This window comes from Pseudochaenichthys georgianus, chromosome 22 (genome assembly GCF_902827115.2).
Source record: "Pseudochaenichthys georgianus chromosome 22, fPseGeo1.2, whole genome shotgun sequence".
NCBI lineage: Eukaryota > Metazoa > Chordata > Actinopteri > Perciformes > Channichthyidae > Pseudochaenichthys > Pseudochaenichthys georgianus.
The window spans coordinates 12,321,139-12,571,928 of record NC_047524.1 but is presented as its reverse complement, the minus strand read 5'-3'; the positions used below and the strand labels follow the sequence as shown (position 1 = coordinate 12,571,928).

Below are 250,790 nucleotides of genomic sequence, written 5' to 3'. Positions count from 1 at the left end.
CGGTTACACCCCGGTGCTGGTCCTCTCGTCTCGTACGGTTTCTGTCGAGGTAGAGGAAAATCCAAAGATCCTGGAGCGACCACCAGCGTCCGGAGTGGTTCACAATCTAACTTACAGAGATCCTGCCGACAACGCCATTTGTTATGGAAATCTAGGGCCCAAACACGGCTGGAGAGTACAAGTCAAATGAACAATACAAATAAATGGTGAATCAAGCAAAGCTGTCTTTTGGTTATTTATTTGAAGCTTCAAATACACGACAGTAAAAGTAGTCGTTGTGCAGATTGGTCCATTTCAGAATAATATATATGATATGTTTTATAATGATTGATCATGAAAGTGTTCTCAAAGCTGGTGAAGGTGCAGCTACTTTGAATGGCTTTGTATTCTGCAGAGTAGCTTGTGGATTTACTCCAGGTGGAACTAAAGTCTGATTCAACACTTGATTATATTTCACATCATTCATCCACATCTGTGAAGTAACTAAAGGTATTACATACATGTAGTGAAGGAAAAGTACACCATGTACCTATGACTTATGTTCACTTCCAACCTAAAAGGACCTCAAAAATAGTAATCAATAATGTATTGAAAAGTTATTTGCTGATTGGTTTTTATATCGGCTCAGCCAGGTTATATGGGAGGCCCAGTCTACGTACACTCTAACAACAAATGCCTTGGCTAAACAAAGAAAATCAAGGCAATAGGTTGCATCGATGGTTATTGAGTTAAGACAACTTCTATTGAAATATTGTTAAAGCAACAAAGTTATTTGGGTTAGGGGAGAAGGCTTTTCCTCTACAATCAGAGGTGTTTTCAATTACCACTCACTTAATAATTGGTAGCATAAACACACGTTTTTAAGTTGATTACTCCAAAAGTTCCAACTTGTTTTACCGTATGATTTAAATCTAATCTTAAATTGTATGTACTTAATTACCACATGTTGAACATGAACAACTATTTATAAATTAAGTTGCTCCAAATAATATTGTATCAATAGGGTTTTTCTCTTAGCTTTTTCATGTTTTTGCCTTTAAAGAAAGAAATTAATTGATTCCACAACAAAAATATTAGGCAATTCATTTTTTTTGAACTGCAGGTGTTTATTTCAACACATGATGTTTCAAAAGGAGAGACTTCATTTAGTTTGAATATTGCCTGAAGGCGGTTGACGTAATTTCCATTGTGTGCACACCTAGACCGGACTTAAAGACAGACAGGTTTTTATTGTTTGGACTTAAAAGACGTTCCTCTGACCAACGCTGACCTCATTTTGTATGTTGATGGGTCTGCCTCTCGCGACCAAGGGGGCACTAATTTATTTGTTTGTTTTTGTTTGTTGTTTTTTTTGTTGTTGTTTTTTTTTTATACATAAAATATATTAAATATAACCTCAATCTTTCTTCTAGACATGTTAAAAGCTTGCTTGAATGGGTTATAGGTTTATTTTGTTCTCTCGTCTTTGAAATATATAAGGAATGTGTTGTTTGAGTCTAGTAGAACGAGGGTATTACAATTGAGCAATTTCTACATGTATTATGTATTTATCATGTATTCTTAATACCATTACAAAATAAACATGTAATAATGTTTTAGAGGAGGACCTCAAGCTAGCAAACTCAATTTCTTGCTTTAAATCTCTTAAAAAGTAAGGGGCTTTTTCCTAACTGATGGTGTTTGTTATTGCTTTATAAATTCATGTACGTTTATGATTTTTTTTATGTTGGGTGCCATTCATTATCAACAAGAGATAAGATAAGTCAAAGAAGTACTTTATTGATGGCAGTATAAAAATACAAATGTTGTATCAAAAAGGCATGCCATTAAACAATACAAATAAAAAAATGTAAAACTGTATTGCAGCCAGCATAAATATACATGGAATTGTAAATATAAAATGAACATTTTAAAGAAAATAAATAAACAAGGAAGTACAAATGTTGCATTTAAAAATGAACTAGATACAAAATATATAATATGTACAATAACTATTAAGGTTTTTTGAAGTATCACGGAGGAGACGGGCCAGTCGGCTGCCCAGTCATGGTGCCGTTCCTGCTGGGCCCGATCCTCTCCTCCTCGTTTCCTCTTGCCTGGGTGACAATAAGATAATAATTAGCAATAAGGAAAAAACACAGGACAGGTACAGGTCACACAAGGATATAAGAATAACATGTATAAACAGAACAACAGTAAGGTGAACTAAAGAAAGTTCTGGCCCTAGATGTTTACAATGATTGTGAAAGTGAATTACATTATGTCCAGCCTGTTGATAATGAATATAAATTTATGTATATGATAGGATGTCACACACAACTGTACTAGCTGCTTACTAGCTAAGACTTTACTTGAAACAGAGCATTTCCACACAGTGGTATAGCTTATTTTAATTACTGTTGATGGATGATCCAAGGTTTAAAAAAACAAAAACACAATTCCAGTCGCTTTGCCATTTCTATTTCTTACCTAGAACCACACGCTGCGGTGTCGTGATGGCACTCGGTGTTGGTGGTTGAGTTGGTGTCGATTCTTCAGCTGGGGTCCGTTCTGGATTCGATGACGATGTGGACGGAACACTGCCATCAACCGTTGTTCGGGAATGTTCCTCCTCACGAGTCCCAATGTAATCATCTAGAACAGCAAAATGACTTGTTAATTCCACAAACTACTGCAGCACAATACTAAATAGCAACAACAACTATAGAAAAGAAAAACTGAACGTAAACAATGGCACATATGGTGTTCTAAGGCTATCTGCCTTAGCTAGCTAGCTATGTAGCTCTTCGGGGCTCCATAAAAGCATGGGTTGTCGAACATTAATGTAAGGATAAAATAGACTTCTTTGTTAGAAGTGAGCGTACCTGCAGGGACCTCCGTAAAGCCGTTGCCATTTTCCCTACATCGCAGGAAAGTCCTCTAAACTCCCGTTCGGACATCTGTGCAGAGACTCCTGGAACACTTTCACATTTCGCGTTGTTTCCGTCGAGCTCCCGCTGGATTTTATCATCCCCAATTGAGATGTAGGAACGTCGTCACCCTCCTCGGTCGAACCACGGGTGTGCTTTTCTTCGACGTTGCCATTTTTGTAGCTCCTCCGTTTACAAAATGCTGCAAGCTTGCTTCTAGATATATGCGACGCGAGGGATGATCTCTCTCTCTCTCCGGCGCGATCTTGTGACGATTCTCTCTCTGACCAATCAGCAGTCGAGTGTTGACGTCACAGCCCTGGCCTGGTCGCGTCTATCGTTATTCCAACCCAGTTTAGATTTAACCACGCCCACTTCCGCATTACGCCGAACGTAGCTCTACGCCAGGGGTGGGGAACCTCTGGCCCCGGGCCGTATACGAGCCTAAGGTCATCACGTGGTATATGTCTCCTCTGGGGTGCAGTTATGCCGGAGAGCACGGAACGTCGCTCCGGGACTTCCAAAAATTGCAGTACCCATAAGGAGCCGTACACATTAGGGATCGACCGATATGGCTTTTTCAAGGCGATACGATACCGATACCGATTATTAGTAATCAAGGATACCGATAACCGATATTTGGAACCGATATACATTTGCAGTAAATCAGAAATCTTGGTGTCAAATGTAGAATAACACAAACTCCAACACAACTTCTTGAAATGCATTTAAGCATAGCCTATATTATGTTTAATGAACTTTTAAACATCTTACAACTGGTTTCCTCTCTGTGCCCTTTTCTTTAGTGGAGCCATCTGCAATGAGTTAGAGAGACAAGAAGTGGGGCAGCAGGCTGACATGCTTAACTAACAATAATGCTTAATTTATTATATCAAACCAATGCCTGTCTGTCTAGCATAAAATCCCAATAAACTGCTAGCAACTGCAAAACACTATGCTAGCTAACGTTTTGCAAACTATTAAAAGTGAGGCTATTGCAGTAGACCTAACGTTAGACTAGTAGCCTCACTTCTAATATTTTGCTAAACATTTGCTAAATACATGTTGGCTAGCTAATGAGCTTCACATATCAACCTGAAAAACTGCGAGGCTTCACTCGCAGCCCCTCCTCCGCACCACAGTTCCGCTGCAAGACGCTGCACGCTGACTGACTTCCCCCGTCCCTGTGTAACTGGGAAGCTGATAGAATTAAATCATAGATCGTGCTGTTTTTGCAACTTCAGCATAGGGGATTGGGATTTTATTGAACTTCGGCTTTCAACTGATTTACCTTCGAAACACATGTATGGCTCTGCCGCTCAGCGCTGCTGCTTGCCTCTGTCTGTGTCTGCGTTCTTCGCACCTGCCTGTAATCTGAGAAGGTCCCGCCTCTATGGCTGGCTCCCGCCCGGAAAATCTTCAATGTTGATTGACACTTCAGTAATAGCCTATCAGATAGCGCTGTGGGCGGGACATTGCTCGTGTACAGAGAGTGGTGACTGCAGACAGAGAAACGGCCGCATCAGAGCCAAAGTGTTATCGGCAATTTTATAAAAAAAGGCCGATACCGATAATCGGTCAAATGATGAATATCGGCCCCGATAATCGGCCTGGCCGATAATCGGTCGACCCCTAGTACACATGCCGCAGTTGTTTGCGTTGCTGTGTCTTTAGTTGTAAGCCCAGTGGCGATCTGTTCATCTGTCATACTGATCATACAGTCAATTACTTTGTTGTTATTAGCATCTGGTTAGCTAGCTATGCTAACACATATGAGAAGCTTTTTCTACAACCAGTCAGGCACATCTTTATATGATCATTATATAGTTATTTAAAAATAAGAGAATAAAGTAACAGGTATAAATCTTATATGACAGTAAAAGTTGTTATTAATAACAAGAATACAGTTTGAAAGGGGAGTGATTTGTAAAATATCCATAAAGAAAAAAAAATCTTCTTACAGTTCTGTTTCATATGGATGTTGAGAGATGTATCCATAGATCTCCTAATGTTGCTCTCAAAGTGCACCAGATTGATGCTTTAAAAAAAAAATCTTTTCAGACCCCCCCACACTTAAATCATGTTCACATGGATAGGAAACTACATTTGCACAAATGTTGTGTCCAATATCTTTCTGTTTTGGTGGTCATGCCACAACCGTGCACGTGCCGTGCAAGAGGTTACTTTTTCTTTGCACAGCATGAAAGAAAGGCCAAATGAATGGGCTGTGATTTTAGTATTTTAAGCAGAGGTCAATCATTTGTACGGCCCTCGGAGGAAGTTGGAAACATGTAAATGGCCCTTGAGAGGAAAAAGGTTCCCCACCCCTGCTCTACGCGATAGCGTCATAGACTTCTTCTTCGGCAGTTATAGCGGTCGCGGTAAAGCAGGATATTGAATAGTTGTTTTTTGTCTTTCCAAAGGATTTGTTGACTGAAAGTAAACAATCCTGTAATCAAAGCCATATCGAAGAGTCCTGAGATTGTATTACTGGTGTTTTATCATCTATAAATAGCCTGTGTGTATTCTCAAATGTCGTTTTCAGGACAAACAAAAGACGTTTTAAATATCTTATCAGCTGGTGTAAGTGCAGCATATTGAATATAACCTTGACTATTACTGTGTACTTCATTTATCTGACAGCATTATTTAATGATACTATTTTATATATATTTATATACATTTATTCATATACACACACACTTATATGTACTCACACATGTATTTATTCATAAATATACACAGATGTATTCATTTATACACAGCATTATTTAATGATACTGTTTTTTATATATATATATACACACACACATTTATTCATTTATAAACATATAAACACACTTATATGTACTCACACATGTATTTATTCAATATTCTGCACTTACACCAGCTGATAAGATATTTAAAACGTCTTTTGTTTGTCCTGAAAACGACATTTGAGAATACACACAGGCTATTTATAGATGATAAAACACCAGTAATACAATCTCAGGACTCTTCGATATGGCTTTGATCGTTTACTTTCAGTCAACAAATCCTTTGGAAAGACAAAAAACAACTATTCAATATCCTGCTCATCTTGCTTTACCGCGACCGCTATAACTGCCGAAGAAGAAGTCTATGACGCTATCGCGTAGAGCTACGTTCTTGCGTAATGCGGAAGTGGTTAAATCTAAACTGGGTTGGAACGATAGACGCGGCCTGGTCTGATAGAACCACGATTTTATGGGGCCGGAAAAAGTACCCGCTAGCCGGTACCAGGCTATATGGAAATGCCACCAAAAACTGGCCTGGCCGCTTGAGGACGGTTAAACGGGGCTACCCGCTGCAGTGGAAATGCGCCATTAAAAGAGCCGGCTCTTTGACCCGGCTCGTTCACGACCGACACATCACTAGTAAGAGGGGGGGAACGGCGTTCCCCCACGTCCACAATCACTACACCAAGCAAGCCATATGTTGTTCATCACTTTGGTTTAAAAGGCCCCCATATCAGCATGAGTAATAGCAGTGGCTGTTGTATAAAGTTGGCCTGTAGAAACGTCGCCCAGCTAAGCATGCGTGGTTAGCTGAGGTAGCAATAGCACTGCACACACCCACGTGTTGCAATACTAACACACAATGTCAATGACCGTCATAGCACTTGCACACAACAATGCAATACACAATTGGCAATATATTACTCACGTTTTACACTGCAAATAAGGGTTTCTATTCACTTCGATGACTGACGTTATCTGGCCGTAGCCTACGTGCCGTGGACACGCGGATAGCTCGATGACTGTGTTGTTGGTGGGGGTGAGGCAGCAAGTGAATGCAAATCTGACCGGCACAGGGAAAGCCCTACCTGACTTAAGCCACTCCCTGAAGTCTGTATTCTTCTTCGTGTCCTTTGGTGTTTTTTGGTGGTTGGCTAACCAGGTTGCAGGTGCATTACCGCCTCCAACGGAACGGGAGTGTGCACAACACAGTTATATGCAACAACTTATTGCGGTAACTAATGGCGTTACTAGTTACCTATTCCCATTAATTAACGCCGTTATAGTTACTGTGATTGAAATGGGTGCGTTACTGCGTTACATTATGTGATCCAACTGAACCCTTGCCTTATGGCGAAAATGCACAGACACACTTGCTAACACACACAAATACACAACAACGCCCACCACCAGCACATACACATGCACACAATGGCACATGCAAGTATCAGCGAGAGCAGCAGTGCATTTACAACTTGGAGATATAAGCACTATTGTGAATTTGTGGGGATAAAGGACGCACAAAATATTACAGATATATATATATATAAAGTAAACACTAGATGAGTGACCCGCACTGCTGGCCAATGGAGACTGACGTCGCCACATGGCGCCCATCGTGGCACAGGCAGCGCGCTCATTCATAACATCATGTATATGGTGCACGATTGAAATAACCGTAGATTGCTCAGTTATCAACCAATTTCCTAACTGTTGCAGTTGTTAGACACATCGAAGATGTAGTCATGATACTGCATACTTATATGTATAGTTATGACCTTCTTTTCTCAACATCTCTTGTTGTCTCCTGTATCATAGCCATGCTAATAACGTTTATACTAAACCCATCCGTTAGTAAATCAGTCAAGATTTACGCAACATAAGAGTGTTTTCGTGCAGATCACTCACCTTACAACAGCTGTAATGTAGTTGTTGACTGTGTCAAGATGGCCGCCAGTGACCTACGCTGGCAACTCCCCCTTGAGCCATCTAGTGTTTATATATCTACGGTAGTAATGACCAGTGACCCATATGGAACTTGGCTATACATTAAAAAAGAACTATATTCCAAACAGCCTACAGCTGATAACAGTCTGTCTGATAATAATCCGGTCTAACACCACGTCAATGATAATACATTACAATATCACGTCAGTCATTACCAGATACCTCACGAGACGTATTTCAGTGACAGCTTCGTGCCATTAGCAGTTAATGTATACATACTAGCAACTGTAGACATTATAATAACTCTACTCCAAACAATCTAGAGTAATTGACAGAGGTGCAGCACCAAACAAAACGCTATAAACTGACTCAATGAAACCAACAAGGCAATGTACATCCTCCCTAAAAAGCTGCACTGCGAAGTTGTCAGCCCTGGACAGTATGCAGGGCCATCCCTGGCCAACTTGGGGCCCCAAGCCACATTGTGAGATGAGCCCCCCCCCACCACCACCACCGACAGGAGTGACAGTACTTGAGTAAATGTACTTAAATACTTCCCGTGTCACATGCGGAGACGGGCTGTGTTTGTGTTGTTTACTAACAAGACTGTCATGGCGGCGGCGGAGCTCAAGTCTAGTTTCTCCACCTGGAGATATTCTCACTATTTCACTTTTGTCGAGCACAAAGAAAAGAACGTTTCTGTTAAATGTAAATTGTGTCCTGGCGGGTCAAAGAGCATATCTACTGCCCAAACCAGTCATTCAAATCTCTTAAAACATCTGCAGAAACAACATGCTGGGACGAAGCTAGTAGCTAATACCAGAGACTCAGCCGACGCCACTCCACCTGCACCTGCACCTAAGCAACAGCGGCTGGATTTTAACCAAGGGACTGCTAGCCAGGGACAAGTCGATAAAGCCGTCGCACGGTATGTTGTAGAACACATGCAGGCTGTTGCTACAGTGGAGTCACCTGCTTTCAGGGAGCTAGTTAGCATGATAGCATGTCCGGGCGGCACACAGCATATGGGACGGATTTTTGTTTCCAACTACCTGGAGAAAGAATATACAAACATGGAAAGCCAGCTAATATCGATGCAATCCAGATTGCATATAATGCATGTCAAGTTGATCAACAGATTGTATTATTCTCCAATGCAATAACAGTACTGAAATGAAGGCTATAAGGGCATTAATGGGAGCCCTTTTTTAAGTAACTAAGAAGTTACTTTTCACAGTAACACATTACTTTTTGGTGTAAGTAATCAGTAAAGTCACTGAGTTACTTTTGAAATGAAGTAACTAGTAATGGTAACAAGTTACTGGTTTTCAGTAACTAGCACAACACTGTTGTCAACACAGTGACTTTTGTATACAGTGAGGTAAATGGTAAATAAATAAACCACTTCGACTAATAATGACAATCATAATCATAATCAATTCAATATAATAAATACTATATTATTTTATTATCATATAGTTGAAATATAGTCAAGACAAAACATACTTGTTAGTTGCTCAACATCATTGCTAGCAGTGTGTGAGCGTGTATGTGTGTGTGTGTGTGTGTGTGTGTGTGTGTGTGTGTGTGTGTGTGTGTGTGTGTGTGTGTGTGTGTGTGTGTGTGTGAGAGTGAGAGACAGATGATGTGGAAGACAGAGTAGCGTATCTGACATGTAAATGTTGGAAAATTGTACATTGTAGGCTGTGAGCTCCCTGTTTGAGCGACTGACTATTCCTTCGCAATGTAGCATCGCCTTGGATATGGTCTGAACTGGTCCAGGAATGGAATTTTTCCGATAATTTCCCTAAGAGCAGTCAATCAATGTTTATTTATATAGCCCAATATCACAAATGTTACATTTGTCTCAGTGGTCTTCACAGTGTGTACAGAATATCAGTATAACAAGACGACACCCTCTGTCCTTAGACCCTCACATCGTACAAGGAAAAACTTCTGGAGAAAACCCACAGTTTAAAGGGAAAAATGGGAGAAACCTCAGGGAGAGCAACAGAGGAGGGATCCCTCTCCCAGGACGGACAGACGTGCAATAGATGCGGTGTGTAAATTGAAAAGATAATTCATTTGCAACATAGGTAGTCAAAATGTGTGGAAATGCATGTGTGTATAATAGGAAGATGAATCCACGAGGATATCCATCCAGGACCTATGATCCAGGACCACAGCCACGACTCAAGATCCAGGGCTCGCGATCCAGGACACAGGACCGCAGGATCATCCATGTCTCCGGATCCCGGCGTATAGAGACACCAAAAAGAAAGAAATTTGGGGAAGCTTGGTTAATCGGAACATGAGAGTACACAGGTATAGACAGAGACAAGGAAGAAGTAAGATGTCCCCCGACAAACTAAGCCTATATCAGCAAAACTAGGGGCTGAATCTAATCAGCCCTAACTATAAGCTTTATCAAAAAGGAAGGTCTTAAGCGCACTCTTAAAAACTGATGGGTGTCTGCCGCCCGAACACAAATTGGAAGCTGATTCCACAAATGTGGAGCTTGATAGTGTGGGAAAATGTGCGCAAAATGCATGAAAACGGGCCATCTTTGGAAATTGCCATTTTTGTGGGGGGCGGGGCTAATCAAAAGCCCTTTGAAATATGTGTTCCATCATAATTGCAATGTGTATACAGCGTTTCGTGAATATCTGGAAAACTATATGCGAGTAGTTTGGAGTCATTTGAGACATGTAAATCATCAAAAATGGTACATTCTCTGTTAGCTTACGTTCGCCCCGATTGAGCTAGCAACTATTTTATTGGCAATTTAACATGATATTGGATATGGGCTTAACTTGTCCTGGACTGGAATTTTCCCGATCTTTTCCCGAGGAGGTGTTTGCGAAAAAGCGCTTAAAATGCATGAATAACACAGATTTTTCAAAATGGCCGACTTTCTGGGGGGCGGGGCTAATGGAAGCTATTTTGATATGTCCGCAATTCCATCAGTAATGTCTGTGGCAAGATTGGGGTAGTTTGGAGAAACTATATGTGACTATCGCACAATAGGGGGCGCTACTGAGCTGGTGTACAAAAATGTACATTTTTTTTGTACAGTCTGGAAAAAGACGTGGGTTGTGACGTGTGTTCCAAGTTTTGCGTCCGAAAGTCATTTTAGCGATTTTGTGGCATTTAAATCGTCAAAATTGGTACATGTTCCGTTAGCTTCCGAGCTTCCCGTTTGAGCAGTCGACTATTCATTCACAATTTAGCATCACATTGGATATGGGCTGATCTTGTCCTGGTTTGAAATATTTCCGATCATTTTCCTAGGACAAGTATGCGAAAATGCGCTTAAAATGGACATATTTCAAAATGGCCGACTTCATGGGGGGGCGGAGATAATGGAAGCCATTTTGAAATATGTCCGCATTTCCATGAGGAATCTCTGTGCCAAGTTTCGGGTAGTTCGAAGAAACTATATTTGACTACCGCACAATAGGGGGCGCTACTGAGACATATTTGCTAAAACGTCCGATTTTTTTCTACAGTCTGGAAAAGGTTGTGGGCTGTGACATGCGTTCCGAATTTAAAGGCCGTAACTCATTTTCTCCCCTACTTATGGCTCGGTACATTTTTTAACCCTTCGATTTCGAGAAAAAACTGAATAGGACACGCCCACATTTTTCATTGGTTGCGACCCTTTAAATCTCAGTTTATACTCACCCTGCCAGTATGTCTATGACAATATATATTTTTTTAGTCCATCGGTTCTTGACATATAAATTAGTTGTGTTTTTGGCGCCCCCTATTGTTCGAAATGAACAGTGTTTGTTGTGCCTATTCCCCAAGACACACTGAACCTATCCACCGAAATCGGTGATATTTGGATACATTTTGGATGAATTGTGAGCATTTATGTGTAGGCCACACCCTTTTGCTAATACGTTTTGATTGATGTCGGCCACATTTTTCCACACCTCGTGCTCATTTTGTATGGTAATGTGTCTGCCCCTCCATTGATGCTGTGCACTAAGTTTGGTTTGGAAAATCAAGAAATTGGAATTTAAGTTAATATTTCAATGTTTTTCACATTATGCTAATTTAAAAAAAATCAAAGTAGGCGGAGCTTCGGGATATGAGAGGATAATATGTAGAGCTGCTCCACCCGGATAAGTGTGCAAAATTTCAGGTCCCTCAGACTTACGCTGCGACTTTGTAAATTTTTCGAAACACTGAACTTACACAGGTGGCGCTAGAGAGCAAGTTGAAAAATGTTCTCCCATCGAATCCAGAATGTTAACATTTTCACCGGTCCTGGCGGCGTTGCCAAATGTCGCTACATGAATAGTGTCGTAACCCCCTCAAAAACAGGTTGAAAGTGCAGAACCGGTAACAGAAGAATAATAATACTGACGATTTCAATAGGTCTTTGCACTACGTGCTCAGGCCCTAATGAATTGAATGATGAATAAACAGTGGGGTATGAATACACTAGATATCAGCCTGTGAGCAGTATGAACAGTGTGTATGAATATGCTAAGATATATAAAGTATGAAAACGGTAAGCAGTATAGTATAAAATATATAGATATTAATTTCATGATGATAAACATTGTGGAACAATGATGACAAATGGGAATGGATGTGGCGACGTAAAACTGACACAAAACAACAACAAACTTTTGCCAGCCAATTGGAGAGTTTCATCAGCAGCACGTGGTAAAAACCACCAATGAGCGCTCAGCTCGAGATACCAGCGAGCCGTTTCCCATCAAGCATTTCGCTTCCGCAGCTCGTGGAGAGCAACTGCGCCAACTCGCCTCGCCTCGCTCTCAAGGCTGCGGGCGTCTTTGTCCCGCGAGATTTCAAAGTCTCATGTAGGCGAGCCTCCAGAGCAAGTCGGACAAAATGACTAACCATCATGCAACGCACTAGCAAGACGTTGATCGCAACTGCGCAGGTCTGCGCAGGTCTTGCTTGTCTCAAACAAGCCTACTATCTCTGGACTAGAGTTTTAAACTCTCCTCTGCCCGCCCGGCGTCAGCCAATGGGAGGGGGGGGGGCGGACCGCACCCACTGGGGAGTTGTCTGCGTCCTGCTAACCTGATTGGACTGCCTTACAAAAGGGCAGACACGCTTAACTCTTCTTCACTTGAACAACCGCCTCCTCCCCCTTCCGCGGTACAGAAATAGAAAGGCTTGGGCACTTCTAGTAGTGAGCGTGAGGACACATCAGCAAAATACATCTGTCACAGTTTTAACCAGGCTCCGAGTCCGTGTGGTTATCAATAAACCGGGAGAAATCTTCACTCTGCTCGGCAGCGTCAGTCTCAGACCCAGGAGAGCATATTGCACAGCGCTGCACTAGTTTGTAAATAATACAAGTTAAGACAGATTTCCGGGAAGTATTATCCTTCCAATAATACGTTTTGTCAGTCAAAGAGGTAACTTAACACTTTCAAAGCGTAAGATTTTTGAGGGAATGGCATTGGACTTCGCTGCAGGCTGCATAGGAGGTAAGTAATTAGCCAGTATTGATGTTCGCTTGCCACGTTACCCAGGTTAACAAGTGGAAGCTAGCATTAGCATTAGCCAGCTTTCCTTTTTCCCCCCCATCTTCAAGCAACGCGTGGACAGCTCACACAGTGAAGATAGGGATTTGTCTCCCACTGCCACGTCTGAGAAACATTTTAAACAAACCACAATAACAGGCTAGAGACTCATCTTGCAAGATTCTATTCGAAATATAAATTCCCGGATGTAGTTAGCATAAAATGTTGTATTGATCAGTAACATTTCTCTCTTCCCTCATCTTGGTCATTATCTACCCTGACCTCAATCTGACCCCCCATTACATTACCTAACACTCGATATGTTAAAGACCATTCAGAAATCTTCCGATCCCCAATGTCCCTACCGTTTTCCAATATAAAGTGATCCCTTGAACTCCAACCACTCCCCTTACCCATTTCGGATGACTTCTCGTTATACTGGAAAGTCAGGATCTTTCCCAGTATAATTAGAAGACGTTACAAAATGGACAACCTGAAGTTGACTGAGTTCATTGCTTAAATAAATATCTCAGACAGTTTTTCCTGGTAGTCTCACCATTAACCCCTGGGAATCTTGTCAGCTGTTTTGTCTTCACCCAAGGCCAGGTCTTCCCAAACTACCCCAGACTGTACCACTTTAAGGAGCAGAGGCCCTGATGGGATGCACGTTTGCAATAATGCACAATGTGATGAACGTTTTGGGTCTGAAGACTAAGGCATACATTACAAAAGAATGTTGTTGTATTTGGTAAAATATGTCTAAATACCAGCCTGTTTTGTGTGCATCGCAGTAAGGGATAATTGCATTAATTCATTCAAACTTTATAATAACTAGGAGGACATTTAAGCATGAGAATAGCCATTTGGAAGAAATAATTAACATATCCTTGTCTCCAATAAACAGAAATAGGAAGCATTAATTTTTAAAGAAAGCCATTAAATGTCAGGCAAATGAATTCAATAAATAAATGAAGTTCAAGGGAAACAGGATGACCTTTTTTTTAGATTCCACTAAAGATAAAAGTGCTTTGGATAGTGCTGCATGCGTTACATTTCTGCAGTTGCACAATGGGAAAAACTGGTTTGTTAAGCTCAGTCAAAACAAAGTGCACCTGCGAGTGTTATACAATAATTAGAGCATGTTTGAAATGGATTCAGTCCAACTCTGCTGTAGATAGTTGTTATTCATTCACTAATACATACAAGCCTGTGACAAAACAAGCCGGTTGCACCATAGTTATAACTGGAGGTAGATGTGTGTTTTTTTTTTAATTATAAGCTCAAGACATTAGATCATTACAATTGGGATGCACTCCCATGAATAATGTTAACGTTTCTACACCACAACAGAGTTTAATAATGAGCCTTTGTTTCCCCCTGTCTATAAACAACATTTCTAAATCAGTAAATATGTTTGCACACATTTTTAGTTCATGGACAACAGGATATATAGGTTGAACAGTACACATTTGGATATTAGGTGATCATTTGTCATGACTAGAATTTCCTACTGTATAATAATAGATGTATGTCTCAGTCAAGTCAAGGACCAGCAGATTATACGTTTGCTTTTGAGTGAAGAGCTACTTCCATTATGATTACCTTTTTTTTTTTTATAAATATGATTTTAAATCCTGTCAATTCTTTTCTCAGGTGCTGCTGGTGTTTTGGTCGGACATCCATTTGACACAGTGAAGGTGGGTGTGTGTCCATCGTCATCACTATTTACTCACATTAGCCAATGGCATGATCCAGTACTTGGCTTTGAGTGTTGTAATTTTGACCTCTCTGTAAATACAGTGAGTTTACTACAAGAGGAATCAGATACTGTAATTGAAGACCTTTAGATTATGTTTTTCTGTTGTACAGTTGCATTTCTTAAATTCTAAACAGATATTTATTTCCCCCAAAAATGCAGTATTTATCAGCAACCATACCTATGTACCAAGAACCTGCTCTCACTTCCTTTATAAGTGAAAGTCTTTTATTACTGGCATTTTACTGAGTAACTCCTTCACTCACTAACCCTAAACAGTCATTGTTTTCAACTAACCCCAAGGTCACATAAAGTAACCTAGTCGCTTTAGTTAGTGGACTAATGTATACTCCTTTATCAATGATAAAATGAAACATTGTGCATGGTTTTTCGACATTGCATTTTTAGGATACCGTGACTTATAAGATTGCATTGAATTTGCTGTGATATATCATTCACTTGATTTGTTTGAAAAGGCAAGAAAGTTACATTTAGAACACCATTGTTTGAATGTCATTTCTCCCTGAGCTGTTGCTGGGTCTTTAACAGCAACAGTGTCGCTGTGTTGTAGATGAGAGAGAGAAATAAACAACCTCTCCATGGAAATGTGACCTAGTAAGTATGGTCAAGGTCTTTCTTTTCCTCTCACCCAATGTCTTGTCTTTAAGCGATAGCAATACGAAGCACAGAAGACATTACGTTTTTAATACAACTTTATTTTGGTTATTTTCCTCCCCCTTCGTGTTGCATCCCATTTTCACCCTGAAAAAAAGAAACATTTGAAAGCTCTAGCTGTTGTTTTTTGACCCCTTTAAACCTGTGTGATAATGTGCGTTTTGTAGTGTTTGGCTTCATAACTCTTGGATGTCTCTAACATGAAGCTTATCATTCGCAGGTGAGACTTCAAGTTCAAAATGTGGACAGACCCCTGTACCGCGGGACATATCACTGCTTCCAGTCAATCATACGGCAGGAGTCGGTACGTTGTATTTTTTTGTTTCTTAGAATGCAGCTCCATACCTCGTGCGTGTTAAGTAATGAGTGACTTTCACAATGTGCCAAGTACTCTGCCGCGGTTAAAGAGGGTCACTTTAATGTAGCCGGTTTCACTCGAAGCACATGCAGCAGCCAGCATGTTCCTACATGGGGTGTTAGGGGGTGGGAGGTGTGTCTGAGCCAGGGCCAGTGAGGACCTTATCCTGCGTGGGCTAAATAAAGCTTTGGGACATCATGCCATTTGAGCTGAGTGGAGAGTTTGGTCTCCGAGTTTCTTGCAGGGATTATTACGTTGTATTCCTCCTACACCACAATATGAATGTTATAGTGGTTCCTGGCCTATTGGTCCCTCGTAATCTAATTTGTCAGCAATCATTTAGTAGTATCCACAATTCAATGTTTTTAATATGACGTTTTGTTTTAACCTCGTTACAAAAAGTAATTTCAAGCAACGACACTAGTCTCTGAGCTGCATGCTGCGGTTAGTTGTGAAGTGTCAATTGAAGTCTTCAAGCATCATCAGCTCTTTTATGAAATCATGACACCTATAGGCATCACATGTACATTTGACAGCAGATGTTGGGTTATGACACTGATTGTACAGATTTAAATCAATCGGTGCATTTAGCCAGGTACTCATAGTTATATGCATTACAGATTAGCTGTCAACTACAAACAAGCCTCAAAATTGAAAACTTTTCAAATTCAACACATTTCTCTGCTATGATTATTAACACCATGAGCTTCATTTGAAGGACTTATTTAGGGGAGTAACAACCCAGTATTTAAGTGTGTGTAAATCTTGCTGTGTTTCCTCATTGGTTCCAGTAATCTGTGTTTGTCTGTAGATGACCGGTCTGTACAAAGGCATCGGCTCTCCTATGATGGGCCTGACCTTCATCAATGCCATAGTGTTTGGCGTCCAGGGCAACGCCATGCGCAAGCTTGGCCGTGACACGCCTCTCAACCAGTTCCTGGCTGGAGCGTCAGCAGGAACCATCCAGTGTGTCATCTGCTGCCCCATGGAGCTGGCCAAGACGCGCATGCAGCTGCAAGGGACTGGAGAGAAGAAGTCTAAGAGGAAGCTGTACAAGAACTCCCTGGACTGCCTGGTTAGAATATACAAGAAGGAGGGGATCAGAGGAATAAACCGCGGCATGGTGACCACCCTGATGCGCGAGATGCCCGGGTTCGGGGTGTACTTTCTCGCTTGGGACTCGTGGACCCGTTACCTGGGCTGTGAGCCGGAGGACCCTTACATGATCCTCAAGCTGTTGTTCGCCGGTGGAATGTCTGGCATCGCGTCCTGGATCTCCACCTATCCCGTGGATGTGATCAAGTCGCGTCTTCAGGCGGACGGGGTGGGCGGGGTCAACCAGTACAGTGGCATTATGGACTGTGTCCGACAGAGCTTAAAGAAGGAGGGGTGGAGGGTGTTCACACGCGGGCTCACGTCCACTTTGCTCCGCGCGTTCCCAGTCAATGCTACCACATTTGCCACCGTGACTCTATTTCTGATGTACATGCGCGAGGGACAAGAGTGTAGCATCGTGGACTCGGAGCAGCAGCCTGTCCCGCTGCAGCCACAGACGCAGCCAACCAGCATGTGAGCTTTACGTCAGTCCGCAAGTGTGATGACAGGAAGATGAAATACGATTTTTAACGTAGGTCTATGATCTGTTAACCGGTGTCTATAATGAGAAAGGTAAACTGACCCTAGGTTAGGCCATGGAGCTTTAGCCAAGTGACCACATGTATTATTTAAATAATATATATATATTTTAAGATTAATGCTGCACTTGTAAATATGGCATGGTTTTTTTTAAAAAGGTCCTTGGTTTTTTTTACACTTTTTTGTTTTAAGTAAATGAGGACTGTTACATAAGTTACTACAAAACTACAGAGTAAAAGAAGTACTGTCTTTAATGCTGTGCGCTAGAGTAGCATCTGTTAGTGACTAATTAATTGAGGGGGATTTCAAGGCAAGAATGGCAGAAAGTACTGTTTTCAGCCTCCATGATGTGGATATCTTTAGCTTTTCATATGATAACAAACAAAAAAAGCTCTGGGCTGACAAAACAAGACATTTAAAGACATCACGTTTGACTTTGAGAAACTGAATAGGGCATCTCATTCGCGAAAAAAATCAACAGCATTAAAAAAAAAATAGTAAATGTTTACTGTATTTCTTGCTAATTTCACTCAAGTAAAATGTGTGTTTTTTAAAATACACATGTAAAATGTTTCTTGTATCATTTGAGCTATCCATATTGTTCTCTCCTTGATGTCCAGGTCAAGTAATCCGCTATCTGTTAACACTGCATTCTTATGTTAATGGTTACAAATACAAACAAAGACGTAGAAATTGTTGTATTCTTTTTTGACTGTAGTTCAGCTTTCCTATGAGAAGGCATAGGAGTTAGATGCAAAGAGTTGCTACTTTCTGTAGTTACAATTGGGATGATTACAGGCTCAGGCATTGGCCCATTACATTATGAAATAACATGGTGTAGATACCGTCGTCTACAAATGAATCATGATTAATGTTTTTAAACACAATCATTGTGCTAAACCAAATCTGATGCAGTCCATTTGTTCTGGACAGCACCTTATGGTATGATATAAAGCACATTTGCAGATAAAAACTATTATTCTCACTTGATTGTATATTTCCCACTAATGAAAGATTATGTTAGTGTTACCCTAAGATGATGGCTTGATAAAAGTGGCTTTTTTAAAGCCCAGCATTTATTTTTAAACCTTGTGCTTCTTCAATAGGTGGTAGATACACTATTTAGAAGGCGCTACACTTTGCACTGTGTAGACATTAGACCATCTGAGTCACACGTGGTAATTTTGAAGCGAACTGGTCATTTGTTAAAAGCCTACTGTTCAGCCATAACGTAAATATATATAGGATCTTCTTTCAAAGATAAAACTAAACCATTTGCTATTGATAGCGTTGTCTTTAAAATCTGGCCTTTTAGCTTTGCCAGTAATCTTTGGACAAACAAAGACAGCATTTCCACACACTGTTGTGAAATGAAGTGACAACATTACAGTCTTAATCAGACATTGCGGTTGTGCATCTGCCTTTAGGACCCCTTTGCGTTCCTCTCAATGTTAACCTTCAGTCATTATATAACAGAGTGTACACACAGGGCAGTGTGACCTCTGTACCCTGTTAACAGCTGCTCCATTTCACAAACGTTTTACATTTAGCAGGTTTAAAATGTAACACGTCTAACACTGAAACTGCAGTCCGGCACAAATCACACATTTATCTTTATGTCTGCTGCTGCTGCTGCTGCTGCTGCAACTCGTCAATGAGGTGACTGATTGTCCATCCACACAATACTGTATGTACTGTGAATTTGGTGTTTTAATGTCATCCTTTATACGTTTGAAAGTGTGAAATATAAGTAGGCTAAATATGGTTTCTTTAATTATAATCTGTTTTTCTGTTTCTAGATGTGTTTCTTGTTTAAAAGTGTGTCTGACAAGTGGATGATTCATTATTGTTTGATTATGAAAGGGATGTTTTATCTGTCTGATGTTGCCTTTGTGTTCTGTGATGTTAATGTCACTATCTTGCACCAAAGCAGCATGCACACCGACCATGTAGCTCTTGAATGGAGAAATAAAGGTCAACATCTTTTCTCATGTTTTGGGAAAAACTGTTTTTTGTACAGCATCAACATGTTAAAATAAAGTACTTAAATAAATAAATGGATGAGTTGTTGTTGTAAGTGACCCTAGAAAAATGTGACAGTCTGACCTCTAGTGGTTAGAGATGGATATCACAGGTACTGCTTATATTTGATACTGAAGCACACTCATTCAAATCCTTCACATAAATATGGTGTGATACTTTTGTATAAAAATATCATTGTTTATTAAAGAAAGGTTATACCTTATTTCTTTCAGAGTAGCATTGTAAACAAATGTATCCATTATTATGACAAAAATAATAAGTTATTCAAGTGACAAACAAATATAGATTTCTTATGATTCCTCATGGTAGTGCTTTAACTGAGTCTGACAGCATTAGTGCCATTTATCAAGGATCACATTGTATGTTATAACATACAGATAGGTGACTGGTGTTCCCTTAATATCCTGACTGTATTCTCTTCTCGATAAACAACTTCCGAAGGAGAAGTTGCTGGACATAGTAATGGAATAAAGGAACAGAGGAACATATTGTCTTTTTCTTACAGAGCTTCCCTTCCCCGCTGCTAGCTGCTCTTCCCTGCTGTGGATGAGTTCATCATGAAGGAGTCACAGGAGTAGCGCAGGAAGCGGTAGATCTCCTCGGCTCTGGATCGACTCATACTGCCTCCCTTCTGTATGGCTTCAATGGAGCTGCAGGAGGGGAGAGGACACTGTGTATAATAATCAACAACTGTAATCCCGCAAGGGGCAATTGGTTATGAGCAGCTTACGTCATGTACACAGGCAGGAACATACAGGAAGAAAGCACACAGATACACCCGGGAGCAGAGATGTGATCATTCCAATGTAGACGATAAGTAGTTCATAGCATCACAATCAATAAATAATCAAATAAAAAAACCTATCAAGAATTTAAAAGTTTGAGAGCAGAGGGGATGAATGATTTTGAAAAGTGATTTGTCTTAAGAGCAGGTAGAGCATATCTACGCCCTGATGGCAACGGAACAAATTAATCTGCAAGAACATGACCTGGAGAGGCCAGAATGCTCTCTGCTTTCCGCTGCTAGTTACAAAAGGAGTTTAAGTCTCTCTCCGATGACCAGGTTTTAATAATGTTGTTCAGGCTGTCTCTCAGTGAAGGGAAAGAAGCCATCTGAACATGTTTGCCCACGATGCACACACTCTTCCTTCTACCTGTTGATGAGTTGGGCGATGGAGCTGAAGTTGTGGCTCAGGCTGAGGGCGTGGACGTAGCTGACGGAGGGCAGGCCGAGGTACAGCTGCAGGGCCTGCTGCCGGTGCGACCCTTTGACCTCCAGCGGCACGCCGATGGCCTGACCTTTCCGCTGCTCCAGCCTGGCCAGGTCTGCCAGCAGGCCGGCACTCTGCTCAGCGCCGTCGCTCCACAGCAGGCGCACCCCCGTACTCACCAGAGCCGTCAGAGTGCTGTCATAGCAACGCGTTCGCTGAAACGGACGTGATGCCTCACCTGTGGAGAAGACATTTATCATGAGCAGCAGATATATCTATATATATTTTTATATATATCATATATATATATATCACATATATATATATAAAAATATATATATATCGTGGTAGAACTGGGATAATGAGTATAATTTTGAGGCAATTAACTGAGTATTTCCATTATATTCTACTTTATACTTTTGGTACTCGGAGGGAGGTATTCTACTTTTTACGGCACTATATTTATTTGACAGATTCAGTTACTTTACAGATTCAGATTATCAATAGAAAATAGAAATAAACAAATGAATGTTATTGTTATAGATGAGGCTTTCACTAGATTATAAAGTCTTTCAAATTAGTTCCATCTCTAACAGCTGCATCAGCAATCTGAAATAAACCATTCTGTACACCGATTGCTTTTACTTGTGGTACTATTAGTATATATTGACGCCTACACTTGAGTACTCATGTAAGACTTTAAATGCAGGACTTTTAGGTGTAAGACTGTGATAACGCTACTTGTTATGTTAAATATGGGAGTAGTTCTTTGATTGATTACTAATTCATATTAAATCAAATTATTGTGTGAACTATCATATCTTCCTGTAATCCAAATATAGGCTAATAATCTACAAAACGTTGCTTATCAAATCAACCGTCTGACTGACCTGGCTTGGACCGGTCCTTCTCCACTATGAGACAAACTCGCTCGAACAACCCCTGCAGGCTGTTCACTCTCTCAGCCAATCGCTTCCGGTTCTGCGTTGCCGCCAGATCTGATTGGCTGTGCTTCTCCACTGCCGTGCGGTTGCTGACGATGAAGTAGCTGCCGTCCAGTGAGCAGACGTGGAGGGTGGCTGCGTGGCGCTGACGGAGGCTGGTCATCAGCTCCGACCCTCCACTGAGGCAGCGGCTGTCCACCAGGATGCAGACGGGAGGAGCACTGACGGATGAACTCTGAGCGGAGGACGTCTGCGGCTCTGAGGAGGGGGCCGGGGGGGCCTGGACCTGCAGGAAATCCTCAATGAAGTTTTATTGAAGTATGTTTTAGGGATCATGGGTCAAGTTCTCACATACGGACATCTGCATCACTCAATGTTTAAGAAAAGCCTCAACACCCACCTGTTCCGCACCACGTTTTACTGTCTGTCCTTTTTTTTTTAAATTATTTTTCATTCACCTTTTTTATATTACCATATTTTATTCAATATGCTCCTTAGATAACTATAGGTCACTTACGTAACCCCAGTTCTAAGAGTAACATGAAGTGAGATGTCTCACTATGGGATGCGCCTCATCGCGGAGCAAACAGAAGCATCAATCTCATTACGCCAATCCTGATTGGCTGGTGATCTTGATGTCAGCGTCAGGGAAATCACCCCATATAAGTAGCTTGCGCCACAACGCATGCGTCATTCAAAATAAGCACCTCTTCTCGCTTCACCATAGCAAGGTGAGACATCTCACTTCATGTTACTCTGAGGACTGGGGTTACGTAAGTAACCTATAGTTCTCATTCATAACACTCCGTTTGATGTCTCACTATGGGATATTGTAGCTCCCGTATTGCCAGACGAGCTTATCTCGAAGATCACCAAACCGACCAGAACTTTAACAGGTAGGGCTCTGACTCAACCAGGTGCCCAGCACTGCTTGAGTCAAAACTGGGAGTAGAACGTCCAGACTGTTAAAAGGCGGACAGAGCCCAGGATGCAGCCAGACCCTGAGTCCAGAGAACTCGCGAACCCGAGGGTGCCTGCGAGCTCTGACTTGTACGGGCCCCAAAGCAATTGCCTCCACAATCCAGTGGGAGAGCCGTTGCTTAGTAACGGGCTTGCCCTTGTGAGGGTTATCCCAGGACACCAAGAGTTGGTCATTAAGACGAAGCTCTTTTGATCTGTCCATATATGTGTGTAAAGCCCGGACTGGACACAACAGATCCTGCTGCTGTTCCCCGGAGGAAACCAGCGGCAGAGGAAATGCCTCAATGTCAATTGGGGTACACAAACCAACCACCTTTGGTGTAAAGGCAGGGTTGGGCTTCAACAACACTCTCGTTTGCCCTGGGGCGAACTGAGTGCATGAAGGATGTACAGACAGTGCATGGATATCACTGACCCGCTTGGCGGATGCCAGGGCCAGTAACAGCACTGTCTTGAGTGACAGATGTTTCATGTCAGCTCCTTCCAGGGGTTCAAATGGGGTCATTTTGAGCCCACTTAAAACCACTGCCAGGTCCCATAAGGGCACCAGTGACCTGGAGGAGCCTGCGCGCTCCCTTCATAAAACGGCAGACCAAAGGATGTTGGCTAGCCGTCTTACCCTCAAAGCCCACATGACATGCAGCAATAGCAGCCAGGTACACCTTGATCGTGGAGAAAGCTCTGTGTTTATCGATCAAGTCCTGTAGAAATGATAAAATCACCCCGACAGGACATTGAAAAGAGATGTGTCCTTCTTGAAGGCACCACTCCTCAAACACCCTCCACTTACAGTCGTAAAGAGACCTGGTGGAGGAAGCTCTCGCACTCTGAATAGTGTTTATCACCTTCTGAGGGAGTCCCACTGTATTCAGATTGTACCACTCACGGGTCAGGCCCCGTGACAATCTGTCCCTGCGTGGTGGGGGCTGCCATGGCTGCCCGCACAACAGCTGATATATCTCTGCCAGCCCGTACGTTGCGGGCTAGGGCGGAACCATCAGAGTAAGTGTGTGGCGTTGCTCCTTCACTCTGGCCAGAGTTGGGGGTAACAGAGCCAGGGGTGGGAATGCGGACAGAGGACCCGGAGGTCAATCGTGTACGAGTGCGTCCCCGCCTAACAGTGCGTTTAAATCGTGCATTAAAGAGAACAGCTGTCATTGAGCATTTTTTCTTTATGCGAACAGATTTAACGCGGCTCCGCCGTAACGCACCCACAGCGGACTCACGATCCTTGGATGTGGAGTCCAGTCTGCATAGAGTGGTGCACCTCTGGACAGTAGTTCTGTCCCGAGGTGCATCACTCCCGGTACCTGTGTCGCTCTCAGAGAGAGGAGACGTCTGCCGCTCCAAGGGATCAGTTTGTGTGCCAGTGTGTGTGACTGGAGACAACGCAACCTCCCCTGGTGGTTCATACACGATATCGTGTTGTCTGTCCTCACGAGGACATGGTGTCCTCTGAGAGAAGGCAGGAAGCGTTTTAGGGTGGGGACCACCGCTAAAAGCTCCGGGTGATTTACGTGCGCCCGCTGGAGGTCTCTGCTCTAGAGACCTCTCACCGGGCGACCTTCGTAAATACCCTATCAGCCTGTCTGACATGCGTCCGTGGTGACCACCTTCCGTGAAAGGACAGCACCTGTAGGCGCGTCCCGTACTAGAAAAGTCGGGTGTAGTGCCACTACGCATTACATAACCAATATGTAATATTACATAACCAATACTCTCCGCACGCCGTGGCGCGCGGAGAGTATTGGTGTGCCCTCGGCCTGAAGCCCTCGGCCTGAAGCCTGGATGCGTCAGCGGCAAATGTTTAATGACAGAGGAATCAATCAATGTCTGACATGTGTTTGTGCGGACTTGAGGATGGTGTTTAGGCATCTCTCGAGGCGGCGGGAACACATTCACGGAGGGGAGAAGGAGGGGCTGTCACGCCGCTCGCTTCTTCTTCCTCGACTGCTGGCCGGAATTCTGGGTTGGCTGAGCCTGAGCTGCAGCCGGAACCGGAGATTTTCTCGATATATACTTGCCCTGGTCTCCAGCCTGGGCTGCGACCTCTGCTTGTCCGGTGCTTTAAACCGAGCAGAGTTCGAGACTGCTGCTGCGAAGGCAGCGGCTGGACCCTTCTAAGCAAATGTCCGTGACCGCTGCCATCTCGTCCAGAGTGACGGGTCCTCGCAGAGCTCCGCTTGGTAGGCAGTTAGCAGCGAGGACACGTTCAGTGCCCTGGCGGACAGCGCTGCCGCTTTGTAGGACTTTTCAGTCATTGTAGACTGAAAGCGGTCCGACTTTGCTGGCAGCGCGGGGTTCCTGCTTGGTGACGGGCCCACCTTCGGTAGCATACCGCTCCATGGGCGGTATGCGGAGCAGGCCGAGCCTCTCCATCCCGTCCCAGTCTAGGGAGGAGGCACCCTGGATTGGGACCTTGTTGCTGAAGGGCCGGTCTCTCCACGAGACCGACACTTCATCCAACATTTCCGGGAAGACCAGAAGGAGTTGCCTCTTTTTGCCCGCTGCTTAGGGAAGGTGTTTCCCCTCGTAGCGGGACCTGGAGGTCTCCTTGGCCATTTCAGGCCACGGAACGTTGAGTCTGACCGCAGCGCGTTTGCACACGGCCTGCAGGTCCATGCTCAGACCGGGCGAAGCTGGTCAGCCCGAGGCAGGACGAACAGACCTGGTGTGTGTCTGTGCCCGAGATCTTCAACCCGCAGCCGCAGAGTCGAGCCACCGTGTCCCTGACTCCTCTGGTGTGAGGGAGAGGGGCGTCCATCTTGTTCGCCTCGTGGCGTGGAGAGGGCCCGCTCTCGACAGGTGGGACGGGAGAAAAAGGTATTACCACCTTGTCCTTAATCCGGAGAAAAAGGACGGTGTGGGTCTTTTATTCCCGGAGAATACTGACTGGTGTGGCAGTATGAAAAGAAAAACTTCCTCGCTACCGTGGTGTCGGTAGAGAGGGAGCGAGCTAGCAACAGGTGTGCTGCTAGCTTGAAAAATCGGACCTACCTAAGAGAAGGGCGAGGTCGATTTTAAATACTAACAGCTTTAGTACTACCGTCTTCCTGCGAAGCAGAAGGAGTAGCCGGCGAGCGCCCGTCGACCGAAATGGGTATTTGGGTTCAGTCTGTGGACAGTGAAGCTTGCCCGGCTACTGTAGAGATGTGCTCTGACGCGAGAAGAGGTGTTTGAATGACGCATGCGTTGTGGCGCAAGCTACTTATAGGGGGTGATGTCCCTGACGCTGACGTCAAGATCACCAGCCAATCAGGATTGGCGTAATGAGATTGATGCTTCCGTTTGCTCCGCGATGAGGCGCATCCCATAGTAAGACATCGAACGGAGTGTTATGAATGAGAACTATATTTTGTTATTTTATTTTCTCCTCATAGCATTGTGAAGCACCTTGAGAGGACGTTTTTAAAGTGTGCTATATAAATGAAATGTATTATTAAGTTTCCCTTCTAACACTGAGTATAACACATAAGTAAGTAAGTGTGTGTGTGTGTGTGTGTGTGTGTGTGTGTGTGTGTGTGTGTGTGTGTGTGTGTGTGTGTGTGTGTGTGTGTGTGTGTGTGTGTGTGTGTGTGTGTGTACCTGGGGTTGTTTCTTGGAGGATACCGGCAAATCGGACTCTGCAAAGTCTAGTTCATCAGAGAGCAAATGCTGATTTTCTAATCTCCGACGATGCCTGCACGAGAAAGAAAATGATTCTCTCGTGGTTGTTGAATGTTTCCTCGATATTCCCTGCACAATAATCAATAACCAACCTTAACTTTTTCTATTGTTCTGTGTTTTTTAATGTAATAATTACTTTTATAGCTCATGTTCAACAACTATATTGCTTGTAAAGAAAACATGATATTCTTGCTTGTTCAAAATGTTTGTGAACATCACCGTACACTCCAAATGTATATTTATGTATAGATGTTGTGATTGTGCAAAGCTTTGGCAGTACTGTATGTCATTATGGTCATGCCAATAAAGCTATTTGAATTGAATCTTTCTGTTTGTGTGCTACCAGATGAGAATGTCTTTACCTCTCATTTTGCTGTTCCGCACTCACTGAGCTCCTCTTTGTCTTGCTCAGCAACGACACTTTGGATGCTATGGTTGAAGAGGATGAGGAGGAGGAAGGCTTCTGTTGCTGCTGCCCGTTAGGCTCAGGCTGTACTGCCTGTGGCCACAAGGGGGCAGCAACACCCCCTTCTGTTGCTAGACTTCTCCTTATAGCTTCCTCCATCTCCTCATCACTTGAATCATTCATCTGTATGACACGGGTGCGTTTGGTTTTCACACCAGCTGTCTTTGGAGGACATCCAGGTGTAGCCTTAGCGCCTGCTCTGGCTTTGTGGAGGAAAACCCGCCGTCTGGTGGCATACTGCCTCCGCCCCTCCACATACGACTCCTCGGGCATAAGTTCAATGTCTTCAGCCTGCTGCTCGCTGCTCTCCCCCTCCTCTTCATCATTTCCTACCACAAAGCTGTCCTCTGCATATGTTTCATCCATCTCAGGCACCTGTTAGGAACATGGACTCGAGTCAATCATAACCGTTTTCATTGTTATGATAAGTTGTATATGCATTGAGAAGGAAATATCCAGTATACCTGAGAAAATATGTCCATGTTGTTATGATTTTTGTAGGACAATTTAAACTTTCCATGGACAGCTGGGCTTCTCACAGACTTTAGGTAGACACCTTGCATCTCTGAGTCTGTCATAAAACAAACAGGAAGCCATCTTCAACTCAAACACTCGGTTGATTACATTTGAAATATACTTCACTAGGGTAAAAAAGAAAATCTAATTTCTTCAGATAAATCCACGGTGTACCATTCAGTCCATGAGAGCAGTGTGTGTTGTCCACCACAAAGCCTTCCAGAGAGTGGTTCTGATCTTCTCCATCCTCTTCATCAGAAGACACGTCTGACCCCTCCTCCTCCGACAGCTTTGCTTCTTCATCTAGGAACTGCCGACCCCTTCGACATTTTGGGTGCTGAGGAAAACAAAATGACAAATGCCAAAGCTGATTGGTGTTGACGGTGTCTGTGATAGATATTTATAGACTTGACATTTTATGTTCAGAGGAAGGTGTCTGGAATGTTTTATGATTGTTTTGAGGGAGGCAAAACAACTTTATTTGGTGTGATTTAAGAGCAGCTATATCATTTATATTTTCTCTATCTTATATCTTATCTATCAACTATTAAATTACAATATAAAAATGTAAAAGGGGTCGCTCCTATGGATTAACACTAAAGAGTTTTTACCTGAATCTGCCTCTTCACTCGGAATGTTTTACATGTACAGCTCTTTTCACTCTCAACACTCAGTGCTTTCTTTTTGGACGCAGCACGCAACTGTTTTCAGCCCCAAAAACACATTATTATTTATGGTATAAAAACTAAATGCAGGAAGAAAATACACTCATTAACCTCAAATGATGACGGTGCATTTAGTTTTCTGTTCATCAGTTAAAACAAAAGTAACATACATATACATGTTACACTAACCATAGCTCTATATGCATCTACGCAGGTATACAAACTTAGAGAATACACGTTATAATTCAGACTCTGATCACAGCATTCTGCGGAGTCATCTGTTGTCACACAGACCTTGGCTTTGCTCTGTTGGACTGGTTCCCTCTCAGCTCCGTGTGCTGTGTTTCTGTGTGTGAACACATTCTGGAAATCATCATCGGAGACAGTTTGGTCCTCCATTTCATCAGACTGGAGAGAGAGCAAATGACTCACGTACTGTCCACTGCTAATGGCATATTAGCAAAGCAGTAGGACTAAATAATTGATCATTAGTAATGCATGGAGTGAAAGTAAGTCAAATCAAATTGGCTGTGTTGAATAGGTTGAACCATTTGGTGTAATTTACTGCTAATGATAGAAATCTCACAGTATTGAGAGCAGCTGTGCGTTTCCTCTTCACTACCAGCGGGGAGTCCACATCACTGGAGATCTTCGACTAGCAGAGAAGAGACGTTTCTCTTATACACACACGAGTTATACAGTAAACACTGCACAATATGTGAACGTCATACATATTTATCAAGATGTGTTTTGGCAAGGCAAGGCAAGTTTATTTATATAGCACTTTTCAACACAAGGCAATTCAAAGTGCTTTACAAAAAAAAAACGAAAGACAGTTGGTAAGAACTTTCAGGGGCTGCACATGCTTCTGCTTGCAAAATGGTTGTCATGACAACTGCAAGTACGTGAAAATTGATGGACAGAGGCAGCCTGAGCCATCTGAATCAGATATCTCCCGTCTTTTTGTACCAAAAGACAACAACACAGACTCTGGATTTTTACCCACTTTGTATTTCAAATGTTTACACAAAGATTAAAACTTAAGTGGCCATCATTTTGTATTCAAGTCATACATGTTATGAAAGGGAAAAGGAAAGATGCATATCAACGAAGAGGTGCACTTAAAAAAATCAATCATAGGCAATGTTGATGATTGTTGTGTATAGTAAATAGAACATCTGTTGGTGTTGGACTTTTGTTTAGGATACAACACATTTAAAAACACAAGCTCTGGTGAGTGGCATCTTCACAATGAGACACAATAAGACCGGAGGATGCATCTCGAAAATAATCAGCAGATGAATCCAATTATTTTTGAAAGTCATTAGTTGCAGCTCTAATATTGAGAGGCTTTACTCACCACTTCAGGTGACGACAATGGTTTGACCTTGCTCTGAGCTCTCCTTTTATGAACCACGACTTCATCATCACTGTCACTGACGCACTCCACTGAGAGGGAAGGTGAGCGACACAGAACAATGCACATCTTACAACAGCAGGTTCAAAAAGAGGAAGACTAAAAAAGTAAACCATTATGAACACATGTAGGCACGAACCTGGATGAGGAGGGGAGTTCTCCAGTTGTGTCCGTCTCAAACTGGGGAATAAAGATGGGATGCGAGGCCCGGTGATGCCAGACGCGAGCGTCCGTCTAGCGCCTTGTGAGGTGATTGGAGATGGGACACATCTAGAAACCAGAGGCGATGCCAGAAAAGAAGCCGTTTCTCTCTTTCTATGCTCAGACAGCATTTGTGGTGTGGATATTTTAGATTCACTGGACTGCAGAGGCGTTTTCTGTCTATGGAAGCTGTAAGAGGGAGTGGAGGAGTTGGAGACGGCCCTCGGAGACGCTGTAGAAACGGCCTCCTTAGGGAGTGGAGGGGTCAATATAGAAAGAGCAGGAACCGCCTCTTCCTCAGCTTCGTCAGAGTCCTCCAGGGAATAGCCAAGATCAAAGTTGACAGGGAAGTAGTCATGGGAGCTGTCAAATGACTCGCAATTCTGCTGCACTGTGGGAGAGTCACAATGAGCTGAAATGTCCTGGTCTGTCATTATATTGTCCGTTACAGGTTTACTTGATGTCGCCGTGTGTTTTGTCTCCATATTGCTTGGGGTATTCAGCGTTGCATGTGGAGTTGTGTGCGCTTTATCATCCGTATTGGATCTACGGGGGGTTTTAGCTGTGTGTGTAGGGCCACTTAGGTGTGTCGGTGTATGTGTGTGTAAAACGTTAGATGTCTTTTCTGATGTATTAGCCATGTCTTTAGCACCCGGGGACATCCTGGAAGTGCCGCCAGGCGTGGAGATTTCTGGGATGGTTATCTGCAGGAAGTCCTCGTCGTCCCCAAACAGATCCATGCTGTCGTCCATCTGAGCGTCAACTAACACACCACCGTGTGTCGAGATTGGCATTTCCTGGTTTCTCTCATCAACCCAACGGCTCTCTTTTTCCTCCGTCATCGCATCATCCGTCATTTCTATTTCCTTGTACTTCTTAGCTTCTTCACCTGCTTGTTTCTCATTGTGAATCTCATGATCTGTCTCCTCGTGTTCATGTCCTATATCATGATTATTGTTCTCTTCTTCTTCCCCAAAAACCTCCTCCCAGGTGGGGCTGCCCATGCTGACGCTCTGCTGCTGATCCTCAAGAGGCCAATCATGATACATTTTACCTTCCCCTTTATTAACTGGATGCTCATCTGAGTTTGCCCTCAGTGGTGCATCATCAGCCTCACTCAGCATTACTTCATCATCATCATCATCGTCGTCGTCGTCTTCCACATCTAGTGTAAAATTGACGTGGAATGGCTGATGATGTTGCTGAGGAGACGGAGGAAGTGATGGAGCAGCCATGTCTGCCTCTAAATCGTCAATCAGTGGCGGAGGAGATCGGGACAGGAGCTCCGCCACGTTTGCCAGGATAACCTTCAAACTCTGATCTCTTCCTGAGAGGAGTTTAGCAAATGATGGAGGAATGGCTGAATCCCATTTAGGAAGGTAGAACATAGCCTGAAGTTCAACATCCTCCTCTTCTTCAAGCTTCAGCTGTGACGTGTTTTTAGAACTTACAGGCTCACCGACCATTTGCTGCCCGTTCACAATGACAGAGTCATAATCCATGTCAGCTTCTGGACAGTCATTGTTTGAGGGAAGAGGACACACACCCTCAGGTCCTCGGCGATCTGTGATCCCATCATTAGGCGCCTCAGTAACATGTTTAGCAGCAAGTTTCTCTTTGGTCGCAGCAAATGAAGAAAGTATACTCTTTCCTCGTGTGTTTTGCCAATCTTCTTCCTCTTCGAAGCATTCCAGATCAGACAATGTCGAGTGACGCGGTTTGGCTTTGCCGTTGGTGGTTTTCGTGGCGGACTTTGAACCCTTCCGTTTCTGCTTCGGTCCTTTCTGCACGTGGCCAACAGCATTGGCTTTGTGGAGGTAAGGAAGGAGTTCCTGTTCGTAACGACACTCCCCCTGAACACAAACACACACAGAAGAGTTGTGTACAAAATATCTCCAAGGTCAGGGGGCTGTAATCAGGACTCTCAGGGTGGGCAGTTCACCAATCATACAGCTTATCATTAACATTAAGGGATTTCATCAAGAAGTGTCCTATGAAGAGCTACAGCATTGCAGGAACACCTTGAGAACATATACAAAACTCTCGTATTTTTGTGAAACATCGAGGAAGATCAACCTTCTGTCCACATTAGAATTTGTTACCCATGATGATTCTTTTAAAAAGGACACCAACACTAAAAAATCAGCCAAAAATTAAAACATCTCCCCATCTATTTCCGCTCTTCCTTGTTGTATCTTACGCCCAAGCACACACGTGGGCAATTCATCTAACACCTGTCATCTGTGCAAGCCTGGAAGTGATTCAACTAGAGTGGCATCCTGCTATGGCTGACGGGGGGCTGACGAACCCACCACCAGAAGGATGAACATGCTCAATGAACAGAAAAGAAAGAACAAAATGTAGAGTAAGACTGACAAGGGAAGTGTGTGTGTACAACATATTAATGCTTCTGCCTCAAAATAAGAAGATACAATGAGATGTGGAGTGCTTATGTCACTGATGTAAGTACAGCTTCCGACTCAATACAATGGAAAATGATTTGAATGGAGAAAAAAAAAAAGCCCCATTTGTTTTTAGAAAAGGGAAACTGCATAAAATCGTGCAGTGACTAAACAGGTCAAGACTCTTTCCACATTTACTTTGTTATAAAACTGGATTTGTGCAGACAACAAAGCTTCATCGATATCGCTTGGTCAGATAACACATGCCTATTGATTCATATGCTGTTGGTAAGGCCCTACTTTGTCTTTACACTAACAGGTCAATAAGCGTAGAGGAGCTGTATTACCCATGCAACTCTGTGTGAAAGCATCAACTGTGAAACCGTTGTTTCATTGTGGTTTACATGGTCTTTTTAAACCATGTGTTACTCCGACATATCTTCAAACCATTCCCGTCTGTTGCTGACTGGTTGAAAGTTAGTCATGCCCTATTTGTATCCTCTCTTTATTATTTAACTGTATATACTCAGCAGTCTGTAAAACTAGGGAGCACCAATACCTAAATGTTCAAAGCTATTCATAGTTCTTGAGATATATATTTTTTTATATTTCATTTTAGACCAAACTGATGAATTAAGATTGTTTTATGTTGAATAACAGGACCAGTGTTGTTGATGTCGCTATGTGGCATGAACTTAATAACATGAATTATTTAGACTCTTGGTCAACAGGTTTCTACTTTAAGGTGTAAAAAGCATGAATGCAGAGCGTGAGTGTTTTTTCTTTTGCCAACCCACTTTTTCATTCCCACAAGAAGACACACAGTGACAGTAAGCTATTATACAGGCTGTTTATTATATGTTGGCTTTATATCAATCACAAACATCATTGCAATGTTTACTCGGAAAAGTAAATAAAAGAATAATGAGCACCAAGTCCTTCACACTTTCAACAACCTCCCGTATTTCTCTTATTAGACACACAACTCTGGAACAAACACCGGGTACCTTGCAGGCGCCACACCCCGCAGCCCGAGTGCGAAAGCTATAATTAACATTCCAACACTTTATACCAACACTTTATAATGAGGGTGAAATGCTTCAACCAGGCGAAACTTTCCATGGAAAATACGTCATCAGTCCTACACTAAAAAAATAAATATATATATCAATGGTGTTTCTCGGATTAAAGGGCTGACAGGGCTGTGTTGATGTCGTTAGTGGCATCGATTCATATGTTAAAACCAAATCTGATCAAACAAATATACTTCCCAGGTGGAAAAGGGATAACTAGAAAGGCTTTTGTTTTACGTGAATTTGCTACAAATGACTGTGAAAAATTAAGAAGATGTGGGATAGATGGAGATGGAAACGGAGTCTGATGAATGCAGAGATATGGTGGCAGATGCCGGATGTAGAATGTAGTTTTTTAAAGATACATGTTTTTAATATATTCAGCTACAGGCCTCCTACACATAATATTTTTGAGAAATGTTTCACAGTTACTCATGACACTAATGAGTGATGCACGCACAGGTTCCTGGAAAGCAGGAAAGGAAATTCAGCCATTATTAATCTGTATCATTTACACCTCTGCTTTTTCCTCTGAGTGACAGCCACGATGTCACTCAAGCAAATTGCTCTTAATTAACAACTTAACTTTCTGGTAATCAAACTGTCCCCTGCACCCTGCAGTCAATCAGACCACAGATCATCACACCCATTCCTTTTATCTTTACAATACATGCCATCATTGACGTTACTATACAGCAGCTATTATGTAAAATATTGCGAAAGTATTTATACAAATCCTTAAGTCTGAGGTGAGGCTGGGATGACTAAAGCTTTCCACCACTGGCTATATCCAATGAATGGAAGTGTGTTTTTACAAGATGTTTGAATCATTCCTTTTATCTTTACAATACATACCATCATTGACGTTACTATACAGCAGCTATTATGTAAAATATTGCGAAAGTATTTATACAAATCCTTAAGTCTCCTGAATCTCTCACACACTTTGCACAAAGACAGAGGCCACAGTGAGTCCTTTAAACGTCACAATCCTCATGAAAAATGGAACACAGGATTTTAGGTATTCAAGGATTTAGTGGCAGTATATATTATTATGTTCCTCCATTGAAGATGAATTGTAATATCTTATTCGTGTGAGTTTTAGATACCCTTTCTTGACACTCTTTGTGAAAAAATGAATGACTAGGAGTGAATTCACACAGGATTGACCTTAACCCTAGACACACAATGTATTAATGATCAGCTTGAGTCTCTAGATGAAGAGATGTCGCAGACCGAAATAAACCTGATGGGAAGAGAGGAGTGATGCAGAGGATCAGAGGGTTCCTGTTTTTAGCAGACTGAAAGATGAAGGAAGCAGCAAAGTGGAAACTCCTCTCTGTTGATTATCTAATTTCACTACAATGACAAATGTGAGGCTCATGAACACGCACAAAGAATGCATCATCCGTATTAATCAGTCTGCACGACTTTGTCCGAAACTTGCTACAGCGCAGGATGAAGAGTTCCCGGAGCATCTTTGTACTTAGATACGAAAATGTGGATTGACCGACAACACAAGCCGTCCTAAATCAAATGACGATCTATGCAAATGTTTTTGGTAAGAGCCTTTTTGGCAGCAGTAGTTATAAACTGGCTGATCATATCACAACTCCAGAACCATCTGAATCAATTAAAGATAACAAAGTTGTCTGAAGGACGGAAGAAGGAAGAAGAGGGCAAGCTGCTTTTGATGTCGGCCGGTGATACCAGACGAGCAACCATGTTGAGCCTGAAAATGTATAAAATTGGCGACAATGACAACCATTTTTTGACCCAAAAATAAACAAACCCAAAGCACATTTGTTAATCAATGTAAAATGGTGAAATAAACTTTGTTTAAAGCACTCATGTACTTCAGGTATGGAAGTGTGTGGCACTTTAAACAACTGAAGGACATTCAAAATAAAAGTATTCGATAAATGCTGATTGCGTTGCTAATAATCCGAACCATTTCTTTCTCCGGATGTGTAATTAAGTAGATCATTTGATTATACATAACTTAGTCATATTTTTGTGTATCAATTTGAGACTGCTTAATTTTGTATTGTATAATAATTCTCATGTTACATTTTTGTATTATTGTTTTACATATTCTAAATAAATCTAATCAAATTAAAAATGTCATTTGTAGAGGTAAAGCCTCATTATGTTTGATTGGATTTTTTTTTTAAATAGTTTTCCATTTGTCTTCTTTTATCTTTAAAAAAAAAATTGTTTTCTGATAACCCATCCCCCTATCCCCTAACCCCCCCCCCCCCTTCTCAGCGCAGTGCGCTATAAATGTAGGTCATCACTGCCCAACCTACTTTGAACTTTCTGGCTTTATGGCACAGTTCAGAGAAACGTTACATAATCAGAGTAGAGCAGGACAGCCTGTCCTCTCCTCATCGTACTGAGGCAGCAGAAAGAAAAACACAGCATGGCCACAAATATAATTAAGTTATTAAGGGAGGAGGATGTGTGAGGGACACATATTCTAAAAATAAATGAAGTTGAAATGTTCTTTTAGGTGCTTTATTTTCTTTTTCTCCCTTTGATTTAAAGCAGAGGCTAGCCAGTATAGGCATGTCCAGCCATGCAGTGGGGTGGTTTGTAAACGACCTCTCTGAAAGGTCCCAATGTGTTCATTTTGATTTCTGAGTGGTTGAACATTGCTAATGGTGTTCCTCAAGGTTCTGTTTTAGGTCCACTTTTATTCTCCATCTATATCAACAGTTTAGGTGAAAATGTGGATGAAGCTACTTTACATTTGTATGCGGATGATACCGTGATGTACTGTGCAGGTCCCACCATTAAGGAGGCTGGTGTTAAATTACAGGCTGTTTTTAACATTATTCAGACTCAGCTCTCTGAACTAAAGCTTCTTTTAAATGTTGATAAAACTAAGGTAATGCTATTTTCAAAAGCTAAAAAGACACCAGAGCCTGTTTTAGATATTGTAACTACGCAAGGAACAAAACTTGAAGTTGTTGCCTGTTACAAATACCTTGGTATCTGGCTTGATGATTGTCTCACTTTTAAACTTCATGTCAATAACCTGCTTAAAAAACTGAGGGTTAGGCTAGGGTTCTTTTTCAGAAACAAGTCCTGTTTCTTGCTTGAGGCCAGGAAAGGATAGTCACTGTGACCTTTTTACCTGTGCTGGACTATGGGGATCTGGTCTATATGAATGCACCTGCCCATTGCCTGGTCAAGTTAGATGCTGCGTATCACAGTGCACTGAGATTTGTGACAAACTGTAAAGCATTAACCCATCACTGTACCCTGTATGCAAGGGCTGGTTTGCTTTCACTAACTGTACGGAGGCTCAGTCACTGGTACTTTTTTATATACAAAGCCATGTTAGGGAAACTTCCATCTTATATCTGCTCCCTGATCTCACGGAGAATTGTAAGTGGCTACTGCCTGAGATCGAATGCTGTGGTTTTATTAAATGTGCCAACTGCTAGGACTGTCTTAGGGAAGACAGCTTTTAGATGCGCAGCTCCTCTGTCTTGGAATAGTCTGCAAATTAAATGGAAACTGAACAATCTGGTGCCACTAAATGTTTTTAAAGCTCGGTTGGATGCTAGTCAATCGGAAGCTATTGGTATCTGTTTATGTGGATAATTATGTAAATGATGCTGTATGATGTCCTTTTGTTGTTCCATTTATGTTTTTATGTTTACTTGAGCAGGTCTCCCTTGAAAAAGAGATCAATGATCTCAATGGGATTTATCTGTATAAATAAAGGTTTGAAATGAAATGATGTTTCTGGTAGCGAAAATTCAGCAGGTCTTTTCAGGCCGAGCAAGTAAGAGCTATTTACCGATTTTCCACCCAGAGTCAAGATGAGTGTGAACCATCGCTGCAGGAGAGGCTGCTTGTGTGTTCACAGGAACATCACTATCTGCACAAAGAGTGTGCATGCTACTGTATGAAGCCTTTATAATACTTATGACCATATATTTCTAAAAATACAGAAAAATAGAGCACAGCCTCTGTCCGACACAGAGGACATACTTCAATCTTGTTTAATAAAAAAAAAAGAAATAAGCCTTGTTCTGGTAACGTTGAATTAACTATAAAAGGTATTAAAAATATTTTTTTGTTTTCAGTCACATTTGGACCTCAGACATTAATATTGTTTTAATTGACTTTGATAGAAAATTGTTTCGAAGATTTTGGCTTAATATGAATTATATATGAATACTTACACGGGATTGCAAAGATTAGTCATGCATAACTTGATGCAGATCCAGATTAAAATAGCATTCTACCACTAAAAACACACTAGTCCTGTGCTTGAATACTCAATTGTCTGCTACTTTAGATGCTGTATCAGAACATTTCAGAAACAAATACTGCTCCTTACACTATGTACTTGACAGTGGCATATACTATGTACTTTTTAAATCAAGATTTCACCTTTAAATCACCTCTTGTCAAATGATGCTAGCATGCAACTCTGTTAGTTATTACATTGAATGTCATAGGAAAAAAAACTATAGAATAAGAGGCATGATTTATGGAGCACATACTGGATAGCCAAAAAGCAAATACAAAGTCATTAGACCTACATATTGAACAGTACAAATAACTACAGTGTGACAACGACATGCACAGAATCCCTCTGGCACCTGCTTAGGGGTTCAGCTTGAAGGACTTTGTGTTGTACAGCGTGATAGTACTTTCGGTGACTAATTAATCTTATTGTTGTTTTTTGATCAAATCTTTATAGTTTTTTTCTTGGGTGTTACAATGACCTGAATTCATCCATGAAGGCATGTGAGAAATGAGCTGCCATCTAGCCTGTAATCCAGTTTTGTTTTTACAGGTGGGCTAATGCTCTCCTTCCCAAGTATGGTGAGAACCCACGTAGGAAGACAAAAATAGCTAATAAGTGTCCACTAGTAAGTTCAGCCAATAGTTTGTTTTAAAAATTCAGGGGGGGGGGGGGGGGGGGGGGGGTTATCAATGGTGAAGTGGCAGATGGTAAGACAGGAAGGCCTGGAACATTCTTATAACGGATGTTTGGAAATGATAATGAGAAGGGATTGGCAACATGTAAACAAGACGAAAACAATTCTATGGTGGTTATTTACCGGACTGATTTTACTTAAAAAACCAGCAACACTAACGTCTGTAAAATATATTTTCCATTGATGCTCTGTAAATTCAGACAATGGTTGTGTTGTGTGACTTCTAGTCGATCTCATGACCGTGCTGATATAACTAAGCAAAGCAAGACTGCTTCAACGGGCAGACCATAGAGCAAGCTGCTGTCAGGTCAGCAGTCAGCAACATCCGATGAGATAAATAAGTATATATATATATATATATATATAAAATCACATTACTTTTCCTGGTGATTTTTCAAAAAGCCAGATATTATTTGATTTGTTTTTCGAATAAAACTCAATTGAGAGAAAGAGGACAAACAGCTTGGAAACACGTGGTTGAATCTGAATGACTTTTCTCTCTTTTTTTGTTACTCAAACAATAATTAGACCATGGACCGTTTGTAATGTGAGGTATTTGCCTTCCAGCTCAGGACGATGAATGCATCGACACAAACTACAATCGTTTACTCTCATGAAACTCAGATAAGCCCATCATGGTGAGGAGATTCGGGCTCCCTTTCATAAACACAGATAACTGTCTGTCCTTTATGAAATGTAGCAAAAATGTTTGCCTTTTTTTAACATTCTTTTCAGTCTCAAAGAATAAATACACAGCAATATTATGATCATTTTAACTTGTATGTTTCTGTTCTTACCTCTTTTTCCTCTCTCATGCTGTCTATTAGCTCCATCACCTTAATAAAGTGGTTGCAGCGGAGGGAATGATCAACAACATGGGTAGGAAGCGCTTTATGCTGCCAGTGTCTCCATTCCCACAAAGAAAGCTCCCTGGACGCTGGCCTGCTTTTGGAAACGTCATCCTTTGGGACATAAAATGACAAAATTAAGGTATTAGTGAAATAGTTAATAGTTAATGTATTTTTTCTAGGGTCTCTACGTATACTGTAAAAAGGTTTCAGGGCATGGATGGCTATACAATACTCAGTGTTTCCCCTACCATTGTCTTGGAGGGGCGCTGCGCCCCGCCAACGGAGACCCGCGCCCCCCCCTTTTTAAAAAAAATATATATAGCACCAAATTGCAACTAATCTATATCTACTGTCACTTTTCACATTGATCATGTGCTCTTTTATTAAATAAACTAAACTCTTTCATTTTAAGTTGTGAGTTTAGTGTTTTTGACCCTAAGAAACACTGATGCATTAATCAATAACAACAATAGTCCACAGCTCCTCTCTCTGTTCCAGAGGATTTAATAAAGATATAACCCAATGCCACCCCCCCGCTCAGGCAGCACCCCCCCAAAGCAGTAAACCTAGAGGAAACACTGATACTCTTTAGGTAAAATGTATTCTATTGTTCAGTACTTATCAGACACCCAAAGGAAAAAAGAAACAATAGGAAATAAACCTGAGGTGGTAGATCGCCGGGTATGGACAAGAAACGGGACGGTTTTAGAGTAGGATGAGCTTCATCTTCCCCCAGCTTCATTGTGGCCGCCCAGAGGGAATATTCAGTACTGCTAAGAAACCCGTCAGACGTCGAGCTGCCCTGTCGAACTACCATATTAGACAAGCACACACTCAGAAACACATGTGAAGTTTCCCTAATCAAGGAAAAACTGTTTTTGTTTAACCAAAAAATGCCCCGGCGTATTACTCACTCAGATTTTGAGGGTGGATGAGTGAGACCCGCCCCTCAGAGTTGAACCGTCGACCCCTGATGGACCGCCTGTTGCTCTCCTGATGGTCAAACTGGCCGCAGGTGATGTGCATCTTATGCAGGGTGGGGTTCACCCCCTCAGGCAGCATGCGGGGACTGTTAGGGTACATGTGGAACCCACTCCTGTTGCCGATAATGGACTTGTCCACACTGCGCTTGTTGCTCATGCTCTGGTTGTAGGTCTGAGGGAAATAAAAGTTAAACATGTAGCATTAGTGGTTTTGTGGATCTGTGTCATGTGCATTTGGTAGAACATCAAACTGTTGGTTCAAGACTCCACAGCACATTTTGTCCTGCTTTTGAAACACTCACCCTGTCTTCGCGTCCCTCAGCCAGGATGACCACAATTCTTCCCTGCCTCTTGCGTCCCGTACGTCCCATTCTCTGCACCAGACGGATGGGATTCTTCTGTGCATCGAAGCAGACAATGAGGTCCACCTCTCCGATATCCAGCCCCTCTTCCCCCACACAGGTCGACACCAGCGTGTTGTAGCCTCCTTGACGGAACCTGGACATTACCTGCAACACAAGTGACAAAAGATTTAAAGTATTTTATTCTTTCCATCCTAGGTTATCCTACTTCACTCATGTGCCTATATACCCATCAGCATATTGAGTTAAAGTTTATGTGTGCTAGTTATTAAAATTGAGGTTCCTGTATACACGTTCCAAAACAAATGACTTTCATAACATATTGACGATCTGGTGTTTACAGAACATGGACCCTTCCATCAAAGCACTATTCTTGGATCTATAGAGGGGAAATGGCACAGACTGTCTGCAGAGAGACTGTAGTGCTGGGCAACGAGCAGTGATGTCAAAGCAGCAGTATTCATTGGAGTGGTCTCTTAATAAAAATTAAGAGACCACTCCAAATGGTTCTTAAATCTCAATCATTACATGTATGGCAGCCATTCCGGTGTCTGTTGAATTCATTATGTTATAGAATAACATTAAAAAAATGTCATTTTATTCAAAATCATACCTATAGATAGTAAAACTAGAGAAACTGATTACGCTGCAGTGGAACTTTTTTCCAGCCAAATGTTAACTTGAAGGTTTTTATATACGTATTTCTTGAGACTTTTAACAACATATTATGTTTTATTCACTGTACCTCCAGTTGTTCCTTCTGGGTGAAGCCTTTGACTCCCTTCCCTGCCGAGGCTTGGCCCATAAATGTCATGACCCGTATCAGCGGAGCATGGTGGTTCAACATGTCGGCGATTTCCTGTACACTCTCACGGAACGAGGAAAAGATCATCACACGCGTGCCTACTTCATGAGGCCCTGGACATTAATAAGACAGAGGAAAACAGGATGGTTAAAATGACAGTAGCCATGAAACCATTTTTTTGTATTAGATCCGTTTGATTCAGATGCTGGGATGCTTTGTTCTGTGATCTTCTCAAACGCACTATGCTAAGTATAAACATACATAGCCTCATCAAAATTAGTTTCGCTTAGCTCCAAAGTCTATGTTGAAGTTATTAGCTCTAATACAGGGGTCTCGAACTCAAATCCAGCCCGCGACATCATTTTAAGTGGCTTGCAAAGAATATAATACGTTTATTGTACGGTTACATGCCACTTTACAGGTTGCCCATAAACTACATGTCCCACAATGCATCTTGGTTTGTGACATGCACACTGAAGAGACTTGCAATTATTTGCCCTGGACTTCTGCTTTCAGACGTAGTTAATTACTAAGTTATTATCCTATCCGATAATACTCCAATTCAGAGGCAATAATGTACTATAATACATTTATTTTATATATATATTTATATAGTTTCAACCGGCCCTTTGAGTGCAACCTTTATGCGAATGTGGCCCGCGATGAAATTGAGTTTGACACCCCTGCTCCAATAGGTTGAATTATGCTGTAACGAAGCTCTCCTGTTTGGACACTGTGGCACTATTCATTTTTGTAAACATCCTATTATGAAACATGATACAATTTTGCGTCAAGCACTGCATGTATGAGTTACAGCATAGCAATGATATAACAAGGAAATCACCTTTACTTTCTGCCAAACTCTCAGCCTGTTTGAAATGCTGCAGCACCACCTCATCCAGTTTCTTCAGTTTTGGGTGACTGTAAATGAACGGCTCACCTGGACCTGGAAATATTAATCAGAGAGGATGTTAGTCAAATAGATCCCTAGCTTTATCATTAAGGGATAGTTTGGATAGTTTCAAGTAGGGATATTTATGGAAAGTATCCGAGTCAATATAATACCTACAGTAGCTGGCGGTCAGTACACCCCCAGTTTGGAGAAAAATACAGAAGGGGACAGCTGGGACTGGAGTGATTGAAAATATCTATATCAGTTTTAGTGAACGCTACATTTTATAATATGTTCACCACCTAACCTTGCCGTCAGAGAACCTTTCTAACAGTGAACTGAATATTTCTTCAAAACCACAAGACTCAGTAAGAAAGAAAAACATTAATTGACGATGGCAGAACACAGAAGTTGCTAGTAGCTCAATTGTTTTATATTATTGGACTTTGACGAGTTTGGATTCACCAGTCACACAATAACCGAACAAACTAACCGATTGAGGCAGCAGTATACAAGCAACCCATGTGTTATGCGGAAAGAAACTGAGTCTGGTGGCTTACAAAAAAATCATAGATAATGGCTTCAGTTCCTCATCATAAAACCTGATATCGATCTGTTTTAGATGGCTAAAACGTGTTTTTATGATGACGTTGTCCAGAGCAGTCAATAGGTTTGCTTTCAAGCCATAACAGCTGTCTGTTTCCAAACTGGGGCCATGTCTACCTCCATCTAATGTAGGTGGAACACTAAATAAGGACTTAAATTCACCCAACTTCAAAAACTTCAAAGCATCCCATTTCCTATATAGTTCATAAATGTGTCTGATATGGTTTAAATGAGTTCTCATATACCAGCAGATGGCTTCACAAACATTGCTTCCATCTCATGGTAAAGGTCAACGAAGGTGGGAGTCCTCTGCAGCTCATTTCTGGCCCTGGACATCTCTAAGCCAGACAAAGAATGGACAGTGCTCATATCGAACATCATACAGACATTACACATTATGGAGTGTGCATACACCAACAGGGCATTGATCAATCTGGGGTCAGAAAGGTTAGTGTGTCTGTAAATAAAGGGAACAAAAGGCTCTTCAAGACCGTTTCATTTACAAATCACGATTCACAAGCAGAGGTAGGTTTCTACGTGATGTGGAGAGTTACAGTGGCACAATACAAGTTAGAAACATCAATTTAAAAGTAAGACAACACAATTTAAAGTAATGAAAATACAGTTTAAAGCAAATTGAAAGACATGGATTTGTGTAACATAAAATACAAAAATAAACAATTATAAGAATACAAATAAATGCACTAACCTCTGGTTCCGTCCATGATTCCCTGAATGTAAAAGAAGAGTGATCTGAGCCCCATCTGCACGAGCAGCTCGTAGCCATGGTACAGGCTGATGCAGAGGGCAAAGTCGCCCTCCAGCATTCCCTGCTGCGGACCCTGTAGAGAGCAGGAGAGCACACAAGTCGACAATAATCAGATTTAAAAAAGATTTTATAAAAAATAAAGATTAAACAAACAAAATATTGAAAAATATTGTAAACATTCTAAGATCATTATAAAACAGATTTTAAATTAATATACTGTACTAGATATTAAATGCATCAAAAATCCAATAATTAAGATGGGTTTTATTTATGAAGTGTCTTAACCTCACTGTGTTATTGATTCTTTTCTACAGCCTTGGGCCAATCTTTCTGAAGACTTACGAAATAGAAAGGTTTTTAGAAAAGTAAGTTTTAATACAAATAATAACAAGTAATACCTGAAAATGTCAATAAATAAGAGTGTTAGTTATATGACTTAAATGTTAAAAGAATGCAAGAAGAAATATAAATTCTTTGCACTCTCCATTACCACCAACGAGTTAATAGATAAAAGAAAAAAATAGTTTCTCTCCCCTGCTGTAGTTATCAATGGTTTATATTGAATTATTTGTATAACTCTCTTACTGAAATGTTATAATGTTGGGGCTCCCTACAGCGCAAAAGCAGAACTCAATTCTGAAAGGCTGTGTATCATGAGAAAGTGTACTCTAAAGCACACTGGATTTGACTATATTGTACTCTAAAGCACACTGGATTTGACTATATTGTACTCTAAAGCACACTGGATTTGACTATATTGTACTCTAAAGTACACTGGATTTGACTATATTGTACTCTACAGCACACTGAATTGGAGACTATAACACCCAAACATTTGTAGAGGAAAGTCCGTGCCTTGATGTTTGGCGGTGGGTTCTTGCGGAACTGATCCCTGGCGAGAATTATCTGGTATTTGCTGAGAGACCGCAAATCCTTGTGTGGCATCACCCGGTTCTGGACCAGACGAGACATGAATTTGTCCAACACCTAGCAGGAAGAGCAACACACGGGTCATAGGTCATCAATAATAGGCCAATTCCAAGTGAAAGTGTGATGATTCAGAGTGATTGGCAAGCACCTTGCTAACACCAAGTTTGACAATGCACTCAAACACACACATGCCTTCTGTGAAAGCTTTGAGATACACCACTGCCACCTCTATTGGTCAACAGACTTGCACAGACTGAATGGAGGTCCTACTTCAACAAAAGACACATAATAACAATAAATGTGTTGGATTAGTTCTCGCTCCTGCCTTCGTTTCCTAGTAAAGGGAGGAGAAATGGAAGCATTTTGTCAGATGGACACATTTACCAATATCTATTCATCCTCACGGCCACAGATAATGGGATGCTGGGTCATTACGATTTCAATTTCAGCTGAGTATGGAACTGTTGCTTTAGAAACGCAACAGGACAAAAGGCCTTTCGGAAAGAAGAAGTGGCCTCCCCCTTAGAAATAATTAAAAAAATGAGTTGCTGCAACAGATGAGAAGCAATTTCGTCGTTCTGATTGGTAGTAATGGGGTTTGTGTCATGAACAGAAAGCTTATTTATAGTTTGATGTTCAAAGTAGGCCAAAATATATTGGTAAGCATACAGTTACATTCATAGTTTTACAAGCGTATAGGCTATACTTTGTATACTAACTTTTTCCCTTTAAACTGGGTTTTCTTCGGAAGTGTTTCCTTGTACGATGTGAGGGTCTAAGGACAGAGGGTGTCGTATTGTCATACTGATATGCTGTACACACTGTGAAGACCACTGAGACAAATGTAACATTTGTGATATTGGGCTATATAAATAAACATTGATTGATTGATTGAACAGAGTACTAAGCCTAAAGCAATGTCCTAAGATGTGTTACAGCTGAATCTGTGTGCAATTTTAAAACTTGCTCATGTTTATCATATCAGCAGCAGCCATATATTGCATAAACAGGACAGGATGCTATCCCATCTTAAATTGGCAATGTAGATCAATCTAACCTACAGTAATTAACCCACCATGTTAGCATACTAAACAATGCATCGGAATATGTTTACAGGCTACAGTAATGGATGCTAACAAGCTAGCATGCTTAATGTTTCATGCTATATTTCAGCATGTTAACTGTAATAGCTCTTAATCCACATAGTTGTTAGCATGCTCACAAAGCAAAGCATAGATTGATCAAAGTCGGACCAGTACTTAAATGACCAATGTAAATGAACACCATGACCTTTTCTCTGGCACCACCCTCAGGTCAAAATGTACATATTTAGCCTGTGGTGGAGACACTAACTTCTTCCTTTTCTTCTGTACGGTGTAAAATAATTCTTACATTTATTGTGAGGTTAAAATAAATTGACTTGTTTTCACAAAGACTTTGACAATTTTAAATCAATAAACATAGTAATAGGAAGTGTTCTGCTGTGTGTCAAATGTGCTGTATATGCATGTCTTTCTGGTTGTGCGTGTCAGAGAGAAGCAGACAGCATTTTGAGAGACAGGCCCACAATCTGTTTACGAGGCAAAATCTCTCTATCTCTCTAGTTAATTGAAAGGTGGGGCTTAATGAGGCAATGTGGTAATCAAGTCCAGATTATGAGATTACTCGGCACCAGATTAGTGAGGTCTCCGTATTTGTCTGGCTGGAATGTGGAGTGAAATGACAGAAAGTGCAAAAAGAAACTACAACAAGTTTGTGCATGTTTCCTTTACACTGATGTGCCATGTCTGAAACAGTTGCCTATGCCAGCTGCCTGCTAAAGGTTATTATATTATCATACATCATTTAGTAATTTGCCCTTTTTTTAAAATGTATTTATAAAATGTTAATTGTTGAGTCTATAAAACATGTCGCACCTATAAAAGGTAAGATGGCTGTTTTCTACAATTTATGAATTCAGAGTGAGGGTCTAAAAAAAACAAGTGACATGTAATGTAATAAAATAGCAAAACAAATATGACGTGAATGTAAGATTTAAAATGTCCGCAAAGCCACTAAGATTATTAAAAAGAGTAGAGTAGAGAGGATAGGAGGATGTGTGCCAAATGACAGCATTGTCTGCGACAGCCTCCCTGAGCATGCTCCAGCTGTGGCCAACAGATGATTGGTTAAGGGGCATGGAGCTAAGTGACGTGGTGAAAAGCTGAAAAGGCCAGTCTGTAGGCAGCTATTAATGGCAAAACCTACAATAAGCTGAATTCTTATCACTGCAATTGTGTAGGACGAGGTCTACATCCAGGCATGGGGGCAAAGTAGAGTATTTTTAGTGTGTGTGTATCAGTGTATGTGTGCACGTTTGCATGTGTGTATTTAGATGGAGAATCCCCCACAGAGGATTATATAATGTCCTCTCTACGTGCATGTTGAAGGTTACAACATGGTGGTTGGCTGTTGCAGCTAAACAGATCAGAGGAAATCCTGCTTAGTCTGTCCTGTGTGTTTATTATCCTCAAAAGGGTACATTTCAGTTCCCCATCTGCTACAATAAAAGACATAATAAACTTAACCCTAATTTAAAAAAGATGTTCCAAGTTAATTCGTTTTTTCTCAGGTATTCTGGTGTTAGTATCCATAAAGCTTGTGTATTTGTATTTATCCATCGAATTATATATATATATATATATATATATATATATATATATAAAAATTAAACAAAAAAACTAAACAATCAACTAAAACATAGATGCATTTTTCGTACTAACACAATTGGTAAAGAATGAAGTTGACGTTGCCCATTATGCAGTATACATTTATTACTATTTTCAGATATTTTATAGCCAAACCAATTAAATAAATAATCGGTAAAATATTCTGAAGAGGAATTGTTAATGGAAAAATAATAATAATTTGCAGCGCTACATACACACATTTGCACCTGCATAAAAGGCAAATTAGAAAACAACAACAATAATTTAGAAAATACCGCTTGAATGACGTTTAAGACCTAGGCTTTGTGTAATTGTTGCCATATTCGCCCCTTCTGGAATATTGTTGATCAACAAATGTGTGTACCCGGGTGAGGGTATTGGGTATTTACGGTTTCGGGCAGCAGGGGGAGGAGGAGGTAGTGGGAGCCCGGGCCGCAGCGTCACGTGGTGCGACCTCATCTCCTGTAAACATCGCATTCACCTCGTCTGCAGCAGCGAAAGGAAGCTCACTCGGCTCCGGGGGAGGCGACCTCTTAAATATAAAGTCGAAGGAACATGGCTCGTTAAAGTCGGATTTATGAATGAGAGCATGAATATCGCTACATATGTCGAGGAAATATACGTAGCACCTGGTTTGTTGACCAGAAAGTAACGACTGCCCTAATCTGGACACGCAAACATGCCAAGGTCCGAAAAAAACAAGTAACGTAGCGTAAATTCAAGTGAGTCGAGCTTCTTTTTTAAGGTATTTTCGCTTCTTTAGTGCTAGTTCTCCGCGCAGAAATGGACCGAGGTGGCTGCCAGATGAGTGGCGGGGGTGGTGGTGACAGCAGCGGGCCCGACAACAGCGGGAGGATCAGCCTGGAGGACCTGGAGTCTTTCTCGGAAGACCAGCTGTCAGACTCGGGCAACGGCAGCCTGGAAGAGAGAGAAACCATGCAGGAGGAGGAAGAGTCCGTCCGACTGCTGCATTACTGGCAGGACGTCGCGAGAGGACACCAGGTGGAAGTGGCACCAGGTAAAATAATTAAAAATAAACACGACGAAGGAAAAAATACATACGTACATAATAAAAGGCTGTAGTACTTTATGTTTTAAGCGAGCCGTCTTATTCTGGATATAAACCTAGGTAAGGTGCAGAGATGAGTAAAAACAACACATGTTTGACAGTTAATACACTTTGTCTACACTTCCCGTCTGCTCCATGTGCATTGAACTAGTTTTCAGTCGGGCTCAGATAAACCAGTTCCACGCAGTTCCATGCATTCCCTGTCCTTCAGTCAAACGTGTTTGTTGACCAACCGCATAGTTACTCAAAACGGTAATGCATTAAATGCAAGGCCAGCTTTTGGAGAACACGGACACATTGCTAATACTTTTGGCGGGTTGAGACAGGTCGTAAATTAAATGATCAAATTGTTGTAAACAAGTTGTGTTTCCTCATGTGAAAGCATGGGACCGGGAAGAAGAAAACATATTATTTATTTTTTACTCTTTCCATATATTAAGAATACATCTGTTGGGTCTATTGGGAATTGTGGAGATCCACTTGGTCAAAACAATTGTGAAAGCCCTCTGTCAAATTTAACACTGTTGCACAGAAAGCAAGGGATCACAAGTACAGTCAGGCAGGTCGTAATTAACATGACATGTAAATAATTCAATTGACATGTAAATAAGCATTTGCTCAGATCCAAGCGTATTGTGTTGTTTTCAGGAATATAATGGCAAATACTGGTTTCCTCTTGTGTTTCTAAATATTCTATTACACCAGTACGACATGATATTGCTGAATCAGTCATCGTTTTGATAATAACATATTAATACTATCATATTTTGTGTCTACTAGTTAGAAGCTATGTTGGATCTAGCCAGGGGGAAATGGCTGCAATGTGGGTCCATATATTCATGATCTATTTGCAAGTTTTCTGGAGTGTCGTTAGGGCGCTCAAGGTTGAACTGCTCTGCAAGTCCTGAACTGAAAAGACGGCCTCCGACCAATTCACTGATATAAATGTGCAGAGGAGCTGCCCCTCAGGGCAAAAAGTGCAAACATGTTCGGTCAAAATTGGTCTTAACATTCTAATTTGACATTTGCAGGTGTCACATTTGTTTTTGAAGTGTTAACAAATATTAACTGACGGGCAAAAACTGCATCACTTTGTCAAGGAATCAAACAGAAATCAAATGGAAAAATAAATGATTTCGGTCACTGATACTTCAATTGGCTTATTTTCAAAGTCTATTTCAATTCCACTGTTGTTTTTCTGGAAGATTGTTGACCAATACAAACCAAAAAAATGACCTGAATTATATATTATTATTTCAATCAATGATTGATTTGTCAACTTGTAGCTTTTCGAGTGTGATTTTAGTCTTTAGCTAGAGACAACAACATCAGGTGTTTTCGAATCACAGCTATTACACATCTTGGACCCAATGAGATTAGCTTAACTTCAAGAGTTTAATATATAAATAAAATGCTTATTTAAAAAAAACAAAACACCATTAATTAAATCAACATCAAAGCCTTCTTCAATATTTAAAGGTCCCATGACATGGCCATTTCTACTGATCATAATTCCATTGTTGAGGTCTACTAGAATAGATTTATATTGTTCAATGTTCCAAACTCACATTGGTTTCTCATACAGCATCTCTGTATACTAGTGTGTGTATTCACTCTGTCCTACACGCCTTGTTGGAGCTCCTGCCCCCCCCCCCCCCTCCCTATGAGCCCACTGTGCTCTGATTGGTCAGCTTGCCCACTCCGTTCGGATTAGTCAACCACCGTTACAGCTGGACATCAGTGTTCATGTGTTACAATGGCGTTTGTTAGCAACCAGAAAATGACACCAGTAAGGACAAACAGATGAGAATGCTGCATCGGGACTGGGTGCCGTGTTGGCGGGACGTTGCGGGGCTCGCTGCTGCGCCCTTTGAGGCGGACCGTGTGAGCTGGATTACTGGTGTAGTTTCCTGGTTGCTGCGCGGGGTCTGCGAGACACCGCGAAACTCAGCCTGAGCACACACACACGCACACTCACAGCCAGTGAGCACCGCGGAGCATAGAATAAAAGAATAGGACATAAAACAACAAATTGGGAATTATTAGAGAGCAGTCACTGCCCAGTGTTGTTCCCTCTAAATGCAGACCCATACCCGCTTCTTTAGGTATTTGTCATCTAACTAGGTGACCTCTTAGAGTTCAATAACACAGACCGACATGTTCTCCTCCCTCTATCCTCAGAACACCCCGCTAATTGAGGACGTGGTACGATCCTGCTAAATCCTGGACTGCGACACTGTTGCTAACTCCAGTACAAAGCCACAGTAAACTCATTTTCTCTAATTGGGATGGAGCAGGGGTTTTGTGGGAGTTCTGATTTCCAGACTGTTGGAGTTCATTTGACTGGCTAACATGAGCTAATGCTAAAACATAGCAACCACCTAGTTGTTGTTGGTGTGAAAAAAACATGCGTTCATTCATTGTTTAAATTATATCTATAGCAAGACCCATCTGTACCATTTTACATGTTTGACTCTTACAATACAACCTATTAGTAATGTACAAAAGCCCTTTACAGACTATGATTTCCATCGACTTTGTTTCCAGTCGAAGTCTTTGCTGGAAACAAAGACGATATTATTTGCAAAGGATATCCAGAATGGCTCATTGCAAAGAACAATGAGGTCAGAGGAGCAGAAATCATCAACTGATGTGGATGCACGCAGGCTTTGTAGCTCGTCAACAAGATGGAATGTATTGCTCAGAAGAGTCTCAGATGGGCACTGCAATGTTTTTTAGTGAACACCAAATAAAAAGTTAAAAACAAAGTGCACCTTAAGCGCACCCAATAAACACAAAATAAATTAAACCGCAGTGTTTTATTGCAAAATCACAAAAACCCTACGTAATTACACCCTGATCTTTTCCCACACTAATCTGTTGTGACATTGTTCCACTTTGTAAGTGTGTTTGCAAGAGACTAAAGAAAACAAGTATGCACATGTGTCTGTGCTGTGTGTCCTTCAGTGTTGTTGCACAGGCCCGTCAACACATGCAGCATTCCATACAGGGGTTATAAAAACATGAAATACACACTGCCCCATGTTTTACTTAATAATCTCAATCAACTGACCGGAAATGTGACACCACACATTATTTTAACAGTACACACGGTAGAAAACAATTCTGCAACTTTTACGTAAGAAAAGTTACAAATTATACTGCTCATTCACCACGTACTACAGCAAGCTCGACTCTAACTTTTATTCTTGGTTAGCTCTACTTGCCCCCCGCTGCACTATGTACAGCGCTTTTGCGCAAAATCCATTGTCTACCACTGCTGATTACACTTCCGGTGTATATTTCTGACATTGGAACAATGTTTAAATACTTTAAATGTGTATATTATGTGCAATTTGTTTAAAAGGAAAACAATGTGCATCGAACAGAGGTGCTACTGTAGAGTCTGGTTATCTGTAGGATATAGTCTGAACTATAAGGGAAGTGAAGTCGTTAAAAGCTGAAAAACTAAAATCGTCTCAAAATGATTTGTCAGTTAATCAGAGAAGAAAAAAAGATGGAATGTGGACAACCATGCAGCAGTTTAAGCTCTAAAGTGTTTTATTTCCCTTGTCCCTCTTATTGAGGACTCAGACATAAACTGACGGGTAACATGCCGAGCCACTCCTCATAATCAGTGATTTACAGTGTAACCTTGATTCCATGAGATCTTCAATGAGTTTCGTATCGTTCAGATCCTCTCAGACAGACAGCCTGTTGGGAGGATTGATCCCCTAAATACCACAGATACCACTGAGCCAGTTCTCCACCATGATATTGATTGACAAAATGTGATTGATTGGGTTCACCTTCACTGACGTGTATTTGACAGTTTCACAATGGAATATATTGGCATTATTGGATCAGACAACATTAGCATTATAATAACAGTGTCCTGTTATTGTTTAATTCACTGACAACTTAGTGAATGATTTGCTGTAGTCATAGTTTTATACGGCATTGTCCACACTAAATTCAGTTTAAGCATGTGTGGCTTACAAGGTGTCCTTAAGTTACAGTTCCATTGGGGGTACACCACATTTTAGATCCATACTATGCGGTTTTTAATCAAAAATGTGGTACTAGGTGAAAGATGCTCCAGTATTTCAAATGCATTGGCCTCTGCTGTAGTCCCTCTCTGTTGATTCAAGTCTATATCTGACGTTGGGCAGCTTTAGTCAGCATTCTCTCCATCAGCTCCAATGAACATGACTCTCCGTGACATCCTGGCACAGCGCTCTGCCCATCTGGCAGCCTTTCCTCACACAAAGTACCAACACTGCCTGACAGTAGATTACTAGAAATGAGGATGCATTATAGAACAGCCCAAAAATTCAATGTCTCCCATTTAAGCATGAAAACGATTAAGATCAAGACGGTGGGCGATTATTTTCTTTTAGTTAACTTGTCTTCGCAGCTCTAGTACAAACCTAATGCGGGTGTAAAACAGTTGTATGGACATATATCACTGTACTGTACACGTTAATGACTACCGTACTTTTCGGACTATAAAGTGCACCTGCATATAAGCCGCAGCAGCTAAATTGTCTGTCTGTCTTGCTCTCGTTCTGTCTCTCGGTTCCACTTTTACTTTGGCGCGCTACCTGTCTCACTCTTTTCCGGCCTCCGGCTTTTCCTGCTGGAGCCCACCGCTTAAAGGTGGCGGGCGCGGACCGGTCATAGAGCCCATAGCGTTAAAGGTGGTTAATTTTACCTGTAAAATCCATAGATTTAGGAGGTTCCCTAGTGGCCTGTTAGCTGTACAAAAAAAAAAATGGGGAAAAAAGTCGCGGCTTATAGTCCGAAAAGTACAGTATATTGTTGTTACATTGTTTAAACTGACTAAGTATTGTTTGTCTGTTTGCAGAAATGGCAGAGCCAATTCAACAGCTAACCACCAACAACCAAGGACACAGCAGCAGAGAACACGTCCCTTTCACTGTGCTCGGACGCAAAGAAAAGGTATCTACTTTTTATACTTTCACAAGACAAATACTTTCAGCTGGTGGAAAACATGTCTTTCTGTACATTTTCTATATAATAATAACATAGGTTAGCTGTTCTGTTTGAGTATGGGTCAGCTATTTATATTTGACATAATGACCCTGTCACCCTATACAATAAGCCATTTAAACTCCTTAGGGGACCATATAAATAAAGAGGGCTAATTGGTTTAACTTGAGTCAATTAGTTTGTTAAAACTTGGCTGGAGACTTCGATTAAACAAAGGACAATCATGGCACCCTAATCTTAGAGCAGGTGTCAGTGCTTTGTAAGGACAGCACTTTGACTGGAAGCAGATTTCCACCAGTAGGTCATTCGCTTGAACTTCAAGGGAGACATTTTCTCAATATAATCATGAATAAAGTACGAAACAAAGTAGGGTTGCTCGATTATGGCAAAAATCATAATCTCGATTATTTGGGTCAATAATTGATATCACGATTATTAAAAACGATTATCCATTTACTTTGAAAACATCAATTTATTGGAGAAAAAAATGTGAACAGTATGTTTTTAACAGTTGATTCCCCTGAACTTTAAGTATAATTCAACTGAAAAACCAAACCAAAAATTATTTGAAAAAAAATAAAATAATAATAATAATAAAAAAATAATTGTTTTATTTCGATAACGTTGTTTTCGTAATCGTTGCAAGCCATAATAGTAATTACGATTAAAATACGATTAATTGAGCAGCCCTAAAACAAAGTTTTATCACCGATTCATCTAAATATTCAGAATAATTATCTAGCTAGAACTTGAAGAGCTGCTTCAATCATATATCTTTTTTGGATAGTTAACAGTAGGGTCAAAAAACTGAAGAATATTATCTGACAGTCTGTAACTAAAGTAAAGATAAAATCCAAAAGATGCACCAGTAATAATAACTTTACAACACCTCATCAGCTAAAATGTATTCATTCCAACCAAGTTTTATAAATGTGTCAGTGAAAATACGTCATACACACAGTTATGTTTTACAACTTTTGTAGTTAGCTTTCTATAAGTCTGTTGTTGGCATTCTCAAAATCCTTCTCCAGTTATAATAGAATAAGTTCATTTGATTAAAAAAGACATAATCTAAATTTGAAACGGCATTCAAGAGTATTTCAAGTTACAACCCAGTCTTCTCTTATCATTTCCAGTGTGGGGAGCTGCTGTACGAGAAACGGCAGTACGAGAAGGGCCACTGGGCTTGTACAACGATGCGTGAGGAAACTTATGAACAGAGCATCTGCTATGGTTTTATGAAGATTATGAGATACATTTGCCAGCAGAACTCCTTGGGTGAGTTCACAAACAATGGACTATTTCAAATAAGGTTATGGCCCTTTCAATGTCCCTGCCTTTTCTTCATATTTGTTTTTCAAGCAAGTCTTACAGTTAATAACATCTATTGTTATTTCCATTTCATCTCTAGAAAGCTACCTGGGCATGACGCTGCCCATCGTCACAGTGGTGACCACAGATGAGAGTCATTCTACGATCTCCAATGACGTCAAGGTGGCATATTTTCTTCCCACTGAGCATCAGGCCCAGCCGCCACAACCCAATGACACCGACATCACCATAGAGATCTGGCCCGCCGCTACCGTATACACAAGGTCAGTTGAGAATGTAGGGCTGTACTCAAGTAAAGAAATCTTTAGTTGTCCAACGATCATATAATGTTGTCTACTAATCGATTAGTTGTATAACCAATACAACTGTAACCCTGAGTTTCTCTACAAAGACTTGTCATTCAAAATAAAAATAAAGGTCTTAATTGTCAATTGAAATGTTAGTCGATGAAGACCAAAACAACCAATTGGTCCACTTAAAAAAAGGTAGATAGATCTACATTTGATTTAGATACCGTTTCTATCCAAAGGGACTTACAATAAGTGCAAGACAATATAACAACGTTAACTTGTGCTATTCTAAAATAAACTCTCTTCTTGTTAGCATTGATAGCTTACAATAAGCCTTTATGATTATTGATCAATAGTTAGGCCTGTATAAATGTGATTCCTCAAATGTATGCACGACTACATCCCTCTTCTAGGCCCTTCACTGGTCCCACCAATGAAGTGACCATCATTCAGCAGATCAATACCATGGCTGAGCAGCTAGAGCCCGCTGGCGAGTGCGTCAACGACTCCTTCATGGTGGCCGGCTACACTAACCCTGCTCACATCAACCGCCAGAACGAGATCTGGTTCCTCGAGCGGCCCAGAGGGACGAGAGAAGATTAAGCATCATTCTTATCTGTGACCCGTGAGCCTCATAAAGACTCCCTAAACACTGCCGCAGCTCAGCTACAGCCTCAGGTGAGGTGCAACCCAGTATTTAGTCGCCACCTCTACCTGAAACGACCACCAGCCCAGCACACTCCAGACCAGTTGGGGCCAGACAAACAAAAAACTCAGCCCTTATTCTACCCTGGGTGAATTTTCCATGTTCATTTAGATAGATCCGTATTCCACCCATAAGAGCTCAACCAAACCACTGCCATACCCTTCATGGACACAACACCGATATAAAAGTGCAGTATAGCATTCGCTCTTACATTGAGGTGGCAATTAACCTTTCCTAAGCACAGTGCCCTGTAGTTGAAATAGTTGTAACTCTTAAGCGCTGTGTGAACACATGCAACGGCCTGTCTTTCCACAGCGGAGGCAGGTTCCCAGAGGACATGCACCCTTATCATGCTCCCTTTCTGTTAGTTGCACAGCTGCAATGTCTTGTCATGTGGGCTGAAAGTCAATGCACAACAAACATTCTCTAGCTAGCTGAGGTGATTTCAACTCTATCACGGTTTATTTGCCGTTTCCTTTATCTCTTGACTACATGATTCACAACAATGTGATGCCAGTGACACTGATATACTATATTGTTGTAGTAGTAAGTGCAATATATAACAAAAATAAAGTTATTAGAGTTGCTGAGCCACTTAACCAAAATGAAGCCGCTGACAACACAACCAGATAGACAACAACCGAGGCGTCAACTTTAAATAAGCTCAACACAACAGGAAACACTAATGAAAACGCACACTGTGTGTTTGTTTGAGCATGAAGCTTACACACCTTCCGGCGCAGACTGAAAACTCATCTCTTTCGACTCCACTTCGAGCGATAGAATGACTAACAAAGAACTGCTAACAGAGCACTTATATGCTAATAAAGGACTGGCTTATCTAAAGCCAGTTGAGTGGCACTTGAAACGATTGGCTCTTTGAAACCTGATGTTCTTATATGATTCTGTTTTCTTCAAGGTTGTGTCTTCCTGGTCGAATGTACTTATTGTAAGTCGCTTTGGATAAAAGCGTCAGCTAAATGCAATGTAATGTAATGAATGTACAGCTATATGGAGGGTAACAACTAATGACACATTTCTATAAACCAACTCACTGATTTTACAGCTGAATGACAATCAAAGTACTCAATAAATACATCCTTCTTTCTTAAGAAAATGATGCAAGTAAATGCATTCCTTGTTTCAAATCTATTCACACATAAAATAGTTACCGTCTACCTCTTATGCTCTTTCTTCTTGCTACTATGTGTCAATGTTAGTGCAAACACCACTGCTGCTGAGTAGAGACAATGCAACTAAGAAAAGACGAATGAAGAGAATATCTTTACTGTGATTATACACTTTATGTTCAATAGAAGCTACATTCTCTTTTAGTTCAAACTGTTTAATGTTCTATCACCAATCTAAAGAGAGTGAATTAAGTATATATATATATGTTTATCTTCAATATATTTGTAATTAAAAATGAATGCAATCCAACACAAAGTGATACACATCAAACCAGCTACACCTAGAGTTCACAGTAATATAGGAATGTTTCTGCTTACTTTACATTTACTGCGTGGGTGCCAGTGAGATCAAACTGGAAGTGAACTAGCCAAATCATCACTGTGTGATTCACCAGGACAAGGGCATCCTATGAAATGCTTCTGCAGTCAGTTATTGAGGCCTAATGATTGTGTGTAAAATTCAAAAGTGAAATTCAGCTCAAATTGTGAGCAGGTTTGTTTCATTGTATTTAATCCACATAACAAAAATATTAAGAAAGTTAGTTTTGGGTTGGAAAGGTTGCCCAGTCTTAAAGTCAGGCAGTTTTGGTTGACATCAAGATATCCAAATCCAAAGAATTGATTTTGAGTTGACTTGCAAAGCCATGATTCATGTGAGTGGGGTTTCCCTTTAGGAGCCTGGTTATATGGGAACATCAAGTGTGAGTTTTTCCTTTCTTTTTGCGTATTGTTTTAGTGTTTTGCAAAAGTGTGCTGTACTGTGAAAATGCAAGTGCAACAGCAAGAGCTACTGTGGTTTTCTTTGTTCAATAAAAACATACTTGTCTCCCGTCTTTTGAAATGTACAGTGATGGGGAGTTTCATTAGGCTCGTATACACAATACACAAGATCTACATCACGCTGGGAGTATTGCTGCAGAAATTAAGTAATATACAGAAGTACAGAGGAGTTCAGGATAAACCTCTAAATACAATTAACTATTTATTTTCATACTAATGTAACAACTGACCTAGTTTGTTTGATTAAAAAAACATCTTAGCTTCATACCAATACATACCAAACAGCAAGTACTGTATACTTAATAGATAATATGGGCTCTATGTAGACAACACACCTACTTGTTCTGAAATACATAGCTTAACCTGTTTTACAAAACAACTGGTGCTCAGTTACTGTAGCATAGTAACATGAGTTCTCACAAGAGGGTCACACACACACACACACACACACACACACACACACACACACACACACACACACACACACACACACACACACACACACACACACACACACACACACACACACACACACACACACACACACACACACACACACACACACACACACACACACACACACACACACACACACACACACACACTATAGTATATCAGAGTGCAGACTATTGCACAATACGGTGCAATGTTTATATGGGATTTCTAACAAAGAACTGTTTGCAGCTGACTCCAAGGTACACAGGAAATATTCTAATAAATATGAAAACACAATTTATATGTTTAACCGGACATGTGTTAAAGTACAGACTGTTCATGACAGATAGAGTATTTTAAAGTAAATAATAGATATTCGTATACAAATGACTTCCAATGTGTGTGGAATGCCACCAAAACAGAGTCCTATACACCATAGGTTTCTATCTAGGTTGTAAAAAGGTATGACGGTATATCAGATCTGACTTGGACACCGTGGCCTAGATGTTCTCTGAGATTAGACGCTTGGTCTACAAAAACCTCTATCCACGCTCAATTAAAACCACAATGCATGGACACAAGAAATCATGAGGCCACTTTAAGTGTTATGAGGACTGGTCTCTCTCTAATGTCTATATTAAAAATGGGCCAAAAGCGAAAAGGAACAGCACAGACACTGAGCCCCAAGAAAACCTGTCTGCATGACTGGCTAATTTTTCTGATTTGCTAAGCAATCATGATATTCCGCTTGAATAACCCCAGTGGTGCTCATTTTACACCCGAGTGCAGGCATGTCTGTATTTTGTGTCCTGTGTCCGATCAAATTAAGAGAGAGCAGGGGGAAATGGAGGTTAACCGGCGGGTTGCAGACGCCATCCCATCAGGGGGGGTAATATAGAGAGAAGGTGAACATTGAAAGTCAAAGCAATTACACATTAAGCCAGACAATCTCTATTATTACAAAGATTCCAAAAAGGATCAGAAAGATGGGAATAAAAGGACCAAGAAGACCCAACAGAGCTTATGTACAACAGGTCGAAGCTCTCGAATGCAGGTGTCACATTCCGGCTGCCCAGCCAGTCGAGACAGATGAAGTGTAACTGCACATTTACAGTACAGTAGACACTGACAGTAAGCCAACCCGTGATACGAAGAGAGCCTGTAGGGTCCGTTAATAACCCCGAAACCATTTAGTCCACCAGCGCTGGAGGCAGAACAATGAGCGGGGAAAGGATGTTGCTTTCAGGACAAATCAACCAATGTAATATTAAGCGACCCAGGATGAACCACAGAGCCAGAGGAAATATGTGCTGCTGAGAAAAGGATTAAGGCCAAAGTTCTTCTACAACAGAATCAAGCAAACGGTGACCACAAGGTGGCAGCAAAACACCAAAACAAACTACAAATGTAAGATGCTATAATCTATATATCCATAAATCTATATTTCACTAAAAACAAAGGGGGAATATAAACTAACGTTTAAATTAAAGTTGAAATGTTTTTGTGTTCTGGTGTGTTACTGTATACAACAGTCATGAATCCAGCAGTGAAAACATCAATGACAATGAAGATTGATTAAAAATATAAATGCATAAAAAAGTAGTTTTGGTAACAACAAGAAAGAAATGCAGTCTTCGTGCTGCAATTGTATAAAAAAGTGAGCTTCATGTTCTCTTAACCCTGACAGTTATGTCTGATGTTTATTTGTTAAGGGTTTGTACAGGAGTTCAAGTTGAGCGCTTTCAATGCATTTTCTAGGTACCTTAACCAAAAGCGTACAAACTATAAAAACCTTTATTATCGTATATATTATCATAAATAGATACTATATATGTAAATGCAATTCGGGAAAAAAATGTTTGTTTTGGCAGCTGTTCATATTAACTTTGATAGAATGTTTTATGAGCTCTGCTTCGCTCCACATCTGGTATGAGACGCCAGGAGACAACCAACAATAATGACGATGGGATTGTTTCAATTCAATGTTAAAAGATTGTTGGCCTTCATGAGTGTTGTGTAGTGTAGTAGAAACACCAGTTTATGTTGCAAATCACACATATTTGAAGGAGAGCACTTGAAATCAAACATATTCCGAGCAATTTGTAGGAAAAATTAAAAGCTTTAAAGAAAAGGAGAAGTTTTGTTAAAATGCTTGTGCCTACCTGCAGGTAGCGCGCCTGGTGAGCAGAAAGAGCCTCTCCCAGGGGAACCACCACTTTCTCCACACTGCGCTGGTGGGAATGCGCCTGGATGTCTGGGCTCTCTTCTGAACGCAGCTCAATGTGGGAAATGAGCAAATTAGAGATCACCGCCTGCACCGCCTGAAGGGAGAGGGAAGGTGGAATCATATAAGGAAATAGTTAAATAGAGATTTTTGTTTTGAGGTCACATTAGGCTAGAAAGAAAAAAGGGATAACAGATATAGAATATTGTTCTTACCTTTGTATCTCCACCTGGGGTTGCACTTAGGGCCAGGATACGGAATTGCAGAGTCTGACTGCCGAGCTGTCTGATCACCTGAGTAACAGGAAGATGAGCCGATATAAAACATTGTGAGAGAATTGTATTGCCATAGTCTCAAGTATATTCATTTTCTTTAATGTTAGACAAATTACAGCTAATGAATTAATCGGTATAAAGATCATGGTACTTCGTTACATTAAAGCACGCCTGCTTTTGATTTGCCGTCACATTGCCGACAGTAGTTTGATATTACAGCAACAATTGTGAATAAAGTTTCATACTGCTGCAGCAGCAGTTTGTGTACCTGACAGTAGGCATGGTTGCCCAGCGCCTTGTGGGCTTCATCGATCACCACACACTTGATCTGCTGGGCCGGGCAGGTGTCTCTGGATAGATCGTTCACCATCACCTGAGGGGTGAGGAAGAAGATACGCTTGTTCCTCCACACCTCCTGTCTGTTCTTTGCTGCTGTGCTGCCTGCAGAGAAAGGAGATGGACTGATTGTTGGTAAAGTATAACAAAAGAAAGATGGGAGCCACAGCCTGTGTGTCATGATTGTTACCTGTCAGCTCAGCCATGTGTGCCTGTGGGATCCCCATCACTTTGTAACAGGCCTCGATCTGCTGAGCCACCAGAGGTTTGGTGGGAGCCATGAATACAATCTTCCCCGATGGATACCAGCGGTAGAAGTTGTACATAACCACTGCGGCTATAAATGTCTTTCCCAGACCAGTGGGAAGACACACCAGTGTGTTCTGAAACAGAGCTGCCTCTGATATCTTCAGCTGGTACTCCCTGAGGGGGTAGTTGGTGGGGTAAATCCATACCTTAGCCGAGGAGCTGTCAAAGCCAGGGAAGTCTGGATATGTCTGCCCACCTGAGGGGACGGGAGACAGGGCAGTGCTCTCTGCTGCTACAGGGTTGTCATATTGAAAAGAGTTCACATTTTCAAGTTGTAGGCTCTTCTCAGCTTCATAAACAGCGACCACCATCAAATCATCGTCATCAAAATCATCTTCATATGCAGGTTTAGGGTCCTCTGTCCTCCTCACTTGGTTTTCTGTTGTGTATGAACACCCCTGCCCTATTTGAGCCCATAGTGGATTGAGAGGAGGATATGTTGTAGCTACCTGAGCAGTGTTGCTTGGGGTTGTTTTGCGCCGTCCAGCAGCTTTCTTGACATCCTGTTTCGGTGGAACAACTTTGTTTTTGGAGACGGATGCACCCCAAGTCTGGAACAACGTCTTCTGATTTGAACCACTACTCATTTTCTTTAGTTAAGGCGGAAAACTTAAGGAAAACGTGCCATGTGACGAGCAGCAACATTGCAAATTGAATACCGGCTGGTACATAAACACGGGGTCACTTCCGCCAACGTTTTACCATAATATAACACCACATACATGACAACGGCTTTACTCCAATCATTTAGGTCGATTAAATATAAACACAAGTGTAAAACATAATTCCCTGTATTGTCAAGACGACAATATATATTTTAAGAGCTTAACCGAAACACGTTTGGTTACAAATAAGAAGGATGCTTTTATTTTGTCAGTGTGACACCGGAAACAAATTAAAAGTTTGAGTTCATCTCCCGCTCTCCGTCATGTAACCATAGTAATGGACAGAAGCGAATGGGAGCATATACTCACCTGTTTTCAGGTAATTGTGTTATCTTATTAGCCTACTTCAAACCCGTACAGCCCCACGAAGTGTTTTATACCTACACTAATTCCATTCAGGTGTTTATTTTAGCTATGTTGGGCTGTTTACCTTCTAACTCCAGAAACGGTGCTAATAGTAGCTATTGTTTTTAGCATTTCGCTACTAAAGTAAGTGTTGCAGTTAGCTTGAGGCTACATGTGACATGTTCCTATAGTTACTGTGAATTATTCTCTTCGGTAGGCATCTGCACGTAGATACCTGGTAAGAAATGAAATCCGTAGTGCACGAGAGGACTTTGAGGACATCGTTAAGGAGATTGATGGAGGGTTGACCCATGTACAGTGGAGGGAGACAATCATCCCCATTCCCCACTTCACAGACACTGTAAGTAACTAAATCGGATGTGAGAGTTTACGTTAATCGTTTGAAATCGGTGCTTATTCAAATCCTTTACTTACAAAAGTACGAATACCACTATTACTAGTAGAAATGTTGAAAATGTGACTTCACTATAAATGAAAATCTATTTAAATTATTAAAAGTACTTCTATACATTTAGAAACATGTATCCTGTGACTATTAATCTATAATATATTATACGATTATTATTATTTTAAATGTAGTACTATTTTATATTAACTGCAAACAATTATTAATTCATTATGGATTACTACTGATCATTTCTCAATTAATCGATTGTTTTGTATGTGAAAATAATGTGGAATGTCACAATGACCTATGTATCGCTCAAATCTACTTCATCACAAGTAGAAAGTGGAATAAAAAAAAACTCATATAGTAAAAATATAGTCAGATTGTACTGAAGTACAGTTCTTGATTAAATAATATAAATAAATTGTACCTCTGTTCTCATGCATTACCAGGAGTGCCCATTCCTACGACACCGCAGCTCTAGCAGAAAATCTTCAACTCCTGGACTAGATGTCTGTGTCAGTCCCCAGAGCCTATCATTACTGTCATCGTCTTCAGCACCCTTACCAGAGGAGAAAGGAGATCATCATGTCCTGCTTGAGAAGATAGAAGCAGAGCGAGATGATTCACAAACCAAAAGACAGGCTTCTCCCTCTGAGGACTGTTCCCTCAGCAGTAATGTTAGAGAGGATGGAGAGGGACAGAAAGGAAGCACTGAGGGGGAGAAAGATGGAGACTCCACCACCGTCTGGAGCAGTTTGGAGCTGGACAACAACGAGGGTCATTCTCACAAAGGTGACGGTTGCTAACATAACAAAAGTAGTTCCTTTCACAGCACTGCAGCAGACATTAATATCTGTATACAACATTTATATATATGCAGTTGATTATGGAACATATACTGTCGGCTATGGTTTGCTTCGAATATATAAAAAACAGTGGATTGAAAAAAAAATGTTAACCTTTATTTAACCAGATAAAAGCATTGAGATAGAATCTCATTTGCAATGCTGACCTGGCCAAGAAGGCAGCAACGTTACACATAACACAAACATATAAAATACAGAGAACATAACTGAGAAAACAAAAGACAAAAAAGCAGTCACTACATTGTGCACATTAGGACAGTAAGAAAGGTGCACTACTTATTACTGCAAGTGCAGCTAGTGGTAAGGACTTCAGACAACTTCAATTTAAAACATGCTATTGAGACAAGTGCCGTCAGTTTGAGGCGTGATTGAAGGTCATTCCAAGAACAAGGACCATAATAAAAAAGACTCCTTTTCCCAGCCTCAGTCCGCACAGCAGGTACCTGGAACCGTATCCAGGCACTGGATCTGTGGTTGTAAGAGTCACAAACTGGAGCAAATCTGGCATATATGTACAGTGGAAGCTTACCTAAAATGGCTTTATACATTAATAAAAACCAATGCTGCATCCTACGCATAGTAAGTGAGGACCATCCCGTTAGGCTATACAGTTTGCAATGATGAGTCCTATAGGGTGCATTTGATACATAACGCAGTGCAGCATGGTAGAGTGGGTCAAGTTTGGCCAAAACAGTGGGACAGGCAAATCTATAAATGGTATCACCGTAGTCCAGCTGGGACAGGAATAAGCCAGAGACCAACCTTTTACGGGATGAAGTTGAAAAACAACATTTAAGTCTGTAAAGGAAGCCAAGAGTGAATTTCAATTTCTTAGTTAGAACTTCAATATGGTGTTTGAAGTTCAGATTACAGTCCAACCAAAAGCCAAGATATTTGTAGGTATCGATAAACTCAACAGAGACGCCATCAAGGGTGTCAATGAAGAGGCAAGAGGACGCTGACTTGGGAGCAAAAAGCATTGCTTTGGTTTTCTTACTGTTCAAAAGCAGTTTGGAATCAAGAAGTGCATGCTTCGTGCAGCGTGATAAAATCAGATTTTAAATTGGAAACGGCCATATCCAGAGAAGGAGCATATAAGTATACAATAGTGTCATCAGCATACATATGATGGGTAGAGAATTGCATCTGATTACAAATATTGTTTACATATAATAAAAAGAGCAAAGGCCCCAACATAGAGCCCTGTGGAACTCCCTTCTTCAAGGTGACAGGGTCAGAGACAGTACTACCCAACCTGACGCATTGAGTACAGTCGGTTAGATAACTCTGAAACCAGAAAATGGCATTATGACCGAAACGAGACATCAACATAACATTAGACATAATGTGGTGATCTACAGTGTCAAATGCTTTGGCTAGGTCAATAAACAATGCAACACATACAGATTTGTTATCCAAAGCAGCCTTAATATCGTCTAAGACTTTCAGACTGGCAGTCACAGTACTGTGCTTTGTTCTGAATCCAGATTGCATAGGGTTAAGGATGTTGTGTGAATTTAAAAAAGTTGTAGCTGAGTAGAAACTAGGGACTCAAGAATCTTTGATAACGCAGAAAGATTTGAGTTAGGACGATAGTTATTTAACTCCGTGGGATCACCAGCTTCCACACAGCTGGCAGTGTGTGAGTGGACAGGGAGAGATTAAAAATATCAGTTACTGGTTGTGCTATAATCTGAGCTGCAATTTTTAAAAAGAACGGGTCGAGGCCCTACAGACTTTTTAGGATCAATTGATTGCAAACCTTGTAAGACTTCAGAGACCGAGAAATAAGCTAAATCAAAAACAGGGGAGTTCATCTCTTGACTAGGGCTCTGAGTATGATCATTTAGAGAGTCATGACTTTGCTCATAAAAAATGTGACCAGCCTTTTTGAAGTGAGCATTGAAAGCATTAGCCATACCATCTGAATCTGAAATAAAATAATCACTGACCTTCAGTTTTTTTGGGAAACTAGAAACCTTCTTGTTCTGAAGTGATTTAATTGTTTTCCAGAACTTAGAATGGTCATTAAAACAATCAGTGGTTAAGCTCAGATAGTAATCAGCTTTAGCTTTTTTAATAAGGGCTGAACATTTATTTCTGAGGACACGCAAAAGAAGCCAGTCATCACTAGAGTTAGACTTTCTAGCTAAGGACCATTGCTTATTTCGATCATGAATTAGATCAGATAATTCTCTAGTAAACTATGTTTACTAGAGAATTTCCTATTCATAACTCTGAATTTTCTAAGGGGGGCATGTCTATTAATAATCGATAAAAAGTGATCAATACAAAATTGGACGGCAACATCGACAGATGGAATTAACGCTATGAAGTTTAACCTCCGCCAGATCGTGAAGGAAAGCCTGCTCAGAGAAGTGTTTGAAGCAGCGCCTGAGCACAATAAGGCCCTTGGCTTTGGGCAACTTAGTGCTCCTAACGCAAGCAGTAGTACAATGGTCGCTGATATCATTAGGAAAAACACCAACAGACACATACTTATGAGCTGCATTTGTTAGAATGACATCTATAAGGGTATCGTTATTGGGTTTGGCAGGGTTTATTCTAGTGGGACTATCAATAAGCTGAGTTAAGTTCAAAGAATCACAAACATGCTTAAACTGTGAAGATTTATCACTCAACCAGTCCCAATTTAAATCACCCAATAATATGATTTCAGAAGAAAACGTAGACAACAATTCAGTAAGGCTAGTAGTTGCATCCCTGATGGCCGATGGAGGCCTATAACAGCCAATAACAGTGAGAGGATCATTTGCTATAGTTATTTGGACTGCTAGAAACTCAAATTGCCTTGGAATTGAAATTGAGTGAAGGACTGAGCACTGTAGTTTCTCAGCAGTGTATATTGCAACACCACCAGCTCTGCCCTTACGATCTGCTCTGAATACATTATATATCCATCAATGTGAATAACAGTGTCAGTGACAGACGGTTTTAACCAGGTTTCAGAAACTACAACAATATCAGGCTTAGCAACTAAAAACCAGGTCTTGAAAACATCTAATTTGGGAACTAGGCTTCTAGCATTAACATGCCGAAATCTCAATCCTTGCCTACAGCTAAACTCATTCGGAGTTGGCAAATGATGCAGGGAAGCAGAGAAACACTCAGGACCAGGGTTAATGTTAACGTTACCAGAGAGTAAAAGCAGTAACTATATTAACAGTCTGGAAGATGATTTTTTCACATGGGCTCTGGACGCGTCGCTCCTCCGGGGGGCGGGGCTGCTCCGATCCTTCGTTATTAGCGAGTCCAGAGTAAAAAGGGCATACGGGAGAGCGCATTTCGTGCCATGAAATGTCAGCTTTTAGTAAAAACTATCCGATGGAGTCAGCGCTCCAGAGGTTCCACCATCCGAATGTCCGAAGTGAACAGAGATATTGCTGGGAGGCAATCCGTCAGTTTTGCCGACATGCGGGCTGACAATTAATCCCAGGAAAAAAGCGAACACAAGGGTAGCTTTAGGCAACATTGTGCCTTAACACACCCAATTCAGGATCCGCAGCTCAGGTCGATCAGCAGCTCAGGTCAATCAGCCCCCGTCAGCACGGCAGGACAGACAGCAATCCAGAGTCCGAAAGAGCGACAGCTCAGGCAGAGAGCAAACAATCCAGTCACAGCGAGGCACCGGCACAAAACAGCCCAAACACTTAAGCTTTTAAAACGTTTTTAAAAGCGCAGCAGACCAATTTAAAAACGGGTCTAAAAAGCTAATTACAAATTATAAAATATCAGTATGCACAAGAAGAACGAGAATGAGACAAACACTAACAGAGACAGAAACAAATTAACGTGCTTCCATCTTTGAACACACACCTGGGTGCAATCAGGTGCGAAGGAGCTTCAGACTCATTATTATAGTTTTGTTTTTTTTAAAGAAAATGTTTGGCCTTCATTCCTTTTTTAATGATAGCATAGCTGAAGTTAGACAGTAGAGCGAGTGAGGGAGGATGACACTCTGCACTTATTATAATGTGTTTAACAGTAATAACTTAAGAAAGGGACCTTTTCATCTTTTTTTAAATAGCTTAAAAAAACCAGCATGTAAGTGATAAAATGCATACCATTTATTTAATCTGATCAAAATGTGAGGTTTTAAACGAAATAGAAAAAAGAGAAGAATAAACTCAAAACATGTAGAAAACGCATGTAACTGTGGTTGCCAGCAGATGTGATTCCTTTAGAGTTAATGCCTTATCACTCACCTTTCCTCCAGGTCCCCGACAGTTCACCTTGGCTCAGGAAGTGCCCCCCACCCAACAGGCCTTGCGTCTCCATAGAAACACCATGACCATGGAGCTGGTCTGGCTCCAACAGGCCATTGACAGCAGGAAAAAGGTAATTTGAAGGAAGGGAGGAATGTGGCGTTTCAATACATTTATTAATTGGTGGCAGTCTCCTGCTGTAAGAAAATTACAAACAACATTTATTAACTGACCTCAGAAGTAAGTCAGTAAATTGGGTCAAAGATGCATCAGTTCTAGAATAAATACTTAAACCGATATTGTAGATATTAATACCTAAATAATAACCACAGTGTTACCTATTGAACACAATCAACATGTCCTGATAGCAGTAAAGCAGCACAGAGCATCCTTCAGCATCATTTTCTTCCTATAATCCAACCTCCTTATTATCTGCGTGCATCTGCAATAATGTTTTTAGTTTATCCAGCTTTCTGCCACCTTTGCAGCCAGCCTGTGTACTAACAGGGATGCAAACGTGTCACCTTTCGGCGAAATTCGCCGTTTTTAATCCAAAATAGGTCGTTTGTGTGATTCATGTAGATCTGCAATAAAAATATTTTTGGGGTATGGGGGGGGTCTGGGACCCGGTGCTATGTGCCATCATGACACGCATGGTGTTCTTTTTTTATATATTATAATGAAGCGCGAGCTGTGTGCTCAAGTCTTCCTGCCTGTCGGCTCTGCTCATGGATGTATAATAAGGCTCTGCTGCTCCACGATGAGTGTCTAGCTTCAGCAGCTACATTACCTACGGGTGCGTTCGTTAATATTAACTGTGTTGTCCGGAGTCACTGTGGCACAGACTGGACCGCTGGTGAACAGCTGTTAGAACGGGCCGTTCAGGTGTTCAGAGCAGAGCTCCCTGTCGGAGCGGCAGAGCGTGATGTGCACTGAAAAGTTTTTCTGTCGCAATATTATCGTTGAGCAAACTTAACTAGCAAACCAGCATCACTATCTGCTAACGTTAGCTTAAGCCTTCGTTTTCTATTAGTTTTTTTCATAGGCTATAAACGGAGGTGGTATAAGTATATATCTTGTACTTGAGTAAAAGTAGAAGTACCCAGGTCTTGTACTTGAGTTAAAGTAGAAGTACCAGAATGTAGGAATAATCCTGCAATCAAAATGTTCCTCAAATAAAAGTACAAAAGTATTATCATCAAAATATAGTTAAAGTAGCGACAGTAAAAGTAGAAGTACTCAGGTCTTGTACTAGAAGCACCAGAGTGTAGGAATACTCTGTTACAGTAAAAGTACTCCATTCAAAATGTTCCTCAAGTAAAAGTATTAAAGTAGCGACAGTAAAAGTAGTCATTGTGCAGATTGGTCCATTTCAGAATAATATATATGATATGTTTTATAATGATTGATCATGAAAGTGTTCTCAAAGCTGGTAAAGGTGCAGCTAGTTTGAATGACTTTGTATACTGCAGGGTAGCTGGTGGATTTACTCCAGGTGGAACTAAAGTCTGATTTAACACTTGGTTATATTTCACATCATTCATCCACATATGTGAAGTAACTAAAGGGATTAATACATGTAGTGGAGTACAAGTACACCATGTACCTCTGAACTGTAGTGGATTAGAAGTACAAAGTAGCAAAAGAAACATTGAAATACTTAAATAAAGTACAAGTATCTCAAAATTGTTCCCAAGTAGTACTTGAGTTTATGAACTTAGTTACTTTACACCAGTGGCTATAAAGATAGAAAGACTAAGCCTTGCACAGAGGCATGAAAATACATTTTCAAAATGCTCAACAGTGCTGCCAAAATGTTAAACTCACTGCTACACAATTAAAATAAATGCTTTTATATATATTTATATTAGATGTGACTCTTTGGCATTTCTGTTCTTAGTAACACTGCTGCTTTAGTTGTTCTGACTGCTAAAATCATCTGTTATTCCTAATTTTAAAGCCGATATTCCGTGGGGTCGGGGGGCTCGGATCCTTGTCACCTTTTTCATACCTGATGAGTTTGCATCCCTGACTAATCTAATCCCGTAATTTATCTATTAACAAATTGCTGTCTTCACCAAACCTGCACCACTGCCCCCATGTAGCACCCTGCAGCTCCAGAAGGTGTAAAGGTGTCAAGATGTGGAGGAATGTGCGAAAACAACACCAAATGTAAACTGCAGCTGAACCCAGACCAGCAGGATTTACTCATGCATGGGATTCAGTTCACCTGAGGTATAACGGGTCAGAAGAATTCACTTTTAATGATTGTTTTTTCCTCTCTTCCTTCTCCTCTACAGTACTTGTCACTCAAGGATGGGCTGAGCGTATCTTGAAGGCAGAAGTAATCTGAACTGGACTGATCGCTGTCAGGATATTATTTTACTCAAATGCAAAGACACCGGAAATAAATTGTCATCCATGGAATTAACTCCTTTTTTGTAGATCTGTACATTGTGTATATTTTATTTGCTATGTTTAAAAATAAAGATTAAACTGTATTTTTCTAAAAAAGTCTACTTTCTGCTGTTGTTGCCACTGCTCATATCGGTCTCGTGACATCATTTGTGACTGGGTGAGGTAGTTACTGTTGTGTAGGAAAAGGTTAACTCAATCCAGGTCAGGGCGATCGCTGACTCAAAACAAGTTGGTTGTGACTCACAGAAGCTCAAATTCCCCATTTAGATCACAATGAATGAGCTCTCACGCATCACATAGGAGTTCTGCACACAACTGTCTCCTATTGAGCTGCTCTAGTCTTAAGGTATTAATGTCATTAAAGAGCACTCAGGAACATGCTTTTAAAAGTAAAAATTACATTGTCCTGCTTCCAAAAAAGGTCCTTGTTTTTAGATCAAATGTCATGTTTTAAAAGGTCACATTTCCATAATGGTTCTGTCACCATAATTGCCAGCTTATGCTAATATGCATATTGATATTTAGCAAATATGTTTTGGGGGGAAAATACAGACAAGTGGGTGTAGACGTTATCTTATTGATTCAGCTTACAACAACACAGCGACCCACCCCTTCTCTCCTCCGTCTGTCCCCTTTTGTTGTGCTTGCTGCCGATGGTTTGGCCCACAAAGCCGGTCATTGCTGGCCACGCTGCCATAGCAACCAGGAAATACTCACCGCCGTCAGTGGAGTAGTGTGTGAATTTGTGAGTGTGTGTGCTAGGGGGATAGAGAGAGCAGAACGTGATGAGTGGGAGTCCAGACGGATCACAACAACAGAAGGGAAGGATTTCCACCTTTCGCCTCCGATTCAAGCCTTTCCTCGCTTCATCGTCCAACAGGAGGTAGTGACTGAACATGGTTTTTATTCATGTGTGATTCAAAGAATGTGTTATGTAAATGTACCTGATGTATGAAGATGGTCAGTAAATGCAATTATAGGTGAGTGAAATGACATGTATGTGGAGAGAATGATGTGGTGTTAGTGGTTTAAAAAAAACACCTTTTTAAAGAATGTGTGTGTGTGGACTATCAGTACCTGGCTCAGATGGCTGCCAGCACAGCAGCCACGGTTCTCCTGCCTCCAGTGAAGAGCGTGGTGGTCTATAAGAATGGAGACCCTTTCTACAGTGGACGCAGGTTTGTGGTCAACCAGCGACAGGTGGCCAGCATGGAGGCCTTTCTGACTGAAGTGACCCGGAGCATCGGGGCCTCCCTGGCCGTCAGGACCCTCTACACGCCCAGGCAGGGGCACAGGGTCTCAGACCTCCAGGATCTTCAGACAGGAGCCAAGTATGTTGCTGCTGGCTTTGAACGGTTCAAAAAACTTGAGTAAGTACAAAAAACATTTACTATGCTGATATTAGTGTGCAGTTCTAGGGGCTTTCTGTGTCTAAAATGAAAGGAAATGAATTAAGAATCAATTCTAACATACCTTTTGTGTGAGAAAAGGGTTTAAAATGATTTTCTTCGTTATATCTTTTGTTTTAATGCATAGTTACCTGACCGCAAGAACGAAAAAGCAGCCGGCTGGCCGTGAAGAAACCCAGGTAGGCTTTCATTTTGATGTGTGGGCGTTTTGCTTTTAAGGCCCACTCCATCACTGATTAATCCCAGTTTAACCAGGAAGAATGCACCCCCTGGCACTGTACTCAAATCCAACCTTTTCTAGTTGATATTGTGCCAAAGCAAATATGATAATGACGGCAATATTTTCCTTGCGTGATATCAGACAGGAAAGGTCTCAGGAATTTCCATTAGTGAGATTTGCCTTTACATTTGACGACATTGTTTTGTTGGCATTAGTTTGATTAGCGTTTTAGCGTTTACCGTCCCCTCAGTGGTATAGTCTACGTGATACGCGGGTATACGCCGTATACCCACTAGAAAATGCCAGTGATTTCCGTATACCCTCTTAAAAATGAGCGATGATACGTAACAACTTCATTTTGTGACTGCGCTTTCACGCTTTCGCCTCTTCGTTAATACTTTTGGACGTCTGGAGCTTCCGTCGCATGTGGCCTGTGGCCTGTTGCTAAGCAACAGCAACACACGGCTCTGACAAACCCCAGGTTTCTCTAACGTTATCAGAATTTGATCCGTCCACCATTCAAGTTCGCGGAGCGCTAAACAGGAAGCAAACATGAAACGAAAACAGACGACAATATTTCAATGTTTCCCCCTATTACCACTATAGAAGAAGAGCCATGTCAGGTGGCTGTCCTAAAGGTGATATCATTAACGTAACTGTAGCTAACTTGCTAACTTGCTAGCTAACTTGATCAACGTTAGTGTGGTGGATCAATGGAAGAGAAAGGGAGGGAGATACTGTCTGTGTGTCTGTGTGTGTCTGTGTGTGTGTGTGTGTGTGTGTGTGTGTGTGTGTGTGTGTGTGTGTGTGTGTGTGTGTGTGTGTGTGTGTGTGTGTGTGTGTGTGTGTGTGTGTGTGTGTGTGTGTGTGTGTGTGTGTGTGTGTGTGTGTGTGTGTGTGTGTGGTCAGAACACAATGTTTATATTATCTCCTTGTTTCGGACACAGATGAGAGCTCCTGGCCAGCCTTGTGGACTGAAAGTCAGGCTATGGAATTTAAGAACAGGCATCCTTGGTTAGAGTGGAGGGACAGAAAGTTAGGTAAATAGATTAGACGACATGAGACGTCCAGACTCCAGAGCACACATAATAGCCCAGGAGCTCACGGAGAAGGGTGGACAGGATTTAGTTGGACATTTGGTGAGAGCTGTGTCAGAGACTGTTTTTGCAGAGACAGATTCTGTAATCAGAACAGCATACTATCTTGCGAAGATGAACCAACCTTTTACTGACCATGATAGTCTCATTGAGCTTCAGGAAACAAATTGTGCCAAAATGGGCACTAGTCTGCACTCAAGGTACAGTTCCACAAAAATTGTAAAACACATAGCAAAAGAGATGCAGAAAAAAATTGTTCACAGTATTGTGACATCTTCAAGCAAGTTGTCTGTTCTCATTGACGAGGCTCCATCTGCAGGGCGAGTGGACGAACACAGTGAACCCAGGATGGACATGTTGAGTGCTTTTTCAACCCTCATTTATTGAGGTGAAGCTTATTTGTTAATTTGTTTCTTGTTTGAAGCTAATTTGTCTTGTAGCACTTCAAGGATGTTTGCTTGTTCATTTAAGCTGATACAGTACATAGTTTGACAATGATGTATGGAAGATAATAGGGCTGAACAAGTTTGAATAAACTAATGCATTGAAAAATAGGTTTAAAATGATTATTGTGTGATATTTGTGCAGATCTATGCGAAACACGTGGGCTTTTTCCATCATTGTTCATTCTTTTATTTTTTTATTGTTAATGTCACTGGCAGTTAAAAGTCACATACAAATGCTTATAATACATTGACATGTTGATAACACATAACCAGTCTCAAGACTAGTTATGCATTAGTGAGTGTGATGGTGTTCATGAGGTGTTGTTTCGAGACAGGTGTCGCTCCGCGATGCGTCGCTCTAGGATGGATGAATACAATTATTAGAGTATACCCACTACAAAAAAGTAGACTACACCACTGCGTCCCCTCGATGTCCGTGTGGTTGTCATGTAAATTACCGGATACAATGGTCTGATGACGTAACTGTCATTTACATGTCACTCAGGCCTTGCGGGGCGCCCTGTAAAAGCTCCAATGTGACATGTGTAGTTACAGCTGGATGTTGCCAAAGAGCAGACAATCTGAAGTAAATCAGATTTTATAACCGTTTTCTAGTGAATCTGAAATCTGTTTTCTTCAGTGATGGCGGAAGCTCTCTTAAAATCCAAACAAAATTCATTTCAAACACGTTCACACATGCTGAGGAGTGCTTGCTTTGTATTCTGACCCCTTGGCAGGTAGGCTACAGTATGACCCCCTTTTTTTGAGTGTGCTCTCAGTCTCAAACCATCAGTGTTACTTTTCTGAAAAACATAGAAGGAGCGGAGACCGATTGTGTGTGCCTTGGGTGACTGCCATTTGGAAAGCGAGAGTTCTTAGGTTTTCAAGTCTTACATGCCTGTGTTGTGGTTGCTGTGGAGCAATTCATTTCATTTCATTTCAAACCTTTATTTAGACAGATAGGTCCCTTGAGATCATGGATCTCTTTTACAAGGGAGACCTGCATCAATTTAGTTCCACATGAAACATAAAAACAACATAAAAACAAACAATAGAGGACATCATATTTACATATTCACCAACACTTACAAACACCCATAGTGTCAGAAAGCATCTCGTGCAGACGTGCCTTAAAAACATTCAGAGAAATAAAATTGCTCAATTTTCATTTGGACTGGAGGCTGTTCCAAGCAAGTGGAGCTGCGCACATAAAAGCCGTCTTACCTAAGACAGTCCTCACTCTTGGCACATCTAACAAGAGTGAGTCTTACATGCCTGTGTTGTGGTTGCTGTGGAGCAATGCAGGAAGTGTGTCTGTATGTGAGTTGTGTTTGATCCAGCTGGTGAAACAAAGAGTGGTGCTTTCACGCAGTGTTATCAGGGCTGTGTGCGTGTCTGGACAGGCCTATTACCCACAATTCACCACCCCATGCCTCCTTGTTCTCTGCTCTGAGACAATGTAAATGCATCAAACGTCTCTCTCTTCAAAGTAAAAACAATAACGGGAGATTATCAATGTCTGGGTTGTTCTGAGTGGATTGATTTAGTCCAGCTACATATCAGAGGCAGACATGGCTATCGACTGAGTTAATTGAAATATGGGACAAAATGGGCTTTGAGAGGAACCCTCAGATCACAATATGAATGGGCCTTTTAAGACATCTCGCAGTGATGTTAGATTCATTTGCTGCGCCACTTGAGCAGAATAGTTAGTGAGCCATTACCGCCATTTTGTTTTGTGATGGGTGTGCAGGATATACAGTACATGATTTAAAAGGAATTTTCAATATCGCTGAGTTTGCAGTATCAACTATCTGATGTTCTTGTCTTCTGCAGGCCAAAGCATCCCATAGGCTCAATGTGTCAGCCAAATGGAGAAAGTTTATACCTCTACCCTGCATTATACAGTGAGTTTGATAAACTACATAAAATAAATAATGTTTCTTTTGAGGAAATAGGTAACTAACTGTATGGTGTACGGTGGCTCCTTCTCAGAATGAGTTGTAATAACTTTCGTGAATCTTTTTTAAGCGCCCAAACTTGTGTGAATGTTTTTATTTGTCCAGGGAAACAAAAAGAATGGCTTCTGCAAGTAAAAGACTGTTACTTTGAAAGATACCCCTTGATTTATCTAATTCAGAATCATAGTCTCATAGATTTGGCTGAAGATGTTTCCCATACTTTGACTTAACATTAGGACATTAAGAAACCCTGTGTTCTCTGTTCAGCGTTTTCCGAAATGGAGACTTGCTTTGTCCACCATTCCGGTTCATCATTCCTCGGAGCATGCAGCAGGACCTGGAGCAGATCCTGAGTCTGATCACTGAGAAGGTCAGCTTAAGAACCGGAGCCGTGCGCAGGTCAGTGACAGAAACCCATCAAATACACGTGTGGAACAAAAATAGACGAGGAGATATAGAATAAAAACCTCCCTGTGACCCCGGTGCTTTATCAGGTTGTGCTCTCTGGAAGGAGCGACTTTGTCGTCAGCTGTGGAACTGGAGACTGGCCACTGCTATGTTGCCGTGGGAACTGAGAGGTTCAAGAAACTTCCATATGTGGAGCTGTTGGTTTCAAAAGCTACAGAGAGGTATTGTGCAAGGTCCTCTGTGGGTGTGTGTAAATATGTCTGTTCTGCTCCATAAATAAAAAGTTGATTGTCAAACAAGAAATGTTTTTTAAACATTTAAAGCATTGTTTTCTTTATTTTGCAGATATTACCAAGGAAAGAGAAGGCTGTTAAGGAGAAATGAGGTATCTTTAATTATATGCAGTTTATTAAGTCTTAACATACAGTCCAAGCATTGTTTGTCTTCCCTTATGTTCACATGTCAGGTGAGTGACAGCTGTATGTGTTTGTGTGTTTCTCTCAGAACAGGAAAGCAGGAAGTGGTCCAGAGGATCAGTACAGTGACTCAGCCCTCCTCGACTCCCCAGAGGTACAAATCGGTCTATAATTCACACCACAAGAGCTATATAGGGACTGTTAATTTGTTTTGTGTATTCTTCCTAACACGTTCAACACCCCAGCGAGACAAACTGTGCAGAGAGTATTTTTTATTTTGCCTATAAATGAAATTATATTTAGTCAGTTGCATCCCATGAATTTCAGTCAGATGGTCGCAGGGTGAAGTCCACAGGAGATGAAGCTGCAGCTCCAGCAGAGCAGAGCAGGAGAGAGGAGACGTCTGCCTTCTTCTCCAGGCCCGTCAAGATCCGCAACAACAGAGGACAGCCCAGACCCCCACTCAGCAATGGATCTGGTTAGGAACCCCAACTTTAAACTTTAAACTGAATTTAGTTTTCCTCATTTGAACTAGAAAGGCGAACTTTGTAAAATGCAGATGTCCTCCTGCTGGATCTCTCTCTTACCTCCCTCAATATAGCGACAAAGACAAGAAAATGTGGGATGTATTCATCTCATGTGATGATGAATTTAACTGATTATAAGTATTGGAAAAATATCACTGGTCACCGGCTTGAGCTTCAATATCAGGATACATGTATGTATTATCCTTGCAAGAATGGAATTAGTCATCACATACAGAGCATATGATACAACTAGTTCCCAGAACAGCGTCCTTCACGCGCTTATACAAGACAGTCTCAAGATGCAGGTATACCGGTTCATAGCAGTATAAAATGTCTTGTTCAAATTAGCTAATCTGTTCATCATGTATGCAGGATCGTTGTCACATAGCTAACATATGCCTAAAACAGTGTTTCTATGGATGCTGGTGTTTGAGCCCTGACAAAAGACCAAATGTGGCCTACAACAGTCAAGGTAAGGGTTTTTTCAGCCTAGCTGATTGTCTGAAAGGGTTTTTGCTACTAAAGCAGTTGTTCATTGCCCACTAGCCGGTTATGAGGAGTAAGCGAACAAAACAGTTACATACACTACATACATACATTTTTTTTATATTCAAAAGAGAGACTCAGCCCAACAACAAGCTGTCCTTGAACACAACTGAGCAGAAAGAAGTATCAGGTCGATGGGTCCAGGAGTAGGCATGCGTATAATAAATGTTCTGTGGATCACAGCAGCAGCTTTTTGATTTCTGTCTGTCACAGTCCAGCCCAGCCTGTTGAAGAGAGCAGCACGGAGGAGAAGAGAGGAGGCACGAGGGGCCGAGGAGGTGCACGAGGACGAAAACACAGCTACAGAGCTTCCTGTTGACCAGGTCAGCTTTATACATTAACATTTTTTTTTCTTGATGTTTGTTTAAAGCAGAGCTAACTCTTAATCTGTCTCTCATTTTCTGTCCAAAGAGAGTAGCAGAGATAGTGGAGGATGAGGAACAAAACGCTCCTCTCGACAACACTCAGCAGGTAGGCATTGTTCATGCTCATCCGTTAGCTTCCTGTATCATTGGAGAAATGTGGAAAAACAATGTCCTTCACATTTACAGGCTGGGTATGATTTAGAAAAGAGGTGGATGATGGGAAATAAATAAATGTATGTATTTATACATTACCGTGATGAACAAATGATACTGAATTCTGCATTTGGGAACAAAAACACATAAACCCTTTTTTCTCAAGAGACTTTCACAAATGATGGGAAAGCAGGTACAGTATAGGACATATGAGTGGGCGGTTACAATTACACACGGGTGCTGATATTAACAGGTTCAGTTTCTGTGTAAATGGGTTCAGAATATGATATGTTTAACCTGTAACACGGTAACATCGCAACAAATGGTGTGAAACAACAGAATAGGATGCAAGGACCATCGAGTATGATGAAATTCTGAGATGACACAGACTGTACTGCTTATGTTCAGTAGTAAAGGGACACAGACATTTTTCAGCATTCAATGTGTGTCTAATTTCAGGATCCTGAAAGGCAGCAGACGTCTTTGAAGTCAAGGCCTTCGTCAAACACATCTCAGGTAGAGAGCAGGGAAGAAAAGGTGAGTCTGCCAACCTCAAAGTGTATTAAAATGCTTCATTGCTTTTCCTCTAACACTATTTCCGTTATATCCTCTAACAGGAGAGCCCACAGGTTGCCCCGTCAATACAACAGAACACAACCATCATCAAGAGTCCTGGTGAATTCATCAAAGAGGTTTAACTACAGCTGACGAGCCAGCGGCTGTTTCTATGATGACCAAATGTGCTCCAATTAATGTTTGATTACATTTGTAGTACTTTAAAAGTGTTAATGAGCCAAGCGACAACTTGAATTGATGTTTTATTTTAGAACAAAGTCCAAAATGTGAACAGGCATGCAAAATAAGAACAAATAACTCAGGAGATTTAAACTCTTTAGTTCTAGTACAATCCAGAATCTGACAAAACAACGCTATTCTGACATTATACCCTTCATAAAGTTATATTATATTGCTGTGAATCTGTTTTACAGGAATGATTCATAAACTGTCTAGGTGTTCGGAACGCATTATATTCCATATCCAAAATGTACATAAGAAACAATATTTTTGGGATATTTTAAGACTTCATGTATTTTTGATTTGCAGAAATCAGTGATTCAGACAAAAAATGATGTTTAGCCAACAATTTATTGATAGAATACCAGCCACATTCCATCGTCTGTACAGAATGATTTGTCAATAAAATACTGTGACAATAAAAACTAAATATATTACTATGTACATCACTGTTGTTTCTGAAATACTTCAGACATGTTCGCGCAGCATACAACAAGGTAACTCGCTATAAAACAACAAAACCATTATTTTATCTAACTCAGTAATACATTATGTAAACAAGAGTCAAGACAGCCAGAAAATAAGTAAATGAATAACCGTTTTATCCTCGGGCAAAACAGCAATTTGTTCTCTCCTGTGTCCTGCTCTTTCCCAAACAGAAGGAAAATGTCCCCGTTAAACGAGAAGGTTAGATCTAATTGGTTCATTTTCAAAACCCAGCCTTGTTTCTGTTTGGTCTCTATAGCATTTATGTAGATGCCAGTCACATGGCGGGGCAGCAGAGTACTTAAACGTAAAAGTTAACAACCACCAACTTGTATGCAAGCCCCATAAATCTAGTCTAGCCTTGAGTTGAACCCCACATGCACCCAATTCCCCTTAAACTTGGCGTAAAAGCTTCTGGACAGGTTTTTTTAAGCTCACACTGAGTTCATCTAGGCATCATTCTCCCACCAGAGCCGTTGCTCTAAGGAGTCGCTGTCAGAATCTTAATTTCCCCCTCTAGTCCCGCCCCAAATCTGCTTTGGCCTTTCCTTCCCTGCAAAGGAATCACTTGAAGGTATGGGAGTTTGTATTTAATCCTCATCCCTGTTAGAGTTCCTGGGTCATATTCTGCTTCACAGTGTCCGTGTCATTAATGGAGCTTATAACACACAGCGTGATGCCAGCTGTGGTGAGGAACATTCCCGCGACAGCCTCTGCAGAGAGGATATGAAAGAAAAATTAAAGTGAAAAAACCACATTTAAAAAGACCAGTACTGTATTTTTTCAGGCAGAGGAGGGAATTAACTGCTCCATAAAATGCTATAAAACATTTCTTGAGTCTTGCTTATGTAACCGCTCTGAATTTGTTTTGAAGCCACATTTTTCCTCCTAAAGCTTGAAGTATCCCAGATTAGCCTGCATCAGTATTACTCAATGTTTGACTGCCCTGGTACTTGAAAGCTAGCTTGTGTATGAAAATAATGTCCCTTACGTTTGCCTCCAAACTCTTCACCCAGAAACTTGCCGGTGAGCAGAGTGCAGAGGAAGGTAAGAGAGTTGGCCACAGGAACAGCCAGCGAAATCTCTGGGGAGGAGAAGTGGAGAAGAACATTTATAATATAGATATACAGTATACTTGTATATATACTGCTACCAAATGAGCAGGCTTGACTCCTGCTGGAAATAGATGATGTAAATTCAGAACAAAAAGGAAAATACCCCAAAGAACCAATGTTCTCATAATGGATATTGAAAAAACTAAACCAGTAGAAATACATTTATTTCTCAAAAAACAAGCACATTATCAAGGCAGGAGGTCATAGATGATGATTGTATTTATCCATTGTCCTTAAGGGAAGATCCCTCCCGTTTAACATTTAAAGCTGCGCATGTTACCACGAGCAGTATCATTTGCTGTTTTAGGTATTATTGAGCTTTCCGACTCACTATCAAAGCTTACTGGGAACTATCACATTACATGTTACTTGTTACATTATTATGCCATTATTATTAATATTAGTTACACCTGTGCATTTCGACTTGTCTGCTGTGAAAGATGCCTAGTCTTCATAAATAAGGTGGGCTGAAGAATTGTTCTCACTGGCTGAAAGCAGGTTGAAATTATAAGAACAATTTATATTAGTTTACAAATATCATTATTCTCGGTGGGCAGGCAGGCAGGAAATGCACCTGATCTTATTGGCTGAAGAGAAGCACAGGTGTGAGAAATAACAATAATGATGATTGCTTTACTTTAGCCCCTTCCAAGCCTTTAGTATTGTGCTTGCCAACTAAATGGAGTGCTTTACTGGCAAACGTAATGGAACAACTCAGCTATCGTTAATTTTATTAGCAACACCTGTGCTCTTCGTGATAGTTATTTGATTGTACAATGCCATGTCTTTTTATGATGCTGCAACGCAAAAAAGTCCCAAATTTGGATCAATAAAGTACCATCTTATCTTATCCTATAGTTCAAATGTCAGGTTTAAAAAGCTAATTATCAGTTAGTCCACCTTCAGACAGTGATGTGTGTCTCACCTGTGGTGGAGAGTGTGTAATAGTACACCAAAGAGCCACTCTGGTTCAGGAGAAAGGGGACCAGGTACTGTGGAGCAACACATGGAACAAAGTGCAATGTAACTAATTGTAAGGAAAAGCAATCCTTTCACAGTGGCAAACAATTAATGGATGTAAGGGTGTTTACCTTGAGGTTTAGGAAAAGAAACTTGACCTCAGCCAGCAGCTGTGAGACTCTGTTGTTGTGTTGGACATGTTCAATCCCCTCAGTGCCTCTCTTCAGGAAGGGGTTGGTGCAGCCCCACAGCACGGACACCAGCAGGAGACTCAGTAGCTCCACTGCAACAAAAAAACAGTCATATACAATCTTCCCTGTGGCTTCACACCCTGGTCAGATATGCTACTAGTTGTGTTGAACGACAGGTGTCCATGACCCGATAAACCACAAGAGTAGCGCAGTTAGCACCTGTGCTATAAACACCATGGAAAATACTGGGGGTCATTAGCTTAACGTTACTTCCCTAGCATTAGCTCTTTAAAAAGTTAGCTTTATTTTGGTTAGTTAAGCGTTATACGTGCTCAAGAGGAAGCGGATACGTAGATATATATTTTCGGAATCAAAATAAATAAGAAAAGGTGCCAAATATCATGATTTGGGAGAGGAATTGTGCTTTTAACCACTCACCTACGGTCACCATCGTAATGTAAACATCCAATGACTGACGAGTCGCGTTCAAGACTTCAGCTCTTCAGGTCAGTTAGTAAATGTTACGTAAATTGCCAGAATATTAAACGGTTTTAAAAAATAGTAATGATAGTTATTCAGTGGAGTAATTTAGGTTTAAAAACGACTACAATAAAGCACCGTAATTGTTTGGGGCAATGCTCTCATTCATGAACCTCAACATTTTGTAGCGTTTCTCGTTATCTTGAATGTTGCTTTGGATTTTCCCCATGTTGTTGTACCGAAAGGTAGCAGCTGAGGGCGCAATAACTAACAATAATAAATCAACATTATAGTTATTCTTTTTTTACATTTTCTTTTTTTCTCATCCTTTAGTTATACATTAGTTGCATATAATTATAAGCTTCCTTCTCATTGCATGTCTGTACAAATAAAGCTCCATTCAAAAAACAGGTAAGCCACAATTAGAAATATTATATTTTATTTGTATCTCACTTCATTTAAACAACCACAAACAATTCAAATACAAGGAACAACGGAAATAAAGTGCAAAATCCTTTGGCGTCAGAATAAAAGGATCAGCGTGTTTGACTGACACCCAGATGTCTCACAAAATATCTTTGTGGTCTCTTCGTTATGGTAAAAATATATACACTGACATGTTATAGATTCCTTCAACAAAAGATAATTTAATGCAAGGTTAACCAGATTTAGAAAGGTATATTGATGGTAAATCAAAATACATTTGCACATTTCGCTGAAACATACATTGAGTTTCCCTTTCATACCGCCTTTGCATTCTCAGAAGTTTACACTAATCCTACATTTAATTGTGAACTTATGTGGTCCTCTTTAATACAGAAATGTACACGCAACATGGACAAGCCATTACAGTCTTTACTACACATTGTCTTCATGGTATTAGTAGTAATCTGCAAAGAGTACAAACAGTGAGAACCTTCTGGCATCTATACTCTGAACACTGACTGTCGCCAAAAAGCAATTCTTCTCAAGAAAGCCTCAGTTTCCTTTCATGCAATCCATTGTGTCTGTTTATTGTAGCATGCTGTTCAAGGTGTGTGTTTTAGCACACAAAAGGACATCATGTTATTGTAGTCACCAGCAGTGGCTCAGTTGGTGGAGATCGACAGTCACGACACTAACGTCACAGATCGAGTCTCCACGGAATTCAGTCAGCACACAGTATTTGGTCACGGATGAAGATGACACATCGGTCAGTACAATCGTGTTGCTATGTGTCTCCTATGGATGGAGTGTCATGTATGGTGATCACTGTGGAGTCACTGATGGAGCTCGACTGCTCTATGTGGTTTCCCTCTGCGCTGTTCTGCTCCATTCTGGGCAGCTGGACGTTGTTCTCCGAGGCAGGGTTTGAGTTAAAAACACTGCCCGACACAGAGTTGACTCTCAGAGTGCTCAGCGGCATGTTGCTCTGAACGGTGGATTGTGACAACTTCGGTCGAGGTTTGGGGCCGCCGTTGCCTCCGAGGACTCTGGATACATGTGTCCGCCTGGAAACAAATAGACAATGATGTTACTTCCCTTAAATTCAATGTGATATTCAGTGTTTGTATTTTCATAATTGGTATTTAACAGTTATATATCAATATGGATATAAATCTGCCTTCTGGTATAATTGTGTAGTATGCCAATAACTTCAACAGTTGTCATTAATAAATGATTAAAAAAAAATCTGGGAATAAAATGACCCACACTTCCTAACCTTTTTACTTTGTTTACCCTTAAATTAGTGTACCGATGTGATCTCTCATCATTCATTATTTCATATTAATACATTACAATGTTTTTACCCCTCAAATTCCCCTTGCAGGTCCCAAAACGTACAATGGTAGCAGCAGAAAGTTACAAAACGACCTTAACTTAAATAATTGTAAGTAGTATTTCCATGTTTTACGTCTTTATACTTCTACTTTTGAAAGAAATATTGTAAATGGTGCAAACATTTATAGTTTTTACCCCCTCTGGCCTAAAAATAATTATTGTTTTTATAGCCTGAAGAGAAGACTATAAACAGCAGCAGGTTTATAGTGCTCCTTGAAGTTGATACAAATAGAATGATGTTTTGTTTCATGGCTCGTGAAATATACTATGCAGGAATTGTCCCATCAAACAGGAATGCGGTCTGCGGACCTGTTGTACGTCTTCAGGATGATCAGAAGAATGGCGAGAATGAGGATGGTGCCTACGACGATGACAGCGATCATTGCCCCAGAACCTGAGAGACAGAGAAGGAAAAATGAACACGTTGAAAGGTTGAGTTTGTCTTTTTACATTTGACACATTGCTCCATGCAACTTGTTCTCGACAAGAAGTGTGTGTAGTAGCTTAGCTTACCCTCAAAAGGAAAAACAGAATGGCAAATATTTTCGGTCAAATGTATGGGGGCCACTCCCAAACAATCCCTTCAGATTGCATGACACAATTTGTTGTTATTTACGAGGCTTGTCTCATCATACAATTTCAAAGATCTTATAGTGTCCAGACAAACACCTCTTTCACAAGGGTGTGTTTTACCGGTATCTAAGTTAAGAGGACAAGGACACAATGCAGGCAGGCATGCATGCATGCAGGCACACACACACACACACACACACACACACACACACACACACACACACACACACACACACACACACACACACACACACACACACACACACACACACACACACACACACACACACACACACACACACACACACACACACACACACACACACACACACACACACACACACACACACACACACACACACACACACACACACACACACACACACACTTTTTGAACACAAACACAGTATGTTTATCCTTACTCTGGATGAGTATTTGTTCGTTGGTCTTTGTGACGGCGGTAGTGTTTGAAGGGACAGTAGTGTTGGTCACAGATGAGACAGTTGGAGCTTGCATCTTCAGCAATAACCTGCACAGACACAAACACACACACACAAAACATTAGAATAATTTCTGACCTTGACTGATAAGCACTACATGTGTGTAAGGGTCATATTGTTAAAGATTAAAACTGTTTCTTTTGCAGTCATATTAAGACAGGGAACCACGAATAGAATGAGGAGTGAATATGGATGAGATTTGAAGACTAAGATATCTGTGATATATTTATACAGTAGACGGGTGGCATAGCAGAGGGAGTGCACCAATGAATTATGTTTTATAGAAACCACAGGAATGAGGATCCTCACCAGAACATTTTCACAAATAACTAATCGGACATGAACAAGTTTTTGACAGCCGATACTGTACACTTTTCCGCCATGCAAACTTCTCTATTTTTAACTGACATGCAGCTGACAGACGTGATTGAACGACTGTGTTCAACTTTCTTTAGGATCATGTCCTCAGTCCATACATCACTGTCATGTCTGCTTTATGGAAACGTCTGTAGTTTTAGATGTGTATCACACCAGAACTGACCAGGGAACAATGTTGTGAATGCTACAGTTGTTTAACATTTCAATTCATTGCACGTCTTCCCTCTCCTCCTACACACAAAAAATACACACAATACATTCTTACGTAATTTAAAGGGAGTTATTTTTTCCTGCGTTGGCTGAAAAGAAGGTTTGGTACTTTGAACTTTTCAAAAATATTTTAATGACATTTTCAGCATATAATTCTCAGGGTTTAGGGTTTAAAAAATATTCCACATTGTTAAAAATATACATCAGACATATCCTGTAAAACATATAACAACAGTAATAAAGTATGTTAGCCTGAACAACTCCTTTGAGTATCTAAAAATTATCAAGGCACAAGGACTGTCTATAAGTAAAGAAATAAAACTAAAGATGTAGCTATTTCCATGAAGTTGGGAGTTGGCTTTCATGCCAAGGGTAGAGCTATGTGTGTCATGCTATGTAGTTTTGGTATTATTAAATTATGTCAAAAAGAGTGCACAGGTCTTAGATCATTTCTTATCAGGGGCACTGACTTTAAGTGTATCATCTCCAAGTGAAGGTGTCTGGTAAATATACCCGCCATTGTGTGGCTGCTTGAGTTTTCACCTTGTGAGTTTGTGTTTGTCATTATTGTAAAATGGGGCTGTAAAGCTGACCATTGAGCGGCCTGACCAAGCAAGGAGGCAGAGGCAGAACGTCCAAATACAACCCGGGGTGGGCATTTATTACTCCTTGTGGTTCATGACACAGCCTCAATATTACTGTCCACGTGAACACAGTCAGCAGCAACAAGGATCTCCCACACACACTACTTCTTCTTCTTCTCTTGCTTTTGGCGGATTGCAAACAACTTAAAAAGGTGCATACCGCCACCTACTGTACATGAGTATGAATCATTACATCATTCCAACTCTTTAACTTATGCTCTAATCAAAATACAATTTAAATAAATCAATAAAACCATGAAATAAATAAAACAAAAAACAAATCTATGTTCTTTCCTGACCTAATATTAAATAATTTTTCCTACCCCAGTTTCATTCAAGAATTTAAACAGTGCCTTTCTGGTAGCTCAACTCCCTCTCCTTTTGTTCCCAAAACACCAACCACACTCCATTCCCTCTCTGCCTCTAAGACTGTAGCCTTTAATTGTTCTCTTTCCGCTTTATAGATGTCACAATGTAACAATATATGTTCTACATCTTTTACTGCACAGTTCGCACACTTGTTACTGTCACTTTTCCCCATGATATACAGTGTACTATTCAAAGCCGTGTGATTTATTCTGAGGCTAGCCATCATGATTTCCTCCCTTCTGTTTCTTTCTTTATGAATATTAATTGTAATTGTCTTTTGTACTTTGTGATAGTCCTTGCCTTTCTGGTCTTCCTCCCACCTCTTCTGCCAGATCTCCATCCATTTGTTCTTAATGACTGCTTTTCCTTCTCCTTTACCAAGTTGAACTGGTAATGTTATTTGCTTTTGTAGTGCACTTTTTGCTAATTTATCAGCACACTTGTTCCCTTTCACCCCCTCATGTGCAGGCACCCAGCAGAACTGTAGATATATGCCGCTTCTGTGCAGTCTTAACAGGCTAATTCAGTTCTATGAGAATGTCTTCTCTCGTAGTTGTTGTTGATTGTATGCTTTGTAATATGGACTTTTCACACAAAAACGGAAACGTTAGTGGAAACGTTTTCACTTAGGCTATATAATAAAAAAAAAATGTAAAACAGCAAAGTGGCAAGGCTTGCCCACCCTGCGTTGGGGGGGCACAGTGACTCATTTGGGGGGGCATGGCCCGCGAATGACCCCCCATGACGTCGACTCTGCCTGTAACGGAGGTGATCTCTGGGGCCGTAGGTCTCGGCCTCCGTTACGGATTATATATAGCTTCATTATTGGCGAAGTATATTACTTTGTTCCACACTAAAACATTGCACAGGAAGCATGGGAATGTAATGTATGCATTTATTTGTCACAATCTGTCTATGTTTTAGTATGTCTGCCTCTGTTTCCTGTTTTAGTTTGAAAAGTGTGGCCCAAACATCATGTCCATGGCCCCATTCGGAAAAGCCAACCACAGGAGATAACAGGCAACCGCTTTATCCGCAATGTTCAACTCCAAACATGTGGCACTTTTATGCTTAGAGATCTTTCCTGGTCTCAGAGAGTTGAAACATTTTCATCTTTGGGTAAAATACCGTGCGTAAAATGTAGTTGTTTTAAAGTCAATCACACATGCACCATCTATTCCTACTATGAGCTCCTTTTTGAGTATTGTTTCCAAAAAAAAAAAGTGTCCATATGTTTTAAATTACAATTTTGCAAATGTTGTTCGAGATCTCTATCATCAGTCCTAACAGATGGACTTGGTGCTGGAAGTTGCAGACTCAGCAGGGAATTTGGAAAATACTGAGAGATTAAGTTGCATTTGTCTTCTCGTTGGATTTGTTGGTGAGTTTAAAATAAGACACATTATTCCATAATTGTTTCCCTTATTGATCCACGAATTACCATATTCACTGCACTTTCTTAAAAATGAATTGAATTATATCCATAACTACGATGACAAAAATATTATAATATAAAGATGCGCTTGATATTATGCGAAGTTGGTTCGTGTTCTCTCAATCATGACTCATTTAATCATACAACAAAAACAAAGTGTATTGTCAGGTGATATGATCCACTCATCATGTTTTCACTGATCACACTGTAATCTTGATCTAATCTACTCTGATGCAATTGTTGTTTCACACGGAGATCCTCTATCATCTAGGTTCCCTGATACTGTTCAGGAAACATCCCACACTGTCAGGGCCGCCCTGTAACCCGAAACTTCCCCCTGCATGCCCATAAATCTAAACTCATGCAAACTCATGTAAACTACAGATACAATAATTACACCTGCGGCCATTTTCTGTTCTGTTTTCAGAGTTATAAAACGTGTAGGTTCATTAAAAATGTCCGCTTGCCCTTTGTTTGAGAAATGGCAATCATAATTCAAACACTAGAACTGCACAAGCGTCATAATGAGAGTTCCTCATCCTCTTTCCATGACTAAGTCTCTGAGTCAGTGAAGTCCATCCATCCATCTTCTCCCGCTTATCCGTGGTTGGGTCGCGGGGGTAGCAGTTCCAGCAGAGAGCCCCAAACTTTCTTTTCCCTGGCCACATCAACCAGCTCTGACTGGGGGATCCCAAGGCGCTCCCAGGCCAGCGAAGAGATATAATCCCTCCACCTGGTCCTAGGTCTACCTCTTGGTCTCTTCCCAGCTGGACGTGCCTGGAACACCTCCCTAGGGAGCAGTGGCGTTTTCTCCTGGAGGCCAAGGGAAGATTCCCCTGTTTTTTCGAATTGTAGTTATAATTTTAATAAATAAATAAAAACATTTTGTTTAGTTTCGGAAATTCTTTGTTGTGTGTTGCTGTCGGCCCGTCTCTCCCCCATTCTCATTGAGTATTTTACAAAGAGTGAAACAGCGCCCCTCTAGGTGTTATGGTAAAACAGTAGATTGCACTCTCTGTTGCGAGAGGAGGCCAGCCGAAATTGGTTTCCCTTGGTGAAAAAAAAATGGAGGGATTGACCAATCAGACAAGGCTCACGTCATGTCCCTGCCAACCTGTGATTAGTCAGGGCCATGCCAAGGGAAGCCAGAGGCGGCTGGCTTCCCTTGCCTCACAATCCAATCAAATCTTATCAATTTAGTGTTGCAGTGACGCGTCCTAAAACCCGGAAGTATGCTGCGCTCGGTTTCCCCATGGGTTTCCCTCGACAAAAAAGCAATGGAATTTCTTCATAGGATTTTGGAAAATAGCTCGAAATAAGGTCAGTGGAAAATAATAAATGCACGTTTTGTTCAGTCGGATAATATCCACATGTCTACCCTACTTTTATAATTTTCGAATCATAAATCTAATCGATAGAAGATAGATAGCGTCACTGCATCAATCTCACCGCCGTTTGAGAGGAATATCTGTGTTTGCAGCGATTGGTTCATTGACAGTCACGTGACCTGTTTGCAGAAAGGGCCTCCTCCCTGTTTCCAAGAGCCATTGTTGTACATCCTCCATAAAATCATTGTTATGTTTTGTTATTTGTTGAAACCAGTTATTTTGTATTTCCAGGACGTCTTCGGAAAGCAAAATAATAACCGATTCATGTGCTGTTTTTGCATTTTCATATTGATGAATTAATTTGTCCAGTTTGAGTCTAACATCCGTTGCATTTTCATCATTTTCATTAGATGTTTAATTTCCTGTGTGCGTCTTTTAATCTTCTGCACGTTTGACTGACATTCTTTTTGTAGTTGTTCGATTTTGCAAGCCAAGGCTTTACTAGTAAGCTTGACAGCCCTTTTTTCCATTTCACCATTTGTGTCACTCATATTTGATGCAATATGTGTGGTGCCCACCCTGGCCCTATGGTGGCTATGCCACTGCCCCGAGATACTTGAACTCCTTCACTTGGGGTAAGGAGTCGGACTCATTCCCTACTTGGAGTGGACAGTCCATCGGTTTCCTTCTGAGAACCATGGCCTCAGATTTGGAGGTTCTGATCCTCATCCCAGCCGCTGCACACTCGTTTGCGAACCGATCCAGTGAGTGCTGAAGGTCGCAGACCGATGAAGCCATTAGAACCACATCATCTGCAAAAAGCAGTGGTGCAATCTTTAGTCCACCGAACTGCAGACCCCCTCCCCCATGACTACGCCTCGAAATCCGATCCATGTATATTACAAACAGGATTGGTGACAAAGCGCAGCCCTGGCGGAGGCCAACCCTCACCGGAAATGGGTCTGACTTACTGCCGAGGACCCGGACACAGCTCTCGCTTTGGGAGTACAGAGATTGGATGGTCCTGAGTAGAGACCCCTCACCCCATACTCCCGCAGCACCTCCCACAGTAACTCCCTGGGAACTCGGTCATACGCCTTCTCCAAGTCTACAAAACACATGTAGACCGGATAAGCGTACTCCCAGGCCACCTCCAGGATCCTTGCGAGAGTAAAAAGCTGATCCGTCGTTCCACGACCAGGACGGAATCCGCATTGTTCCTCCTCAATCTGAGGTTCGACAATCGGCCTGACCCTCCTTTCGAGTACCTTAGAGTTAACTTTCCCTGGGAGGCTGAGTAGTGTGATGCCTCTGTAATTGGCACACACCCTCTGATCCCCCTTTTTAAAAAGGGGAACCACCACCCCGGTCTGCCACTCCTTCGGTACTGTTTCCGACTTCCACGCAATGTTGATGAGATGTGTCAACCATGACAGTCCCTCAACACCCAGAGCCTTCAGCATTTCTGGGCGGATCTCATCCACCCCCGCGGCTTTGCCACTGTGGAGTTGTTTGACGACCTCAGTGACCTCCCCCCGGGAGATTGGTGTTGATCCCCCGTCATACTCCAGCTCTGCCTCTAACATAGAGGGCGGAGTTGTCGGGTTCAGGAGTTCCTCAAAGTGTTCCGTCCAACGCCCCAACACTCCATCAGTTGAGGTCAACAACGTCCCATCCTTACTGTACACAGCTTGGATGGTTCCCTGCTTCCCCCTCCTGAGGTGTCGGACAGTTTTCCAGAACAACTTTGGTGCCGCCCGAAGGTCCTTCTCCATGTCTTCTCTGAATTTCTCCCACACCCGCTGCTTTGCCTCGGCCACGGATGAGGCTGCTGCCCTTCGGGCCTGTCGGTACCTTGCAACTGCCTCAGAAGCCCCCCGGGATAACAAATCCCTGAAGGCCTCCTTCTTCAGTCGGACGGCTTCCCTGACCACCGGTGTCCACCAGGAGGTTCGAGGGTTACCGCCCCTTGAGGCATATATATAGAGGCTTTGAACACCGACCACTCTGGTTCAATGTCTCCAACCTCCACAGGAATGCCCGAAAAGCTCCGCCGGAGGTGCGAGTTAAAGGCCTCCTCCAGCCGTTCCCAGTTCACCCGAACTACACGTTTGAGCTTACCAGGTCTATCCAGAGGCTTCCCCCGCCAATCGACCCAACTCACCACCCAGCAAGATTAAAGAGTCCCCTTCAGGAGCCCCATACAGGACTCTTTCCAGGGTCTCCAAGAAGGCTGTATACTCTGAACTGCTGTTGGGTGCATAAGCACACACAACAGTCAGAGTTTTCCCCCCCATATCCCGCAGGCGTAGGGAGGCGACCCTCTCGTCCACTGGGGTAAACTCCAACAACGAAGCACCCAACCGGGGACTTGTGAGTATCCCCACACCCGCCCGGCGCCTCACACCTTGAGCAACTCCAGAGAAGAATAGAGTCCAACCACTATCCAGAAGTAAGGTTCCAGAGCCGACGCTGTGCGTAGAGGTGATCCCAACCAGATCCAGCTGGTAACGCTCCACCTCCCGCACAAGCTCCGGCTCCTTCCCCCCCAGAGAGGTGACGTTCCACGTCCCCAAAGCCAGCTTCTGTCGCGACCCTCCACTTTCACTGCCACCCTTCTGGCAGCGCAGCGCACCGCATCGCTGTTTCCCGTAGGTGGTGGGCCCGCGGGACGGAGAAGCGGAAGTGTTGCCCAAGTTGCCTTTTCGGGCTGGGCCCGGCCAGGCTCCGTGGCAAGCCCGGCCACCAGACGCTCGCCGACGAGTCCTCCTTCTGGGCCTAGCTCCAGAAAGGGACCCCGGGCTTCCTCCGGGCCGGGTATCCTCACTTCTGGTTTTTTCTTTCATGAGGTCTTTTGAACCAATCTTAGTCTGGCCCCTTGCCTGAGACCAATTTGCCATGGGAGACCCTACCAGGAACACAAAGTTCCAGACAACACAGCCCCCAGGTTCATCAGGGCACACAAACCTCTCTACCACGGTAAGGTGCTGGTTCTTCAGAGAGGTGAGTCAGTGAAGTGACTCAGAGAATCATTAGATAAGTCACTATTAATCACAAGATCATCTTTAAATCGTTGCCCAAAACCATCTTTCTTTATGATTTTGCGGGCAGTTTACCTGTTAAACAAGTTTCCAAATGATTTTATGTTATCATATTTATGTAAAATTATTATATAAATGTCACGTTTTTCAATCACCGTTGACATCTTTTTTTGCAACAATTGTAATAAGTATAAAAGACGGATACATTTAGAGGCCTTGTGTTTCTTACAATGAGTACATGAATTACGTTGCATTGTGGCTACAGGGAGTGAAGCAGAGTAACACAATCAGAGGTATTCAAGCTGACAACATTTGCATTGGCTATAAAAAGATGGAAACCCTGACACAAGGAAGAGCAGAGACACACAATACCAAGCCCTCTGTTTTCTGTTAGATTGACAGCTCTATTGATTTATTCAAATTCACAAGAAAGTATGGAAAACGTGTACTTCTGTAGCATCTCTGTTTTTGAAGATTCAGCTGAACACCAGATTTATGAATCACTCGTTAACTTAACGAGAGGTCGTTGACAGATTTCAGACTCTCGTCTCTCTCAAAACCACTAACTGATGGCAAATATAACGTCAATATAACTTCACCTTTACCTTTCAGGTGTGTAGCTGCTGCAGTTACAAAGAGCCTGTTATAATAAATGAAAAAGTGGGTGGAGGGGGGGGTACTTTGTAATGAACACCTGGCTGCTGAAAGACTGTCCTACTTTCATTTCTCTCTTTATCACACACTTAGAGTAGCCTAATTATTTGTGTGCCACAGAGTCTGCCACCGGAAGAAGTAGGACATTCTGAAAAATACTATTATTTGCTTTCTTGCAGAGGATTAGAGGAGAAGGTTGATACCCTCACATTAGTTAAGTAAACATGTTGCTAATCATAAAAACAGGAAGCAAGGCTAGCCTGGCTATGTCTAAAATCGCCTACCAGCACATTAAAGTCTCGTTTGTTTTATCCAAACAAAAACCAAAGTATTTAAATAACAATTTTTCTTGGCTGGGAGCAGTAATTTCCTCTCCGGTGTTTTTCCTAAAAAATGGTTAGAGCTAAACAATGGAGCAAAATATGATGTGTAAATAATATGTGAGCTTTAGAAGATTCTGGTAGGCAGATTGTTTTTACCTCTTGATATGCAGGCTAGCTGTTTCCCCTTGCTGCCTGTCTGTATGCTAAGCTAAGCTAAGCTGCTGGGCCCAGCTACACATCTACAACACAGTTTTAAGAACAGTATCAATCTTCTAAGTGGATATTCGTTTCTTATATATGTTTTTAACACATTTTTCACATTAGCTAGGAGCAACATTTACCTTACACTCAAAATGTACTTTGGTTCACAAAGGTTATGAGATTACATTCTTGGCTTGTTTTTATGACATCTGGCTGCTGTGTTTCTGCAGCTAATGTATGGACAAAATAACCTTTAATGGAGTAGACAACTTTACATTACACCTCCAAGTATATCCTGCAGGCCTTGTTAAAGGACCATTTAAAACCCCATACATGTGACACTCAGAGACGAAAAGCACAGCATGCACCCGTAACATGGCTAAAATGTGTCCACAATTTTCCAACAAACAATTACTTAAATAAAACCAAGTCAGGATTTTTAAGGCTGAGACTCCTCGATACCTGCGTGTACTGTACGTCTTATCCGGCTTCCTGCTCAAGAGCAAACATTACACAATCAACTCTCCCTGTGTTGACAGACTATTAAGCCTAAAGATTAGTAATGACGTATATCATGTTTGCTGTTTGCAGAGGTGACAGTTTCTGATAAGTGGCCGATAATATTGCTGTTTAAAGGTAGTAATACCGCTGCATTGGTAACATGTTGGAGAAAACTAAAATAACAAATACTAAGAGACCTTTGCACAGCACGGACAAGAGTATGCCTCCATTTAGAGTAAATGAATCAGCCTTTTTAATTGAATTTATACCCACAAACATAAATCTACTACATAAAGGGCACTGATTTTATTATGTGCAGACAAGAGGGACTTTGACCCATGTGTTGACACATTTATACACATTACGTATGTTCCTGGAGGGGAGAGAAATTGTTCCAATGACCCAATAGTGGGAAAAATGTCTGTCTAATGTTTAATAATAAGATGCCAGCCAGAGTATCCGCTCAGGGCTCAGGGAATTCCCCAGTGTTTCGTTGCTGCTGTTTACATTCACCAATACTGTAGGACCGTGATATATATATTTGTTTTGATTTTTTGTAATTTCTGCAGCATTAAGGGATTACAACTGCATTTCCTTGTGCAACCCTGTGTTGTACAATGACAATACATTTACTTTGAACAATATTGCACCTGTTTAATCAAATTAGATGGGCTACTTGCTTAGATTATTGGCTATTCGCTTTTTTCATCACATAGATATCTTAAACTCAAACAGGTTGCTTTTTTCATTCATGTTTTTGTGTTATGTTATAGCTCTGGTAGTATGAAGAAGGCATCACTGCTGATGTATAGTATGTTCAGGTATTTATTAGCGTTGCCAATTGCAGCCCTGCGATCATGGTGACATTTCATCATTAGTGGGTGGGTGTGTCAACTGCTGCATCATGGGGTGTGTCAACAGGAGGTGGTATACACCACATGAATTGATTTGGATATCACAAAGGGATCATGAGAGCCCTCAGCTGAGGAAAACACCTACAGCTAACATGTCTCATGACGTGACTTCTGCTGGAAAACAAACAACTTTTCTTTTGGCGCTGCCTAATTAGCAAACACCATAATTGCCCTGAGGACAGCCAAAATTGTTACGCAAGAACATCTCATTAATAACTGTTTAAAAGATGCCTATTTTAATGATGCAGTATGAAGAGACTTAAACCTGTTAAACCCGAGCCTGTTTTTCAGGTTTCAGGCTCGAAAATGGCATTCCCAGAACAAATGACCATATCTTCCCTTCTAAAAGGGCTAAATTAATAATCTTTTTTCTCAAAGTAATGATAAACCTGTGATTGGATGTAGAAAAGTCAGATTCAATATAGATGTTTTTTATTTTAAAGAAAATTCAGATGATAAAAAACTGTAAATTATAGTGTCCGTCCAAAAAAAAAAGTGGAACTTATAGTGAAAACTAACCTTGGATGATGGGTTTTTAGACTAAAACCTTTAGGAATCAAAAGTACAACATATACTGTAAGTACTCTGTATCAAGATTGATGCAAAACAAGTGATATTTGACCTTTTTAGACAGATTTAGCTAAATAAAACCTCTTCTGGGGCCATTTGGATGGATTTTTCATATCTCTGCCCCCCCTTGCTGGATTTTGACATGTGACATCTCTTTCTAACCGTCAGAGCCAATGGAATCGAGGGGAACTCCCACATAGTCCTTATTTGGTCATGTATGTGTGTTAGACTGCCGCATAGCCTAGACCGGAAGCAGCAGCCACTCTGGTGGCTACCATTAGCAGCTAACTTTTGCTCTCCGATTTTTCCATCAAATGGAATTATGGATTATAAATGAAATAATTTTTGTATACAGAGACGTTAAAAACCTATGGATTAACCGATTCAGCTGCGTTTTTTCTCGTTTTAATGCCATTGAACACGTCTTTTGATCAGATTGACAGCTACGGTGAGACGATCTCCCGAGAAGCCCCGTAAAGGTACGTGTTGTGATGTGTGTTTTTGCTTCCCCTGTCGCGAGTCCGGATCACTCAGTATTGATACTATATACCTAAATAATCTGTGGAACCTCAGCTTTAATCGGATATCCTGTATATGCAGCTACGATAAGTAATAATGGTACTTTTCTCTTGAGTTCTGTGCCAATGTCCGTTAGCATTTTTCGCTAAGGGGTCATTTAGATGTTTCTTATGAGACTTGTGTTTTGTTTTGATAAAAATGGTTTATATCGTCAGTCAGCTGAGATTATTTCCGTTAATCTGGTATAACACATGAATAGGTTCTTAAATATTAAGATCCCCTGACACAGTGTCGTGAAAAAAACCCCAGGGGTTTAACAGGTATATTTACCACACACAAAATGTTTCCACTGCATTCAACCCCCACCAAGATGTTAATTGATATCCATCTTATTATATCTTAAGTATATATCGCAGAAAATGTTTCCATCAACTTTAAGATAAGTTAAAACACTATGTGAAATATTACTAGACAGAATTGTTGTTTGATTTTCCTCTTCACATTCATCTAGATCTCAAATTCAGGAGAAAATCTAACCTTTACTCAGACAAAAGAAGACATTGACCTCAATGTGTAGAACTGTTAACCCTTGCTTCCATTCTTTATGCTCAGCTAAGATAAGTGACCACTGGCTGTAGTTTCACTTTTATTGTACTGATATATTTGAGATCGGTAATAACCAGTTCATCTATCCCTCCATGATAAGGTCATAACATGGGGAACCATCTCTTCAAATACACAAAATAACAGCTTCTAAATAGCTTGGGTGATAACCAAATAGCACCATCAATTGATAAATGCAGTTATCCACACACTGGATATGCCATAAACAATTAACATACATCATTTATTGTCACGATAACAGAAGGGAAATTCAAATGTGAGTGCTAGTAAAGGACAATGGCAAGAAATAGGTCTAAATGTCAGAACAATATTAATAAAATCCACATAAACAGAGGATCCTCTTCCTGTGATGTAACAGTGCTGACGGCTGGCCTGCTTCTGCTAACAATAAAGCCAAAGATATCACCAATAACAGGATTTCTATGATTTTTAGGCAAAGGAATTTGAAGCTTCAACTAATCTATCACTTTGACGTCAGTATCTACTCTTCTTCTTGCTGTAATAATAGTTTGTTTGTTGTTCCACAAATTGCAGCTATTCACTCACATGGCAGATGCAATATCCTTTCTTCCACCCTCAGTAAACAAATCGTTTATTGCTTTTTTAGTGAGCGGACTCTCAACGCAGAACAGGAACGATTTCGTTTCCTCTTTTTATACGAGGAAAAACCAGACAGAGCTGTTAACCTGCTCGACTCTTCCCCACTCTTCCAGACATTATGTTTAACGCCGGGTCCTGCACACACACGTTCATAAAAATGTTCAAAGCATGACCTTCATCAAGCGGCGGTGAGAGTCAATATTTGAGCTGTCTGTTATGAGGCGCGTTAATAAGACACAGGTGGAGCTATTAGTTCAACAAGCACACAGTCTGAAGTCACTGCAGAGAGGTCATCTGCGTCATGTCAGATGTACATTTCACATATGATTTGTTTTTCCAGATGTCATGCTAAAGAGGGATTTAACTATGACTTTTATCGATCTCAATCCGTCACTAAGGGATTTGTTACAGCACTGACAGGCCTCTGGCACAGTGTACAGCGGACTGTAATTGATAACAATTACGTGATATGACATCTGAGATTTGAAAACTAGCTAATAAAAAGATGTATTGGGTAAAGAGGTCATATATCATGATTGTGAGTGTAAGTACAGTACAGCAGGCCCGGACTGGCCATCGGGAGGACCGGGAGGTTTCCCGATGGCCTGGCCTGTTAAAGGAATGGTCCACTCATTAGATAATTAATCAAAACTTCAGTATTTAGTGAAACATTATGTGTAAACCATACCCTGAAGAAATCAGCGATATTCCCCGGTAAATAATGATTTTATAGCTCTTTTTTATCAAAACCTTTATATTCCGTCTGGCCGCCGCCATTTTTGCCATTTTCAGTAGTCACGTGATGGTCGTGACGTCATCCATGCGTTCACTTTGTCAACACACGGAAACATGGCGGAGTATTTGAGTTCGGACTCGTCAGCAGAGGAAGAAGTTTTGACCAATGTGAAGAGATTGGATGGGGGAATTCAGCCATACATATCAGTATGACAATACGACACCCTCTGTCCTTAGACCCTCACATCGTACAAGGAAAAACTTCCGAAGAAAACCCACAGTTTAAAGGGAACATGGGAGAAACCTCAGGGAGAGCAACAGAGGAGGGATCCCTCTCCCAGGACGGACAGACGTGCAATAGATGCCGTGTGTGAATTGAAAAGATAATACATTTGCAACATAGGTAGTCCAAATGTTTGGAAATGCATGTGTGTGTATAATAGGAAGATGATATAAGATACTATATGTATGCATGTAGTACCACCCTTGCTAGCGATTCCCTCTCTAGTTTAGCATACTCAGCTTCGTTGTCCCTGGCCATAGAATCACGATGTTATGGGGCCCGGAAAAAACTGGGGGAAAATACACACTAGCCGGTCCTACGCTATATAGAAAGGCCACCAAAAACTGTCCTGGCCTGGACGCTAAAGGACGTTAAAACGGGGCTAGCCGCTGCAATGGAAATGCGCTATATCATACCTTATTCTTACTCCGAGCACTACTTCTGCTCCTCCGTCGCTTCACACTTGCAGAGGGCGATTTCTCAACTGGCCGAACTGGTGTCCTGGTCGGTGATGAAAGACCGATGGTACTGCATCTCCATTAAGAAATGGTTGTTCCATAAATCCCATGTTATGTTTTATCATACTCTCAGAGTAGTCGTCCGGAAATTTGAAATGTTCGCTGCATACATGAGCCTGTGAATCTTTCGGTTCGGGCCGGCCACATTTCGCTAGCCACTGCCTCCGAATGTACTTCTTACGCTTACCTTTTGGCAACAGATGGAACCGAGCATTCCGTGGATTGTTCCTATCAGAATTGTGGCAATATTTCGCGATACAGTGAGGCATATTTGAAGAGAGAAACTACAGTAAATAACATGGAGATCAACGTGTCTTCGAAAACCAAACGCATGGTTGACGTCACGTCCGGAAAATGGCAGCGCCCACAGTGTTGATGTTATTTCGGTATATAATCAGTTTAAAATCACTGATAATGTCATCGGATTAAAAAAAAAGAAAGAAAGACTTGCAGAGACTGGTCTGTTTTATCGGATGATAATTATTTAAAAATGAGTGTCATGAGCATACCATTCTTTTAAGTGGCTGGCCTGAGGATTTTTTTTTTTTATGTACGTATTGTGAACGCAACGCTGCCCAAATGTGGCTCTGACTCACAGAGGGTGACTGGCTGTCTACATGATGTGGCCTGCCGACATGGTCACTTTCATTCAGATCATACTAATGCCCTCGATTGGTCTCGTGCAGGTCTCGTGTCATTCAAGCTCGGGAGTGTATGTGTGGCGCGAGCGAGAGAGAAAGCGCCGCACCGGTTACGTGTATTGTTGTTGTTAGCATCTGGTGCTAGCTAGCTGCGCTAACGGATATCATGAGCTGTCAACAAGGTGGAGGAGAGTCCTCTCCTGTCAGACTGAGAGACTGATAACTACAGCTCAGGTGAGGTAAAGGACTCTGAGTGTTTGGATAGTTAACTTAGTCTAAGTTCTCTGTGGGTCTCAAACGGTTTGGTCACCATTTATGTAAACACATATTTCCTTTTGAAGGGGGAGTGATTAGTAAAATACGCATGAATAATACAAAAAAAGTTAACTAGGTGAAAAAAGGTAAGATAAACTTAAAAAAGTTGTTGAGAGCTAAAACTATTTGCTGCTACCTCAAAGAGGAGCAAGGGGGCGAGGGGGGAGACGGGTGAGGCTTATTCAGGAGCACAGACACACTCACAACTATAAATGAACCAAAAACAAATAAATAAACAAGTTTCAATGTTTTTTCATATTGGATATGGTATGTTATTGGTTATGGCCATGTTCTCATGATTTTATGATTATTTAAATGTATAGGCCTACAGTTCTGTTTCATATGGGTGTAGTCTCTTTATTTCCCCCTCAAAGTGCACCAGATTGATGCATTTAAGTCCAACATTTAAAAAAAAATCTTACCAGGGGAGCATGCCCCCGGACCCCTCTAGAGGATTTGAGGTCTACCTCCACTTAAAATATGTTCACATGGATAGGTTCCTAAATAGATTTGCAATTTTTTTTTAAATAGTAACCCATGTCCATATGGTCATTCTGGGGTAGTAGATTTAAAGTTTAGGGCTATCACTATGGGCAGCAACGCTGTAAAAGTTGAAAAATAAATCCAGGAAAATGGCACAAAAGAAAACTGGTAGTGGCTTGGCTGGGTGTATAATTCCCGGCCTGACTTATTGTCCCAGTCTGGCCCTGCAGTACAGTAGTAATAACAGCATTTTTATGTCTTCATTATACATCACTGCACTGCAATATATCTACAAATCATGAGGGGAAAATTGAATAAGAATCATCTGAATACAGAATTAGGTTAGCAAAAGGATGATTTAAATAATTCAATATTATGTTTTGTTATATTGCTATTAAGAATCTTACAACAGGAGAAAGGAGAGAACGTTGTCATTGAGGGTAGGTTTGCACAACAGCTTACAATGTATTTTTCAGATGGTTACAAAAAGTATGACAAATGGATATTTATAGAAAGGCAACAAAACTAAAAGTGCTGTGGTGTGATCGCACAAACAAGCCTGGTCAATGTGTTGTGTCCCGTCAATTATGTTAGTTTGTTATGTATTTGTCATGTTCATGTTTGTTTTGTTTGTTTCACTTCCTGTTTTATTTTTCTTCAAACCTTCTCGTCTCCGGGTTGTGCAATTGAGTCCTCATATCAGTGAGTCACGGTTCCTAACAGAACGAACTGACCAAAATATGGACTCAGCCAACCCCAAGACGCTGCAGACCGCCCTGTCCGTACAGGGTAACGTCATCCATCAACACCAGGAGCAGCTAAAGAATATTAGCCAAGGAGTTAAGGAGCTTTCAGATCGCCAGGAGGGTTTCCAGACCTCCGTCACTTCACAGGTGAACCATCTGGCAACACAGCTCCACGGGCTTCTCTCTCATCTGGAGGCAGCTCCGATTGCTGCTACTCCACCTGATGCCAATCCTGCTGTGAATCATGCCTCTCCTGTTCCACTGCGGTTGGCAGCACCGGAGAAATACTCAGGAGAATCGAGCAACTGCAGAGCCTTCTTAGTCCAGTGTGATTTACATTACCAACTTAATCCAGCAGCTTTTGTATCTGATGAGGCTAAGATAGCGTTTATGATCTCCCACTTAACTGGCAGAGCTGCCGCATGGGCCACTGTGGAGTGGTCTAGAAATTTCAATATCTGTAGATCCTTCATAGCGTTCAAAGACACTATGAGCCGCATATTTGATATTACCTCACCTACCGGTGACGCCACTCGGGCTCTCATGCAGCTCAAACAGCACTCAAGGCCCGTAGTAGATTATGCCATAGAGTTCCGTACCTTAGCCATATACAGTGGCTGGAACACTCCAGCATTAATAGATGCCTTCCGCAATGGACTCTCAGAGACGATTAAAGATCACCTGGCTCCATTAGAGTTACCACAAGACCTCGAATCACTCATTTGCACGTCTCTCCGAATTGACAATCGCATCAGGGAAAGAGAGAGAGAACGACACCGAGTCGCAACAAGACCTCCCATCCACCAGGGGCGCTCTCTGGGTAGGCAGTCCTCATGGGATTCCTTGTTCGCCCCTTCATCAGGCCCAGCAGTGACAGCGCCACCACAGGCACCGGAGGAACCTATGCAGCTCGGGAGAACGAGGATTTCTCCAGAGGAACGACGGCGCCGCCTGCAGGAGGGATGCTGCTTCTACTGTGGTCAAATGGGACACCAGCAGGCGACATGTCCGGGAAAAGGGCATGCTCACCAACCATGAGGAGGGCGTTGGTGAGCAAAATGTCATCTGATTATCCTCCTCGCACACTCACCCAGGTAGATATCACTGCCAATAGTCAGACACACACTATGGGGGCCTTAATTGACTGGGCTGATGAAAGTCTCATAGACTGGGGTCTAGCGAAACGTCTCAATATTAAGACTGTTCCGCTCAAACATCCCGTCAATGCCAGTGCACTAGACGGCAGACTTATGTGTAGAGTCACTGACTGTACAGAACCCATGCAAGTGACTATTGACAATAATCATGTGGAAATGATGCAATTTCATCTGTTCGATTCTGCACAGCATCCGCTGATTTTGGGGTTTCCCTGCATGGTTAAAAACACACAACCCACATATAGACTGGTGTTCAGGACAAATTAAGGGATGGGGAGAGAATTGTGAACAGTCATGTAAAGCTCCACGTACTGTTGCAGTGGCTGATAGTAGCTCAGACTTTCCTGACCTTTCCAAGGTCCCCTCTTGCTACAATGACATTAAAGAGGTTTTTAACAAAACCAATGTTACGAATGGGTGAAGCAGGTAGGACTCAAATGCAGAATAACGAAAAGTGAGCTTTATTAAATAAATTAAAGCTGTGGCAAAACAAGGCAGAATCCAAAATATCCAACACCAACGAGCAGCACAAGGAACACAGACCGTGGAATGACATGGAGGGGAAACAATGAACCGACATGGAACACAGGGGAAGACTAAATACTAGTGCTGGAGCGACGACATCGTCGACGACATATTTCCGCGTTGACGCGTCGCTACACACACGTGGGTGTGTAAACAAAGCAACAAGCCGTTCGCAATCGCACTTCAAACACAATGGAGACTGAAACGGCTACCAACTCCTCCTCACAGGATTGCGCACGAAGCCCTCAAACAAAAACATCTCGCCCTAGGTCTTCAAAAGCATGGGAATATTTTAAAGTTAGTCCAAACGCAAAGATATTGTCATTTGCAGTCTTTGCCAAATGGAGTTGGCATATCACAAAAGCACAACGGCTATGTTGGAACATTTAAAGCGGCAGCTAGCTGTGGTGGCTACCATTAGCAGCTAGCATTTGCTCTCCGATTTTTACATAAAAATGGAATTATGGATTATAAATTCAATATTTTTTTTTATACACAGACGTTAAAAACCTATGGATTAACCGATTCAGCCGCGTTCTTTCTCGTTTTAATGCCATTGAACACGTCTTTTGATCAGATTGACAGCTACGGTGGTGAGACGATCTCCCTAGAAGCTCTGTAAAGGTATGTGTTGTGATGACTGTATTTGCTTCCGCTGTCGCGAGTCCGGATCACTCAGTGATGATACGATATAGCTACATAATCTGTGGAGTCTCAGTTTTAATCGGATATCTTGTATGTGCAGCTACGATAAGTAATAAGGGTACTTTTATCTTGAGTTCTGTGCCAATGTCCGTTAGCATTTTTCGCTCATGGGTCATTTAGATGCTTCTTATGAGACTTGTGTTTTGTTTTGGTAAACATGGTTTGTATCGTCAGTTAGCTGAGATTATTTCCGTTAATCTGGTATAACACATTAATAGTCTGTTAAATATTAAGATCCCCTGAGACCAGAGATGGGGTCGTTACTAAAAAAAAGTAATATATTACATATTACATATTACTTTAAAAAAAAGTAATATATTACACTACTTCGTTACTATCTACATAAAGTAATTCGTTACTTTACTCGTTACTTTACTCGTTACTTTACTCGCAGGGCCGGCCCGCCCCTCCCTACAGGCAGATCACGCAGACTGCTAAAGTTTCAAATGTTCTCTTTAGTTCAGTTTCCATTGTCGCATAAGACTGATCCAGATAGCTCCTGAATGTTTTCCTATCTGACCATGGCTGTCCTCTGTCTCCTGCTATCTGACCGTGGCTGTCCTCTGTCTCCTGCTATCTGACCGTGGCTGTCCTCTGTCTCCTGCTATCTGACCGTGGCTGTCCTCTGTCTCCTGCTATCTGTATATTTTGCGCAGTCTATCTCTGCTCACGCTGTTGCGTCAGCGTGTTCTCCTGCGTGTTGGCCATGTGTTGCACTGGAGCCAGACTTCAGCCGAGCACGTACGAACTGCGCATGCGTGAGTGGCAATAACTCTCCTTACCAGCAGGCAGCGGTAGTGTGTATTCGTCATTCAAAACAAGCAACAACCGGAAAACAGAGAAGAAGAACTACGTGTGTGTGATATAAATAAACAACAGCTATGTGCGTTAGCTTCACCTAGCATGTGTTCTTTGCAGGTGTTTGTTGAGGTTTGATTATGACTAATTTTAGAAAGTAACAAAGTAACGCGTGTCGGGGCAATGTTAGTAACTGTAGTGTGATTACTGGATTATAAAAGTAGCGCGTTACACTACTCCGTTACCGACAAAGTAATATTATTACAGTAACGCGTTACAAAGTAACGCGTTACACCCAACTCTGCCTGAGACACAGTATCGTTTACATTACTTTTTTTTTACATTACGTTTTTTATGAATTGAACAACAGAAAAATAATCGTTAGATTAGTCGACTAATCGATCAAATAATCGCCCAATTAATCGTTTTCGAAATAATCGTTTCCCCCCAGCACTACTAAATACACAGAAGGGTAATCACAGAACAAGACACAGCTGGGCAGGGGAGGAGAAACACAAGGACAACAGGTGAACACAATTGGGTAATCAGGGAGGGAAACAGACAGAAAGCAGACAGGCAGGAAACGGGGGTGAACACTTTACACAATAAAACCCAAAGACAAGAAAATCACCAACACAGACAAAACTACAAACGTGACATAACATGAGAATCGTGATAGAATCGTGACAGAACCCCCCCCTCAAGGGACGGATCCCAGACGTCCCAAAAAAAAAAAAAAGGTCCAGCAGGGTGGGTGGAGGGGGACCGGAGGGAGGACACATAACTAGGGCCAAGAAAGGGTGGGTGGAGGGGGTCTGGAGGACGGGTGGAGGGCGGACGGCCCGGGGGAAAGGCAGAGACCAAGGAGGGGGTCTCGGGCGGAAGGCCCAGGGGCAAGGCAGAGACCAAGGACGGGGTCTCGGGCAGAAGGCCCTGGGGCAAGGCAGAGACCAAGGAGGGGGTCTCGGGTGGACGGCCTGGGGGCAAGGCAAAGTTCAAAAAGGTGCGAAGGCCACAGCGGGCAAACTCAGGGGGCCGTGCATGAGGGCAAAAGCAGCGGCAGGAAGAGTCAGGGGGCCGGGCCCGAGGACGAAGACCGCGGCACTCAGGGGGCCGGGCTCGAGGGAGAAGACCGCGGCACTCAGGGGGCCGGGCTCGAGGGCGAAGACCAGACAGCTCCGGAGGCCGGGCAGGACCCGGTGTCGGCCGAACAGGAACCGGAGCCAGTGGGACAGGCTTGGGCAGGATCCCCCACGGAAGAGGACCAGTAGTTGGCAGGACCCCCGGTGAGACAGGTGATGGTGGGGCCTCCAACGGAACAGGACAAGGGGCTGGCAGGACCCCCGGCAGAAGAGTTGTCGGCGGGACCCCCAGAGGAACAGGACATAGGATTGGCAGGACCCCCGGCAGGAGAGCAGTCGGCGGGACCTCCAACGGCACAGGACATAGGGTTGGCAGCACCCCCGGCAGAAGAGCAGCCGGCAGGACCCCCGGCAGGAGAGTAGTCGGCGGGACCTCCAACGGGACAGGACATAGGGTTGGCAGGACCCCCGGCAGAAGAGTAGTTGGCAGGACCCCCGGCAGGAGAGTAGTCGGCGGGACCTCCAACGGGACAGGACAAGGAGCTGGTAGGACCCCCGGCAGAAGAGCAGTCGGCGGGGCCTCCAACGGCACAGGACAAAGGGTTGGCAGGACCCCCGGCAGGAGAGCAGTCGGTGGGACCTCCAACGAGATGGGACAAAGAGCTGGCAGGACCCCCGGCAGGAGAGCAGACGGCGGGACCTCCAACGGGACGGGACAAAGGGTTGGCAGGACCCCCGGCAGGAGAGCAGTCGGTGGGACCTCCAACGAGATGGGACAAGGAGCTGGCAGGACCCCCGGCAGGAGAGCAGACGGCGGGACATCCAACGGGACGGGACAAAGGGTTGGCAGGACCCCCGGCAGGAGAGTAGTCGGCGGGGGCCTCCAACGGCACAGGACATAGGATTGGCAGGACCCCCGGCAGGAGAGTAGACGGCGGGACCTCCAACGAGACAGAACAAGAAGCTGGCAGGACCCCCGGCAGGAGAGTAGACGGCGGGACCTCCAACGGGACAGACATACGATTGGTAGGACCCCCGGCAGAGGAGTAGTCGACGGGGCCTCCAACGGGACAGGACATGGAGTTGGCAGGACCCCCAGCGGAACCTCCAACGGACCAGGACATTGGGTAGGGACTTGAGACGTGACTCGAGAGGGAACTAGAGACGGAACTCCAGAGGGGACTAGAGGAGAGACTAGAGGAGGAACAAGAGGAGGGACTAGAGGAGGAACTAGAGGAGGGAACTCGAGAGGGGACTTGAGAGGGGAACTAGAGAGGGGACTCGAGGAGGGACTAGAGAGGGGACTAGAGGAGGGACTAGAGCAGGGACTAAAGGAGGGACTAGAGGAGGGACCTCGAGAGGGGACTGGAGAAGTGACTAGAGGAGGGACTAGAGATGGGACTAGGGAATTGACTAGAGGCGGGACTTGAGTAGGAACTCGAGAGGTGACTGGAGAGGGGACTCGAGAGGTGACTGGAGAGGGGACTCGAGAGGGAACTGGAGATGGGACTCGAGAGGGAACTGGAGATGGGACTTGGGAAGGGACTAGAGAAGGGACTTGGGAAGGGACTAGAGGAGGGACTAGAGAGGTGACTAAAAGGGGGACTGGAGAAGGGACTAGGGAAGTGACTAGAGGAGGGACTTGAGAAAGGACTTGAGAAAGGAATTGAGAAGGGACTATGGCAGCTGGGACCAGGACTGGGGCCGGAACCATGGCTGCTGGGGCCGGAACCATGGCTGCTGGGACCGGCACTGGAGCCGGAGCCGCTGGAGTACGGGCTGGAATCCTGGCCTTGCATCTTCCACAGACCTTTTGGAGGCTCCGTGGACCTCCAAACGCCAGACGGGTTCCTGAGAAAAGTTCTGAGAAAACAGAGGCCTGGACCATGGCTGTGTGGGCCAGGTAATCGAGCAAGGAAACATAGCTCTGCGGGCCGGTACTGGTGCATGGATCCATGGCTGTGGAAACCGGAACTGAAGCCGGGATCATGGCTGTTGGAGCACGGGCTGGAATCCTGGCCCTGCGTCTCCTAGAGGCTCTTTGGAGACTCTGTGGACCTTCAACAGGACAGTAGTTGGATCCCAGGAAAGGGTTAGAAGCTTGTGCCAATTCCTCAGGGCTACTTGAAAAGGTTTGTAGCCACTCCGGCAACAAGCTCCTGAGCCAGGGCTTGCGAGCAACCTCCCGGCGTGCCTCCTTCAAAGCAGCCTCTTTACCCCGTCTAGATGAGGCGTTCTTCCAGGTGTAAAAAATGTACTCCAGAGAATACCCAAGACATTCCGCCTGTGGGGCCAAAACATTGAAATCTGCTGAGTCCAAATGTGGTCGGTTCATTCTGTTACGAATGGGTGAAGCAGGTAGGACTCAAATGCAGAATAACGAAAAGCGAGCTTTATTAAATAAATTAAAGCTGTGACAAAACAAGGCAGAATCCAAAATATCCAACACCAACGAGCAGCACAAGGAACACAGACCGTGGAATGACATGGAGGGGAAACAATGAACCGACATGGAACACAGGGGAAGACTAGACTAAATACACAGAAGGGTAATCACAGAACAAGACACAGCTGGGCAGGGGAGGAGAAACACAAGAACAGGTGAACACAATTGGGTAATCAGGGAGGGAAACAGACAGAAAGCAGACAGGCAGGAAACGGGGGTGAACACTTTACACAATAAAACCCAAAGACAAGAAAAACACCAACACAGACAAAACTACAAACGTGACATAACATGAGAATCGTGATAGAATCGTGACAACCAAAGCACTATCATTGCCTCCTCATCGTCCGTTTGACTGTGCCATCAACCTGTTACCTGGTGCACCCATCCCTAGGGGGCGCTTATATTCTATCTCAGGACCAGAGCGGGCGGCCATGGATGACTACATCTCCTCCTCACTGAAAGCAGGGATAATCCGTCCCTCTTCTTCACCTGCGGGCGCAGGATTCTTCTTTGTGGGGAAGAAGGATGGGTCTCTAAGACCATGCATTGACTACAGCCCATTAAATGACATTACGGTGAAAAACCGCCACCCACTCCTGCTGATGTCTTCAGCTTTTGAACTACTTCAGTCAGCTAAGGTGTTCACCAAGCTCGATCTGAGAAATGCCTACCACCTCGTCAGGATTAGAGAGGGTGACGAGTGGAAAACGGGGTTCAACACACCTAGCGGACATTACGAATACAGGGTTATGCCTTTTGGACTATGCAATGCTCCTGCTGTTTTTCAAACTATGGTCAATGACATTTTGAGAGAATTTTTTAATGTGTCTGTTTTCGTGTATTTGGCCGATATTCTGATTTTCTCTCCAGATATTTAGTCTCATGTCAGGCATGTCCGCCAAGTCCTCCAGAAGCTTCTGGAGAATCAGTTGTATGTGAAAGCTGAGAAGTGCGATTTCCATGCAACCACTGTCTCTTTCCTGGGCTACATTATCACCGCCAATCAGGTCCAGATGGATCTGTCCAAGGTCAGTGCGGTGACAGACTGGCCTACTCCAGATAGCTGCAAGACAGTCCAACAGTTCCTGGGGTTTGCCAACTTTTACCGAAAGTTTATACGCAACTTCAGTTCTGTAGCCGCTCCTCTACATGCTCTCACCTCTTCTAAAGTTTCCTTTCAGTGAACCCAGGCCGAGTCTGCTTTCCAGTGCCTCAAGAAAGGATTCACCACGGCACCCGTACTCACTGTTCCAGATCCCCAGAGATAGTTTATGGTTGAGGTTGACGCGTCCAACGAGGGCATAGGGGCTGTGTTGTCCCAGAGGTCCTCCAAGGATAACCGGATGCACCCCTGCGCTTATCTATCGCGCAAGTTGACCTCAGCTGAAAAGAACTATGATGTGGGGAACAAGGAGTTACTAGCTGTCAAAGAAGCTTTGGAGGAGTGGAGACACTGGCTCGAAGGGGCGGAGCAACCGTTTGTTGTGTGGACAGACCACAAGAACTTAGAGTATGTCAGAAAAGCCAAGAGACTCAATTCACGTCAGGCCCGGTGGACTCTGTTCTTTAGTAGGTTTAACTTTACGTTATCCTTTAGACCCGGTACGCAAAACCGTAAGCCAGACGCACTGTCTCGTCTCTTTGAGCCTGTCCCGAATGCCAAGAAACCTGAATCAATCCTTCCACTAAACTGTGTGGTTGGGTCGGTAACTTGGCAGATAGAAACAGATGTGAAGCAGGCTAATGTTGTGAGCCCGGCACCTAGTGAGTGTCCAGACAACCGTTTGTTTGTCCCTGTGTCTTTACGCTCTCAGGTAATCCACTGGGCTCACACGTCCAAGCTCACATGCCATCCGGGGGTCCGGCGAACTATGTTTGCCATAAAGCAGCGGTTCTGGTGGCCGGCTATGAGAAAAGAGGTCTCTGAATATGTGGCGGCCTGTCCAGCGTGCACCCGGAATAAGACTTCTTCCCAGGCCCAGGTGGGTCTGCTCCAGCCCCTCCCAGTGCCTCAACGACCATGGTTGCATATCTCCATGGACTTTGTGACTGGATTCCCACCTTCCAAAGGTAACACTACCGTCCTTACAGTGGTGGATCGGTTCTCAAAGATGGTATATTTCATTCCTCTGCTCAAACTTCCCTCTGCCAAGAAAACGGCAGAGGTCATGCTTACTCATGTGTTCAGAATTCATGGTTTTCCCAGCGACATAGTTTCAGACAGAGGTCCTCAGTTCACTTCCATCTTCTGGAAGGAGTTTTGCCAGCTCCTCGGCGCCACCGTCAGCTTGTCCTCCGGTTATCACCCGCAGTCCAACGGTCAGACAGAACGCCTGAATCAGGACCTCGAAACCTGCCTCAGGTGTCTCGTTTCCCAGAAGCAATCCACTTGGAGCGATCATCTGACCTGGGTAGAGTATGCTCACAACACTCTTCTATCGGCTGCCACTGGTCTCTCCCCGTTCCAGTGTGCGAACGGATATCAGCCTCCTCTCTTCCCTGCCAATGAAGAAGAAGTCAAGGTGCCACCCGCGCACGCTATGGTTCGACTCTGTCAGCGGGTCTGGGCCGGTGCTCGGCAGGCGCTACTCCGGACCTCGACCCGGATGAAGTCAGCGGTGGATCGTCACAGACGTGCGGCCCCCCTCTACAAGCCGGGACAGAAAGTCTGGCTCTCTACCAAGGACCTACCTCTTTATGTTCATTCCAAGAAGTTGGCACCGAGGTTTGTGGGTCCTTTCCCAGTCTCAAAAATCATTAACCCCATCTCTGTGCGCCTCAAACTCCCCAGGTCCTTGAAGATTCATCCTACGTTTCATGTCAGCAAACTCAAGCCAGTTAAAGAGAGCACTCTGGTTCCCCCCTCCACCCCGAATAATTGATGGTGGCCCGGTGTACATGGTCAGGAAACTTTTGTCGGTCCGCAAACGGGGCCAAGGACGCCAATTCTTGGTCGATTGGGAGGGATACGTTGCTGGGTCTCCTCGACTTTCGTGGTGGATAAAACACTCATAAATGACTTCTATGATCGCCACCCTGAGCAGCCTGGGCAGTCGGGAGTCGGCCCTAGAAGGGGGGGTACTGTTGTGTCCCGTCAATTATCTTAGTTTGTTATGTATTTGTCACGTTCATGTTTGTTTTGTTTGTTTCACTTCCTGTTTTATTTTGTACTCCTTGTCTCATTCCAGGTGCCTTTACTTCCTTGGTTCTTGTTTCCCGCCATCGTCAGCGTCTGCCCCGCCCCTGATTGTTTCCACCTGTTCCCACTTACCTCTTGTATATATTGCCCTGTCTCCTTGTTCGTCATGCCAAGAAGTCAGATCCAAGCAGCCATAGAGAGACCAAGTACCTTTTGTGATATCCTCCATGAGAGCGTTTTGTTTTGTGACCGTTTTGTCACTCCCTCTGTAAAGAGTGTTTCTTTGTTTTTTGATCCATTAAAGTTTATTTTTCTTCAAACATTTTCGTCTCCGGGTTGTGCAATTGAGTCCTCATATCAGTGAGTCACGGTTCCTAACACAATGCTTTTTTCAAAAGGCTTCGATTCATTCAGTTATTGTCCAATCTATATTAGTTTAAAAATAGCTGGGATAAAGTGGAAGATGAGTTTACCAACCTTTTAGACTATATCTTATGTACATGTTGTATTATTGATTAACTGTTGCACATTCCTTAGACCAGTGGTTCCCAACCTTCCCTTTGTGAATTGTTTCCACTTCCGCGCCATCCTTTAATTTCTTCATACAGCGGGAATCCAAATGAATTAATCCTGAGTCCAATAACCATCAAAGTCACTCCAATAGTGCTTCTTAATTACGCTTTCATCCTCCTTTAACAAAATACTTCACATTCATCCATCCAGTTTGTGACAGTAGTTGTAGCATTGTTGAGACTTTTAAACTTTAATTACCGCTGTTGCGGGGGGGGGGGGTGCAACTTCCAACAGGAGTCATTTGGGGGGGCTCTTGGGAAAAAAGGTTGGGAACCACTGCCTTAGACTATTTTGCACATTCCTGCACAAAATAATCAATTGTAAAACTGCACAGCTCTTTCATTTTGAATTCAGATATATTGTACATATTTTATAGTTATTTTTACATCCTTATTTTCGTTTTTTCTTCTATTAGTCATTTCAGTTTTCTGAACATAATTGTTATGTTTTTGTATTTTTATTTTATTGTTTCATATATTCATGTGTCTTGATTTTATTGAATAATTTATTTTATATTTAATTTTAAATGAGCTTACTATCTTTACGTCATGCACCAATACATCAACACACATTTCTTGGATGTGAAAACCTAGTGACTATAAACCAGAGTCTGATTCTGAATGACATGAACGCTCTGGTCTTATTCACATTGATGTGAGTCCAGCTGAAATATATGTGGAAGAGCATTGAAACTATGCTCAAACATTATCTAGTGTTTATTTGTTCGATAAGGAAAATGAAATGGTATTATCTCTGTGTTTGTTAACTGTGTACAGAAGCTGCACTGAGTTAAAAATCAGTCAGTCGATCGATGGCATTTATCACTCCACCACTGACAGCCAATTGAAATCATTGGGTCATGACAACTATCTTAAATGATGTGTATTTAAGGATTTTGAATGCATGCAATGTGTTTATTTTCCTAATAGTATTTTATTATTAAAATGAATATAGATATACCAAAAACTGAAACCTGCTCAAATGTTGGGTTTTGATTTTCAAGGAAGGTGTCACATATGAGTATTTTAATCCAATAGGACAACACCTTACTTATTGGACAGTATTGATACTGTCCAATACTAAGATCATATTAGTCAGAATAAAGTAATGTAGTCGAGCTGGATTTCCTTGATTCCTTCTCTTTGTATTATATCTATTCATTTAACACTTCAGTTTGCAACATATACTGTAAACTGAATCAACACTCCCTTTATAAAATAAGCCTTACTTTTTATTTAGAGTTTAGCATCCTGAAAAAACAGCAAATGTTTTTGTTCGAGTCTCTTTCACACAGTCCTTTCTGGTGTGTCCACTAGCTTTCTAAGGCAGGACAATAAAGGCATATTTTCAAAGAATGCTTATCGGAGTTGATAGCAATAATGTTTAGCAATAACAAAAGAAAGTACACATAATAGCACTGTGCTTATCATCTGCAGAGCCAGACACAAGTATTTCTATTTCTCGTGTGAAAATAAGTTAAATCAGACTTTTTAAGTTGAGTAGTGGTGGTCTAATTACAGCGTCAGTGTAATTGCATTCATTTATTCATAATTCCATAAATAAAACGAGTGGACATCATTATTGCGGGATAGTCTGCTTGTTGTTCTTTGCACCCTGCATGACTTTTCTTTACTTTTGGCCTTTGAATTTAAATGTTTTATTTTTTACCTATTGACTATGTTGTTAAAACAAAAACAAACTAGCCAATAAAAAAATGCTAAAATGTTTACACACCGTTTACACTGGCCATCATCCAAGTGACACTTCAAAACGATCCAAACTCTTTTTTAATCTTATTAAAACCTGTAGGGTGCAGCTGCTATTCAATGCTAGTCATTAACATTTATGGCAGGATTGTTAACTCATTTAATGAGCTAAACTAGATAAACTAGAGGAGCAGGTAAGCTTTCCAAACTTAAAATATAGGACAACTCCTCAGGTAAAATAACAAAAAATGCAAATGTGAACTACATCATCATCATCATCATCATCTATGAAAACACTAGGGAACTCTGAATGGCACAACAGTGCTTTGTAAACAGAAGTCATCATTTCCCATTAGTGGCAACTGATTAGATGATAAGTAGAGCTGTTCCATCACATAAATACTTATCAATAAAGAGATACACCAGCAGATAGTGCTACTGATGTTAAAAACTCCTTACTCGGAGGTTCAACAGTAAAAGTTGAATTCTGAATCGGAGAGCTCTCTGGAATGTGAGCTATTCCCTTTCACCCGAGACTCACCTGTTGTCTCGCCATATTGTCTGGAGCAGTGGTTCCCAAACTTTTTGTGCCCAAGGCACACCAAAGGACAAGTAAAAATCTATTGTGCAAAATAGCCCTTATAACACGTGTTATCACTCATATCATGTAAAATATCTGTATTATCTGCATAATTATTTACTAATGCCAAATAAAATGTGACAAAGACAACTATATTACTCATGAAATATTTATTAACGAAATATTTCAGAAATTAATTTGAAACGTTATCAAATTAGGCTTCATCAAAGCAGCAACACACTCATTTAAACCAGACAGGTCACAACATTAAACATGAGACAAAGGAAATTCAGCACAGAGAACTGTCAATGCAAGGAAGCTGTATTGTCCATGGTCCTGAACTACAAATTATAAATGTAACATTTCAGCAGAGATGGGGTCGTTACTAAAAAAAAAGTAATATATTACATATTACTTTAAAAAAAAAAAGTAATATATTACACTACTTCGTTACTCTCTACATAAAGTAACTCGTTACTTTACTCGTTACTTTACTCGCAGGGCCGGCCCGCCCCTCCCTGCAGGCAGATCACGCAGACTGCTAAAGTTTCAAATGTTCTCTTTAGTTCAGTTTCCATTGTCGCATAAGACTGATCCAGATCCTGAATGTTTTCCTATCTGACCATGGCTGTCCTCTGTCTCCTGCTATCTTTATATTTTGCGCAGTCTATCTCTGCTCACGCTGTTGCGTCGGCGTGTTCTCCTGCGTGTTGGCCATGTGTTGCACTGGAACCAGACACCGCAAAGACTTCAGCCGAGAACGTACAATAACTCTCCTTACCAGCAGGCGGCGGGAGTGTGTATTCGTCATTCAAAACAGGCAACAACCGGAAGACAGAAGAAGAACAGACTGTGATATAAACAAACAACAAATAGCGTGTGCGGTAGCTCCACCTTAGCACTTGTTCTTTGCAGGTGCTTGTTGAGGTTTGACGTGGTGTTTACAGCAGTATATAACAGCTTCTGGCCCGGACACAGTTTGCACCTCACCGTCACATTCCTGTCTATTCTTCGGATGAACTCAAAATAATGGGCATACCTCCACCCCTCGAGAGTTATCGCTGACTCAGCCATGTTTATGCAGCACTGCACGCGGAGATGTGGACGCGCAAGTCGCGCAGATTACGTACATATAAACCTACAAAGTACTGATATAGTAAATTAAAAAATAATTATTTTTGTGTAGTTGTATATTGCAATAATAACGTATGGTTGTCACACAATCCCACGGCACACCCGGACTTGCCTCACGGCACACCAGTGTGCCGCGGCACACCGTTTGGGAACCACTGGGGAGAACCCCTCACACAGATACTGTAGCTGGCACTCTCACAGTGTGCACTCCCACACACAGGAAACACTGACAAGAAATGATTCCTCAAACCACACGAGACAAAGTTTAGAGGAAAACTCTAAAAGGAGTCAAAAGCAGAGACTTACCTTACCGTGTCCTCTTTGATTCCAGCTCAAGCCTTCTCCAGATGGGAGCCTGAGCAGCGCAGAGCCCCCTCCCTCAGCTGGCGGATGGGGGCATAGTCCACCAGTGGAGGGCTGACAGTCACAGCAAGTCCGGGGCAGGAGGCACAACAGTTAAGAAGAGTGTGTGAGCTACTCCAAGAGAGTAAATAAGTCCCAGGTGCTGCTAGAGTGACGGTCTGACAGGTACACACAGACGGGACGGACACAAAGACAAAAAGGATTCAAAAGAAGCAGAGATGCCTCTGTGTGCTGTTTCTGTGTGAATCAGAGTGTTTATGTGAAGAGTAGGAGGGGAGTCAAGAGAAGGAGGAGGCTCCACGCTTGCTCACTTGTTGCTCAGTAATAATCTCAGGCAGCTGGTTTTTCAGGTCCTTCCGCCTGGACCTTAGGTGTGCCGCGGCCACTGATCAAAAATCATTGGCTCCTCTTAAAAATTGTCCGCTCTGCTCGGCTCTCACAATGACTACTGCCTCTCAAAATCAGACTGGCTGCATCACACAGGAACTGCAGAGGGTGAGGCGCTGTGAGATTTGTCAAGATAGATGAAAATAACCCAAAATAACACATCATATATTAAAAGCATTGTTACTTGAAAGACATTTTTTTATATTCTTATATATTGAGTGCATTTTCTTATATTGTGTGCATGGCTGCATGCATAGGCCCTATACTGAAAATTGTATTCAGGCATGTGAGTGTGTCTTTCAATCTAATCATTATCCCTTATTTGGGTATTAAGACTGCATGTGTGTGCACGTTTTTGCGTGTGAAGACAAAGTATGTGACTTCAAAGTTATCACAAATCCATTCATCCTTGCACGAACATGCTTCATGTATGTAGTTGAAAATTAACTGAATTACACTGCTTGTTCAAAGGGTACTGGGTGTGTTTGTACAGAAGAAAAGACATGCAACAGTGTTGCCTCTTCTTGTTCTCAAAGGTCAGGACAATGAGTTCCATTGAAGCACTTGGCAACATTTGTTAGGAAGTTTTATACTGAACAGGAAATATGTTTTTATTGGCATAATCTTCCTGTAACTGTCTGTTTTACGCTTAATGTAGCACACAAGCTCCTGTAACACATCCCTCGTCTTTCCCAAAACGGTGCCAATAAGTCGTCAGGATCTCGCCTCGTGTTACCTCCAGGGGCTAGGTGGTGCCTCCGACTATAAAGCAAGTCAGTGTTGGGCCTTTGTGAGGAAGTGTAACGAAACTTCATTTGGAAGACACTATTGTTCAGCTTCACCTGATGGCCTGAATATTTTCACACAACGTGTCCCTGTGTCCTTAATTGAGCTTCTGTGGTGAAGGGACATTACAAAAGTCTGAAAGCTCCAGTTTCACAGAGCATTACCATTCATTGTCTTGGTTTCAGTCAAAAGTGTAGACACCATGTGGGGAAAATGTGTTTAAATCAGCCTGCACATTGAGGATCAGGCTACATATCTAAAGCTCACAAAATGATTTATATTAATGTGATTTATTTATAGTTTTTTTTAATGCCGTTTACAATTTGCAAATGGAATTTAATTTTGTATTTGTTCATTTTATAATGAAAATCTAGGGTTACGGTTTAAAGCAAAAGAACAATAACATTGTACAATACAATATGAGATATAAAGTTTGTATCTGAGTTACTATAAAATGCTCAATTATTGTGAATAGCTTATGAACTGATGAATAAAATGTGACTTACTACCCTTTCAGTCTTAGAGCTTCAATACAATTGTTATCAAAGCCCATTTGCTAAAGTTAACATGCTAACTACGTCCATGCTGCTAGCATGTTGATGCTAAGCAGGTTTAGCCTAGCGTGTTAGCATGCTAACATCAGAGACATGTTCAAGTCCGAAATTATACAATTTCAAATAAAAGCAATAACTGTGGCTTGATATTGAGTAAGAACATGTTTTTATGAACCACACAGCTTCCGGTCTTCCTCGACCCGACCGGAGAAAAAGACGTGCTGCAGGCAGTAGAAATACATTGCTTTTAAAATCGTGCTGTGCAACACGAAAAAAAGGGGCAAATCGTATTAGTGAACACAAATCAATAGATTAAAAATCGTGTTGGTGAACACGTAATACCGTGAGACTGGGTTGGCCAACCATACAGTAGGTGTCAATTTATGATGACTAATGCCTCACTTAAGATTCCTGAATTGAGCTACTGAGACGAATGCTGACTAATCAGGGAAGGTACCTTCAAAGGAATCTGGAGGCACTGGTTCCGTTAATACCCACCGGGCCACATGATCCGTTCCTCCTAGTGCACATGCATCTTCACGTTCAACAGTAAGGGTCATTGTGAAGAAAAGTTTCCCACCCCCAGCATCATGAGGGTGCTTTTTGTGCTGTGAAAGGAGCGTAGAGGGCAGCAGAGATATCCTTTATCCCACAGCTGTTGATCAGCTCTTTCTAAACTACAGACAGTCTGCTAAATTTGACCTTTGAACTGTTAGTCAGCAGTAACACAGGTATAATGTAAGACAATGGATCTTCTGCATACCTGCTTCTTAATGTTACATAGTGGCCATGTCAGGAAACACATTTTTTTAACTGGATCTGTAACAAAAGATGTAGAAACATATATATTTTGTTCAACCAGTTTTTGCAAAACATTCTTTAAGCTGAGACTGTGCCATTGTTTTCGCTTTGTTGCTTTTTTCCCCTTAATGTAATAATGAAGTAGTTTGTCAGTGAGAAATGGATGAGAGACATCTATTGTCATGAGCAGCCAGTCATCTGTCTTCATGGCTGACATGAGGAAACGGCAGCTGTGAAATTCAATAGGTTGTTGAACTTTAGGTCATGACTGTAATGCCATAGCTTACCTTTCATATAATACATTTCATATCCAGTATTGCTTACTGGAAGAATCATTAACTCAACCTTGCTGTCAGTGTCTTTACCATTGAAACAAGGCCCTGACCATACACATTATTAACTGTTGTAATGTCCTTGGGGAAATATGAGGTGCAAGTGACAGGACCACTTTTGTACCATTCTAGCATACAGTAGAATGTAAATGCATGTCACAGTGGTAATGAAGTGTATTTTATTTCATAACCTTGTATGGGAGTCAAGCCAATACCAATGGGACTGTTTGATTCATGAATTCTGTAATCTCTTGAATAGAAAAGCAAAACAATTGAGAAAAAACAAGTGATGAGTGGATGATAACGAGAGAACAATATTGCATGTTCCTGAGCGATGATGGACGGGTATAAGGTAATTATAAAAGTTTATATTTGCATGATTTGGCCCCACTTGGTGTCTAAAATGTTTTTATCATCACTTTTGGGTCACAGAGCCAGGCACCTGTTTTCCTGCTAGATCTTGTAACAACACAAAACCCTCCAGCTATTAAAGTGATATTTTAATCTCTTAACACTATTTAATGTATCTAGATAAATATATTTCACTTAAAATATTTGCAATTTTAATCTTCTTTTCCAAGTTGCAATATCGTTTTATAGATCAAATTATATGGTAGAAGGAAGTGAGATATTTTTGCTTATTTTATAAAAAACAGGACATTTAAAAGCATTGTTTTGTAAGAACATATTTAATACTGGAAAATAACATTTAGTAATTCAATGATTTACCTCTCCAAAAAAAGGATGCTTACTGTCGCTCTGTAATTTGAATGTAATGACAATTTGAAATGCACAAACAAGCAATAGTGCTAAAGAGTGTTTTTATCAGATAAATATGCAATGTGAAGATGATGTGTAAGAAATCCGTGCTATGTTTTATAGCCTACATTGAACATTTTGTTTGAGATTCTGTGTGGCCCCTAAAGTAAAAACAAAACCTAAAATGAACAACTCTAAACATGGCTTTTAAGAATAAGTCTTTATGTATTTCTCTATGTGAAACAAATGGCTATTATACTACACAAATAGAAGCGGATACTGAGATACAGAGACAGAGACCATCTCTGAGAAATAAGTACAGAACATGAAAATACACATACCGGTATTATAGAACTGTAAATTATTGCTTGTTTTGCTACTTTGTTTTCTGGATTTCTACAATACGAGACACAATATTCATATTTCAACAGAAACAGTACAACAGTGACAAACGGTATTATTGACCTTTTTAGTAGACGTTCCCCAGAAATTAAAGAAACATTCAAACAGAGTCCATGTTGAACACAACACAATGACAGTTGGTTTTTGATCGCGCATCTTCAGGACTTATTACAAATTTGTGTATATTTTTTTTACATTACAACATTGCCAAGAGAAGCTGTAACAAACTGCACACTGGGACTGGCCTCAGCAACAAAACAACACTTGGCATATTTACATTAATATACAATTTCATTTCAACTGTGACCAAAATGCACCCGGTTTTAAACACCATGACCACGAGAGTAAAAAAATCTTCATGAGTGTCTTCCTCCTGCTCCGCTGCTTCCTCTTTACCATAATGCACCTCAGTAGTTCCACCAATCTTCTGTCTGCTTACATAACTGTGAGAGCTTTACTGTAGTGCCTTTAAAACTGCACTCTGCCAACATTTTAAACAACTGTTGAACTTTCTCAGCAGATAAAATGAATGTTCCTTGCAGACAAACACCAAAAACAAAGACATTGATTTTGCTCTGCGGTGTTATCCTGTCTCATTTAAAACCTTTAACTACAACTTTTTAGTGGTTCACTTCCAAAGATCCAAAAGAAGGCTTGAAATTCTCCAAGGTTCACACTAGCAAAAGGAAGTAGAGTGTTTCTCTCACTGCAATATGCTGGTGAAAAGGCTAACCAGGTGTTCAGCTTGAGATAAACAAAACAATTAAAGAAATGCAATGTGCTTCCTACTTTGTCTAGAGAAGGACTACTTTATGTGAAGGAAACAAACAAAACAGTGACAATAAAGTGCTCACATGCAGATGGGTTTTTCATTTTGCTTACTGCTATTGTTACGTAGCAAAAAAGTATTTTTAGATTTCATGCTGCCAAATGACAAAGAAGGGTTAGACTCACCGCTGACACTCAAAAGCCCTGTCGGGAACATTTGTTCATGCTGTTTCATAAGCTCTGAAATATTGTATTCCATATTGTATCATTAAAATGATACAGGATTATGGGGAGAATTAATTTAAAAAAGGGAACAAATTTGGTTTGGAGACTGTCCACTGAACTAGATACTTATGAAATAAAACATGATGGATAAAAAGGGTTGGGAAATATGATTCCTTTCTACTCACTTGAACAAAAAATTTGAGTGTAAGAAATGTTTATGGGGTGAGTGAATGCTTTGGTTGATATTTCATCAGGCTACCTAATTTTCCCTTTTGTTCAGCAAAATGCTTTGAAACAAAAAATTCTTAAAAGGAATATTCCACAGACCAACTGTTCAGCTATTTACAGCGGGAAACAGCGCAGTATTTGGTGCGAGAGACGGTCAAAAGCCTCGCAACTGCTTGGAGATATCTAGAGATACTCAGTGCAAAACAAGCAGTCGTAGGTTTCAGAAGAAAACCTGACACATAGAAATTGGGTTTGATCAAACAGCATGACATTAAAGATGTGAGCTACAACAAACAGAATCAGAAAAAAAAATCCACATCCCAAACCTCTTGAAGAAAAATGAGGGGGATGAACTGTCTCTGATCCATCAAATCCCAACAAAAGCGACAAATGCACATTTGTCAAAAGTGTCAAACACCATTCGGCTTTTTTCCCCCCTAAGACGTCACTTTTAAACTCTGCGCGGGGATATGCACTTGCGTCAAAAGCTTCACACCTGTCATCACAAACAACAATAAAAAACACCTCAGCTCCTCATCTACGGAATTAACTAAGCATGCAAAAAGTGTTGGGGTATCAAATACATAGTAAGAATACACATCTAGTAGTTCAGCAAAAAACAACACCTCTCCAAATAAAAAAGACAATAAGCAAAAAACGAGCAACAAAAAAGAAAGAAAGTCAAACAGCCACCACAACTTTGTTAGTCACATATGTCGCTTCGTGCTGTGTGTGATGTTAAATAGGTTCCTTTTTCTTGATATATCTCGTTAGTATTTGTGTTTCTGTACGTATTTTTTGTAATACAGTATATACATGCAGACAAGAGCGGGAACATCACACACTCAATCTTGATGCAAGTTGAAGCGACAAACCAGCAGATATGAAAATGAAAAAGAAGAAAAAAATAGTAGTATATTTGTTAATCTGAAACACAATTTAAAAAAGAAAAAATATGTCTTTGTTTAACCAAAGACTATTGTAGACACACGACTGTGAGACGAAGGGATAGGTAAAAGCTAACAAGCTAACTAACTAGCAAGCTACTGAGCAGGACTAGCAATGAGAGCTGAGAGTGTGTGATTAGTGACAGGTGCCTGCGTTGGGACAGGTATGCCCGCCCCTCTTGCTGAAAACGAGGGGGGGTTTGTGGGGTGGAGGCAAAAGTGCCCGCCGCTCCCCACGCTGTCCGCAGAATGTGATGAGTGTGTGTGTGATTCTCATCCATCCCCTTCAAGCCGCCTCATTCCATCGCCACGCTCCCCACAAACACCGTCTTCGAGCAATGTCTGTTGGTTTGTTTTTAACTTGTAGTTGAACTGAAATGAGGGGCATCGACGCTCTCTGTGAGTGCAGAGACGAGAGAGAGAGGGCAGGTGTGTTGCGGGTTTAAAGGGCGGTCGGGGGCCGCGCCCGGTGTCGGGGGGAGGCCTCTCTAGTTGAAGACTTTGGGGGGTTCATCTGGACGTCTGGTCTGGACAATCAGCTGCTTTGGCCGCGCCGCCTCGTCCTCCTCCGTCTCGCTCTCGCACACGTGGACCACCACGCTGGGGGTGGACTCTGTCCCGGCGTGGAGCTCGTACTTTTCACCTGGAAGAGAGGAAGAGTAGAAGAAGGGGATAAAATAAAAATGATACATTCAATTCATTTGTAACAATGACATTTGTGAAGAACTGAACTTATTGTCTTCAATTGTCATGATATCTTTTGTTATTTCTTCTTGCTTTTATTTATATTCTGGTATAAGTAAGTCCTTCACTCTTTCTCTTTTCTTTCTTCTGTCTGGCAGGTTCAGGGTTTTTGTTGTTGTGTCATTTGGTTTTATGGATTTGGAGTTCAACAAACTAAAAAGAACACCTTATAAAACAAACATTGCTGGCCCTCCACTGGGGTCGAATAGACCTTAATCTATGAATTCTAGAAAAAACGTAAATGAAAATAGTGCAATGAAACAGAGTACGATACATTTGAATAAAATAGTGCATGTGAAATAACATAATCATAATATCAACAAAGCCAAATTCACAATAGATAAATAAATAAGAGAACTAAGCAGACCTCTACATCTTATCTTATCTTTATTGTTTTAATCAAATTATTTATTTCATCATTATTGATAGGGAGATCAACGCTTAAGCAGCTCTGGTTGAAATACCATGATTGTGAGTTTCATAATTATTTTTATTGTTACTTTTTATAACACCCTGAGGTTGTTTCTACAGCACAAAACGATCTACAGTTTGTCTTTCCAGTGCATCGAAGCATTCGGGATCAGGTCGGCACATGGTTTCAAAGCCACTTGCTAGATTGTATCACAGTTGCCATGGAAATGAGATCAGACAGCTGGCAGACAGGAGGAAATTGGTCTACTGGCATTTTCAATGTGGTGCCAAACAGAAGGACGGAGCGTGAATAGAGTCCTGCTGTTACCGCGGGGACCTGACAGGGGGAGGCAGCGTGCCGTGCTGCTGCCCAACGCTAATCTGATCTCAGATGCCAGGATGTGAGGCGTGGAACAAAGCCATTTCCTGATTCCTCGTGTTGCTATGGTAACAGCAGAAAGTGTCCAACGTGATCCTCTGAGCTGGACACTGTGTGTGTGTGTGTGTGTGTGTGTGTGTGTGTGTGTGTGTGTGTGTGTGTGTGTGTGTGTGTGTGTGTGTGTGTGTGTGTGTGTGTGTGTGTGTGTGTGTGTGTGTGTGTGTGTGTGTGTGTGTGTGTGTGTGTGTGTGTGTGTGTGTGTGTGTGTGTGTGTGTGTGGGAAGTTGAATCATGCTTTTGTTGATGATAAAAAAGATAATAGTGTTCAAATAAATACTGACAAGAAGTGATGTTTCCCAGCTCGACGTGCAGTTATGCTGAGATGGAAGGAAGCTGCCCCACCCATTCTCTCCACCCAATAATGTTGTGCCTAAATAAATAAAAAAAACGGTGCAATGCTGCGGTGGATTTGGTAAAAAATGTAAAGAGATTTGGAGGCCCTGCTCTGAGACATATCTTCAGGGCTCTCAAGGGGTATGAGTATGCTGTGTTTGTAACTGACCTCTTATACATAACCCCAATATTACGAAACATTTTATTAAGATGATACTATTGCTATTATTAATATTATTATGGTTAGCTTATTGGCTTCCCTGGGATAAAATTGTCTTGGAGAAAGGGAAATTGCTGCTTCAAGACCAGACATCCCAATAATACGCACTGAATAAAAACAGATGTGCAAACCTCAGCCTGAAATAGAAAACAACCAGAAGATAAATCGCACTAACTCTGTTAAGAGCTAAATACATTCAAGGGATATATATTAAAACATACAGACTTTCATACATAGACTCCACCAAAATGACATTTCTCAGTTGAAAAAAAAGTTGATGTTTGCTTGAACCTGCATTTTCAAATGTATTTTCTCCTCTTCCTTATGCCATATCTATTCACATCTTTGGACAGTGTGTGCACAAGTTATTGTATGTTTTATTACCAGTAAGGTTAGTTGGGAGTGGAAGTTAGTTTCTCCCTGATATATGCCCAAACATATACAATATAAAATACTGTTGGGTTGAAAATTAAATCAAATATTTTTGGGAAAAGGATGTAAAAGTAAAAAGCTAGGTTTTCCACTTCACCGGCATGAGCATACCCACTGACACAAACATGGAGACATTGTGGATGTGCCACACATTTCCTTGTGTTAGGTGACATTTTAGAAAGGTTGCTGCAATCTAAAATCTAGTCCTAAAATCTAGTCCGCGAGGCAGACAGAGGAGTTATTATTTCTGAGCGTAGAAGCAGATTAGGAGCGAGACTGCTGGGAGAGCGAATGTTACTGTGCTGAGCTATACTGGATAAAACTGTAAAAGTATGGGAACTGCAAAAATATATATTGGTGGTGCAGTGATTCTGAGCTACAGTAATATCATTACATCAGGTTGTTGTGAAGTATTTGTCTGAATTTTACAATTTTTTAATTGATCATTTTCAAGGGACTTTGCCACACTTACAAATACACAATTCAGAGTTATAATTATTTTAGATTTATCACATAGAACTCTTAGTAATTTCTGAAACTGGGGTTTGTTTAGCTAGCCACTTTCAGGTCATCTATTAGCTACAGATGGCTAATTTAGCTAAAGTAAATTATGTCGGTTGGTATATAGTACTGTCTCTAACTGACTACTTCGGCAGTGGCTCAGTCAGTAGGGGCTTGGACTGTGAGCCGTAGGGTCGCCGGTTCAAGTCTGAACAGACCTAGATATGGAGTGTGGACTGCTACTTGGAGAGGTCCCAGTTCACCTCTTGGGCCCTGCCGTGGTGCCCTTGAGCAAGGCACCGGACCACCCCATTGCTCCCCGGGCGCTGTACAATAGCTGCCCACTGCTCCTAGTACTAGACTCCTGGTACTAGGATGGGTTAAAGGCAGAGGTCAACTTTCACTGTGTTTGCTGTGTGCTCTGCACATGACCATTAAAGAGGGTTTCATCCCTTCGATATCTACTTTTAAAACTAGAACCTAAAAAAAAAGTTTTTAAATATGCCACTGTACATAACAGCATGCTGAAAGGAGTGAATAACTTAATTTATCTTGTATTGTAAGGTAGTACTATTTACGATAAGGGTACATGTACATTTTAAACTCTGTTTGTAAGCTGGGTTTACAGCACATCATTGTTCCTATTTTTTAGACAATTTCCAGAAGGAGGGTTACCCAATGTGAGTGTAAACGTCCGCAAATTAAGAGCCTGACGGAGCTTCCAATCTTACCCTAACTCTGACAGCGTGCAGGCCATGTTCTGAGCAAGTTGTTAGACATCATAACAAATCTAGCTTGTCTTTGCGCAGATCTACTTTGGCTTTGGAAAGCCTGGAAATGAAAGACCATGCAAATCCATAATCAAACACACACAGACACACACAGATGTAAGGATGGATGCATATCTCCTTAGAGATGTCAGAATGCAGGCGGGAGGGTTAAGCACCTTTGACATTGACGGCGAGCACAGTGGATTTAATTTATGGGCTTTAGTTGATTTATTCATGTTTTATGTTGTCACGTGCACAGTAGCACTGGAGAAATTCTATATTGACAGCCTTTTCCCATCAATTTTAAAAGGCCACTCTCTATTCATAATGACATTATCTGAAACGTAATGATAGTTTTAAATACAAATGCATCTGTGATCAGGTAAATGATACTTAACGCTGCTTCACAGACATTACTGAAACGCTTGAGAGAGAAGTCAAGAATAAAACAGTGATGATTCAACAACGTCTGCCACAAGCCCTTTGTCAAATTGCTTCCTAGTCTAATAACCTTTCTTTAACACCCTGCGGAGGAGCGTGAAATTATTTCCTGTTTGTATCTGGATGACTCAAAAATACGAATTATACCTTCATTAAACACAATTTCCTCCGTGTGTTTATGTGCATGTCGGTGAGTTTCGATTAATCTGAGTGTGAGCGTGGTGCATACAGATTGACTGACCAGGTCCAAGCTTGGCGACTGCACACAGCAGGTCGTAGTTGATGCCGGGCGTAGCGTCCTCGCTCTGGCTCCAGCCCACAGGAGGCGAGGCAGGCGGCGAGATCAGAAACTGTTTGGTGGGCTGGGGAGGGGCCAGGTACGACTTGTCGATGTCCTCACCCCCACTCTGGACCTATGGGAGAGGAGAGGGACATTGATAAAGGCTGTAGTGCTCTTAAGAAGAGGTCAGGGAGATTCAAAGCTGTTCAATTTCTCTGTGAAGAATATTTCATGTTCTTGGTTATAATGTGTACATCTGTCTCTCTATACATTTCAAGATTCAAGGTTTCAGGCTTTTATTGTAATTTGTACATAGCTACAGTGTAGTTATGACAATGAACATCTTAGGTCACAGGCTCCAACAACAGTGCAACACAATAAATAAAAACAATACCTATCTCTGTGCCTTCACAACTCCATACCATTCATCTGTTTGCACTTCACATATTTATCTAGTATTACAATAGTTATGATTTTATTTCACTGTACAGCATTTCATTTCACACCTGTATATATTTCACTTACCCTGCATTACTTGCACATTTATCTTGCAACATTCTCATGCACTATTTGTAATGTTCTTGTATTGTTTTATGTCTTATAGATAGCCTGGGACCTAAGATGTTCATTGTTTAACTACACTGTAGCCGTGCATATGACAATAAAGCCTTTGAACTTTGGATAGTGGACACAGCAGCAACCTAAATGTATGCCACACTGCCTGAGGCAACAGAGGATAAATATACATAATAATTCAAATATTTATAATATAGTAATGCAAAGCTCAAATTGGTATAGTTGTCAAAGATCCGGTATTTTGCTCACATAATCCTGAAACTTATGAGCAGGAAAAACCCATTAGTCTGCAGTCACAGCTCCAGTCACTTAGTCTCAATTTGCAGGATCCTTCCCAGGAGAGGGGATTTGGCGTTTTGATAGCACCCAATTGCCATCATTACGATACCAACATGTGGCAACTGTGGGGTAAAATCCTTAATCCTCTTACATCAAAGTACTTAGAGGTGCAGAGGGGGTCATGACTGGTGTTTGACTGTGTAAAAACAGGCAACAATTTGACCATGTTTACCCAGTTATCCACAATTTGATTATTTAAGGCCAAATAACAGCTATGCATTTAGGCTTAATGGTGTTTTTTTAACATAGCCTTGGTGGCTACATTTCAATAGCATTTCTGGACTTGCTAATCATTCAATTTAGTTGACTTTTAACCAAACATGCTGACATTGATTCACCTATAGATTATACAATGTATATGTTTGTAGTTATGAGCCGATATGTAAAACAATTTCATCATAGAACAGAATATATATATATATATATATATGCTATTCTTATGAGTTTGCACTAGAAACACACTTCAATGTATTTATCCTTCTCTCTCGCCCTAAAGGCACAGACACAGAGCACAGAGATCAAGGATTTATGTCGGACACCGTAATCTTCTCTGGTCCCCTCCCCAATCTGATCAATGATGACATGTATAGCCGCATGTCATCATTTCAGCGCTGGTTGTCTTGGTGGTGCCCAGCAAACAATGTGGGCTTCGTAAATAATTGGACAGCCTTCTGGGGAAAACCTGGTCTGATTAAGAGAGACGGCATTCACCCTACTTTGAAAGGTGCAGATCTCATTTCGGCAAACATTTCAGGGCTTTGTGGACTTAATCCATGACAAACTGGAGTTGAGACCAGGAGGCGGAGTCGCAGTCTTACACGCTTCTCCGCGCTCTCTCCTAGGCAGTCATCCATAGGAATCCCGAACCCAATAAAATACCCAATATTAGTGGTGTGTGTGTGTCTGCCCAAGGACAATTTAAGGTAAAACCTAATCGAGGTGTCATACATAATAACCTAATAAAAGTAAATGTAACAACTACTACAGTGCAACAAAACAGGAAGATTAAATGTGGTCTCTTAAACATAAGATCTCTAGCATCTAAAGCAATATTGGTAAATGATTTAATATCAGATTATAATATTGATATATGCTGTCTCACTGAAACTTGGTTGAGACATGAAGAATATGTCAGCATAAATGAGGCCACTCCACCCAGCCATGTCAACACTCATATTGCTCGAGGCACGGGCCGAGGAGGTGGAGTTGCAGCAATCTTTGACTCAAGTTTACTTATCAATACTAAACCAGAATTAAATTATACCTCCTTTGAAAGCCTCGTTTTTAGTCTTACGCATCCGACCTGGAAAACTTTGCAGCCAATCTTATTTGTTACAGTGTATTGTGCACCAGGTCCTTATTCAGAATTCTTATCAGAATTCTCTGAGTTTTTATCAACTTTGGTTCTTAAAACAGACAAAGTAATTATCGTAGGTGACTTTAATATTCATGTTGACGATGATAAAAATAGCCTTACTGTTGCATTTAACTCTATATTAGATTCTGTTGGTTTCTGTCAGAGTGTAAATAAACCAACCCACTGTTATAATCACACTCTCGACCTTGTTCTGACTTATGGTATTGAAATTGAGCAACTATTAGTCGAACCGCATAATCCTGCTTTATCCGACCATTTCTTAGTAACTTTTGAAGTACTATTACGAGACTACAAAGCATCAGTCAAAAGCTCTTGCAGCAGAAACCTATCTGTTAGTGCTATAGCCACATTTAAGGAAGAGATTCCACCAATACTTAACTCGATAGCATGTCTGCATGTAGGGGAGGAAACTTATACAAAATGTACACCACCCCAAATTGATCATGTTGTTGATAGTGCTACAGATACGCTGTGAATAAAATTAGACTCTGTTGCTTCTTTGAAAAAGAAGAAAATAAAACAACATAGATTAGCTCCATGGCATAATGCCGAAACCCGCAAAAATAAAGCAGAGACAACTTGAAAGGATATGGCGTTCCACTAAACTTGAAGAATCTCGTTTAATTTGGCATATTACTCTCAATGAATATAAGAAAGCACTGCGTAAAGCGAGAGCAGCCTACTACTCTTCATTAATAGATGAGAATAAGAATAATGTGTCTATATACGCCGGGATCCGGAGTCATGGATGATCCTGCGGTCCTGTGTCCTGGATCGCGAGCCCTGGATCTTGAGTCGTGGCTGTGGTCCTGGATCATCGGTCCTGGATGGATATCCTCATGGATTCATCTTCCTATTATACACACATGCATTTCCAAACATTTGGACTACCTATGTTGCAAATGTATTATCTTTTCAATTCACACACGGCATCTATTGCACGTCTGTCCGTCCTGGGAGAGGGATCCCTCCTCTGTTGCTCTCCCTGAGGTTTCTCCCATGTTCCCTTTAAACTGTGGGTTTTCTTCGGAAGTGTTTCCTTGTACGATGTGAGGGTCTAAGGACAGAGGGTGTCGTATTGTCATACTGATATTCTGTACACACTGTGAAGACCACTGAGACAAATGTAACATTTGTGATATTGGGCTATATAAATAAACATTGATTGATTGATTATGTCTATGTGTTCAGTCATGTGACTGATGAGGTTTGACAGGGGGCTTGGTAGGTTGACGAAGCATTCAATTATGGTTCAGAGAAGAAAACAAAAAAAAGGGAGGAAGTGAACTGACTTGAAAGCAAGTCACCCTCCTTCCCTGAGTTCTTTGTCCTTGTTGTGTGTGTGTGTGTGTGTGTGTGTGTGTGTGTGTGTGTGTGTGTGTGTGTGTGTGTGTGTGTGTGTGTGTGTGTGTGTGTGTGTGTGTGTGTGTGTGTGTAGAGGTTTCTCAATACTTAAATGTCCCCTCCTCGACTCCTCGGTCCTCCGGTAGTGACCCAGAAATGAATTTCAGCGCGCCATTTTGAAGGACATTTAATTTCTCTAAATGCACACCGAGGACCGAGGATCGAGCGTCGAGGAGGCTCTCTGGAGGAGCTCTAACCGAGGATACACTGATGGGTCCTCCACGGCTCATCCGCGGATGCATTTCCGGGAACGGTGGAGGCGTGACGCACGGCCGGACTTATCTCAGCCAATGACAGCTCTGCATGCATCCCCCGATATTATTTTAGAAACTGCTCTCATCGCGTTGCGATGTTTCCAGAGAGAACAGCTGTGAGGTCCGTGCAGAAAGCAGAGCAGTGTGTAGAATGTATATCACTCAGTATAACAGGCCTACTCTCTTTATTTGCTTTAGTTTAGTAGATATCTACAAACAAAGAGTCCATATTTTTCTAAGACCATTTAGTGCTTCACATAATAAAATACACAACGGCTGTAGCCTGATTATGCTTTAGGAGCTGTAGGTGTGTGTGGTACAGTGTGTAGGTGTGTGTGTTGTACAGTGTGTAGGTGCGTGTTGTACAGTGTGTAGGTGTGTGTGTGGTACAGTGTGTAGGTGTGTGTGTGGTACAGTGTGTAGGTGTGTGTGTGTGTGTGTGTGTGTGTGTGTGTGTGTGTGTGTGTGTGTGTGTGTGTGTGTGTGTGTGTGTGTGTGTGTGTGTGTGTGTGTAAGAATTGAGAAACCTCTTAACTGGCACTCACTTGGGCAAAGTAAAGTTTGAGCTTCTGGCCGTTGAACTCGGACTCGTGCAGCTCGATGCGAGCGCGGGCAGCGGCCTCGGGGGTGCTGAAGTTAATCCGCACTCTTCGAAAGCTTTTAAACATCTGGAAAGTCGTCTGTTCATCGTAGATCCTAAACAACGCCTCGAACCTCTCCTGCAAAAGACACAAACAGAACAAATCTCATAAGAAATGTATTTAAATATATGTATGTTTAATGATAAAGCAGTTTAAATAATGAGTTATTAGTTTGATTTCAGAATTGGTATTTTTTACGTGTTTATCTAATGAAGAACTGCCTTGTTTCAGCTCTAGCATCACAAATGAGTGTTGCTGGAGATAATGGAGATTGTTGTTGATATCCATCACTAATGATGTCACTAATTCCATATTGTTGGTGGAAGGATGAGTCAAATTTAGAGTGAGCTAAAAGGGTTTGAGGGTTTAAGTTATTCACCGACACCTTTCTCTGAGCATCAGGCGTGACTCCAACTGCTCTGCACCCATTTTGTTTGCTATCGAGTTAATGGGCAAATTATTTCTAACTTCTCCCTTACTGTCCTTCAATCTTCTCGGATACTGTCTGTCTCTCAATCCTCTCCCTTCCTGTCTTTTTATGTAATCCTCTCCTCTCTCCGATCACTTCCCCCTTTTATCCTCATGCACCACACTTGGTCTTTAACTACACCCATATGATATGTTCCCATATCTCCCATGTTTTATTACTCCATCCTCTCCTTGGGCACCATTGGCGTCCGCAGCTGTGAGCTCAATCAAGCGGCTCAGTAGGAGGGCGAAAGGAAAATGAAAGAAGGCTGGCGGGAGCGTTGTTTCGGAGTAATCAGAAGCGTTGTTCGTTGTCTCCTAGCCGACCGTCTCCCAGCACAACAGAAACATGACTATGAAAACAAGCCTTTCTGAGAAAATCAAGATGGACACACATCACTTTCCACTAACTTTTTGCAAAAACACACAACAATCGAGTGGCCATATCATTGCCTTTCTCCTTTAATCTATGCATGTGTCCTGAGAGCCAAATGTGTGCAGTCAGTGGCATCAACATCAATCGGCCCCTATCAAATCAGGCCAGGATTGTGAGCCAATGCTTGTCTCAATATATTTTCAGTGAGAACACCAGATTGAAATACTCCCACAACACTTCTCTTGTTGGGCTGACACAGCAGCTCTCACCAGGATGGAGTGTGCATGTGTGTGTTCAGTGTGTGTGTGTGTGTGTGTGTGTGTCAGCTGGAGGAACACAGGCAGCATGTCAGCCGTGAGATCGGCCTCTGAGCATTACTGACAGCTTACTGATGGCAGGTATCTGTAAACTCAACACACTCAAATGAGTTCTACAGTCTCCTTTGGATAAATCCGTAAAAAACTCCTGCCCAGATACATCTGCTCTTATCTTTCTTGACATGATGTGACTCCAAACAAATCATACTCTATTTCATAACGATAACAATTGTTAAGGCTTAATGAATATTGAAGGTTCAATATGAGCCAAAGTGAAAGCCATGACGTAATCTAATTTCCATAAATGGTTGAGCTGTGCACGACTAGAGGGCGGAAACTAACAATGATTATTTTCATGATTAAGTGATCCAACACTTTTTCTTCTTTAATCAACTTATTGTCTGTTCTATAAAACCTCCCCATAACAGTGAATAATGCTCATAAAAATCCATTCAAGTCATCTTTTAAAAAAGTCATGTGAAACAATAACGTTTATATGAGAAGCTGTAAATAGTTGCTAACTCGACATATCATTTAACACAACATTGCTACATGTTAGTTCAGGACTGGAAAGTTAAATAAAGTTCGGCCTAAATTTAAAAAATAAATAAAATCATTAAAAAGTATGAACCGTAGATTATAGTATTATGAAACACCTGAGGACATACATACATTTCAATTCAAGAAATAGATTTATTTCACTATTGCCGAGGAAATATATCGCCAAAAGATGTAACATTAGCCCTTAGTCCACAGGATCGTATTTAGTATATTTTCAAAGTCTAGCATTATTTCTAAAACATTTTACAATCACTATTTGAGCTACTGCCATTTAGCTTTCCCTAATAACTGTCTTTTTCATAACAGCTGAGTACTTTTAAGTGATCGTTATCATAGGAATATGCTCTTAAATACAGGTTGTCTTCTGCTCTGTGTCGAAGAACACGTCATCGCCCTGTCGGACACACGCAGAGCTGCTGATGACAGAGCAAGCTGTGAAACACAGTTGGTGCAGTGTGATGCACACTGTGGTAAAACAATTAGCATTTAAACAAATAAGAAGATTAACGCTACTTCTCATAATCCTCCCTCCTTCCATTTTGTTTTATTTCCAGTTCTTCTCTCCATGTAAGTGCACCTGATCTTTTCTTGCTAAGTGCCTCGGGGCGGCGGGCTAAACTTCAGAGCTACCCCGTGTCTCTGTGGTACATTTTTTAGTCTCATTTCTACTTAACCATTCCAAATAAGCGCAGAAGAGAGGACAAGTCAGGAATGTGTGAATGTCTCGACTCCTTTTATGCGTTTCGAGGAGAATTACCAAATACTTTAGCACGCTACAATCCAAAAAAAGCCAGAGGAGAGGGAAGAGTGTGACTCACCACGATACAGGGAAAGCCAAGTGTTAAGAGTGCTCATTTCAAATGCATTCTCTCACCCCCAAAGTCAAAAGAGCAGTTAACCAAATCACTTTAATTGTATATACACTGCATCCATTACATTGTGTATAAACAGCAGTAGAACCCACACATGTTGTATAAACTGTATTTATGTTGTAATCACTCTTGAGATCCGCCCCTTTATTGAATTGAAATATAACATAATTGAAGCACCCATTAAATATCTTTAGTATGTGTCTATTTTTATCAGGTTTATTAGTGTGTTGAGACCCTGTCGATGACAGAGAACACACCCTGCAGCAAAGCTATTTCTAAATGGGCTTTCAAGAATGTTTTTAAGTGACCCAATAAAACAGTCTTGATTTCCTATTCTGTAAAACAGACACTGTTTATCGGTTTATCGGTTTATGATTTGAATCTGTTTTGCTATTGTCATTGGTTAGTTGTTAACTTTGTCGTTCTTGCTGCTGAGATTGTAGCATAGAGTAGAGTATGTCGATTTCCGATGTTGCCGTTCTCGTCCTGTCTACATGGTTAAACAGTTTTATTTTTCTTCAGATTTTTCATTCTGGCAAATTTCAGAATAACCTACATCAGCAAGCTGTGTCAAAAGCGTCGCTGTGAGTCACACACACTCATTATAGTTTACCTTCGCCATACATTACTGTATGGAGCTTGAACACATCACGCTGTTGATAAATGGATCCTCCTACACAAAAATGAGAACCATTGTGTTTTCATATTTTTAGATCACACTCCGTTCTTGTGACATCCCTAATCCTCAATGCCGATAGGAGGTGCCGACGTGTTTAAAGCGTGTCTTGTTAATGCTTCAGGTAAGTAGCAGACTCTCTCACACTCAATACTAAGATGTGGTTGTAAGTGTGACACCTGGTGGTACATTTCAATGCATCGGTCCGGTCCAGTGTTTAGCTTTATTACAAACCGGTTTGAACCATTTCACAACCCTTTAACCTTAGCGTACAGCCAGTATATCATGGCATTAACCAAAAACATAAATGTCGTAATGAAAAGCAAAAACAATGAGAAAAGCTTTAGAGCTGCATTGAGGGGGGGACTTCGTCACTACAGGTGACACTTTCCACTTTGGAGTATTTTTGAAAATAAATAATGATGAGTGCAGCTTAAAAAATCTGCAGGTTCTCTGCATCGAATCATGAAAATTACAACCTTGTTAAAACTCGGCCTTGTGTAACAAGATTTCCCACTAAGAATCACAAACCAGTATCACTACAATCTAAATCCTACTCAAATGTTAACCAGCTATTGTTTGTTTGAAAACTCCTCTGATTTCGCTGTAATTGTGTTGATAATGACAACAAAGCACTTGTTTGCCCTATCTACAGAGTGCTTTTAAGCTCTTAAGCAAACTGTGAATTTTCCATGAGCCTTTGTCAGCTAATATGACTCCTATGTCATCAAACTCCATGTGTGATAACCGATAAGGTTGTCACACACACACACACACACACACACACACACACACACACACACACACACACACACACACACACACACACACACACACACACACACACACACACACACACACACACACACACACACACACACACACACACACACACACACACACACACACACACACACACACACACACACACACACACACACACACACACACACACACACACACACACACACACACACACACACACACACACACACACACACACACACACACACACACACACACACACACACACACACACACACACACACACACACACACACACACACACACACACACACACACACACACAGGGTACTTCCTTCACTTACATTGATGTTTTTGGCATGAGGAGAGATGGGGGGACGCTCAGAGATCATGTTCCATAATAGCATGTACTGTTTGTTTTTAACCCCCTGACGCTGAAACACCCCCAGCCTGATCGCTGTGTAAGAAGTGAGCGTGCTCATTACTAATGTATGCGGTCTCTATGAGTGGACATCCTGAGGGAATGAGAGGAGGGGGGGACGAGGAAGAGAGGAGGGGAGTTGAGTTACACCGGCTGAAAAGTGGCCGGCTCATCTACCATCACAACGTTCTCTGCGGTGACCCACTCTCTTTGTTCTCTCTGTGCATGAGTGTGTGTGAGAGAGACTTGTGAGTAAGCATGTGTGTGATGTGCACAATGTGTTCAGGATTCTTCACTGTCTTTCCACAATTAGTTAGCTGGTATTTCCGCAGCTATCCAAGCACACAAGAGGGCATGTCCGCATGGAAAAGTAATGTCACAGGTAGCAGCATATTTACCAAAGCACAACTGAAGGACAACTGTCTGCCTGTCAGCAGCAGAGATAGACAGGTTTCAACTGCACACACACACAAACACACACATACACACACATACACACAGCTTGATCCAGCACCTGCTACTTCTGCGTTTGCAGTGACTGAGAGCTGTAGGACGACCAGTGAGAGAGGAGAAGAGAACAGCATGTCCTTGTTTTTGATTCTCAACAAGGCAGATAACATCTACTGAAGAAGCTTGACGAAAATATGATTTGTATCTCATCCAGTAACTAGGTAACAGGAAACAAGAGAAAACTGGATATATTTTGGAGAAGAGATTAGGGCAGAGGGGGGGGGGGGCATTTATAAACCTCACAACCTTCATGGTTCCTTCCTAAAGTTCATGTTTGACCCACAGGTTTGTTTAAATAACAAAATAAATCGGATATGCTTAGGCTGGAGAAAGTCAAGAGGAGGAGGCGTAAAATCTCAGCTCTCAACTCGTCGACAACATGGCATGACTGAAACAGGCTGTTATTGTTGCCGCTGACCGCCTGTTTCTCAATGTAACCTTTACATAACAGTACCTCAACAGGCTGAATTCCATTCCTCTTTCTTTCCTCTTGTCTCGGCTCCCCGGTTGAACAACGGAGTCACCTGGGGGACTGTTTACCACATTTTCAACATTACACCTTCCATCTCACATTCATTTAGCCAATTACTATTGCGACCAATTTCTGACAATGCAAGAACCTAGTAGAACTCCCAAATGTACACCCTAGTGACGACCATTTGGAAACTTGATGCTGCAACAATTAGCAAACTGTGTGTAAACAGCTCTTGCTTTTGTTTCAAGAGGCCCCGGGAGATGGAAACATCTAGAGATTTTAAATGAAAATGGTAAATATTTTTTCTTTTAGCATCAGTTGGGAAATTCACTTCGGGCAATGTGCTAAAGTTTTCTACAGATTTCATCAAAAAGTACAAATTAGATTATATTTTTACCTGGATTTCAAGGAAAATTGGGAGAACACGCAAATGAGAAACTGTCAATGTGCCATAAAAAAAAGAAAGAGGTAAACTACAGTGTCTGAACTGTATGAACAAATTTAACACATTTGTATATGTTTAATGAGCCATGACTAGACTGTTTATATATTAAGAGAGGTTAAATCATGAACTTTTGAGTGCCAACAAACCCTCATGTTACTGTTGTGGCCACATGTCCTCAGGGGGGGGGGAAAGGTCCAGAAAGCGACCCAGCAATAAAATGTGGAGCCGCTCCGGCGCTGGCTGCAGGGCCATCTTTCAGCTGATTGCCTCTTGGGTAATGAGGCAGATATGTCCCTGACAGTAATGGAAAGGCTGTCATAGCGGTGGTAACAGGACATGACTGCGAGCATGACTCTCGTTCAGCGGCACACAGACGCAGCAAACGCAGAACCAACTAGTGGTCTTGACTCAAAATCAAACAAACAAAAGATCAGTCGGCTTAGTGATGAGTCGCAGGTTTATGGGTCGATGTCAACAGGGTCACATCTGGGGCCAAGTCAGGCACCAGAACAATAATCAGCTGATTGACAGAACAGTGAGTAAGCACCCACCAGGGTAAAGGAGATGAGATAAAGCACAGGATGTTAAAAGTATTTACAGCAAATCTGCTTCACTCCTTGAAATTAATCAGTCAAGTGGCGGAATTGGGTCTGTGACTCAAAGGTCACCTATTATGCAAAATCCACTTTTTCCTGTCTTTTATACATCAACATGTGTCCCCTCTGTGTAAAGAGATTCTGAAAGTTTCAGGAAAAAAGATTAGCTCACTTTTTGTCCTGATCCATTTATATAAAAACCTGTCTGAAAATTAGTTGATCAGATTTTGGCCACTTTATGATGTCATAACGATTTTTTGGCTTGTGCAACCATTACGGCCCCTACACACGGCGGCGTGCGTTGCCGCTTGGCGGTGGGCGTGTCTTGAGCTTGGGGAGTTTACGCGAGTTACTGGATGAGAACGCGACCAACAACCAATCACATGAATCTCTCCTGTCAATTGCATAAAAGGTTTTACATGTCACACTTTATATGATGAACATTTAAGACATTAATGCCTATGGTGCTATATTACGCAACATTCCATGCTGGCTAAATACTATTCAAATGAAGTACACTGGATATAAAATCCCCAAACAGGCGAAAACCTACCAGTTTCACCCACTGTCTCTGCCACCTCCCTCCATGCCTGGCTCCTCCGGTTTGTATCCCGGTAGGTGAAGAGAGACTGGTCATAAAGCACCGGGTGATTCCCTACCGCTACGATTATTTTCTCCTCCATTTTTTGGCATATGAGGAAATTAACTGCGGTCTGGCTCTCCCAGCATACACGCGGTTTGATTAGGCGCATTCACACCGCAGTACTTTTCCCACAAAGGTTCATGAGAACTTAGTTCATGAGAACTCTTTTGTCGCGTTCACACCAAAAAGAGCCGGTACTAAAATTAGTTAATGAGAATCTTTTTACCCCCACGAAAGTCCCTGCTAGAGAGCAGAGACTTTCGTGCGGCTCTCTTGTGAGAAAAGAGCTATATTTCTGATTGGCTGGGCGGATTGCAAACCACGCCCCGTAAAACTCCCAAAAAGTTTTGTGAAGCCGCCATTTTATTATCCTCGCATTAGCATTATTAGCATTAGCCCAGCGCAGAAACGCAGAGAGACTAACTTATGGCAACACAAAATAAAACATGGGAGCGGTGGAGATGAGGAGGTGTCGGCGTTTTGGCGATTTACTCGGAAGGCTTCAGTAGAAGCTGCTGGGAGTCCCAGCCTTCCCCAACTCCGGGGACTTCCGGCCGGGGACTTTGGGCGCAGTATACGCCGTGAAGTGGTTTGCGGCCTGCCAGTAAACCCAAAGCAGAAGAAGAAGAAGTGACGTCAGCGGCTTCATTTGCCTAATCCACCGCGAGTTCATGAGAACTAAAGAGTTCTCATGAACTAAAGAGTTCTCATGAACTAAGTTCTCATGAACCTTTGTGGGAAAAGTACTGCGGTGTGAATGCGCCTATTGGCTAGCGCTTGTACTGGCAGATTTGCATAAATGGGATTTGATTGGTTGACGCCTCCGTCGAGGCGTCAAAAGTAGAACATTGCTCTACTTTTGCAGCGAGCACCGCGAAAAAAGCTACGCTTTGCTCCCACAATGCAGTTTGGCGAATCGTGACGTCACTAGGGCTGAACGATTAATCGATTTTAAATCGAAATCGCGATTCGAGATGATGCGATTATCAAATCGCAAAGCCTGCGATTTTTTTAACATTTAAAAAAAAACTTAAAAAAAACAAAAACTTTTTTCTTATGTGTCAGTCATCCACACCAATCAGAAGTGCTGTGCTCCACATGTACCAACCATTGTTAACCAATCAGAAGTGGCCCAAGGTAACTAAGTATACCCCAACAACAACACTTCACGTGAAACGCCCACGTGTGAAGACGTTTCTAACACTCTAAAATGGCTGCAGCTGCGCCAGAAGAAACGTTCGATAATTTAGTCCCGAAAAAAGCAGCACTTCAGTGGTCTGGACATATTTCGGGTTTAGGACCACAGATGTGGGACAAAAGCAGGTTTTTTGCACGACATGTCAGGGAAAAGTCGCTACATCCCGAGGCAACACAACAAACCTTTATCAGCACTCGAAAAGGCACCACAGGCAGGTATATGACGAGTGCACAGCCAGAAACGCAGTGTTTCGTCCCGTAGCCCAGTCTAGCTACTGTTTCAGAGTCATTTGCGGCTGTTACGCCGTATGAAAAGGGCTCACGAAGGCACCGTGAGATAACTAATTCGATAACGCACTACCTCGCTAAAGACATGGTTTCTATTAACACTGTGAGCAACGAAGGGTTTAAAAAACTCATCCGAACGCTGGATAAAAGATATGCTATTCCCTCCCGCACGTACTTTAGTCAAGTGGCCATCCCAGAAATGTACACTCAATGTAGGAATAAACTTGAGACAGAGCTGAAAAATGTCGAGTACTATGCGACAACAACCGATCTGTGGTCGAGCAGAACGACCGAGCCGTATCTCAGTCTCACCGTGCACTTCATAAATGACGACTTTGAGTTGAAGAGTCATTGCCTGCAAACGGTATACTTTCCTGCTGACCACACGGGAGAGAATATTGCGCATGGACTAAGAGAGTCCTTGTCCAACTGGGGTCTGAAGGAAGAGGATCAGACGTGCATCACCACTGATAACGGATCCAATGTTGTAAAAGCTGTGGAACTGAATCACTGGACAAGGCTTCAGTGCTTTGGACACAGGCTGCATCTTGCTATTGGTAAGTGTGTCTCCCTCTCTCACCCCTATAATTATTGTTATTACATTTTCTATTTGAAAAATGCAATACTGTACCTTACTCAAATAATGTTTTGATTGAACCAATCCATTATTTCATAAAGTCTTGCACCTTAAAATGTGCTGATATATTTTATCGTAAAACTTTAGAAATAGTTTTTCGTGTTGGGAGCAAAAGCCTGTTTGTATTCTAAATACGTTTAAATTAATAGAAGGACATTATAATTTAAGAGGGTTATGTATTTGTAAAGCAAGAATACATGTTAATTCTTGTTGTGTTTCAGTTTTGGGAGTAACAATATGGAATCATCTTAGTGATGATTTGAAATTGTGTAATTCTCTGTTCAAATTTAGAAATGTCTCAGAGTAAAATAATGCAGCATTATAATTTAGCATGAATGCTTGGTTTGTCTTTTTTTTCTTTCTTTGAGATTTTCTGGGTTTTGTTTTAGATTGTATTGTACAGTAAAGGATAGGCAAAAAATAAGCCTTGGCTTCAGCATATTCCTTTTTTCGGTCTTAAAATAGTTTTATTGTGTGAAATGGTTTTTGATATGTTAGATTTTTTTCTTACTGTATTTTCACACACATTTGTATGAGTATGACCGAAAATTATCCAAACCATTCATTTATTAATTAATTCATGATTTTATTTTTCAGAAAATGCTCTGAAAGAGAAGACCGTGAAAGACCGTATAAATCGGGCAACAGGACTTTGTAAGTCTTTGGTTTGCCATTTCTCACACAGTTGGAAAAAGAAGGCCGCACTGAGTGAGGCCCAGCGAGAGTTGCATCTGCCGGAGCACTCATTGATCACAGAGTGTCCAACAAGATGGGGCTCAAGGCAGAAAATGGTCGGGAGGGTGTTGGAGCAGAGAAAGGCCTCGTCTCAGGTTCTCTCTGAAGACAGGAAGACGCGTCACCTGGTCCCCAGTTGGCAGGACATAGAAGTCCTTGAATCCATCAACAATGCCCTGCGTCCTCTCTAGGAGTTCACAGATGCCCTCTCTGGTGAAGCTTATGTAAGCGTATCGTACCTGAAGCCAGTCCTGCATCTCCTGAAAACATCAACTCTGGCTGCAAAGGACGAGGACACGGCCCTTACCAAGAAAATAAAGTTACTGGTCCTTGGCTACATGGAGAATAAATACAGCGACCCAGCCACACAGGTAGGGATGGGAATTGATAAGGTTTCAAGTGTTTTATTGTCTCTGAGATCATTGTTTTGCTATTAGAAAAACATGCCTGCATTGATGAAAGGAATTGATAAGCTTGGAGGCATACAATTTAGATTCTTTGAGTTAACTATTCTCTAATAATTCTACACACAGGAGCTTCTGGACATCACTTCGTTTATTGATCCAAGATTCAAGACAGACTACATGAGCGCAGAGAAAGTCCCAGACATCAAAGCAAGAGTGAAGATCGAAATGGAACAGGTGGCACGAAAGGTAACTTGTATTTATGTGCAGTTTAGTGAACACAAGATTCCACATGCAATGATATTGTATTTTGATTGAATTGATTGGCAATTTTTTTAATGTTTACATAAAATGCCCAATTGCTCAGAATGACATTGATGCAAAACTTAACAGTTCTCATCTCTGCGCTCATCTGTGTTTTGCAGGAGAAGAGGGCTCAAGCCAGCACCACAGACGCCGTGCTTCCGAGTGCAGGAGAGGCAGAGCCATCCACTTCGAAGAAGGCAAAGCGGACATTGGGCAGCTTCTTTAAGAGCAGCACTACTGTGCCCCCTGGCCCTGCTTCAACCGCTGTGCAGTTGGAGGGTGCCATAGAAGCTGAGGTGAACACCTACCTAATGACTCCCACCATCGATGGAGAGGCAGATCCCCTGGCCTGGTGGAAGGTACACCGTGTTAACTTTCCCATGCTGAGCAAGCTGGTTAGCAAATTCTTGTGTATCCCAGCAACGAGTTCCCCATCAGAAAGAGTGTTCAGTGCTGGAGGCAACGTGGTCACATGTCAGCGTTCATGTCTGAAACCAGCAAAGGTTGACATGCTGGTTTTCTTGACAAAAAATCTGTAAAAATTAGTTTTGAGAAGTAGAGATATCAGGGAATCACAATTTTATTTGTTCTGCACTTTATTCTATTTCAATTTTAATTACATTTGTATTATCACTTACATTCATTGCAGTATGTGCAATATTCAGATGCTGCTCCTGAGCCATACTTGAATAACTTTGTTTGCAGAAAGGTCCTATTTTATTTTCCTATTGAAATTGTTCAATTTGTGTGAATTTAAAGTTGTGTCTAAGACTTGTTGAAAGAAACAAAATGGCAGCTGTTGAAAAAAAAAACATAAATAAATATGTTGTTCCAAATACATTTGTTATTCCATATCTTTTAAGTTCACATCCTTTCATTAGAATTAGAGCAGATAATAGTTTGATTGTATCATGTGGTAATGCTCTCTGAAACAGCCCATGATAGAAGGTGATAGACAGATTGATCCAATCACCTGCCAAGTATTTTTGACAGTGCCTGCCCTTTCCAAATGGCTTCCAATGGAGCTTTCCTAGATGGTTTCTGAGTCAGGTTAGTAATGCTCCATCACATGTTTCCATCACAGGGTGAATCTTAAACTGAAGCTTGACTTTAAAGCGACCCAACGGAAGTTTCATGTAACTTTAGTTTTTTCACTCGTAGCTCTGGCTGCGGGGTGCTAGAGACGGGAGCACGTTGATACGACCTTCCTAGCCGGAGTTATGGCCGCATTTTACAATAAACTTCCGTTGGGTCGCTTAAAAACAAATATCGCAATTCGAATCGCAATCGCAATTTTTTTCAGAAAAATCGCAATTAGATTTTTTCACAAAATCGTGCAGCCCTAGACGTCACCCCATTCAAAGTGAATGGGCAGAAGCGTTGAAGCGGCAACGCACACCGCCGTGTGTAGGGGCCGTTAGCCAATAACCAACCAAGGTAACCCCCCCCACCTTATCACCTGAATCTCCTCCTAGAGCACCATTGTGTTCTTTTTAACCAAATATCTCTCAGAGGGGCGTGGGGAGTGGCTCCTTATTTTCATCTAAAGTAACAGACAGAGAATCAGCACTTTTGAAACAGGGCTGAAACATAGGGGATTATGGGATGCTGCAATGATCTGTTTAGTATTTTGAGCCAAACACTTCAGAGACATGTTTTGTATATATCTGAGACCTATAAATGATGAAAAACAGTATAATAGGGGACCTTTAAGTGTGTCTACTCCTCAATGAGTAGGGATCACTTACGATGAGCAGAGCTTCAGGTCCATCCTGTTCTGTTTGCACGACAAACACAATGATAAACATGCGCTGAATGAAATACCAGATTCTGTATTCTCTGAAATTCTCAAACGGTGATGTTCGGAAAAAGCTCCAGCAAGCTGTCAACTTTCATTGTCGTCGCTGTCAACTCATTGTGCGGTTTATAGTTAAATAGGGCTTGCATATTCAGTTGTTTGTGCTCTGTCACTGGTAAGAGTGAACAATTAACATCGGTTGGAACACACCGACCTGTCACTTCATTCCTGTGATAAAATCAGATGTGCCTGGAAATACACTGAAGAAGACACACAAAGAAGCGAAAAAAGGATCTTAATTAACATTTAAAAAATGCATTGTGGCACGACATTGAACAACTAAATGAGCAGAGCTAGAGAAAAGCATGTGCAAAATACAGAATGTTGCACTACATTTAGTAGAGAGATGAACCGATAGTTGACTAATCGATGAGTAGAAAATGTCATTGATACATAAAGCTTTTAATAAGAAAAAAACAAAAAGTTTAGCTAATAATTGCAAATACTTCAAAAGTTTACTTCAAAAGTGTTTTGTGATTTTACTGCATACATTTGGGTTTTTGTACTGTGTGATGAAAACAAGAAGTTAAAGGTCCCATGTCATGGCCATTCTACTGATCATAATTCCATTGTTGAGGTCTACTAGAATAGATTTATACTGTGCAATTTTCCAAACTCACATTGGTTTCTCATTCAGCATCTCTGTATAGTATGTGTATTCACTCTCTTGTTGGAGCTCCTGCCCTCCCCCCCCCCCCCCTCCCTGTGAGCCCACTGTGCTCTGATTGGTCAGCTCGCCCACTCTGTTCTGATGAGTCCACCACCGTTACAGCAGAACATCAGTGTTCATGTGTTACAATGGCATTTGTTAGCAACCAGAAAATGACACCAGTAAGGACAAACAGATGAGAATGCTGCGTGGGGTCTGGGTGCCGTGTTGGCGAGACGTTGCGCGGCTCGCTGGTGCGAGGAGCGGACAGTGTGAGCTGGGTTCATTTCCTGCTTGCTGCGTGGGGTCTGCAGCACCCCCATTTGTGAGGCTCCACTAGCACACGCACCCCCCCAAACATGCATACAAACCTTCATAACACACAAGGGGACGGGTAATAACCGGAAAAGCATGACATGGGACCTTTAAAAGACTTAAACTCTAGGAAATGGCATCTCAACAGTGTTTTGGCATTTCGTAGACCAAACTCACTAATTGAGGAGAGGATTAACAGATTCATCAGTAATGCTATTGGTTGCATTCCTAATTTGGGTTCTACAGTGCAAGCAAGGTCTGTGTAGAAATCCGCAGCCACAACATTTAAATTCACTGACCGAGTCTATGCTCTATTTGTATCCTTTTTTTTCATTTGGGCTAGTACAGTATTTAAATTACATTTCCTCTCAGACAGCTACATCCAAGACTGTAATCCACAAACTAGTCCAATTCTATGTTGTATTACACCATTTGGCATTTAGGATCAAAATGAAAAGATTAACCACGCCTAATTGGGAAAAGGAGAGTTATCTGTGTTTTTTTCTTTCTTTGTTTATCTCTCTTCTTTCTTTGCAACATGTGACCCTTTAGTACAGTCTGAACCGCATGCTCGAATGGGATTTGGGTGAAAATCAACAAACTAGGCCAATGTGTCTCAGGTTGAGTCCGGGATAGTGTTACACTAAAAATAGATGATGTTGATATAATTAAGAAATTCATTTCTTAAATGTGCGGACCATCATTTTTAATTACCATCCTCCCTAAAGGGCCAAACTAGAACCAGTCTAATGAGGTTGAACACGTGAGGCAGATTGAAGAGATAACAGATGCAGCTGGATAATAAACCTCATTCCTTCATGCATGTCTGGTCCAGCATTCTTTTGCTTATCACATTGCTTATTTTTTTTCCATCACTGTTCCTTAAAACAGGGCCAACTTTCCATTGCAATAATGTCTGTGTGCAGTTACAACCTGCACTTGTGACATGAAAATGTATTAGGTTAAACACACAGCAGACCTTTTGGCTGCCAAGCTTTACTACGACCACTGTGGAATGGAAAACAAATTCTCTCAATATTGAGATGTTTCCATTACGTTTTACAGGTTTCAATCCTATTCTCTAATGTAGTACGAAACACAACTCAATGAACTTTTACTGAGGGTCTACTATGTTTCAGTTAAATGTTCTGTAACAGTTTCATGACACACTGACTAGCATCTATAATCTACGACTCAAACACTCCCTTTTCTGAAGCATTGTATGTAGGTTCTCTCATAGATGGTTATAATTGTTTATTTAGCTTTCCTGCAATAATTGTACTGCTACTGTAACTATGTTAGTCATAATGCTAGCTTTTTAGGCTAATGTGTTGTTTATTTTAGTGTTGGTACCAGTGATTACTGGAAGATTTTGGTGTGGTTTGTTGGTTACCAAGTCTTTTTGTCAGCAAGATGACAGAAAAATGACTGGCCTGATTCTCCTACATTTTTGTGGAAGGGTTAAACATTGGATAAGCATGAACCCGTTTCATTTCGGAGAGGATCCAGATAGAATTATTATATTTTATTTATGGAAACATGATCGACTCGGGTCTGCTTTCTTCGAGTACCCTACCCAAGTGTATTTGGAATATTGCATATGTAGCTCTTGCTCTACAGACACGATGATAACAAATTAAAGAAACTAATGTTGTATTTTAAAAGTCGTTTTGACAATAGAAATAACCAATTGGCCACAAACTGAATACTATCTGCTTATGTACTTAATGTGCCTGACATTTCATTGCATCAGAAGACCACCAGAGTTATTAAAGAGTCTGGAGCAACTTGAGTATTTAGCTCTCCTAATCTGCAATATAAATATGCTTTTGGCAAGTATACACATGTCTGCTCCGTGATGTTAAACCATTGTTTTCTCTTCAGTTAACATGGCGGTATGTGGCGAGTGGTTTAGCACAATGAAGGACTGTAACCTACACTGAGTTTGCGGACGATGTAGGATGAGGTAATGTGAATCAGTGGATAAACTCTGGGGTTGTTGTGTGTGTGTGTGGTGACCCAACGCTCAGGACACACAGGCTATGGTCAAAGCAGCTAATAATATTAGCATAGCAGCAAATCCTCACAATTACAGACCAACAAAAACAACTCATGATGAATAGCCTTGTGTGTATTGTGAGAGCGTAAGCACCAGGGAGGCATGTGAAAGGGGCAAGTGTTATTACGCTGGGATCAATAGCTCGGGCGGGGAGCTGTATCGACGGGCACGACGCCGCGGCGCTACACTGCCGCTCCCTCCGGGACAGCCTGTCCACGGCAGGGAGATTGAAATCAGTTTACATCATGAGGGGACGCATTAATCCTATTACCACCAATCTGGTCGTTATGGTTTTTATAAGGCAGGAGCTTTTCCTCGTCAGCAGCACTCAGGTCTCGGTTAAACACACAAACACATTTTCAAACACTTAACATGCAAGTACGTCCACACAGTCTCCTACGCAGAATCACACTTTAGAAGCGATAGTTATCCAAAGAGCCACACAACATTAACTTAGAGAGATGCTGCAGCTCTCACCTTCATCTCTCCATCACCACTGTCTCATCCTACTGCTCTGTTGCATTTTCCCTTCTTTCTGTATCTGTCTGCTGGCGGCAGTGATGATCAAACATGACTGGATCAAAGCTAGGAGCATTGTTGCACATCTGACAGTGTGATGCATGTTTATATTCCAGTCTCGAGACGTATTGGAACTGATGGAAGTAAAAAAGTACAATTCTGTACAATATTCTACTTTTTACTGCACAATATTTTTGTAACAGCTTTGGTTTCTTTGAATGAAACAATAAATAAATCAACAAAAAGGCATTGAGGTTTTGCTGACGAACAATCCATCAACAACCGAGAAAGTTATCACTTTTTAGAAGGTGAAAACAGCCATTTCTGCTTGATAAAATACTTAAATAAATTATTAATCAATCATAAAGTTGATATCGTTTTTTTTTTATTTAATCAGTGCTTTAGAAAACATGAATACATTTGCCTTTAGAGTGCAGTATGCTGCAGGCACAAATTAATGGACTGCAGCAAACTGTATTCTTAAGATAATTGGTTTAGCGTTGCTATTTTAAGACCTTGTATTACCACGGCTGTTTGTGTTGGAGTGGAAATTGTATTGGAAATTCTGAGAGGAAAATTATGTTTGACCTGTAATTACGATAACAAAGGCCAATCATAGCATGACGCAGTTTCCCCAACCTTTTTTCTCGGTAGGTAAATTGTTGGCCTCTACATTCCAATGCGGGGCTTTATGTTCGTGTCTAATTTTGTCACTTCATAGTTGTGTCTTCTCGGACACATGGTAACCAGACACCCCCACCCAGGAGACTGTCCTTTGTTCTACGTCACCCTAACGGACGCAGCGCTAACCTTTAGCTGACACCTGAGCCCCGGCCCTTCTCTAAGGTTTCAGGCCAATGTGAGCTGCCCCTCTCCCCCCGCCCAGAGCCTCGGACTGGGGGAGCAGCACACCTGAGCCCACAGCTCTGGCCGGGGAGCGCTCAACCTTGCAAAGAATTAGATCTGGTTTCCCACCGGCACAGAACACGATACCGCGAGCGTCTGTCCTGCCTCTGCTCCTCTCTCTGCCTCCTGCCTTCACGTCAACATCTCAGAGTGCATCACTACAGTGTTTTGAAATGCCGGGTAGGATCATATTAAAATTAAGACCTAATTTATGTTTGATGAGTGGGGAGAGAGAGGTCTGTCGGTGTCCTTTCTCTAAATTATAAAACACTACAGAGTCATTTGGTTACTTACTACAGTAAATGGCCAACGATTTATAATAGCCGATCAAGTTAGTCAATTGAGACAGCTGATACCCGTCAAGACTTGCCTTTGAATCTACATAAACTAGATTCCGATATAAAAAACAATGAGCAATGTTTGCTCTAGTCAAACATTTTGTTAACTGATAATCCAAAAGGCACAATTTCAAGCAGAAATGTAAATAAATCTGATTTCAACTTTTAAATTGTGACGATTTTCTGATTTTCTTTCTCTGATGTTAGAGTCTAAACAATTTACTGAAAGCAACTGAAGGTTAGAATTGATTCAACCTCAACATCGGTTTATTTTTGCAAGTAATCGCAATATTCAACAACAGTACACGTAACCCGTGTTCGTCATATTGCGCAGCCCTACTCCACATTTTAATAAGTTATATCAAATAACATAAAGTTACACAATGATACATTGTTTGTTCCACCCTGTTGTTGCTTGGATGCCCGAAATAACATTCCTAGCTTATAAGAAATGGCAGAACCTTATATAAGGGCTTGTATCAAAAGAGCCACTTTGAAAGAATGAAAACATCACAGGCATCAGCTAAATCACTAGTCACAAAGCTCTCCTCCTTCCTTAAAACAAGCATGAAATCAGTGACAATAGAAAAAAGACATCTGACACAAGGGACAGACAGACGGAGAGAAGGACAAATGGAAAGTGACCCAGGTGGACGGAAACTTCTTCAGTTGTCCTCAACCGGGTGGAATAGTGTGTGTTTGCTGACGGAGGCGTTTGTGTGTAGGTATGTGAGTCCGCTGACTCACTGTTGTGGTTGGAGTGTGTGACTGTTGAGTGTGTGAGTGTGTCAGTGTTACTACAGACGTCTGTGTGTGGGAAGGCAGGCTTAAGCTGAAAACTCTGTCCTTTATGGCTTGCAATGCAGCCATTCTGTAGTGTTCCTGTAAATGTTTTTCTCTAATAGTTTGCCAACTACTAGTCATAACGTCAAAATCCTGTTTCCTCCCAATGTTTTTCTAATTGTTCAAGTCGGTAATAGACTGCAACCAGAGAGGAACTTATCCAGAGAAAGAGCAGGTTGACAGCGGCTGATTATTTATTCATACATGTATAAAGGAGCAAATAAAAGGGGCAAGCCTCAAACTGCCAAGTGAATAAATAAATACATTTGATGCAGCCGCCAGCATCAAATGTAGCATTCATGGTAACTGTAAAGGCTTGCGTCACTCTGTGTTTTTCTTTAATACACTCCCTGCCTGCCTACGTGCTATGACCTTCACCAAGTGTCCTGTGCTATCATTTGCTGATGCGGTTACATTTCCCAGGTAATGATGGTGTTGTGACGAACAAACACATGCTACAGCGTCTGCCCACTGATCTGGCCTAGCGAAAACTCACGGCAACAATGGTCCTTTTGTTTTTCTCCAAAATGAACACAAAGCAATTTGGTATGAAAGCCTACTGTACTACCAGCTCCGCCATTGTGGCAACAATAAGCTGCTCTGTCCACTGCCTTCTGTGTTTGCCTCATTAATGATGTAACTGGGATAGAGCCAAGGCAGGCCATTTCAACCGTGTCAAAACAATTGCTCCAAAACACCCCAGCCAGTAGCGCAGCGTTTTCGCTAATTAAAAACCCACCATTCACTTCATTTTCCTCAGGTTGCCCATTCAAGCACCACTGCTATTGCCTAATCGTTCCATCAAGTGTCTATAAATAGCAGCAGTCCACATAGTGGTTAACCTCAAGAGCTGTCCAACAAAACAGGGGTCTTGAGATTATTGTTTCTCATCCTCAGCTTTGGAGATATTAATAAAAAACAGGGGCCTCTGACAGGCTCAGATCTTGTTGGATGATAATAAAAACAAGAGCAGTCTCACAGGGAGGTGAGCTCAATCGAGGGCTGCTCCCCACGTGCGCTGCTTTTAATCTGGCCTCTCCCCCGGCGCTCTCCATCACTCTGTGTGCCAGAAACCGGGATTAGTGGTGTTCTTCGTGCCATTCGAAAGTCAGCCCTCGGTCTCCTCTTTTAATGGTGCACAGACCATCCTTTTCTTTAGGTGAGTCTGGGAGAGGTGGGCTGATAAGAGCTGCTTGACAGGAAGCGTTAGTGAAGAATGTGCTCTGATCAGAGAGCCCTGCATTGGCTGTGTCAAGCCTGTCTGGAGAGGATGCCTAATCTTAGAGCATTCAACATTAAATTAACAAAGGTAGATCACTGAGAAATAAAACCCCAGTCTCCTCTGGCAACACAATAGCCCAAGTTCTGTGTTGTAAACAAAGAGACATTCAAAATATGTCATCGTCAGAAGTATCACCAGTGTGAACCCTGCATGTTCCACACTGCTGAGGTTTTACAAGCAGAAATGTTGTCCCTGCATAATCTTAAAGATTATGACCGCCATCCTATAATTACGAGACAACTGCAGGGTGACACATTCAAAGTGTTTTTCACCTTGGCTGGTCTGCAGTGGTTAGAGAGTATAATGAGAGCTGGAAACAAGCACAGCAGCTGTTTGGCCTCGCTGGCTGAATGCAGACCACAGGGGTGTGTCAGAGGCTGAAATGCATATAGTTTGATATGTGAGGAATATTTATCCGTAACATCAAATTACAAATCACATGCTGTGCTAACATGGAATTCATGCCATGACGGACGGAAGGAGTACATTCCACATTATACACACAAACAATGTTCCTCTCGGCGGCTAGGGGAAGGTTACTCTAGTAATGCACATGGAGATGCAGAAAAGGGATAACATATGGCTGACCTAGGTGCTGTGGGAATGCGGGTGGGGTGACTGGGTGCTTAAAACCTGCGACTGCTGCTATTGGCTGCAATAAATAGCTGAATTCAGCCTTCAACACACCGGAGCACATCAGCACTGAGGAGCCATGATTAATGTTATCTTCCTCTTATGAAAACACTCAGTTATACTTTTAGTTGTTTGTGTCAGACTCTCAAACTGCACTGTAGCTTGGTTTCATTCTTTCTTGCTACTTCACTTTAGTGATGAGTGAAATCCGACAAGCAGCCAGCAGGTGATGGAGTATATATATTCTGATATGAAATGTCCAAAGGGTTTAGTAGGTGAGCCAAGCTTTGGCAGAGCATCTGTGTGGCCTTCTAGGACCGAAAACTGGCACCTCTCAGTGCCAAAGGTGGGCTAACTATGAACACATTTACGTACATCCTGTACGTACATCCTGCTCTGTGACTGACAGGCTGCATAGCCTACTCAGTACCTGTACTCAGGGCAAGTCAATCAAATATGACTATAGGGAGTGTTTAGGTTAGTAGAGTGTATAGTGACCTGGGTGTACTTGAGTTAAGTCAATGTAATCAATACTAGAGAAAAACAGCTCATTACCTGCTTATGGTACCAATCACAACCATACAGACTATCATGGTAAGATTATTTATACTTCAGTTGTATAGAAAAACATGAGATGTTGGTATAATTATTACATTCATTTGAATTGGATTATGTTTTTTGCTAACCCATCTAGCCTCGCGCACCTGCAATGCTGTTGGGATGAATGAGCAGAAATTAAGAGGGGGGAGAAGATGGTCTGTCTTCCACTGCGTCTAAAACTGCCTCACTTCTTCCCCTGCATGTGCCTTGCATGGACAATTTAATTAATCACACCCTCCCATTCAACTTGCACATCATCCAATCCCCTCACGCTCCAAAACTTACACAACGATACATCAATTGGTGCATTGGGGATCTTTTTTGTGTGTGTGTGTATGCGCGCGTGTCATCTTGCCATCTCTACCCATTTTTGCAATTCACCAAGCGTCAATCAACTGTGCCGTGCGCGCGGCGCTGGACGTGTGTTCGCGAGCTGTGGCTCCCATTGATAAAAATCTTGCTCTGAAAGACAGGGCTGCATTCACGTCACCATGACACATGCAAGCGCTTCTTTGTGGCAGCATGCAGTCTGTCCTGAGCAAACTGATGCACAAACACACCACAAGGGCACAGCCGTACTGATGAGTTGCAGCGTGCATTTTGTGTTGTTGTTGGTGAAAAACCGTACCTGCATTTTGTCTGACGTAAACACTTCAATGTCTACTTCGCAGGCGATGATGGTCACCATCTCCAGTTTCATATTTATCGATGGCATCCCCTTTCGTGTTTAGGGGGAAAAACCGAAGCGGTGTAAAAGTCTTCTCTCTAGCAGCGTGTCGAAAAAGTCTTTACGGCTCTTCCTCCAGAAACTTGAGGTTAAGTCCAGCTGAGTGTTGTGCTCGGTGCTGTGAGAGTTGCTGCTGGACTCCTCACTGCACTGACGCGCTGCTGAGAGTGATGCTGCAGCAGCAGCCGCACAAACTCTCCCTCTCTCCCTCTCCTGCCCTCCCCCTGGCTCCTCATTGACGTCATTACCATCCTCACGTTCGTCGTGTTTTACGCCACTACAGAGCTTGGCGAACCGTGCAGGGGGCACTGCAGAATTCACGGTCCGGTTTAGTCCGCTTTTTCTTGTATTTTCCTGTGTGCTTTTTTATGTTCACTGAGCTGCTTTAGAAATAAATGTTTCATAACCTTTCTGAAAAAAACATTTCATCTGCCAAACTGTAGGCACATCTAGTTATTTCAGCTTCATTGTGACCCTGGCAGCATTCAGATAGTAATTTACCTTTCATGCTATTGACTGGTGCTCTTATACACATTCTGTAAGATGAACGCATCACCACAGGGGGTGGACATTACACCAGGACATAGGCTATAGAATGTGCAGTCATTCAGGTCTTATGTAAAAGCCCTACAGTACAATAAGTGTGCTATTTTTTAAGGCTATGACACAGTGGATCAGAGGCAAAGGGTACTATGCTATCTAGAGCATGGATTGTATTCAACCTGATACAACATACAGTATATTACAGTTTCTCAAATCAACATCAGGTATTATTTAAAGAGTTATATCAAAAACTTAAAAAAAAAAAAAGAATGTCATACTGTCAATTAATTGATCGACTAATCATATCAGCTATGCAGATTTTGTAAAGCTTTCCTCTAAATCTTTTTTGTGAAACACTGTTGTTACACGAGCCTTGAAAGAATATGTGAAATGAAACACAAATCACTCTTCAATGTTGTACACAAGTAGACATTGTTCTATAAGGGGTCACAATCAAAATAAGTTGCACACTGTACAGGTGTTTTTGTTAATGTGGCCATGGTCCGTGTACCAGCAACATTACAAAAACGTTACAAAATGTACAGCTACAGCTTACTCATAATATCCTTGTGATAAACAATCATAGAAGCTACTGTATATTGGAAAAGTTGTTTTACTGAATTGCATAAAATATTGTTTGGTATCATCAATAATGGGCTCACTGACATCCACTGAACTCTGTCACACACATAACGTTTAGTGAAGAACTTTACTGCACTTTTTTTACCCTCGTCAAGGCATAATTGCGTAACCATGCCTGTCAGCTGCATGCACCAGAGTTAGCGCTGCCTTCAGTTGACATGGTAGCCTATGTGACTTCATGAGCCTAAGAATAACAGACAAGCAACATGGGTATAAGGTGGTCATGGTGTTGTGTCCAGTGTCAAATCTGTTCCCTCACATAGCGTTAAGGGAAAGACAAGGCAGATGTATTGAAGTTCCTGGAAAGACTCAAATATAAAAACTTTAAAATAAGTTCTTAGTGAGCTTTACTTTAAGTGCTGACTTGTTGATGTGAGATTAACTGTACCGTGGCTCTTGATCACTAACATTAAAGCAGCTGATGAAGCCGATTTTAACACTGCTGCTTTTTCTCTTAAAAATGATGATACATTGCGAGTTTTCCACTTGAGCTGAAGACCAATCATTAAAAAAATCCCCACAGACATTATGCTATTGCATAATAAACCATGTCTTTTTATTTCCCCATCACTCAGACCATCTCTTCCACTCTCCCTCTGTTTCATAATAATTGCCCGGCCGGCCGAGACAGCTAAGTCCCCTATAAGCCATTAATATTAAGGCTCTAGGCGGTGAGGGCTATTTATGTCAGGCATGTGTGTGTCAGGCATTGTCCACGCTGTGCAGACGGAGGACATGAGTGAGGTATGTGAGGATGACTGTGACATTCCTCCACCAGACAGCATCAGTCAGTCACCCAGTCTGGAACAATCGGACTCTAAACGTCAGAAAACGCCACGAATCAGACACTAGCATATTCTCCTTCTGTTTGAGTTGATCTGGTTTACTCTTTCAAGCAAATATAGTAAGAGCAGGCAGTAGAGAAGATGTTATTTGGCATGTTTCTTTAGAATTCAGCCCCTCAGCTCATTTATCAAAAGCTCAGAAGTGATAAAGCACTGTCACCTTTTCTTTCAAATCCACTCTGTTTCTGGAGTCCAATGCAGCCTTAGCTTGGCAAAGCCTGTGATCATTTATTTATGGCTTGTTGGAAAATTCTCTTTTCACATGCCCCTATTTACAAAGCTTTGGGTCAAGATGGTTGAGTTTCACAGTCTTGCTGATGGAAACTTCAGCACAGCAGATGCTTTTAATCAAAGCCCTCCTGCTTTTATTTAACGTCACATTTAGTCTACAAAAATATTGTCGAGTCTGTTCCCCCTCAAGTGCTGCGCTGTTGAGCAGTGATTCCTAAGCAGTGTGTACCTGTAACCGAGGTGACTGCAGTTGCTATGGGATATGTGGAAAGATTGTGGAGATGCTCCGCTAGACTTTTACTAATTTACTGTCACAATAACAAGCTAGCCATGAGAAGCTGCCTGGGAAGTTCACACCTCTGCCAGGCAGTAGTAACACCATAATATGTAATGGATATAGGTGAATGAAAAAGCATAAAGCAAATAATATATGTTTAAAGTAATGGGTATATGTTTTAAACAGCCAAAATAATATAACATTTAACAGTAGTGAAAAAAAAAAAAAAAGTTAAAGTGTAATGGTAGAAATAGCAAAAAAAAAAATGAATAAATGGTTGAAATATCTTAAGATTATAAATAAATACGTGAAATAGTTATAGCATCATCATCAGCTTTATTAAAGAGACTCTAGGTCCATTTCTAAAAGACATACAACACTCGAATAGTGTTATAGTAGCTAAGACCTATTGATAAAGAGTTGCGATAGTTAGTTAGTTAGTTTAACTAATGGAGAAAGGCCATGACCGTGAAAACAGAAAAAAGAGAATGTCGAAAAGCTGAACGCAGGTGGAGAAAAACAAATCTCCAGGTTCACTTTGAAATCTATAAAGAGAGACTTGGCCTTTATAATTTGGAATTGAAAAACGCACGACAATCGTTCTTCTCTGACATCATTACCAAAAACAACGCACGTGCCTCGTTTGCTACCGTCGACAGACTAACTAACCCTCCAGTGTCAGTAGCCTCTGAATTTCTATCCACCAGGGCGTGTAAGGATTTTGCCTCCTTCTTCACTGACAAAATTCAGAAAATCAGACAAGCAGTCAGTGCCTCTGTATCAGGTACAGCAAATGTGTTGTCTCTGTGTCCACTTAACATCAATTCAAACACCATGACACAATTTCCATCTAAAAACCTAGAGGACATTATACAACTTCTGAAGTCCTCCTCCTGTTGCCTTGATATTATTCCAACAGGATTTTTCAAAGATGTTTTGCCTTGCATGGCCTCAGATCTACTTCAGTAAACAAATCTCTTCACTCAGGTATTTTTCCACAGGCCCTGAAAACTGCAGTCATTAAACCGCTCTTAAAAAAGAATAATCTAGATGCTTCAGTAATGAACAATTACAGGCCCATATCAAACCTCCCATTTCTAGGTAAAATCATTGAAAAAGTTGTTTTTCAACAGTTGAGTAATTTCTTGCATTTAAATAACTGTCGATGTGTTCCAGTCAGGGTTTCGTCCAAACCACAGCACTGAGACTGCTCTTGTAAAGGGCTTTAATGACATCCACTTAAACACAGACAGTGGCAGAACTTCAGTGTTAGTCAAACCTTTATTTATTCAGATTGGTCCCATTGAGATCATAGATCTCTTTTTCAAGGGAGACCTGCAGCATATAGATTCCACATGAAACATAAAACAATAAAGGACATTATACATTATATTTAAAGGATACATAGTTATAGACATTTACAAGTGCCCATTGTATCAGCAAGCATTTCATTTTGCCTAGCTTTAAAAACATGCAGAGGAATGAGATTGCTCAGTTTCAATTCTTGCTGAAGATTGTTCCAAGCAAGTGGAGCTGCGCACATAAAAGCTGTCTTACTGAAGACAGTCCTTGCTCTTGGCACATCTAACAAGACTACATCATGTGACCTCAGACAATAGCTGCTTGCAACTCTCTGTGTTATCAGAGAGCAGATATAATACGGGGGTTTACCCAACAAAGCTTTATAGATAAACGTGTACCAATGACTGAGCCTCCGTACAGAGAGTGATGGTAAACCTGCCTTGGTATACAGTGTACAGTGATGTGTAAGCGCTTTACAATTTGTGACAAATCTCAGAGCACTGTGATACGCAGCATCCAATTTGCTCAGGTAATTGGCAGGTGCATTCATATACAACAAATCCCCATAGTCCAGCACAGGTAAAAAGGTCACAGTGACTAGCCTTTTCCTGGCCTCAAGCGAGAAACAGGACTCGTTTCTGAAAAAGAAACCTAGCCTAACCCTCAGTTTTTTAAGCAGGTTATTGACATGAAGTTTAAAAGAGAGACAATCATCAAGCCAGATACCAAGGTATTTGTAACAGGCAACAACTTCAAGTTTTGTTCCTTGCGTAGTTACAATATCTAAAACAGGCTCTGGTGTCTTTTTAGCTTTTGAAAAGAGCATTACCTTGGTTTTATCCACATTTAAAAGAAGCTTTAATTCAGAGAGCTGAGTCTGAATAGTGTTAAAAACAGCCTGTAATTTAACACCAGCCTCCTGAATGGAGGGACCTGCACAGTACATCACAGTATCATCCGCATAAAAATGTAAAGTAGCTTCATCCACATTATCACCTACACTATTAATATATATGGAGAATAAAAGTGGTCCTAAAACAGAACCTTGTGGTACACCATTAGAAATGTTTAACCATTCAGAAGACAGTCCATCAAAATGAACACATTGGGACCTTTCAGAGAGGTAGTTCACAAACCACCCCACTGCAAGGCTGGATAGGCCAATACTGAGTAGCCTCTGCTCTAAAATGCGATGATCAACGGTGTCAAACGCTTTGGAAAGGTCAATAAACAGAGCTGCACAACTCTGCTTATTATCTAAAATAGTAGTAATATCATTTACCACTTTCATCGTGGCAGTGATGGTGCTGTGTTTCTTTCTGAATCCTGACTGATGTTTAGACAGGATGTCATTTGTACATAAAAACTCCTTTACTTGTTCACTCACTAAGCGTTCAAGAACCTTAGCCAGAACTGACAATTTAGAGATTGGCCTATAGTTATTTAAAATAGTTGCCTCCCCTCCTTTCAGTAAAGGCAAGACATAAGCAGACTTCCATACTTTTGGAATTGTGTTCGTGCTGAGGGAGCGGTTAAAAAGAGAAGTAAGAGGTGGAGCAATACAATCTGCAGCTATCTTTAAAAAGAAAGGTTCTACGTTGTCCGGGCCAGCCGGTTTCCTAGGATCTAACTTGGATAATGCTTCATGAACAATACCAACAGTTAAAGGAGTACAACTGAAAGGGTTTTCCAGACCACATTGTTCAGAGTCAAGGTATAGTATTATTAGATCTCAGTGCTGCGTTTGACACTGTTGACCACAGCATATTACTAGACCGACTGGAAAACTGGGTGGGACTTTCGGAGACAGTTCTACATTGGTTTAAATCCTACTTAAAGGACAGAAACAACTTTGTTTCTATAGGTAAATACACATCTGAGTTGACAAATATGACATGTGGGGTACCTCAAGGCTCCATCTTGGGGCCTCTTCTCTTTAACGTCTACATGCTCAGATAATGAAGAACAACAAAATAAGTTACCATAGCTATGAGGATGACACACACATTTACGTAACAATTTCACCAGGAGACTATGCTCCAATTCAAACACTGAGTAAGTGCATTGAACAAATCAATGACTGGATGTGTCAGAACTTTCTCCAATTAAACAAAGATAAAACTGAGGTAATGGTTTTTGGAGCCAAGGCAGAACGTATAAAAGTTAGCGCTGAGCTTCAGTCTGCAATGTTCAAAACAACAGATAAAGCCAGAAATCTTGGTGTAGTCATGGACTCTGACCTGAGTTTCAACAGTCACATTAAAACAGTTACTAAATCAGCCTACTATCACCTAAAGAATATATCTAGGATTAAAAGACTAATGTCACAGCAGGATTTGGAAAAACTTGTCCATGCTTTTATCTTCAGTAGACTCGACTACTGCAATGGTGTCTTCACAGGTCTCACTAAAAAATCTATTAGAAAGCTGCAGCTGATTCAGAACGCCGCTGCTCGAGTCCTCACTAACACTAAGAAAGTGGATCACATCACTCCTGTTCTGAAGTCTTTACACTGGCTTCCTGTGTGTCAAAGAATAGATTTCAAAAATACTGCTGCTGGTTTATAAAGCTTTGAATGGTTTAGGCCCAAAATACATTTCTGACCTCCTGCTAAATTATGAACCATCCAGATCTCTCAGGTCTTCAGGGACTGGTCAGCTTTCTGTCCCCAGAGTCAGAACTAAACATGGAGAAGCAGCGTTCAGTTATTATGCTCCAAATATCTGGAACAAACTCCCAGAAACCTGCAGGTCCGCTGCAACTCTTACTACTTTTAAATCCAGGCTGAAGACTTCTCTTTTTGTCGCTGCTTTTAATTGAACTATTCATATCTTAGACTGCACTGTAACTTTTATCCATGTATTTTTTCTTTTAATTTTTCTTTTATTATCTTTTCTTTTTAATGACTGATTTTAAATGCCATTTTCTTAATGTCTTTCATTTTTGTAAAGCACTTTGAATTGCCTTGTGTTGAAAAGTGCTATATAAATAAACTTGCCTTGCCTTGCCTTGCCTAATGGATTAATGATTTCAACACCCAGCTTCCTTCAATCCAAGCAAAGCAACCTACAACTGTTTGTAAGATATCTTTTTAAAAGTTATTATTTACTTCCAGTGGCCTTCCTCACTGAAATTGCGATGTTTGTTTGACCTTTCCATGCACCTGAGCCTTCTCCTAGCAATTACTTTTACCATCTTCAGATTTCCTTAGAGGCAGCCTATTCTGGTTTATAATTATGTGTGTAGTGCTTTAGTTTACAGATGAATATTTAAAAAACTGAATGAGCACAACCTGCTCCAAGTGCTTGTAGTACAAATGCGATCATAAACAAACTAATTATTGACAATTTGATTCTATAACCAAAATAATAATGTAACATTATCAGCTTTATATAAAATAAATACTAAGCACATATAACTAAGCACTTATATACTAACAAAGGACTGGCTTATCTAAAGCCAGTTGAGTAGCACTTAACATGTTTGGCTCTATGAAACCTGATGTACTTATATGATTCTGTTTTCTTCAAGTTTGTATCTTCTTGGTCGAATGCACTTATTGTAAGTCGCTTTGGATAAAAGCTTCAGCTAAATGCAATGTAATAATGTAATATAAGTAACAGTATGAAATCTATTCCTGAACATGACTTGTTGTATTCATGAGGCTGAGCTCAAAAGAGGTTGCTTGTACTTTCCACTGATATAAAGTACAGTGCATTTAATGTATGTTTAAATACTTTTGGTTATCAAAGCATTCCTCCGAACCCTTTTGAGCCCTTTTTGTCACTCTTGATAAGCAGGATGGATCGCTATGGATGATGAAGCACTTTTCTTCCTCTCTGGCCTCATTCTGCGACTCTCCTCCTCCTCATTCTCAGTTCTCTTCTCCTCATTCACAATTCCCCGTGTTATATCTCACTGTCAGCACGCCCCGAACAAGGAGCCATGTCAGAAAATACAACACCTTCTTGATTCATGTAAAATGACAATTTGTAACTGAGAAGTGTGACTGCTCATTTCTCACAAAATGCAGATGATTATCACCTTCCAATAGCTGCCACCTTGTATGATTTGTTAATAACAGTAACAGTGTGAGTTTTATAAACACATATTCCCACCTTATTGAACTCAAGTAAGTTGCACCGTGGCATCAAATACAAAGGAAGTGGTTATATTAAGGAAATGCAGATCTGTGCTTTTTTCAATCAACCTGTGTTTTGCCTTTGTGTGTCTTTATGTGCAGCATACATTCCCAGTTAAGGCACACAGTTAGTAGTAGAAATGTAGGTTTTACAGAGTCTCTACTGTGCATAAAGCGCTTCATAAGTGATGAGAAGAGGAGGAGGAGGCAGAGAGGCAGCCGAGATGCTCAAAGGGTGAGACGCTGTGTCTGAGAATCACTGACTAGCAGAATTGGTATTCTGGAGTGGAGCTCTGCAGAGAGCAGGGTGGAGGAAATGAGGGCAGTGGATCATCACCGTGGGCTCTTCTACACATGCGCATAACACTCACATGCATATTAATGTACAATCCAAACAAATGCAACACCTTAACGTAAACACAATACCAACAAATAATTCCATGCACATTTATATTGTGCTTTATCAGCTGTCAATTCAAATTGAACACATGGAAACACACGCATAGGTGATTGTTTGTTAACTACAACAATTCCCCAAAAATAGTGATGTAACAGCACAAGAATGGAAGGACTGACAAAGAAAAGCAATCTCTGGAGCTTCGCCACTGCAGGCATGCACATAGACTGTATGGGCACCATCCTTATGATCACATGAACCTCATAACACACGCGCGCACACCCACACACCCCCACACCCACACCCACACCCACACCCACACACACACACACACACACACACACACACACACACACACACACACACACACACACACACACACACACACACACACACACACACACACACACACACACACACACACACACACACACACACTCCCTCCCTCCCTCCCTCCCTCTGGTTACACCAGACTACCTCCCTTTGGCCAAACCAACCCCTGGTGCCAGTGCCAATGCAGCTGCTGTAATCTAGGCCAAGCTATTTATAAAGCAAGCAGCCAAGTACAGGCGCGGGGAGACGGAGGGAGACAGAGGGATGGGAGGATAAAAGAGTGTCTACAGGGCAGAGAGACAGATCTACAGCGTGTAGGTGAGAGAGAGCAAGGGGAGAACAGAGGAGCACAGGGGAGCAGGATGGCACAGAGGGAATACAAGTAACAAGAGGGTGAGGGGAAATAGAAATAGACATTGAAAGAAAGAGAGGCTGTGTCAGGTGCAGGGGACAGGATGAAAATCTGGGGAGCAGTAATGCTGTCATCGTGTAAATCAAGTAGATGATTAACACTCCTTTGGAGAACGATATTTGTTTTATTTGATGGTTGGAATTCTGAAGATGAGCTTATAGGGTTATTTTAAGTGTGGGAATAATGCTGCTGCAGCTTTTATTAGTTTTAATGAGTTTTACTAGTAATCAAGCTTTAATCAATAGTAATAAACAACTCTGATGCAACAGTTTCACAAACAAAACATTACAACTGCCCTCTCTGGAACACATCTCCACCTCCCGCTGCCTCAGCAGAGCTAACAAAATGATAAAGGACAGCTCTCACCCGGGTCACAGACTGTTCTCTCTCCTGCCTTCTGGGAGGAGATACAGGAGCTTCAAGTCACGGACAAACAGACTCAAAAACAGTTTCTACCCCTGGGCCGTCAGGCTGCTCAACCACCACACATAATGCAATAACCGTAACCATTCTCACACATACACACACTTTTAATGCACTTTATATACCATTTTTATATCAATATTTTTAACTATTTATTCCCCCGTATGATTGTATGTTGTCTGTCCTATTGCCGTGATTTTTAGTGTTATGTATTTGTTTGTATTTTTTGCACACCGGGACAGAGTTGCACTCTGAATCTTGTTATACTTGTTATACTGTGTATAATGACAATAAAAGGCTTTAACTTAACTTAACTTAATTAGCCTGTTGTGGGGAAATTTGTACATGTACAAGTAGGATGTTCATTATTCTAACTATATCAACAACTGTCAGAAGTATTGTCTGTTGGCTGTGCTTTTTCTACTTTAAAATGGGTATAGGGCTATAGTGGAAAAGGGGATGTCATGAACCTCTGAGCACCAATCAGGATTTGGCAACAAAATCCGACCCATGCAGTTGTTGTTGTTTTTTTGTATTATGTTGTTGGCATCTGGTTCAGATCCAATGATATCTGGGAAATTGATCCTGACACACCATGTTGAAATACTCTTCCCTTTAGATAAAAGAACTAAACCTAGAATCATTGCTGAAAAGAACTAGGAATAAACAGTATGATTTCCATTTCATTGTTATTTGATTAATAACCTTACATTTGTTTTGTAGGGTATGGTGGAAAGATGTTCAATAACATCAATATGTACATTAGTAAAAGATTAGTATAACAAAGCAGGCTTTATGTGCTTAATGTGCTTTTAAAATCAGCATCACAATCACTCACTGCCCAAACATGGGAGCCTAGTGTTGGCCCCCAGCAGCTGTGCAGCGCTTTAACCCGGTAGCTTAGGAGCTGCAGAGATGAGCTGCTGTGTGGGAGAGGGAGAGGGACAGAGGCAGAGGAGGGGGATGGACGAGGTAGAGGAGAGCAACACGTACCCATAGTTCCACTGATTGCTTTGATTTAGAATCAGGTCAAATCTCTGGATTGGTTAGACAGACTCTCCGACCCGCATGCGAACATCGAATAACAGACACAACAAAAGGGGAGAAATAAAAAAGGCCCTGAGCTTTTGAGACAACAAAGTGCCATGAGAGTCGGGTGGCATTTTCGAAGGCAGGAAAACAAAGAGAGAAAAATAAATGACACTCGATTTAAAGTCAAGGGTCATCATAGCTACTGTGGTATTGCAAACTTTAAATGAAAGTCCATAAGGAATCTAAATCCAAAGGGGAACAGAATAATACTATAGCTTCCATAAGACAACACACCTGCCACCAGAGGACCAGCCTGTATAAATCACAGGCTGCCTCACAGGCCCACGGACATTATTAGCTCTGGTATCGGCCGTCAATAAGCAACATGATGGAGACAGTGATGGGCAGAGAAAGTGAGATACACACTTAAATGACAGTGACAAGAACTCATTGGAGAAATGAACAATATATAGATAAAAACAAAGAACTATAGTACACCAAAATTGCATCAGGGAGACCCACATAGATAATTGTATTTCTTTTTCTCAGCAAAACAACAGTGCAAAACAAGTTCAGGGAAGAAAACAATCAGCAACAGACTGTCAATAGTCCTTTTCTGGAAATGACAACCGGGAGAAATTGATTTGGATGCTGGTCCCCCCGACTCTCTCTCTGTTCTCATAAATAACTCCTAGAAACAGCCTCGCAGGAACCTGCTCTATACAGACTCAGGAGACAAACAACATTAAAATGTCAACAAAGTTCTGTAAGAAGATGGAAAGCTAAAAGAAATAAGGGCAGGATTCAAGTCAAATTGGAGCGACGGTAGTACAAAGTCTCTTTTTATTTTCAAGTACTTTGAGAGGAGCAACACAGTCCAGTCAACTCTGTTAAGAACATTCAAAACCCATATCTTTAAAGATAGACAAACAGAGGGTTTATTTATGCTCCTCATTTATGAATAGCTATCATCTGCATTCTCATTTCATTGCATGTATGATTGCAGCTACGTCTCAATCTATGAGAGTCTATTTATATGTCAGTCCAATAAGAGATCATGTTCTGTTGTAAGTCCTATTCTTGAAGCGCCAAGAGAACATTTCTTTTTTTAGACTGATTGAACCAGAAAATAATGTTGATTTAAATAGACTCACAAGAGAAGGACTAAGGACAAATAACACAGCAGCTTACAGAGCATGCTAAATCTTATAGTTTCATAATCAGCTCCTGTGTAGTAGGAGAGGGTGGGGTAAGATGAGGGGTCTTTTATATTTTTTATAACCCAATCGTAATCACACATCAAAAAGGAAATATCTATTGCACTGAATCTAATGCTTAATGTGTCTGAGAGGTACTGTAGTACTATTATAAAATACAAAACTGAAATGAAACTCATCATAATGTGTACATTACGATCTCAAATATAGATATGTCTGAGGTTTAGAAAGTACAATTAAATGTAATAGACTTCAGTAACTGGGTTTGAGGAGTACAGTTTTTCAAAAACTACTTGGATTTAATCACAATAATGTGTCCAAGAGATATTTTTAAAATCAAGTGCATGTTTCTCTATGTCTCCTGAGTACAAACATAAGAAACACAGGGGAATCAGCCTCTTTGTAGACTATAATAAGTTTATGCTTGTGGGAAATATGTGAATTCCTTAAATTAAGAGAAAAACAAGAGATTTATGAGAAACAGGGGCTGAAAGTGAGGGCCAACATTTGGATGTATATACACATGTACATCGAAATATATATAAATAATTACAATACAAGTTACAATAACATTTCCCCAAAGTATTGAAGAACATAATAGTGAGGAAAGCCTCACATGAGAGCAGCGGAAGTCAGCAAATGTGTGGCGTTCATGCTTAGTTTGCGTGATAAATTATTCATTGTGAGTATTATTGTCAAATGACTAATCAACTAATATGCTCTGCACTATGAGAAATGATCAACTTCCTCTTTCTTTTGAGTTTGACATTAGCTTCAGTTTGTGAAAGAACTGAACCACATACAGACTAACTAAATCGATAACTCCACTTCTGGATATCTTTATGTAACTGCCAGTGGTGGTGCTTTGCAGCCGGTCTGCCCGCAGTTTGTTTACACGTCTGTTGTCCTCTTTTTTTACAAAGTAGATATCGATTTGAAAGTGGGAGGCTCATATGAACTGTTTTTCCCAATCTGATGTTAGTTATTTCAGTAAAAACTAAATAATGTGAACAGGGCACAGCCACACAGGTATGCTGTCTGATTCAACATCCATCCCGTTAAGGTGGGTTAATACAAAAGGTGGATAGTATTACATTATAAGACATATAGATATCTAAAATCACTACCTAATAACTGATGAATGTCCAAAACCCCAAACTGAACTCACTACAAAATAAACTACTGAGTGTCTTTTTACATTGGCAATAGTGATGATGGGACAAGAGCCTTTGACTTATCCTAGTAAGTAGCACAGGTGTTACTAATATCATTAACGATGGCTCTGTTCTGTTCAAGTGTGGTCAGGCAAGGAGGCTAAAGTGGACTGCTGGCAGGGTGTTTTGTGTACTGAAATAAAATAGAGCGAAAACCAGGTCTGACTAGCACTAGTTGCGTCTTCTCTATAGGTTTGAAGCACAATCAATAATTAAAAAAGTGTAATTTGTTCATCCTAGCTGATAAAGCAGGAAAGATAAGAAGGTGTCAAACAAGCCAACCCACAATGTCCTGAGGAGAGACCTAATTAGCCAAATAATTGAAATCACCTGTGTGGGTTTACTGTGTGTACAGGGCATTTAACATGTACCTTTCCCCCTTCTGTTTAACCTGCAGTACACACACTAAGACCTTTTATTATTGGATATGTTCAACCAGTAAAAGGTCAACAATGTTATGTAAACACAGACATTACCATTAAAGACAATACAGGCTGTAAAGTTAATAAAGATGTTTTGTTCCACAATCATGTCAGTGTTTTCTTCTGCTCAGATTTGACTGGACCAACCTACTTCAAGTTGAGCTACTCATTGAAATGCAAGGGATATTCTAACAGAGAATACTTTAGCAGAGAAAAAGTGGAAAACTGTCATTGCAAAGGAAAACACTATCATATTGTCAAATGTGCCTCAACAGCTCAATTCAACCAAACTGCTCTGCATTGTTGCCGGCCTGATCCGTGTTGATGAATTAAAGCACCGCAGCCGGGTCGGTGAGACATCCCGGTCAGTGTACCAGAATAATATCCCGGCTGCGGCAGGAGCGGGGCCCGGCGGCACTCACTCACTCTGCACTGCATCATGTCTGACCTTCAGCCTGCCGAGCACCCGCTGCCTCACGTTCACCCCCCGGGACGGACACCCACAAATAAACTGTAGTCTGACACATGACCACGCGCATGTACAGGCATTGTGTGAGCTCATAAAAATTCACACACACACATGCAGTGACACTCGCTTTACATCTCACTTTTCACATCCTCCATCACGTTATCTTTAGTCCCTGATGTGTTTCATTGCTCCACTCTGCTCTGGGGTTGTCTTACTTTATCGTCCGATATATATGAGTCACACTATCAAACACATTAGACTGAATTCAGACAGCTGTGTCAACCCAAGTGGCATTTCAACTGTTCACATACAGTTGAAATGCACTCCATCGCAGATACACTGCTAATGCATTGCTAACAGGAACAGTTTGGAATATATTTGTAGGGACATGTTATCTTGTGACGACTGCAATAGTTTTGGTTTAAAATGCTTAAATATACTGAACATCTCCAACAAATCTGCTGCTGCCCCAATACAATGGAGGTTAATGGAATTTCAATTGTGGTGCTTTGTAACATAACACTTTAAAAGTCATTATCCAGAGACAATGTCCTTGTTTCTCTGAACTATCAATAGAGAACACTGTGGACTGGTTTGAAATCGAAGGATTTCGCACCAAACAACGAGTCCCTAGTTGAAATGGTCTGTTGACAAGACTGTGCTGTGATTTATCAGTAATGGGGAAGGTGCTGCAGTTAAACAGGAATAAGATTTGAATTGCAATGATAGTGATTACAATTTAGAAAATACATGAGATAAACAGTAGATATACCAGAGATCAAATGACTACAGTAATATGAAAACTGGATTCACAAAAGTATCATCAGTAAAAGATCAACATGAAGTCTCCAGAAGAAGTACAACTCAGAACTAATCTTGTTAAAATCCTCAATTCACAAGAGAGTAAAAAACATAAAATGACTTAGACTTGTATTAGTAAGTCATTAGCCTAGATATCAAAGCTAAGCAAACACACTAGAAATCAGGAATCACAAACATACATACAGCCAATGTTTTTAACAAGAGAGGTGCATTAAAGAAGGCCTGTCAATATTTGCTTGGTCACAGATCTGACAAAACTGTGGATCTAACATTGTCAGTAAAACTGTGTATAACACCAACGGCAGAATATTCACAACGCTGGCATCAAATGTTTGCTTGGATTAACGCGCTTTTTTAAAAGTACTCTTTGATCAGACTGTTGCTCATTTAAATGAACATGTTGCCAAATTTAGATCTGTGCAGCTGCTTGAGATAAAAGGATAAAAGGGTTGTGAAAAAAGAGAAAAAATACATACTGTCAATGTAAACTTCATTTATTTCACCTTGAATTAAGTAGGTAAGAAGAAAACATTGTCCCTTTACTAAGGTTAATATGGTAAAATTGGTGGTGTGAACATGTGAGCACACAGTTGTTCAAATACATATCCAGAAAACAAATTACAGAACACAAGCGCTCATTCGGATTCTTGTTTCCAGCCAGTTTATTAATGCTAATCCATCATCTTTATTATTAAACTAGACACTGACATATTATAGTGTTCATATTAAATTGTCATATTCCTATTGAACTTACTTTTTTTGCGCGTTTATATTTCTTGTAAAAATATTTATCTTTTATAATAGTTCAATATTTGCTCCTTTTTTCCAACTTAATTCCTCTTATGTATGCACCATTATACACCCAAGCAAATTCCTTTCATGTGCAAACGTACCTTTCAAATACAGCGGATTCTGCTAGTGTGCAGTTGGTTTTAGGGAGTATGAGTTTTTTAGCTCTAAACAGCTACCTCTGTGGCTGCAAATGAGGTTCATGAGAGTGAACCTAACAGTCAATTCTATGGTGTTGTAAACACAAAACAATGAACTGACAAGGTGCATCCAGAGGGTTTGTCACTTTGAGTTACCTCCTTCCAATGCATGCAATGATCTAACCTATTCTTTATAAAACAATTATTGATTCAGTTTAGCTTTAGTACTAACAATACAAGACAGCAACTTAAAACATTAAAGGTCTCCTATTATGCTATTTTTAGGCATATATTATGGGTATATATACAAATATATATACAAACAAACAAACATGTCTATGATGTGTTTTGCTCAAAATACCAAACCGACCATGCATTTTAGACATCCTCTATTTCAGCCCTGTTAGAGAAACGCAGATTTTGGGTCCTTAGCTTGAAAGAGGAGGGGGAGCAAATGCCTGCTCAGAATGACCTGACAGCTACAGTTCGTGATTAAATTCCATCATGTTCCAAACCACATCCAGGATTATTTCTGAAACGTTATGGAGCTCAAATGCTTTTTCTCTTGCCGGTTTACCACAAGGTAAGTTGCTTTTTTAATTTATCCTGGTTTTTTACACATGTAATCTCACCAGTACAGGTTAGCTCTGAGTGTTAGCGATGCTTGCTAATGTAAACAAAGACCATATTATGTCCAAAACGCGCCAGGCAGTGTTTCTGATAGCAACTTTCTGATAGTGCCATGGGTCCGCGTTATATCGGACGCAAATCTGGATCAGCTCCGTTGTACCCCCGTTTTTAGAGATTTGGGTATGGAGGGAAAGAGAGAGGGTTTTATTTTCTGACACTTTGTGAGTTCCCCGAGACACATATTTGTATAAAAAATTTAAAATACATCCAAAAGTGCACTTTGCATGATGTTTGGTTGTCTAGCTTCTGTAAGATAGCAACATTTAGCTTGGAGTTGTATTAATCCTGCATCTGGTGCCTGCCTGATTGCACTGGTTATGGATCGAGGAGAGCTCAGTCTGACAGCAGCAGAAGCAGCGATGAAAGCTTTGCTCTGTCGATTAGGCCTGGTATACACTGGGCACTATGAGAAACCACTTCTAATGGCTTCTCTGACCTTTGTCTTGACAAGCACAGAAACCACTTTGCCTCGTTACTTCGCCCACGCACACCTCTGTCTCTAACTCCTTCACTCCTTGTACATACTTGTGTTCTGTGGGAGTTATAGATAATGAATCAGTTCAGAATTAGAAACCACACTATCTGCCACTGTGTTCACTCTGTGTTGCACTGCTGTTAATCATATTCATATGCTGAATGAAGTTGATCATCCCTCAGGCCACAGGGAGAAAGAGTCTTAGAAAGCTAAGGTAAAGGTAAAAGTGACTCAGCACAGCAGTTTCAAGGTAAAGTCTGAAATGACTCGATATTATATACTGCAGGTCAGTACATTTTTTATTTTTGGCTTGGTTTAGTTCATGTCAACATTATGATTAACTATAAAGTACTGGACAGGCTCTGTTTACATCTTCTATTATGTGAAATTAAGAAATATAGTAAAAATAGAAACTAAAAAAGTAGAAAAAAGATGGACATACACAAACATTCACCACCTAAGGATATATTAACAATTCATTGTGTTTTCCCAAACAATGCCGTATGGATGTTTCTCTTTATCTGCAGAATGGTTTTAATGTAGGACAAAGAGATAAGATTGTTTTATTTATTTCCCTTTAATAATGAGGTGGCAAATGAAAAGTAATACTTACTTGATATCTTAATTGAGAGACCAATGACTCAAGCTCGGTGAGAAATTGTGTGATTCATGAACTGTGGTGGCACAGCCGTGTTTTAATCATAAGAATTCATTTCAATTAAATGAATAATAAACTGAATATTTGAGATGTGTGCTGATCTGACCGGACCTGAACCTCTTAAAGAAACAATAAAGATTTGTAAAGCATCTTTCCGTTGGTCAGGGGAAGAAAATAGGCAACAGAGATAGTATGCCGCTAGGTTTTACTGTCTAATGCAGAAGAAAGGAAAAGGCTTTTACAATTTGCTAAGAGCTTCTTAAAATATTTGGGGGCATGTCTCTCCCTCTCTCTCTGTCCCCCTCTCCCTCTCTAAAGAAGAAACAGCCCATCCTCCTGCATGCAGGCTTTTGAGAACAGAAACAGAAGGTAATGTCAGTGATGGGAGGGAGCCAAGATCCCAAAGACACCAAAATGTAGGTTATAATGTCCTTGTTCTTCACTCAGGAAGTAGACAATAGGATAAGACTTGTCAAGTATTCGGTAAGTAGGAAAATGCAGAAATTGTGCAATTATAGAACAAGTTGTGTGTGTGCGTGCGCAGAATCAGACAGCACTGCTACAGGCCAAAAACAACCTCATAAAGTCCCTGTTTGTGTTTTCAAAATATCACAAGCAACCTGTTTTCGATTTCGTACCCCGTCCCTTTCCGTCCTCATTTTAAGGTTTGAATAAGCGTCAGAAGTTCTATTTTTAGTGGAGCTCATTTAACTGAATCATATGGAGAACAATCTATTGACACGCTCTGACTGAAGGGTGCGTGGGTGGCATTTCCACTTAAAAGACGGGGTGTGAATTGTAATGAAGTGAGGAGGCAAAACGAAATGGATGGGAGTGGGCAGACTCCATGGCTAGGACCAATGGGTGTACAAACAGCGAGCTCACAAAGCGAGGAGTGATTCATTTAAAGGGATTTTGTGTACGCTCCAGATGTAGGCACTCAGCGTAAACATAGAAAGGATAAATAAAGAATGCCCAGGAGAGAGAGATGGGAATATTAAAAATAATTTAGGAAAGAGAACAAAGTTGATAAGTGATAAGAAAGTGGAGAGGAAATGTTGAGGAGAAGATAGCTTTTAGAGATATACATCAGAGAGAGATAGCTGAATGTACTTGACAGATAAAGAAACGCTGTGAGACTTAAAGAGAGGGAGGCATGGCAGCTGGATGGATGGAGGGATGGTAGGACCACATCATTGGATTACAGAGGCAGACAATTAAAAGTATTTTCTTTGTATCCACCTCCAGCAAGAAGGATCCAGTGATCCATAATATTCCCTCTCTGATAAAGCTGCGACAGCAAGACTTAACAGAAGGCCTTAACAGAATATAAACAGCAAGTGTGTGCATGGGTATAAATTAAACATGTCTGTATGAGCCTGTTGCATAATCATCTATAAGTTGGCATGAAGAACACACTGCTGGGGTGATGATCAAATGATATGCACAGGCACACGGGTAATGGTTGCTTATGACTCATGATTCATATTGTAATCCGCTGCCCTGCATTCATACTTATTGGCAAAGACATAACAGCATCTGGTGTGTGTGTGTGTGTGTGTGTGTGTGTGTGTGTGTGTGTGTGTGTGTGTGTGTGTGTGTGTGTGTGTGTGTGTGTGTGTGTGTGTGTGTGTGTGTGTGTGTGTGTGTGTGTGTGTGTGTGTGTGTGTGTGTGTGTGTGTGTGTGTGTGTGTGTGTGTGTGTGTGTGTGTGTACTGGGGCAAAAAAGTATTTAGTCAGTCACCAATTGTGCAAGTTCTCCCACTTAAAAAGATGAGAGAGGCCTGTAATTTTCATCCTAGGTACACTTCAACTATGAGAGACAGAATGGGGGGAAAGAATCCAGGAAATCACATTGTAGGATTTTTAATGAATTAATTGGTAAATTCCTCTGTAAAATAAGTATTTGGTCACCTACAAACAAACAAGATTTCTGGCTCTCACAGACCTGTAACTTCTTCTTTAAGAGCCTCCTCTGTCCTCCACTTGTTAACTGTATTAATGGCACCGGTTTGAACTCGTTATCAGTATAAAAGACACCTGTCCACAACCTCAAACAGTCACACTCCAAACTCCACTATGGCCAAGACCAAAGAACTGTCAAAGGACACCAGAAACTAAATTGTAGACCTGCACCAGGCTGGGAAGACTGAATCTGCAATATGGAAGCAGCTTGGTGTGAAGAAATTAACTGTGGGAGCAATTATTAGAAAATGGAAGACATACAAGACCACTGATAATCTCCCTCGATCTGGGGCTCTACGCAAGATCTCACCCCGTGGGGTCAAAATGATCACAAGAACGGTGAGCAAAAATCCCAGAACCACACGGGGGGACCTAGTCAATGACCTGCAGAGAGCTGGGACCAAAGTAACAAAGGCTACCATCAGTAACACACTACGCCGCCAGGGACTCAAATCCTGCAGTGCCAGACGTGTCCCCCTGCTTAAGCCAGTACATGTCCAGGCCCGTCTGAAGTTTGCTCGAGAGCATTTAGATCAGGGGTGGGGAACCTTTTTCCTCTCAAGGGCCATTTCAATTTTTACAATATCCTCAGAGGGCCGTACAAGTTATTGACCTCTGCTTAAAAAAACTAAAATCACAGCCCATTCATTTCATTCTGTGCAAAGAAAAAGCAACCTCTTAATCCAGATATCTCACCATGACTCGCGCATGGATGCATGTGCAGGGTGTGGCGTGACCACCAAAACAGAAAGATATGGACACAAGATGTGTGCAAATGTATTTAGTTTCCTATCCATGTGAACATTATTTAAGTGGGGGGGGGACCTAACCTCCTCTAGGGGGGTCTGGGGGGCATGCTCCCCTGGGAAGATTTTTTTTTAAATGTTGAAGTTAAAAGCATCAATCTGGTGCACTTTGAGAGCAACATTAGGAGATCTATGGACACATCTCTCAACACCCAAACACAACTGTAAGCAGATTTTCTTTTAATTTATGGATATTTGACAAATCACTCCCCTTTCAAACTGTATTCTTCTTTATTAATAACTGTCATATAGTATTTTATACCTGTTTACTTTATTCTCTTATTTTTTTAATAACTATAATGATCATATAAAGATGTGCCTTTACCTCACTGGTTGTAGAAAAAGCTTCTTATATTCGTTAGCATAGCTAGCTAACCAGATGCTAATGATAACAACACAGTTATTGACTGTCTGATCAGTATGACAGATGAGCAGATCGCCACTGGGCTTTCAACTAAAGACACAGACACGCAGAAACTACGGCATGTGTATGGACTTATCGGTACTGCAATTTCTGAAGTGCTGGAGTGGTTCTGGTGCTCTCCGTCAGAACTGCACCCCTGTCAGTCGAGACATATACCACGTGATGACACGTTAGGCTCGTGTTGTGTTCAAGGACCCTGACCTTGGCCAGGAAAAACAGGCACTGGCTTGTTTAATTTTTTTGCGGTCTAGATTTCTTTCATTTTTTGCGTGTGTTTATAAATTACCTCGAGGGCCGTACCAAATTGTCTCGCGGGCCGTATAAGGCCCGGAGGCCGGAGGTTCCCCACCCCTGATTTAGATGATCCAGAAGAGGATTGGGAGAATGTCAGATGAAACCAAAATATAACTTTTTGGTAAAAGCTCAACTAGACGTGTTTGGAGGAGAAAGAATGCTGAGTTGCATCCAAAGAACACCATACCTACTGTGAAACATGGGGGTGGAAACATCATGCTTTGGGGCTGTTTTTCTGCAAAGGGACCAGGACGACTGATCCGTGTAAAGGAAAGAATGAATCGTGAGATTTTGAGTGAGAACCTCCTTCCATCAGCAAGGGCATTGAAGATGAAACGTGGTTGGGTCTTTCAGCATGACAATGATCCCAAACACACCGCCCGGGCAACGAAGGAGTGGCTTCGTAAGAAGCATTTCAAGGTCCTGGAGTGGCAGACAATGTGATTTTCTGGATTTTTTTCCCCCTCATTTTGTCTCTCATAGTTGAGGTATACCTAGGATGAGAATTACAGGCCTCTCATCTTTTTAAGTGGGAGAACTTGCACAATTGGTGGCTGACTAAATACTTTTTTGCCCCACTGTATCTGTGTGTGTGTGTGTGTGTGTGTGTGTGTGTGTGTGTGTGTGTGTGTGTGTGTGTGTGTGTGTGTGTGTGTGTGTGTGTGTGCCATCAGTAGCACAGCTTGAGACTGCGGGTGTTTCTCAATGTCAAGGAAGGATCCTTCAGAGCCATCGAATCCCGCCGAAGGGACTGTTCCAATGTACGGGATCCTTGGAATTCTACCGAGGACTGAGTCCTTCGTTGCGGGAAATTTCGAGGATGCACATGTGTATCCTCGGCGGTCTTAAAAGCCCCACAATGCTTTGCGCCCGGACCAATTTCCAAAATCTTTGGCGGAAAATTGCTGAATCTAGGCAGGACACATTTAAATGTAAGTATGTTCAGTGGCGTAGTAACTGTGCACATGACTTGTGTTTAAAGTGTATAGTCCGTTTGCGTTTTGCCCGTGAAAAATGAAACAATGTTGTCTGGTGCGCACCAGAGTGTGAATGAGACCTTGGAGCGTTTTGCACCATCCATCCATCCATCTTCTCCCGCTTATCCGTGGTCGGGTCGCGGGGGTAGCAGTTCCAGCAGAGAGCCCCAAACTTTCTTTTCCCTGGCGACATCAACCAGACTGGGGGATCCCAAGGCGCTCCCAGGCCAGCGAAGAGATATAATCCCTCCACCTGGTCCTAGGTCTACCCCTTGGTCTCTTCCCAGCTGGACGTGCCTGGAACACCTCCCTAGGGAGGCGCCCAGGTGGCATCCTAACTAGGTGCCCGAACCACCTCAACTGGCTCCTTTCGACGCGAAGGAGGAGCGGCTCAACTTCGAGTCCCTCCCTGATGACCGAACTTCTCACCTTATCCCTAAGGGAGACACCAGCCACCCTGCGGAGAAAACCCATCTCGGCCGCTTGTATCCGCGATCTTGTTCTTTCGGTCATGACCCATCCTTCATGACCACAGGTGAGGGTAGGAACGAAAATGGCCCGGTAGACAGAGAGATTTGCCTTCTGGCTCAGCTCCCTTTTCGTCACAACGGTGCGGTAAAGCGACTGCAGTACCGCTCCCGCTGCTCCGATTCTCCGGCCCATCTCACGCTCCATTGTTCCCTCACTCGAAAACAAGACCCCGAGATACTTGAACTCCTTCACTTGGGGTAAGGACTCATTCCCTACTTGGAGTGGACAGTCCATCGGTTTCCTGCTGAGAACCATGGCCTCAGATTTGGAGGTGCTGATCCTCATCCCAGCCGCTTCACACTCGGTTGCGAACCGATCCAGTGAGTGCTGAAGGTCGCAGACAGATGAAGCCATTAGAACCACATCATCTGCAAAAAGCAGTGGTGCAATCCTTAGTCCACCGAACTGCAGACCCCCTCCCCCACGACTACGCCTCGAAATCCGATCCATGTATATTACAAACAAGATTGGTGACAAAGCGCAGCTCTGGCGGAGGCCAACCCTCACTGGAAATGGGTCCGACTTACTGCCGATGACCCGGCGTTTTGCACCTAAATAAATAATTTAAATGAACCTTGTTTTGACTTTGCCTCTTTTGTTGATATTTGTGGTTTATGCTACAATGTGCACCAATAGTATGATATATGAATGGAAAATATGTACAGAAACACTTTTTTGGAAAACTATGAGAATGAAGAAAGGTGATTGAAGATGGAAATGATTGTAAATGTATGTATAAATGTAAATATGTAAGTTGGAATAACTTGCAGAAATGATTTGGATAATCATTGATCAGCAGTAAGTAAGGGGTGGGAATTATAAGCATTTGCTTCCTCCTGCTGCCTTTTGGGCACATATGATTTATTATTATTATGAATATTTGTGTTGAATATATAAATATTATTATGAATATTGATAAATACTGTATTCTAACAATACGGTATTCTGTTTTTCACATTGTTTATTAGTTCGAAATCTGTTCGAAATAAAGATGGAAATGAAAAATCGAATGAAATACACATTTTGTTATTGATTGGTGATGGTGATTTTTATGATTTTTCTTATGGCTGCTTATCCTCCAGGACTTTGTCAAGGCTGCAAACAGAAGGAGAACGTTTTATGTTAATTTTGTGGTTCTGTCCTGGAGGGATGATCATTTTACAAAATACAGTAACTCAGGTACATCTTCGATCTTCGCAAATCAGTTATGAGTCTTCAAACTAATCGTGCTCAATTTAATGCGGGACCTCTCATATGACGCACACCTGCACACTTGCTAGCCTGTTCCATTCTTCGTTCTCCGAATGCAAGGAAGGATTCTTGCCTAGCCTCTGAAGGACCTGACTCTGAAGACATGTCCTACCAAGGAAGCGTCCTCGACATTGAGAAACACCCTGTGAAAGGACTAAAAGCTGTGGATGACATCATGCATGTGTTGCTGGGCTTTTGAATCTTGGACTCGCTGACACATTCATCCGATGTACACACAAGCTGATGCACCAACCCACAAATAAAACACAACTACAATTTGACCCAGTAAGTGTGTTTGCATCTCACCCTGTGCATGTCCTCTTCGAACGCGGTTTCGTGGACACTGCATGCAAAGAGCGCCGTGGGGAGGTCGCTCAGATCCATCATCTCCTCCCCTACGCCGTCCTGATCAGTCTCCCCAAACACCATGTCCTCTTCGTCCTCCTCGTCCTCCTCAGGATCGCTGCTGTAGGCCTCTGAGCCTTTGCTCCAGGCCTTGGAGCTCTCTCTGAGCATTCTAATGTATTTTAGGATGGCAGCTGACAGGAACCACAAGGGCTGGGAACTGGGAAGAGATAAGGTGAATATACATTAATAGTAAGTTTGTGGAAGACTTATCAGTAAAAGCTGGTAGTGGGACAATGGTGCATGAAGATTACACAGTTGCAGATTATATTAAAATAGGCTGGGGGATAGATAAAAGAGAGAAACGGAGAGGGAAAATGAAGGAAGGGTTGACAACGACTCAAATAAAAAAAAGGAATTAAAAAAGAGGTGGAATTTTTATACTGTATTTAAACCTTTTTGTGGGTCAGTATTTCTGATTTGATCCCGGTAAAGGATTACTTGCTGGTTAAAATCATAGGTTAAAATGTACAACTTGTTTCTGATGAGTGTTTTGAGAATCTTTTAATGGTCCATTACAAAAGGAACTGTATCCCAATAAAGTCTGATCCCAATGTGAAACTTCCAACATTGTACTGGGGATAGAGTGCCATCTACTGGAATATTTAGCCAAGTGAAGATTATTATTAATAATTTAATCACAACACCGTTAGAAAATCGACCTTATTTCAAATAGATTAGGAGAAATAAGGCATTGATATTTAAATTGCAGCCAAAACTGCACACTAGTGTCATCTATCTCATTACAATAACATGGAAATAGAGCACGCTAAAACAACAACATCACGTCCTCAGAATAAATGGCCGTAGATAACTATGACATCAACATTTGCGTCGCGTGCATTCAAAACAAAACCCCTGGCTCTCACATCAAGGGAGCGTGTTAATGAAGTGTTGCACGCGCGTTTAGCACTTAAAAGTAACGTATTATCTCACAAAAACACTTTGTTTCCCATGCTAAATGCTGTTTTAAATTACAACGACGAGGGAAATCATACGAAAGTTAGCACAGACTCATGGTTACAAGCTAACGAGCGAAGTTACTGCTTTAATTTTCCTTTCCAACCGGTTTAATTGCGAATATTAGTGTCTGTAGTACTCACCTCGCTGCTGTCAGTGAAAGCGGCCGGAACGACCCATTGCACGTGCACTGACAGCTATATTTTCTGGTGACTTTGTCAAACAGATTAAAGCTGCTGTGATATTTTTAAACCTCTGTCAATCAGACCCGTCGTTGTTTATTACTGGATTATTTGACTACTATCTGATGCAGCCTACTGCGGCGTCAGGACCCGCAGGTGTGACCAATCAAAGGCCGCCGGAGGAACCTAGCGACCAATGAGGCTGCAGCAGGGGAGGATGCTCCGCTTCAAGATTGGTGGCGATTGAGCAGAGAAGTGTCACAGAGGTTTCTGCTGGGAAACTATGCTTTAATCTGACAAGGACAAGCATCCAAAAGTGGGTCAATCACAACATAAAGGGAGTAAACATAAGTTACTCACATTGTTATACTTCTAGTTAAAATATCTGATACACCACCTGTTGCATTCATAGGCCTACACAAAATAAGGTACTTCTATTGTTCTGCAAGTTTTTTTTCAAGCAACGTGAAGCAACAGCATGTTAAAAGTAGCCAGGTAGGTCAGTAGGTTTTTTCACACACCAAATTGTAGAATTGATGATTATAACTTCAAAAAGAATGCTGTAGTGCAATGTTCTAAGGTGAATGTTATCTCTTTACATCTCTGAAAGGTTATCTTTCTGGCAGATTGATACAGTGTCCTATGACACAGTTTATGACTGTTGTCTGACAATGCAGTGAGTTATATATTTTTGTTTTTCATTTATCGATAAATCAATCATCAGTTCGGACAGAAAAGATGGGCAGTATATGGTAAATTAGTTAGTATTATTTACATTGATTCAAACTGAGAAAACGTTGTTTTTTCATCAATTCTCAGAGTTAAAACTTTTGATATATAGTATATCAGAATTAGTTTACATTAAGTTTGACACAACATTACATTTCATTCACAAGGAAAAAAAGCTAGACATTTGACTGGACAGTTTAGGTTCCATAAATGGCAGTTTTGTTAAGACTGGCTGGTTTATACAGGGATGTAATGACTTTTTGCACACACAACAAACCACAGGCGACAAAACTACAATTACTACATGATGAATACTGTGGAAAGGTTCTGCTTTTTTAACAGTGCAGAAATGCAGTACATACAGTATGTAGAGGAGTCTATCCAATCATTATGGAGTGTTTTTTTTGTCAAGTTTAATAATAAATGATGATTCACAAACCGCAGAATTATCTTTGTAACATTTTGATGGGAAGGTTACATTTCCTAAAACATAATTAACAAAATGTATATGCAAATGTTAACTTTTATTTCTTGATTTGTTTGTCATCAGAAACTTCAAGGTTATCAGGTTAAAAAGGACAGCAAAATGTACACAAACAGTAGACCCAACCTTAAACCCAACCTTAAACAAATAGTTGTACAGTTCATCAGTAATTTCAAGAGGCTTGTATGATTTAATTCCCTTCTTTTTGAGTGACCACCTTCTTTTCAATGGTTTCAGATTTCAATAAACAGAATACAGTAGCTTTTTGTTTACAACTAAACTGCTACAGTGATGCTTGAATTACACTCCTGGGTCATGTAACACCTCAGTTATTACAGTAACTTCCAGTGTACTGCGACTTGTTAAGGCACACTAAGAGCTAACTTCAATAGATAAATACATTATAATAAATTAGAAAATGTGCCCCCATTGTTTGGTCACATCAGGAAAGTAGTAATACAATGAAATTCCTACAACAGGAGGTAAAATTGCGGAGTAAAAACCGCTCACATAATAAAAAGTTAGATGCAGATATTTAAGGTAAAAAAGTTAATTGGCAAGTCTGCAGCTATATTTTATAATGTTGAGGAGTAACTTCAAAATCCACAATGGAGGAACAGACCCCTTAATGTCGTCATTAATGAGCGAAGAATAGCTTAACAGTCATGGGAGTGAGTCGTTAGATCTCCATTCTAACACCACAGTGAAGGCAGTAAGCTCCAAGGCACAACATCTGCTCTGCTGTGAATCCAATAAAAGATCCAGCAGCTTCAGGTTTCCACTCTTCATTTTGGAATGATAACAGCCGACATCTTCTCAAAAAGGAATGCTACTTATGGTCAGGTTTTGGTGAAGAGATTATAGAAAGCAAAGCATGTGAATGGGAGTGTAAGGCACCCAGTTAACACCCTCTACTGGGCTGGAGGTTGGCCCAGAGTACATGTGAAAAGAGCTGAACATACCCATCATGGCCTTCCAAGCTCCTTGTATGTTGTCTTTTTGTTGAATGAAGGGGAAAATACTCTGTCTTAATCTCTCTTTAGGTCTGGCTGGCCATGAGATGCTTCAGTGGACCTGGAGCGGGCCGGTGTTAGTTCCAGGTTGACCGAATGTGTAGCAGGAGCAGCTCCATCATTGTTGACCAGGGCTCCATAGGAGAAAGAGCCACTGGAGTCTGGCTGAACAACCAGGCCTTTGTCATGAATAGTTGGGACTCCTGATGATGGGAGGTAAGGTAGGATAAGTTTCAAGTAAGGACATTGTAGTTAAAATAAAGACACTGAATGATGAATTTGCAATGGAACTTTTGGGAATTGTTAACAAGTATGCCAGGCTATAGTAGAAATCAGTAAACAGTCAATTTGTACACATCTTTAAATATAAATATTTACAATTTTCTATTATTTAAGTAAAATTGTATACAAACCATTAACCATGTCCATAGTCACATATGGCTCAAAGTTCTTTGTCTTTTTCCTGTTTTTGGTGATGAGAAACACTCCAAGGAAACATAATGCAGATCTGTACAAAGCACAAAATATGTGTACAATTCTTTAATGCAAGTCACCCATAATTGAATTACATCAAATGTCTGTTTTCTTGGATATTTGTCTATACCATTAAAAATAACTTCACAGGCCTTTCACGGAGCAGACATTTTAACATGTAGTAGGAAAAGCACAGGTGTTACTACTACAAGATGGTTTCAGCATGCACAATACCAGGAAACTAAAGGAGTTAAATTGAATCCAGCCATAATTTTTCTTTATTATTAAAAAGTGTGCTTGACCTACTGGGACATTTCAAAATGTCTGTCAGAAAGACCCATGATGGACGATTACTCACCCCAACAAAAACATGCAGATGTGAAGGATGTCTTCTTTATTGAACTCTAGGTAGAACACAGCACCTGAAAAAAACAGAAGAATATTTGTTGATTCTAAAGGGGTTAAGCAGGAAAACATTGCAAATCAGAACGGAGACGGTAACGAAAACGAACTGAATTCAATACCAAAAAAGTCTTCCGTCCACACGAGACCGCTCGACCCGCTGGAGACGCTATAGTACATATGCCGGGCCTGCAAGTGGCGCTGTACTTCCGCCACAAAATACACCAAAAGCAGCGAAGAATACTTCACAAGCATGCATGGTTGCCCTTCTGTTTATTCTCCGAAGTGGATTTAGCAGCAGAGGTGGGGAGAGGCAGGGGTCAGGGCTCTGGCTCTTTTTCTCCCTCCCCGAGGCAAACGTGTGCTCCTGCTGTATATCTCCCCGGTAGCCCACCAGCAGATGAAAAACACCCACCTCTTCCAAGGGACGAGGGAACCGTGCGGCAGAGTTTCCGGTCAACATGTCCGTTAAAGTTGAAATCTTCCAGACAAAATTATAAAAGTGCCGGTCAAAGCTCTTCTTTGTTATTTATTGAGCTTTAAAGCAAATGAATAACGACTATATAATAATATAAGAAGACAGCCCGTTAGTATTTTCGTTATCAGGAAATGATCGTATAGGGCGTAATCACAGAGCCGTTGCATCCGCAGATCTACCCACCTTGGGACCCGTTATCGTTATCTGCGTTTCCGTGTCGGCCACGTCTATATGATAGAGAACTGTAGCGGATACGACCCGTTTCGCCAGGCTCCAGGGCGTTGCATTTGTTTGTGTGTGTCAGGCAGTAATATGCAAACACCGGTCAATAACCGTCAGATTTAAAGCTTCCAGTCAAAACAGATTATTAGCTGCGGATAATAACTCACCAGCTATCACAGCCAAGACGGTAGAGAGGATGTAGTTGAAACTGGCGATCAGAGAGGAGTCATGCAGCTTACAAGCTTGGGAGAGGAAACTAAAAAAGGCAATAGAAGACAACAAAATATAAAGTCAGCATTGATTTAATAAAATCTATTGAAAGACCTTCACTTAGTTCTAATCACCTAAAGTTAAACTGTAAAATCTGTTATGAAAAACACAACCTCAGACTCAGTAAACTCTTTATCTGTGATGTTCACTCACCTAGCCTGGAAGACCACTGAAGCCACCATACACACAAACATGACACTAAAGATCGGGTAGTCCAGCTGCACGTTGCCCTCGAATGTGAGAACCAACATGCCTGACACCGCCTTCACTGTGATGACTGTGACCGAGCCTGTGCATAAAGGTAGAAAGAACAGCACAATTAAATACAAAACAAACCAAAAAATGTTTCACAAAAGCTCAAATGCATTTCAAACATTAACCATGAGGGAATTGTGATTCTAATATTCTAATGAAATATGGTAAACAGCTTGGCGGTATTAAATTGACAGGCTTTAATGAGAGACACTCACCCAATAGAGCGACCAGCGTCAGAATAATAATGAGGGAGTTAGCATTGCGCTGTTTGTAGAAGTATAAAAGCAGGCAGAACGCGATGATCTCCAGGAGCTGTCAATGAGGGGGTTAGAAACAATAAACAGGAAATTAACAGCAAATAAACATGGAACAGGAAGCTCTGCAGTCCTTTGTGGATCACAGCTAGAAACAAATCTTTGTGCTACATAACAACAACGGTAGAGGGAGCTGGGACATTTGTTTAATACCATAATATGGAAGAGTATATTTGTTGCTGCCGCTTGTAGTGTTTTAAAGAAAGTATCCCTCCGTTTGTCTCTCATCCAGTGCTAACTACTAGTTTGCTAACACTGTTGTCCACTGTGTTTGGCTTAAAAGGATGTATTTATGACTTACGAGGACTTGGAACATTAAATAAGTATGCAGTGTTTGTGACAATACAGGGAGTGAATATCCTCTTAATACCTCCGTGAGATGTTTCTATGAAATAACTCTAACCTTAATGACTCACGTGTGCAAGTGACTGTTCATTGCCCGACTTCCTGGTATGTAAATTACAACCTGAATTTGGCAAATTGTAGAGACACATATGTCTGTTAAAGGAGGGACCACTGAGTTGATTCATAACTTTTTGACAATATCGGCTTAAATCAAATAAGTCATCAAACCTGTGCTGCAGGGCTTTTGTGTTTCTTTAAATATGTTATATTGGCAGATGTTAAATGATTTTGTAGGCCCACAGGTTAGCAGAGGAAAATTAAGTCAACTGTAGATGGAGCCCTGTACTTTTTCAACTTAAAAAATGTAATTAAAATGTCTTACCAGGTACAAGAGAACAGGCCATCCTACAAGGTGATTCACAATGTTCTCTGCTTTGAGTTTTTCATGAGAGTTTGGTCCAAATGCTACAAATAGATATGTTCCTCCTATAGTTAGGAGACAGCCCAGGAAGGACAGCCCATAGCGCTCTGGAATAACATAACAGTGTTAGGACATTTACTATGAATGAACATGGAATAGACATTTATACACAACATTGAACTCTAATTTGACAATTATTTTTTACATTTTCACTCACAAAACTATATTTTCAACAAAATATGTCCTGTACATAGACACATCTTTTGATTTGTTACTTCCGTCATTAAACTTTAGCAGCTTATCAGGCAGTATGTTGTTAGTCAAGTTTGGCATGAGGCCAATTGAACATTTAAATGCAATGGCACACATTCCATGTTATTTGCATGTATGTATCTTCACTAACACACATTTGCTGAGCTTACTTGCAAAGTCCTTTGGCTTGGATTTCTCACGCAGGAAAATAAGGCCCAAAATTGAGCTTGCTGAGAAGAAAAGAAAAGGAGGAGGTTAATAAATATTTCCCTTTTAATTTATTTTATGCATACATTTGAGACTGCTTTTATTAATTTTTCTGGCAGATAACAATAAGCAGAACATTTACTACTAAAATATAAGTAAAACAAATACTTACTAAGTACTGACACAGCGTTTAGAGGTGCTACCAGTGCGAGGGGGGCGAAGGCATAAGAAATGAAGTTGGCTCCTTCCCCGAGGCATGTCAGTACAAAACCACACCACCAGGTTTTGGTGTGGTAGAAGGCACGCAGGTCCTTGGTTCCTGCCAACGTCACATGGCTATATTTCTGAGAGTGAAAGGCGTGCCGGGTAAAGTTCAGTTTACTAAGTTAAGACAAGGCAAACATGTAGAGGAGACTTAAACCAAACACTCAAGGCAAAATGGTTTAGCATTAGAGATAGTACAAATTAGAACAAATAGGATTGTCAATCTATCAGGGACCAACTCAATGTGTTAAACATTGATAATTGTATATGATTGCTTCCATATAAGTTTCAATTAAAGGTTGATAATACTATATAGCAGCTTTTTGAGAGGGTTATTGTTATGTGGACATCAGAGGACCTGCCACACAGAAGTTAGATAAACTAAACTGTTCCATATAAGAGACCTGCACCAAAGTAGCACCATATTCTGTCCAAATACTGGTTAAATGTGCAAGCAGCTACTAGATGTGTATCACTGACAAGCAATATTATCTAATAATTTGTGTAGCTGGTAAAACTGGAACATTGAGTAGCCATTTGGCCGGTGGACAAGAAGTTAAAAGTGCTCCCTGAAGGTAGATATTCACTTTACTATTAGTTTGCTAGGATGGCATAGTAAACACTTTAAGAGAAATGTTTGAACAGAGGCCTGTACCTGAATACTGAGGGAGATGCTGACGAGCACATTTCCAAAAATGGCAAGTAAAGTCCCAATAAGATTATCCTAAGGAACAAAAACATTAGGTTATGTTGCATACAGTTGTACAAACTATACGTAAAACTTAATTTTAGCTTTACTGTTACTAAAATTATGTTTTCAGTTTCTACCGGCTTCTAACATACAGCGACGTTAGGGTATCTCGTTTTCTACAATATGCAAAAACATTAGGCGTGAAAAGGCAAATAATGGACATACACAGCCATGTACGTATTTTCAACACCCATCATTGGGAGAAAGTAAATTAGTATTTACAAGTATTACAAAACCGTTAAAAAGTAAACAGGTCTCACCGTGTAGGAGCCTCCGTATGCTCTGCTCATATCCATGGTGCAGTCAGAGGCTGTTTATTATTTATCAGCAGTGACCAGACATTCAAAGACCAAACATTTCATCTTGTCGCTGAGACATTATGTGATTTTTCTCTCATATTCTTTTGTTTATCTGGCATTACGCAGAGGAGGACACCATCTTTGTGACGAGCATCTCACTTCCGGGTTTAATTCCACCTGTTCAGGCTACGCCTTGACGCAGTTACGCCTGAATCACGTGACCATGGACTGTGACGAGGGTTTCTTTACAAACTTGATACATAAGATAACATAACGGGTAGGTCAAGTTTCTGTTGTTATTTATAAAGACAAAATACGTATTGACTTCTCAGTGTCAGTAATTCGCTTTCCAGTCCCTGAAGTCAACATAATGAGGTGTTCTTGGGCACTAAACCCAAATTGCTCCAGTAGGCATGTCTACGTTATGGAAATGTAAGTACGTCGCTTAAAATCGTAAGCTAAATAAGTTGTAATGTAGCGTTAGCGTAAAACGTTTACAAGTCCTTAATTGTAATGAGTTTTCTTTGGTTCACTCTATAATGGAGCCTGCAGTACCACTTAAGGACACTAGGCTGTGCCATGGAACTGGTATTCATGTTAAATGGGCATTACTGCTGAGTAGGAAAGTATTGATTTTATCAAATGACAGGAAATTATTGGGTCTCATTTAGAGCACAACCCTGCTGCTATTAGCCAGATAATTACTACACAACCGCACCATTTTGTATTTCTTTTTTTGTTAAAGAGTTTGAGTTTATATACATTCATGCTCACAATTAACAACTTAATAGAATCAGAATTGCCATTATTACAACAAATGAAATGTATCTATACATGGTTGTACATCATACATATGTATCTACTTATAAACATACATTGGCCTACACATTTTCGAATACAATCATCAGTAACACAACACAAACACGTTTGAAAGAGAAAGCAAAAACAAAACACACACACATTAATTTCAAATAGACTAAATGTTCCTGACACGAGGTGTTTCTTCCCATTCATCTCTAAAACAATTTGTTTTGAATAAAGAAATGACTTTCTCAGCGTAGCATCATATTTTAATCCTGACTAACACTAAAGGTATGTTTTCTCTTGTGTTTGTGTCATTGCAACAGGATAGAAGGATAGACACGACACGGTACGTCAGCAACAGTGTTTCTATAATAGGATCTGCGGGAAAAACAAAGGTAGGTCAATGAAGGGTGTTAGCTACAAAGAGAGTCGTTTTCATATTTCTAAAGCAGATACAAATTATGTGGGTAACTGATTAGTCATGATTCCACCTGCAATATTGGCAATAAATATGGCAAAGGACAATTACTGTGGTAACTTTGTTTTAAGAATGACTCAACTTAGAAATAAGTTGACACCTTAAACATGTGTTTGACATGTTAAAACTCGAGTCCACTCTCAGTTTTCAACACGATAATATTAGCTTGATATGATGCAAAATGTGCTTTAACATTTTTTACGCAAACTTTGAAACAAAATACACTTTCGCATTTCAATTGCTAACCAACAGAGGGAGTGAAACACCGCAGCTGAGAGAACCGCAGTGATGCGTCCTAAAACCCGGATGTAAACTCCTTCCGGTTCCTTCGTCAAAAACGCAATGCAATTTCTCCATAGGTTTTTGGAAAATAGCTCGAAATAAGGTCTGTGGTTGACACACATTTAAGAGACAGATCACGTTTTGTTCAGCCGGATAATATCCACATGTCTATCCTACTTTTATAATTTTCGAAGCATAAATCTAGTCGCAAGAAGCAAAATGCTAACGTTATGCTATAAAGGAACTACAGCAGGGTCGCTGCTTCAACGTCACGCCAACTTAAGATCCATTTCATTTCATTTCAAACCTTTATTTATACAGATAAAATCCCATTGAGATCATTGATCTCTTTTCCAAGGGAGACCTTGGAAACCATATTCAAACATACAGATTGTAAATGGTACAAGTTGAAGTGTTTGTTTGAACAGTTTGCAGGAGGCATGTACTTGCTTTCAAGCAGAACAGGGCAAACAAATTTAGCGGGAGTGTTTTACGTGTTCGGTGTAATGACGTAAAACGGCCTGGACAACTTCTGTAGTCCTATTCAGCCACTTGTTAACAAACATCGTTTTTCAGACACGTAAACTCTTCAAAAATCACCAGCGGGGTCACTGCTGATGTATTTTAAGGTGGGGTAGGTCATTTTGGAGAAACCAGCTCGAGAGTGCGTTCCACAGATTACATTTTTGTATGGATTTTTTGTCAAAGCACTTAAGATATCCATTCTTATCGGGATGTTAAGAGCATTCCATGGAATATAACAAAAAGTGTATCTCAAGCCGGTTTCTCAAACTTACCTACCCCACCTTTAATGTCGTAGAACAAAACGTGATCTGTCTCTTCAATGTGTGTCAAACACAGACCTTATTTGGAGCTATTTTCCAAAATCCTATGGAGAAATTGCATTTCTTTTTATCGAAGGAACTGGACGTGGTAAAAATGCTCACTTACTTCGGGTTTTAGGACGCGTCACTGCGGTTCTCTGCTCATGTTGAAGCCAGGACATCCACATTCTCCGTTGTCCTTTGATGTTTGATTGGCATTTCAATGTAACCTTTTGCCTGCAGTGATTTGTTATGCCTGAATTCTTCATATGAAAATGAAGTATTTATTTTTGGCAAACTGCGCTTCCCGTTGTGCATGCTTTTCAGGTTGCAGTTAGGCTTGCTTGTATAATTTACAATATGCCAAGCTTTAATTTATCAATGAATATGGAGCTGAATTTATTGTATACTTGTGCTTTAAAATTCTATTAGTTAAAGCAGGCAAGTTTCTTTGAGTGTCTTTCAACAACAAGGCAATACTAAGTGCCATTTTCCATACATATGAAACCATTAAGACAATATATGCACAAGACTATATATAGAGACACACATTGAAACAACATCCATAACATTCATCTGGCTGCAACTTACTAATTATTTATCAAATATATCATATTCCAATCACTTGTATATAGACTCTTATTGCACTATTTCACTATTTTCTTTTTGTATTTACTTGCATTATTTTTTCTGTTTTATTGTGTTGCACTGTTGGTGGAGCCTGGGACCTAAGATTTCCATCGTCATAACTACACCGTAGCTATGTACGTATGACTAATAAAAGCCTTGATCCTTGAACATAAAAAGCATTTAAAGAGTGTAATTCAAAATGAATGAATGAAGAGACAAAAAATCTAAAATAAAATAGATTAAACATTATAATTCAAATGACAGCAAAGCTACAATGCAGGGTAAGATATGAATAAATAATCCCACATTCATTTTTTCAAAAGCTGTGGAAAATGGGAAAGCTTTAACCTCTTAATAAAAAACACTGAGTTGTGTAGCAGATCTCAAGTTTTTTCGAAGTATGTGGTTCATACGTGATTTTCGATTATTTGCTGTGTTTAGTTCTGACTCTGAGGACAGTAAGTGGAGCTGTCCGAGACGATCTGAGATCTGGTCAGTTATAATGGAGCAGCAGCTCAGAGAGTTATGTTTTCCCTAAACCATTGAGTGCTCTATAAAGCAACAGCAGAAGTCATTTCTTCGTCGCAAAGGAAACCATTGAGCGATACAAACATAATCTACTTTCTATCCTGCCGCGCCTGTTACAGTTTAGTGTCCCTCTTGACTTGTTGTAATGAGACGTGGCACTATAGGCCGCTGTAGATATGTATCACTAAAACATTGATTATAGCTCAAAGACACAGAAGAGGTTGGGACAGGTGCTTTTTCCTCAGGGTGTTAAAAGGTGTGTGTAGGTATGCAGGTGAATCTCTTTACCACTTCATTACCTCATATGAAGTACAAATACATTCTATACACCTTACAATTAACGTCATTATCAAAATATGAATAACATAATGTTTCAGTTTACACAAATAGAAACAATAGAACTGCAGCATGCAAGTAGTGCGCACACAACACATTAAGCCTTGTATGTCAGCTCACTATCATTTTTATCGTTAATTGCCAATAACCACTTGTTTATGATGGATTTATTGCATGCAATGCAATGATTCATTGCTTAACATGACAATTAGAAAACATTAAAAGCCCATTTAAAAGCCTCTTTTTGCAATTTCTCTAATACGATTGACAGACAAACATCTTTACAGCAACATCATAAGTTACTTTTATTCTGTTTCATGTCATTAAACATGCAAATGCTTCACACTATTTTCAGTAATTATCATACCCTCACACTGTTACTAGTTACCAATTATGACTATTCATTATGCCTCATGAACTAACGGTAGACGATCTTACATTTTAGGACTTTGGTCATTGTCTTGAGTTCCTGCCGGGTCAGAAGTCTTGGTAAGTAAAGGTGTGTCCCTTCCTCGGGGCATCAGGTCACCCTGCATAGTGGACAGACCTGTTCACTGCCACCTGTGTGTGTCCCTGCGAGACAGCTTTTAAGGCCCTGAGGATGAATGCATGGATTAACAGGCTTACGTGTGGATTGATGTGTGGATGAAAAAGTAGAAAAAGCAAACACAGCAATTGAAAAAAAACGCAGCAAAAGTGCAGCATTGTGTTCCCCAATGGTAGACCAAACAAGTGTGCATGTGTCCTCTACTGTTGCCCAATGTGCAAGAGAAAACAATGTGCACTGCATACAAGGCTTTAATAGTTTTACATTTTGAATTCATTTTTATTTTGAATTTAGGTGCAGCATGTTTTCTGATTGTGTTTGCTAGTTGGTTTCAGTTGTAAGAAGGCTTAGGTTTTTATATATTCATTTTTTTTTTTAAGGGCCAGGCATAATGTCGCAGAAATATATAACTACATGGACACACACACACACACACACACACACACACACACACACACACACACACACACACACACACACACACACACACACACACACACACACACACACACACACACACACACACACACACACACACACACACACACACACACACACACACACACACACACACACACACAAACACAATATATGGAATAATAGAGAACTCTGTAAGAATGACCATAATGTTTGAAAGTGTTGCTTTGACTACCACACGCTGACCATCTTGGTTTAATGGTATTTGATCTTTATATTAAGCTATGTTCTTATTTAATTCTATCGATTGCATGTGAAAAACAAACGGGATGAATCTCCTTTCATGTACATTTTGTTCAATTTCTGGGGTTAAATGTCAAATTCAAAAAATGTAGGCCGTCTTCTTTTTTGTATGGCAGTAATGTATTAAAGCTAACAAAGTACAAATGTAAACAATTTGGGTTATTTTATTTAAGTTAAGTTACATTTGTTTTAACCAAGCAATATTGAATTAGGATATTGTTTTTATTTAGTATGTTTTTTTCACTCCTCGTTTTTTATTTGGATTCAGTTTTCATCTAGATGATAAAGCATGCACATACAGTATAAGCGCATACATATATACTGTGCATAATACATCATATACATAAGTAATGATTATCAAAATTGTAGCTGCTAAAATTTCTGTTGAACAACTCATCATTTAATGAATGACTTATTGTTTGAACTCTCAGCATCCATTACACGGCACCTGCCATGTGTGTCTTTTGCTATCTCTCAAGTTCAGAGATAGACCTGAGTCACAGGCTTTTAGCTTCAGGTCACAAAGAAGTTTCCATTGACAGCTTTTGAATTTCATGAACCTTGACACCTCTGACATCGAGTTGAAGTGCTCATGTATCCTCTAATCCACGAGACTCAACGAGCCTTTTTTAGCCAATCCATCCTCAATTTACATTTTCTCACCTTCAACTCCTTTTGTCGACTCAGAAAGAGGAATGGTATTCTCAACACCCTACAGTCGAATATCTATTATAACTACTTTCTGTTTACTATCAACAAAATATCTTTGCTTATTTTCTCTATCAGTTGCGTGGGCGCCATCATACATCTGTAGAGGAATGCACGAACGTTAGCGACAATTATGGCGGTGTGTATTTAATAACTGCCAGGCCTGTTGTAAAAACCAAACAGACCAGCATCCATTAGTAATGACGGAAGAATGCGTGTATGTTAGGGAACAGGGAATGAAGGGGATGTATTCATTACAGTATGGCACCATGCAACAGGAAGTCCTTCGCTGTGAGGTGATACTCCGACTCGTGAAGGAATGTTAACACGTTATAAAGCAGTGGTGGAGGAGCAGGCTTTTCCTAAATCCTCTGCGAGTCCAGGCCTGTCGGCAACCTTGCTAGCGATGACTCCTAAGTGACAATGACAACATCATAAATAAAGGATGGGTACAATATTTGAGTATAATTTAAGGCACAGCTTGTAACTATGGTTGTAATAATGAATGCAGTAACAAATCAACTTTCTATTGTGACTTTTCGGCATCTTTCCAAAATTATAGCTAATGTCTGTTATTAGGCATTCATTTTGCATCAGATGAAAGGTCACTGAGGCTTTAGTTTACGTTTCTGCCTCCGACATATCAAAGAGCATGTCAGATGGACTAAAATCTGTTATTATTCAGGATGCGAAAATAGATTATATATTTAGTCTTGTGGTGGCATTATACAGCCATTTACTTACTGTTACTGTCAGATGTCATATCATTTAAAGCCATTTATTGAAATTAAACAAACATTGGGATTGCTAAGACAACAGAGAAATACTGCTTTTTGGATCCTTTTTTGGATCCTGTGCTTATTGTATCTCGTGAAGGGCCCAGGTGAAATATGGTCTCAAAATACAGTGGGGCAAAAGTATTTAGTCAGCCACCAATTGTGCAAGTTCTCCCACTTAAAAAGACGAGAGAGGCCTGTAATTGTCATCCTAGGTATACCTCAACTATGAGAGACAAAATGAGAAAAAAAAATCCAGAAAATCACTGTCTGATTTTTAAAGAATTTATTTGCAAATTATGGTGGAAAATAAGTATTTGGTCAATAACAAAAGTTTATCTCAATACTTTGTTATATACCCTTTGTTGGCAATGACAGAGGTCAAACGTTTTCTGTAAGTCTTCACAAGGTTTTCACACACTGTTGCTGGTATGTTGGCCCATTCCTCCATGCAGATCTCCTCCAGAGCAGTGATGTTTTGGGGCTCTCGCTGGGCAACACGGACTTTCAACTCCCTCCAAAGATTTTCTATGGGGTTGAAATCTGGAGACTGGCTAGGCCACTCCAGGACCTTGAAATGCTTCTTACGAAGCCACTCCTTCGTTGCCCGGGCGGTGTGTTTGGGATCATTGTCATGCTGAAAGACCCAGCCACGTTTCATCTTCAATGCCCTTGCTGATGGAAGGAGGTTGTCACTCAAAATCTCACGATACATGGCCCCATTCATTCTTTCCTTTACACGGATCAGTCGTCCTGGTCCCTTTGCAGAAAAACAGCCCCAAAGCATGATGTTTCCACCCCCATGTTTCACAGTAGGTATGGTGTTCTTTGGATGCAACTCAGCATTCTTTCTCCTCCAAACACGTCTAGTTGAGCTTTTACCAAAAAGTTATATTTTGGTTTCATCTGACATTCTCCCAATCCTCTTCTGGATCATCTAAATGCTCTCTAGCAAACTTCAGACGGGCCTGGACATGTACTGGCTTAAGCAGGGGAACACGTCTGGCACTGCAGGATTTGAGTCCCTGGCGGCGTAGTGTGTTACTGATGGTAGCCTTTGTTACTTTGGTTCCAGCTCTCTGCAGGTCATTGACTAGGTCCCCCCGTGTGGTTCTGGGATTTTTGCTCACCGTTCTTGTGATCATTTTGACCCCACAGGGTGAGATCTTGGGTGGAGCCCCAGATCGAGGGAGATTATCAGTGGTCTTGTATATCTTCCATTTTCTAATAATTGCTCCCACAGTTAATTTCTTCACACCAAGCTGCTTCCCTATTGCAGATTCAGTCTTCCCAGCCTGGTGCAGGTCTACAATTTTGTTTCTGGTGTTCTTTGACAGCTCTTTGGTCTTGGCCATAGTGGAGTTTGGAGTGTGACTGTTTGAGGTTGTGGACAGGTGTCTTTTATACTGATAACGAGTTCAAACAGGTGCCATTAATACAGTTAACAAGTAGAGGACAGAGGAGGCTCTTAAAGAAGAAGTTACAGGTCTGTGAGAGCCAGAAATCTTGTTTGTTTGTAGGTGACCAAATACTTATTTTACCGACCAATTAATTCATTAAAAATCCTACAATGTGATTTCCTGGATTCTTTCCCCCCATTCTGTCTCTCATAGTTGAAGTGTACCTAGGATGACAATTACAGGCCTCTCATCTTTTTAAGTGGGAGAACTTGCACAATTGGTGGCTGACTAAATACTTTTTTGCCCCACTGTGTATGCAAGACAATGCAGTAGCTGTGGCGGATGCCGATAATGACCCAGATGAAAACCTATGTTGTACTCAACACACTGGTAATTTTATTAAACATTGCCATTTAAATGATTGGCATTTTAAGGATTGTTTTAAGAAAACATTTGTATTTTCTTCAGGTTAAATTTAAGATGTGAATTCACAGTTAATTCCCTTTGATACATAAGTTGTTTGGCTTCTGAAAATGAGTTTGAAAACTATTTTCCTATCATATTGTACTTATTTTTTCTCCATGTTAAAAACTGTTATTTATATTGATCCTGTTTTTAAAGCCCCATTAAACCAATTTGTGCTTTTTGGCTGTGTAAATGAAATTGACTAACAATTAATAATGTAATAGTAACATCATCAATTATTAAAAAAAAATCAAAAGAAATATGAGTTAATCAATGAACTATTTAAGCATTTCTGACAAAGTAAACATTTCCATTTCACAATATGTTTGTGTTATGACACATGATTAGTCAGGTAATGCTCTTATTAATATCTCAACAGTTTCTAATGCTTCATGACGCATTATGACATGGCATAATCTACTTTGCTTATGTTCAATGACAAATGATTGAGTAACACTTAAACGGCCCTGCTTTTACATGCAGTCACGACACAATGTTAACAAATTGAACATTACTATAATCACACAGTGCATTTAACAGTAATTACTACAGTATAGTTAAACAATATGACTTTTGACCAACAACCTGGGTTCTAAGCTAGACAAAGTGACATGTTGTGAGGACCCACAGTCAACACTGCTCTCGGTCTGCAGCCTTTTCCTTTTCTCCCCCACAGTTATGAGAAGAGTAAGATAACACTTTGTCTCCACTGTTGACCTCAGTGCACTGTGTGTGTTACACATCTCCCAGTGTTTGTGTGTGATCGCGTGGGTGTATGAAACATAAGGGGATGATTTTCTTTTATTCTCTCTTTGGTTCCCAACTGTACACTTTTATTTGTATAGTATTATTCTTAGAAAGCTGTTTAATTTTGTGCACGGTGCTCATTGATTTGGTACACCATTGTGCAATTTTCATTTTTGCTAAGACAGTTTTTCTGTCTAGCCCTATAAGATAGTGGACAGTCAGAAGATTAAAATGCTGCTTGTATATTAATATATCAGTCATATAAATACAATTACAGGATGATCTGCTGAAACACTCTGAAAGTGGTCCTTTTGCCTTTTACGTTGGTCTTTCTTTCCCTCATTAAGATATTATTTGTAATGCATGATTTCATTTTGCAACAGTATTTTCCCACTTTAAGGAACTACAGTATGTACCATTTCCACCCTTCCAACATGACGACATTTTCGAATGAGTGAAGACTTTAAAAATGCATGAGAAAAGCTGTGTGTGTGTGTGTGTGTGTGTGTGTGTGTGTGTGTGTGTGTGTGTGTGTGTGTGTGTGTGTGTGTGTGTGTGTGTGTGTGTGTGTGTGTGTGTGTGTGTGTGTGTGTGTGTGTGTGTGTGTGTGTGTGTGTGTGTGTGTGTGTGTGTGTGTGTGTGTGTGTGTGTGTGTGTGTGTGTGTGTGTGTGTGTGTGTGTGTGTGTGTGTGTGTGTGTGTGTGTGTGTGTGTGTGTGTGTGTGTGTGTGTGTGTGTGTGTGGCTCACTCACTCACTCAGATGTACCTCACAGATGTTGCCTGCATGCTCATAGTGCATGCATCCTGACTGTCTTGCATTGCAGTGTGACATAAGACAAGGGGCACAACTTTATTCTTTCTGCAACATTTCGCCACATTTCCAGACCTAAACACCGGCATTTTTTGTGAGTGAGGGTATGTCTGTTTGTGTGTTTGTGTCAAAGAGACAGAGAGAGCTGTCATCTGTCTGAAACCTGAGGAGAGAGAGGAGACCTGAGCAAACAAGAGGTAGTGTTTAATTTTCTTTTTCTTTTTCTTTCTCTTGTCTTTGGTTGTTCCATATTTTCAGCGCCCTGCAATCACGGCATCTTGTTAGCTTTGGATTCAGGTTAAACTTGTTGCAGGAGACGACAACTCCCTCCCTCCCTCCTTTTCCTCCTTCCTCGCCCCCTCTTTATGTCCTCTCCTCCTCCTCCTCCTCCTCCTCCTCCTCCTCCTCCTCCTCCTCCTCCTCCTCCTCCTCCTCCTCCTCCTCCTCCTCCTCTTCCTCACATCATCTCCAGTCTTCCATTCACACCTATCCCCTGATTTGAGTTTTCTTTTTAAACGGGTGACGAGCCACAGTTGGCTCGAAGGCATGACTGTCTCTCCGGGGCCTCCGCTATTCATTCAGTCCAGCTTCCCCCCTCTCCTCCCCCCTTTGCAACGACAGGTGAGTTCTCTTTCAGGAGAGACGGAAGTCACACTATAGCAGGTGCATGCCTGCCAGATATGAATCAAAAAGATAAACTAATATTCACTATTGTACTGTATAACCACAGCAATTCACTTAAATTGTAAATCTTGTTGATGTTGGAAGGTTACGGTAAACGTTTTCAGTGATTCCACGGATACTATACTTAACCTTTCTGCATCTAAACTTTACTTTCCATTAAATATTCTTCCTTAAGCCCTATTCTGCTTTTTGACTGGACCTATAGAACAAGAAAATGATGTTCAAATTCAAATAACTTGACATTATTTTTCCCTTAAAATCGTCCGAGAGATCGCAGTTTTTGTTAATCTTTATTCACTCATTCTGTTGTAGGCCCAGTTCCCACACTATTGATGCATCACTCATAACAATAATTTCATTCATTAAGATAATTACACCTTCTAATAATGTGTCTGGTTTCATTATAGGTTGAATATCACAATCGTTGAAATTGCGTTGGTATACATCATTATCACTTAACAGGAAGTGTCTACTCCTAACCCAAGCTCAGTTTAAGACGGAAGGCAATCAAAACATTACACTTACGCACTCCTTAACTCTTTTGTGTTCATTACAATTCATCATTTTTTTAATTGAATTGCAGTTAGTCAGTCAGTAGCAAAATCACACACTAATAACCACTGGGTCAAATTATGTCAAATTCATGTCAACAAAGCACAGTGGCTTGGCTTCACTACTCATGGCTTGAAAACAACCACAAATGCAATTAATTATACTACTATGGTTATAAATTATTATGGTCCACTTTAGCTCCTTTAAAACTCAATAATTGTTGACCAATCGTCAGTGGTTTATAAGATAAATTGGTTGGATTATTAGTGTGCAAAGTTTACACAAACGTCTTAAATCTAAAGCTTTATCAGCAACTAGGGATGTCCCGATCACCTTTTTTTGCTCCCGATCCGATTCCGATCATTTGATTTTGACAATCTGCCGATACCGATTTTTCCCGATCCGATCTTTATGCAATGCATTAAGAGAAAAAAAAGGTAACCGATAACGGCTGGTCATCCAACGCGATGAATTCAGCTATCTTGGCTGTTATTTTTTTGGCCTTTTCACTGTTCTGGGGCAGTTTCTCTTTCCTTTTAAAAGTCTCTGAAAGTGTCGGTTGTTTCAGTGCCGTTACCTGAGTGGCCGCTGTGTGCTCGTCCTGTTGTTGTTGGTGTTTGTTTCTCAGGTGGCGTATTAGATTGGTCGTGTTGAACGTAGCTCTGTTCTTTCCACCACGCGGAACCTCTGCCTTGCAAACATTGCATCTGGCTGTTACACTGCCTTCGCTTTCAATTTTATAATACTTCCAAACTCCTGACATTTTCTCTGTCCCGACTCCCGAGTCACCAGCTGAACGTAGCCTCTCGTTAGCTTACTGCTACTATTAGACACTGCGCCCACTCTGTTGCCAGATTTCAGAGAAATAAGTAAACAGGTCTATGAAAACAAGCCCAAAGAAAGCAACACATACATGATGTTGTGTAATTTTAAACCAAAACTAAGTCCTCAGGATGACTTTAAGATGTGAACATGGTCATTTTTGTTTTGTAACATTAAATAAAATAATAATAATAAAAAAAATTAAAAAAAATCCCGATCCCCGATTTTTTTCTCCCGATTCCGATCTTTTGAAAATCACGTGATCGGCTCCGATCCCCGATCACGTGATCGGATCGGGACATCTCTATCAGCAATATCTATTTGGATTAGGGCTGTATTTAGAAAACAAAAGACACGAAGAACAAAAAACAACACTTTTGACTTGAGAAGGAAGTTTCTGAATTGAACCCCTATGGGATTAAATCAAAACCAGGTAGTTAATTACAGTGAAAAGCAGATTCATTTAGCTCCATGGCAACAGACTTGTGAACCTAGCCTTGAGGTCACAGGTGCACCAATGCGTCAATCTTCCTTGTTCCCTGTTCTGCAATGGGGCGCACCCTGCTGCGGCCCTTGAGCATGGCACGCTGTGATTGTTCCAGAGGATTGAGGAGAAAAGGAGTGCGTGCTTCCTCTAAAACTCAGACGAGCTGAGACACGTAGACTGAAACTGGGCGCGAGACGAAGAAAGGAAAAGGGAGGGAGAGATAGAAAAATAGATTATGGGGAGGAACTCAGGTGAACATGGGAATATTTTTCTTTCCCTTTAATCAGAGCAGGATTTTCCTTAAAATGTTAATGTAAACTTTATATAACAATTGCTTTTCCTTTCCTTCAACGATAATGTAATATGTAGAGGAGCGCTTATGGACGTAATTTTGCTAAAAAGTTTACATTACCATCCATACATTAAGTTTGGGCTGCAAATTATAGAATTAACAGGTTGCACATAAACAGGAACAATTAAATGGACATAAAAAAATAAGAATATGCATCTTAAAAGAAAGAGCTAAACAGCATTATATAAAGAAGTGATTGTGTGTACAAGGAGGGCATGACTTGAAAAAAATGAGTTTGTGTCAGAGGGTTTCTTCACTGAACCCACGGAGAGGTGGTCTGAACATGTTCCCTGTTTTATTTGGGATGATGAAGCAACAAGCCCTGGAAAGCTCTCCTCCTCCACTATCCCACGGGAATATCACCACTCATCCATAGAGGAAGAGGGACAGAGAGGGATGATGGGTGGATGAGGAAAAGAAGGAGGAGGAGGGTAGGAAAGAGGTGCCGGGAGAGTGGGAGAGAGAGTGATGTTTATCGTGAGGGAAAGGAAGGGATGTGTAGAGAAGTGCTTAATTCTAGAATGATTATCAAACCTGCATAGATGCCTGATTGAGAGTCATTTCCCAGGAATATATTCTCACTGCTGCCCTCATGTTCCACAGTTTCCACTTGACTTTGACCTGCAGGTGAACATCCACACACTGAAACTGCATGCTTACATCTAACACACATAAAACAACAGGCGTACGCTCCAGGAACATTTATTGAATTGCAACAGCGTCCCATTCTGTGGAAAATAAAGATCAGATTGTTGCGACGCCAGCTGGCAATAACTTGTCATTCTGGAGAATTTGAGCTGTACTGTATCTGCTGTGAACCCACACCGCCAACGTGTAGTATTACTGCCTGCAGGACATCTTCACAAAAATATCTGGCCTCGCTTTTCCCCAAGGTGTCCCTGGCCTGGGGGGGAAAAATGAGCTCACCCGGCACACTACAAATGTGAGGTTTGTCCAAAGTCATTTGTTACTCATAATGTCGCTCGAGAGGGCAGAGATACAGGTGAAGAACACATGAGCAGGGTAGATGTTTTATTTTAGTCACAGTGAGATGGACATGTTTAGGGCCAATTAATCAGCAGAACATCGGGCTATATTAGCGACTTACATACATTCAGTACTGTGAGCAATCCCATGTCTCATAAACATATGTTCACGAGTCCATGTCTGCTATCATCTTTGAATTCCTTAACAGACAGTATCAATTTGTGTATACATTAAATACATTAGAAACGTAATGTGATTTACTGAGTCTTGGTGGTGCTGGAAGGCGAAATGTGGTTCTTTATGATGGGCAGAATCAGACTAGCTGTTTCCAGACGTTACACTTTGAATAGGCCGGCTTTGTGTACTCAACAACTAGGCTAGTAGACAGTTATGTTTGTGTAAAGTGTGCTATTACTTGGGAATGTTGCCTCAACCTAGATCTGAGTGCAATTATTATGTTTTTGTGACAACCCGGTATCACGGCAAGACGTGAACATGTGACGATATACCATGCTGGGAGACGTGAAGATGTCACGATTTCATCCCTTCAAACGTGACAGTTACACGGTATTGTTAACATGGCCCAACCAGTGGAGATATACCCTGAAATGCCAAGCAAATGCTACCCCGACGCTCAGTTGTTATCGTCAATATTAATATAATAATGATTTATTTTGTAATAGTCACACTCGATTTCACCGATTTTCTTGTTGCCCCAGTTGGTCGACACCTCTTTTAGCAGAAACAAAGGCTACATTAATGTATTAAATCGATGTTAATCCATGTGTGTTGATGTAGAATTAACGGACGTGACGTTGTGCAATTGCGTTGCCAGGCAACAGCCTCTGTTCATGTTAATTTACAAACTCTTCAACTAGAACCGTAGTTATATCTAAAAACATTTTAGAACGCCTCACGAAATACTTTAATGTACATTTAAATTTAAATGTGAAGGAATGTGTGTATAACAAAATACATCCGTCATAAAAAATACCGGATACAGACGTAGGCAAGGTCCTCAGCTCGGTGATTCGATGGTTTAGCCACAATGCACGTTGGGATATGGTGTTTATGCGATGTGAAATCCGAAAAAAAAAGTTTAAATAAAATGATACTTTATTCAGAGTGTGCTTGCTTTTCTCTATGAAAGTCATCATATAACGGCATTGTAATACACGGTTCGGCTGCATTAAATATTACATATCTGCCGTAGTTCTCTATGTATAGAGCCCTGAGGAGATAACTTCTAGACAAACAGGAAGAACTGCCGCCAAAACTGAAAACGTGACGTGGATCATAAATATATCAGCAATTAAACACCATCTTACATTTCTTTTCACACAATACGTCTCCTTGCAGTATCAACATTAATTCGGCTGACTTTTATATTTGATCCAATTGGTAGATAGGCTGTATTTACACCATAACGGTGCACAGCTGATAGAAAAGGACTTGTAGTTTTTAAAGATATTACTGATTTTCTTTGAATATAAGAATGTAAATACTGAGTTGAGAGAATAGTCAGAGGTTTTGGGTGATGGGAGACACATATATGGAATCACAATTTCAATAGCTTACCATTAAATGATGGATATACCTTTCTGTCAGTGATGTTTTACAAATCAGATATGAATGTGTAGAAGTAAAACATGAGAAATAGTATAGCAATATCCTGTAAAATTATGTAAAAACATGAATAAAACTACACATCTTCAGATGTTATACATATAAGTGTCCTACACTAATAATCAATCAATCAATCAATCAATGTTTATTTATATAGCCCAATATCACAAATGTTACATTTGTCTCAGTGGACTTCACAGTTTGTACAGAATATCAGTATGACAATATGACACCCTCTGTCCTTATAATACAAAGTTATTATTAGTATGCTGTGTGTACCTTGTGTGCACCGCCTAGTGGTTAAAGCACGTTATTGAATTATTTTTGTTGAATAATGTTATTTTTGTTGAATAATGTTATTTGATGAAAAAAATATTAAGAGTACATACTTTCATAGGGGGAAAGTAGAAGGTCAATGATAGACATATAGAATATTAAAAATCAAGAAGTTACTGTGAGTGGTCTATACAATAATACAGTTTAGTGCCGGATGTACAAAGATATTATGAGGATGTGCAAAACAGACAAACTAATTAACCTTTATTAACACATTAAAGAATAATTTAGGTTAAGGTATTACTTTGGGGGTACCCTACACATAAATATTAAGCCTGACAAAGTACTTAACGTCTAATATATTGCTTTCCTGTTTATGTTGAAGCACTTATTTTAACTGATATTATACACATTAATTATACTCTTATGTATGTAGATAGTATAAGAAATGTGCAGAATTTGACAGTTTAATGGTGGAGGTATACACACATATTGATAGATGTCTTGTAATGCACTGTTGAGGAACCTGTGACCCAAGTTCTTCATTCATGTGTGTATGTATAGTCAATAAACCTTAGAAAATCTTGAAAGGGATGTGCAAAATAGTCATTATATACAGTCTTTAATTAACTATTAGTAGAGAATAACGAATAATGAATATACTTTATAGGGATTCTATTAATATCTAATAATAAAAATAATAAAATTCAATAACATGCTTTAACCACTACGAGTCCCTTTCTATCAGCCGTGCACGGTTATAGTGTAAATACAGCCTATCTACCAATTGGATCAAATATAAAAGTCAGCCGATTTAGTGTTGATACAGCAAGGAGACGTATTGTGTGAAAAGAAATGTAAGATGTTGTTTAATTGCTGAAATATTTATGATCCACGTCACGTTTTCAGTTTTGGCGGCAGTTCTTCCTGTTTGTCCTGAAGTCTTCTCATCAGGGCTCTATAAATAGAGAACTACGGCAGATATGTAATATTTAATGCAGCCGAACCGTGTATTACAATGCCTTTATGTGATGACTTTCAAAGAGAAAAGCAAGCACACTCGAAATAAAGTATTATTTTATTTAAACGTTTTTTTTCAGATTTCACATCGCATAAACACCATTTCCCAACGTGCATTGCAGCTAAACCATCGAATCACCGAGCTGAGGATCTTGCCTATGTCTGTTTCCGGTATTTTTTATGACGGATGTATTTTGTTATACACACATTCCTTCACATTTAAATTTAAATTTACATTAAAGTATTTCATGAGGAAATTGAGTGTGACTATTAAAAAATAAATCATTATTATATTAATATTGACAACCGAGCGTCGGGGTAGCATTTGCTTGGCATTTCCGGGTATATCTCCATTGTTTGGGCCATGTTAACAATGCCGTGTAACTGTCACGTTTGAAGGGACGAAATCGTGACATCTTCACGTCTCCCAGCATGGTAAATCGTCACATGTTCACGTATTGCCGTGATACCGGGTTGGTTTGTGATTGTTAGTAACTGCAGATAAGAATGTCACCCTAAAGCTAATTATAAAGTGAAGTAACCTCTGGCCTGAGGTGTCCAGATGAAACCTAAAATGTAGATGAGCCCAATACCTGCTTTCTGCTTGGGTGGGACCACAGTCAGTGGCCTTAACACCATACATTCAGTGTGTTACCCTCTTGCCTCCATATCCCGATGAGCTCACACTCACTTGTCTTCATTAAAAATGTAAACACTCACACAGCTCTGAGATTTCCATTTCCCTATTCAAATAACAAATATCAGATGTTGCCAGTTCCAATTACTAAATCAACACGCTACTAGATATTGTGTTTCTTGAAATCTCGACTCTTTGAGTGTCTTTTGCTTTGATGAGCATTACTTTATTTGTTTGTCTGTTAGTTGATAGGCAGAATTTAGAGAGTGTGGCTTGTGTGACAGACAGGAATATCACATGTCTGTGTCTTAGTCTTTTGTTTAAATAGCTCTTACAGGCCTTTATAAGAGAGAGAGAAGGTTTGCATGTGTGATTTATTGTAGATGTGTGTGCGAGTCTGCCTAAAGACTACATGTCATTCCACAGTGCTGGCTGTTATTTTACCGGCTCTTTCCATTGTGTGCATACCGATCCTTCAAAAACAAAAGAACAGTCTGAGACAGAAATAAAAGAGGAATGACAGACAAGGAGTACCAACACACTCACTTTCTCAAACAATCCTTGACGTGTTTTTATTGGCCTACATGACAAACTTACTGTTCGAAAACAACTCGGTTTGAAAGGACAGCGGGTATTGATGCAGAAGTAATAAAGAATGAATGAAAGTAAACCAGGAAACCTTCTGAAGAGCTTAATAATGTGAAATGTACCTTCTTTCCACCTGAGTGACTCTTAAGAAACGCATTTGGAGAGAATTCAAAAAATGTCTTAGAAGCTCAAATATTTACCATCGCACAGAGGTTTTTCAGTCAGACAGCATGCTTCATAATGTCCTAAAATAAAATTGGATGAAGATCCTGGACACAATGCTATATTGCGTAACATTCGTATATATCTTCTTTTCTCAAGAAAGTTGTTATACATTTGCGCATTAACTACATGAGAATCCCAGCAAAATGTAAGTTCCTAACGTCTGTCAGGTTTGTATTTAGTTTAGTCTCCTCCAGTGTAGGCTTAACCACATTTTTGTGTTTTATGACATTGATGAAATTGCAGGAACTCCCTATTTTTGTTGCATGTAAAATCCCTTTGTGCTTAACATGTCAACACATTTGCCCTGGAGAAGAGTTCCGAGAAATGCATTTGTATTGAGCAATGCAACCACCATATACTCCTCTGCAGCTTCGCCTTGCCCCAGGTTAAACAGCCAACACGAGGGTACTTTGAAGTGACTGTAAAACTCCAAAACTCTCCCAATTTCCTTTCCTATCCTTGCATTTTCGTCATTACCATTAATCTGCTGATCTTCATATTCTTGCTGACACCTCCTCAGCCCTCGATTCTATCCTTTCCCCATTCTGACACCCAAGCCCACCCCCTTCTCTCCAACCCCCAGCCCTCATCCCTCACTCGGGGCAATGTGGAGTTTCTGGGTGTGGCGGCTGCTGGCTGGTGGGGTGGAATATTAAAAAGGAGTGGGTCTGATGAGGTGGGGTGGTTAGTTAGAGAGTGTGTCCAGACTCTTGGAGCCTCTCTTGTCCAGGCCAAACAAAGTGACAGCAGGATTTTGGCTAAAGAGCTCTCTCCATTCACCACATTACCACAGCCCAGAGGAGGTCAGATCTCCCAGCAGAGGTCAACGAATCAAGCAAACACTCACACTGCTGCACACAGATCAGTGGACACACAGCGAGCTGATTTTAGTGCACACTCACTCTTCCTTGCAGACATAGGGTCGTAAACATATTTTGTCTCAGCAAACCAGAGCAGGTCATGTTTAAAGTCCTGCACAGACACTAGGCCTTGGTATCAGAACTGGACTGAATCAGAATGAAAACCAAATAACATTACAGTAAAGGAAATATCTTAAGCTATTGACATTGAAGACATAAATGTTCACATCATTTAGTGGCAACAAAACTAGTATTATCAGCAAAAGGTTATTTGTCTATCAATACGAAGCATTCATAATAGTAAATTAAGTGTATGTGATACTCAAAAACACAGCTTTTTAATTCCTAAAATAACAAAGGTTTCACTATATGTATGAATTTTCTTTTAAGTTACCTTTTTAATTTTTTTTGCAGTGATAAAGATATTTCTTACACCAAACAATGCATCATGTTTTAGAGCCAATTTGTAGTAGTAATTATCTGCAAAATACTGTTTTATTGTATTATTATACATCATTTACTCTGAAACATTGTGGTATATACGGAGCTCAAAATATAAACACTAAATAAAGTGTATTTAAATAGCCCTACATTCTTGAAGTAAATGTATTAAGTTGATATCCGGTTACTGTGATGGATACTGTATAGGTGACATGTGCTGATAGATATTATAACTTACATGTTGTGATTCTTGTTGAATAGAAAATAGAAGCATGATAATGTTCTTCTTCTCTCCGTGTGTGTGCTTGTTTTTATCGCTATAAGGAAATACATTATCTCATTAAAATTGCTTTGCTAAGACAAAACTGTACTCAAACTGCTCAGATATACTTTAGAATAAGTTTATAACTCACTTCTGTATATGCTAAATACTGTTTCAAATTAAAAGGACCTCAATGATGCTAATGTTGGCGAATGGCACTAAGTATGGGAAATATCTGGGTAAGGAACAAGAACAATAACTCACTTTAAAAAATGTAATTCTGTTAGAGCCTAAGTGGTATATGATGTAAAACAACATAAAACATTTGCATTGACAAGTTCAATATCTTAGCTTTTTGAAATGTTATCATTAGAAAAGTATTATAAGATTATACAAAAGCACTTATTTTGTTTCAAAGTATGAACATTTCCAAACCATGTCTGATGTCTGATGCAAGAATGCAGAAGCAGAAGATGTTAGGGACACTTTTAACTGCATCAAATACAACATAAATGATTCACTAATTCTCCTTAGACTAAATATTTGTGCTGAGCATATTGGGTAAGGATGGAAAGTAGTAAAGGAAGAAATTACATTATTGGAAAAGGAGAGGCATCTCAGTTAGAATAAACATGTCAGGGTTTTACGGTAACAGGTGCTTTCCCAATGTGAGGAACAGAAAGAGACTAACAAGCCCCGGGCTCCTCATATCTCTGTCAACCCTCAGCACACATTCCTCCATGACAAACGAAGCATAAGAGCAGATTGAAGAGGTATGTAAGCTGTGTCGGAGTTGATGAGAAGAATCAGCCTTAAAGAAGAGAGACAAGAATCTGCTTTTATTTTCTTGACCTGGTGACTTATTCACTGGCGTTTAAGAGTTTTAATTTGCATGATATTAAGGTTAAGGGTTTAAGCCTTGAAGAAAATGTTCTGAAGCAGTGAGGATACCATTTAGTGGTCAAACAGTCATAGGGGAAAGGAGGAGCAGGAAAAGTGTGTGAAAGGAAGAGTCAATGGGAGACAGGAAAAAGAGAGAGGTGATGAGAGAGCTTCTTCTCAGCAGCAGTCGTGCGTAGAGCCAGCGCTGATCTCTGTTTGTATGCGACCATGCATGACTAGGTGCTCACATGCACACGCACACAAACAGACACACCAAAGCATCGGGACACTTTTCAGGTTTCTGACTAGAAAGAGTGAGTTTCAAGGCATTACAGGAAGTCGTTTGAACATCTCGTCACATCCATCCATCTTCCACTTCCCCATCGTTCCCACCCTGTCAGATCCAACCAGAGATCTCAATAGGGCCGTTTACACTTTTTACACAATCCGGCATTAAGGAGCTCAAAGATAATCCTAATCGATCTTTATGTAAAATAAATAAAGAAACCATGTTCTCAAATTGTCAGCATGAGTTAGTGTTCAAAACCCATGCAGGTCTCCCTTGAAAAAGAGATTGTTGATCTCAATGGGATTTTCACCTGGTTAAATGAAGGCTACAAACAAACAAAAACAAATCTGGTGACGCTTTTCTTTTTACAGGTTCATAACTTTCCGATCATTTCCTTTGAAGTTACACAGAAAATAACTCTGTATTGATATTAAATTATAAAGAAAGCAGTAGCCTTTTTGAAAAGAAATACATGCTCAATATAAACAAATATGTATTTATCATGAATTAATTATTAGAGACTTAATTCATATGCGCACATGTGTAAAAATGTTGAATTTCGAAATTACATTTTAATAAACTAATTTAATAAATTCCTAAGAAATACTCTGGTGATTACAGCACCATTTTACATTTACATTTCTTCATCATAAAATGTCTTAAATATGTCTTATTGTCTTATTCATGATTTGATCTTTTTAGGGTTATTTTGTGATGTTACTTTAATCAAAAACGTTCATATTTTAACAGTAATTTTTTTTGCAGTTGCTGCTTCTGTAAACATTTTCTTTTACACATTTTAAATAACTTTATTTTTCTAAGAATATAGTAACTTTTGTTTCAGAACATATCTGTTTTAATGGTTGTCCCTGAGGGCCTTCGAGGATTAGTCCTGCAGAGAGAGAAACTGAGAGACTTGAGAGAGAATAGAAGCGTTTAACATTTTTGATGTGTTAATGTCAAAAACACTAATGAGGGACAGATCGAGAAAATATAGGAAAGACAGCGTGAAAGAGAAAGAAACCACAGGTGAGAAACCGTTCACACCCTCAACGAGCGGATGGAAAGTAAAAACTGAGGTTAGGAAAAACATCTAGAAAGAGCAGTAGACGCGTTTTAATTATTTCAACTCATTATAATTGTGGACATGTTGTATCTGCAAATAATGAATTAAAAGGTGTGCCGTCTCACAGAAAGTTGAACTTCTTTCTTGTATACTCTTCTGATTCAGTGCCAACTTGCCCTTTGGGGTTTTGTGTATGTGTGTGTTATATTTATGAGGGTGTGTGTGAGTGTGTGGGCAAGCTGCACAGCACGCACCCTTGTGTTACCACGCCAGATTCCCTCAGGTGCCGGCCGCAAGAAGTGCACAACACACACACACACACACACACACACACACACACACACACACACACACACACACACACACACACACACACACACACACACACGCGTGCACGAACAGATAAACAGCTACATGCAATTACAAATGTGTGTGTGTGTGTGTGTGTGTGTGTGTGTGTGTGTGTGTGTGTGTGTGTGTGTGTGTGTGTGTGTGTGTGTGTGTGTGTGTGTGTGTGTGTGTGTGTGTGTGTGTGTGTGTGTGTGTGTGTGTGTGTGTGTGTGTGTGTGTGTGTGGTGTGTGTGTGTGTGTGTGTGTGTGTGTGTGTGTGTGTGTGTGTGTGTGTGTGTGTGTGTGTGTGTGTGTGTGTGTGTGTGTGTGTGTTTTTAACTCAGCTAAATTGAAAGTTAACATTTCATCTTGTAGTCATAAGTCTCCACTCATTTGAAAGGCTTGTTTTCTAATATGACATATTAAATTAATATTGTACTTCTAACTCCACTACATGTGTTCATTCATATAAAGTAGAAATAATACAATACATTGTAATTTAATTTAAATTAATTAAATGTAATGTCATTATTGTAATAGATTAAAAAGTCCATCACCATTTAATTAAACTTTTCTTCAGCTGCATATATTGCACTACTACATTTCAAATGTTGATGAAGTGATGCAAATTCATCAATAACAATAATATATATTATAAAATAAATCTGTGAAACAAAACCCCAAATAATACATCTTTACTTTAACTTTAGGACAATTTGCATTCATGACTTTTACTTGTAATGGAGTATGTTTATATTGTACTTTCACTTTTTAAGCATATAGTAACTTTATAAATGAGCACAGTCATATTTCACCAATTTTGAAATGTTTTTTTTTTCATTATATATTTTTGGGTTTATTTAATACTGAGAACTAGAAATCAAATGCTACAAATAATGATTACCAATGGTAATAAAAGTTACCAACTGATGATAGAAATTCAAGAGAAGGCTTTAACATCAGAGTTCCCAAGAGCACTCATTCCTACCTATGTCCATTAAGCTTCTTAACATTCACATGAAATGTACTTTTTAAATGTTGGCCATGAGAGTTGTGCCAGTGTCAATATGTGCGTCTGTGTATTGTGTTTGTTCAAACGGTGCATGAGTGATGATATGTGTATGTATTTGAATGTTTACTATGTTTGTATGTTTGTACATGTATTACGGAACTGCAGAGCGGAGTCCAGAACACATTTCCTTACAGGGACATTAAAGTATATCGTATCGTAAAAAAAATAGCCTTTAATCTCCTGTAAAACATACAGGGAGAGCTATTTGTAATACAGTTACCTAATTGACAGTGGCTGCATTAATCTATATTCAAGAAATGTCTTGATGATTAATTATTTGTTTTCTTAGATTTTAATGCACAAAATATTCAATTATTGTAACTTTTTCACTTTATTTTGGTTGAAGAATCCCACCTCTAGCTGAAACAGCCCGCCTCTCTTAAGCATTCACTGCATTTTTGCATCTTTGATCCGTAGTAAATAAAGAAACCAAAACCAGTGCATTAAATGTAAATAAGGGGAAGAGTGAAAAATGATACTGAAAAAGTATTAACATGTTAAAACTGAGTTCCAGGACTCTCCTGCCTCTCTGAGTCATTATCAAACATTTCACACCTCTTGGATCCCCAATCTCGCTCATTTATTCTGCACCTAATGAGATTCAAAACCCTCCTGCCTCGGATTGTCTTGCAAAGTGTTCTCTTGGCTGCACACACTCATACACATGCAAGCCAGTTTCTCTCCAGCCTGTGAAGAGTTAATGATCCTACACCTGTCCCATCAGACACCTGTTTCACTCTCTCAGCCAATCACAGAAGAGAGGGAAACTCACTGCTTGCATGAAATAAATCTGGATCCCCGGCCAGAGGAAATCACAACACTTGACTCATCTGCGTGTCAGTGCTCTTCTCTGCTTGACTGATAGACTCACTGACTCAGAGGGAGGAGATCTCACACAAACAGCAAAGAGTAGAAACTAAAGGAACCTATTTCTGCTGACTTGGATTGGAGACATGACCAAAGAGACTGAGTAAGTTATGTGAGGATTTATTTTAATATTTCTTCTTAAAATAAGTGCATTTCAAGTTATTTTTGTCCACAAGATTAAGTCATTCTGATAGACTTTGTGTTATACAGTAAAATATAGTTCATGGGGGTTTCTGTCCCCCCCTTCCTCCTGTTTGCAATGAGAACCCCATGTGAAAGTTCCCAGTTTTAAGAAAGGGGTGTTTTGCAGCGTAAAATGATATGGATAATTCCAACACACACACAAACACACACATGGGGTATGTGGTTGTAGTGGGTCTGTTTCGGCTTGTGTTGTCACTAACCTAAGGGGCCACGGAGCACAAAAGGACAACGAGAAATGAAAATCTCCTCTTGGGGTGTTGGACACAGACAGAGGGCAATGACAGCATGTATTGCATTGTATTACATAATGGAGAAATCCTAGACACGAGCCCCCCTCTCTGTCTGTTTGAAAACCTCTGCACCCGGCTGGTTTTAGGGGGAAATGGAGAGTAACTAAAGGAGTTGTGTGGTATTTACTGAGGCTGAGTGTGAAAGGGAGAGACAGGTGCATCTTAGAGCAGGTGTATGAGTTTGGTTTAGTATCTGTAGTTGAACTATCAAGTAAACTGACAAAAACATATAATCTGGCTTCATAACAAATGTTAAAATCTACAGGTTCCGATGTGGTTGTGAACACCTGTTGGCTTTCTGTCCTGTCAGCACATTTAATTAGCTGTTTATCCAGAGTAAACTGCAGCTATTTGTTCATTAGCTACTACAGACGCACTCCAAAGGGGGATTATCCCGGTAGGCAGGATATTTACAATCGGATGTCACTGCGGGTCTTTCCAAACAAACCCAATCCTCGGAATCCCCTCTTATTTCTTTTGCAAGTGATTTGGAAAGCCCAGCACTGGTGGGTATTTATTTACTTAGTAAGACACTTGTCATCTCATTGGAGTTCTTTGCAAATAAGAGAGCTTATGAAGGATTCAAGAATGTAGTTTTTTTTCCCTTTCACAAAACAAGAAACTACAAAACACTAGGTGTGTGTGTGTTTGGGGGGTTAAGAGGGCTGCTAGTGGGTGGCCCATGTTTTTTTTAAACCTCAATTACAACACTGCTTTTGAGGGATGTTACTCAGCTCTGTGGTTTTGCAATCGAAACCCTCCATGCTCAGGGGCAAGTATGTGCAGTGCCCCGAGGCTCAGGTACTGCTGTTAAACTCTAGCTAACTTTCACTCTGCCAAGCCTGCATGTCAAATAAGCATTTTAATTAAAAAACCTCAAGATAATTATACGTGTTTACCACTTTTACAGTCAATTATGATTTGTAAGTCAAACTGTCAATCTAATCAATCTTTCTCAAATCTTTTTTTCCCCCTCTGCAGGACTCTGGGACTGGTCTTTCAGAGCGAGAACTTCAACTATAACCGTTACAATAACTACGCCATGGACTCCTGGCCCTACCTGGAGAGCCCAGTGGCCGAGCAGAACCACACCAAACCCAGACTCCACCCAGGAGACGACCTCACAGCCTTAACCATGCTTTATGAACAGTGCAAGGTAGATAATGTTGATATTGATAAACAAACCGTAACCCAACATTTACTCCAAGATGAATCCTATTGCCCTCGGACCATTTTGTAAATGGTATACATTTTGTTTTACAGAACCAGAAAGATCATAAGAATGTTTCCTGCCATCGTGGTGGCAACATCTGCAAAACAGAGAGGTAAGACACAAGTTCAAAAACTGGTGCTGTAAAATCATTTTTACCGCATTTATAATTTGTTACACACACTTTCTACCAAGTAAAGTGATTACTTTCATTGCAAAAAACAAAAAAAAACTATTAACATTTATTTATATAATTTATTTATATAACTATTATTCCAACCCCTGTTGTCACTGATTACAATGTATTAGAGAGAGTGTAGAAAGAGAAAGGCAGGGCTTTGGGAGGCCATAAACAGGTGAGTGGGTAATCCCCAAGTCAAACAGAGTGAGGGGGATTATTGTCTACCTCTCCAGCCCGTCCATCCATCCATCCTCTCTCTATCATCATCTCTGCTTTGCTTAAAGAGTTTCACAACAGGCAGACAAATGGTTGTGTTTCCTTCCTCTGTCCTCACTGAGCCCTCCATTCCTTGTTCAGTAGGTGAGAAATGGCCATTGTTGGGGCGCAGTGTTGTCCCCTCAAACATTTTGTCCAGAGAAACTCAAACACAGAGAAGAAAAAAAGATGGATTAAGAGACAAATAGAACCCACCCCGACTCCAACCGCGGCTTTTCTGCGAGTTTACCTTGCAGAACGTTTGCACAGGCTGTCTGCAGGCTTCTGTAAAGTTTAACACACACCACTGTTGGTCACTTTAAGGCTGTGTGTTTCTTTGCTTGCTTGGTACCTGGGTGAAGTATTACCAATAGTCATGCTGACCTCTCAAAAGCTGCTTCCCTGTTGTAATTAATCTTCTCCTTCCTCTTCTTTCTTCGTCCCGCCAGGAGTCTAACCAATGATCTTGTTTCATTGGATGGGTCCGCCAACGTAATGAAGATCCTCTCTGAGAGTGGAACCTTGAGCCATCACCAAGATGTTTTGGGATCCAAGCAGAACGTCTCCATGCCCCTCTCTGTTCCCACCACCTCAGACACCTACGCCACCCTGACCAGCGTAGTGTCGGACACTTACGACAAACAGGAACTCAACATCATCTTCGATTCCCTGCTGACCGGTGCTTTCCCCGACCCCAACACTGAGGTAATTTTATCCTCAAGTGAAAGCGAATACTTCCCTCTTTTATTTGGCAATTCCTTCTCTCCTTTTTCCCTTTCATTCAAAAAAATATCCTTTTGTGCATTTCAGCCTCTTCCCTACAGCGACCCCTTTACTGAAGATCAGCCCAGCCCGGTTTACTCCGGCTCCTACACTGATTCCCCACGGGAGAGGTTCAGGAGTGACTTCCAGTTCACCTTAGGAGCTCCCATCGCTTCTTCTTACAAATCCAGTGAACTGCCCATGGTCTACCTGAACAAGGGACAGTTTTACCCCATTACTCTCTCAGGAGTGGACAGCAGCGCCGGCCTCACCGCCACTAAAGTCAAGGTGAGTCACAGAAACACATCATTTATTTTAATTTTCGAAATGATAATCCTGAGATGTTGTTTTTTTCCTACGTCTAAGTTACATAAAAACATGGTGAATTATTTGCGTGCCACCAAGGCAACCCTTCCCAAATATCTGTCTCTCCCTTGGAGTTGACTGTGACTAATTCCCCGCTGACACCCTGCTCACCGGGGTGGTTCCATTAAAATGACAAGTGCTCTGCCCTGTATAATTTATTCCTGCGCTGGTGTAATGAGGCCAGAGTGCAGCGAATCAACAGCTCCTTAGGAGAGTGGTAAAAAAAGAGGAGTGGACGAGGATGAGGGGGTGGAAGGTGTGGTGTGGGTTTAATACATAGGTGACAACACTTTTCTTTGTCAGGTGACTTAGAGAGGACATATACATATATACACAAAAGCACACCCGCTCACTGCAAACAACTGATGACAATGTGGGAGAAAAGAGGGATTCGGAGTGATAAATGAATATAAAAGGAGATTTCTTGAAGAAATATAAGCAGGTGAAAGAATAACACTGTTTTCTGTCACCTTCTTTTCTCCACTTCAGACTGTTGTGATGGCTGTGTTTGACAACGACAAAAGCCCAGAAATGCAGCTCCGCTTTTGGAATCACTGGCACGCACGTCAGCCGACAGCCAAGCAGAGGGTCATTGACATCGGTATGTTCCTCACATACGAAAACATGCATGCAAACTCACTGTGCTCCGGCAGTTTTCTGTCATGTGTTACACAAGAATATCCTATTACATTATCTGATTAGACGCCAGGAAAGTTTATTTAAGACGGACAAAAATACTCAAAATGTTTTCGTTTTCTTTTATAGCAGACTACAAAGAAGTGTTCGACGGCGTTGGCAACATAGAGGAGGTGGCATTCAATGCTATCTCCTTTGTTTGGAACCCCAATGAAGAAGCCAAGGTAAACACACACACACACACACACACAGGTATGCATAGATGTTTTTCATATAACTTGGCACCGCAAGGCCAGTTCTCTGAAGAGGGAAGGAACAGGTGGAGGATTTAAAAGAAAAGGTTGAGAAGGGAGGTGGAGAGGAGAAGGAGCGGCTGAGGAGGGAGGGGAGGAATCCCAGAAATGTGTTTGGCCCTGAGGCTCCTGTCACCACTGCCGCAAAAGCCACTGCGGCTTGTTCGAGTTCCTCTGGCCCAAAGGCGCTGGGGCGGGGCCACCAAACCTGCTGCAGGTGGAAAGAAGCAGGAAGGCAGAAAATGTGATGATAAAGAGTATATAGACTGTTTAAATTTAAAAAAGGGGGAAAATAAGACGGTGAAATATGTCGATGACGGGAAAAGACAACTACTGCACTCCCTTTCTTTTCTGCAGTTTTCTTTGGTATTCTTAACTCTATCTAATAATAAAAAAACCTCCTCCTATCTCCACAGGTGTTCATTGGCATCAACTCCCTAAGCACAGACTTCTCCGCTCAGAAAGGCGTGAAAGGCCAGCCTCTACACATCCAGATCGACACGTACGACTTCAGCTCGGGAACCAACCAGCTCCTACACAGAGCCGCCTGCCAGGTCAAGATTTTCTGTGATAAGGTATGTCGCTGTTGGCATTTCACTTCAAACACCTTCTTTAACACACACAAAAAACAACATATTGTGTGGAGTCATATTTGTAACCATGTGATTGTGTGTCCTCAGGGTGCAGAGAGAAAGATGCGTGATGAGGAGAGGAAGAGAAGCAAAAGGAGGGGACAGAAAGATTCTAACAGTGAGTGTTGCAATAAGACATAAGATAATTCCCTACAGTAAACAAGCATTTCAAGAGAGTGTATTCTAACTTCTTCCATTTGTTTCCAGACAAGTCTTTAGTGAGCAGCTCCAGCAGCGAATGCACCTTCTTCCAAACCCTGGAAGACCACATCACCCAGCCAGTCCTCTTCATTCCAGAAACACACCTCTCCAGCATACAGCGCATGGTAGGTCCTCCTCTCACTAATGTATATCCCCTCCCTCTGTGTTGAGTGAATCATGTTCCCGACCCCTGTATCCCTGCAGGCACGGGAGAGGCAGGGGAACACAACGTGGGAAAGTATGTAGTGGGAAAAGTGGGCTGGGAGGGGAAAAAGACAGACTTTACATCAGATGAGCTAATTGGAGTCGAAACCAGGCACAACTGCAAGTCACTACAGCTGCTGACACTGGGATTAAGCTATGGGGGTTTACACACACCAACACACACCTGGTGCATCAGACACCTAACATACAGTGTGAGCCACCCTTATAGTCCCTGTTTTTTTTCTCACACGTGCACACACACTTACAATAACAGTAAGGAGCTGTTCAGACAGGTCAGTTTTCCCACACTCTGGGGTCTACACTGGTGTGTGTGTGTGTGTGTGTGTGTGTGTGTGTGTGTGTGTGTGTGTGTGTGTGTGTGTGTGTGTGTGTGTGTGTGTGTGTGTGTGTGTGTGTGTGTGTGTGTGTGTGTGTGTGTGTGTGTGTGTGTGTGTGTGTGTGTGTGTGTGTGTGTGTGTGTGTGTGTGTGTGTGTGTGTGTGTGTGTGTGTGTGTGTGTGTGTGTGTGTGTGTGTGTGTGTGTGTGTGTGTGTGTGTGTGTGTGTGTGTGTGTGTGTGTGTGTGTGTGTGTGTGTGTGTGTGTGTGTGTGTGTGTGTGTGTGTGTGTGTGTGTGTGTGTGTGTGTGTGTGTGGAGGGAAAGCAATATATGTCATTTAAACACAACCCACCTGATTAACAGTGAGGGAAACTGAATGACAAAATGAATTACAAAATAACGACGTGATGCAATGCTCCACAGTCTGTGGCTAAGACAGAGAACTATTAAGCGTAGGACGGTCCTATCTGTGTCTCCCCATCAGTGTCCACGCTTATGTAGTTCTGTTAAGGGTTATGGGAAATTCAGTCTTGGAGAGATAACATTCCTCCATCTAGATATTGCGCACTGACAATGGTGGGAAAGGTGACTTTAAGCAATGCTTTTATCAGTAGATTGGTCTCTAATCAGATCTCCTGTCTGCTTCTCTTTGTCTCTCCAGGCTCCACCAATGGATGAGAATGAAAGGTAAGCAAAGTGAACAACAATGCAAAATGAACAGCTATCACAACCAGTTATTTCCAAATGCACACATTGTGGCTTTTAGTCTAATGTGAACGTCTTTTGTTTGTTTTAGGAGTTCTATGAAGAGATCGTATTCAGACAGAGACCAGAACAGCTCTGCACCCACCAAGCAAGCCCGCAAAGAAGACTCACAAAGAGGTACATGGCAAACTAAAACGCTTATAAAACGAAAAAGGTGCCATCAATTATGACCAAATTAGGTTTCCTTGTCTTTCAAGCTAAACGGTTTGTTCCTTTTCCTGATTTCCAATAGTTCTTCTGTACGTGAGGACATGCGCTGAAGAGGTGTTCGATGCGCTCATGCTCAAAGCGCCAACACTGCTGGGCCTCCGAGAAGCTGTAAGTAACAAACAATGACTTCAAACAAATTCCTGAATTATTATTATTATTATTATCTGAGCACATTTCTGAGCTGGAGATAAACAGCACCTTTACCTCGTCTCTATTGTTGTCTTCCAACTAACGCATAACTTCCCCGCATAGGATTCACTTTACTGTCAAGATGTACTGTCGTTACCTGTCAAGTACGTCATCTTTCTTTCAGTGGGAGCTCATGCTAACTGTTGTCTCCTTCCTCAGGTTTCAGAAAAGTACGGTATGCAAATAGACACCATTGGGAAAATCTACAAAAAATGCAAGAGAGGGTGAGTGTCTTTTTGTTTCTTTGGTATGTCTAAAATGGCCAGTTAATTTGACAGACAATGAGCATACATTCAGGGATTAGTTTGTGTTTTTAATCTGGTCCTGCTCTATGGAAACGCATGTGGACAGACTGGGTAGGTAGGTTAGTTGGCTCGGCCTCCTGGAATGTGTTAATTGCAGCTCCTTCGGAAAGAAAGACAAATGACTAAGGGAGGATGAAAAGATTTGAAAAGCCCTGCGGATGAGTCATGAGGCAATTGTTGTACTTTGTATTTATGTTTTCATAACATCATCTAATCGGAACATCAGGAAGTATTTTGGTGTTGAAATAGATAATGCTGAAGGCTTCCAGTTACCAACGGAAGGTTGTCCATCAAGTTGTGATCTTATTCTTACTAAAAAGGATCATCAAAAGCAGCACGTGTTATTTACAACATTTTCATATAATGCATTGGCTTTATCTCACGCCGTCAGTGCACTCAAACGGATAAGTCTGGCTCACCTCCTGTAAAATAACAAAGGAGATCAGGGGTGATTTATTGAGATGTAAATAGGACCTGAGAGAGACTGAAACAGCTTTAGGTTATTTTCCTGCGGCTGCTGGCAGCTAGCACTGCAGGGGGAGCAGCTAGGCTAACAGGTTGGGTTACATTCTCCCCGCAGCTCCCTCCCTCCCCTTTTGCTCTTGTCTTCAATCAGCCCTGTCCCTGCAAGCAAAATGCACAAGCCTCTGGTTAGTTGGAAGGTTTACTACTGATGCAGGAGATACTACCACTTTGTTTTTGTATGAGACGTTTCCTCCCAACAAATCATATATTGTCTTTAACCAACAACTAGAACCCTCGTGACCTGTTTATGTCACGCTTGAGTAAAAAAGTAAGGCAGGTCACATTTTAGACGTGCTCGTTTTAAAGAAGACGTGTTTTTATTTATCTTGTCGTTTTGGCACACTGTGTTCTCCAACTGAGATAGCGATCACTGAACTGACCTTTTTTCTTTTTGCTTGTCGTTTTCTTTTAGAATTTTTGTCCACATGGATGACAACATCATCCAACACTACACCAACCAGTCGGCCTTCCTCATTGAGATGTCAAATGTCGGCGGTCAGTTCCAGATCACCCTCGTTGAAGTATGAGAGCCAGCTGGCTCCGTTGAAGGATGTTAAATAGCACAGCTGCCAGTTGAAACCATCTCTAATAGCACTGCTCAGTAAAAGACAATTTAAGCTGAGGACTTCTGAAACCAGCTGGGCTAAAAAGACTCTAGTTTCTCCAACTTTTGTTGAAAACGTCAATACGTTTCTAGATGTTGTAAATACCACTACTCGCCCCATTATGTTGTTGTTTGTAACGTAAGAGAAATTATTATAAACAGCTTGTACATATATTGTATATAGATTTTAATATGACAGTGTTTTATGAACTAGCCAAAGCATGTCGCAATCCATTTTCTACAAGTTGCTATATATTTCAATTTTTTTTACAGACCTCTGTACATGATTTGTGTACAGTGTATTTTCAGAGGTTGCTATTATTGCTGCTTTTATTGTATCCATCATTTCTTCCACAAGAGCCAATGGTGCGTTTCCTCACCCACAACCTACTAATGAGGTTTTTTCACTGGTATCTTCGTGTAGGTTCCTGTTAGTGTCATGACTAAAATGGCCCGACATTGGGTTTAATTCAGAACCTCTAGTCAGACATTTCCACCCATAAAACCACACAAAAGTTAGCATCGGCCATCAATTAGTCCTAGGTTGTGGACATTTCCTGCCTGTATGGTGCAACCGCAGAGGTTTCCTGAACGGTTTTAAATCCCCCAAAACCCCTGATACTATACTCATCGTATGCGTGTTTATGTGTGCGTGTTAAAAGTTGTTTCCCTTATACGTTATGCATCATTTCAAATCGTGCATGTATCCCTGTAATATTTCATTGTTGTACAATTGCAGTTCTGGTTGTATTAGTCACATCTTGCCTCTTTTTTAAAGAAAATAAATAAAATGCATAATACATTTTTGGTCTGACTAATTTCTATTATGCACACATATCTGATGGAAAGCTAGCAATTCACAGCCCAAATCAATATTCACTATGACAAACTAAGGATAAGGGGCACTTCTCGTTTGTGTGTGTGTGTCCACAATTAAAATCATCTTCTCTTTTTATGTGAAGTTCTCAGTTGAAATATGCAACAAGCACTCTGCAGAGTAAAGAAAAGCATCTGAAGGAGGTGTATGTATGTGTCAGTTTGCTGAGATGAGATGAACACACAAACAAATGACGTCCTTTCTTTTGTCACAGCTTTGTGTGCGGCAAAAAAGGGAAACACACTCATATGTTGAAGTGTTGGCATATGCAGAAAAGCTCTCCCTATTTGGTAACACTGGCAGGGAAAAGCATCGAGGCACTCTGTCCAAGATATAACAGACATCCTCCAGCAAGTAGAATAGGCAGACACACACACACACACACACACACACACACACACACACACACACACACACACACACACACACACACACACACACACACACACACACACAGAACCTAAGACAGGAAGGCAGACGACCCGGGAGGCAGCAATGCAAGCGGACAAAAGCAGGGACAGACAAACAAAGGCAGAGACGTGTGGGGAGACTGCTGAAGCGAGGTGGTTGCACCATCTGCTGCCTGAGAGAGAAACATGTTAGCCATTCAGAGGAGAGCAGGGAGACAGCTAGCGATCTGCAGTGAGATACCCCAACATCCCCTCCTGAATGGTAAGTGGCTGCCAGTGCATGGACTGCGTCTGTATGTGTGTTTGCATTCAAATGTGCCTGCATGAGAGAAAGTGTTGCTTTTAATAACCATCCAGCATATTCATCATTTTCAATTCATCATGACAAGCTTCTGCGATGTTGTGCCACCCTGCAGATGTTTTTATAGCTCCCCTCTCACCAGCTCTGCAACAACAACCTCTGGTGAAGTCAATGCGTTTAGATGATAACAATGATTATTCTGCGTAGTGATACAAAGTGGAAACAGAGAGGATGTCTTGACTGCTGGGTCAAGTCTTCGATCCTCATGCGTGTCATCTAAAGTCAATACATTCTAGTAGCACACGAGGAAATAATGCAATCAATCTTATTACAAGGTTGACATTTAAACTCTCCTAGATTTTTGCAGCATCCTTTGGTATTTTCATTTATTGTGGCATATATATTCTGGTATGCTTCATTTAATCATGTATGTCTATTCTAAAACTGGTACAAGCTTGATTGTCTTTGAACTTTTCATAATTAAAATAAATTGCATTTCCCACTGCACCTTGAAATGTGATTGATCGGTTTATATGTCATCCACTCTCCAGTGACATTTCCAGAAGTGAAATATCTAACCATCAATGAGATTGAATGTTATAATTCAGCTCAACATCCTCTCCATAGTGCACCAAATAAATACAAGCTGATATCTGGCTTACAAATTGGCGTTTTCCCCCATTATCCATACACCATTCCTTTACTTAAACAGATTATTTATTATATGTCTTGCCAATATTCGATTCTAAATACAAAAACGGTTCAAACTCATGAATCAAATGGTTTCTTTTTTTAATCTTCTAAATTATTTATTCAGTACAGGGTCTGTGCCAATTCTGTATTCAGTAGGATTTCTTTAATGTCTTACTTTTTTTTATAACTATAAGGAAGTGACTTTTTTCATTTTGTGGAAAGCACATGATCCTCTGGTGTCAAATATTCCAGTCATTACAACTCAGCAGTTTGTGAGTGTATCCTTCAGTAGATAAAAGGTACACTTCATTATTCAAGGCAGTATAATGAAGTGTATATATATGTATACAAAGTATATAAAGGGATATTTACTGTACGTTATAGAGTTATTTACTTACTCACCAGTTCGAAAACCGCCGCCACTTCTCTGTAAAGCCGTTGTGTCCTTGGGCAAGACACTTCACCTGAATTTGCTCCTGTGGGTATTGTCCACAGTACATGACCGTTACATGTATGATATGTGTGTAATGTGTATTTGTAAAGCGCTATAATAAATGTAAGGAATTATTATTATTATTATTACATATTGCACTTACGTTTTTATTCAAAAACATATTTATTTTCAATAAATTACAAGTAATAATGGCTATATTTTAGGGTTGAAATAAAAAAGAAATGTAAGAAAATATTATTTATCCTTCCTTTATTTCCTTACCACGTCTGGGTTTTGGTTTAAATAAAGATGTTGTGACTGTGACAGGGAAATAGAGGTTTATTTACATTATGGGCATTATCACACTATCAATGATGTGTGTGTGTTTGTTTGTTTGACAGAGATCATTGATTGTGGCTGCCTGTGTGCATGTGCGTCACACACTCTAGTTGTTCTGTCTCCGTCCCAGAGGGCATTGTTTGTCTCCAGTCAGAGACACCATAGTTGCACTCATTCTGCATTCAGACGCTGGCTGGACATGATTACTAACCTGGACAAAATAATTAGAAGGTAATAGCTGGCCATCAATTGAGTCAGGCTTTGAGAACAAAACAACACACACAGATCCAGAATAAAACACATGCTTTAACGTCAAGTCTGCCTTCGTCTGCGTACTCAACGCAATCATGAATTGTATAGAGATGAGTTGAATAGGTATTATGATAAATAGAGACACACTGTCACGGTGTGACTGGCCTTGTTACTGTAACCTAGCAACAGAGACAGCTGCAACCGTTCAATTTTTCTCCTGACCAGCGAAGCCCAACCTCCTTCTGCTTCCTCCAGATGCTGATGTTTTCGTCTCTGCTCCGCTTCACACATATTTTGTGTCTTAAACCTCTACCTGTCTTCTCCATCACTTCCACCTGACACTCTCCGATGATCTCTTCCCTTTCACTCAGACGGTCACAATGAAGAGTCAGCAGCCAAAAGAGGGGAGAGTTTTGACGAAGAGGTAAGGTGTTATCTTCCACTTCTTTGGGCTTTTATTGTTCCGATCATTAATAATAATAATAATAATTCTTTCTATTTAGAGACGCATTTCAAAGCACCCAAGGACACCTTACAATTTATAAAATATTCTAAGGAAACCGTAACAGGGAACATGTAGGGAAACAGGGGGGATCATTGCACTGTTAAAAGCTGAATTATATATTTTTGTGAGAGAAATATTTCAGTTTTACAGTTATTTGGTGGTGGCGAAGTCGATAGGGACTTGGCTTGGCAACTGGAAGGTCACCAGTTCAAGTCCCGGCAAGACCAAGTGCTACCGAGGTGTCCCTGAGCAAGGCACCGTTCCCCACACTGCTCCCTGGGCGCCGTTCAAAATGGCAGCACACTGCTCCTAACACTAGGATGGGTCAAATGCAGAGAAACAATTTCCCCACGAGGGATTAATACAAGTCCATTTTATCTTATCTTATTTGTCTGGCAATGTCTGGTCAAGGACATTTTTTGAAACACTCTAATAAATAACAGAAGAGATTGTGTCTTCGTTATCATCAACATGTTGTTATTTTATCCTTTCTGAACAGATTTGCACTTCTCTAAGGGGACCAACGACACAGACACAAGCAGAATCCACTGTCCTCTAATTTTGGAAAATAATCTAGACTGAGTGCAGTTACAGCGGGAATATTTAATCCTGAATAATTAATTACATGACCTCAGATCTGTGCTAAAGAATCAGGGTTGCGATGCATACTCCAGCCTCCATGGTGATGGGGATTGTCTTCGCCCCTTTGGGATTGGTCCTGGTGTTCACTGCGGCCATCACCCCTCAGTGGAGAGAGGGACAGGCTCGTCTGGGCATGACAGGAGTCAAAGGTCAAGGGGTGGGGGTCAGGTCTGGGGCAGTGGAAGCTCTGCTGCTGCTGTGCTCTGATGGCCTCTGGGAGAGCTGCCTGCAGGTGGAGCACTCGGAGCTGAAGCAGTGCTGGCCTGTGTCGGGTCCGTACCAGAGGGACCCGAGGGTTCGCCTGGCACAAGGTTTGATCCTGAGCTCGTTGTTCCTGTGCGGCACCGGCATCGTCCTGGCGTGTATCGGGGTCCGGTGCTGGACAGATATTCCCATGAGAGGTGTAGCAGCTACAGGGGGTCTCCTGGTGGTGACGGCCGGGCTGCTGAGCCTCACTGCGCTCGGGGTGTACACCCACAATCTGACAAGACTGGGGATGGCGTTTCCAAGTCAGAGGATCAACTACCTCAGGTTCCCCCACCTCATCCTGCGTCCGGCGGGCTCGCTCTACTTTGGGTGGTTGGGGTCTTGTTTACAGGTGGTGGGAGGCATTGCTCTGATGTTCAGCTTCAAACGAGCAAGATATCCCACCTGCCCAGCCTGCCCGGAGCTGACCGTCTGTCCTGCATGCCGATCATGTCCCGAGATCACCAAGCATGACACGGAGGTATACGAAGTCAGTTGTTAGAGTATGAACCTCACACATAAATGACCTAAAGATCATATGGGTGAAAATGACCAAATCTGGACAGGTGGGAACTTAATAAAGTCAATTCAAACTCATCAGCTGATAAATCTGCCAACTAACAAAATGAGTCAATTCAAAATGACTGGAAATGACCGCTCCATAATGGACTTGAATGTCAGATATGAGCAAGACGGATGTAATTGCCTCGTGATGTAGACAGAAACACAATCGCACATAATGTTACAAATAACTAAAAAGCTCAAGTTTTCTGCTGCCTTTCACTGTAGTGAAAACATGACTGAGGTATCTTTGTGCCGTATTTTACATTGTATCCACGCCTTTGTACTGTTAGCAAGATGTTTTTACATGTAAATGTGACATATTTGTGATAAATGAAATGCTGCTTAGATGATGTTAAGGCTTTGAATAAAGACAATTGATTAAACGTGTTTTAGACATTGTAAACTTAGAACGCTTGTTTTATCTGTACTTTGTAGTAAGTCACATTGATGAAAATCCCCTGTTTTTCTGGCAAATGTAGTTAATTGGACTGTAGAGAACAATCTTCAAAAATACATATTTTAGAAGTCAAGTAGACTTTAAGAACATCACAAATAATCTGTAGATTTATCAGCCTTCCAGAGTAAATCTTCCACAAAGGACCCTTCATCTCGGGAATGTGATATTACTGTCTTGATAACGCAAACATTGAGGAGTCCAAACAGTGTTTGAGGAGGAGGAGGATGTACAACAGGGTGTTGTTTGTTGTTTGTATTGGTGTTAACTTGTCACAGTGTGTTCATACGCGGTGTATTCCACATTGAATAAAACATTAAAAACCTAAATATCACTGTGTGCTGCCTCCCACTTTTTTTAATTGCCATCAAGAGTAAAAGCAGATTAAGGGAAATACATCCCCACACAAAGCTAACAGGTACAAGGTCACCTCGTGCACAGCGGATAAGGTCACTTCAGTGAATCATCAGAAAGAGCCCCATTATGTGAACACATCACGAGCTGATGGGCACTTGTATAAATCAACACCATTTAGCAAGTGAGTAACAATGAGCAATTTAATGCAGACCAGACGTTCAATACCTGCATGTTTCACAATTATAAGGCAATTATGTTCACTAGTTGAGAAAACAAAGGACACTTAATGTAGGCAGGGACTGGAGTCATGCACTGAAAAGAAAAGGGATTAAACCATACAAGAAAGAACATTCCACTCATTCAGTAAAACAAACTTTTTTCATTTCAATTCTGTGTTTTTTTGCATAATTTGTGTTTGAGTATCCTAAAAACACATTCCAATAAGAAATAATTCAGACCCCTTTACTTTTACATTATATTAAGTTGCAATTTCTTGAGAAAATTGTTAAAATAATGGAACAATCTCCAATAAACCCTATTGGTGAATCATATGTATTAAAGACACTTTATACTTTTTATCACAGGGGCCTCCAGATTCTCTTGATCATCTTTCAGACACATCTTCTTGAGTGGAGTCCACCTGTGGGTAATTTAACTGATTGGACATGATTTGGAAAAGCGCACACCCACCTGTGTGTAGGGATCATGTCCAGACACAGATCTGGGGAAGAATGGAAAAAAGACAAGCTGCATTGAAGGTTCCCAAGTTCACGGTGGTCTCCATAGTTTGGAGATACCATACTCCTCCAGTACAGAGATAAAGATCTAAATGTCCAAGTAACATTTCAATGTTTTTCTGGGAAAAACTTGCTGCAAACAAAATGAAAAATCCCTTTGTCACTTTGTCATTAAGCATTGAGTGTAGATTGAAGAGGAACAAGCAGTATTTTAATAATGTCAGCAATAGGCTGCAACAAGTGTGCAGAATCTCTGAATAATTGTTGAATGCACTGTAAACAAATGTTCATGGACATACACATAAATGCACTTTATAATGTTCTCTGTCTTACACTTAATCACATACACTTATAGGGAACCACACACGTGCTTTATCAAGGTGTGTCAGTCATTTCCCATTCAGCTATCCTGATAACCACAACACAAAGTTCGCGACAGATTCCAGTGGTCATCATTGCTCCCTTTTTATTAGGTTGATCGATGCTACAGTGAATAGGCCTCTCAGCGATTGAGGAGTCTTTACTTGTTTTGCTGCATTCGTGGCAGCCCTTGGCAATAAAGACACAGATCCAGAGCTGTCAAGCTGCTCTACTATATGGTTCATACTGTGTGTCTTTACACATATGTGGTGAAGTGCACTTTGTTCTCATATGGGAAAGAAGGTTGATCAAATGACAAACATATCATCTTAAGCAACAAGGGGCTACAGCAAGGGTATTTCTGAAGCAAATGTTCTGTGCAAAATGTTTAAAATGGATACCTTTTATTAAGGTACTGTCAATAAACGAATACATACAGTATTTATAGTAAAACTGTATTTACATATCACATTACAAGAGTCATGACTTATATTACAAATTCTCATTGAATTTTAAGAAAGTTCTACTTTCTATCACTAGGAGAACGAGACGGCTGTAGAATCGCATAAATACAAACTGATTGACACTTGGAAAATTGTTCATTTTCTCTGTTGTAAACTTGACATATTTGTTTGTTGTGAGCAAGTCAAAATGTGCACTGATGCATTTCACTGACGTGCTTGATTAAAGTGCTGATTTATTGGCCATTTTGACCAATTCCTAACGTCAGCATAAGACACAGTCAAATCTCTCTGAACTTTTGCATGAAAAACCTCGTCCATTTGTCTGATTCTAGTAAACATAGCAACTTTACAGTGATGTGACTGTTCAAGCGTGGGGTTAAATGTAGAAGTAGTTCTCGGCGGCTTCTCCGCTCTCCACCATTTCACTCAGCTTTTCGTTTATTGAATCCTGCAGCGACCCCAGAGAGAGTTCTAACACTGGACTGGGAGAACCCAGTGGGATCTCCAGGAGAACATCAGACGTTTCGGCGTCTACGAGCTGCTCCCCGTCGCTGAGGCTCAGCCTGTACGCGCCCTCTGTCTCCAACGAGGCGGTTTCCTTATCGACAGTTTCCAAGGCAACGTCCTCAATGGGCGTGTCCTGCTCTGTTGTGCCCTCAGCTCCTTCGCTGGACATGTGTGCGGCCAGTCTCTCGATTTCTTTCACCAGTTCCTCGTTGTTCTCCTTCCACTGACGATACGTTGAAGCTGACATAGCTGACTCCTCCAACAGCTTGTTGATGTGCAGCAGCTCCACCTCTTTGGCCTGTAGAGGGAAAGAGGTTTGAGTGACCATGCACATATAAAACAGATATGAAAAAGATCCAGATTCTCACTACCTGAGCACAACAGACCTCCTGTACAAGAATGTCATTGATAGGAGATAGAAAAGGAAAGTTAAGGTTTACAGCAAATCCAACAAAAAGATACAGATTTCCCCACCCAATCCTCATGGTAAGTTAGGTTGGAGTGCAAGAGTTTATCAGATTGTTTTCTTGTGAATTAATGATTGAGTAATGTTATGGAATATTTTGTAAAAATAACACAGTTAAAGGAGACACTTTGCATTTTTGGTACTTTTAATTTGCCTACTCCATCAAGATGTTGATGGATACTTACATACTTTAAACAAAGTTACAAAAACTTTACTAAAAACTTTGATTCCAGGACTTTTACTTGTACTGAAGTGTTTATGCAGTGTGGTTTAAAAAAAAAAAAAAAATGTTGTTCAACCACTGGGAAAAAAATGTGAGTAAATAAAACACTTCAAGCTGAAATTTTTGTTTTTTTACCACTCTTATTTCCTTATCCTCCAGTCACACAGTTATTTCTACTGGGGAAATGCTCATTTAGCTGTATCTGTATTGTATTATTGTCAATACATTTAGTAAGTATGTATATAGTGTGTAAGTGGATACACTCGCCGATGGCTTTTGAGCTCACCTTAAGAGTGCTCTGAAGTGCTCTGAGCGTGTGCGCCTTCTCATTGATGATGGGGTTCTTGTTGCGTCGGATAAACGATTTCCTGAAGTGGTCGTGTGTGAATGGCTGCTCTTTGCCAATCAGAGACACCCCTCCTTCCTTTATGTTGTTTAGCATCATGCCCATCTCATCCACCGGTCCTCCTTCTCACAGGGACGAACACAGAGAAAGGGAATGAGAATGGAAGGAGCGATATGAAAATGTTAATTACATCCAAAATATCGCACTGGGGTTTGGTGTTGTTGACAGTTGATTCGGCACAAACATCCTCAGGGTAAAGTCAAGAAAACAAGTCATGATGAAAATGAGTTTTCCACTTACATTATTAAAGCATCTACCAGAGTGACGCAGCCTTCACTTATTCAAGAGATCATTCAATGAGAGAGAAAGAAAGAGCTGAGAAGTCAAACAGCACATACCTGTTCCTTTGCTGCCCCCTGTCACAGCACTGACTAATGGCACCTTGTTCGTCTTCCCCTTGGGGCGAGGCAGAGTGTGGGACTGCACTTTCTGAGACACACAATAAGACGTACAATAATCTGAATGCTTCTTCAAATAGTGTTGTGTGTGTATGCATGTGTTGACTTCAACTGTACCGACCTTGTTTCTTCTACGAGGCGACGGTGATGTCTCGCTTTCTGATTCAGTCTCACTGTAACATTCTGTTCACAAATAAACACAGTTGTTACATTACTTAAATAACCACAACACTTTATGTCATGGTGTATTAGAGCATAAGGTTTTCGGATAAATGTGTCAACAAAAGTGAAAGAATGTCATCACAGTCAACCGTTCTGATCATTTTTAATTGGCTAGTTACACTCAAATAATAAAACAGTAGGTTCCCAGTTAACTCTGCTTGTTAAAGATAATGTAATCATACATTCTAGGGCCACAAAGATTTAAAAAATGGATTCTTCGGATATGTATCTTTTCTCTCATGAATGACTATGATATGATTGAGGTGTCAAGATGTTAGAGCAGGAGACCCAATAATCATGCGCATTATTCTGGCACCAAAATAAAAGGACACCTCATCATTTATTTAGAAAACCCCAAATTGCAAGTCAGGCAAAATAGATTGTATACGCACCAAAGGAATTGCAAGACATTTTGGGAGAGTAACACGACGAGAAGCATTTCTAAAGTTCAAACACAAGTAAAGAAATATGAATGTGTCCTAACCTTCTTCACTGTCTGGGCCCGTGTGAAACTTCTTGTGCCTGTGTATGGATGTGATCAGATAGTTGATCCACCTAAAGGCACAAAAGAGAAGACACGCTTTATCAAAACAGACAGAGCAAATACAATGTATGTTTCAGTAATGCTTCGGGCTGAAAACAAGCTGTAGGGGGCAGTGCAGACCAGCACCTAGAGACTGATTTAACACCTTAACCTTCGTCAGTCACAACACCATTAATTAAGACAATTTGGGAGTTAGTCTAACATTATAAAGATGCAATTTAGAGCAGGGCATTTAAGAGATCTACTAATGGAGGCTACATACTGCCTCTCTGTTCATCTGTTCTCTAAGGATAGAGGGTGTCGTTTTTCTCATACTGATATTCTGAACAATCTGTGCTGTTGTATTTGCTGTAAAGTGTCTCTACTGTAGGCTATTTTTATTATATGTACATGCTGTACATATAATAAAAATGAATTTGGCTCGACCAAAAATCGTTTATAAATGTGCTATATAAATAAAACTTGATTTGATTGATTTGATTTGTTTAGGTTAAAGACAAAAAAAAGAGAATAATAGACAACGCTTTTGTTTAACATTAATCCAACTTACTTGCTCATGTCCGTGACATTTTCAGCAGCAAAGAAGAAGTTGTGAAACCTCTGGTGGCACATTTTAAACACGCTAATGGGAAGAGAGAACAGAGAGGCAGAGAGTGAGGGAGGCAGAGACATGAAGCTCACAGAGAAACACACACACACATAATCAAATGAATACAGATTCAGATAAAACAGGCACTTTTATGTAAAGGTTCATTTTGAAAATAGAAAGAAAAAAGCATCTGCAGTTAACTGCATCACGTAAATCGATAAAGCCTGAACAGAACATCTATTGTGCACAGAAACAATTACTTTTTTGTTTCCTACCTACCCAGTGGCGCTAAAGAGATTAAAATACTTTTTGATTACTGCACTATATCCTTCATAATATGAACAAAGTAAAAAACTTGACCTATTTATGGCTGTCAAAATTATCTTTTATTACGTTCATACTTACTATTTTCTCTTGTGCTCTCCAGCGCTCTCTATGCTGTAGCTGGCTATATTGACAAGACCCTCTGCCTTCTCATCCTGCAGAAAACACATACAAACACACAACTCGTAAAGTTATATGTAAGATTGGCTAAAGAAAATAAAACTAATATATTATTAATAAAATCTATACTGTTGATTGAATCATTATTCAACACAATACCAAAAACAATATTGAAATGATCTTGGATGCTCTTTGTTTCAACGGTACAACTTGTTTTAATTGGTTCCGGTTAGATGAACTATTGTCATGGTTTTACTCCCACCTGTTGGGTGTTGTACCAATAAAGACACGGCCCCTTGAGGATGAACCAGAAGCGCTGCCACTTCTGGGCGATGAAGACGCTGCCCTCTCGTCTCTTCTTCCACAGCCAGCCGTCGCAGTCGGGACGGCCCAGCTCGCGGCAGGACACACGGCGCCGACTCATAGCCGTCGTCAATCCTGAGGAGGCCAAAAGAGTAGTGATAAGAGAAAAAGCAGGAAGATTTCTTTTCCTTTCTTTTTTACAAACTATAAAAAAGGTCTCTTTCATTACAGAGAGCACCAGAAGTATGCAACAAAGGAACAGTGTGTCATGATACCCTTCATGTTATCCTTTTTTTCAATAACTATGTTCATTCTAAAAATAGCACTCCAACTTGTTGATATTCCTCTTTCTTTTTCTTATCAGCATGGCTTATTTGAGTAGAACCATGTCCATTGTGTCCATGTTAAGTCCTGCGGATAGATCCTTTAATCCCGAGTTAACATTTTCTAGAATCTTTAAAAAAATATATGTTTTCATTTTGCTGCTCTTAAAGGACTATGCTTGCCGTTGCTTTGACATTGAATTGCTGTGAACCCTCTGCTGTCTTCAATTCAGTGCAACCTAGTTTTGGTATCCATTTAAACTTAAATTCATATAGTATAACAGATTCAACTTTCACCTTTTGTTGAAGTCTTGTTTGTGTCCTTATGGCCCTGAAAGAAAGCAGAGTATATTCGGTGTTTAATTCAAAGGTAGGTTAAAGAACATCCATAATGGGTCTCAACATGTTTAAAATGTCTAGCAGAATAGGTTTGAATGTATTTTTCTTTTCCCTCTTACCGTGTGTCCCACCATTTCAGGGCAGGAACTGATGCTGGCTGTTTCCTGGTCGACTGCCAGAGTTGAAGAACTTCTGAATAACACAAGGGGAGAAGGACTTCTGGGTGACGGAGACCGGTCTCGTCTTGGGGAGAGCCTTAAACTCTCAAAATCCCCTGAGGAACACACAGAGTCAATTCTACCATTTGTGTTGACAGTCAAGTGACAGAAAAACTATTTAACACACCATCATACTAACATTAATATGTGACATCAGTCAGCGATCCACATTAAGAAGTATTTAGTACAACTGACTTCCTTGTATCTAGGCGACAAATGTTATTGGTGTGCACTGTACAAACGGAAGGTAAGACATCCCACTCAGTATTACTCCGACTGCTTTTCCATTAGGAGAGACTTTTGTGTTTTGTTGACATCCACCCCCTTTTAGGTCACAGTTTGAAATCCTTTTAATGTCACCGTAAATGCAAATTCAGTTCAGTTTATTAAAATATTGAAAAGCACCTACAATCCGAGGCTACAAAACTAAGAAAATCATACTTGTATCAACCGCCGTCTACACTGCTTACACTGAGATCTCAGAGCGAAAAGGATTTTCCAAATGGCGTTTTTATAGCAAAAGTATGAAGGCTTTATCATCATGACCTGCAGACGGTGTGTTTTGGTTGTCCTTCTTTACATTGTTTAGCGTTCTTTCATTATTGAGAAGGCTTAAGCAGTAGATGCTTTCATATCTCTTTACCAAAGAACACCAGTCTCTAAAAAAACACTGTTTATGTTCCATTTAATATCCTGTACGCTCTCCTATGTTTCTTACCTGAGGCGGACTGTGGTGACAGCCCTCCCTGGTGGCTTTGATATGAAGGGAGATTCAGAGTCCCATCCAGCTGACTGTCAGAGGACAGCTCTGATTCCTCCTGTCCCGCAGGCTGCTGAAGGACCTCTGGCCCATGAATGGCTTTCCTGCAATGGAAAACACATGGAAAACCACTCACAGACATTACAGTGCATTAAGGTGCCTCTTAAAAGCATCGTCAGAGATGTGCCTGTGGTGTCTTTTATAAAGGTGAAATATGGCTCTGTGCTTTCTGTCAGTAGTCTAAAGTTGTTTTTCTTTCCCTAGAGTGGAGTTAAAGTCTATCAGGATGTGACAGGATAATATACAACCTTAATGCAACATCCCCGCCTACTCCCTCCATTTGTCTGAGTACGCCTGCTCTCCATCAGCTCACACCGTCTCCTTTTGCCTCTCCATCACTCTCTATCCTCCCTTTTTTTTTAGCCTGCTTCTTTATTCCTTCATCTCTCCAAAAGTCCCTCATCTATTCATCTATCAGTTTATCGTTCCCTGTTCTCTAATTTCCAGTCAGCCGTGGGTTGAGGGTGTGTTTGATGGTGGAATTTATAGCGTTTGCAGTGTGACCTCATCGAAAAACGTACCTGGTCCTGGCAGATGAATGAGGTCAAAAGGGCTTGAGGGAGGTTCAGCTCTATTGGGTAAATCCTTGGTAGTTTAGTGAACCAAACTAGAGTCCAATCAGCTCTGAGATGTACAGTTATTACATCTATAAACAGACTCGATGTTATGGATTATAGGGAAACTAAAGAAGAATGTATTTTGGATGAGAGACTCTGGGTACAGCAGGAAAGAAAGCATCAAAGCAATCATTTCATCCACTTTTCATTTGGCATATTTTGTTCATGTATGGCCTTATGTCCATTTACTTTATTCTGTGTTTAAGATCTGACACGCCCCTCTCTGAGTGCCATTCAATCACAGTGGAGCTGTATACTTCATCAACCCATATCATTAATTCCAGACCTCTTTGTTGTGTTGTCAAGGTTTGATTGTGGAAAGTCTGTGTTTTTGATAGTACCTTGATACAGATGTGTTAGCTGACTAGTAGGAGTAGGTCTAAGTGCCTTGTTCAATTATTCTTGGCAACTTTAAAGGAAGCCTTGTATGGATTCTCTGCAATTTATTTAGCTTCCACTTGTTCTCCAGTTTGGTAGTTATGTAGGCAGCGAGGCCTCCTTTAAAAAGCTATTGAAATCCACTTTGGTCCATGTCGGCAACCAGAGATATAAAAAGAACAAATAGAGTGACAGCTAATGTATGCTCTCACCTAAAAGACAGGGACCTGACGGAGGCTGCTACCCTCTCAAAGATGGAGTGCCTCGGGTTCTCCTCGTCCTCTTCCCCTTCTGACCTCTCTTCCTCCTCCTCTTCCTCCTTCTGGAAAGAAATGAGCATACATACACATCTATGAGTGGGCTCTCTAAACTGTGTTTATTCAGGGCTTAGTGGAGGGCAAGGAGGCGGATGTCATGTGGATTGTAATAGCAGCTTTCTCCTCAGGTCTCCATCCACTCACTCTGTGGTTTGGGAGATGAGAAAACAACACAGACACAAACACACGCACACACAAACACACACATACAGTCTGTGGAACTTTTGCTTAAAGCAGCGTATCTAGCAAGGGCAATAAGTAGCTGAATCACATCTCCTTATGTGCGTTTTCTCACCCTACGGCTGCAGCTAGATCTGAGATTAACATGGCAATAGTCACAAGGGGGTGTGAAATGCACACTGTGCACATCTCAGATTCAATATGTAGTTCAGCGTGGATGACCTTAAAAATTTTTTACAAGTTATTGTACTCGGCCCAAAGAATCTACGAAACAAACTATCTAAAGATATATTAACTATGGATGGCATTAATTTGGCCTCCAGTGAGACGGTAAGGAATCTTGGTGTTATATTTGATCAGGATTTATTTTTTAACGCCCACATAAAATCAATCTCAAGGACTCGACTTCTTTCATCTACGTAACATTGCAAAAATCAGGCATATCTTGCCTCAAAACGATGCAGAGAAACTAGTCCATGCATTTGTTACTTCAAGGCTGGATTATTGTAACTCTTTATTATCAGGGAGTATCAAGAAGTCAGTCAAGTCGCTTCAGCTGATTCAAAATGCTGCACCACGCGTACTAACCAGAGTTCGGAAAAGGGTTGCTTGCTACTCCTTTCCCTCACCCTATCCTAAGGGAGTGCATGTACGCCGACACGTTGTGCCTCTCCACCTCTGTTCCTTACTTCTTACTTGCTACTCCTTTTCCCTCAACCTATCCAAAGGGAGTGCATGTATGTAGACACGTTAGTTTAGCTGCTATAGGCTTAGACTGTCGGGGGACACCTTACTTCTTCCTTCTGTCTGTACCTGTGTACTCATGTTCCGAATAACCCAGCTTCCCCCACATTTCTTTTTGGTGTCTATCTACGCCGGGATCCTGAGTCGTGGCTGATCCTGTTGCTGCGGTCCTGTTTCCTGGATCCTGAATCATGTGTCCTGGATCCTGCATCCTGAGTCCTGGATCCGGAGTACTGGATCCTGAGTCCTGGATCCTCTATCCTGAGCACTGGATCTGAGTCCTGGACTTCGAGTGGTGGCTGAACCTGTCTCTGCGGTCCTGCCTGACTCTCATCATACTACTTCCCTGATGGCTCCCACAGGATTGTAGCTGACATCCTCGTGGATTCATCTTCTTATTACAGACACATGCATTTCCAAACATTTGGACTACCTACGCTATAAAATGTATTATCTCTTCGCTTTACACACGGCATCTATTGCACGTCTGTCCGTCCCGGGAGAGGGATCCCTCCGCTGTTGCTCTCCCTGAGGTTTCTCCCATGTTCCCTTTAAACTGGGGTTTCTTTGGAAGTGTTTCCTTGTACGATGTGAGGGTCTAAGGACAGAGGGTGTTGTATTGTCATACTGATACTCTGTACACACTGTGAAGACCACTGAGACAAATGTAACATTTGTGATATTGGGCTATATAAATAAACATTGATTGATTGATTGACAGTGTGTAGTTAAAGACAAACAACAGTCGCCATAGTGACTACACTGTTGTCATGGGGCTCCTTCTAATGGTTTCACAAACTTGATTGCACAATTTCAAAATGAAGATTTCAGGCCCACAAGCTCATGAGGCAAAGTGTGAGTAACAAGAAGAATCTCATGCCTGAGAAATGTCCCTGTGTGGGGTGAGTAATTGTTCATCCTGGTATACAGTGATGTTATGCACAGTTTCCCTCGTGTTGTGTCAAAATGGGGTTTGGAGTTAAGATACTTTACTAGCACAATGATATTATAACTTAAACTGTTAATTAATTATAAAGATATTCTGTTAATGTATTACGTTATGTCTTCTCTTGTTTTAGAGAATGATTACATCAATTACATTTACATTTTCTACAGCTTTTGCAAGTTATTCAAACTGCACTTGAGATTGTGAATTATTTGATATTACTTGTCTTACTAATCTTACTATGTGGACCATGAATTTCTAAAGCAATGATGATGAAAATCTATCCATTTGTTTCAGAAAATACACTTCTAACATGATGATAGTCATCCTCTGGGTACTAGCAACACATCATTTTTTTATTTCCTGGACTGTACTGCGGCGGATCACAGTTTCCTATATAATAAATACAGCACATTCACACTTTTCCTTTGCTAATGATACCTGACCTGTCTGGAGGAGAGCCGGATTGGGTTTCTGCGTCGCACTGACCCGGGAATCTTCTTCAGGACCAGAGTCACTCCGCTGGGATTCTCCTGCAGCTTCTTCACAAGGTTAGCTCTGCTCCAGCCCACCTGACGGAGCATTATTATACTTTGAAGGTTATTGAATGAGACACGGGATCTTTTAGCAGGAACATCTATTATTACAGGGATGTCTGATTTACTTTGTAGCTTAGACATAAGACTGAGAGGATATGCAACTCAATGGAGCAGTGAAACATAATGTATTTACAGCCTTCTGTATAAATACTGTATTGTTGAACTCACCACTATCTGGTCGTTGACTTGAATCACCTCATCTCCGGCCAAAATCTTCAAATAGGCATCATCTGAAGACTGCAATAGAAGGGGAAATCAACAGAAATAAGAAATCAAAATAACAAAAATCCAGCTGAACGTGTGCTAATATCCACAGTGACTTGCAATGAGTGAGGACATGCAGATTCAGTGAAGTGCTGTACTGTGCATTGCTGTGACATTATTGGATGTCGAACACTCTTTTTGTAACTATGAGGGCATGTTTATCAACTCTTCTAACACTATATCATTTTGATGTATGCATTTGTTTTCATCCATCATGGACGAATTTGTGTATGCTGACATTTCCAAAAATGAAAAATTAATGTCATAGTTGTTCTTATGACATTGTAGTGTCATAAATTACAAAATGTTACAGTAAAGCAAGTTACAATGCAGGACCCTTCAATAAAAAACGTTATCATTGTACAGTATGTATCCTTTTGTAAATGTCTGTGCTTGGTTAATTGTAATGAGAAACCTGACAAATCAAGAAAAAGCATAATATTCTGTTTAAAATATAGCTTACAGTTATTTAATACAACTGCAAGTAATAAAAGGAATAGCTTCCATGGTACTTTAAAGTCTATACACTTATATCACCCACGCTAATGAGAAATAAGACATGAATCCTAAGGTGATCCACTGAACTGGCTCAGTGGACACCTTACAGTAACAGTACCCCGGTTGATTGTATAATTGTTCGGTGTTTCTCTGTGGGAGGCAGCACAGAGGTCATGCACTGAGGCTGTGTGTGTGTGTGTGTGTGTGTGTGTGTGTGTGTGTGTGTGTGTGTGTGTGTGTGTGTGTGTGTGTGTGTGTGTGTGTGTGTGTGTGTGTGTGTGTGTGTGTGTGTGTGTGTGTGTGTGTGTGTGTGTGTGTGTGTGTGTGTGTGTGTGTGTGTGTGTGTGTGTGTGTGTGTGTGTGTGTGTGTGTGTGTGTGTGTGTGTGTGTGTGTGTGTGTGTGTGTGTGGCGCCGGTGGTCACGTCTCTCCTTAGCAGTCTGCTGTTCTGATGTAAGTTCAGTAGCTAGGGAGTCGAGGGTACTCTGCTGTTGACATCATGGAAAAAGAACATCTCCGTCTCACTGTCTCAAAGGAGGGAGAACTGCCCTCGCACTCTTTTTACAAGCCCTCCTTATTCTGCCAAACAAACACTGCTCCATCTTTGTATCGCTCCAGAGCTTATTACACAAGCTTTCTTTATCTCACAGATCTTCAGCTCTCTTCGAAGGTTGTGTAACTCTGCTCCTTCTATGGGAAGATGTTCTTTTCCTAGTTGTATTCAGTTTAACGATAAGCTACTATAAATGTGACTATACAAATATTCAGAGGTCACTTGTCTCATTGTCTACTTGAATAAACTAATTAAATATAAGGGGGAAAATGTGTGTTTATCTCCATCTTTAACTTTAATAAGAGTAAAATGGATGGATACCTTGTTATTCATAATTATGCCACAATACACATGCAACTCTCATGTACTGAAAGATGTTTTTGTGTTTACACGCAGTCCGCAGCATTAATAACAAGCAGCCTCAAGTTGATATTTATAAATGCCAGCAGCACGAGGGCTCAGACTGCTTTTAATTTCAAAGCAGTGATGCAAAGAAAGATAAGCCAACAGCTAAAAATAATGGGTCACACAAAAGTACTTGCAAGGGGATTTCCAAGATTTCTGCTTAGTCCAGAGCTCATACTTCCAAATTAAAATGGTTTATACTTTGAGTATGCATAGCAGAAGTCAGAGCAGAAAAAACACGAAAGCCAGAAATGGGAAAACTGATAATTTAACTTCTTTACACTCTCACAACTGAACATATACTTCCAGTTTCGTCTCGATCAGAGAATCAGAAAAAGTGCAAAAGCAGATCTTCACTCTCCTTTAGGAGTGAGCGAGTATTACAAGTGTCATCTCCTTCAGGATCGGACATGTCGGAGCACTTTTTAAACAAGACAGAACCGGTTCAGGAATAAAACAATGTGAAACTGTTTGGTCGTAACCTCAAGCCACATGGCTCTTGCAAAGACACAAATCATAGTTGAAGATAACCTTTTGATCTGGAGTTTAGGAGTAGCAGTGGATTGGTTAAGAGCACAGAGATGGTTAACCCTTCGTGTGGATTTGTGGGCTGAGTCTACAGAGAAAGTAAATGAGAGTCTGACCTCAGCAGCAGTCCCGGTCACGAAGTGGTTAATGGAGCTGGTGGATGTTATCTCAATACCCTATGAGAGAGAAAAACAGAGACATCAAATTTCAGTGAAATCATCAACTTTGTGATAGAAAAGGTCGCACAGAGTCAAAGGAGTCACCCAAATGGACACATAAACCTAGATATATCTTGTTACTGTCACCTCTGATGGAGGCTTTGGGGCTATTGATGTCTGTCTCCAGATGGTTCAGCCTGTAATTACCCATCAGCCTTTATTGATTGATTATTTTGAGTCATAAGCCAACTTGTCACACCCCAGAAAGCCCAGATCACATAATCAAAATGTATCACATGGCAACAGACACATGAATGGATTTAAACTAAAAACAAGCAGAGACAAAAACACTATGTCCTCCTATCCCTTAAATAGACTAGTACATTTTGTTTATCATTAGAAATCAACCCATTTGCTGAAAGAATCCAGGTCCTTTTAAGATAAGTAAGAGATAACATACAGATCTGGTTAAACTAAACCTCTGTATTTATCATTTATACTGCAGGACATAAACAATTTAAAGGCAAATATGCCCTAAGTGGAAGCTGCTGTATACACAGTGTTGTAAAACAGAGTTGTGATATATGTGATATGTCCTAATAGGAGAAGCTTACACCAATGCTGTACATTAAAAAAAGGAATAAAACCATGACTTCCTCTGCTTTAAATCACAAGATTTACATGCAATGCACAAGGAAATGGGCTGGGATTCTATTTGTTACTCATATCCTATCACCGCATGTACACAATGCAAGCGTTTACTTTTAGATTCCCATTTACTTTATGAATGATGCACATATGGGTCATGTTTTCTACATTCAGGGAATTATGATTATTCTGGCCTTACTGCTCTTTCCTTCCGTCTTTAGTCCTATTACTTTAAACATGTTTTCATACAACTCTGATGTGTTTCAATCAAATCCACTCTCAGCCAAGGATCATCATGTTTTGTTGCTAGAAGTTGAGCCCATTTATTGAAATGACTTTCTTCCACTAAATACAAATTGTGAAGAAGTTCTCCCAACAGTTTAGCTACAACCTGCTCCGTTCACACACCTGCAACCACCCAGAGACACACGCAATTACGTATCCATAGACGCAAACTACATGAAGCTTGGCTAGGTGAGGAAGGAGAGCTGACAAATCTGCTTTCAAGACAACTCTCTGGGGATGATTATGAAGGCCAATTGAGCGAGAGCGAGCACCAGGAAATTGGACTTCTATTATCATCTAACATGGGAGATTTTTACCTAATGGGCTGAGCACACAAAGGGGTAAACAAATTGGACAAATGCATACTTAAAAATAAACTAAAAGCACACTAGATTATGCAAATAACAGGCAGAGAGGAGAGTTATAATTGCTTTACTGAATGTACTGACTGATGGCTAAAGCATTACGACAAGGGGAGAGGCGGGTAGAGAGGGAGAACCTTGAGTTAGGTGAAAGAAGAGATGAGTGAATCCAAACGATAATGGAAGACTTCAGGCAGAGATGAAGGCAGAAAATGAATACTGAAAATGATAGAGAGAGTAAAAGAAGATAAGAACAATTTGTATGTGTTAATTTTCAAGAAGCGGCTAAAGTGATAACATGGTCACAGGATTTTTAAAACCCTGGCAATGCTGAGATGGTCAGATGCTGCACAGATGAGACGAATCAAAAAAGAAACACCCAGAGGAGACCAGGAAAGATATCTGATTGCTGATTATCATTATCAATTTTACAAATGTATTAAGGATATGTAGATAATAATGGTGAATCAAGAATTCCTGTCCTGTGTTGGACTCCTATAAGTGTCGCTGCTCTGACTTCTGAGATTAATTAGCGGATTAAAAAGATATCTTGTTGAAGCTTTCCTTATTGATTACATCCATGATTATTTTCTCGATTCATTTTGAAAAGTTGAATACATATATCACAGTATTTCAGGTTATAAGATAAAGTAAGTCTGAATCTAAAAAAATATAACATTACCGTCAGATAAAAATAAAATCGTGAATCAACACGTTTTTCCAGTTGAGAAGGGACGAGGGAATATTCCACATCTTTGGTTGTGAAGTATATCAAATATATCAATTATAATCAAAAGCATGAGAGTAAAATGTTATAATTCTTATATTTGATAAAGTTACTGTAATGCTGTAAAAAGTAGAGTTAGTGTCAGAAATGAAAAGGGTGGCAAATGGAACAAATGCTCCAAGAAATGTGAAAATGCCATGAATAAAACTTTGATCAAGTGTTGCCCCAAGACGTCCACATTTATCAAAAACAAAAGGTCAGTTATTTAGAGCAAAGAGGCTTTACCAGATGATCACCAGGTGACACAGGCACTAGGTCCACACTCTCCAGCTGAGCACTGTGGGTAAGAAGATTCTCAGGGCTCGAACTCAGGATCTCATCACACACCGACACCAACTGACGGCACTAGAGAATACAAAAGAAACACCATCTATCATCGAGATATCTCATTCAATCGTTCACAAAATAAAAAGGAAACTGAAATAACTATAAATGTAGTTTAGTCCGCAAAATTACACAAATACTCACTTCAGATATGATGTCCTTCTCCTTTTCATAGACAGTAGTATCCTATACGATGATTGAAACAACATGGCATTAGTTCCATCTAAACAGCATACCAAAATGACACCCCAGCAGTAATTGATTTGTGGAAATGGGACAGTCTGACTCAAAACTCATGTCCTATTTCCTCTTCACAGCATGAGTCAGGAAGTGAAAGGCCAAAGGGTATTCATAGGAAAATTAGTCATTACTTCAGATCTTCACTGGTATTTTACTAGATATCATAGAAAATTGCACTTAGGCTATTCTATGAAATTTGCAGTACAGCAAGAGGGCAATTGATTTTGTGGAGTGTAATGTCCACATTACCCGAGGGCTGAAAATAATCCCCACAAGCACACATGTAAAACACACTTCCTGTGGTCAATTTCACAGTTACTAGAATCAGTGAAACTAAACTGTGGTTGAGTGAAAGGTGCTCCTAAAGGCACTATGACTATGACTGGGCCTGGGAACCAAATAAATGAGGGGGAGGTTTTGAATTTAGGATCAATAAAAGTACCTCTTATCTTATCTCGTCTTAAGATGAAGGGTAAAAAAGGAAGAGGGTAGATGTTTACACAGCGAAGAATAGCCTAATATGTGAATAGACTAAGGCCAAATACCATTATTGCTTAAGCTTATTTGCAAGGCCTGATGATGAGATGAGTTGCATAAAGGATTGTAAGGGGAAACTAATCCCTGTGAAATGTAACGAGGGATCAACAGAGAACACGGTTGGATTTCTGGGCTAATTAAAGGCTGTGACAAGGGGAGGGGGGAGGACTTGGAGAAGTTGATGTCATGACTGCTGGTCACTTCAACTGGCCGCTTGGTGTTTGTTTGGCTTTTGAGTGTGACTACTTGAGATATGCAGAGCCCGATTTATATATTTATTTACACCACAGTGTTTGTGCCACATAATGCCATAGACGAAATTGCAAGAAAGAATAATAAGAATCCACTGCCCTGCTAGAAACTCTGTGTGGCTGCTGTACTGTAGGTCACAGTAATGCTCGACCTAAATGCTAATGTCCCCATGCTAACATGCTCGCAATGACAATTGCGATTATTGATGCAAGCATGCTTACATTTGCAAATTAGCAGCATTAAAAAAAGTAAAGCCGAGGCATTTGGTCATACACCAGAGTTATTACAGTTCATCATAGAGGGAACATTAAACAGTGTACAACATTTTAGAGCAATTTGTCCGATAGTTGTTTACACATTTAACGTTAGTCTACATGTTAACCTTACGGTAGTGCTTGATGCTAAATCCTATGAGGACCATCGATGTCTGAGAAATATTTAATTGCAATCCGTCCAATGGATAATACATTAGGGAAATAAAAATGATTGTTGTTCAACTATGGCAAAGCAAGTTAAGCAAGTAATGTTACGCTACGTGTTAGCAGGATTCACTGTTTAAATTGTTACAAATACTGAAACAGTGGTTTAATCCAAGAACAGAAAATCTCAGTACTTTGCTAGATCCTCTACTAAGTGTGATTTAGTAGCTGAGTGGCAACAGAGAGTTTTCAATCTTGTTGGCACTTATACTGCACACTTCATCATTTATGCTTTCGCCTCATTAGTAACACCTCCTTATTTCCAGCATCTCTCAATTGCTTTTCAGGCAATATCCACACCTGTGCTTTTCAGTTGTATTTCGAGCTGCTGGAAGCTTCCCCATAACAACACAACCTGTTCTGCATTTCTTTTTAAAAGGAAATGACACATTGAGATTGTGAGTTGTGCGACAGGTATACTTCTGCCATGAAACATATACTCACAACCACAAATACATTCAACCCTAATCCCTTTCTGATTTAATTGAACCTATTTCACAAAAGTCTAGAGTGCATTAACATCAAGTATGAAGTAACAAGTATTAAAAACCGCTTTGTATATCCATCAGTTTTACAGTACATATACCATTTTCACACACGCATTGATATGAAGCATTTGATGCCTTTGCATGTAGGTCAAAGTGTTTCATTGCTAAGGCAGGGACACCAGCGGAGAATAAAAGAGATGAGGATGTGAGAAGAGGAGCTGTGGGTTGGACATGTTTAGTCCCCGACAGCCTGCAGCATGTTCACACTTCCTTCTATTCATTTCTCAGTCGATAAAATATTAACTAAAATATGTCACTCGAAAGAAAACTGCTGCTGTTCTTGAACAGCCTCTAGAGATAAACCACTTTAACTTCTCCCATAACTAAAGACAGGTTACAAGGTCATATCACATTTAAACATCTGGGTGTTCAAACAACCCTCATTAAAATACGGCATTCGTAACAACCTATTCTTACAGTATGATCAATAAAGAAAAAACAATGATTTCATGATATGGACCTTCTTGAGCAACTGCCAAAACAACAGGACACATGTTCATACCACAGAACGACTAGTTCATACCAAAGAATGACTTTCAAATCTGACCTTTTACTCCATCACATTGTAGCAACAGTAGTTATTTATTAGCCACAACAGTAACACAACCCATCAATGAATGGCAGACAAAGCCGTGCAGAATGTGCTGCACTAAGATTCATGTTATTATTATAGGTTTCTGAGAAAAGAACCTTTCAGATCCCTGTTTTGGTAAATGACAACAGCTGTGCTTTGCAACATTGTCATAAAGGGTGGAAAGTGTTTAACACATTGCCTTCATCATCTGTACAGCGAGCTAACGTACGTCTACTTCCCTTGATAATAAAGTCTTGTGTTGTGCTGTGAAGGCCGTGTGTGGCTCGATCAGGTGGTGAGCTAACTTTACAGCAGCGCTCTGTGCCTGAAAGCTGTTCTCTCTCTATAGTTGTCTAGGAAACAAAGACAAGCTATTATGTGGGTGTAACACTCGGAAAAAAAGCGGACAACAAGAATGCACAAAGGCATGCATGGACACACATGTACAAAAAGGCTGAAACTGTGATGCACAAAACACACAGAAGTAATAACCCAGAATGTTCTAGACCCAATCGAAACAGATTTCCTTTGCTTTTCTAATGAATCAAAAGCCTTGTCCAGACAAGCCCCATCATGTTCTGTCTCCGGTGCTTGTTTACATACTTGATCGTGCACCAGCGGATATTTTGTATTTGCCACCAGGTCACACACTTGCTATAAAAAGACTGGGAGACATTACAGAAGATTCATTTTACATCTGCTCCTTGTGTTTCTGTCCAAATCTTTCTACCCTGTCCATGTTGTTGTCCTTGCCTTGGCATTCCTCTCACCATTGAATTTTGTGTGTGCAATGTTTTTCATCAGCATATATAATAATAAGTTATGCACTTCTGACAACTTACATAGATGAGGCCTCTTTCTTCATTTGTCAGATTCAGTTTGAAGTAGTCCCCTTAATATCAAGCCACTTATTATTCACCCTGGACTTTTAAACAAGTCCTCAAATAGCAGAACTATGTTGCTAATTGCATATTGGACAACAGTATGTCCATTGTTTTTCATTACATAATCAACATGTCCACTTTTAAACAAAGAATTACTGTTTCAGGCGCTCCTAGTTCTGTAATTGTGAGTTGAACATTGAAGTCACTTGAAGTTGTATTTTCAGGTGAAGGTTCTTATGTCAAAGACATTTTTAAAAGGTCAGATTTTGCAACAAATGTTCTCCTTTTCCTTTTTTGTTTAAATCACGAAAGAAACTCACATACCTTAATGAAATGCTTAATACATTGTTTGCTCTCAAGTCCAAGTTCACAGTGTAGCCCTCTCTCTGTTCCGCCCAGTCTCCTGGACTTTGTTGCTGCTCGGCTGGTTCTAAGCAGACTGAGTGTGTGCGTATTGCAAAACGATGACACAACAACCTCACAGTGGGATCCCAAAATCACCAGCTGACTACTGACCTTGATCACCCCCGGGGTGCGAGAACACACACAGACACACTGGGAATAAAAGCCCTTTCATTGATTTGAAGGATGTGGTGTAGCTTCTGCGGAAGCAGTTCTACAGAAAAGGACATCATGAAGAAGCCACGGGCTCCTGACAGCAAGTCAAAGACGTCACAGAAGCGGGGACATGACACCGGCCTCCATTAGCCAGGAGCACATTTTGAGAAGCCATGACTATACTAATGTGTTTTAGCAATGGTCAACCATACAATGCTGATGATATAAGGACACACACATATGCTTATGTAATGTCATATAAAGTACATGCTACATGTGTTCTCCGGCCTGTAACCGCAGGTTAATAATGCTATGATGACAGCTGAACCAACATTATTTGAACTTTCATTTTCTCTTGTCTTGTTGTACAGGTATGAGGGCTTGTTCACTGTCCAAAACCGACCTTTAGCTGAATGAATGACAGCACCTGCCAAAGCAGCTACAATGCAGATTATATCTCCAGTTATGTTTTGTGAAGGCAATTTTTAGGTTTCGTTTAAAACCTGTATGCTTAACAGAGAGAAGACAGTTGAAAGTTTACAAAATGTGTGATCGACATGCCAAAACTAAATGAAATTGAAACTGGGAACAACTCTCTCTCTACATCTTAATGGACAGTCATTCTTACCTTTAAAACACCTACACACACACATATACAGAAACACGGCACAAAGTTCAAAAACAGGAATTGAGCCAACAGTAGCAAGACATTACCAAACAATGCTCACCTCTGAGAGGGACTGGCAACAGAGTGCCAAGGAGACCATGAATGAAAACAACAGTCAGCAGGCTGAAATCTGAATCATTTCGCCGTGACAAAAACATCCTCTCAGAGTCAACAGGCTCAATATGTTTGAAACCCATACTTCCTTCCTCCCCCTGGTCAATAAGAATAAAGTTACTGTACACCGACACAAAAACCACAACTCTCCTTTATCACATGCTGACTCTGGTTCAAACCATCCATACGGTTATAATAGATATCATATGATGTTTGAATGATCCCTCACATTATTATCAACCCCTTAAACAACAGAGCTATCCAAATTATTCTTTATTTTACAAAACTTTAACTAAAAACCATCAGGCAAGAAATATACTTAGTTGTGTTAAGTCATTTTAAGCTAAGGGGAAAAGCAGCTAAAGCAGAAGCATCACCTTGCGGGGGGTTATCCAATCAAAGAGCTGAGAACTTTACCTGTCGTGCGGGGTAGGCGTCCAAAGCTGGCTATAGAGGATTAAATATAAACTGCTCTAAACACTGACACTTCTCTTTCGCCCACAGCTCCCGACTGCCTCCTTACCTCTTTAATTATCTCTCCTTCTGTTCATCTTTTTGTCTTCTTCACTTCTGTCAGGTTGTTTTTTTATCCCTGGAGTCACTGTAGTGTCCTTAATAGTCTCTCACCGTCTGTTGCTCTGTTGGTCATCCAGCAACACTCCCCCAGAAGTCATTTAAAAAGTCGGTGCAATCCCTCTTTCAGTCTCCTCCTCCTTTCTCTGCCTTCCCCTTTGCTTCCCGCTCTGCCCTTCCCTCCCTCCCTGCCTCCCGCCTCCCCCTAGGCACTAGAACATATTCAGGCCTGTACTTTTCTACTACTTATAAATCACTTTTCACCCTTGTTTTGTTTATGAACACCGACTCTCCCTCCATTTCTTTCACACATTTCCACGAGGAGGTAAACACAAACAGAATGCAGCCCTCCTCTGTGGTAATCCTTCCAACCTAGGCGTCTTCAAGGTACAGCCGACTACAAAAATGCCAGGAATGTAAAGATAAAGAATTCATTACTCAGGCTTAGCTGAGGACCAGGGAGTATGTTGGTGCTTCTGGTATTCTTGCTGCTTTTCGGGGGTGATTTAAAAAAGTAATCAAACAATAGGTAGTACTTCCTCTTTGGAAGTTTAGTGTGCATGACAACACAACTAGAAACAAGGTTATTTATGTGTGGTTCCTCTTAAGATAAACACCTTATGTTCTCATGAACAAATGTGCATTTCCTAAACTGGCCATTTAATTATAACGTAAAGGCAGCCATTTGATGGACAGATTGTAAGTGTTAATGTCATTATAAGTCACACAAGAAGAGTGTTGTGAATAATCAATTAAAGCCATGAATGGACCAACCTTGTGGACAATCTCTCCCAGCTCTCTGCAGTAGTTGAATATGTTCTTGGTGGAGGTGCATCCACTGAGCTGGGAAAACTGATACCTGGCAAAACACATTTCAAATAAGTCTGGTTAGAGACAGGGAGGATTTCCTGAAAGCAAGAACAAAGATTTGATGTCACACTGTTAAATGAAAGGAACAATGACATCTTAGAATAAGAATAACAGAGACAGAAAACAGAGAGGGGGGAAACTTTAAAGGAAGAGGTATCTTATTTATAATTGGGCTACAGGTAAACAGCAAGTCAATGCATAGACCAAAACATTGCCATACAATGGCTAAACCTCTAAATAATTTTAACCCAAAGCCATTATTTTTGTGTTCAGTAACAAAATCTACAGCCTGTCTGTTTGCATAATAAACAGCAGAGAAACTTTCCTGTGTAAAAAATACCTGCAGAAAGAATAGCATTTCGAGTGCTGTATATATATATATAACGGTTAGATAACTCCCTCTTTACCAACCTGTTGAGCAAAGAGAAGAGTCCTTTGGCAGATGTGATGAGCTCCACTACCATCTGCAGAATGACGGCAGGCAGCTTGGTGGTGCTGCGGCCATCGTAGCTGTTGAGGCGCCAGCGGCCCTGGATGCCCATCTGGAGGGTGTGGGCCACGGCACGCAGCTTCTCTGTCAGGCTGCGGAGGTTCTCACCGCCCATTCCATACGTCTGGAGAGAACACACACACACACAGACCATTTTATTGCTAACTTATAAAGCATGAAATGGTTTGGGACCCCAATATATGTCCGACATGCTGCTCTGTTACGAGCCACCCAGAGCTCATCGGGGGCTCAGAACCAAACACGCTGAAGCTGCTTTTAGTTTTTATGCTCCCCACAAATGGAACAAACTTCCAGAAAACCTGAGGTCTTCACCAACGCTGAGTTCTCTTAAGTCAAGGCTAAAAACACTACTTTTTTCAGCTGCCTACCCAGAAGTCTTTGAACTTGTTTTAGCACCTACCGTATTTACAATGTTGTTTTTAAACTATTCTGCATCTCTTTTGTGCATGGTTTTTATGAATCTGTTATTCCATTATGTTAATTTATTGTGTTCCTTTTTGTTGAATTCCTATTAAGTGTTAATGATGATGTAAAGCACTTTGAATTGCCTCTATGTCGGAAAACGTGCTATATAAATAAACGTACCTTACCAAACACACAAGTGGATGGTTAAAGGTTTTTTCCACTCCTGGAATACTCCCACAATGTCATACATAATCTGGGATGATGGAAACATTAGTTCCTCTCCTCCAACACTTCACAGGATGCAGGGGTCAAGTGTTTTTGAGATATGATTGCAACATCGCTTTTCCTGTAACCCCTCTAACGTACACTTCTGAATTAAAGGTGGGGTAGGTAAGTTTGAGAAACCGGCTCGAGATACACTTTTTGTTATATTCCATGGAATGCTCTTAACATCCCGATAGTAATGAATATTACTTTGACAAAAAATCCATAAAAAAAATGTCATTAGTGGAAGCCGTAGTACTGTAAAAAGCACGTCCAATCATTTTAGCCGGCCCGGCTAAAGTAACTGGATGGCCTACCTGTCTGTCAGCCTTCCATCTGTGCACAAACTTATCTCGTGCCCTCATTGGTCATGTGCGCGTTCGTGTGTGTTGGAGGAGGGGCTCTGTAAGGAAGTGGCAGATTTTTTCCGGTTGTGTATTTTCAAATTCTAGCGCACTCGAGCTGGTTTCTCCAAAATTACCTACCCCACCTTTAATATATATAGTGGTATATTGAGAAATTGAGGAAAACATACAGTCATATTTGTTTTGGCATATCAAATTTGATAACTCAAGGTAAAAAAAGACACATTGCCACAGAACAATTGTTTTGCAACACTTCCCACAATGATCTAATACACCAAGAAAATGTAAAGGTACCATATTATAAACAGTAACAGTAAGTTGGATACTTGAGCTGTTAAGTATAATTTAGTAAATTTTTTAAGCTTGATATCCCAAACTAAGCTGCAGTTTTGTTGCTGTAAAGTAGGGCGTTATAATGTGTTTGTTAGCCTGATGAGTGTAGATCTAAAACTCAGTAGAGTATAATACAATATAAATGAACAAAAGCTTCCACAACACACTGTAGAACGAGATAATGTAAACAGAAGAACACAAAGCTTCTCTCTCTACGCCTGTCATCACAGTTTTCTGACCAGCTGTGGGAGACATGGCTCTTTACAACCACAGGAGGAGAAGCGGGTTATTGTCGTGACCGACTCATCGGTGGTCAAGAGGTTGGTACCGGTCAGGCTTTGTTGTTGCACATCAACCAGCCGGAACAATCCTCCACCATCGAGTGCCCGTGAATTTTTCATGGCCTCGCCGACATTGTAGTCAATTATGTAACCGTGTACTTGAATGTGTTTGATCTGTTCAATGGGGGCGTCTGATGGTTGTACACACACACACATACACACTGAAATCAAGATTCAGACTGGACATCTGTGTATGGGTTCTAATCTCATTTTACAAATGCAGTTATTTGAATACAGTACATTCATTCATAGACTTCACTTTAAACTGTCCATGACTATTCTAATCAGTATAACAGTAACTTCAACCATTCGACAACAAGCAGTTTAAGCAGCTTGAGCTTTAGCCTCATGTTCACAGACTGTTACAGCATCAGATCTGGAACCTGGCCTGATACTGTCCGCCCCCCCCCACACGCACCAATACAACTGTTTAAGAATCCTTAACCTCCCTTTCTAAATTGGACAGGGAGGACAATTAACAAGACAGCCGAAAACACAGGAGAGAAAATCAAAGAGGAAGTGGTTTTTTTAGAAGACTATTAACTCCCAAGTTTTGAATATTATATGCTGTGGTTGCAGTTATAACATGACAAGTCCTTTGATGTAAGCTTGAAAACTAAATTAACTATTTTAATATGACATGCACGACTAGAGCAATTTTGATATAAAAGGGGAGTGCAAAGGGAAGCAATGAACTCAAAAGTGCTGCATGGTGCTAAGGGCTCTGAGAGTACTTCACTGAAGCAGAACTTTTATGGCAATAGGAGGAGTTGTGTATTCTGGCTGGGTTTGCAACAGATTGTCCAATAACTGCTGTATCCACTGTGCAAACAAGAGCAGGGTCTTTAAACAGTGTGATGATGGAAGGAAAAAACACTCTGTACTAATATCAGAACAAACAAGACACCACAGCTAGACCAGAAGATGACTGCAAGGTAAATATCCAGAGCACATCCCACCTCACTACATACGTTTACAACATATCCACAGCAGTAGATACACAGAGCACTGCTATGGACACATGCCGTACACACAAACACACACACACACATGTTTTTTACTCACCAGAGAGCAGAGTTTCTCCACAGCCTCCAGTATTAGCTCCTGGTGTCCAATCTTATATACTCCCAACTTTTCCAAGTCCTGACAAGTCAGCTGGAGCAGATCCAAACCCGACAAATGCCATTCGGAGATCGGGTACTGATGCAGGGGAGCATCTAGACCTGGCAGCAGGACACAAAAGCAGACACACTTTAGGGCTTAAATGACATGCAGCGCACACGTATAAATTAAAACCACACACAGTCATAAAGTCACATGTGTGTACAGGCAGAGGCATGCAGAGGGAACATGGACAAACAGATGTATCAGAGGGTTTGTATCCTGAGTTAGATATGAAGCATGAAGACATGCTCCACATGTTGAGCGTGTTTGAAAACAGTTAAGATGCGTCTGTGAAAACTGGCATATAGAATTAACTTGTGAAGTGTACTGCCTATATGCTGATGAAATAATAATGAATGCATCATCTTAACTGTAGGTTTTTGATGTTACAAATAAAAGCACCAATTGGCTGTGTTATGACATGTATAGCCAGCAGCGAAAGAAGTATTCAAATTATTTACCCAATCAAAAATGGCAATCCTGCACTTTACAGATACTCATTATACAGTACTAACCCTACATTGAGTAGTGTGCATAGGTAAAAAGCACGAGCAAAATAATATGTTTAAAGTATCAGAAGTAAAAGTACTAAAACGTTCCAAAATGGCCCCTGTCAGGTATATGTATGGTTAATTATTATTGACATAATAAAGCATTAATGTTGCAGTTGGTCCATGTGGAAACATTTTTGTGTGTGTGTTATGCATTATATTTTATACACTGATTATATGTTTTGGAAGTAAAAAGTTCAAAATTGTCGTCTGAAATTTAAAAGTATAGCTAAACAACAAAAATACTCATGTACCTCAAAGCTACCTAATTGAGTTTATTTGCATAGTTACGTTCCAGCGATAATTGAAGACCTTTACTGTAGGCCGATATTTTCCAATCTTTACTCCAGACTCAAGGTCCATAATGTGTAATATATATTCTAGTAGTAATACAGTGTTCCTATAAAACAGCGTGGGAGCATTAGATTATCTAATTATAACCCCCTGGGCTAGAATACAACAACCATCAGCACGTCCCATAACCATGTCCACTGTTTCTACTAAAACCACCTGAGTTGTTGATCAGATCAACACTCCTGTGGCTTCTCTCTCAGCTCAGGCCACTTCCTCATTCCACCTCCACCTTTCACTTCCAAGAGGATTTGCGTGACGCTTCTATTTCTGACTTAACCGTCCGAGCCAAAGGCGATCAAGGCGTTAAAAACAACCCACAAACACCCCACCGCAGTATGTTCCTCACCTTGGAGCCACTCGCCGACTCTCTCCTCGCTCCACGACGTTATAGGCTCCATGCTCGGAGTCCTGCAGCAGTCGTTCGTTCACTTCCAAGCCGTCCTGGCAGACTTCTACCTCTTTGGGCTGCTGGAAGAAGGAAAAGTTGATCCTGATTTGGAGTCGGACGATGACGAATGGCACTCCCTCCCACAGGTACAGGTAAGAGTCCCCCCCTGCTGTCAGCCAATAGTGCGGAACTGTCAGGCTTGACGAGGAGCGAAGACCCCTCCCTCCCGACCCCTCCCTCCCAACCCCCCACCCCCTCCTTACCTGGAGGAGTAGAAAGGAGCTGCAGCTTTAAGGATTCATAACTCATTGTTTTACTTTCATGCATAATCACGTCATGCGCAATGGGAATGCGCAAGGCCCAACGCCTTACATTTGGAGGGAACACAGGTAGCAGCAACACCTGTACAGCATTATATATTCCACTACAATAACCCTGCAATACTACTGTTTAATGACACTTTAATAAAAAAAAAGTCCACTTTAGCCCTGTGGTCTTATTACGTGTTATGGTTGCATTTGACTCCATTCTAGTGAAACTACTACATATGTATTTGTATGAATGTGAAAGTACAGCCTACCCAACTCAGTTATGATCCCATACAAGAAAAATACATGGAATTTCTGATGCAAAGTCTAAGCCTTATGGTGCATGAATTGTCACAAGACTTAAGGTAATATATAACATGTTCTCCAGACCAGACATAATCCTCTTTGCTGGTAAGGCTGCTCTCGGAAATGTTTTTCTATGTTGTCCTTTACACTTTGCTGAGCTCTGTGTTCCAATACTTAAAGGAAAACAAATATCGTATGAACATTTCTGCCTGCTAAGTATCAATGTTTACAAAGCATGCTAACCTATTCAAGGTTCTTTGTATATTTACATTTACATTTGGTGTAAATAATTGTCTTTAATATCCTTTTTTTTATGCTAAATTGTTTCTTAAAAATACTTTCATTTCATGATTTTATTATCCTTATATATTTTTTTTTTTACCTACTATTGCAACTTATTTTCTTAGATTGTTTATGTTTGCATCACCGGATGCCAAAGCAAATTATTATGTGTAAAACGTACCTGGCAATAAACTTGATTCTGATTCTGGGGGAATGTATTCTTGAATAATTTACCCATAAAACCGAATAAATGACTAAATAGAGTAAATGATAGGGTTTGTCCTATAGACAGCTTTACTTCTTAACACATTATTATGTATTCTCCATAAGCACTGCATAATAATCCAAACAATCACTGTCCCTGGAGTTCAAAGTTCCTATTATCCCTCCATAAAATTCCATGTCTTTAATCTTCAAAGAGAGTCATACAGTCTAGGTCATAAAAATACTCTCCAACTAATGTGCGTATATGATCAAAATGTTACTTTTCAACAACTTAGAAGCAGTGATTGTTC

The 250,790-nt window shown here is 41.0% G+C and overlaps 12 protein-coding genes across 15 annotated transcripts; 6 read left to right on the top strand and 6 right to left on the bottom strand.

Annotated features, from left to right (window-relative positions):
• Nucleotides 1-12,618: 12,618 nt before the first annotated feature.
• Nucleotides 12,619-18,242, top strand: slc25a29l (solute carrier family 25 member 29-like). The gene is made up of 4 exons (XM_034111053.2): nucleotides 12,619-13,089; nucleotides 14,779-14,822; nucleotides 15,777-15,860; nucleotides 16,726-18,242. The coding sequence occupies exons 1-4, from the start codon at nucleotides 13,056-13,058 to the stop codon at nucleotides 17,485-17,487; spliced, it is 924 nt and encodes a 307-aa protein (XP_033966944.1). The 5' UTR covers nucleotides 12,619-13,055; the 3' UTR covers nucleotides 17,488-18,242.
• Nucleotides 18,243-19,116: 874 nt separating this feature from the next.
• Nucleotides 19,117-61,636, bottom strand: fancm (FA complementation group M). The gene is made up of 24 exons (XM_034111051.2): nucleotides 60,845-61,636; nucleotides 60,587-60,759; nucleotides 60,259-60,336; nucleotides 59,982-60,140; nucleotides 44,222-44,353; nucleotides 43,307-43,439; nucleotides 42,843-42,935; nucleotides 41,944-42,045; nucleotides 41,040-41,212; nucleotides 40,235-40,441; nucleotides 39,864-40,104; nucleotides 39,611-39,759; nucleotides 38,896-39,060; nucleotides 29,598-31,512; nucleotides 29,402-29,490; nucleotides 28,628-28,696; nucleotides 28,336-28,449; nucleotides 27,551-27,713; nucleotides 27,325-27,431; nucleotides 26,757-27,235; nucleotides 26,314-26,407; nucleotides 21,694-22,033; nucleotides 20,747-21,041; nucleotides 19,117-20,242 (listed from the first exon to the last, which is right to left on the bottom strand). The coding sequence occupies exons 1-24, from the start codon at nucleotides 61,548-61,550 to the stop codon at nucleotides 20,116-20,118; spliced, it is 6,303 nt and encodes a 2,100-aa protein (XP_033966942.1). The 5' UTR covers nucleotides 61,551-61,636; the 3' UTR covers nucleotides 19,117-20,115.
• Nucleotides 47,443-57,434, top strand: soul3 (heme-binding protein soul3). Its single transcript, XM_034111054.2, has 6 exons — nucleotides 47,443-47,691; nucleotides 47,768-48,022; nucleotides 52,941-53,035; nucleotides 54,223-54,364; nucleotides 54,498-54,681; nucleotides 55,122-57,434. Exons 2-6 carry the CDS (start codon nucleotides 47,788-47,790, stop codon nucleotides 55,309-55,311), a joined length of 846 nt encoding a protein of 281 aa, XP_033966945.1. The 5' UTR covers nucleotides 47,443-47,691; nucleotides 47,768-47,787; the 3' UTR covers nucleotides 55,312-57,434.
• Nucleotides 61,637-61,830: 194 nt separating the features above from the next.
• iqcc (IQ motif containing C) lies at nucleotides 61,831-69,960 on the top strand. Its single transcript, XM_034111055.2, has 5 exons — nucleotides 61,831-61,947; nucleotides 62,191-62,334; nucleotides 62,835-63,177; nucleotides 67,489-67,610; nucleotides 69,778-69,960. Exons 1-5 carry the CDS (start codon nucleotides 61,906-61,908, stop codon nucleotides 69,811-69,813), a joined length of 687 nt encoding a protein of 228 aa, XP_033966946.1. The 5' UTR covers nucleotides 61,831-61,905; the 3' UTR covers nucleotides 69,814-69,960.
• Nucleotides 69,961-70,603: 643 nt separating this feature from the next.
• On the top strand, nucleotides 70,604-78,682 carry dcdc2b (doublecortin domain containing 2B). The gene is made up of 13 exons (XM_034111052.2): nucleotides 70,604-70,778; nucleotides 70,970-71,265; nucleotides 71,432-71,483; nucleotides 74,904-74,974; nucleotides 75,296-75,427; nucleotides 75,523-75,657; nucleotides 75,782-75,821; nucleotides 75,941-76,006; nucleotides 76,180-76,330; nucleotides 77,139-77,248; nucleotides 77,337-77,396; nucleotides 77,903-77,980; nucleotides 78,061-78,682. The coding sequence occupies exons 2-13, from the start codon at nucleotides 70,982-70,984 to the stop codon at nucleotides 78,139-78,141; spliced, it is 1,260 nt and encodes a 419-aa protein (XP_033966943.1). The 5' UTR covers nucleotides 70,604-70,778; nucleotides 70,970-70,981; the 3' UTR covers nucleotides 78,142-78,682.
• On the bottom strand, nucleotides 78,571-81,679 carry tmem234 (transmembrane protein 234). The gene is made up of 5 exons (XM_034111056.2): nucleotides 81,429-81,679; nucleotides 80,931-81,082; nucleotides 80,765-80,831; nucleotides 79,716-79,808; nucleotides 78,571-79,437 (listed from the first exon to the last, which is right to left on the bottom strand). Exons 1-5 carry the CDS (start codon nucleotides 81,439-81,441, stop codon nucleotides 79,331-79,333), a joined length of 432 nt encoding a protein of 143 aa, XP_033966947.1. The 5' UTR covers nucleotides 81,442-81,679; the 3' UTR covers nucleotides 78,571-79,330.
• Nucleotides 81,680-81,892: 213 nt separating this feature from the next.
• Nucleotides 81,893-114,929, bottom strand: ncmap (non-compact myelin associated protein). Of its 2 annotated transcripts, none has more exons than XM_034111893.1 (4): nucleotides 114,551-114,929; nucleotides 84,287-84,393; nucleotides 83,601-83,685; nucleotides 81,893-82,960 (listed from the first exon to the last, which is right to left on the bottom strand). In XM_034111893.1, the coding sequence occupies exons 2-4, from the start codon at nucleotides 84,378-84,380 to the stop codon at nucleotides 82,681-82,683; spliced, it is 459 nt and encodes a 152-aa protein (XP_033967784.1). In that variant the 5' UTR covers nucleotides 84,381-84,393; nucleotides 114,551-114,929; the 3' UTR covers nucleotides 81,893-82,680. The 2 variants fall into 2 exon arrangements, with proteins under 2 accessions (XP_033967784.1, XP_033967785.1); XM_034111894.1 differs by having other exon boundaries at nucleotides 114,556-114,929.
• Nucleotides 114,930-118,084: 3,155 nt separating this feature from the next.
• Nucleotides 118,085-176,747, bottom strand: rcan3 (regulator of calcineurin 3). 2 transcript variants are annotated; one of them, XM_034112039.2, is made up of 5 exons: nucleotides 176,611-176,747; nucleotides 175,409-175,667; nucleotides 129,864-130,037; nucleotides 125,329-125,500; nucleotides 118,085-121,439 (listed from the first exon to the last, which is right to left on the bottom strand). In XM_034112039.2, exons 2-5 carry the CDS (start codon nucleotides 175,616-175,618, stop codon nucleotides 121,285-121,287), a joined length of 711 nt encoding a protein of 236 aa, XP_033967930.1. In that variant the 5' UTR covers nucleotides 175,619-175,667; nucleotides 176,611-176,747; the 3' UTR covers nucleotides 118,085-121,284. The 2 variants fall into 2 exon arrangements, with proteins under 2 accessions (XP_033967930.1, XP_033967931.1); XM_034112040.2 differs by lacking the exons at nucleotides 175,409-175,667; nucleotides 176,611-176,747 and adding an exon at nucleotides 151,282-151,600 and having other exon boundaries at nucleotides 118,087-121,439.
• Nucleotides 176,748-176,916: 169 nt separating this feature from the next.
• On the bottom strand, nucleotides 176,917-183,987 carry nipal3 (NIPA like domain containing 3). The gene is made up of 11 exons (XM_034112021.2): nucleotides 183,791-183,987; nucleotides 183,435-183,503; nucleotides 182,688-182,859; nucleotides 182,479-182,538; nucleotides 182,018-182,163; nucleotides 181,192-181,288; nucleotides 180,875-181,010; nucleotides 180,619-180,707; nucleotides 179,708-179,771; nucleotides 179,289-179,383; nucleotides 176,917-179,078 (listed from the first exon to the last, which is right to left on the bottom strand). Exons 1-11 carry the CDS (start codon nucleotides 183,824-183,826, stop codon nucleotides 178,891-178,893), a joined length of 1,152 nt encoding a protein of 383 aa, XP_033967912.1. The 5' UTR covers nucleotides 183,827-183,987; the 3' UTR covers nucleotides 176,917-178,890.
• Nucleotides 183,988-208,177: 24,190 nt separating this feature from the next.
• On the top strand, nucleotides 208,178-217,138 carry grhl3 (grainyhead-like transcription factor 3). The gene is made up of 15 exons (XM_034111919.1): nucleotides 208,178-208,313; nucleotides 209,686-209,860; nucleotides 209,968-210,029; nucleotides 210,800-211,055; nucleotides 211,161-211,400; nucleotides 211,968-212,079; nucleotides 212,244-212,338; nucleotides 212,824-212,982; nucleotides 213,088-213,157; nucleotides 213,247-213,365; nucleotides 214,443-214,468; nucleotides 214,578-214,663; nucleotides 214,779-214,864; nucleotides 215,105-215,169; nucleotides 216,188-217,138. Exons 1-15 carry the CDS (start codon nucleotides 208,297-208,299, stop codon nucleotides 216,300-216,302), a joined length of 1,683 nt encoding a protein of 560 aa, XP_033967810.1. The 5' UTR covers nucleotides 208,178-208,296; the 3' UTR covers nucleotides 216,303-217,138.
• Nucleotides 217,139-217,686: 548 nt separating this feature from the next.
• Nucleotides 217,687-222,392, top strand: cldn23l (claudin 23-like). The gene is made up of 3 exons (XM_034111957.2): nucleotides 217,687-217,928; nucleotides 220,056-220,108; nucleotides 220,689-222,392. Exon 3 carries the CDS (start codon nucleotides 220,851-220,853, stop codon nucleotides 221,577-221,579), a length of 729 nt encoding a protein of 242 aa, XP_033967848.1. The 5' UTR covers nucleotides 217,687-217,928; nucleotides 220,056-220,108; nucleotides 220,689-220,850; the 3' UTR covers nucleotides 221,580-222,392.
• Nucleotides 222,393-223,378: 986 nt separating this feature from the next.
• cnksr1 (connector enhancer of kinase suppressor of Ras 1) lies at nucleotides 223,379-249,531 on the bottom strand. 2 transcript variants are annotated; one of them, XM_034111758.2, is made up of 21 exons: nucleotides 249,338-249,531; nucleotides 247,988-248,145; nucleotides 245,115-245,317; nucleotides 244,608-244,692; nucleotides 238,552-238,593; nucleotides 238,309-238,428; nucleotides 235,960-236,019; nucleotides 233,765-233,833; nucleotides 233,444-233,569; nucleotides 231,023-231,132; nucleotides 229,714-229,859; nucleotides 228,897-229,051; nucleotides 228,736-228,769; nucleotides 228,075-228,250; nucleotides 227,774-227,847; nucleotides 227,330-227,401; nucleotides 226,720-226,790; nucleotides 226,135-226,196; nucleotides 225,954-226,044; nucleotides 225,496-225,680; nucleotides 223,379-224,818 (listed from the first exon to the last, which is right to left on the bottom strand). In XM_034111758.2, the coding sequence occupies exons 1-21, from the start codon at nucleotides 249,387-249,389 to the stop codon at nucleotides 224,390-224,392; spliced, it is 2,520 nt and encodes an 839-aa protein (XP_033967649.1). In that variant the 5' UTR covers nucleotides 249,390-249,531; the 3' UTR covers nucleotides 223,379-224,389. The 2 variants fall into 2 exon arrangements, with proteins under 2 accessions (XP_033967649.1, XP_033967650.1); XM_034111759.2 differs by having other exon boundaries at nucleotides 225,496-225,677.
• Nucleotides 249,532-250,790: the final 1,259 nt, after the last annotated feature.

Bases quoted from the DNA above. Each gene is read 5' to 3' on its own strand.
- slc25a29l (XM_034111053.2), top strand. From the start codon at position 13,056: ATGGCATTGGACTTCGCTGCAGGCTGCATAGGAG. The intron at 13,090-14,778 runs GTAAGTAATTAG...TTCTTTTCTCAG, and splicing joins CGCTGCAGGCTGCATAGGAG to GTGCTGCTGGTGTTTTGGTC. The intron at 14,823-15,776 runs GTGGGTGTGTGT...TATCATTCGCAG, and splicing joins ATCCATTTGACACAGTGAAG to GTGAGACTTCAAGTTCAAAA.
- soul3 (XM_034111054.2), top strand. From the start codon at position 47,788: ATGGACCGAGGTGGCTGCCAGATGAGTGGCGGGGGTGGTGGTGACAGC. The intron at 48,023-52,940 runs GTAAAATAATTA...GTCTGTTTGCAG, and splicing joins CCAGGTGGAAGTGGCACCAG to AAATGGCAGAGCCAATTCAA. The intron at 54,365-54,497 runs GTGAGTTCACAA...TTTCATCTCTAG, and splicing joins TTGCCAGCAGAACTCCTTGG to AAAGCTACCTGGGCATGACG.
- fancm (XM_034111051.2), bottom strand. From the start codon at position 61,550: ATGAGTAGTGGTTCAAATCAGAAGACGTTGTTCCAGACTTGGGGTGCA. The intron at 42,046-42,842 runs GTATATGAGAAC...TAATATTTCCAG, and splicing joins GTTTGTGAAGCCATCTGCTG to GTCCAGGTGAGCCGTTCATT. The intron at 27,236-27,324 runs GTATACTGGATA...TGTTCCTAACAG, and splicing joins ACATGGACATATTTTCTCAG to GTGCCTGAGATGGATGAAAC.
- iqcc (XM_034111055.2), top strand. From the start codon at position 61,906: ATGGACAGAAGCGAATGGGAGCATATACTCACCTGTTTTCAG. The intron at 61,948-62,190 runs GTAATTGTGTTA...TCTCTTCGGTAG, and splicing joins ATATACTCACCTGTTTTCAG to GCATCTGCACGTAGATACCT. The intron at 62,335-62,834 runs GTAAGTAACTAA...ATGCATTACCAG, and splicing joins TTCCCCACTTCACAGACACT to GAGTGCCCATTCCTACGACA.
- dcdc2b (XM_034111052.2), top strand. From the start codon at position 70,982: ATGGCTGCCAGCACAGCAGCCACGGTTCTCCTGCCTCCAGTGAAGAGC. The intron at 75,658-75,781 runs GTATTGTGCAAG...TTTATTTTGCAG, and splicing joins GTTTCAAAAGCTACAGAGAG to ATATTACCAAGGAAAGAGAA. The intron at 77,249-77,336 runs GTCAGCTTTATA...TTCTGTCCAAAG, and splicing joins CAGAGCTTCCTGTTGACCAG to AGAGTAGCAGAGATAGTGGA.
- tmem234 (XM_034111056.2), bottom strand. The intron at 80,832-80,930 runs GTAAACACCCTT...GTTGCTCCACAG, and splicing joins TTCTTTTCCTAAACCTCAAG to TACCTGGTCCCCTTTCTCCT. The intron at 79,438-79,715 runs GTAAGGGACATT...TCCTCTCTGCAG, and splicing joins TGAAGAGTTTGGAGGCAAAC to AGGCTGTCGCGGGAATGTTC.
- ncmap (XM_034111893.1), bottom strand. From the start codon at position 84,380: ATGCAAGCTCCAACTGTCTCATCTGTGACCAACACTACTGTCCCTTCA. The intron at 83,686-84,286 runs GTAAGGATAAAC...TCTGTCTCTCAG, and splicing joins CGAACAAATACTCATCCAGA to GTTCTGGGGCAATGATCGCT. The intron at 82,961-83,600 runs GTCCGCAGACCG...ATTTGTTTCCAG, and splicing joins ATCCTGAAGACGTACAACAG to GCGGACACATGTATCCAGAG.
- rcan3 (XM_034112039.2), bottom strand. From the start codon at position 175,618: ATGCTCAGAGAGAGCTCCAAGGCCTGGAGCAAAGGCTCAGAGGCCTAC. The intron at 125,501-129,863 runs GTGAGTGCCAGT...CCTCTCCCATAG, and splicing joins TCAAACTTTACTTTGCCCAA to GTCCAGAGTGGGGGTGAGGA. The intron at 121,440-125,328 runs GTCAGTCAATCT...CCTCTCTTCCAG, and splicing joins AGTCGCCAAGCTTGGACCTG to GTGAAAAGTACGAGCTCCAC.
- nipal3 (XM_034112021.2), bottom strand. From the start codon at position 183,826: ATGGATATGAGCAGAGCATACGGAGGCTCCTACACG. The intron at 182,860-183,434 runs GTACAGGCCTCT...TTTCACTCTCAG, and splicing joins GCATCTCCCTCAGTATTCAG to AAATATAGCCATGTGACGTT. The intron at 182,164-182,478 runs GTAAGCTCAGCA...ATGTTATTCCAG, and splicing joins CAAGCCAAAGGACTTTGCAA to AGCGCTATGGGCTGTCCTTC.
- grhl3 (XM_034111919.1), top strand. The intron at 212,080-212,243 runs GTATGTTCCTCA...TTTCTTTTATAG, and splicing joins GCAGAGGGTCATTGACATCG to CAGACTACAAAGAAGTGTTC. The intron at 213,158-213,246 runs GTGAGTGTTGCA...ATTTGTTTCCAG, and splicing joins GGGACAGAAAGATTCTAACA to ACAAGTCTTTAGTGAGCAGC.
- cldn23l (XM_034111957.2), top strand. From the start codon at position 220,851: ATGCATACTCCAGCCTCCATGGTGATGGGGATTGTCTTCGCCCCTTTG.
- cnksr1 (XM_034111758.2), bottom strand. From the start codon at position 249,389: ATGGAGCCTATAACGTCGTGGAGCGAGGAGAGAGTCGGCGAGTGGCTC. The intron at 228,251-228,735 runs GTGAAAGTTGAA...TGGCCTCCTCAG, and splicing joins AAACAAGACTTCAACAAAAG to GATTGACGACGGCTATGAGT. The intron at 226,197-226,719 runs GTTAGGACACAT...ATTTGTGAACAG, and splicing joins GGGCCCAGACAGTGAAGAAG to AATGTTACAGTGAGACTGAA.